Source organism: Amia ocellicauda, chromosome 7 (genome assembly GCF_036373705.1).
Source record: "Amia ocellicauda isolate fAmiCal2 chromosome 7, fAmiCal2.hap1, whole genome shotgun sequence".
In the NCBI taxonomy this organism is placed as follows: domain Eukaryota; kingdom Metazoa; phylum Chordata; class Actinopteri; order Amiiformes; family Amiidae; genus Amia; species Amia ocellicauda.
Genome location: NC_089856.1, coordinates 26476196 through 26698131, shown reverse-complemented (window position 1 = coordinate 26698131; position 221936 = coordinate 26476196). Strand labels below are relative to the sequence as shown.

Here is a 221936-nt window from a genome sequence, read left to right as displayed (position 1 = left end):
ACAATCTGCTTTTAAATTGCAAGATTCCTACTAGTGGGTCTCCCAAATTACATTTCTACATGTAATTACAATTACATCTGCTGATGAGCTCAGTGCAACAACCAATAAATGATTGTCTATCCAGTTGAAAAGGTACCACCTTCCCCCTTTTATACTTGTAGGGATTTATTTCAGATCTTAGTGTAAGAATTGAAGACATTTAGACTTCATTTGTAAAAATCCTGTGGATTTACAGGTTTGGAAGTTAAAATGCTATGAGTTTGATTTATTTAAATAACCAAAATGGTTTGTCTAGCATATATTTCATAGGCAGAGAATTATGAATTTGAAACTTATCCTGTCAAATTACAAATCAAGTAGATGTATTTAGTATAAGAAATTTGACATTAAAATAGGTACTACCAGGTACAAGACAACCATCACTTATAAGTGACTAAGCTTTCAATGGCAAGAACTACAAAGCATACTCCATAATTATCACATAGGTTTGAGTGGAGGTTGTGGGGAAGGATTTGAGGAATTAAAATCATTCACTTTAAGAAGCATGTTAAACTGATGGAACCTTAACAGTACACACACAATAGTACAAAATGCACAAGAATTCAACCATGAGGACAGGTCAACTCAGAAGTGCAACAATTCCAGCTTACCAGCATCTCTTCACCAGCTTCATATTTGCTTTCAATTTCTTTGCCCAGATCACCATCTGGCAGTCTGAGATCCTCACGGACTTCCCCATTGTCCATCAGCAGGGAAAGGAAACCATCTGTAATGCCAATCAGCTGGGTAAAAAAATAAATGAGCATGTAGTTGGAGTGTAAGAGACAGTGCTACACTACCATACATCAGATTTAATGCATACATGACAAAAACAAAACAGACAAGTATTCTCAGCAGTCAGCATGCATTTGATTGACATTAGATCTATGGGTAGTTTGGCACATGTACCAGTAAAAAAATAAATCAAATCAAGTAATAAAATGACTTAAGATCTAGACAAATGCAAGCTGTTCAACTATAAATGCATGAAGCCAGAGTACGAGTCCAAGGTACACAAGAAAATTGCAAGCTCCAAGAACCTTGACTAACTGGTGCACACTGCTTAGATGAAACTAATCATGTTCTAGTAGTACCAAAAAAGTAAACCTTGATTTGGTTGATTTATCAACACAAAATTTGAGAAGTGTGTGTGTGACCTTACAAAAAGAGATGTCCGAGGATGGAAAACCCACAAGCCCTATGGGATTTTTTTTACAGGCTATACAGCATTTTAACATTAACCTTACAAATTAAGTTCGTAGAGCACAAATGGAACACTTTAAAAGGGTTGATTATTGCAAGGGAAGCAAAGTGAACTCCATTGGACAGCATAAAGGTAAAGCTAACCCTGGAAACAACAATTTTATAGCCATGGCAATGTCAAATGAAGAGTCAAGGACTTAATGGGGTACCTACATGAAATATGCTTAAAACTATAAGACTAGCTCACCTGGAAGTCATTTCTCTTGATGTTAGGGACATCCATGTTGTGGGTGGAAGGGCAGATATCTTCATACTTCTTACCAGTGAAAATGTCAATCCCAATCATGTGAACCTGCCCACACAAAGGGTAGAAACATTTAGTGCAGGAAACATTTTGTATTGAACTACATGGCTGATGTTTAATTCACCTTTTGGATTGAGATTCGATTAATGATATAGCTATGACAAAAAAACATCACATTACCTTGGCGTGGCCGTGCTTGCCAGTCTTGGAAGTTGACATTTCAACAATCTTGCATGGACGTCCTTTCAGCACCACAAACCCGTTCTTGCGCAGAGCACTGCATTGCATGGGGATGGTGGTGGAAGCCCCAGCATCTCCACTGGTGAAATCAATATCAGGGTCTGCCATGGTGGATTGATTCTAGGGGTACTGCAGAAAAAGACCCAACTCATTAAACCTTCAAAACTACTTTTTTTTTTTAATGCTGTAGTCATTACAAGTAAATTTACAATGAACAAGTCTTGTTGATGCCTGCATCATTGGCAACTTTCGCAAAACAGATACACATTAGTGAAAATAATTTGGTAGTCAAATGAAAGTTACATTAACCAAGAAAATGAACAGTTAAACCAGTAACATTACAAATACATTGGTCAGAATTAGAGAACATAACAGGTGCAATGCAGTAACATACGATTTGAAAGGCCTGACTGAAGACAGACTGACAAAAAAAATGCAATAAGTTTGAATGCCTGTAGGTTTAATTCGGCAAAGTAAGTTAGGTTATTGCGCTGTAATGTTTATCAACACTTTCATCATAACCTTTCACAACATCTGCACGGGTCACTCGCCACTAGCCAACCACATTTAACACTACAATTTAATTCAAAATCCCATCACGATTAGCATTTCAGATGAACAAGGACAGGGACAACCCGCAAAACAATTGCCAGACTACTTCATTCGTCTGAATCCATTACCGAAACTTTCAAAGCATACAAGGCAGGGGGGGGTCAATTGGGCGTACATTGATCACGATTTGCCAAGTACTTAAAAAAAAAAAAAAAAAACCAATCAGAAACCTCTAAAGATCTGCAGAACGTCATTATCCCAGAGACACTATATAATATTGTTCGATTAACAGCATCCCCCACGATTACTTTCCAGCCGCTATCCCACGCCCTGTCCACGTGTCTGTGTTTGGCCTGAGCTTTGATCGGGAAGCGGAAACAGGCTTCAACTGCGAGCTGCTAACCTGCAGCATCATGGTGCTCCGGCTATTCAAGAGGAGGCCCGTCGAACACGCCGAGAAATACGCGGACCGCGCAACAGTCCAGCCCAGGAGAATACACGCGAGATCCGCGCACCAAACAACCCGAGCCCCGCAAACTTCGTTTCCACGCGAGTAGGCCAGAGCCCGTCCTTCCCAAATGCCCCGATTTCATTCAATCAACCGCGATTCCGCAGAAAGTGACAAATACATCATGGATTGGCATCAAGTACAAAACTCTTTAAAATCATTTAAACCGATGCCTTCATTCAAAAATGGCTTTACATACCTCACCCCGCACTCCCCATAAATCGTGTTAAAATTGTCAGAATACTGAAAGAAAAGTAAAGTAAAAACAAATGAAGTGCGATGTATCCGTATTAACGGTCGAGATACGGGGGGAAAGAAAGTCGCGCAATATAACACACGGAGGAGATAAAAGAACCCCCTCCTGCTTTCTTTCATTTGCTCTAGACAAAATCCATAAACAAACACTTGTCTGTTTATAAAGGCGATACAACTCCCATAAGAACGAAGACGTATACATTGAAAACTCTCACGAAGCAGCTTTTCCGAGGCAGATCAGTTACTTTAGCACGCATTTGGGAAGATAAATGTGAAAAGTGCATCGAGCGCGCACCAGGCCCCATGCCTTTCCTTTTCATCTCGGGCAGCCAGGAGAGAGGGAGAGAAATTAAAACACGAACCCACACCCTGCCGCCGTGCAGCCGCGTCGCGCACAAATTACCCACTTCTTAAACTCTCTGGCTTACTCCGTTCTTCCCTAAACTCAACTCAACAAGTCTGCCTTACAAAGCTGCCTCGCTAAACGGTGAAAAGTTTTTATTTTTTTATTTTTTACTGCGGAGAGAAGCACGCGCCATGCTAGCCCTTACCTTCCAACAAAAAGGGAGCGTGACTGCGCAGGCGCGCCCAATTTTACTGCGGCAGCCTTGCAAGGGGCGGGCTCACTGAAGAATTTCCCAGAATCCCTCCAGCTTCCGGTTTAAATGCAGTCCGTGACGTCAGGACAATGCAAGAGGTGGGGGGGAGGGCATCACAAACGAAAGCGAGGTAAGAGGGAGCAAGCTGGCATTTGTTCAGAAGTAATGATCAGGTTATTTTATACTGTAAAACCTCAGTGGATGTACAATGTAACCGATAGAAGAATGCATTTTGATTGTTTGCATTTATATATCATTTATTGTATATATAATTTATGTTTTCCCCCCTAACGAATTACAAAATGTAATATCACTGTCTGTTTCATGTTAACACTATCCACTCATGAACATCAATAATTACAATAATTATCACTGGTGGTGGTGGTGTAGTCATTGTATTCAGCATATTACCTTCCTTTCACCAAAAACACATTTCAACAAATGTCAAATCACCCTTACACATATAAATTAGCTTTACATTAGCATTAAATAAATTCCTTTATTACAGTGTGTGACAATTTAGACAAATTAATAATAAAGAAGGTGCATTTTAATTGTGACTAGTAACCTACTATAGTTTTCGAATTTGGATATAAAATCGTCATCGGAAAAACTGTGTAAATTAATTTTGTAAAACTAAAGAGGAAAAGCAAAGTTTGTATCCCCCCTTTACAACTGTACAACTAACTCTAAATAGCATTTTACCTAGGTATTATTATTTGCTGTTACTGACACTGCTTTAGCAAGTTACTATATACAAATTTAAACTTTATAATATAACGTGCATCTGCAATATATATATTAGCAAGGTCATTAAATCAACGACTTTTGACCTGGCTCCTGACATCAGATGTAAGCAACTGTCAGAAATAACATGACACCCCCTACAACTTGTACATTTCAATCAACAGAGACATCCTTACATGGTTATTTAAAAAAAAGCATTATGTTAGCACATGAGGTAGCAGCTTCTGTCATCATTGCTTATATATCCTTTTGGGAAAAGTGCTCAAGTAATCAATCACTGTGGAGTTCCTGTGGTTGACAAACACATCAATACACAATCATCCTATTGTATCTCTCCTGAGACTGTCACCAATTGTACAATGTGCCCAATAGAGGGCACTGCACCCAATGTGATATTACAATTAATTAAATTACAGGAACATGTTCCAGTTAAAAGGCACAGTCCTGCTAATAAGACTATCTAACCTTTGGTAGATTCTAGAGGTCATTAGGAAAGGAAACATTGCACAATGTGAAGGAGCTACTATTCTGAAAGTGTCAGTGTACATATTTGTGCATAAAATAAAAGCATTCAACAAATTTCAGATTACTCACTAATATATATATATATATATATATATATATATATATACACACACACACACACACACACACACACACACTTTGATATGTTAATGAAGCACCATGCATCAATTAAGTTCAATGCATTATAGACAGCATTTGGGGATGGACTCGGACATTTTCTCATTTCTTTATGACAACTCCAGAGGGCAGTAGGGGGCTATTTTAGTCTCAGTTTGAGGATTTATAAAAGCACAATTCGGAAGCCATTTTAAAAGAACCATGATCTGTGGCACCTCTTGTCTTCAGTTCAGTTACCTTTGTATTTTTTAGGCTTGGTACTGGAGAAACACAGGGCCAACATATGATCATGTTTGTTTACAGAAAGGTGTCTGTGTAGCTGGTGATAAAACAGGTAAATTCACCCTCACTTAGTCTAAAACCAGATTTATAACGTGTAATGCTGCCCCCCCAATAGTTTTCCTTATTTAATGTCCTTCTATATACTTATGTAGGAGATAGCACCATAAACACATAATTTATTCAATTTTCTAATCAAAGCAGTTGTAACAAGCGAGATGCTGATTGAAAAATTGAATATTAATGACAATATATTGTCATTCAACAATTGACCCTTTGCGTTATGTTAATTGAAATCCAGTCAGCAGTGGTCTAAGGGATAGGCCAAAAACTGAAACAGAGCCTAGCAATAAGTGGTAGCAGATAATGGTGATTTTGACAAAGGAAGGAAAAAAAGTTGTTGAGATTGGAATTAAAATAATAAAAAGGATTCCGCAGCTCTTTAAGGCCTGACCTATAGATTCACCTCCCATAGACTTCCCTCAAGTGTCTATGCTCTTGAGTGCTTTGGGGGGGGGGTTACTGCACATGCAGTTCGCCCCATCACTGCCAAGGTCGCCAAGCTCAGGCAAGTGTTGTTTTCACAAGGTATCATTTATCTTCAGAGTTTCCACTGAGTCATCAAATCACAATTGTGAAATGTAATAATATAGTAACTTAGCAGAGGTAGAGTAAAACACGACAAAGTGAAATGTAAAATTCAATTATCATGCTCCATTAACATAAATTACAATCTGTCGAGCTTTTAGAAAGGGAATTAGGGTTTGCTTTTAACAAACATGTTTGTGTTTCATAGAAGTTAAAAATTAACAGATATCTGTATAAAGGTCTTCTAGTTAGCTGCTGAAGAACAGTTGAATAATGCAGTCAAATCTCAAAGGTGTGTGGAAGGCAGATTCTATTTCTCTCCCATTTAGTCTCAGCTGTATAACATCCAGTCATAAGCACTGCAAGTAGTTTTATAGGATCCTTTAAATAGTTTAGAAGGAGTTTGCAAAAGATTTCTGCATGACGTTCCTATAGGACATTTTTCTTATCAGTAATTCATGTAGCAAAAGCTGTTGGATTTAACATACAGTAATGTTATGCTTTCATGCATACTCTCAATGACAAACAACACAATTCACCATACAAACAAGGTATAACAAATCAAAGTTAATCTTGCAAACTACATGGAAACTAAAAATGTAGCTGGCATTAGATCACTTTTTTTAAACAGTGTTCACAAAAAGGAAAGAAGTGCTGCCTCATTTGAAAATATGCAAGGACAGTGTTTCATAAAATTGCAACAGCAGCTGTTACATTGTTAACAGTCTTTTCCTTTCCCAATTACTTTGACTCTATTTATTCATATATTAGAAATAAAAGTGCCTAAGAAACCAGAGATAAGTCCATTCATGTTCCATTTCCTATATGTCCCAGAAACTTCTCTATACTTTGATCTCTATTTGACTCCCTGAACAATAGACAGATTCTGTTTCTATAACCAGATCAGTCAAACGAGAACAAAATCTCATATACACTCACAACCCAGCCTATTACTGAACTTTACAGCCAGTGACAGCTGTGTTTGTGTTTGGATGTCAAGGGCGCAATGTCTGATTGAATGTTTTATATGCATGCAAAGAAAGTAACTCCTGGAAAAGCACTTAGATCTTAAGAAATGTCAATATACATATATTTAAAACAGAGCAATTGAGCTCAGCCCAGAGTTTCTCTTTACAATGTGGTTGATATCAAAGCCATTGCATAGTATTAGTTTAATTCAATAGTCACAGAACGGAATGTTTTTAGCACAGAAATGCCATTAAATTTTGTGTTTGCATTTTATGTGTTTCCGTAGTGTTCAAAATACTGAAAGTCCTGTAGTGTAACAGACATCTCTCAAAATTAGTTTTTTTTTTTTTTTTTTCTTCAGGGTGGATATATATAAAAAAAAAAAATGGGACAGGTATATAACTTCCAAAATGGCAGCTCTTGCGTTCTCTTGTTCGGAGACTCTCAGGCATCTGTCGATGTCCCCAGATATAACATCTCAGTTGCAGCTTTAGGGCTGGGGAGTGTGCCATGACGTCGGCGATAGAATTCTGCTGAGATTTCCTCAAAAGTCTTTCCCTTTGTTTCAGGCACTCGGAAGTAGGCAAACATGGTGAAGAAGAACAGCAGGACAGCGAAGATGATGAAGACGTAACTTCCACAAAAACCCTGGGAAATAAAGAGGCAGCTGAGAGACAGTAGGGCCAGATTTACCCCCCAAATCCTATTATTTTCTTTTATCGTGGTGTTCAGTTGCATTGAACCTCTCATGTCAACTCAGCATTAGAACCAGTGATAATGGATCTTTACCAATTAATTACCAAACACATGGCAAATACATTTTGTACTTGAAGAAAAGTACATAGTTTTGGATTCAACATTTCATATACTAGAGAATGTCAATTCATATTCAAACATATGTGGATTAATAATTATTGCCAATACAGTTTCAATTTGTATAGCATAGCTAAGACACAGATGTTGGTAAATTGAATTAAACAGTTCTTAAAATATAAATCGTCTGGTTCAACTACCTAACTATAAACAAATAAATGTATATTAGGGGCTGGATTGACTAGGAATTTATGAATGAGTCACTTCAAGCTTTCCATTTGCCAAATAGCTTCTTGCAACTATCCAATGGAAATCCACCATCAAGTACTGGATTGTGAATTTGCAATTGATGGGTGAATTGGGATTTACATTTTTTTTTTTGTCTGGACCATGCATTACCTTAATCTTCCCATTGAAATGTGCTGTCTTTTGGTCCTTCAGTATCATTTTGTTACATCATTTGCAAACCAGTATGCTACCTGCCGAAATGTTTCCTCACCTGTATATATGGAAAACACATCCCAATGAGGAAGTTGCTGGTCCAGTTGCAGCAGCCAGCTAAAGCAATGGCAGATGGTCGAGGGCCCTGGCTGAAGAGCTCTGCCACAAAGAACCATGGGATAGGGCCAGGGCCAATCTCAAAGAAACATACAAACAAGAAGATGCCTGCCATGCTGACATAGCTCATCCAAGCAAACTGGTCCTATGGAGACATTGTAAATTAAAGCAGATTATTGGAAAAGCAATGCACATTTTAAGATTTATATATACATACATACATGCATACAGACAGGTGACAAAGTGTCTCAGTAAGGTGTTGGGCCTCCACAAGCCACCAGAACAGCTTCAATGGTCTTGGCACAGATTCTACAAGTCTCTGGAACTCTATTGGAGGGATGGATCACGATTCATCCAAAAGATATTCCCTCATTTGGTGTTTTGATGATGGTGGTGGAGAGCGCTGTCTAACACGTCGGTCCAAAACCTCCCATAGATGTTCAATTGGGTTGAGATCTGGTGACTATGAAGGCCATAGCATATGATTCACATAATTTTCAAACTCATCAAACCATTCAGTGACCCCTCGTGCTCTGTGGATGGGGCATTGTCATCCTGAAAGAGACCACTCCCATCAGGATAGAAATGTTTCACCATAGATAAAGGTGATCACTCAGAATAACTTTGTAATGATTTGCAGTGACCCTTCACTCTAAAGGGACAAGTTGATCCAAACCATGCCAGGAAAATGCCCCCCACAGCATAACAGAGCCTCCGGACCCCCCCTCACTATAGGGGTCAAGCAGTCAGGCCTGTACCGCTCTCTTGGGTCGCCACACATTTACTCGCCCACTTGTCAAGAATATGGTGAAGGATGACTCATCTGATTTTTTCCACATTTCTGTAGAACAGTGCCTATGGTTTTTGCACCACTGAACTCTCAAATGTGCATTTGTCTTTGTAATGAGGGGTTTACTGCAACCCTACTATAATATCCCTCTCTGTGTAGTTCTCAACAGACTGCCTTGCATTCTCAGTCACCTGGGAAAAAGCTGCTATTCTGTTTTTCCTGACATATCGTAATAATGCACGAGCATCACAGTCATCAAATGTGCGCTTTCGACCACAATTTCCAACCCTATTTACTGATGTCTTTCCCATAGATCTAAAAGCAGATGTAACTTTAGTCACTGTTCCTATTGAAACACTGACCAGTTTGAGCAGTCTTTGTGACTGAAGCTCCTGCCATTCGTGCCCCAATAATGACTCCTCATTCAAAGTCACTTAGATCCTTTCCTCTTGCCATCTTGATCCAAAACTGAGGTCAACTGGGCCTGTTCAGCATTTTTATACATGCCACAGAGCATGATAGGATGTTAAGTGTTTAATTGTATCTATCATGCAGTAAACCTGTTTGAAGGCATCTGCATTCGTTATGTTCCTCCACTCATTTATTCAGGTTTTTCCTTTAATTTTTCACCCATATATTCAAAGTTTACTTTTACACAGCAAGGGGCTATTTTTCATATTCTTTTGGGGGGGGTTTGGTAAGAATACCAATAAAAATACTTTGAATAACTCATCTTTGAAACCGACTGTTAATGACAGGGAGGAGCAGAATGAATAAAGCAATATGACCTACCAAGTACACCAGTCCAACAGTCATGATTATTGCACAGACGCACATTCCTGCTAATCCTATCAAACATAGGGTGCGTCTACCAGCTTTGTCGACCAGCACCACCTTAAAAAAAAAATCATAAAAGCATGTGAGCTGCCAGAATTGATGATGTGAAGTATTAATGCCAGTCATTACCTTTGCAATCAGAATACAGGATACAATCGCAATAAATCTAAGACAATACAATTAAAACAAAAATCCTTTCAAAGGATGCAGTATTTATTTGAATGAGTTATACACATTCCTGAAAAGATAAAGCTGATAAAATTGTTTGTGACTTATGGGTTTATGATACAACACATTTTAAGGTGGATTTTTTGGGATTTATTATTATTATTTCCTGGTTTAATTATTAATGACACGATTTATATTTTGAATAACTAATCCTGACTGGTAGTGAATTTCAGTGTATCCCACAAATCCTCTATCTGGCTTCTTGCTGGGTTCACAGCAGTTCATTAGCCTTTGCTGTTTATGCACTTTGTCCTTGACTTGGCAGTTACATTTTTCCTGGCTTTCATGATAAGACCTGGCACTATTCCACCGGTTTAAAAAAAGAGAATGCAGTAGAAGCTTCATGTCCGCAGTGCAGGGGGATTCAGGCTTTTACTGTGCTGTGTCTCATGAGGATATGGATTATCATACCAATTAATATGATGAAAAGGCTTTAATCAGGCAATGGGAGCTCTGGCACATTACTTATAGGACAGTCATAGCTCCTAAAAGTGTATAAGGTGTGTAAAATGAAAGGGCCATTCTACAAAACCAAAATACAGTTAGTTATGCATATTTTTAGCACAATACATTTGTAATAGGAAATTATAGTAAATACAAAATGTATAGTAATTTTGCAATGCATTTACTTTACGCTAATATAGTTTAATGTTTAATGTAATTTCACTTTACTTCTCACACTTCCCTGTGGTTTTACCATGGTATCCAACAGAAACATTTACAAGGGTACAACCTTTAAAAAATAAATGACCTAATGAAAATGTGTGAAGATTACTTACTGAAAGCATGGTGAAAATGGTGTTGATGACCCCTACTCCGATTGTAGCATAAACGGGTTGGGTGAAGCCAGCGGTTTCAAAAATACTAGTGGAGTAGTAAAAAATCTAGGATGGGAACAAAAATAAATGATGCATGTCCAAATATGAAGTATAAATGAAAGGCATACACTGTGAATGTGCTGAAACCAAACAAAACAACAGAGTAAAAGCTGAGTTTCCTGGTTTCACCAGCTCTTCACTCACTGCATTGATGCCAGAGAACTGCTGAGAGAGATGCATCATGAGAGCCACAAAGAGGGGTTGTCGATAATCAGTAGAGCGAAGGAGCTTCAGGATGGATATCTTGTCCTCCTTTATAGAATCTTGCTTTTCCTTTTTCATCTCAGCCATATCTTTTTCAATGTCACATTTTCCTCTTAACCGCTTCAGACCTAAGTAAATATATTAAAACAAAACAATAAAATAGCTGAAGATCCAAAACCTCAGGGGGGCTCAATGATGGGACAGGTTAATTTTGTATTTCCATCTTCCTGTCCCACAGATTAAAAGGAGGAAAATCACAGGAGCAGAGTGCTTACGCAAAATCCTTTTCATAATTCCAATTAAAGGAGCACAGGTGAATTGGGTTAAATTGGAAGATTCAGGTCAAAACTATGTTGAATCTATCAATACAGCTTTCAACTGCAGAAACTCAACGAGAAGCTGTGTTTCAATTAGGTATCATGTATGTAACAGTTGTTTTTCACTCCAGCCTGGAATAAATAAAAACTTCACAAAGTTCCAAACTGAATATTGGTGAAAGCAATTTTACATTTGTCAGACTTCTTGTGCTCAATGAGTGGAAAGCCACTTATTTTAGGAGATAGTATGATAGTGCCAATATGACATGGAATGACAGAGGCACAATTCAAAATGCTATTTTGTTTTATGTTTGTGACTATGTGTGCCTAATCACCTCAACACACAAGAACATGAAAAGCTTGCTCACAATTTTGAGTCTCCTCTTTCTTGCCCAGATTGATGTAGAGATAGCGGGGGCTCTCTGGGCAAAGGGGCAGCAGAAAACTCTGGAGAACAGCTGGTGCTCCTGACAAGCCCAGTAATAGTGGCCACATTGTATCATTTCCCAGCAGGAATTCTAGACCAATGACCTGTACACAAAAGACTGACAGTCAGCTTGGCCACATGAGACATCCCTACAGTTATCAATAACTAGAGTAAACTGTTTTTATACAGTGTAAAAGCATATCTAGTGAAGTATGAAATATAGGGGGTTGTCAGTAGTTTGGACAACCCCCTATAGAAGTAGATGGAAGATAGTGATTTTGAATAGTAGCTATCAGAACCTCCCCACATGCTGGATGGAGCCAAGGAGCTGCTGCAAAGGGTTAGACTGGGGAGGCAGAGGAATGTTGCTCTTAATGTTGTATGCAAGAGGGAGAGTGGTTGTGGTGCTATGTCAAGAAAGCTACTGACACAGAGGAGAGGAAACTTGTAACATGGTATTTCCAATTAAGTGTGTATCTGATTGGTTGTGTTTCGAGGAAGAGTGATCCTAGATTGGGGGTTGTCTTTCTCCTAAACTTTAGGTTTAAAGTATGTGTAACAATATAAATAAACAATGACGTAAGTGGCATAGCCCACCCAAAATTGAAATCTAACATTTAGGCATGGGAAAGTAAACTAAGTAAGGTTACTTTACCCTTCCCTTCCTGCACCGCTTAGTAACAACTACATTTCATTCATTTAATAAAATAGCATACATTTTCCTGTCTTTAAGTAATCTAAAGGCATTCATAAAACTCAGCAGTCATTATGACACTCCGGACGCATTTAACTTGAGTAATGTCTCATCACCTTAAATGCTTGGAAGAGCAAACACAAAAACATATACCACACTACAATTACCAGTCGGTAGCAAAACAAAACCATGAAAACAATTATGTCATTTTGGCATACAGTGCTCTTTTGAAAGATGAAGTTAATGATATCAATCACAAAAGCACTTACCTGGCTCAGCAATATTCCGGTGACAATAGCCAGCTGGTGTAAGGTCCCAAAGGCTCCTCGATATGCTGTGGGCGCGATCTCTCCAATGTACATCGGAACAAGCCCAGACGATAGTCCTGAAACACAGCAGTGCAATTCAATATAATACAATACCATTTCACTCATTCCCACAGTCCTAGATGCTTCATGATTGTCCAGTAGTTCACAATCTTTGGATAATTTTAAAACATTTCTTTCATTCAATCATAACTTGTTTCCATATCTGTCCAATTTACTCCAAATTAGTTTAAATCCTACAATAAACTCAATCGATGGAGTTGCAGTTTTGTCAACCTCATGCATCTGCTCATCCACCTTAAACACAATTTGAGTTAAACATTCACTGCACTTAGATGACAGCTATTTTCCAAAGTTCTGTGATTTCTGGGGAAATTGCTTATAGGTACATGGTTACAAAGCTGTTTGTGCAGGAAAATACAGAAGTGATGAAGCATTTTTAATTATACACATACATATACATACACATATATACATACACATATATATATATATATACATACATATATATATATATATATATATATACACACACATATATATATACACACATATATATACACACATATACATATATACACATATACATATATATATATACACACACATATACATATATATATATATATATATATATATATATATACACATATACATATATATATATATACATATATATATATATATATACACATATACATATATACACATATACATATATATACATATATACACAGTGAGGGGAAAAAAGTATTTGATCCCCTGCTGATTTTGTATGTTTGCCCACTGACAAAGAAATGATCAGTCTATAATTTTAATGGTAGGTGTATTTTAACTGTGAGGAAATTAGTATTTGATCCCCTATCAATCAGCAAGATGTCTGGCTCCCAGGTGTCTTTTATACAGGTAACGAGCTGAGATTAGGAGCACTCTCTTAAAGGGAGTGCTTCTAATCCCAGCTCGTTACCTGTATAAAAGACACCTGTCCACAGAAGCAATCAATCAATCAGATTCCAAACTCTCCACCATGGCCAAGACCAAAGAGCTGTCCAAGGATGTCAGGGACAAGATTGTAGACCTACACAAGGCTGGAATGGGCTACAAGACCATCACCAAGCAGCTTGGTGAGAAGGTGACAACAGTTAGTGTGATTATTCGCAAATGGAAGAAACACAAAATAACTGTCAGTCTCCCTCGGTCTGAGGCTCCATGCAAGATCTCACCTCGTGGAGTTTCAATGATCATGAGAACGGTGAGGAATCAGCCCAGAACTACACGGGAGGATCTTGTTAATGATCTCAAGGCAGCTGGGACCATAATCACCAAGAAAACAATTGGTAACACACTACGCCATGAAGGACTGAAATCCTGCAAGGTCCCCCCTGCTCAAGAAAGCACATGTACAGGCCCGTCTGAAGTTTGCCAACATCTGAATGATTCAGAGGAGAACTGGGTGAAAGTGTTGTGGTTAGATGAGACCAAAATCAAGCTCTTTGGCATCAACTCTACTCGCCGTGTTTGGAGGAGGAGGAATGACCCCAAGAACACCATCCCCACCGTCAAACATGGAGGTGGAAACCTTATGCTTTGGGGGTGTTTTTCTGCTAAGGGGACAGGACAACTGCACCGCATCAAAGGGACGATGGACAGGGCCATGTACCGTCAAATCTTGGGTGAGAACCTCCTTCCCTCAGCCAGGGCATTGAAAATGGGTCGTGGATGGGTATTCCAGCATGACAATGACCCAAAACACACAGCCAAGGCAACAAAGGAGTGGCTCAAGAAGAAGCACATTAAGGTCCTGGAGTGGACTAGCCAGTCTCCAGACCTTAATCCCATAGAAAATCTGTGAATGGACCTGAAGGTTTGAGTTGCCAAACATCAACCTTAATGACTTGGAGAGGATCTGCAAAGAGGAGTGGGACAAAATCCCTCCTGAGATGTGTGCAAACCTGGTGGCCAACTACAAGAAACGTCTGACCTCTGTGATTGCCAACAAGGGTTTTGCCACCAAGTACTAAGTCGAAGGGGTCAAATACTTATTTCCCCCCTTAACATGCAAATCAATTTATAACTTTTTTGAAATGCGTTTTTCTGGATTTTTTCACTGTTAAAATACACCTACCATTAAAATTATAGACTGATCATTTCTTTGTCAGTGGGCAAACGTACAAAATCAGCAGGGGATCAAATACTTTTTTCCCCTCACTGTACATACATACATATATATATATACATACACCGATCAGCCATAACATTATGACCACCTGCCTAATATTGTGTAGGTCCCCCCTTCTGTCACCAAAACAGCTCTGACTCGTCAAGGCATGGACTCCACTAGACCTCTGAAGGTGTGCTGTGGTATCTGCCACCAAGACGTTAGCAGCAGATCCTTTAAGTCTTGTAAGTTGCGAGGTGGGGCCTCCATGAATCGGACTTGTTTGTCCAGCACATCCCACAGATGCTCGATTGGATTGAGATCTGGGGAATTTGGAGGCCAAGTCAACACCTTGAACTCGTGATTCATCAGACCAGACCACCTTCCTCCATTGCTCCATGGTCCAGTTCTGTAGGCGCTTTCGGCAGTGGACAGGGGTCAGCATGGGCACCCTGACTGGTCTGCGGCTACGCAGCCCCATACGCCACAAACTGCGATGCACTGTGTGTTCTGACACCTTTCTATCAGAACCAGCATTAACTTCTTCTGCAATTTGAGCTACAGTAGTTCGTCTGATCGGACCACACAGGCCAGCCTTTGCTCCCCACGTGCATCAATGAGCCTTGGCCGCCCATGACCCTGTCGCCGGTTCACCGCTTTTCCTTCCTTGGACCACTTTTGATAGGTACTGACCACTGCAGACTGGGAACACCCCACAAGAGCTGCAATTTTGGAGATGCTCTGACCCAGTCGTCTAGCCATCACAATCTGGCCCTTGTCAAAGTTGCTCAGATCCTTACGCTTGCCCATTTTTCCTGCTTCTAACACATCAAATTTGAGGACAAAATGTTCACTTGCTGCCTAATATATCCCACCCACTGACAGGTGCCATGATAACGAGATTATCAGTGTTATTCACTTCACCTGTCAGTGGTCATAATGTTATGGTTGATCGGTATATATATATATATATATATATATATATATATATATATTTTTTTTTTTTTTAAGTACTAACCACAGTAAAACCCCATCAATGCTCTTCCTGCAATGACCATGATATGCGCCGGTCCCATTTTGGACAGTCCCATCAGAAGACCTGCAGTCACAGCTAGGATATTCACAGCTAGCATGCCCTTTACTCTGTACAGTGCAGACAACATACAGGATTATATCACTGTCATATAACCGTTATGTCTGTAGACACACTGCATTAAGCACTTACACTCTACAAAATCACTCATTACACTATGAAACTATGTTTGGGATAATACTAAAATATTCATTTAATGTCTTGAGTGTAGAGAATGGTCCAAAATGGCTTGAAGATGGACTGTATAATAATATTTGTGGGTTAAAGATATTCAGCCATAAACATACAATTAAGATGAAAATCCCACTGCATTGTCTAGTCACTTGGTCGATTCCAATGCTTTTAAAAAGGAAACACATAGAACCTAATCACCAATCATATCATTGAGAGGGGTACATAAACAAAGATTTGGTCTGTACGCATTCAGTCTCTCACCTCCCTCGCTTTTCTCCAACCCACCCCACCAGGAAGGAGGAGAACACTCCTCCAATGGAGAAGATTGAGACTGATAAAGACCAGTACATCAAGACAGAGGAATGTGACACCATCACGTCACTGCCATTGACAGCCAGGGAGTCATTATGCAGCAAACCCAGAGTCCGTTCATAATGCCTTTCTATGACCTGCAAAACAAAGAGGGGCTTTTGTTCTTTCAATGTTTTAAGTAAACAATCCGACCTGCCCCGACCCCTCAGCAGAAGTAATGCATCAAATATGATTAATAACTTTTGGATCCACCTCTTTCAAAGCATTGTGGAAAATCCATCTAAAAATTCTGCTGTATTGCTTTCTATACTTGTCATGAGACCTATATTGCCGTGGAACTGCAGGCTGCAAGTATAGAGCAGGAAGATACAGAAGTTCAGTTTACAACCACAGATACACTGCAGAAGAGAAAGGGCAGACACTACAGTTGGTGACAAGAAGGCTACAGAGAGCCTTAGAAATGTAAAGTTATATATACCTTTTTTTCTTGCTATCACACAAAAAGTGAAGAGATTGCAGATGCTGTGAAGAATTTGCCATAAACATCTAATGTGTCAAATATGATGGATAAAAAATGTTTCTAGACATCAAAAGAAACACACATATGCATTTCTGACCCTTATTAATCCAAGACAGGTTATGGATTGCATTTATGCAATTTTGAACTTGTAATTTGTACTATGCTTTGATCTATAATTCTAGACTGTATTGCACTTTTATAATGCTCTTATGTTTTGTAAATTGCCCTGGATAAGGGCATCTGCTAAGAAATAAATTATAATAATAATAATTCCATTATTTTAAAGTGCCCCTTTTTCATATTAAATATCAGTTTTAAGGGTTAAATGAAGACTTTCTTATGGTCTTATTTTTTTAAGACCCTACGCTCTATCCCTATGTCAGATAATTATATAATGATATTAGTCTTTTTAAGTTAGTTTACCCACTTCTTTTCCACCTATCCTCTGGGATTCTCACAGCAAAAAGCATATAAACCATTTTTTCTGCTGTTTATATATCAGTTTGTTTTCAATCCATAAGACATTTACTCAAGGAGAACTTGTGTTCTCAAACTATAAATATTCCGCCTTGTTCATATAATTTTTTGTTTCATTGTTGTTAGGAACAGGAGGGGAGAATTTTTTATTACGTGTATTTGATTTAGCAGTATACCTTTTGCGGCGCATTGATGACTCCGATGCTGTAGCCATACTGCAGGGACCCGAGAGTTGCAGTGAAGACAGCAAGAAGCAAGGTGCCTGTGATTTGCTACAATATTCAAGTACAACATTCATATTCATCTCATTCCAAAATGTACTGTAATCTTTTATTTTTAACCCTGATTTGTCCACAAGGTTTTTCATTGCCTTTGTAATCAGTACACTTTAGAATAACTAAATATTATTTAGTTATAATAAAATATGTAAAACATATTTTTAAAAGGGCCAGTCTCATGAAAAGTCATCAGACAAAGGCCCTCACAAGGTCTATGCATAACATATCAGATCAATGTGTGTGTTATACAAAAAGATTCTGAGCCCCATCCAGAACAATTCCAATTTCAACTAGGATATTATTTTGTACTTTATAATTTTGACTCGTTTCAGTTTAGTTTAGGGCAGTATCTGGCCATGGGCTGTATATTGTGCACCCCTGCTGTAATGCATGATGATGCTTTTTTTTTTTTTTTTGCAGTGATCGGGACAAACTCTGCTCAGACAGGCTTTTCCAACATTTCCACAACTAATGTAGAGAACAGCACATACATCTATTCTGGTTTAGTGAAGTAGTAGAAGATTCAGTAATAGTACTTAAATCAAAGTATAGTCTATATGATCAGAGTAATTTAAACAAAGTACAAATAATACAAGGCAGGTGTTGATAGCATAATCTGGTAAACGAATGACAGCCTGCTCTATTCACATAAAGCACAAAAGTTTGTTAATTTTACATTGGATTACCAGTAAAAATAATTTAAACCACATGACTTCTTTAGGTTACTTATTTTTCAATAAGACGAATTTGTAGTTCCAAGATACGTTATAGAATATAAAAGATCTCATTGTTATATGTCATTTATAATGTATAATACATGTGTACATGTATATATACACACGTTTGCACGTATATGTCTAGCTATCTCTCTCTATATGGTAGATAGATAACGCTACAAAGAAAGTTAATTAGCATTTTGATAACCCAGACATTAGATTTGTCAGCATTCTCAGAAAATTCTGAAGAGTTTCCCCAAGTTATCCAAAATATCTTCATTAGGTTGTTGTATACAAGGTTAATTTCAAAATGTATAAATCCATTTACCTTATCAGATTCCATTTCTCCAACAGAACAGTCCTCTCTCCATAGTAGAAAGACACCAGTGTTCCAATGTTCACCCAGTCACTCACAGTTTTTAATAATCAATCCATGTGTTCACGCACCGGCAGCATGTTGCTTATCCAGCAGTTTGCCAATGGTCCAGAAGGACATTCTATGTATCCTACCTAATGATCAACGCGTTTCTAAGTCTGTTATTTAAGTGTTCTGATATTTTCAATGGGGTGGTGTGCTGGGAACAGTTTTTCTTATGTTTTAGTTGGTTTCCTGGTTTATTGATTAACAGTATGCAACCAAAAGTAAAAGCATAAAAGTGTGTGTGTATGTGTGGATATATACAGCTCTGGAATAAATTAAGAGACCACTGCAATTTTTTCTTAAATCAGCATCTCTACATGTATGGCAGCCATTCCATTCCATTCATATTTTTTTTTGGAATTTGGGAAAAATGTTGTCAGTAGTTTATAGAATAAAACCAAAATGTTCATTTTACCCAAACACATACCTATAAATAGTAAAACCAAAGAAACTGATAATTTTGCAGTGGTCTAAATTTTTTTCAGAGCTATATACATACATATACACACACACACACACACACACACATACATAAACCTTTATGTTATAGAGATAGATAGATAGATAGATATCTATCTATATATATATATATATATATAGATCTATACATGAGACAGAGAGATGTGGGGGAAACTGAACATTGTGGTATATATCATTATCAGTGAGACCCACATTATACAATGAGAAGATTTTGAAAAAAAATAAGACAAATACATAGGAGAACAGTATGCAATTATATTAGTTACTATTACTATTCATATATTAAAGGCCTTTTAGGATGATGAAATCTGGGAGATATCCAAGCCCAACTGTACAATACTGAGTTAATGATATACACACGTCAGGCTTACAAGATCAAAGTCTGAGAGTGAAAATACTAACATGGTGAACACTTCAAATCTCTGCTCAGAGAAACAGATAAATATACGAGCACTGAAACAGATGTAAGAGATAGTGGGGAAAGCACAGCACCACAAAACCAAATCAGTCATAAATTTGCAGATAGCCTACTGGTCCAAACTGATCGGTATCTAGTCCCACCAGAATTCTACTGTAAAACAAAGTAACTACTTTCGCACCAGGCAATATTTTTACCTAAAGGCACACAAATAAAAATGATTTTATATTTGATATTACAATAGCTACAATATGTAATTGTGCAGACATGTGTCTTGGCCCAGGGAATGCCGTGTGAGTAGCAAATCGACCTTTGGAAAATAGATACTGGGGCGGCTGCTTTAGGATCTAATAATACCTTAATGGTATTATTTAAGTAAAGGCAAGGCAAGGCACCTTGAAAGCTACGAGTTCACCTACACTGCTTTATAGCCAGTTGATCAGTTAAATGAGCAACAAATCATTGTAACTTATTAATCATATTATGATTTTTTGTGTTTTACATGCTCACTCAGATGAGTAAGCAGTGTAGTACAAAGGCAGGGAAATTATCATTCTTTGTGCTGCAGCAGTTTATGATTATTAGGCTTTATTTAAAACTAAGTCTTCACTATATCTTACTGTTCTTTCTATAGACTTGGCAAGTATCTTAAATTTTAAAAATTATCTAATGGTTATAATGAACTTGATACACAAGCTGTACATCTTAAATTCTGCTAAAGGGTACAATTTGGAGGTGTTAAAAGGTGTTGGAGGTGTTTGCCTTTCGACTTTAATGCATTGCAGACCAACTAACAGATTTGATGTTGCTTCTAGGTACAGTGTTAAAAAACAACAAAAATGAGGGGGGTGGGACCACTGAACAAAATCTTATGAGGAAACATGACAAAGCAAAATCAGGTTCTAATTTAATTTATTCATTTATTTTTTAAAAACAGGAACATTACTAATGCTTTTTCATTTGAAAACAGAAACCGTGACAGTACTAGGGAAGTCAAACTGTAAATAAAGCAATCGTTTAACGTATTCCACTCCATGCCAAAATCACTTGCATCAATTGTGTAATGCCAGATAAAACTAGGAAATTGACAGTTAACTTAATGTGCCCTTCATCTCTGCAGCAGGTTGGACAAAAAAAAAATAAACAAGTTAAAATGTTTTCACAAAAACGGATATAAAGAAAAGAACACAAAAACAAAACACAAGTCAGCAGTTCAGTTTATTGCTAAAACCCTGTTTCAGAGATTATACCCCTTAGAACAATTTACTTTAGCTATTAAGTCATTCTTTTCTTAAATATAAATCATCATTATTATGTGCAAATGATACTTGTGACCCATTACAACCAGCACCAAAGCTCTGCAATTAATTTTGCTTTCTGGAACAAGGATTCCACAAAGTAGACACAAAGGAAATAATGTAAAATAAACCAAAAACAAGAGAATTAAAGTAACAGTAACAGGAAAAAAATAATCTAGCATTTAATTTTAGACCACCTGAAAAATCGCATGGAGTCAACTTTCAAGAAAATAAAACCCAAACACACACAGTGCACACATATTCCCATCAAAAAATGAAAACTAAAATAAAAGTCATACCTATGTGTATGTATGTGTATATATGTACACATACACACACATACAGCTCTGGAAAAAAAAATAAGAGACCACTCCAAGTTCAGAAATCAATGTTAAGTGGTCTCAATTTTTTCCAGAGCTGTATATACAAACACACACACTTTTTGTACCTATAGCGTTTAGAAATTAAGTCACCATATACAACCCTGAATGGCAAGGGAGTGATGTTCTCACTGAATTCCTGATCTAACAGGGCCACTTACAAAGGGAGAAATGCTTCTCCAGGAGTTTTAGGCTACTGATACAGTAAACAACGCAATGGTGAATTGTTTCTATTAATAATGGCACAGCTCCCAAGGATCCATAGGGCATGTTACAAACTGATTCAGGTTTATATGAAAGCAGGCGTCAATGCCGGTGTGGGATGTTGCTACTTTCCTGGCTCATTTGAAAGGCACAAGTCAAATGCATCCTCTTATTCCCTTTTTTAAAGAATGATTCCTTCTGATAAAGAACAGCAAACTTTTTTTTTTTTTAATTATTGGTATTTCTTTCCAGGGATTTCTTAATCAGGCAATATACAGCAAACCTTTTGTGTCCGAAAAGAAAAACAATACAATACCATACAAAGGAGATAAATGTTTTTAGGTTTTAATTTCTTTTTTCAGTAGTTTTAAGTAAAGTTCATACCCCAGAGAAGAGAAATACTTTACAGTGTTAAGATTTAAAAAATAAAAATAAACAATACAAATACAAAAAAAACAAACAAAAAAAAAAAAAACTTAATTACGAAGTGGCTGTCTTATTAGCCTACTTTGCCTATGGTTTCATCATGCTATGTAATGTACAATTGTACTGGCAGAAAGTGTCAATAAATTGTAAACAAAATAAGAGTAAAATATTACCCTAGAACTACTGTACACCTAGGTTTTATGCCAAACTATAAAAATGATGTGCACAGAGTTTTGTAGTTCAGTTCAGAATTACGGCACTCATATTGCAGGCAATGAAAAAAATCCTCATCCAAACACATATATATGCCCACTGCATCAAATACCTACAATAATTAACAAAGTTCAACCTAAAGTAAAAAAAAAAAAGTTTTACATGAACAAAACCGCTTATTACAGGGCTACAGCAACAATGCTGGGGAGTTCACAGATTATGATTATAATTCTCACCCTTATTGTCTTGGATACAGCAGTTTCCAGTCTTATAAGAGTTCATAGTGTGGGTTGGGCTTGTGGTACCAGTTACACAAATCTCAGCTTTCCAAATCAATGACAATTTGTTTAACACAAGCACCTTCTTTTTAAGTATATATAACTTTTTTGGCTTATACATATAAAAAGTGGTTGTCCCATCATTAAGAAATATCAGTGCCACCCACTGCTCTATAATTGTCCCGTGTTCTCAGCTTGGCGAAAATTCATGGGTTTGTGACATTGCTCTGAATGAAACTGAACATGCCCAGTTGCTACTTCTTTCTGCACTTTCAATGGAGTCGGTTTCAGCAATGTAAGAAACGACAAGCAATATCACATTTATATCGAAAGAGACAAAAAAAAACCTGAAGAGCTAAAAGAAACCAAAAAATAAACGAGGTAGGTTGACAAGAGGAAGCGCAACACAGATTTTTTTTGTTTTTCTTCTTTTGCAACACCGTAAAACTCACTGGGCAACCATGCTTATTTAGCTACTTGTTTAGATATTAAGTAAATCAAACAAGAAATAACAAAACTAAAAAAAAAAAAAGCCTACTATGACTGAATAAAGATGTTTGTTAATATAAGTGTGTAGTGGTGAAGGTGATCCTGATGAAAGGGTGGTGAAAGGGTTTAACAGCTCATAAGGGACAAACTTGTTCCAAGTTGGCACCAAAGAAAGAATACTCTGCATACAAAGCCTGCCCTTGTCCTTGGCTTCTCTTTCAGCTTATTTATTTATTTTCTATTCTTTTACAAACTGCCTGTGGTTTGTGCCAAAGCTTTAGCCAAAATAAATTACTTGCATACATCCCTCTGAAAAAGGATTGCTGGTAAAACTTGACAACGTACATTTTAACCCCTGGAATCCCTGTTGGACAGTTCCTTTTTTCATAGGGTGGGGTCCGATCCCCTTTATCAGGGCCCTCCCTTATGTTCAGTGCACCCAACTGCTAGTGTCTTTCCTCTCAACTTTTCAGTACTTTCCATACTGACACAGATCCCTATAGTTCCACCTGCAAGTGGATTGTAGGCTCTGCAAGTACAATAAAACAATTTTGACCAATTGTCTAATGCACATGATTTTGAAGAGTGGGGGGTGGGGGGAGGAGGAAAAAAAATAGAAGGAAAAGCGAAAATCATGGTGAGACAGCTTTACAGTTAATTCTTTTTGCACAGAAGTAATCAAGTGTACAAGTTTCTTTTTTCACTGCTGTGCTTTCATTTATGTGTACAGCACCTGTATTACATTAGCTACAACTAACCCCCAGCAGGCAGACAGGCAGGAAGATGCCACTTTCACCCCCCTATCCCCAGTCCTAAAGATAAGCCCTCATACTCAGCCAACTCCTTCTTTGTTTTTGTTTGTCCTTGTCCACTCACAAAAAAACAAAGGGGGAAGAAACACAACTAGGATGATGAACTCCAAAGTGACTGAAAGGCCTTGTCAGAAGACCCAGTTGATGTCCACACCCCTCAGTGAGAAGCTGTTATTCTCTTTCTGACTTTGGAAGGATTTGTTTTTAGTTTTTTCCCCCCTTGTGGTGCAGGGCGGTAGATTTTCCTTCTTAGCCACTGTCCATCTGGGCTTCAAGATCGTGAAACAACAAACAGGGAATTGCCACGTCAAAAAAGGCTGTTTCTTCCATTCAGATGCAGATGCACATTTTCCAAGGTTCTTTATTACATTTTGTGTTTGTTCGTTCGCTTGCTTGCTTGTCTGCTTTTGTTTATTAATTTAACTTATTGAAAATGTACCTTATAGTCTACAACTGTAATGCCGAGGAGATCAAATCCACCATTTGGATACTACTGAATGCGTATTACCAGTTCATCATAGAGTTTCTATTGAGGGTCATAAAGAAGACTTGGCTGCTGCCTCCAGATCGAACTGAGGCAAAGAACACCTGTGGGGAGAATACAATGATTGCAGAGCAGTTAAAATCTGGCATTAATTAGGAAGATTTTCAAGGTCAAGCTTAAATACAGAATGCAAACATTTATGGTGTTTGAGCAAATCACTTATATAACAATTATAAATGCATTTGAATGACATTTTGCAAGATGATAGTAGTGGACAAAGAGGAATCTGGAGAACACAGTGTAATGCTGTGTGGATAATAAGCATCACATCTTCACAAGGAGTAGACCGAGTAAGAATCAGAATAAGTATTCAAAATGTAAGTATAAATACTTTACAGATAAATATCTAAATGTTTGCCTGGGTTTTGTTTCTCAATTGTAGTTACGCTGTAAATAAAACTGTTCTACAAATGTACTTAACTGAGCTCAGAAAAACTGACAGCTATGGGAAAAAAGCAACTAATCACAATTACTACCTTTCTGACAGCTCTTTTTGGTTTTCCAAGTGACAAAGTTTTCGGAAAGGAATGTGAATCTTATTTCGGAGAGCCATCAAATTCCCTTTACCTTATCGTTCCTTTCACAGAGAAACTTTAATCGCTGAGCTCGCTTGTGCATGAAAACTCCATCGAGGTGTCCCGTCTCCACGGAGCGGATCTCAATGGCCTTCTCTCCCCAGCCCATGATCTGGTTGGAATGGATGTAGGCTGGAAAGACAAGGAGAGATCTGACATTGTCGCCCAGGTGCCCCGACCCTGTCCCTTATCAACGACTTCTGACGTCCGACAACAGAATGGTAAAACAAAAACACCGGCCACGCGCAGAAAATAGATTCAGCAAAGCAACCCACTTGAGGAGGTGATTATTGCAGCAGTTTCTAAAGATGTCACACACTTTTTCTGTTCCTTTGCCTCTTTGTTCGCCTTAGCATTGATTTTTTTGGTTTGTTTGTTTTTTGAAGGGGAGAGAAATTGTCAAATTTGAATGATTTGATTATTATGGTTTAGTTTTTTTTTTTTTCACCCATGTCTTCAGAAGAGAGATGCGTAGTAACCGGGACCCCCGTCCAAAAATAAATAAGTCAAAGCAAAAACAAAACAAAAAAGGGGTAAGGTCATGTAATAATAATAAAACATTACCTGTTCTTTTTGTTTTCAGGTACTCAGATCCACAAGATAACCTATGGAATAAGTCCCTTTGAAGTGTTATGTACTAAATTTCCAACAGCTGGCATAATGGTATAATGGTTCTGGATGAAGCCAGGCACCTTGAAGTATTTGAACCACAATCTGAACGAACGTGGTTTTAGCTTTAAAATGTAAGCTTTGCATCTGAACTCGGGTGTTGTGTAACAATTTTGCAGGCCTCATATATTTCTCTCTCTACCTAACTGACAGGTTAACCTTGCAGGTCCTTACCTGACTAAACACCAGAAAAGAAAATACATAAAAAAGACACAGAGGACCATTTCATTTTGAAAGACAAGACACCAATTGAACAGAACAAGTTCATGACAAAAACAATGACAAAATAAAAACTGCAAATATCTTTTCCCGATCAATGGGAGCACTATGGGATTTTAGAACATGAGCCACTATTTCATTGTTCTGTATTCTGGTTTCATAGTTTATGCAACACAAATGTCTTCAAGGAGAGTTGTTTAAGGACTTCAGGGTGTTACTGAACTGAAATGTGATTTACACAAGTGGGAAGTATACCTTGATGTTGATACAGGCAACTCTCTAAAACATTTTATTATGACAGTGATCCCTCATGTCACTCATGCCATGCCACAATTTCTGTGGATCTATAGTGCTTTGCACCCTTTGCGAAGAAGGTGGAATAAGAATATGGATGTAATTTGGATGCTGAATTAAGTGCAAAAATAATGAATTATTGTGAAAATCTGACATGCGTACCATGGAGAAGAATGGCCTAAAATACTTTAGGTTTGAATCCTGTAATTAGTTTAACCCCCCCTCCATTAAAATTTAAAATTCTATTTGAAATGTTCGGAATCAATCAACAAAAGCGGTGCATAATGAAGCACGGCCGAGTCCTCCAATAGGCCGGCCTCTTGCACGACACCTGCTTGCGTATCTTCTTTCCTTCATAGCTACCCCCAGAAGAAGCTTAACAATGCTTGCAGCTATATCACCAGCATGTGATCAAAAAGTTATGAATATGGTAATACATTCAAATATCAAATTATTTAAGAACATTAATGAATGCAGAAACATTCTGTTAGGAATTGATGCTTTAATGGTGACATATCAATATATATATTGTTCTGCTCAGTTCTTTTTTTTTTTTTTTGGCGGGGGGGTGCTTTTTTTTTTTTTTTTTTTACCATTTTCAATACAACCTGTGTATGACTGAACAGAATTTAAGTGTGTAGGCATTGGCCAAAATATTGCTGACAAAACCAAGGTCTCTGGAAACTTTACATTTATAGACGGGAAAATGATTTTGAACTGAACTGATTTGACGAATATTGTTTCAAATGACGCAAGACGAAACAAAAAAAAACAAAAATCTAAAACACAACCTATTCAGTGCACTCTGTGGGAGTAGCTGCATTTATCATCTTTATATTCAGACCACTGAAGTTGGCTGACTACATAAATAAATACATAGATTAAGGAAGAAATGAGAAATAATAAACAGAAAAAATGATAACAATTGATCTAGATGCTAATGGTTGCTTGTGATGAGTATACAAACAAAAAGGGGGGACATTAAAGTGAATTTCACCTTATTTGTAAGCTGTGAGTCCAAACCAGAAGGCTGTAGCACCCCAGTACAACTAACATGCAGGTCTTTCAGTGTGGAAGGGCCTGAGGGAGTGTGAACGTGTGCGGTCATGTCTGAGCTTTTCTCTGTGCTTGTCTGAGAAAATGTGTGTAAGGAATTGCACCTACCAGCTGATTCTGAAAGTCAACCGGCTGAAAGGAGAATGAGCTTATTAAACCTACCAACAGAGGTGGGCATCTCTCCCCATTGTAGCACCACGTCTTTAGTGATTCTGCCGTAAGTGTTCACATAGACCCCCTCATCTTCATAACACAGAAGCATCTCCATTCCGTCTGTCTTGGGGAGGATCACAATGGCATGTGGAGTGATATTGCTCTGAATCTGGGGGAGGGAACATTGCAGACAAGCCTCTGTAAAAAATCTGGATGCACAACAGAAACCAGGTGTCAACTGGCACACCAATGTCTACGCCAGCGCTTCTTCTGTTGAGAAACTGCTGCAACAATATGATCTCCCACTGAACGAAAAAGGAAAAAAAAAAAAAAAAAAAAAAGCCACGACTGTGTATGTTTGAACAGCACATAGAGGGTGGAAGGATGTAACTTTCCGGTTGCTTTGTTTTTGCCGTCACAAAAAATTTCAAAATGATTTAGGTTTGTCAAAGGTCGTAGATCGGGGAGAAACATTTAGACTTTTTATTTATTTATTTATTTATTTTCAGTATGGAATTGTAAAATCAATTTTCCTTTTACTTTCTTTTTATAGCATATCTGTGATGACGTCAACAAATATGAGTAGCCACAAAAATAAAGAAAAGGTTACCTTGCTGGCTTTATTTCAAATATCCTAGACCATACTATGGTACTGTGATCTGTTCCGTCATCTTAACTTACATGGGACGGGATGTAGATATCATAGGGATTCCCTGAATCCACATCAATCACGTGAAAACCAACGCTGGACCCGTAGATAACTTTTAACCTCTGACCTTCTTCAACTGTTAAGTCTACAAGTTGCGGCTTGTGCTGTAGATCTGTAAAAGACTTGAAAGAAATACTGACATGGTGAGTTTTCAGAAAATCACACAAAAACTACTTGTCAGACACTAGAACAACACATGCAGAATAATGTACACAGACAACCAATAGTAATTTGGTTGCTTTCAGTTGGACTAATGAGTAATAAAATGAGCATCTCATAACTCAACTTTGGATATTAAAATAGAATCTCCAATCAAAGTGTTTTCTCTTTAATTCAAAACATCAGATCCATGGGCAAACCTTCTGTGGAAACTAACACTAAATACAATTGATAGTCACACTGCAGTTTTTAACACTTTAATCTCATTCTATTAGATTAGAGTTGGCACAGTAAAGGTGTCCCCTGCAATTACGACCTAATTGGTTCCTCAAAAGCTGTCTTAAGTTGAACCGTCGTAAGTCAAACCCTTATTTCCCATAGATGCAACTTTATAAATTACAGTTCCATTCCTGGAAACCCATTTCACACCCTAACAATAGAAAAAATGTACAACAGAAATGGTGGGAAACTACATAAAACAGTAATATATACCATTACAAATATTTATTAAATGAAACAAAAAACATATTATATATGCAGGTTTATTATGTGTAGATGTTGCACGTCTTAACATAAACCTGGGCTGTTAATGTAAATGTCTATGTAGTCTCCACATATATAAACACACAGCAATGTTTCCAAATTCTTCATACCACTCTGCATTTGGAGAGAGACTATCTGGTGTGCAGAAACACCCATTGCAGACTATATCCAACCGTGGTGTAAATGTTTTCATACCTTAAATGCCATGAATTTATGGTATGGTTTCGGAGCCCAGGCATAAATCTCCACTGAATTCTTCAGAGCAATGACCAAGAACTTGATTCTTTCATATTTCACTGAAACAAAGAGCGAATGTGTGCGTTATTTCTGCATCTAGAGCACAATACAGCTTCTGTGTTTTACATGGAGACCATTTACACCCAAAGTGACCAACTCTGAATGCGAACTTGTAACAGAAGGTGTAATAGCAGCCATATAAGAAGCTACACAGAAAAGGTCACTGTTATTGGAGTTTAAAAAATGTGTCATTAGAATAAGGCTGTGTATCATACAATAAATATATCCTGAACTTTATATGTACACCCTCCCCCGTCCTTGATGAGAACAAAGTTGTAACAGTGGCTAGACGTACCAACTTTGTAGTGAACACAACCCTCCAGTTCCCCCACTGTGATCCAGCCTTGCTTCTTTTCTACTTCCGGGTCATTGTGCAATATCCTGTTCCTCAGCCATGACAAGTAATACACCCTCAGCTTATTTTTCTTTCCTATATAAAAAAAAAAAAGTGTGTTATTATACTTGGTAGTCTATTCATTTGTCATTTATTGTGTTCTAAAACAGGCAAATGCAGAATTAAACAGTATTATAGATTTTGAGAGTGGGGACTGATCATTGTTTTAATCTTAAATGCATTAAAAAAGCAAATTTATATAAGAAACATGTTTTGGACAATTTAAAATAATGAACTGGTTTGGTGGTTATTATATCAGTGTAGAACACCGACAGTGTACCTGATATAGTCACCAGCACGTTGAGCCCCTCTAACACGTCCATCTGTTGGAAGCGCCTCCTATTGATGAGGTTGTAGACCTTCCCCTGGCCACTCCTGTCCAGTAGCATCAGTCCATTCTCTGTGCCCACTAGCAAGTTCACCCCTGTGGCAGAAACACACAATGCTACAGCAAACCTCCACAAGAGGGCCCCAAAGTCAATAGCTAAACATCAATCTGAGAAATACGGTCCAGCGCAGCTTTGCTTAGTTTAAAACAGATTTATTTTCCACACATATTTAAACCTATACTTGTACAGTCTGAGGGCACAACTGAAGCTATCAAAATATACTTTTACCAGAAGTCAGACAACGCCCAGCAGAAAAACAAACTATGCAACGTACATCAATGGAGAAGGAATTAAGCTTCTTTCTGCAGCAAATATATTTTTCTTGGAGAAGAGTTTTCATTTTTGTGAGTCACCTTGGCAGAGTTATTGCTTTGAAGGTTTCTAAAGGACTAAAGTAAACTTGGAATGATCAATGCGCACACTTTTTTTTTGGAGTGCAGGAGGTATTGTTCTTCACAATAAGAGTGCACCAGTGACTGTATTCTTAGTGTGTGGACTCACCCCACAGAGCAGCACACAGGATCTCAGAGTTGAAGCGCTTCTTGTATTTACGGATCTCTGGCGTGTCGCTGTGTGGCCGTATGTTGGTGGGGTTGACGTTCACCACCGAGATCTTCCGAGCCTCATTCAGCTTGGCCTGTTCCTGTCGCAGCAGCTCATTGGCGAACAGGGCTTAAAAGTCAAAAGGAAAATTATTAAATGGCTGTCTAGAGGAGGATTATTTAAATTCAAATAAAGGAATAATAAATAATCCAAATATCCAAATAAAGTAAAACAGTCCTTCCAAATTCAGCACTAAAATGACCCATGTACTTTTTCCCTGCATCTTATTTTTAGCAAATTTGAAAACTGAGCAGAAACTATTTGGTGTCAACTTTTTTTTTTTTTTTTGGAGAAAAAAATTTAAATCAGTATAAATTTTCAGCCTCTTTTTGGAACAGGAATGGTTTGTTAAAAATGAGTCCTTACAGTTATTACAGAAAAATAAGTGCATTATTCTACTGATATTATCCTAGGTGATATGCTGCATATCAACAGTCATACTGTGATGGGTAAAAGACCTTCCCTATGTGGTCTATGGGCTAGAATAAATGTAGCTAAATTGAACATTGTTGTTTCCATTATCTCCTCACTTACCTGCTGCGGAATTCTCATCGTCATCATCTGTGGGAGATGTCTGGTAGACTCGAGGGTCCACAAAGGGAGTAAATGAGGCTTTCGTACCACTCCCGAGTCCGTACTGTCGAACACAAGCTAACGTTAAGACATTTCCTCCTGCAATCCTCTTTGTGTTTTTGTTTGTTGTTTTCTTGCCATGAAAGCTACACTCCAATCTCCACCTCTAAGCCAAATAACAGGGATAGGACTTACATATAAATAAAATATAGATATGCACAAAATCTATTCTGCAGGGGTGAGGTAAATGTGTAACACATAGATAAATGTGGACCTTAGAGAGAGAGGGGACTGAAGTTGAAGGCTACCAATCAAATCAAGAACGAAACGAATGAAACTAGCACATAGACATAAAACAGAAAAAAAACTAAAATAGACAATCTCTGACACAGTCATGGGTTGAGACAAAGACAACCAGGAAGAAAATGGTAAGAAAAAGGGAGGCGGGGTGGGGCGGGGTGGGGTGGGGGGGATTCTCCTAGATGGCTACACCATCACCTACTTCTGCAATTGAATCCAGGTCTTGAGCATGCAGACTTGAAACCCGGCCCAAGGCCTCGGTAGGTGTGCCCGAGGGGGAGTGACTTTGCTGAACCAGATCAGGCAGATTGATGTGGCCTGCAAAGCCATTGCTATCGGCATGGCCAGAGTGCTTTCTATCGCCCAACGTCTGCAGAAAGAATAGAGGAAAGGACCGTTCTACTGCAAAGACCAGCACACCACACCAAGCCATGCACAACCACACAGGTAACCCCTGTTTGTGACTGCGGGATGCAATTAGAGAAAGAAAAACAGATGTTGGAAAAAAATATATATAGTCCTAATGAGCAGCCTCACACAGGAATGTGTTTTGTATTTTAACCTTACAATGATTAGGGTTCACCCTGGGCCTCCTCAGAGCTCAACGGTTCAGAAGGCACATGTAGTCCCTGCAGATTTCCTATACTTCTGCCTACTTGTATGCATGCACTACCTCTAGTTCATAGAGACTGGTGTTTTCTGTGCATGCCAACTCAATCACTTTTGAAAAAGGTGAATCACAATATAAACTTCTGTGAGTCTTCCATTCTACTTTTTTCTCATTGTTCACCTTACATAAAATGTATGAAAATACAAATACTTTATAATTAATCATTATAACAATGGGTTTTGTCAGTACACCACATTTCTTTCTACCATATGAAAGTACACCAAAGGTTTTTCAGTCCTTGTTTTCTACAAATAGATTTTTGGGGGATTAAGTGATTGAAGTCACTGTGATTCCGAGTCTAGGGAGTGTGAAACCTGTTGTGAGTGTGCTTAAAAAGGAGTTTCACAGAATTAATGGGCAGAGATGTAGAAACCTCAAATAAATTAAATGAAACCAAAAGAAAAAAAAGACAGCAAAAAAGATGAAATACAGAATAACAGAAATAAGCCCTTCAACCCCAGAGTACAGAAAGGGCCAGTAACTAAATGTTCCAAAAGAGTCAGTGTAACGGATGGTTGTCTGGAAATTCAGCAGCTATTTCCCACCCGACAAGATCAACACAAATGGAATACTGACTTCTACAATACATTCCATTTATATATACATATGTGAAAGATGAATCGCAGGTATAAGATTGTCTCAATTTAATACGTCTATGGGGAACTCTCCTTCAATTGGCAAAATATATTTGAGTTTTAAATGAATGTTCAAGGTTAATTGAGCTGCTTTAGAAAAACTATTCTTCGTCTTTGTGATGTACAAATCCTGCCATGAATTATTTCTTAAACTCTTAACTGCCATCCATGCAAATAAAACTGAATCCAATAACTATTCCTGAAGCTAACTTTCCCCACCATGTCAATTAGCTATATTAGGCTTTCTGGCTGTGTGTGTATCCAGATGGGTTTTCACTCATCCTAAACTGTACTTTGAGCCCCAGGCTTCCTTGGTGGTTTGTACTTGGCTGATCGTTTATGAATGCAAATGTTGCAATATCGGTATCTCTTTGGAACTGTGATTGATTTAATGACTAATACCACGATTCCACTAGCCACGTTTGGCTGCACCTCAGCGTGGCTGTGCCGGGTCAGGGGGTTTCCACTATGGCTCAAGCTGCACCTCCGCCTGTGCCCGAACTAGTTTCAGGAGACACAGTTTCATTCATCGTACCGGCTGAGTCCCACAACTGGTCCGGGGCACGTACTGTGACGTCCCTTACGCAACGCGTCTGTATTCTGAAATTGTAAGTACAGTAATGGTCTTGATTTTGCAAAGAAGGAATGTGTGTGTTTACCTTGGGAAACGATTAATCTGGAGCAGTTATTAATGCACGTTGGAAAAGTGCCACACAGGATTAACTGCTTGGAGCAGAAAGACATTTAAGATCGTTTGAAAAGATCGCGAAAATTGTGCCGGAGAAAGGACTGCACTGTACTGCAATACAATGTGCCCTTACAAAATACATTCCTTTTTTTGTTATAAATACACGCAAACATAAAATATTCGTCCTGGATTTAAATTAAATGTCCCAATGTCTTGTAAATTCTCACAAAATTATTTAAATGGCACGTTTTTAGCTTCCCCCTGTTTACACTATCTTAAAACTATTAAAATGTTTAAAACAGAGGCTAATTTTTATGTGATCACTTGCATGAAGAATCATATATTTTAATTATATTTGTAATCCCTCATTATCACTATAACTTTATGTTAATGGTAATCCAAGTATAGATGCTTTACTGACTACAGAAACCTTACAACTTTACAAAAAACTTAGCGATTAATATAACTGATCCATTAATTACAGTGTCAAAGGTAATTTGTACCTCACGACAATGTAGTGGAAACGCTGCCAGCAAAGTTTGTGTGTACAGTTACAGCACGGCCACGCTGAGGTGCACCTGAACGTGGCTAGTGGAAATGGGGTATAATATAAGTAACTGGTTCAGGTAAACATGCAGAAACTGCAACTCATCCATAATTTCAAAGCACTGATATGTAAAAATCTGACAGACGTTCCTACTGAATGCAAAAGAAGTACACCTGTATTCATTATTTCCACTGTTTCCCTGTTTCAACACCAAAAGCCACAAAGCATTAGAAAGTTTCTTGGTCATCATTCTTGGACCTTACCGGCCCTATTTTCGGTAATGGGTTTTCATGTGCCAGCCAATCTGCCTCAATGCAGTTTATGATGACACAGCACACACTCAGTGTAAGTCAAGCTTACGTTCCAAGTTATTTGCATGGCCATATGGGTCCTGCTGCACTTACCTCTCTCATCATCAAGGTCCCTTCCTTGGAGCCACCACCATAAGAGTCTCCATGGGAATCATCATGGCTTCCCATCATACCCATGCCGTAAGACTCATTGCTACCCGGCACACCAGAAGGCCTGATCAGGGGAAACAAGACGTTGACGTCAGATCTCCTCATCTCCGATATTAGTATTCAGCTTGCAGCAGAAATTATGACAGTTGGCTTAGCAAAGGGAAACCTTTTGACTAGGTGGAGAAATAACTTGGGATACTTCATATGAATAGTATGAAGTACAATGAAGTCCAGATCCTTGGATCCAGCTAAACAAAAGTGGTTATGAAGATCTTGGTTGATTTGTTTTGTCCACCTAATGGAGTCAAGATAATTTCAACAACATCAATAATGTGCCGATTTTAAAAGGCTAACTTTAAGGTGCTTGGTGAGGGATGTCCTTTAACTGATTTTTTAAAACTGTAATCAGCTCTCACATTATGCGTGGGATGTCGCTGACTGGGACGGTGCCGTCGTGAGCCTCATTCTCCGCGTCTTCCTCCTCCTCACTGCTAGACTCCTCACTGGAGGAAGAGTAATCTGTCACTTTGATGGGTGGACGATTTGTCTCATCAATACGCAGCTCTCGCAGCTCTTTGGCCAAGGCTGTCAGGTCCTGTGAGGAAAAGGACAGAGATGTTATAGCCATATGTTGTATTCACTGTAGAACCAGGGTTTTGGGAAATAACGGTGTAATCTTAAAATAATCATCTTTTCATTCCAGATTTTCCTTTTTTATTAAATAATCATTTGGTGTTCAGACACCAGCAAGAGAAACCATCTCCTAGCCCTGTACAATTGTATACGGTAATGGCCAGAGTTGAATAGCACTAGCATTAACATCATCATATATCAGATTACATCCATCAGATAAAGTTTTCAGGAAAATAATGGTCTCTTTTGAGTAGAATATTTTTCTTCTTCAATCGTGTTGCTACAGTTCCTTTTTATCATTTGATCACTATGGCAGCTACTTTTTTTTGTGTTGTTTTTCTTACCTGAAAAACCTAATAGTTAAGAACAAATCTTCTCAGGGAATTACTACACACTCAACTCGCTACATTATTCCTGGTATGAATTTTTCAATGCCCGATTTTATCCACGCTAATGTTATTTATTAGTTACTTCAAGCACAACAACTAATTCTTCTAAACAAAACTAGAGCTTGCAGAATTCGAATCCTGGGAAGAAGGTGGCATGACATGAGTGTTGTTTGTAACAGACATATTTCTACATGATAAACACACAGTAACAATGCTCTCTCACTCACAAATAAGGAGGAGTAAATTAATGAAGGACAGACAGCTTAATGCATCCCCAGGAGATTCACACCACTGATCTAGTATCACACGCATAAAATACTACTGAATAATAATAAAAATTAACTAAAAATAAATAAATACACAAAACAAAATACTTGATAATCATGCCAAATGGGTAAATACAAGCCTAAAGAATATCTGACTGGAGGAGAAATCTGTGAATGTGCCACACATTAAGCCAAGGTTAAAACAAAAGCACATTCTACTTTGTTGCTTAATTAAATGTTCCTACTGAGAACCTGTACACCAGGGGTGCCCAAACTTTTTGATCATGAGATCTACTTTTTGTAATGATCTCCTCCGGCGATCTCCGGTGCCGTGAGGTGGTGATGATGGTCCTTGGTCCCGTGGGTATTGACGGTAATTGACGGTGTTGGCGGTTGCGGGTGGTGGTTTAACCTCGGCCCAGGGGGAGGGGGAGCCGACGTTAATTTAACATCTGTCTGGGGGGGTTTGACAGCAGTTTAACTTTGGTCCGGGGGGCGGAGGTCTGATGGAACATTATTCTATTTCCAAAATTCTTCTCACGATTGACTGGCAAGCACTCCGCGATCGATGTATTGGGCACCCCTGCTGTACACACTGTACACAGAGGGAGGTTTGTGCATCTCATGCACAGAGAACGCCACACTGCGGTTTCGCAATAACAGCAAAAATACCCAATAGACTACGGAAGGTCTGGTTGCTACAATCTCTAAGATGGGGGGGGGGGGGGAGGCGGCTTATCTGCATTAGCACACAGCATGCAAGGGGACAGCGGGAGGATCACAAGCATCAGTCTTACCATTTCCTCCTACATTAGTGACCGATGCCGTCAGACGAAGGGGAGGGAGGGAGAAAGAAACCCCATTGAAAAGCCTAGTACAGATCTGGAAGTCCAATTCTTTAACGCTGCACATGTAAGGTTTTACTTTCTCCAAGAGATTGGCCTTAACTGTGCCAATTCAGGAAAGGAGATGATATTTTCAGGTATTACTCTGCATTGGAGAGCACAACCTTGAAACAAGTAGCTAAAAACACTTTATTGGATAACTAGAGTATGTAAAATACTGCTACATGCACCAAAAGTGACCGATTCCTTCTTTCCTGGTTGTAAGTTTCAATGTACACAATCCAAATCCAAGGTGGTTTTGAGGAGTCCATTTTTTTTCAAATAATGATCCAGAACTATTACCATTAACTGGAGGTTTGCAGCCCTACCTTACCACACAGACTGAGTAACTGGAATAAGGATGCAAATGACTGCATACCAGGTAACAAAAGAGGAAAAACTAAACAAAAACAGTTCTGCTTAAGTACTGGTGGAGAGAGGGAGAGAGAGAGAGAGAGAGAGAGAGAGAGAGAAAAGTCCTGTCAATCTGCCAACGCAGCAGTTACAAGAACATAACATTTTACTGGGCAGCTTCAATGAACGTCGGAGAGAAAGAGTAAGAGAAGAGAGCCAAAGAGGAAGAGTGTCACTAACCTCGTCTATGGCTTTCTTATAACTCTGAGGGGAAGAAGTAGTCAACAGCAGAGGAAATGGAGAAGAATATAGCCAGAGGAAATGGGGAACAGATTAGAGAGAAAATTAAAAGTGGTTAGTTCAGAGCTACTGGTCAGAATGTAACTTAAACTTAAGATCCACCTTAAAAGAAGAAAAATCTGTAATCTGATCACTGTGTAGCCCTATTTCTTTTTTTTTTTTTTAATCCCGAATGCTATTTTTGCTTTTCTTTGTATTCTAGAGGAGAAAAAAGCTCACCACACTATATTACCAGATCCAATGCTACTGGATAGCATTTTGCCAATTATCACAAACCATTTGTCAGGAAACGCAGTTCTTAATAACGAAATCCTTAAGTGTCTGGTACAAGAGTCAGCGCAAGACATAAGTGATCAATTTAAGGAAGGAGATCTGTTCCATCAACTTTAAAAGGTAAAAGCAGCATTCAAAAGGAATTAAGGAATGAATTAGCAATGCTGTTTATGCTTACAAGTGTACAAGAAATGACTAGCCACATTACTTAATTAGCAAAACAAAGGGGAACTGCCTCCCGCCGCAAACGAGTTCGCTTTACTTACAGGAATACAATCGGAAAACTCAAAAGTGTTTGTAACTCTACACTACTGATGTTCCACCCCTCCAAGCAAACCTACGTGTGTTGATCTCCTACCCCAGGAGTACAATACCGACAAACAAAGTGTATCCTTCAGATAAAATTATATATATATATATATATATATATATATATATATATATATATATATATATATATATGGGAAAGCACATTTCAGCACAGATTCTCAGCAACCCAATGAAAACTCTTCCAACACAAGTCCAAAACAACCTGAAATGCCCTGCTTTAACTTCAGGCCCTGACAGATGTGTTGGCTGATTTCCCCTCTGGGGCAATCTTCTCTTTTATAAACAGCGATCGAAGAGTCAATGAATAACTGAGGCCCAGAGGTCTGCGCTTCACAGAGTTTTCCCAGTAGCTTCAGCATAGGGGATGTGGGGCAGCTACGGTCAGTTTGCCAGGATAGTTACACATTAATCCCATTTTACGTTCTCTCATCCCAGTATGATTGTTGTATTTTCAACCGATGTAAAACAATCCTTTTTCAAATCGAACTTGCGTATGCTATTTTAATACACATAAATCCCATCACATAAACACAAACAGCACAGACATCACACACGGTCCTCAGCAGAGGTAAAAGACTGAATAGTGACAATCAAAGAATAGAAACACTATGGCAATGAATGGATTTCAAATGATAATGCCTAATGGTAAATGTTATGTACAGATTTGAGTCAGAAACTGTGTATAATTCAGATACATAAGATGCAAGGCGATAGATACACTTTTGTTTTATTTACCACCTAATGTGCATAACATTAGATTGTCAACTTTCCACTCAGTTTGTAGCAATCTCTGTCAGTAGTACGCTTGATTTATGTAAGGAAAGAGACCAGACAGGGGGCTGGACTCACCGCAGGTCTGCTTGGTCTTGTCACCTCACGCCCCTCCTCTGACTTTCCTTTCAAGGGGTCCTGAGACACTACAGGGGAGCCTTCAGGCTTGTTCGATCCTGTTTAAGGAACAGAAACATATTTTAATTCCAGTCATTGACATTGCATGCCAGCTATTAGTGACAGGGGGCAGTAAGTCATATTCATTTGACATCCTGTGGAGCCCCTCTTCATGGTTTAGAGTCACCTTTAATTTCTAAAGCCTTGGAAATACATTTGTTCCAATTACATTAAGCATGTGTTTTGGTCAGTTCTGCAAATTCAGAAATCTGTCAATTCTCTCTCAACCAGCCTATCCATCCATGAATAGATATAGTTGCTGTTTTTGGGAATCAACTGCCTTGGGCCTTTCTGCATGCAAAACCAAAGCAACAAGTTGTTATTGACAGCTGCCGAAGGGGGGGAAACTAAATTAAAAGGGAAATTAGGTGCTGATCTGGCCCTACACAGTGACAGACCCCCCCTCCTCTTTAGTTACTCTTGGTGCTTCTCACCTCGTACTCTATTCCTCTCACTGGAGCCAGCTTGTGAGCCAGCTTGGGAGCCAGGCTGGGAGCCGCCCTGTGAGCTGGGGGTACTGGAGCTGGAGGAGCTGCCACTGCTGGTTCTCTGCAGCACTGTCTCCAGGGCAACCTCCGTCTTCCTCAGGTCTGGGTTACTGAGTAAACGAACACAAGCACAGATCCATGACTTAATATAACGCAAGCAAACCACTTCACAGACGCCCATGGCTTTTTAAAAATGTAATTTCTTTTTTTTATTATTGATTAATTTAGTTGTTTTGAACCAGGTTGAAAAGTTACAAAACCTACAGCTGCCTATAAGGTCATCTTACTTTTCCATGTATTAATAAACATATACTTCTTCGGTTTTTATCAGCTGACTGCTATGACGGCAGGTGTCCCCTGAAACGCATGTAGCCAAAGCTTTTCTTTTCAATATCCCAGCTACTACAGCAGCTGAAGGACTGCATCAAAAAGCTTTTAATTTTTTTTTTGTCTCTAACTTGTATAGGTTTACCACCTGTTTCTGAATCGTTACCTGGCTCTGATGAGCTGAGACCCTGTTCTGGTCCCCAGGCCCCCTCCATTTCCGGGAGAGTTCTTTCTCACCAGTGCTGGAGATATTGATGTTGTTCTCTGGGGAACCTACCATCCACACAAAAATAAAATTGAAAATAAATAAGTAAATAAGCATTAATTCATTTTGAGAGGAAACTCAAATTAGAGTAACTCCTAGAATAAGCATAACATATTGGTCCAAAACGAGTTACAACAGACAGAAATCAGTATCTACGGTGCATCAAATCCAAGCTGATGACTTTACTGGGTTTAGAAATAGGGTGAGCAAAAAAAAAAAAAAAAAGACCTACAGTTCTGAATTTCTCCAAAATCCTACTGCTTCATTCAGTGGTATACCATGTCTTTTGACCATGGGTCTTAAACAACATACAAATACTTGCCTTGCACACATACATTCACATGTCACACACCACCCCAGCAGCGCACATGCATTATGACTGCACTATACCTCAAAACACTTCATCCAAGCACCAGAAAACAAACGCTCATAACAATCTCTACACTTGCACAGAAAGCCATACATCACTTGTGCTCTTGCCTGTCATATTTAATCTCCACAGATAAGCTTAGCAAGCCACGCAAGTAATTAGGCTATATTCAGTTATAACCTAAATGAAGAAATATTGAAAATGTAATTTCACAGACATTTTCATTGCATTGCTCGGACACTACAAACACATCTGTAAGACAATAACATGTTCAAATAAATATAATAAAATGTGGTCAGCTGGCTGCCATTTAAAACCAGCATAACACTCACCAAATGCTTTGAATATTACATCCAGCCTACGGTCCTTTTGAACAAAGCGATCTATTACCTGATTGCAAAGTTTTGTTTGGCTTTCAAGACAAGAAGCTCCCTCTCAATACCAAATATGGTATTGCCCGGTTGTATTCCTCGAACACGTTTTGATCCATTTCATGTCTGAAAATTCTCCACTAGTCGCCATTACCCTGATGTAAGTTAGCAAGCTAGCTAGTTAGCTTTCCTTCATTCAACGAACTGGAAAGGTTCTGTTCAAATATATGGCCATCCCCTGGCGGATTGGTCTATGTTGGGAACTCAATGAAGGCCCCAAAATATGTAAAACAGTTGAAAATAAAAGCCCACCCAGAAAATGTTAAAATAGGATTAGCTAGTCATACAATCACTCCAAGGTTACAGAACTATATAGTTATATTCTGGTTTTTGGTGAAGGCCATTGTAAGAGGAGTACACACCATATCTTTTTTTTTTTTTTTTTTTTTTTTACCTTAGGGGAAGATGACGAGGATTCATTATCGCTAATGATAATGTCAGAATTGTATATCATTCTTTACATTAATTTATTATACAACATACAGTTCTGGAAAAAATTAAGAGACCACTGCAATTTTTTCTTAAATCAGCATCTCTACATGTATGGCAGCCATTCCATTCCATTCATATTTTTATTTGGAACTTGGGAGAAATGTTGTCAGTAGTTTATAGAATAAAACAAAAATGTTCACTTTACCTAAACACATACCTATACATAGTAAAACCAGAGAAACTGATCATTTTGCAGTGGTCTAAATTTTTTCCTGAGCTGTATTTCTTTCATGTGATTTATCCTAGACCTACACTGAAGGCCCTGATGGTACGCCACTGGCTGCTGCTTTCAACAAGTCAGAAGAGCAGCACAGATGCTTGAACAGTAACTTACATGCATGGTATCTAAGCCACTAAGCAGTGAGGAAGCTGCTGCATTTAAGACAAAGCAAAGTATAGGCACATTCAAAGTAGAAAACACGTCACCCCCAATTCAAATATATAATATGTTCCAGTCAAAATATTTTTATTGAACTTGAGATTTTGGTTTCAATCTGCAAGATCTTCCTCAAGACCTCTGGCTCCTTTCCTCCCACCCACTACAGCCCCTAAACTCCTACGCCCACATTCCTTTGCCCTCTGACCTTAGGTGGAATATCTTCCTCCTGCCTGAGCCAGGAGCTGCGGTCAAACTTTTCCTCTCGGCTGGCGATGCGAGGGGGCAGAGGAGGCGTCTCAGAGGTGGGGTCAGAGTTCTGTCGAGGCATCTCGGGCCGATGGGAGATGATGCCCTCCTGGAAGGCAGACTTGGCTGACTGGTCATGCAGAGACTGAGAGCCTGTCATAGCGGAGCCATGGGATTTCACAGGGACCAGATGAGCAATCTATTACAGAGAAAGAAAAGGAAAATCCAATGACTTAGCTGGCTTTTGTCCCATTACAAAACAGGTGAAAAAACTAAATGCAAACAAATGGTGCAGCCCAGCAGGACCTCAATGCTGATATTTTAGAAAATCAAATACAACCTACGCTTCCTGCTGTGCACAGCGATGAATCTCACTGCGGCCGAGACAGTACTCTAATCACTGCCAATGTACACCTGTTCACTACAATAGAACTAGCATAAAGGGAATGTATGTAAAAATCGCAAACAATGAATGAAAAAAAAGATTGATATGAGGTGGGATTCTCTCGGAGGGGAGCAATAAAGAGAGGTCCCTGATGATGGAATAGAAAAAGTAATCTCTGCCTACTGAGATATGCTACTAATTAAGGCCTATCCTGTGTATGCCTTTCTAATGCCTCTGTCTGGCAATTCCCTTACAGCTGAAATGACACTTAAGAAGTGACCACAGAGGACCAAGGATCAAAGACATCTTCATTCCTGCCTCTTCACAGAGCTTCCAGCTTTATTTCCACTGGGTTGTATTTGACTTGCATACATATGGAGGGTGATCAGTTAAGACAAACGTGATTATTAACATGATGATTATGAAGATGAACATGAAGAAGACTGTCTGCTTTTACAATGTTGCCATAGAAACTGGTTGGAAGTCAGACATTTCCACGCAGAGCAATGGTGGACAGACGTGTTTCAATGGAAGTTAAAACGTAATAGTTTCCATATTATATTTTGTTCGTTTTTATTTGGGAAAATTTACAAAGACACATCTACTCACACGGAATCTATAGATAAAGGGAGGTGTTCAATTAAGTCCTACATTTTACTTTATTTTAGGTTTTATACGATTTAAATATCATTAGTTAATGCCTTTTCCCGGACATATCTGTTATTTTATTTTTTTGGTATCTCCAAAACTGTACATGAAGATGATTATGAAGATGATTATGTGCATTGGATTAGCCAATAAGCGCACTAGCTACCACCCACTAGCTCTGAATTACAGAGTTCAATGTTTTGTCACATTGAAAAAGAAAGAAATACAAGAGACGCTACAAAATTTAAAAGCGCACAGAGAAATGTAAATAGCAAAGCAAATGGGAAATATATACATGTTGAAATAAACAAATACATAGATGAATAAATAAATGCTATAGCCTACCTATATCTGTATGTGTTATATAGCTCCACAATAAATTGTATTGTATTGTATTGTATTGTATTGTATATGTAGGACTTACTTGAACACCTCCCTTTATCTACAGATACCGTGTGAGTGAGTAGATGCATCTTCGTAAATTTTCCCAAATAAAAACAAACAAAATATAATATGGAAACTATTAAGTTTTAACTTCCATTGAAACATGTCTGTCCGGCATTGCTCTGCGTGGAAATGTCTGACTTCCAACTAGTTTCTATGGCAACATTGTAAAATCAGACAGTCTGCATCTTCATGTTAAAAATCATCTTCATGTTCATAATCACATTCACCTTAATTTTGGCACTGATAACCCTCCATACATACACATAACCCTTATGAGAAACATTTAAAAACTAAGCTTTGTAATTCACTTAATATACTACAGCTTTATTTATTTTTCTTTGGGCTACAGATATAATGGGAAATGTGTCTGATGTTATATAATACAAACTGTCCAATCAATGAATCAAGGAGTTTGGACTTTGACCGTTCTCCTTCATCCAACAAAATATGCTTCTTGTAAGTTTTCTCCAGATATGAAATTACCCCAGTTTACTTCCTGTGGCGTAACTAGCTAAATCATTCACTACGGCAATGGCAGTTTGAGTGAAATTAAATGTAGACATTTCTGCAGACAGGTTGAGATTAATATGGGGAAAAGGAGAGTAAATTAATTCTGCAGAGACCTGGGACGAGGGTACCTGGGGCTCTACCGGCCGGTGCATAGGGGGGGTCCTGGCGGGTTGGATCCCACTGCTGCTGAAGGACTCAGAGCGTGGGGGCAGAGAGGGGTCTGAGATCCTGTTGGCCACTTTGTGCTGCATCCCTGGAGAGCTCTGCCTGTTCAACTTGGAGCGTTCTTCCACCTGCAATTCCCCAGCACAAACATATTGTATTAGATCAGGCACCCAGCACAGTACCAACCCATTTTTGTCCCCCACCCATAGAACAAACAGCTTGTTCAGCACACTAGTGGTCCACAAAGTGAGTGCAAATTCCAGATAAAATGCTTAAATATCACCCTACAAATTCATAATGTCTGTGAATCAGTACTTGTATAGAGGACACATTTCACTCAAGTCTTCCCTTATGAACATGATAGAGATGTCTAAATTATAAAAGTCATCATAAGATAAACAAAAAAACAAATAGCTTTCAAGACTGATATTAATTACTGCCAGATAATGAATTCCGATCAAGATTTGTTTATTGGATCAACATCAAATGGATTTATAATTACTGCAGATTACAAAAGACTTTTAGAAACAATCTAACAGGGAAACTAAAATAAATATCTTTAAAGAAAAAAGGTTCACAAACAGTCCTGTTTGACTTTCTTAAATGACAGGAATGTTTGGGCCTACCATTGATATTTATTTATTATTAATATGCTCATTTTCATAGTAGGCTTTTATTCAGGGTTGTGTCCCATTGTGTGCTGAGAAACTGTCTGTATACCACTACACAATACTTTTCCCCCCTCATTTATTTGAAAGACATTACAAAAGCCCCACAAACCAAATTAAGAAAATTAACCTCTCAATTTTTGTCCACAGATTCAGACCATCTCCAAACTAGAAGTAGACTAGAAGAAAGTAGCTGCATCAAAAAGAGCAACTGCTGACTTACGGACCTTTTTTTTTTTTTGTCTGCTCAAAGTTACTCAAAGTTAAGACACCTCAAGAAAAGTACATTTGCTGTTGAGGCACTGCCATGTTGGAGACACTGCTGGTGATTTCAGCTTACTAGAATGTATGTTCTTTAAGATTAAGTCAGAATATAGCTAATAGTAATATCGTTTTTGGGGTCATCTTGACAGTTTGTTAAATACAGCAAATGTATCATTATAGCCTACACTATGGGATTTTACAATACTTTACTTCTCTGATATCCATGTATTTCCTGGCGAATAAGGTTTATGAACATTTCTTCCTTGAAACTTGCATTCCCATAACTAAATCACATATAGGCATCATATCTCCCACAGGATTTATACCACTCAAAGAGAGTTGGCTTTGAGTAAGATGCCATTACCAAAGAGTAATTCTAGAGATGAAAAGAGGCCCATAATGATGTATACGTATTTGTCCCCCTTTTTTCCTGACACTGATATACAAGCTGTATACTGGACTTTTAAAATACTTTCTCATATGTACACTGGAAAATAAAACCATAAATATCCAGCAAAACCAGCCAAATCAAATACCTACATCTCCTACGGATGCCTCAAAGACACAGTAGAGAATATATCAAAAATATCTGTTAGGACAAAGGCAGAGGGAGTGACAGAAAGGGAGATGTAAATCACAGCAAAAGCATTCTGTTGCCAAGCCACCAAACTAGTTTTGTGTAACTGCATGACGTAATTTGGCGAATCATGCAAATACCAGTTAAGAATCAAAGACCACTTTCCAAGGACATGCAGGCAAAGACATGCCCCTGCAATCTAAAGAGGAAAAGACCCAGTTCCTAGTTAGAGAAAAAAAGGATGGCTGTTACAGAGTTGCATGGGCATGTATATCCATCTGGGATGGAACTGGATTCTGGAGTAAGGGATGCTTTCAAGTCTCGGCCCAAAAGCATCTGTAAGAAACTACCCTGTTGTCCTTGCTAAGAATCCCTCACTACTGCTGACCCCTAATACTTTGAGTCTTCACCTATACTGATGCAGCCCATAGACTGCTGCTGTCCCTACTGCCCTGTTCCATCCCGTTAGGATATGCTTAGCCAATAGCCAATTTTTTTTGGGGGGAAAAAAAAGGTTATGGTCCCCAACAGAGTAATACTGAATAGGGAAGATCTGAAAGAGAAAGATGTTGGTAGTTAGGAGGAAGACAAAAGAAAGAGACGAGGAACACGTTTTAATTTTGTCCTAAGCTTCTTCAAACTTGATTGTGGAGAGGGTTATCTTAGACCACTATGCAGAAATCACTGTTTCCCCCCAAATCTGAATGGAAAACTTTAATTATCTTTGAAATCAGAGTAAAACCAAGTACTCCCAAGGTTATACGAGAAGTTAGGACATGGCAGCAAGGAGATAACTATTAGGTAGTGTACGAATTTCATGATCTCTAGGTTTGCAAAACTGTAAAGAATTCAGGGACACATTGGTTCTGTTTTTGTTTTAAGTAGGAATGTTAATTTTAGTTTTAGAATACTTTTGTCATTAGGTCTGACACTAAAGAATGTAATAACACGCATATTTCTCAATTCAAATGGTTTGTATTGGAAATAAAGCGACACTAACCCAGTCCAGCAACTTAATTCCAAGCCCTTCTTTTGCAATGGATGCAATATGGACTGCACGCAGAGGTGTACGACCGCGGTGCGGGCTGGGCTCACAGAGATGCAACATTTAGTAAAAAAATATATAAATAAATCAATACAATAATAATAATAAAAATGTTTCCCGTAAATTCCATAATTTTTTTTTTTTTTTTAAATGTCCTGATATATCCTGATATATATTTTCCCGTATATTGTCCCGTATATATATTCCCGTATATATAACTTCAATGTGGGGGGGGGAGGAAATCGTGCTCCGATCTTGGTGGGGGAGGGGGATCTGACTACATGTCTTCATTATTTCATCTTCATTAATAATAACTTTGATTTAATCCTCCAGTGGACATATTTAATCTGTAAATATGCTGTATCATTCTTTAGTTAAACATTATATTTGTGTATAATCCAATTTGCTTGATTTGGAAACTCAAGCAATGGCAGCTATTTATATATTAACAAATCAATGAACAAATTAAATGAGGAACATCCTTAAGATAATATATATCTATTCTATATCTATCTAAATTATATATCAATATGGTCAATTGAAAGAAGTATTCAAATACATAATGTAAAAACATACAAAAATGTTTAAACTATGCAAATCTGAGCTTTACTTGAAAGCATCGTCATTTGAGCCTTCAAACACTCATTAGGATTATTATACTATGATCAAATACAGATCTGAACAGTAATGCAGGATACCTTAAGGTAAAAGTAATATTTTTGATGTGCGTCTAATATGCCCACTGTGCACAGGAAGTCATTTGTTTGCTGAAGTCTTTCTGTTTTTCAGTTGCATCATGACACCAAAAAAAGGAGTCGGGGTTAATTCTGTTAGTCCGTGAGAAGAGTGGTTTGTAAGCTGCCCTGAGCCCAGATCATGATTGAAGTTTTCTGCTTGCTGCCACACAATTCCACAAGAATGTTGAAAGGCCAGTACAGCACCCAATATTGAGGGATTTTGCCCATTTATTCCATGGGTATGGATAAATAACTAGACCTTATGCCATCCGACACGTGGAAGTAATCCAGTCACCGACTTCTCAGAGTGATTGTTTCTGGTTGGCATGGCTGCTCCAATATTCAAAGGAATGGGTCTGAAGTTGATCCTGGCAGAGATCAGTTTTGATGGATAGGGCAGGGTGGGGTGATAGGAATAGGTGACACTACACTGTGGGGCTTTAGAAATGGGGCAGTGAGTGCACTGGGGAAAAAAAAGCATGCGTGTGGGCGTAAAAGGTAGGGATTGTGTGTGTCACTTTGGTCTTAAAAGATGGTGGGATGAGCGAGGAATATCAAGCTGATCACTTGAAAACGTCATTGGTACTTGTATATTCTTAACTAGCTTCTTGCTTTAGTGAGAGGAGAGTGGCGAATATACACCGAAACAAAGGGAAAATTGACTGGAAGTCCAGTAGGACTACTCTAGCCTTACATCTTTGGAGTAGCAGCTGCTATGCGAAAATATGTACAATGTGTAAATGTACAAGTTTTAAAGAACTACTGCAGTGATTCATTTAGAATATAAAAGTGTACTTCCCTCATATATACAATATTAGCAGAGGTTTGTAGTAAATCCCAACATTCAAATGTAAACCCAGTATAGTAGTGGTTCTCCCGATTGACTTCTATGATTAATATGGGTATTCTGAGCCTGTCTTGGTGTTCAAGGAAAACCTTTTGAACCTTTTGATTCCAGCTATTCTCTTGAGCCATAAAAATATATTGAGATGCGTCATTTTCTGAAACGTGATGTAACCATTATAAGCAGAATGACTGCAGTAATGAAGGCAGGTTATTCTGCAGCTATGTATTAGTACTGCAGTGAGAGAAATGTGGGCATGTGGCAGTCATAATTCACGTTTGTTTTTTTGTTACCATGGATAAAAATACCATTAATTATTTCGGAGTCCTGAGAAAAAAAAAAAAAAAAACCTGTGTAGTAATGTACCAATACAATGCTAAAGTTCTGTTTATCTGTCATGAAGCATTCATGTGAAGACTGACAATAATAATAAAAACAAATCTATAAGTGCTATATTTAAATGTCTTCACTGTATGCCACTGACAAGTAATTATTTCCTACTGGAAACCATGGTCATCATTTCCTGGGAGCCAAAATGGCAGCCCAAAGGGGAGCTAACAGGGGACCATTCTGGAGAGCCAGCGGAGCAGATATAGATGTGGTCGGAATGCCTACGGGATAGATTTGGGGAGGTCCTGGGAGAAATACCCAGCCACTGCATACTGGATGGTACCATTTGTATCTGTGGCTTCCCTGTATAGGGGACATTTAGCCTGTCATCACGTTTCAACACATTAGACGCAGAGTGCTTAAAATTCTGTGTCATTAAATCTCTGAGAACGGACTGTGGAGCGGAAGAAGAAAGCAGTTGGTCTGGGGCATTGCAATTAATATTGAATGCAGAGCATGCATTTTTCAATTTGGGGATATGCAAGACACTTGAAGTATCTGAAAATGAACGCCTTTCTCTTGGGATGAACATGTGACTGAGAGAACTCTCAGGGGCAGAAGATGAAAGCTCGACTTTCCACTGCCCAAAGGGACCTAGGTTCCATGACTCATCTAGGCCCAGGTTTGCAGGACCATTTTGTGTTTCTGCTTCAGTTTTCAAATACACCTCATCCTCACTATCATCTTCAACATATCTTCTTCCAGAGGGGGAGTGAAGCCTGCTATTATTTGCATGGTGACCTCTTTCAAGAGAGACCTCCTGACTAACCAGGTTGTTAGAGTTGGTGGGACTCCTTCCTCTGGGCTTCGCACCAGCCCTCTGGGCTTTCAGCTCTTTGACATGAGCGTCAATGAAATTGGCGAGACTGTGTCTGTCCTGATCCATTTCTGTACCCGAGATTTGAATTATGGGGACGTCCAGGGACTGCTGCTTATTGGCCTCAGATCTGCCGAAGGAAGGTGGGTTAGAAGGATGGGGTGGAGGTCTATGAGAAGCTGGGTGTGAAATGTGCGCCTTGGCTGGATTGTTTGAGCCTTGACACTGCTTGGATGGGAGATGGGGGGAGTGACTTTTGGACCGCTGCACAACCTGGAATTGGGATTACAAAAGGGGTTAAGAATGTTAATGTCAACACTGACTATAGCGTGTATTACAAAAAACAAATGCAAATGTAGATACATAACTTTCCACACACAATGATGAATGAATTTTACCCAGCAGGCAAAGCAATATACTTTCTGTTCTTCAGAAGCTCGGCACAATACATTGCAAGTTAACACAAAGGCCAGTGAAAGGCAGGAATAAAATACTCTGATTTCATGTCTTTCCACTTGTTGTACACAATCTATGTGGAAACTGATTTTTCAGGTTGAATGAAACCAGACCCACAATTGCCCTGTACCATAAAACTGTCTCTACCACAACAAAAGCCCCAGCAAACTGCTTTAGGAAGTTCTGGTGTGAACTGCATATAAGGCTTCCTTGTTATATTTCTTCCTGCTTGGGAAGTGACAATAATAGCCACCACCCCCCCCGCCGATGCCATCAGCATCAATAACATACAAGAACAGGCCCCAACAGTTACAACTGTACTCATTTCACAGGCTTCGAACTTCAAACACCAATTGTTTATCATGTGACAAAACACCTGGAGAAAGCTATTAGTTAATTCATGTAATTACTCCTTAGCTGGTAAGAAAAGCAGCTTCTGCAGTCTTACTTGACAGCAAGTAGCAGGGTTGATTGCCGACTGTGCTCGAAAACATTTAGCCAATGGGGTGTTGTCGTTTCAGTTTTTGATCTGAAGACACCAGAAGGGTGGAAGCAAACTTTTTTGTATCCAGAATGTTTGACTGTGTTCCAGAACTCTTACTGACAAGCCTTGGAGAGAAGGTTTCTGGACTTAAATCAAAATGAACAGAGGCTCCCCACTGTAATCCTTACCTCTTTAGCCCAGGCTGGTTTGTCAACGGGGTTCACAGAGTCTTTGTAGTGGTAGAGTTGTTTTTTATCTCCAGGTCTGGGGTCTTGCTGCTGCTGTTGTTGCTGCTGTTGCTGCTGCTGCTGCAGGGAGACCAAATAGGCCCTTTCCTGCTGGAGCTGCCTCTGTAAGCGCTCGGCCTGTCTCTGCTCCTCCAGCTGCTTGCGCTTGTATTCCTGAATATGGAAGACAAGGGAGAGAGAGTAATAAACTGGACTGCAGACAGGCAGATGAACAGCAAACTGTGGAAACTGAGGGGCTCGAGGCTCAGCAAGACCAGTGGACCACAGCAATGAAAAACTTGGTCCAAAATAGCTGGAAAATGCCTCCTCTCACTGACTCACTGTTTTGCCTGGTTTTGGTTTGAATTCTCTTTCAGTATCAGTTTTGCTTTTGGACAGGACAAAATCAAATGTAAAGTTCAGCAATACAAAGATATCCCTATCCCCACAACCGTACAATTCATTATAGGTCTTTGGTAAAATCATAATTGCTCTATTTATTCTGCCAGCATGGGAAGAGGCAACAGAGCTAGAGCACCTATAACACAAGACTATCCTATAATAATATAATTTGACATCAGCATCTTCTGATCATCATTTGCATCTCTGCCCTGGTAATGAAGTCATTAGAATGAAACTGGGGGGAGGGGAAGTGGCATATGGGTACACAGAGGGAGTCTGATGGAGGGATAACTCCATCAGGCCCCATAGGGGAAAAAAAAAAACGAAAAAGTAGTAGGAGTAGGAAAAAAAATACGACAGACGAAAAACAGGATTCATGCACAGATCCATATGAAATGCATGTCTTACATTATGGACAGATTGTAAACTAGGCACGCTACAGAGATCTAGTCTTACTCTATTAAGGACACAAGCAAAAATCACATTCAGCCTTGGCTAAAACAATCACAGTTTAAGGAGACAACCATATGGCCCTTGTGCACCATATGGGGTCTACTTTAAGAACGATGTTTGTGGCACATGACTGAAATCATACAAAGCCCCATATCATCCACTTTTGTGTTGTATTTAGTGAAGTTAAACAATAGGGGAATGAGTCCCCACAGAGAGGAGCGGTGACTGCGTTAATATACTATTTTAATGCATCGTTGCTTCATTCTGCTGCTGTTCACTTAATTAAAACAGAATTTTATAACCTGCTGTCACTTTGAGTAAGCTGTCTGCTCTTAGGAGCAAATCAGGTTATTTGAAAGGCTGGGGAGGTGGTGGTGGGGGGGTAGTGACAAAGTACCTCTCATTATTCCCACGAGTAATTTAAAATCGATTTGACCCAGGATGGGCAGAACACTGTGCTTTGTCTGCCTCAGTGGTATACTGGATGGCTGCTTTTGCAATAAACATTTTATTTATTTATATCCAACAATTACAAACATAATAATTTGACAACACTACCATAAAGCTCTTTATCTGGATTTTTAAAGGGATTTTAAAGGCAAGCTCTCTAGTCTTTTAACACATGCCAGTCTCTCAGCACAGTTAATGATGCCATCAGCCTGACTCTGAAGCAATTACTCACAATGGGCCGCTGCCAATTGTCCCGATACATTTACGGAGATGTGTTTCGCAGAGATAACAAACAGCTTTGTCTGGAAGAAAATTGAATAATATCAACAGCGATAAAGGTACTGAGCCCTAATAAAGACTTTGCCCTGGGAAGCTCTACATAACATGGTAAAGGTGTAATGTAGAAGGACGTTTATTTTAAAACTGCAGTTTTGTAAAATATTTTCAAGAATTCTTAGTCTGACATTTTGTGAATGTGATATGCCAATTGTTAGTGTAAGCTGCATTACCAAATGCTTGGGGGCAACAGGCAAATGCAAAAAGCAAGCTGTTCAAAATCTATTTGACGAGGGTGAATCCCTTTGATAGATGACCAAAGTTATAGTGGGCCATTCCTCCCACAGCAGATTTTCTGTTCCACATTTGCCATTCAAGTTAATCTCAGAGGTGTTCTATGAGACTGAGGTCAAAACTTTGAGCAACTCTGAAATGGTTTCAGCGCTCTTCTACTTTAAGCACTGTGGAAGACTCTCAAACTTGTGGTGTATTATTGGTAAGTATACAGATGCCCATACTAAATCTCATGAATACTGTAAGAACAGGGTTGTGCTAAATATGACTAAGTACTCACAGTTACATCATGGTAATATAGTTTGTAGAACCAAAAAAAACATACAAACTAAATTATTCTAAGCTTCCAATTAACTTCCAGTAAGCAGGTCAAGCTTACAACAAAATACCTAAATATAGGAGAAATAAAGTGTCTGTGCAATTACTAAGACTAGTTTTCCTCTCTTCCACTAAGCAACTATTAAATTGGAAAAACGGAAGGGGACAATTAATATGAAGTGTGAGAAATGTCTCCCCTGACTGAAAGATTCATTATGAGGAACTTAAGAGCAGAGTTAGAAAAAGAAGGCACAACCCACTGGATAAGAATAAACACTGCAGTTGATTCAGCAGACTCGGTTATATAGTACACATTGTGGTCAAATGCATTCAAATGAACAGGAGATTAAAAAACTAAAAAAGGAAAAAAAAGCTTTACCAAAGTGAAGCGATGATAGATGGTTATGTGTAAGCTGGGATTTCTATATTTATGCTTGTTTTGAGTAATGCAGGCTTCTTTGATAGTTACATTCACAAAGGTAATCAAGTGAGGACAATGTAACCTCATGAGGTTATCAGCAAATGAAAATAATAACGAGCTGAAAGTATAACACTAGTTAAAGAAAAACTAGGGCACGAAAGTTATCAATAGCACTCACAGACTGAAGCAAAGCATTAAACATTGCTCTGGAAACTGGGTCAAAAAACGGTTTAATCTGTGCTAGTTACCTCATGTCCATGGAGTTTTAATCCATCAGAGCATAACATGCTAGCAGAAACTAGTGAATATTAAGACGGAAATAAAACAGCGGTGCAGACCGAGACTTTGTATGCAAAAAATGTTCATTATAATTTCATTCCATGAATGTAAAAGAATGCACGAAAATGTCAGTGTATGACAGACACAGATGATAAGTATACACTTATATACAAGACCTTAATTTGAATGGAATATTGAATTGACTACATATACGTAGATACACACACACAAACGTGCGTGTATGTTTAATATACACACATATACGTATATATATATATATATATATATATATCACACAGACAAATTATATATCTATCTATATGTATATATGTATATATATATATATATATATATATATATATATATATATATATATATATATATATCTCTATCTATCTCTCTATATCTATATCTCTCTCTATATATATATAATTCTCTCTCTCTCTCTCTCTCTCATATATATATATATATATATATATATATATATATATATATATATATATATATATATATATATTATATATATATATATATACATACATACATACATACATACATATACACACACACACACACACACACACACACACACCTACCTACCTACCTACCTACCTACCTACCTACCTACCTACCTATCTATATATAGTCAAAGGTATCATCATCTTTTTATATTCAGCTGCAAGTATGTATAAACAAACTTAAGTAGCCAGCTGTTGGGAAATGTATTGTTAAGGGCACTGACTAATACTTTCCAGATTGTGAAATGAACGGTTTTAAAAAATATATATATGTGTATGGAACAAAATGTATTTGCCCATCAAACAGTGAACTGCTGGAGGCTCTGCTGCCTCTTCTTAGACAAACGTAGTGGAAACAAAGACATGCACACATGACAGTGTAGCCAAGCACGGCACAGTACGGCACAGAACAGAACAGCACGGCACGAGACAGCCGGGTCGAGAGCAGACACAGTGGAGCTTGAGAAAGGCCAACCAGCCTGCTCCTTTACCAGAAGAAGAGCTTGCTCCTGCAGTAGCTGCTGCTGCAGGATCTCTAATTGCCTCTGCTCCTCCTCCAACTGACGCCTGATATACTCCTGGAGGGTACGGTCAGCAGGCAGGAGAGAGGAGAAAAAGAGAAGCAGTGATTCACACAGACAGGACCCACCCAGGTGGAAAGAGAAAAAAGCACATCTCAGGAGATTTGTGTTATTTATTATTTCCCAAGCAGCCTCTTATACACCACAGAGCCAGAGAGAGAGAGAGAGAGAGAGAGAGAGAGGGTGAAAACACTGAACAAAAACACGCACACGCACACTCACAAAAGCTAAGTATTAGATTTCTTGTCAGGGTGTAGGCTTCGAAGGAGATACAAAGTCAAATTGGCAATCCTTGAGTTTTCTTTTTTTGTTGTTCAAAATACCTCTTAGAAATCATAAGCAGTAGCATTTTTTTCATAAAGGGGAAAAAAAATAAGGTTAATGTGGAATAGAATTTTCTAAACAGTCATTCTCGTTAAGTTGCAGACCTTCAAACATCCTTATGAATGTTATAGGAGTGTGGCAGGTTTCCCTTTCATGATTAATTAGAGTGTCATGAACTGGTTTGTTGTATTGTTGGTTTGTTCATGTACAGCCTGGAAAAGGAAGCAAAAAAATTGACAAAATACCTTGGGCAGTTTGGGATTAGTCACTCAGGCTGTTCTGCATCTTCCATGTCACTTCAATGTGTTTATCATGGGAAAAATATTTTCAGTCATTCTGTTGTCCACCAATTCTTTCACGCACAGATTTGCTTTGCTTATCAACAAGTGCAACTGTAATTGTTCTGATTAATTTCATTGATTCGCACCTCTGTATTACTGCAGCCTGGACTCGTAAAACATTCCAGATATGGCCCAGCATCAGGTGTGCAAGTCACACAGAGAATGCATGGATTTGAAAGCTATTATACAGAAGCAGCTTTAAACCTGGTGCTGACTTATAAAAGCATCACGCTGAAACCAACAAATACATTGACTAATCTGATTTGCATCTCTTTACATGTCTGCTTTAAGAAAAAAAGTGAAGAGAAGAATTTAGATAAAGAGGAAGACCAATTACATTAGATGGGAGTGCAAAACGTACGACTAGCAGATCACTACCCCAGAAATTCATTTTTAAACACCGGGGAACATAATAATAAAAAAAAAAAAATATATATATATATATATATATATATATATATATATATATATATATATTGTATACACTGTATAAATATATACATCGATGCATGCATCAACATAAACCATTGTTCATGAAAGATTCAACAATGAAACTATAGCTTCAAGGGAAGCAAACTGAATCTCATTCTGTTCCCACACCCTCATATGCGAACATCACAAGCTCTAAGAAGCGTTGCCCTCCTGCACCGTTGGAGAGATGGAGATAGTTCAAGCTGACAGTGACAGACGGTTTCCTCAACCTGTTCACCTCTGGCGAATGTAATAAACTGAGCTGCAGGCGCCTGCTCCTTCCTGGACTCTTGTACTGCTGCCACTGCCGGTAGCTGTGCATTACACCCCCCACCTGCCCCCCACCCCCAACACACGCACACACTCTTTTATACAATGGCCTAGGCATTAATGCCAGGCTTGCCTCAACCTCACTGTTGGAGCTGATGATATTAAAACACACAGCACAGAGCTGAAGGTCATCATTTCCAACACATACATCGCATGACCACAGAGGAGCTCTGAAGGATTATAACAGGGGGAATAATAAAAAAAGGGCTTAAGAAAGTCAATTACATGCTGGGATTTGTCGGCAGATAAAACTGCTATGGGAGCCGATTCTTGGGCTGTTTCATGTTGTCTTCCTCATTCGATGGAGTGCTATGGTTTAAAACATCCCTGTATATGCCTCCCTAGCAATATTGGACAATTTCAAAAGCTTGGATTTCTTCCTCTTTCCTCTTGTGGGTCATTAAACTGTAAACTAGACTGTTCATCTGTCTATCTGTGTCAGCTTCAAAATGTGCACCTTTACCATCATCTTCTCAAAAAGCTATATCTTGCTTGAAGATAAAGCTTTTCATATTTATTTATTTAAACCTGAATATAGATTTCGTCGTACAGCTGTAGGATTGAGTCAGTTGAAGACCTCCCAACAGAACATCTCCTGTCAGAGCTGGAGTGGGTAGGCGCTGGGTGGTTATTTATAGAACGTTGGTCCAAACTCTTAAAAGCCTGAGGCTAGTATGATCAGATTATGAAGTATTATGGTAATGTAAGGAGATGGGGTGAGGATTGTGTGGGACAAGATGTAGAGACTTCCCAGAACAAGAGATTAGGATACATGTGGATATGCTGTTCCGCTTTGATGGAATTATTCCCATGTGTTATCCAGTGCAAGGTGTCACAGAGATTGGTATTACATCTCACCCCCATGTTACCAAGTTACTTGATACAAATCTGGACCAAAGTGAAGAGTCCTTCAAAGAAGTTCAAATGTAACTACTTCTAATAAAAACAACTTAATTGTCACCAACATTTAGGTCTGACCTAAATTAACACTAGAAGCGCCGAGCCGGTCAATTTGAACGATTTGGTTATTACAATTTGAATTACTCTGTGTTCCTAAATACACTGCGCATACCTGTTTGTGACTTTTCCTAAATATATGTACTAAACATGTCTACAGTGTTTTAACTGTGAAAATAAGTTCTAAACACATTTACCTAGAATAGACAAAACCTGGTTATTTTAAGAGGTCATTTAAATAAATAACTCAAATATAACGCATAATCCTGCCTGCCCTTTACAATACAGTCTGTCTCAAGTGGCGATCTCTACCTGTCTACAGTCTTTCATGTGCTTGAAAAACACACACATTGTACAACATTACAGGAGTTTTCTTACAACTGTATTGATAGTGATTACTCGCAAATAAACATGGATTGGAAACGGAGATTAAAGAGCGCTCGTTTTGTAAATGCTGTGTATGTGAACATGACTGATCATCAGTGATACTGGGAATGACAGTGATGATTCGTGGGTTTGTGCCAGTGTTGTGAAAACATTGCGAGAGAAACGCCAGGTCCAAATGGCACCGAGTGCTTTTACTCTACTGATCAATACGCAATTGCTACAACACATAATACAGAGTGCAATAACGCAGGCACATCGCACGCAAAATAATGATTCATGGACATTAACAGCGGAGGAGCATTTACTGCGATGCTATATATTCGTGGTGTAAAAGTGTTCACCTGGAGAGGGCTGTCAAAATGCAGTGTGAGGTACGAGCTCATGCAGGGAAAGTGGAGAAACGTGTCCTGTGTGGACTGTACTGAGCTGTCAAGTATGCAGGCTAAATACAGTGAGGGAAAAAAGTATTTGATTCCCTGCTGATTTTGTACGTTTGCCCACTGACAAACAAATGATCAGTCTATAATTTTAATGGTAGGTGTATTTTTAAAATGAAATATGATCATAAAACAATATTATTGCTATAAATAACAAAGCACTTTTCTAAACGCACACACTGCAGTCAAAAAATAAATAACTATATAGCCTAAAATAAGCAAAAAGCTCAAAAACAGCATACAATAAGAGAATGAAACAAGTGTAAATGTAAAATTGGAATAATGCTCAAAAGCAATATTTTATAGTTCAAAAATAACTATTGCATTCATCAAAACATAACTGTACACTAAAGGAAACATTTTCAACATGTAAACTTTGTTTTCAACATACATGGCTTTTATTCACTGTAGTTTTGTATTTCAATAAACAATTTACTATATACAGTGAGGGAAAAAAGTATTTGATCCCCTGCTTATTTTGTACGTTTGCCCACTGACAAAGAAATGATCAGTCTATAATTTTAATGGTAGGTGTATTTTAACAGTGAGAGACAGAATAACAACAAAAAAATCCAGAAAAACGCATTTCACAAAAGTTATAAATTGATTTGCATGTTAATGAGGGAAATAAGTATTTGACCCCTTCGACTTAGTAGTTGGTGGCAAAACCCTTGTTGGCAATCACAGAGGTCAGACGTTTCTTGTAGTTGGCCACCAGGTTTGCACACATCTCAGGAGGGATTTTGTCCCACTCCTCTTTGCAGATCCTCTCCAAGTCATTAAGGTTTCAAGGCTGACGTTTGGCAACTCGAACCTTCAGCTCCCTCCACAGATTTTCTATGGGATTAAGGTCTGGAGACTGGCTAGGCCACTCCAGGACCTTAATGTGCTTCTTCTTGAGCCACTCCTTTGTTGCCTTGGCTGTGTGTTTTGGGTCATTGTCATGCTGGAATACCCATCCACAACCCATTTTCAATGCCCTGGCTGAGGGAAGGAGGTTCTCACCCAAGATTTGACGGTACATGACCCCGTCCATCGTCCCTTTGATGTGGTGCAGTTGTCCTGTCCCCTTAGCAGAAAAACACCCCCAAAGCATAATGTTTCCACCTCCATGTTTGACGGTGGGGATGGTGTTCTTGGGGTCATTCCTCCTCCTCCAAACACGGCGAGTTGAGTTGATGCCAAAGAGCTCGATTTTGGTCTCATCTGACTACAACACTTTCACCCAGTTCTCCTCTGAATCATTCAGTTGTTCATTGGCAAACTTCAGACAGGCCTGTACATGTGCTTTCTTGAGCAGGGGGACCTTGCGGGCGCTGCAGGATTTCAGTCCTTCACGGCGTAGTGTGTTACCAATTGTTTTCTTGGTGACTATGGTCCCAGCTGCCTTGAGATCATTAAGAAGATCCTCCCGTGTAGTTCTGGGTTGATTCCTCACCGTTCTCATGATCATTGAAACTCCACGAGGTGAGATGTTGCATGGAGCCTCAGACCGAGGGAGACTGACAGTTATTTTGTGTTTCTTCCATTTGCGAATAATCGTACCAACTGTTGTCACCTTCGCACCAAGCTGCTTGGCGATGGTCTTGTAGCCCATTCCAGCCTTGTGTAGGTCTACAATCTTGTCCCCGACATCCTTGGACAGCTCTTTGGTCTTGGCCATGGTGGAGAGTTTGGAATCTGATTGATTGATTGCTTCTGTGGACACCTGGGAGCCAGAAATCTTGCTGATTGATAGGGGATCAAATACGTATTTCCCTCATTAACATGCAAATCAATGTATAACTTTTTTGAAATGCGTTTTTCTGGATTTTTGTTATTCCGTCTCTCACTGTTAAAAAACACCTACCATTAAAATTATAGACTGATCATGTCTTTGTCAGTGGGCAAACATACAAAATCAGCAGGGGATCAAATACATTTTTCCCTCACTGCATATAGTAAATTGTTTATTGAAATACAAAACTACAGTGAATAAAAGCTGTGTATGTTGAAAACAAAGTTTACACATTGTTGAAAATGTTTCCTTTAGTGTACAGTTATGTTTTGATGAATGGAATAGTTATTTTTGAATTTTGAGCATTATTCCAATATTTACATTTACACTTGTTTCATTCTCTTATTGTATGCTGTTTTTGAGCTTTTTGCTTATTTTAGGCTATATAGTTATTTATTTTTTGACTGCAGTGTGTGCGTTTAGAAAAGTGTTTTGTTATTTATAGCAATAATATTGTTTTATGATCATATTTCATTTTAAAAACTACATTTGTGCTATGTAAATGTTGGATTTGATGAAAACTTCTGAGTTTTATACGATGATTTGCCTTTGATCATCAAATCACAGCTTTTAAAGAGCTATTGGTTACAATGACCATCTTTGACGCTTGTAGGTAGTTCGATATGTCAGCGCTCCTAATGTTAACAGCATGAAACAAATATTTATCAGTGGAGGAAAGGTATTCTGACATTAGTAGTGTATCTTTAGTCTTCAGCCTACAGAAAAGGCTCTGGAAATTTGCCATAGCTTGGTGATGGACATGGAGAAGGTAAATAACAAATTTAGGGTGGGGCTATGGGGCAAATAGAGAGAAAAGAGGTAGCATGGTGGGTGACTGTACCTGCTCTCTCTCAGCCTGCCTCCTCTCCTCCTCACGCCGTATCTGTTCCATCTCTTCATACCTCCGCCTTTGCTCTCGCTCCTGCTGTTTGCGTATCTCCCGCTCCCGCCGTTGTTGCTACACGACAAGAAAGTCACAAGGTGAGTGCAACTATTACATTAATGTATACACCCATCTAAATACTAAGCTTAAGTCAGGCCTGAGTATTTCCAAACCTCCAGAGCTGCATTGGTTTTGGGTTTTCATTCCACTGCAGGTCAAAGATCATTATTTCAATCATTATTCACATTACCACATTTTTTCCCCTAGGTTTTAGTTACTCATTGAAAAGTACCTATACAAACTACAAACTGGCCCACATTGACTGGAAATATCCAACTGGATTTAGCAAATCTCCATCTAGTTTGCTTTATAAGATTGGCCAAATTTTAAAAGACAGAACCAAATTCCGGGTAATATGAAACACTGTGTCTTCAGTGTCTACCAGTGCTGCTCAACAAAAACAATACATTAAATAGTATTTTGCGTCCTGGGGAAGAATTGGACTGTTGGAAATGCAAGTTAAATCATTGTAATATTGATGTTTACTGCTAGATGGCGTTGCACATTATAGGAGTGTAGCATTGACTGTTGGCCAAGAGGTTTTAATACAGGCGTTGGTGACATGAGCGATATCAAGACATGGAAATTATGCAGTGCCCCCACCTCCTCCTTGAATACAAATGGGGAATTCAGAGAAGAAGAGAGGCAAAAGCCAGCTTGAAGGGTGAGATGATGCTTTCAGTTAGGAATGTGACTGTCTGTGCCCTGTGCTGTGCATACCAACCCCAATTAGGCTTCCAGTCCCCAACACAGCTTCCAACATGACAGCTGAACAAAGGTGAGGTGAACCTCTTGAGATGCACAACACATCTAATAAACAATCACACATACTACTCACTGAATGACAAGAAAAAAGGAAACATACATGTAATGTAAACTGGGATTTCTTAGGTCACGTTTTCTCAAATGACATCACATTCTCAATGGGCATTGTTGGAGACAACAATTTGCTCCTTTCCTTTACTACTAACGATTACTACTAAAGGGCTTCTACTTCTACTACTGCTACAAATAATAACTGATCACCAATATTACACCACCAGGGGGAGGGGAATATGAAAGAAAACAAAAGCCATCTTCTACTCTTATTCTTCAGCTATGATATTTCAACTCCAAGGATGATGTAGATCCTATGCACTTTCATAAAACACATGAAAAAAATAACATAAAAAAATATATGAAAGCAATTTATTGAAACCTCAAAAATGAGCACAAGGGGACGCTAACCCAGATTGAATAAATTGCACTGCTTTTTTGTTTATTGCATCAACGAAACAGAATTCCGGGATAGCATTTTTTTCCCCGGTAGCAATACTGTTGTATTTTAATTGTTTGCACAAAGCAAATTCCATGTCATTATTGTGACTGATGTTGACACAGTATGATGCTTGTGTGGGGTAGCACCAGTGTGAACAATTAACTGGCAGCAATTGGAGGAAAAAAGAAAGACATATCAAAAGCATTGTTTCTTCAAAAGCAGTAGTTCACATCACCCCCCTGCCTCCTCCTCCTTGTTATGTTCGATCACGCTAGCCTTGGTGGGGGGGTGTTTGTGCCCTATTTTAAAGGCTGAGATCCTAGGAAACTTCAGTGGTTATTTGCCACTAGAGAGTTTTCTTATAAAGGATACCAACAGCTGATGTAATTAAAGGCTTTTAAATCTTTGCATTAATCTACACAGAATGGAATGCCTGTCCAGCACTCTCATTATTGCACTACAGGAATCAATTATTTCTGCAATTAGAACAACAAGAAGGAATGTAAAAAAAAAAAAATTCATAATTTTCAGGGGGAAGGACTTTTTTTGTTTTCTTTTTTATTTTTTTCTATGTGGTATGTATCTTGGAATGATAAGTGTCACTCTGCATACATCTACAATACAGTGTCAGCTCTTCAGTCTTTGCCATCACATGTCAGTTAATCAGTTCGGTCAAGCCACATGTTTCCTGTGAGAGATCACAACTGAGTGAAACTCAAATGTTCGTTTATTGAGACTCAGACTGATCAAGACAAGAAAATATGAGAACACTTACACAATATGTAGGTAACAAATTGTGTTGTGTTTTGTTTTAAGGTTTGTGGCTTATTATTATCCAAATGCAAAACAAAGAAAATTAAAATATTTGCAGCTGCCCCACGGAGTTCTGGTGTACTTATAATAATAATAATAATAATAATAATAATAATAATAATAATAATAATAATACCTTATAATATCATTTTGCAAAAGGAAAACTGTACATGTACTCTGATTCCAAGTATGATGGCCATTCAATATCTTATCCTGTTGGAAGTTATTTGAGTTATTCTATATATAAGTTACTTACAATAACACCTGGTTAGTGCTGTGTATTGCCTTTTATGTACTTTAATACAGAACACAAATGGTACTTTTTAAAACTGCAATGAGCCTTATTCTGACACAGCAGGAGGTATTTTAAATTTAAAAGTGGTTCCTGGCTGTAGAAGTGTTGTGCTACAGCTCTCATTGAGAACAGAGTGTTCCAGACAGAATGCACAGCGAGGAGAGAAAAAAAAACACCTACAAAACACTGGCAGTATCAATAGGAAGCCATGAGTGGAACACTGCAGTAAAAGAAAGCTACTGCTTCTCCAAAAGGGCAAGGCTATGTTCTATCATTCATTCATGAAACATTTCATGTAAATGTTTACACACTTATTGCACACGTTATTTCAATGAACTGGCACCAGACTGAACTGCAATTGTGCACATCACATACAGAACAGTGTAATGTTTCAGTAAAGCAAGCAGTCTGGATTCAAACAAAAGTAAAAGCATTTGGAGAAATAATTGCTAATTTGCATACTTCTTTATGTATTATAAACATGATGCGTTTTCAGCATCAAATTCTCTGTAGTAGAGGCAAATAGTGACCAAATTCAATATACTCCTGTTGACTTCCCTATTTTTGAAGATGACAATTAAATCTGTTAAACTGTCTTTTTGCAGTCATACAGCAAATCTGTATGAATGATAAGTTTCAAGTAATATTACAGACTGAGGAAGTTCAGCAAAGATAGTATTTTACCAGAACTACCAATAAGCAATATCAAGGTTCGTTTCTGGATGAATGCAACAATATCCATGTTAGCAAAATGTCAAGGTGAGAAAAAATGCTTCCACTAACCCATCTTTCCCAGAAAAACAAAAAGGTTTGGAAAATTAAGAAAAAAAAGGCTGCAGAATTATAAAAATAAATAAATACTCATCTTCCCTTTTATCTTTATTAACACTGAAAATGCATCTCAAATAGATTTACAATGAACAAACTTAAAAGGCAACTTTTCAACTTTAGCAAATCATAACATTTCCATATTCCAGTCTATTAGGAGAAAATTAAGTTTCCTTATTCCTCCTTCATTATTTATTTTTAATCCCCCAATCCCATTTTCATAAACAAACCTAAATGAATTAATCTGCAAGCCCAGAAGACCGTAATGGCTGTTATTGCAAAATGCCCACAGTGAGTTGCATAGCAAGGCTGAATGATTGACCCCAATAATGTGGACTTGTTTTACTTAATCCTTGTGGTTAGTGCCAGGGGGGGCTTCAGCACAGTACAAGCAGACGTGAGTGTTTAGGAAAGGAAAGCTCCAGACAGTTACTACAGTTACTGCTCAAATGGAAAATAGTTTGATTTTCCTCTGTGGACAAATGTCACATTTTGAAAGGAAATGGCAGGTAATAACCTGCTGTACTCCATAGCATGGTAACTATGATCCAGAGGTGGTGATTTACAAAGGGGGCTGGCCTACCTCCTCCAATCTCCGCCTCTGCTCCTTCTGCTCCTCTATGCGCTTCTGCCTCTCGGCCAGCAGTTGGCGCTTGTGCTCCTCGTTCTGCTGCTGCTCCAGCTGCTGTCTGCGCAGAGCCTCCGAGCGCTCCTTATTGGCCAGCTGAAGGCGCAGGAAGTCCCTCCTCAGTGTGGACTCCCCGGGGATGTTGATGAGGGAGCTGGAGAGAGGGAGAAAGACGGTAATCTAAACTGGTGGGAGCATCAACATGGCCTTGCAGACTCAAATCTACCTTGCTCCTAGAGAACCTCAGTACAGTATATACATACCTTTCTATTCATTGTAATGTCAAGTAATTTTAATCCCCCCCCAAGTGGAAACAGAATTATATGAATGACTAAATATTTCAGAAACTGGATATAAAATACATGGCCGCATGTATCAAAGTTTTCTTTTGATTAGAAGGGACCCAGACAACAATTTCCTTGAACATATCTGCCCAATCCAACAGTAAGGATCTGCTGCAGAAGATGTTATGCATTTGGTCCTTTTAATTTGCACATTATCTACCTTTGCACTCTCACTTGATGAAATGTTGCCTTTTTAATCTTTTCTGCTTAAAAATGCATGGAAAGTTAAAAGGAGATTGGCCATCCAGACAAACCCCCCCAAAGCATGTAGAGCGATAACAGAAATAATAACTACCTGGGCTCTCCCATTTCATTCTCCTCCTCCTCCTCTTCACTCCCACTGTATTCATACTCTGTCTCATCTGGAAGAAAACAGGCAACTCATTTACAGTGAAGCTCACGTTAGAACTCTCCATGATTCAATATTATTAACAGGATACATTATAAAAACAAAAAAACAAACATTAGAGGCCTTGGCATTATTTAAGCCTCAAATGTTCCGGCACTGTGATATGTGTAGGAGGAATGAAAAGTTCATAGAAAAACAACTGAATGGGTGAAGGAATAAATGCAAAGGACATCTAAGCACAGTGATAAGCAATTAAAGGTCTAATTTCTACCCACCTTTCTCTCCCCGTTTCTTCTTGGTCCGGTCGATGTGATCCTTCAGCTGGATGCGCACCTGTCTCTCATTGGTCTGGTCTCTGATGAAGGGATGTTTGAGCAGTTGCTCTGTGCTGGGGCGTTGACCATGGTTCTTTACCAAACAGCTCTCGATGAATGACTGAAACTTCTTAGACCTGGGCAGGGAGAAACATTGCTCATGTTGTTGAATAAGGAAAATAATGCATATTTTTGTTATGGGATATAGTTCTTTCTGTTACAGGTTTATACACAATTTTTGGGTCTTGCCAATTTCTTTTCTCATTCTCATTGTCCCCCACCCACTTGGTTTTACATTCAAGTTATTCCATCCATCCATCCATTTTCAAAACCGCTTATCCTGGTGAGGATCACGGGGAAGCCGGAGCTGATCCCGGCAGGCATAGGGCGCAAGGCAGGAATACACCCAGGACGCCAGTCCATCGCTGGGTAACACACACACACACACGGCAATTTAGAGAAGCCAATTACCCTAACAAGCATGTCTTTGGACAGTGGGAGGAAACCAATGCGGACAGGGGGAGAACATACAAACTCCACACAGACAGACACCCCAAGCCAGGATCCCTGGAGCTGTGAGGCAGCAGCACTAACCACTGTACCACCGTGCCACCCTATATTAAAGTTATGGCTAGGCTAAACTACAAAGACACAATCATACACTTCCATTTTGCTTCAGCTGTGCCTAATGGTGAAAAGCACACCCGTGAATTTGGTGTCCAAGAACAATTCGGCCTTTCTAAAATGTTATAATAAATGTTCATCAGCTGACTTCATGTTCATTGTTCTTGGCAAATGTGAAGAAGCATACAAGTCAGTAATCCCTTTCATTCAGAAAAATTATGACAACCACCCTTTTAGGTGTTGAATGAATGCATGCGACTGTTTCAAAACAAAATGAACAATGGCGCTACTGATGCTTTAGTGACTGTCAGGACACAACTCAAGTTTATGCGGTTTCCTTGAAAGCCGATGAAATTGCCCTAATCTACACAGAATGTATGCTCAAATTGGTAGGCCGTAGTACAGAATGACAAAGAATAAAATACATAAAAAAAAAAAAAGAAGAGAAAGACCATTTTGCCCTCTGGTAGAAACTCACCACTTCTTAGATTTTAGTCTTGGGGCTGGGTTTCTTGGAATAAGGAATAAGGCTCTCATTGGATGCATGTCACACAAAGCTGTGGGGAAACAAAATGACATCTGAATTTAGGACATTTTGGAAATGAGATCTGCAGTTTTTTAAAAATCAGATTGAAACCTAAATATCCAGCTATCAATACTCCTTCTTTATTCCTATAAATAGAGCAACTCAACAAAACTTACTGGGGAAGATCATACCAGGAGAATCTGTATAAAATTAAGAAATCACACCTAGCACAGTGGACCAAATTTACTTCCTATCCATTGTAACTTTTCTAAGGTGGTTGTTTAATCTCTAAAAGGTGAGAAGAACTGCATAAACACTGCCACATGGCTCGGTACGTCTCATTACCTTCCACTGCACACATACTAGCTAAATTAATCAAATTACATTTCGCTTTAGCCTCAGTTCTCCCCATCTCCCATTGCCTAATGTCTAAACTACTGGGGATGCCAAAACAGAAGCAGCTTGTTAAAAAACAAAAATAAATAACAGAAAAACAGAAAACTGAAGAAAGGAAAATCATATCATGCCTGGAGGAGAAACAGTGAACAGAATGTGGATAATTTGGGGACTACAAGTTCAGCTGTACAAGTCACAGATTCAGTAGGCAAAGACACACCTGAATGAATCGTGGTAACTGTGTGCCAGTTATGTTCTTATTATTACCTTCTTTGTTTATGGTTTTCTGTATATATGTTATACAGACAAGACCAAATCAAAAAACAAATTAACAAAAATCATTAACTTGATTGCTCTGCTTGGAGCTGGTAAATTTTCCCGACACATCTCGTCTTTTTTAAGAATCTAAACTAGTACACAGAAAATATAGGGCAGCACATAATATTTCACTGCACCATAGATGCATCTATAAACATTTCACAACTGATATGTCCCACCTACTTTACCCTTCCAGTCACACTGACATTTATGTGTAACAAACGCACTGTTTAAGTCACATGCTTCCCTTTACTGAATGCAATCATTTTTTCTACTTTTATGATCACAACTGCAGTTCTGCCATTGCAGCCCTTTATGGAGCTGTATTTTACCGCCAGGTGATTATTTTCTGATTGCAGATATGAATCAAAAGTCACAGCAGAAAGTAGTTGCTTTAACAGTGGTTTAATGCAATCTTATTTCATGCCAGATTGAGGTAATTATGAAAATTCTCAAATTACACTTCAATACTGACTGCATGTTTTAGTTCTGTGGGACAGGGGTACAGGTGGTAAAAAAAAAAAACTAACACAAAACACACAAAAAGTGACACAAATTATTCAGTAATTTATGCATATTGCAAGTTAGATGAAGGCTGGACATTCTGTATAATTACAGCTGGACTTTGTTATCCAACCATGAGACATCCATGAAAGCTAACATACCAGACAGAGCCTTTTAAGGGTGGGAATAAAGCAAGTTTTGAGTGCAGGACAGAGTGACTTGACACTTGATACCGTTTCAATATCGATGTCACTTTTGCAAATGCTTTTGAATATCAACATAAATTTCCTACTTTACTGTGTTTTGGGAAAAAAAAAAAAAAAAGGACTGAATTAGAATTTCTTCTCTATTTATACTCAACATACATAAACTGGCCCATATTGAAGATCTAAAAGATTACTAATCTCTTGGAGACCTTCCAGTGTGTGGAGTGCCAATGATAAAAAGATGTCAATGACTTGATCTGATATAGATCTGAAAAATGTCATTTGAAACCAAGTATATTGGCAGTGGCTAACAACTTAAAAATAAAATTCTTAATCTGATGAACTACAGAGCAACTGCTAATGTTTCCTAAGCATACAATTTGTTTTGGATCTGAAAGCACAGAAATGTATCCAGCTGCCATTTACCCCCGCTTCAAAGTATTACTGGCTATGACATAAAGCTGTTTTCAGATTTGGTAAGACACCAGATAGCTGTACAATCTTCCTCATTTTCACAAAGATAGGAACTAGGAGAAGCTGCGTTTGGGAGTAATATATAGGTGTATGTGAGCTATTGCTTTAATAAATAAATAAATTAATTAAATAAACATAATCTAGAGAATGATACAGAGCGGCAGCAAACCTAAAGGTTACTCTTGCTCCCTGAAAATAAACTAAACGAATTGGACTCAATCCAAGACCCAACACTGCACATTGCATGATAACAGATATGATCTAGATTAAACCGAGGTGCCAAAATTGTGGACAGAAATAAAAGGGGAAGTCTATATGTAGCCTTCTGATTTTCAAATAGTGCACAATAAGATGATTGCAAAGTATTTTCTAAAAAGTAACTTTATAATCTTCACCTAATCAATGACATTGCAATCTGCCTGTCTTATTGTACCCATTTTGTTTCCCATTTGTGCATTAATATAGGTGGCACATATTAGTCAAGCTAGGCAGTGTCTCCATTTGAAATAAGAAAATACACTGAAAATGTAGAATAAAAAAAAAAAAAAAATCTGTTTAGCACACAACAATGAAAAAAGTTCACATCACAAAATATTTATATCAGTTCTGACAACCGAGGGATGCCCCATGAACCTGCGGCCTTCTGTATATCGAAGACGAGAGTCCTGTTGTTGTGGGCTCTGGAGCAATGCAGGTGTGAAAATATCCACTGAGGATCTCGGAGAAAAAAAATACTAATACAAGAGACAAACCGAACAGAAGAACTGGCGTAACGGTGACTGTCACCAGGCCCACAACATTGTTTCTCATGTCAGTGTCTCAGTGTCAATGGATTAGTGTCACAGAGCCCTAGACACCTGCAGGCTTCCTAATCAGCTCATTTAAAAGACGCTCCTGACTGAGTAGACCTCGCACTCAGCTTCTCCACACTGAACAGCTGTCAAATCTGCCGCTCACTCAACCAAGGCCTCTGCCATGAGGGCAGCTGCTCTACATTTTTGTTCATAATTTGGTCGTTAACACCTGATTATGTGACTCTGCGAGGAACATGTTTAGATATCAAGTTTGCAACCATTTCTGAAAAGGTCCACAAGACTAAAGTGTCCACTAATGTTACAGCCATTGAAAAAAAAAAATATATATACACCGATCAGCCATAACATTATAACCAGGTGAAGTGAATAACACTGGGTGGGTGGGTGGGATATATTAGGCAGCAAGTGAACATTTTGTCCTCAAAGTTGATATGTTAGAAGCAGGAAAAATGGGCAAGTGTAAGGATTTGAGTGACTTTGACAAGGGCCAAATTGTGATGGCTAGACCACTGGGTCAGAGCATCTCCAAAACTGCAGCTCTTGTGGGGTGTTCCCGGTCTGCAGTGGTCAGTTCCTATCAAAAGTGGTCAAAGGAAGGAAAAGCAGTGAACTTGGTCATAGGCGGCCAAGGCTCACTGATGCACGTGGGGAGCGAAGGCTGGCCCGTGTGGTCCAATCCAACAGACGAGCTACTGTAGCTCAAATTGCTGTAAAAGTTAATGCTGGTTCTGATAGAAAGGTGTCAGAACACACTGCAGTGCATTGCAGTTTGTTGTGTATGGGGCTGCGTAGCCACAGACCAGTCAGGGTGCCCATGCTGACCCCTGTCCACTGCCGAAAGCACCTACAATGGGCACGTGAGCATCAGAACTGGACCACGGAGCAATGGAAGAAGGTGGTCTGGTCTGATAAACCACGAGTTCCTAATTCCCCAGATCTCAATCCAATCGAGAATCTGTGGGATGTGCTAGACAAACAAGTTCGATCCATGGAGGCCCCACCTCGCAACTTACAGGACTTAAAGGATCTGCTGCTAACGTCTTGGTGCTAGATACCACAGCACACCACGCAGAGGTCTAGTGGAGTCCATGGCTCGACGGGTCAGGACTGTTTTGGCGGCAAAAGGGGGACCTACACAATATTAGGCAGGTGGTCATAATGTTATGGCTGATTGGTGTGTGTGTGTATATATATATATATATATATATATATATATATATATATATATATATTATAGGTTGGTGTCAGTCAAATTTAATAACAGATTCTGAATATGTCCAGGAATGTACTTACGTGGAGCTCCTTCTGCCATCTCTATGGCTGTGATTCCCAACGACCACAGGTCACTCTTAAAGACAACAAGAAAAAAAATGTAAGGCCTAAAATATGATCAAGCTTTGTTTTATTTAGTACCTCCCCCATTCTCAATTTGGAATCACTCATTAGGTCAATTTCATACCTCCTCAGTTTGGGATTGACTTGGGATTGCTATGACCCTCTCACTAAACATCAGAAAGCTTAAGACTGCACACAATCGCACAGACGCATTCTATAAAACCATCTGCTTCACTTCTCTTCTCACTAGCAGTCCATAATAAACTGCAGCGGTAACAACCCTCTGCAAAAACAGTGCCTAAAGTAAAAGTGTTAGTAAAAAAGTGTCTTTGTATCAATTAGTGCAATCCTGTGTTCAATTTGAGTCATCCACTGTTTTCCCAGGCCTCGCAACAGAACTTTTACAAGTACAAAGAATCTTTTTAATCACAGTTGTTTGTCCCTTTTTACACTGAACTCCCAGGCATTAGTTCATGTTGCGTTTGCTTCATTTACAAGATACATTTCAAGATTAGGCAAAGAGTTCATTATTCACCTAACACATGTACAGGGTTATTAGAAAACACAAATGTGCTTTGGCCTCACTTAAATTACACACCACTAAAAGCACTTGCACCTTCAATTACTTTCTACCCTGACACAACCAACGCAAAAAAACACCATCTTACTAATTTGATTCTCAGCAGATCTACACATCCCAACGGTAGTTCTACCGGACAACCTCAATTGAAGCTCCCGTAAGTAATTTATTAACACAATAAATCTAATGCCCAGCACACACCATTGCAGAATACAAAATGTTGTTTTTACTCCAAATACTCCAGCTTTGTAATATTAATAATTCATACGTTTCATTTATTTATTTTCCCAAGACTACTTGGTGATATACTATGGAATTTTCACTGTGTGGTCCTGAATGGCTTCTAATCTGGTATCTCTATGGGACAGGTCTAATTAATCACATGCCCAATCTCTGCATAATCAATAAAATATAAAAATTGGCAGGAACCACTGTAACTGAACTCAATCCCTTCTTTACCTAGTTCCTTGATATTTCTGTTGTAATACACATACATTATTTCAATAGTAAAGAAAATGTTATATGACAAGTACATCTTTGCCAATCCTCTGTACACAGTCCTATTCTTGCATCTTGCAATATGTATAACAGGGGGATAAAGTGTTGTTTTGTTCCGATTGCAACATTTATTTATTTCAATATAGTGCCCTATAAATAAGCTTGAGTAAAGTAAAATGTGTGAAAAAACAATGTGATTAATTTAGTACATTTATTTTGGGATCAGACAGAAACTAACAGCAGGTCTTTTCAGCTGAGCTAGTGAAATGGCAGGCTGATTCACGGCATCTGGAGGTGTGTGGGAGGGGACCCGTCTCATGCCTTAAGCCCAGGTCCCCCTGCAGGGTTCTTTTATTAAAGCAGACTAGAAGTTCAACCCCAATACAGCAGACACTCCATTCCTGTTGACAGTTCCTTAGAGTACAGTAGGTGACTGCTAATACACAAGGATGACTAAAAGCACAGCGAGGGGGACATGTATTTCACAAGAAACTATGCCGGATGCATTACTCTTAACCGGATTGTGATGCCTTTCCACTTATTATGGTTTCAGTTTGCGCAGTTATCTTACTTTTGGCTCAGGCTTAAACCTATAGTTTCCAAAGTTAAAAGATTATACAACGACTGAGGATATGGACGCATTAATAGCTCTGCCTATGATTACAACTTTCTATTGCTACATTATAGGAAAGCATCTTGCAGTGGAGTATCATTAAGAATGTATTTTTCATATTTTGTCCTTGAATATTTCACCGTTCATTGATATTACAACATGGTAGATTATTCAGCAAGTCCTTCATTTCGGGAGTTTAAAGAAACAAAAAGTGCGTCTATTTTGTCCCGTACAGAGCTTTAATTTGTTTAATTCCATGAGAGTCCAGGCCTGTGAGGACATGTTAGATTGGGGTTTGGCTCATCAAATCCCAAGTATTTCCCAAAGTCTGAAACAGAATCCTGTTTTTGGTGCATACCTATTAGAAAAGTAGCATTAACCTTAAGCCCAGAGCTAGGTTTCAGCAGTTAAAGAACACAGAATCAACAACACTTATTATGGGAGTGTTTGATACAAAGTCATTACCACCCGTCTCTGTACATCACTAATTGGTAACTGTTTTTTTGTTTTGTTTTTTTAAATAGTATTTTAGACAGGATAAAGAGAACAGCAGTTTATTAAAAGGGTCGAGGACAGACTGAAAAACTGTTTGCACAAGTTTGCAGATTGAACAATACAACTAAAGCAGGGTATGTCTAACACAGTATTGAGGGCAAAAAAGCACAAGAACATGCTTGGAAAACAGAAGATACAGTGATTGCCAAGGCCATTAATATCTTGATGGCTTCTATCAATGCAAACTGAAGGCTAAAAATATTAAACTTGTAAAATACATGTAATTGGTTGAGTAATGGTCAAGAAGATGATGAGGCTATTGCTATCGTGAGAGAAAAGGTTTCACACAACCAGCGATTGTGACAAGATGTCCAAAGCAAACACAGGCTAGATGGCAGTCCACTGTACAGCACCGTTTAGTCAAAAATGCAAATCTAAATTCAAGGCAGGGGTGGGGTAAGTCTAAACTGTGAAACAGAAAATAAAATATAAAACCTCATAGCTCAGCAAACCGACATCTTGGCTTGACATTTTCAAAAGGCAATGGCAGTTTCTGCCATTAAACATTTAGTTCTGGTATCGGAGTCATATTTGATATTAATATTTAAACAGCTGGGGATTTTTTTTTTTATGCAACTTATCAGTTTGCACTTCCTGGGTAAAGGAGTGCTACTGTCTTGTAATGCTTAGATATGGCAATGCAGTGGCCCCAGTCTATTTCAAGTCTATGCAAGATCATGACTGGTTTAACTTTTAAGCAAACTGTCAAATGAAAGAACCACTAATGCCTTTAATGAACAGTTTACTTTATCTGTATTTAAATGTATTTTGGTGTATGTCACAGTTTAATCTTTTTTTTTTTTTAGCTGTTCATATCATTTTTATAGCAAAAATGCTGTCTTTGCTCTATGCTGCATCTTGTACTGTATGCAACTTTATGTACTTGATGTATCCCATGGATCTTAGAGCCACTTCTCCTGAAGTTTGTAGAATATTTAGAATTATTTGAACTCTTGACTTTTCTTCCCTGAGGTGTCAGAGACTAGGCACTCAGTTCCAGCTAATAAGCATGTTGTATGCAAATAGCTGCTGCTGCTTGTTTCTTTTTAAGATCATCAGTGTATAGGCTTGTTGAGGCAACATGATGGTAACTACCAAAATATTCAAAGTGAGGCCTGAAGTGTCACTTGTCTATTAGCAGGCACTCAGACAGCTGTTCTCAAGCACTGATAAAGACCTCTTTTGGAGAAAATGCACTTGAATAGCAGCCAGGGTCAGCTGCAAAACTCTTGAAAAATGTCAGGCTCTCTTTCACACTGCATTTAAAAAGGCGGAGGGGGGGTTATGTAATTTGTAATTTAACCTTGAATTACCTTACATGCTGTGAGGAGGTAATGAATATTTCAAGTACTGACACAATCTTTCTTTTTTATATATATATATATATATATATATATATATATAAATGCATAGAGGTTCTATATATCCATATTCCCATGTATCCCATCTCCCATATATATAAAACATTATTTTCAGAACTTTGCACAATGTAAATAAAGTGGGTATTTGGTTTATACTTGACTCATTTTCTGGCACACCCTTTTGGAGAAAAAAAAAGAATGATTTATTTATATGATATGGGTAATTCTTGGATTTTCTCTTGAATGGAAGACTTCGCAGTTGTTAAGTATCTTCTTATTGTTTTTGTTGAATCACATCCTTGCACCAACAAAACATGCCTGATGCTTTTGAAAAGAAAAACATTCACCTTAAAATCATAGGTGGCATCAGGATTCTCATCACAGGCAATTACTTCAGGGGCCATCCAGTATGGCGTTCCTATGAAGGTGTTTCTCCGACCAACAGTTCTGTCCAACTGTGCACTGACACCAAAATCAACTGCAGGTGACACAAATAAAGACAGGTTAAATAAAGCACATTATAAAGAAGTAGATGCATCATTAGTCTGTTAATCAAGAGACAGGGATATATCAACCGGTTATCTTCTACAGCAGAGGTGGCAAACCCTGGTCCTGGAGAAGCACAGGGCCTACACTTAATTCAACCAATTGTGGGTCTTAATTAGGCTTCATGCCCCTGTGTTCAAGTTATCCAATGCATGCTGATTTTGAGAGACCTGGAAAACCTGGAGGATTGCAGCTGTCCAGGAACAGGGTTGGCCACTCCTGTTCTACCGTAACAATCCTAAGGCCTTTGATCAGTAAGGCCTTTTCATTCAATGAAGCCTGGCTGTAGCCAATATTTGCGGTGACGGAAAGGAAAAAATGAAAAACTGAATGGCACAAGTCTACGCTTACAAGTATAAATATGGATAGATAAAAAAAAAAAAAAAAAAAAAGTTGCAATGATGGGCATCAATATCTTGATCAGTCTAGTTAAAGAGCTTCAGCTGAGTTGTTGTTTCCTGTCTCAACTCTGACTCACAGTCATAGCACTTCCTGTGCAATCATATATGATGCAGATTAACTGAAAGTTGATGGTAAAAATAGAGAAAAAAAAAAAAAAAGTGTAGGGGGGCAGTAGTCAAATCCACATACTTATCAACCAACTATCCTAAGAAGAATAAATGCAACTAAACTATGTATATGGATATTTAGAATTGATAATTTATTTCATAAAATGAACTGTCACCTTAAAATGGAAAAAGTCTGAGAGAAAGAAGGAATTGAGATCTAACCACCTGGACAGTTTAGGAAAGAAGCTAAAAAGCAAAAAACAATTTAAGTGAAGATTTTAAAAGGTTCTTAGTTAGTTTGCCTGTTAGTATTATCTATCAAATTATACCATGAAATGCCTGAAGTGTAGATGTAGAACGGAAATCTTTCAATGCATTTCAAAGCGTAAAATGTATTACTTTCAGCTTGTCATTTCGGTCTTCCTTTCTTTGAAGGGGATGACTCCTCTCTGCTCGAACAGGAGTGATGAGAGCAGACACCATCATCCCCCGGCTGATGCAAATCTAACATGACCACCTGCTACATCCCGCAATCTAATTACAAACCATTATGGACACTGGTAGCTGCTTTTTCCGAGAAAGCCAATCTCTCACCTAGTTTCACCTCCGCGTTCTCAGTCAGAAGAACGTTCTGGCCCTTGATGTCTCGGTGGATCACTTTGTGCTGGTGGAGGTGAGTCAGCCCCTGGGAACCACAGGAGAGCAAAGATGTGTCAAGGAGGGTAGAGGAATTGGAGTATGGTTGGGTTGGAGGAGGGGGAGGTGGCAGTTTTGGATATTTCTTGTGAAGCTGGAGAGTTAAGAGGTGTGCTATGCTTTCCTTACCCTCAGGATCTCTCGACAGATGTAGGCAGTCCATTCTTCCTTCAGAGAGTTTCCCTTCGTGTTCTTAATGAGGTCTGTTACAGAACCGGCCCCACAGAATTCCATCACCAGCTGGGAATGACACCACAACAGGACAGAAGATCATTAGATGCAGGCAGAAGCAGCAGTAGGGATACACAGCTTAGCATTACAGGTCAAGAAACACACATATTAAACACACGCATATACACATGTCTCTCATTGCATAATGGTTTGATCCACTTTAGCATTTTCAAGCTACAAGCTATTAACATTAAAGCTGGATATTTCAAGTGTGTTTCTATGTCATGAGTATACATAGACCATGCTTACAGTTTTAAATCAGCAGTCAGAGCCCATAGCATGTCAAACCAGAAATGTCTCAAACTGCTCAGCAATGTCATATGGTTCACCTTTTGCATTTAGGAGATTGAAGCGACTGAAACAGTGACACTTAATCATACAATTATATACCCTAATTTTGTATTTTATTTTTTATTTTTTGCATTGTCTGCATTGGAGTAATATCCACAACAACCCACCCAAAGAAAAAGACTCCAAAAATAAACACATAAAATGGATACAAATTCAGGATTCTATAAAGTAAAACACCAACACTTTAAAATAAATAAATATAAGTACAGCTAAACGACTTGCTCTCAGTGCAAAATTAAAACCTCTCTCAGACACGTTTAAGCTCATAAGGAAACCAACACGCCAGGCTAGCTTAAACCTGAGAGGCCTATTTAAATATTATGGGAAGGATGCCCCTGGGTTCACCGATACGTACAAAGATGTGAATAAAGGGGATTTAGGAATCCTGTCGGCTCTCAAAAGCTTAGTGAGGTTATGATTGGTCAGCAGTTAATACGGCTGAACTGCAACGACTGGCCCCAACAATAAAAGTCTGGAACCTATAATGAATCTCGGGACATACTGGTTGAATAAAGAATAATTATCTTCCACATACTAGTCTCTCTCTGTACAGTAAATACTAGTTGCTGATCCCTGTAATCAAGATATTACAGTTCAGTTGATCTATAGATGATATAAAGAGAGAGGTCCCTAAATCTAAACAGCCACAGCTAAAACATCTACCACACCAGATGGTGCACAGTACACATAATATGGTTTTGATAGCATGGATTGACCGATACATTCCCAACTACATTCTGAAAAGAGGACAATGCCATCACTCCAGTTAGTACAATATTTAAAGCAATGAAAAAATAACATGAATTACTGTTTTCAATGGAGAAGATGTCACTAAACAATGCAAAACTTATTTTTTACTAGTCAATCAGAAGCATAGCAGTTTTGAAAATGGTTCTCGTGTTGTTGTTCACAGGAACCTCAAAAATTGCTTAAAGTGATCCGTATTCTCCACAAATGGCTCAATATGCTCTCAAGGGTAAACGTAAAGGCTTGTGACATCTCGGGAGCAACTTCCCAGCCACTGAGAGGCAACCATGATGAAGCAAAATTGAATAAACCTGACAGACAGGCCACACATCTTGATCAATCCCTTACAAAATGAGAATACAGCATTTTCTTCATCCACAAAGGTCAGACATGACAAGAATTGTATTTTCCTCAAGGAGACTGAAAGATTACTCCAATTAAAGAAGCAAGAGAGAGGGCAAGAGCTTATTATACCTCTAGCTATTTGTTTATGGGTTTCATTTTTACATAGAGCACATGCAAAACATAAAAATAAAACCGTAGATGGAAAACATTCACAGCTAGACTGAATATGAAATAAGTGTCCTAACTTTGATTTAGTTGTGGTTTTCTATGTCTGTAATTCACTTACGTAGCACATTTAAATGTCATCACATGGCCATTAACAAGCAGCTGAATAAGATGGAGCACACAAATGACCTTCCCTCTCATTGTAAATGTATTATAGCAGGAATATTACTAGGCCTTTTGTTTTCTTATTACAAAGTGGATAAGGACTGTAAAAGTAATTCAGAAAAGTTAAACGATATTGTGGCACAAAATGCACCTGATAAAATCGTTTTCCACTTCTGCCTTTGAAAAGAAAAACATGGATACAAAACATTAGTGTATTTCTGTTCAAAACATAACCAAAATCTTAAATCTGGTTTCTAATGGCCGTTTTTAAAAGCCTGTATTCATTCGGGAGATTCCTCCACTCCTTGTGGTCGCTGGCACAATAATTCAGCATTTTTATTATCAGGATTTAATTTCTCGCTCTTTCTCTATTCAAATGGAAAGAGTACAGGATTTCTTTAAGACTCTGAATGATTTATTGAAGCATAGGGGCCAGCTGTCTCCTTTCAAATGCATTACTAGGCTATCACAAAGCCCATTCTTTACAGCTTTGGAGAAATTATTCTATCCAGAATTGTGCTACTAGGTGCCCCTTGTGGCAAATACTTCTGGCCTTTATAAACTCTCATTGTAACTCATTGTTTTGTACGGATTCATTATGTCCGTAAGAATATTTCACCAGTAACTAACTAACTAACATACGAATACACATTACATACCAGGAACTGATATTTGTCCTAGGTTTAGGATGGCTTGATTTTTAACAGACCAGATTCCATTTTTTTTAAATTATTCTCAGGAAGGATTTGACATTTTTCTTGTGTTAGATGACAATTGAGCAACTTACTTTCCCCCACTGGAAGGATCCCACAGTGTAAAATGGAACCTGATAAATAACTCATGGATATTTAATTATTAAAAACCATTTGTCACATGATCTACTTCAAACAAATCTCTCTTTGGCATTCAATGTAAATGTATGTGAAAGGTTTCACTGTCTAATACAAATCAACTACAGAAGAAGAGAAAAGGCAAGCATTTTGCTGGTTTAAGATGAAGCTTGGAAGGTATTGAAATGAGAATATCATAAAAATGTAAGTCAGACAATATATTACTGTAGATAAAACAAAATCTAATATTCAGAGGGAGTACATATTTTAAGCATAATATAGAATACTAGTATCTATTTGAATATAACAGGCACATTTCTTTTGATCATCCTGAGATGCTGGATGTTTCCGTTCTATAAACCGAAACTCTAAAGAGAAAGAATGATGACTGATACAAGGAAGTAGAGCAGGGAACAAATACAATTCTCAGGACTGCGCAACCTGACCACAAAGCTCATAAAACTCAACTGACACTGCAGGTTTTTTTTTCTATGATGAAAATGTCTACGACAATGCTGGGATTTAGGCCTGTGATTCAATTTGTAAACAACCTAAAAGTCCAGTTAAGCCAGTTGCTTGGTTACTTATTACCAAACCAGTAGTGCTTTTAATGAGGGAAAAGGCTTTTCACAGACTTCACTTGTACAACTGACCCCTTAAATAATAATCTAAAAATTAACAATACAAAAATAATAGAATATTGTAGAAATCTCAACCCTCTGGTTAAGCACACTGAACCAGACATCTGTAGAAAGCTCAAACATCCTAGCACTTGTATATTAGTTGAGTTTGTTTTAAAAGGTTCAAATAAGAACCCAGAATAATATATTATAATTGTTTTAATTCAGTTGGCTGCCTATAGTGTATTTCATAATGTTATCACCCACTGATGCTTTAAAGTTATAACTGAAAAAAACATGGATATTCAAAATTTGCAAACAATGTACTGAGACGAACAGGTGATAATCTACTAGTGATTAAAATCGGTTTACTCGGCTTAATCAGTTTAATTATGAAACGCATTCCTTCAATTTAACTTCATGATGGATATTCATGAACAATATATTACAAGGGAGAAATCGGTCATTAAATCATGCCTTGAAGCAACTCTTGAACAGCAGTGCCAATAAGTTCATGTATATCTGAATAGTGTACTGTTCTGCAGTTTTTGCTCCACTAGAGCAAAAAATAAAAAATAAAAAACTATAGAGAACCAAAACATAGGTCATATTGTCTGTCTAGACCTCCCCTACGCACGCATTACTCATCGAATAACCTAATTCATGTTGCAATAAGCACAAAAGATGAACTGTGATATTAGACGAGACTGCCGACTAGCACAGGTCTTTTATTGCTCATTCAGGGACTATTTCGGGCAACAGTAATGGTGTAAGCAGCCCGTCTGTGAAGCCTGTATATAATCTTAGCCATTTTTGTCCTGCTAACCTCAGCTGAATACAGAGACAGTCACAGAGCTGTGCTTCAACAGCCACAGTCATTGACACTGCAGAACCTCATAAGACTGAGGTCACAAGAACAAAAATGTATGCAAAACACAACTGAAGGCAAGATGACCAATTGTGTGAGATATGAGAAGTTGTGTGCCTTCGGAATCAGCACTTTTGTTGGCCGTCATTTTAAAACTCAATCACAGTATGGGAAAGTGTGAGATTTGAGCTATAAACACACAAGACAATTCTGAGAATTCTAGATGTACGATTAATTGATTTCAATATTTTTATGTCTATGCATTTGTCTCTATTGTTTTCATCATTGCTGGCAGTGCGCCCTGTGCTGAATATAATTGGCTGGCGGTCATGATACCCTTTCAAGAAAATCAGTATCTTTGGAGCATGTTACAAACTTATAATGGCAGAGGGAGACTTGTCCTGTTATATCTGGCCATATAGTGTGTATGTAAAATAGATGTATGTGTTTTTAAGTTTCATTACTGTATTTATCGTCTAGACTGAGTTTCCTTATCTTATCTGAGGGCATTTTTATGTATTTCTGCTTTTGAGGTTTACTATTAGTTTCCTTATAACAGGTTAAAAATGAGATAGAACTCAGAAGTGTTTCATTTCAATATCATAGATAAGCAATACGCAATGTGCAGGTGTCTTCCTTTTGGTATGTATGTGTTGGCTAAAAGCATAGGGTTGAAAGGTGGTGCTTGTATAAAGTTGGCAAAGAAAATACTGTATTGCAAGAGAACCAGGGGCCAGTAAAATGAAGATACTAAAAAGACAGGGAGGAAGGGAGAGCCAGCTGTGCAGGTCCACTAATGAAACATTGCCCTTCAACCGAAAAGGTCTCCATTCAGCACTAGACTATTGGCGCTGACATGTGTCACAAATGAGCTTTATTTCCGCCAGATCCTTATTTATATTGAAGGAGTTCCTTTTCTCTGCACATCCATATCAGCTGAGCACTGATGCTGATAAACAAAAAAAAAAAAGGAATTACTTAAAGATTATCAGCTCTGCCCTCAATTTCTACCGACAGCCAGCAGAGAGGAAAGGGGAGAAAAAAAAAAAAAAGGTACAATAAATAAATATAGTTTTATCTCTGGATAGGGCTGTGACAGCACTTATATGGGCAATTGTAGACAATGGAAGCCTGGGGAATATACCAGCATGCAAACCAAAACAATTGAAATGCTATCAACTAGTGGGAGATCATAAAGGCGACCTTGGGAGGATCATGCAGCTGGCTGAATCTTTACCGTGAAAGATGGCTGACTAGCAGCCGATGGAAAACCGCATTTAAGTCTCCTCCTGTTCGGAATGGATGGGCTCCTAGTTTGGGCAGATTATTGGATCGATAGATACAAATGGTCCTTTTAAATTCTGGGCCAAAGACCTTCCATAAATACACTACATCAAGGTGCTTCTGCCACCCAGCATTCCTCCCTGTTCAGACCAGGTGAACAATGGATATCTGACTGATTCCTCAGGCATCTTATCTTTTTGGCAGGCAAAACAAATGGGTATTCCACTTTTTTATTTTTTATTCCTACTTCATTAGCTTTTTACCCATTGTGCCCTACAGATGTAGCCCACCATAGTTGTTTTAAAAGGCCACATTGATCATACACACTTGGAGGCTTCCTGAGCTATCCATTTGTGCCATTCATGTATTTATTTATTTTTTTAGAGCACACCTGGAATGCCCATTTTGCAACAGGAAGGAAGAAAAGTACAGGATTCCAATTACCTACGACAGCTCTAATAATGACACGAAACAATGGAAAACACCTACTTTGTAATTTCAGATGCATGTTGTGCAATATGCCTGTCAAAAGATTCTCCACTCATTTAAACCTGTTGGTTCACTTGCTGGCAATCAAATCTAATCCTTACATTTTAATTTAGGTGGATGTCCTCTGGATGGTGGTCTACTGCCAGCTAAAGAACACAACACTATAATTCTATGAGCTGTTCCTAGGACAGAGTTACTTGTTATTGATAATCTGATGAGTTGATGAGTAGATGAGTAAGGGGTGGGGGGGTGAGGGAAAGATCATTACGGGTGACCTGAGATAAACAGACAAATAAACAACACCTTGTCACCTTGATTCCTTTGGGCAGTGCGTAATCAGGCTTGAGTCACAGCAATAAAAGTCTGGTCTTCACTTTTCCTTGATGATTAATTACAATGAGGTGAACCTAGGACAGCAGAAGCTGCCCATGAGTGGACAGAGGCCGTACGTACCCAGAGCTGGTCATCAATTCCTGGAGGATTCTTTTTAATGAATGCACCGTAGTAGGTGGCGATGTTCCGATGGTGTGAGTATTTCTTAAGCATGTTAATTTCTTGTTTGATCTCCTCCTCTTCATCCTGTAGGAGAAGACAGATTAGTGTGGGGTGGCAAACGCAATTATTCTTTCAGAGCTAAAAACATTCCTGCACTGAATTAGTGTGAAATAAGGAGAGCTGTAATACACTGTATGTAAACCACTCTCAGCAACACCATCTGAAAGCATCAGTCTGCCAGTGGCTGTGTTAAATACCATTAATTTTAACTGTAAATCACAGTGGCTCCCTTCCCCCTATTACATGAATATATTTGCTTTAGGCAAACTGTTCTTTGATTGATATAAAATTGATAATTATTGAAATTGCCACAAATCCAAAATCATGGTTTATTTAAGCTCTTTATAACTGGATAAATATCTGATTAACAACAAGAGGCTAGAGTCTAACAACAACTAGAGTCTTTTATGTTCTGAAACACTGCATTACACATTTATATGGGGAATGCACTGGTTCTGTTAATGTACCAAAGGTTGATAATATCCCATTCAATCACAGCTGAAAATGTGGTTACACAAAAATTGTACACCGTGGTTCAACAATTACTGCTGGCACATATTTTCTATGATATATACTACAATTGAAATGACCTTGCGGCCGCTGGACAATTTACAGCCAGTACCACAGGCTGAAGATATTTAGGTCACAATAATATCTGTCATGATATACGACTGTGGTTCTGTCAATTGGTTCTAGATGAAGTGTAACTGATTGAAATGAGTATTGATGGGGATCCACATTATCCACAGAGACAACTTTAACAAGACAGAGAGCAAGAAAAGGAGAATCACTCTACTCTTGTTTTTGAGTGGAGACTTCACAGTAGAGATTTCACAGTATTTCACCCTCCGAGCAGACACCCAACCAAGATTATGGTCATAAACTTAAAAAAGTATGAATCTGGAACTTTGTTAAACTGCTTTAACATCCATTTCCTAGGAGTTTCCATTTAAAGCCAATTTGACAACCCATGTCCCATTTCAAGGGATTGCCATTACTGATCCTGATTCTGAAGCCACTTTGATAACAATTTAAAATTAACATTATAGTCTTTACAAAGTAGCATTAGGAACTTTGTCACAGTCTGTGTACTTGCTCCAGAGGTGCACTGGGTTTAGTTCAGTACTAAATTACACTGAGAGAAATATATTCATTAGGTTTATGCATATTTGCTTCTGGGCTCTCCAGGGATATGAGAATGTGCCTTGTCTGTGGATTAAACAGAGGCCTAGACTATATTGCAATAGCTTTAATGATCAGTTATAGAAAGGCATGGCTACTGCCCACCCCCTGGAATACTATATAAACTGTTAAAAAGGTTACATTCTAACTAAATTCTGTTAATGCCAGTCCACAGCATTTTTTTTACCTTTATGTATTGGGGGAAAAAACCCCTAAGCAACCTCTTTCCTCTCTGCACCAGTGCTGTATATAAATGCCTTTGTAGAGGATTCCAATAAACAGAGAGCTGACAGATGTAATTAGTGAAATCTGCTATGGAGACAGAAAGTGGGTAGGATCTTTAAAAAGTAAACCTAATCAATGGCAAGCTTTTTTGCCTTTAACAGTAAGATTACAGGCTGCTTGCAGTTCATGTACTACTGCACATGGGTTTTTCTTGTCCGATCGACCTGCAGTGCACATTCAGCTGAAAACACTGTAGCGCAAAATGAAAAACGGTTCTAAGGATGTGTGATGGGAAACAAATGATATCAATTGACACCAAGATAAACACCATATAAATAGAGCTAACTGACAGAACTTCAAATTAAAATCAAACTTTTATAAAATCAGTTCAGGCAATGACTGGCATTGTATCCCAACTAATGCACAAAACATTCAAGTCCTAAATGTTCTAAAACAAAATGCTACCAGTTCCCAATCATTTGTCATGCACTGCTATTAAAAAGTGGTGTTATAATAGATTCATTTGAATGAAAATGTACCTATTTATACTGACGTTTAATTTTGGGAAACAAACTGTATAAAATGTTTATAATTAAGTTCACAAAAGACTAGTTTCTCCATCTGGAAGTAGTGGGTTTAAGCTATTGGTCATGCCATTGCATAAGGGAGGACACCAGTAGGAGAGAGAGGTTACAATTAATTAGAGGAAGTCCAAATCAGGACATCTCTTAAAACAAAGCATTGTGGGTGTACAATAAATGCTGCCAAGCTGTGCTGTATCGGCTGTTGAATGGAGATGCTACAAAAAAAAAGCTTGCTCAAAAGTATTTGCATTGTAAAAGTATCAAATGTACAACATGGCACTCATTTAGCTTGTCCCTGGTGCTAGATTTGGGATGAATTCTCAGTTTAATTACAGCGACGTAGATTGTGGAAATAAAGGCTATTCATAATCTTTTATCCTGTGTACATTTTTTTAATACAAGTGTATGTTATGCTAAATATGACCGCTCAATGCAGTAAGTGTACTAGAACCATGGTAGGCCTGTGAGAAATTAAGGGGCTGGTTGAACAAAAATCACTGCTACATAATAAATTAGCCAAGGACTTCAGCAAAGATATCAGGGACACATACCACACAATGAAGAAGGGCTTTAAAATTTGATGTTGCTGTTTATTCATGAAAGAAGATTTGGACTTAAATATAATCTTTAGAAAAAAAACAACAACCACACTGTTCCATGAAATGCTGTAAGAAGCTGGGAAAAAAGCAAAAATCAGCAGGAGTTCATCATTCATGCAAGAAGTGCAATTTAAATCAGCAAGTGCTGTTGTACAGTTCTGAGGGAGAAAATGTATGTTGGATGGAAGGCCAGCAGTATCAGCAAAGCCTTTTCCATTATTATGTTCATTCAGAGGGAATAAATAAAGGCACTAAAAATATCACATCAATGATAAATGTGCAAAATGAAAAACATAGGGGGGAAAATAGAAACCATCACAAAGATGATATTCTGGTGACCATGTTTATATCTTTGATGTCATACATTTACCATCTATATTATTTAGTGCCATCACATGAGCATGGACATTCCCATATTTAAAGCCATGCCAAAGAGTGTTCAGAAAACATATACAAATATTAAAGAAGTGAGATGTTGGGAAAATGCCATGTTTGTTACTGTAGATCATAGGCTCTGGATAACACACAAAATGTAATACCTTTATGAATTACTGCGTCTTAATTATTTGGAGAATGTAATGTCAGAAAGACCTTACCCCTGTGACATCCATGACCTTGATGGCAGCAAGCTGGCCGGTCTTGACATGACGACCCTGTGGAGACAGAAAAGAGTACCATTCAGATTTATTAAACGCACACTTTGCTCAACTGTGTTTACATTTGCTTTGGAAATGGGTCTCCGGACTGTTGGATTTTCCCCATCCTTAACCTCGATATCCGCGCATTCTTCCATTATACTCAATTGTATTTCTTTAATTAAAAGGTACTTGCATATGAAAATAAACAAAAACATTTATTGGTCTCTCTTTGGGTTCCCTCAAGACCCCATTAATAAAACCCTACGGCTTTAAAAGTATACAAATGCACTGCAACCTTTGCGTTCTTTTCTCTACAAGTATTAATGCAGGTGAATGTTCTTCCAGCTAAAGTGGATTTTATGGCACCTCCACAGAAAATGATCACTCACTGAAATAAATAGTTTGTCATAAAACCCAAAGGAGAGACAAAACCAAAATGCACAGCTGACGTCTTCCACATGGAATATATTAAAGATAAAAGAAAGTAGGAGGGACATTGGAGAAGCTCCCAGGTCTCATTTTATCTTGTGAGACGCTGACACTACAGAGACATATCCGTTTAAATGTTTTTGATTGCAGTATACCGCTTCGATGTACATTTGTTCCCTTCGTTTACACAACTCTCTTGTTCCTCTTAAATGTAAATGTAAAAGGATCTTTTTTAAAAACATTAAAGAAAACACTAAATTAAACTAGGGTACCATTTGTTTGAAATTCACTGTAAATACATTTCACCATAAAGATCTTATTAGCAAAGCTAGAAAATGTTCAGCTGGTTGTTTATTTAATAAAAAAAAAATAATAATAATAATAATTAAAGAGGTTTTGATGACTTCTTGTTCAGCTCTTCTCTGACCATTATGCCAAAAAAATATGGTTGAGGTATTGGGTACTGTGGCTTACATAATTTAAGGAACTATCCTATAGTCACAATGATAGGGCAAGAATTGGTAACCTGACGTCTTTTCACTTTCACAATACACAAGTGTATATGGTAGATTACATTTTAACTGTGGCTTATGCAGATATTAGTGTCGAATGATTATAAAGAGTTAATCTGCAAGAAACCAAAAATCCTTGTACAGAATTACACTAAGTGCTGTAATCTGTGTGAAATTGAGAGAAAACCCTAGAAGGACTACAGAACTGCCATATAACTAACTGGATGTAGAATTAAGATACTTCTGCAGTCTACATTACAAAAGCAGACAGATTTATGTTTATCACAGCACACAAAGTAATAATTAAGTTCTGCCAAGTTCTGCCTGGCTGAACATCAGAACCACCTCACAGCCAAACAGATGTCAATCCTGTTTGGATTTAGAGGGTACATGTAGAATTAGTACATCCAGCGTCACGCAAACTTTAGAACTCCATAGCGATATCTGAATCCCAGTTTCAGGCTGTTCCTAGTGTGTGCAGCTAATTTCTAAATTTATCTAATCAGCCCCTTCAGTGCTCAAGATGGCATTCTTGGCAAAAATGTATTATATTATATTGTATATATATATATATATATATATAAATTATATATAGCTCTGGAAAAAATTGAGACCACTCCAAGTTCAGAAATCAATGTTAAGTGGTCTCAATTTTTTCCAGAGCTGTATACATAAAAGATATGGGATATTTTAATAAAGGTTTCCCAAATGCACAAAACTTAAGCTGATCTATTGTTGTACAGGAAAACCGCTTCCCACAGTTCCCATGGGATAATGAGTAGGCTGGTTCAGAAAACAACTGGTCCTGATGTGAACACAAAAGCATTCGACACAATCCTTCCACCACATTGACACAGAACATGAAATTCAATTGCATGAATTGAATAGGAAATGTATATTAATTTATTCTCATTACTATTATAAATATTTGGATTTATTGAATTATTTCAATAATTGTGTTCTTCTATCCAAGGTGACAGTTTTGCATTAAGGAAATACTACAGTATGAATTCGTGGAAAAACTATTTTTGTAGCTGACAGAGTCAAGAGTCTTCACGCTGCAATGGAAAAAACTCACATTCTACAAAAGCAATACTACGCATGCAATACTATATCTTGGCAGTGAAATTAAGGCGTCAGCAGTGCAGAGAAGGGCAACCAATAGGTGAGAGGCAGAAATTAATAACAGGATGCTCAAACAGTCAGAACGTGCACATTTGTTTTTCTTTTTTTGCTCCCATAAGAGAGCAAAGGGAGAAAGAAACAGAGGGATGGCACGACTCTTAATGCAAAAAAGTTCTGCCGCCATTATACACTCCTTTGTCATTGAATTCATACAGCATAGTTTTTAATAAACAGTGAGCCGACAGAACCAGCATTGATCAAGTACAGTCCATATACAATTGTCATGCCCAGACAGGGAAAAGTGACTCTCCTCCTCCGAAGACAAGAGAGGAGGATGGAACGCCAAATCAACTCTACTGGCCTGTTACGGAAGGTGGGGAGAACTGTCATATGCTGTATGACAACAAAGTATCAACAGACTAGGAATTTCCAGCCATCTTTGTATGTTTTTTTCTTCCAATTTTAAACTTAAGCTTTAGGAAACCTTTACCAGAACATTTCTTAATTATGACTAAGCTTCTGACTAACAAATTAAGTCAAACAATTTGGTTAAGGTCAAGTAATTGACAGTCATTGCAATGGAAAACTGAAGACTTCGGATTACTCCCGGGGATCAGAGACTTTATAGTATAAATTGGAAAAAAAAGGGTTAATCAGATCCTACTTTTCCTTTTCCCAAGTAGAACAGGAAAAACAAGTGGTACAACAATGAAACTGTAAACCCTCTTTCAAAAGCCACTGCAAAGCTTTGAGGTACATGTTTTGATAAGTACCAGTTGTGAAAGAAAGCCATTCATAATGCATGTCAGCTGCTGTACAAAACTATTAGACTACAGTTCACAGTACAAAATTACAGTAGGGTACATTAGCAAACGCCTGCTGTCCACCTTCACATTTGGAATGTGCTTTTACTAAGAATCCACTATTCTTGTCTAGGAAATTACTCCGTCACATGTAATTTAAATTATATTGCAACCACATTCTGCAAACTGTGATAAATTAAATACAATTACTAAAATAATAATAATAATAATAATGTAATACACTGCCTTATTTATAATAGCTACACATGCCCTGACAAAGATAAAGACTAAAGAAATGCTACCAACTATTACACAGATTTGTGTAGGGGCGGGCGAATGCGATTTTATTTGATTTTGGCTTATTCTCTTGGAGACAGTCCGGACCGTCAAACCCCCCCTTTTACAGGGACTGAGCCAAGGAACTGCTGCAGAGGCTGTTGGTGACAGGGGAGGTGGTGGGATGCAAGAGAAAGAAGCGCTGGAGGTGTGCGTTGATGATGGGGTATTTATGCCCTTTGACCGGAAGCAAGTGCAATGACATCGGAGTTGTTCACTCCCAAAATTAATTTATAAATTCCACAACATCTTAAATAATCATGATTGGAAAAAACAAGTAGCTACAAGTTCCTTGTACAGGGTGTAAATTATAATGCAAAAACATGAGCAAGCAGTATGGATTAGTAGTATGGAGTATGGACTATACAGTAAAAGCTCTTACGGTAAATGTGTGAAAATATAGATGACAGGTAATGCATCACTAGAGCATACTACAAGGAACCCAGCAATGAGCGAAGCACCATTTTCCCATGACAAAATTGTACCCTAGCATGCGTCTCAAAGCATTACGTTTAATTTCAGTAAATCGGCGAGTTGACTGACGGCAACATTGCAGAACTACACTAAACCACACAGTTCTGACACAACCCGCCACATTTGATCATTACTGTCCACAGTAGCTCCTGGCCCGTGGGGTAAATTATGTGTTCAGTGCAGGCAAGCGAATTAGGGAGAAGTTTTGACGCAATAAATCACATTTAAAGGGATGTCAGAATGGAAGAAAATCAGCCAGCAGCTGCTGCTTAAACTAAGAAGGGTTTTACATTAAGTATCCAGAAATCTGTACAACACATACAAACTCAACGTGATTACAGTTCTTAAAAGTGTGTGCTCTGACACCTCCTTAAGAGAAATGAATGTACATACATAGGCCTACAGAGGAAAGAAAATTGATGATTTTTTCAGATTTTTTTGCCATATGGTCATATATGATTTAGTCCCTTCACTACATGACCCCATGTACTGAAAACCCAGGAATAAAAAATAAATAAAAAATAAAATAAAAACTGCCACCCACCAGTGAATATTGCAGTTGCTTAAATTATACGCAACAGTCATGAAAACTTGATAGAGTTCTGATCAGCCTATCTGAAAAACAAAACCGCCAATGAACCAAAACGTTTCACCGTGGATGCTGTGCAACCCCCGCCCCACAATACACTCTTCCTGCCAGACTTTTGAAAGGATCAATGTGCAGATCGTTAGAGCTTAATTAAAGTCACAAGACCTCTGTAGCAAAAAAAAAAAAAGACATGTAAAGCTGTAAAACCCAAATTCCACCAATTCCCTGAACAATAGGCTCTGTTGACCAGGAAAAAAACTAAATAAAACAAGTGAAGAATGGCACAATGTGCAATGAGTGGCAGTCAGGCACAAATAATACAAGTCACAGAAGCATGTGACCCATGTGCAAGAGACTGAAAGACCACAGTTACAGAAGCCTGACCACAGTTTCCTAACACTTGCAGACTAAACACGGGACAATCAATTGTCTGCAATTCCTGGGCAGTGCTTTGGCATTGGAGAACAGTAGCTAGTTTGATGCAGTTTGGTTGTTGCGGTCTATGCTTTAAAACATCCCAGATTTTGCAACACCACTAGAAACATGACCTCTCACAAGTTCATTATGATTTTTATGTTGGTTTTTTTATTTATTTTTTTATATATAAAAATAAATGGGCTAATCCATTTTAGTCTAAGTACTCAATAAATCATTGTATAACACACGATAATAAATGGAAGTTATTACAACTGCATACAAACATAACACACAAAGTAGAATTACATTTTAAGTTATGAGATGACAGTGAATAATATTTTCTCACCATAAAGTATTTCCCTCCGAAACAGTTTTACTTATTGAATTGCTAAAGCTCTGTTATCTGTGACTTCTATGAAACCATATGAACCCCACCTTCTTAACTATTTGCTCACACAAGTAAGGTGTGCATTCCAGATATTTTTTGAACCACTAAAATCACACAAAAATACAAAACTTTTCCACAATCAGTCACAGATCCATTAAGAACTCTCCACCTTCTCACACTGTCTGCCATCAAAACAATCCTGCCATTAATAAATCCTGGAGCAGAATTGTTGACCAGTGGCATAAAACAGACCAAAATCACAGAACCAGTTAATGAAAATTATAGCATGGGCGAGAAAAAAAAAAAACAGGTAAATGTAATGTAATAGGCTTGTAAGCTTCTGAAAAGGATTTAATTAAAACTGCAACCAAGAAACTTCCCCTGAGACAAATCAGCAAACATGGAAAAACACATCCATGCACTATGCAGAATGCACATCTCTCTCTCATATTTTATTGCATTTTTTAAAAATTGCCCATTGTCTGCTTATCAGCAGATCTTCTGACAACATTTTGAAAAACTGTTTATGTTTACTGCACACTGCAGATGAAGTCTCTGTGAGATCCATTAATACATTTCAAGAAACGCCACGGCCACTGCCTAAACCTCAGGCAAATTGTCATGCCAATCAGCTTAAATGTATGTGGTGCTTAGATGTCTGTTAAACAATTTGGATGGTGTGAGGGTGAGAAAAAGAAAGTGAATCATTGATTTTGGATACTATTTTGGTTGGTATATCACCACCTATCATTTCTATAGAGTAGTAAACTGGGGAGGATTTTTATTTTCTTTGCCATCTTAACAATCAAATGTACAGTAGAGTATGATCTGGACTTTAACAGCTTGATTAGCACTAGTCTACGACTGGGCCTGTGGAACCAGCACTAAGAGTATAGAACAGGTAAGGCAGATGGTAATTTATGCAGCTAGTATCTGTCTTTGGCTTTAGGTTGATGCAAAGACATTATACAGGGATTTTATTTGTATTTATTTTTCTATTTACAATGCATTGTGCTAAATAAACACTGAAAACTATTGTTGCCACTGAACAATGCATCTAAAATGGTGCAAGTGCTTAGTATTCACAAAACCAAAGCAAAAAAGGGACTAGAAACATGCTAAAGTACAAATTATTCACCCACACATTTTCTTGTACAGTAACAGTTTCTGAAAGCAAGCCTGGCTCAAGCAATTCCGTTTTAAAAGAGTGTGTTAAACAGGTCATTATAGAGTTAATGAATAACCAGCCCAAATAGTAGGCTGGAATGAAAATGGAATATGACAGTGGGTGTACGTGGCTGACATGATAAAGAGGATTAGCTCTGCTCCATGGCTGTACAATGTCACTGTGTGAAAATGTATTAATAATGAGATAAATGGATCCCATAATAACAGGCCTTCACTGGCTCTTTTCATCAGTGTCACCTGTAATATGTAGTCCAGTATGTAAAATCCTATCTAATGTTAATATTTCAAGCTGCAAGGGTAAAAAAAAACAAGTTGCTATTTTTTAATTACCTCAAGTATGAAGGCGGTGGCATTGTTTACTGTATCTACACTTGCACATGTATTCTATTCTCTAATATACTGAAAAGACCTTGGTCCTTACCTAAAAGCAGCTGATCCAACCAGTTGTTTAGTTTTTTTTTTCCCTAGAAAATATTGTTATAGTATATCCACTGTAACAGCTGCTGAAATGCACTTTAGTAATGCCTAGTTTTAAAACAAGACTGCATAAAGCATTGACTTAATGTCCATGATCTCCCTTCTAGCTTTTCATCCACCTGAGCTCTGAATTATGCAGTTTAACTAATTACTTGCTTAACTGAACCAATGTAATGTTGGTTAAGTAGCTTATAAAACCTCCAGTACTGTAGCCCAGAAGGAATTGTGCACCCCTGACTGGAACTGACTGTGCTAAGACATGCTCACAATTCCCCTCCATAGCTACAGATGGTAAATGACCACACTATGAAGACAAAACCTCATGGTTTATTACTAAAGCACTGACTGCATCTTTGAGACCTAGCTTTTGGAAAGTTTAGGCAAAAGAGCACAGAATCTACAGCCTTATTTACATAATACTACGGGTAGATAGTTTACAGCATCTTTTTCATTGCAAAATGGAGAGATATGTAGGGCTAATGCTTCTCTGTAGTTCGGATCAAAGTGCAAACATACAAGAACCAGTTGGGAATTGCACCTGAAGCCACTGCATTCCAGAATGTTTAACTGTGACATCCCAGTCCCAAGGCGGCGATTAATATAGTAACTTAAATTTCACCAGCAATGAGCTTCAAATTCTCAGTGTTGGGAAATGAAAGTTGTCCTTTTCTTGTGCAGACTCCCAGCTCCATCAGTAAACCCCAAACTCACACTGCGTGCTTTTCACTAGTGCAAAATTAAGAAACTTGAAGCTAATGCTTTTAAATTTTGAAACCCAGCGGAAGGACACTGAAAGCATGGAAATGGAGTGGCACGCTTTGGTGTCGACACATTGCAGCTCCAGTACCATGTTGCACAAGATTTCAAAAGACCAAAGAATAAGGAACTTGCTGGCATCATGCTCAGCCACAGTGACAACAAAACAGACAATAGTTCATAGATTTTGGATATAAACCTTGCTTCCTGCCACAGCAGCAATGAACCAAAAGCAATAAGCAGCAAAAACAACCTCCACGGTCGGGATTTTTGCATCTTGGCAAACAAGCACTGACTAAAGCGATAACGAAACATAAATAGGCTGCGTCAGTAACACGCATGTCCTCAGCCAAGGAAGTAAACAACACTCTGCAGGGACTGTGTCATAAGAAAACATGCCATTTCCAACCACGGTTACATAAACACTCAGGTTGAATCATGCTCGGAGATGCTCGCAACTGTACTTCTTCGGACGACAAAAGCTGTCCATTATTCCGGCCATTAGGTACAACTGGAATGGGTATGGTTTCTGAGATAATGGTAAGGAACTGAATGGTTATGAAGGAAATTCTTAAGCTTTGCTTCCTCCCCCAAATGGTGGCCTACGTGAACAGTAAGTTTAATTTGGGCAAAAAATACTAAGCAGCTGGATCCCTAGAGGTAATACCAGCTACCGACTCAAATAATTCTTGATACTCCTATCTCTTCTAAATCTTACTCTGTAGTTAAGGGGGATACACAGGCACACACATTCAAAGTACTGAGAGTACACTTTCCTCTTTTCCCCCTTATTCCTTTCCCTCCATAAGTCTTTACATGTGCAAAAGAGAGAGTGTAGTGCAGTATGGTAGGGGCTTAACTGCTGAAGGCGAAATCCCATTTACAACTCTAAGTCTTTAAGCGCAAAGACATATTGCTGTTCAGATAATTAAAACCGAGCCACCACGACACTGTCCATTACTCCAGCACATGGAGAACAAGATCGCAATGCAAAGTAGGTCAATGCAAAAGGCTAGATTCTCATTCCCACAAGAACGACAGGCTAACTTCAATGTCCACAGCCATCTTAAGCTCAGTTAAATTAGCCTTCCTGTGGATGGCTGTGGAAAAATGCAAGTGTGACCTACAAATCTACAGACACCTATATTGTATCCCTGTCACTGGCAATGCATCTGCCACGGAGGAGGAAAAACACATTTGTTATCCAGTAATGCCTGGTCAGCTTGGTTCAGCAATAGTAATTTCTTATGCACATCACAGGGATCATATCCCCTGCTCAGTTACCATTCACTCTAGTGTGCCTATCACTGTCAAAGATGTGACTTTTGATTTAAATTGACAGACAAATCCTAAATCATAGGCTAACAGCTTGTATGCAATTTCTTCAATAGTGCTCTCTCAAAGCTTGCTATTTTAGCTACACGTTTAGAATTGTGTTAACCCTTTTTTTCCCTCCCCATTTTTTTCTCCCAAATTAGAGATGCATTAAATATTTTATGTTGCTACATCATTCATCTAATAAATGTGAAACATCAATTAAAAGTATAAAAGTATACCGATATATTGTAATTTAATATAATAACTGATACAGGTATGCATACAGTGAGGGAAAAAAGTATTTGATCCCCTGCTGATTTTGTACGTTTGCCCACTGACAAAGAAATGATCAGTCTATAATTTTAATGGTAGGTGTATTTTAACAGTGAAAGACAGAATAACAAAAAAAACATCCAGAAAAACACATTTCAAAAAAGTTATACATTGATTTGCATGTTAATGAGGGAAATAAGTATTTTACCCCTTCGACTTAGTAGTTGGTGGCAAAACCCTTGTTGGCAATCACAGAGGTCAGACGTTTCTTGTAGTTGGCCACCAGGTTTGCACACTTCTCAGGAGGGATTGTGTCCCACTCCTCTTTGCAGATCCTCTCCAAGTCATTAAGGTTTCGAGGCTGACGTTTGACAACTCGAACCTTCAGCTCCATTCACAGATTTTCTATGGGATTAAGGTCTGGAGACGGGCTAGGCCACTCCAGGACCTTAATGTGCTTCTTCTTGAGCCACTCCTTTGTTGCCTTGGCTGTGTGTTTTGGGTCATTGTCATGCTGGAATACCCATCCACGACCCATTTTCAATGCCCTGGCTGAGGGAAGGAGGTTCTCACCCAAGTTTTGATGGTACATGGCCCCGTCCATCGTCCCTTTAATGCGGTGCAGTTGTCCTGTCCCCTTAGCAGAAAAACACCCCCAAAGCAAAGCAAATGTTTCCACCTCCATGTTTGACGGTGGGGATGGTGTTCTTGGGGTCATTCCTCCTCCTCCAAACACGGCGAGTTGAGTTGATGCCAAAGAGCTTGATTTTGGTCTCATCTGACCACAACACTTTCACCCAGTTCTCCTCTGAATCATTCAGATGTTCATTGGCAAACTTCAGACGGGCCTGTACATGTGCTTTCTTGAGCAGGGGGACCTTGCGGGCGCTGCAGGATTTCAGTCCTTCACGGCGTAGTGTGTTACCAATTGTTTTCTTGGTGACTATGGTCCCAGCTGCCTTGAGATCATTAACAAGATCCTCCCGTGTAGTTCTGGGCTGATTCCTCACCGTTCTCATGATCACTGAAACTCCACGATGTGAGATCTTGCATGGAGCCCCGGACCGAGGGGGACTGACAGTAATTTTGTGTTTCTTCCATTTGCGAATAATCGCACCAACTGTTGTCACCTTCTCACCAAGCTGCTTGGCGATGGTCTTGTAGCCCATTCCAGCCTTGTGTAGGTCTACAATCTTGTCCCTGACATCCTTGGACAGCTCTTTGGTCTTGGCCATGGTGGAGAGTTTGGAATCTGATTGATTGATTGCTTCTGTGGACAGGTGTCTTTTATACAGGTAACGAGCTGAGATTTGGAGCACTCCCTTTAAGAGAGTGCTCCTAATCTCAGCTCATTACCTGTATAAAAGACACCTGGGAGCCAGAAATCTTGCTGATTGATAGGGGATCAAATACTTATTTCCCTCATTAACATGCAAATCAATGTATAACTTTTTTGAAATGCGTTTTTCTGGATTTTTATGTTGTTATTCCGTCTCTCACTGTTAAAATACACCTACCATTAAAATTATAGACTGATCAGTGGGCAAACGTACAAAATCAGCAGGGGATCAAATACTTTTTTCCCTCACTGTACATCCCATAAAAAATGTCCACAGTAGTTGTATCCTAATTATTATTAAGAATATATGCATTTACTACATAATTACTGTGTAAATACAGGGTAACAGTCATGTGGGTCTGGTTTCAAAGATTCAGATCACCCCTAGTCTTGGAATGTTATTGTAGGTAGAGTTGTCCTAAAACTAGCACTAAATCAAGGTCTGTGAAACCAGCTGTTAATGTTTTATTTTTAAAACCTGGATAACTCCCACAGCAAATTATACTTCATGATTACAGCCAGTCATCAAAGCACGAGGAAGGATAAAAATAAAACGCACATATGCAAAGCACTCTAAACACCTCAGTTGCTAAAATGCCTCCTTCATCTGAACAGCGCACTCTATAAGTAATTTTTCCTGTTTTGTTGTAGTGTGCATGTGTGCTTGAAACAAACGCAAACATTAAGCATTCCAAATGGAGTAGGCAGCTTTAAAGAGACACTCACAAGGGTGGTTTTCTCCCCCCGCCTCCCCTTCGATCAAGAGTGACCCTGGCGGATAACTCTGGTAAGAGCAAAGCTGAAGCGAAAAAAAACAAGCCGGGTGAAAGACTTTAAAAGCCATCAATATTAACATCAGTGGTGCTTGCCGTGCTGCATACTGCGCCTTGTGTAGGAACCCCCAGAGCAACTGGGGGGTCATCCTTCTGACCCAATTGCCAGCACACACTCAACTGATGTCTCCATTAGTCTTTCTGTGGAGAACACTGCTCCCAGCCACACAATTCCATTCACGTTTCAACAGAAAGGATACACAAATGCCGACTCAGATGCACATTGTAGCGCCATTTGCAATTTTCTAAGCAGTGGTGCCCTGTTCCTCAGCATCTGCACACATGCTTGTACCAATCCACACTGCAGTCAACTTGGAAAAATACAGTGAAGGTTTATTTATTCATGTGTAAGTGTATTTATTTTAAAGCGAACTAAGTGTCTAAAGGGCCACGGAAAAGCGTTGGTATTCCATTATCCTCCGAGTAGGCTCTTGTGCATTCACTTTGATGCTGTGTCTACAATTACAACTGCTAGTCCTACTCCTACTACTACAGTACTATTGTAACTATTCAGAAGAGAAGAGCATCTTTTAATAATGCATTAAGCGTCTAAGTTTCAAAGAATTTATCTTGGGTTCTCAGAACTTCTCTGGGCCTGCTGTAAATCTAAAGAAGGGAAGCAAAAAAAACATCCAGCAAGGGACAAATAGCAAGCCCTTAAACCAACAGTTCACTTACTAAAAATACTTTCTTGTAGATGTATTGCTACTGGTAATAATACATGTATTAAACACATTTATTAAGTTAACCTTCAAAGGGCTTTTAAAAGATACAGACCGTAAAATCCATTCCACACTTAAGACGCATATTTCATATTGGCAACTACAGGACTGACCTACACGGAAGATCTTCATTTCATGTTAAAATAAACTTGTTTCTTTTTCATGCCTCAGTGCAATTCACAATCAAGCATTGTACTGATTACGATTACCATGGATGAATGCACTTATTCACACTGAGACTTTCAATATTTTATACTTTGGAATGCGGAAACCATATTGAAGAATAAAATTAAAATATAGTGCTATAAAGCGAGCCATAAGAAAATACATAGCTAATTCAAAACACATTCAGTAATGTAATGATCATCTCCTAATCAACAAGCCAATGGGGTTTGGTCTGTATCTGTCTGCATAACAATTTAATTATGTGGAGGGTGAAATGAAATTAAAATGCATGCCACTTCCTTACTGTAGCTTAGCAACAATCATGGCAGTGTCTTGTATACAGTAACTGCACAGATTAGGTAATCTGTCTTGTACTCTATATACCTTTCCAAAATGATCCCCTGTACAAATTGTTAACCATCCTTTTCTCAGCTTCATAAGGTAGACATCTAGGCTTATTTGATTACAGAAATGTACAGTAACACTTTATATATAATCACCAGCTGCAAATCAAAGACAACAGGAATGTTTTTGGTTATGAAATGTAGTTCTGTGAATGAAGCTGAAGCTCACCCTTTTCAGTACTGGCAGTACAAATACCAGAATACACACTGGTGGTCATGTTGCCCTTCAAGAACAATATGAACCCTGTTACAATACAGATAAGGAATTGTTTTTCTTATCACTTGTGGTTAAATTGTGTATACATAGAGAAATTACAATCATATACATTTTGGAAATGTGACCCATTTGCTTAAAAAATGGGACAATTGGCCTAGTTCTCATCAAGCGCCCTTTTCCCAGTGCTCAATGTATTATTTGTAGCTTCCCATTACCATAAATGTAATCTTCTCCACATGGTAATTTAGGAAAACTTGCAAAAAGCAAATTACTTTCTTTTCCCTTCAAAGCACACTAAAATTAAAAATCGAAAAGGCTTATTTAAGAGAAAGAGAGAACTTAACTTTTTCAAAGATTTTCAAAAATCTTTCAGACAGCCCTGACAGCTACTTAGGGGCATTTAATGTGACAATGACATTACATTTTGAATTGTATATTTAAAGAGGAAAGTTTCCTAGGTACAGACTTGGCAAGTGTAAAGATTCATTAATCAAGCCAGTAAACAATAAAAGTACATGTTGTAAAAAGTACAAACTAAGAAATTGATTGGATTTGTTTTTCCATTTTCAGAAAAACTAAATTACCTTTTAATATACCTTTTAAATATATACTATATTCTTTATGTAACAGCAGTCATCATGTATATGAGCATTTGTCATGTGTGACATCACTCTTATGTGTTCTGAAGACATCTGTAAAATTCCCTAGCCTTTTGGAAAAATGGGTTTGTCATTACTTTGGGTTGTGTGACTCAGGAAACAAAAGACAGACAGCTATGTGAACCAAAGATAAGATCCCATAATTTAGATGAACAATAAAAGCACTTTAATAATCCATGATAATTTCAGAAATTGGCCTGATAAATCTCTACTGTAATGTAAAATGGAAATATCTTCAAAATGTTGTTAAAGTAAAAACAATAGATCAAAGGTTGCTTCCTAAGGCTATTTATCATTTATAATGTATTATAATTTGTGTTGTTTCTTTTTCACATGATTTGATCAATTAAGAAAATAATTATAAATCAAGACTATATACAAACATTTCATACATATGAAAGTTCATGTGCATACTGTAGTATAGAGAGCTTGTTTTACGACATTTTTTGAAAGGCTGAGAACGAACCTAAAAGATTAGAATAGAATTAATGCAAGATATTTTTTATGGTTCCTATAAATTACAGAGCACTTTAGGAGGCTTCTTATTCAGGAGTTTGCACAATATTTTGTGTCTTTATGTAATTGCTCTGCCTCGATTTAACTGCATGCTTTGTCACAAAAGACAGGAAGTCCTTTGACTATTTCACAGTGATGATCTGGTAAAAGCAACTGCTTCCTCTGTTAAAAACCTATGCAAATCGGTTTACATTTATTATGGAGGGCGCTATTTTAAGCCACTCTCTTTCACAGTTGCAGTGGTGAAAATGATCAGAAAGGCTCCTGGCAGTTGGGTAACTCTGCTCTCTGTACGTTTCACAAATCACTAAAGGATGTTTTACTTCTCAATATTACACTTATCTAGAAGGAAGAGGCTTGAACCAGGAGGCTTGTAGACCCTTTATATTTATGAAGATAAAAGGTTCAGCACGCTCTACACATGCACACACTAAAAAGGTAAGCTATAGTTCAAAGCTAGTGGAAACATCTTGGAGAGGCCTTCATCCAGCAGTGGATCGATATAGGCCGATGATGATGGCGATGATGTATAGATATCATCGGCAGCAGCAGCAGCCCATATCGTCCCAGTGCTGGATGAAGGCCTGCGTAAGAGGTTTCCACTTGCTTCTATCTACAGCTTCTCTTAATAAAAAGAAATAGTGAAAAGGCAGCAGAGAAACAAGCACAATCCTCAAAAGGGCAGAGCAAGTTGGCTTCAGGCTTTTAAGGATTTAAGATCTTGGACAGAGACACTACTGCTCAGAGACACAGTGCAGTACTATACAGGAAACTGTATTGTGCAAGCATGATCTCAACCCTCACCAAGAACATTCAATCTCCAATAGGTGTGTCGGGAATTTAAAGCGGTTTGTTTGTTTATAATAACCCAGTGATCAAGGTGGAGAAAAACCTGGGGATTCAGGGGTCTTACGATCACATACCCATCAAAAAGGTTGCATACTAAACCTAAACCTTTTACATATAAATGACCAAAGGTGATAGACGTAGACTCACTCCTCGACAGATCACAGGTTGCTGATGGGGGAAAAAAAAATAGGGGAAAACCTGGTGGAATGTAAAATGTGTGTTATCTAATAAAATTAGGAGACAGGCACTGTTCACACACAAATTACAGGTCTGCATCAAAGTCCCAGGAGAAAAACACTGAAGCATTCTTCAGAGCTACAAATCAGTGGCTTAACAGACTTAATAGCCGAATCTACTTAGATACATCTGTGAATCAGATTTCATTGGAACTACAGCTAAACTGTCTGGAATGTGACATGTCGTAGTCACACCTTTCAAAAGAATAGTATTGTTTGTCATTTATTTCCTGTAACTATACCTTTAGATAATCATAATAGGATCTTGGACTGAATTATCGTGCATGGCAGTATTAGTCAAAGATTCAAGGCAGCAGTTAATGTAAAAAAAAACTAAAACAAAAAAACGGCATGAAATCAAGTGGTCAGGTAAACACTCCATTGCCATGCATTAGGTTTATACTAAATGTAACAATTTTGTCGTTTTTGTAGCAGAAACAGATCTGCAAAATGCATAAATGTTATGCATAATTTTGCTATAGAATGCGTCTCCAGACAAAACCTTTAGCTTGTGAAGAATTTTTTAAAACTGGATATGGGATTCTACAATGGGCAACCTGCTTAATGACTTCTAACAGCAAAAAAATAAAAAATAAAATACAAAGTCTCATTTCAAAATGCAGCAGTAAGGGCCTACAACATCCAAATACAAAACCTTCTGTGTGACATGGAACATGAAACAAAAATGCCATAATCCAGCATTATCTTCCAGTGGATTGAAACTGCGTGTCTCTAGAGTGAAACAGCTTGCAGTGCAAACTGGCCTACATGTTAACATCAAAGAGCAAAGCCTTTTAATTAAAAGCATCAAATAAATAAAAATCAGTCTTAATATTTTCAACAGGAAATCCAAAAATCACATTCGCATATTCACTTGCCTAAGTGCTAAAATGCTCTTGACTCAATGTAGCGGTGTGCTCATTTAAGCTGATGTAGCACTGATCTGCAATTTGTAAAGAGATAAATCTTTGCTGTGGCTTCATTTCTTTTAAGTAAAGCTTTCAAATATTTAATTAATTCCATTCCCAAGCAAAAAACATGAATGTCAGTGTTTTGCTGTAAACAACAGAAACATTTCACTGGCAAAGAAGCTATTAAAAAGAAGAAGGCCATTAACTATTACAAATGAGTAATGTTTTTATTACCATATGTATTTATCTAGGTTTTTTTTTTTTTGTTACATTGCTGTTTGGATATTTAGAGAGTGACACCACATTCCATCTGAAAGCACATCAAAATGTATATAAAAAGACAAACTGGGAATCTGGTAACCAGAACACCTCCAGGCAAAAAAATTCTAACATTCTCCCACTGGTCAAAAACTGAAAACAAACCAGCACAAAAGCAAACAAACACCAGTGCACCAGAATGCAAAAACAGTAGGCTTTAGAAGAAAAATCCTGATATTTATTTTGTTTAGGGTTTGAAGTGAGGGAAAAAAATAAAATCGATAGAATAATTCACAACCTATGAAAGTACTGAGCTTTAATAGAGAAAGGCAGCCGAGCATATAAAGCAATTACCCTGCAGAAAAGGGAAGACAATAAAGGTGGCTTTTAGATGACATTGCATGTAGGATTCTAATGGGTGGGGAAAGCAACCTTAGACACAAGGGGCATCAAGTCACAAGTCAAGTGCTGGACTAGAATTACTGCTTAGACCGGAGACTTTTACAGACGTACCCTGTGAACCTCCCCAAGCAGATGAAAGGCACAAAAATCTTGGGGGACTGAAGAGAACACAGACCCTTAAAATCTTTTGGTCTCTCTCCCACCCTCTGCTTTGTCATTCCTAGCTTTTAATCTAGGCATGTACAGTACATTTACCACAACCTCCACTTTGGTCTGTAAGCTCTTTCAGCGACATGTCTGTCACTCTGCGCTCCCAGGTCAAAGATAGAACTGCACCTTTAATTCCACAAAATTAAAGAGAACAAAATGGCTTTCCTGACTTCTTTCTTCACCCCATGTGCAGCCATCAAATCCCGTCCTTCAATTATTTCATTATCTCTGGTTAGAAGCAAATACACATCAGCTAACTGGATGTGTCCCAGCATTTAACGTGCTCCTGTCAAGTGTGATGGACTTTGCGATTAGGAAGGGGGGGGGGGGGGGGAATGAAACTCAGTGAGCCTCAAGCAAAAGAAAACATCTTCAGGGACAGCTGTGATTCAGCTCTCACAGAGTAGAACCAGGGGAGGGCCAAATCCAGGTTCCACATTTGTAAGACAGGAAATTCCAAATGTGTTTCATCAATTCATGGAAACAATGACAGAAGAAGCCCACAGACAATCAGCACCTCGTTCAGACATCAAATTCTTACGCTACTCTCTACTCACATTTTTCCGTGTTCAAAATATCTCAAGTAAAGGGAATAGGCTATACACCACTGTGTATGTGGTAGTTAAAAGAGACCAAGGCATGGATTAATTCTATCATTAGCTGGATAATTCTAGCATTAACTTCACACTTCACATGAAACAATTACCAGCTCTGGAAATGACAAGTACAAATTAAGGAAAGGACAGTGCTGTTTCAGAGACATTTGGAAAAAAGCACATGGGATACTTTGATACTAGGGAAGGGATAATCAGTAAATCCAGTCCTGGAACACTGGATCCTGCAGGTTTTATATGTCTCTATAATGCAAGACCTCTAACTGTCTGTGAAAAGTGTGTCACCTAAAAATATTTATTTACAAGCATCTCAAACAGGGTAATGCATATATTAAAAGAACATACTGGTTTACAGAATTGAGTATTAAAGCAACACCCGTTCAATTCCTTACAAAAAAAAGCTAATTAAGTGACTAATTAGGCTATACAGCTGGTATCCGAGAATCCCAAACAGGGTTGATTTTGTCACACTCGCATATCAGTAATGCATATGTTTTTTCTAGTAAATGTATTTGTTAGTGTTTTGTTTTCTTGATTCCATCCTAGTAGTAATTTGTGTAGGGAATAAACTATAAATGTTGTTACAAACCCCTATGGCACTGTTAAACAAAGTTCAATGTCTGGGATGAGCCGTCACAATTAAGACCAGTAATGTCACTCAGAAAAACAGTTAAAACCTACAGATAATTGTAATCAAGATGCAGACATACAAACAGAATACCCCACTCTACCACTGGAGAGAAATAAAACATTTTGGAGGTTAGTGATGCAGCAAATAGGATTGACAAAGAGGTGGACTCCAATCTCACAGTCCAATCTGCCTCAGGCTTAGATGGGCAACTAAACATAATGCCTTGTTTTTATTACAGATTTTCTGTATACAATTTACCCATTTTCACAAAGGAAAATTAAAAAACGACAGCATAACATCAGAGAGATGAGACGGTTAATTGAAGGACTTGAGAGGGGCTCGGCTACGCTTTCTTAAATCAAAGACTTAATAAAACGCATAAACAGCACAAACTGCGTCTTTTAGGCAACAGACTGCAATGCATGCACAGGAGTTATGTTACGAGTGAAACAAAGCAAATCCCTCGTGCCATTTTTTCATTTTTTTTTCTTCACCTCTACACCCATTCAAAAATTGTCTAATTAAAATAATTTGTAATTGTAACTGGGCTTTCACAATGATTTTTAAATATCTGACAAGACTTAAGTCTTGTGTATTCAAAAGCAGTATCAATTGTTAGGCCCAATTATAAATAGAGCACAAACAAGCTTGTGTCAGTGTCAAAAAGACTACTTGCGCACAATGGCTGCTTTAATTATTGTAACCTCTCGCCCCACGTTTCTGAAGGGTACCAATTAAATCAGCGCTTGTTTTTCTTGGGTTTTTCTTTCTTTTTTTTCTCTGCATGACTAACAGAAAGGCCCCTGCGAGAATACAAAAACAAAAGGAAAAACTGAAAACTGGAATCACAGAAGCTTTCACACTTTTCAACCAATGAAGGCCACAGGAAAGATGCCCTGTCACTTTATTTACAAGGCAGGATCAATAAGTTGAGGATTTATGGTACAGCAGTGGGAAGTAAATGTCCTCCACTGTACAGGGCAGTCCCTTAGCCCATTCAGTTTCCCTCACTCCTCAAGACCAACTAAATGGCTTTGACATGGCAAAGTAAAGCCCTTTAGCTTGGGTCTGAGTCTGTTCTCCGGTCTCCTGTGCAAACAGGTTTTTTAATATGTTTTTCATACATAAAATCAAGAATTTCACTCAATAGGGCAATGTTAAATTCAGGCAGGCTGCAGGCTGCTTGTCCTGTAAAGGTAGAGAGCTTAAACCACAAGCTTTCAAGCTAGTTATTAAAGCCTTGGGTTGTCACAAGAATTATTTTGAATGCCCAAATATTCCCAATTAATGACATTACCCCCACACCCCAACTAGGTAAGTAGAGTGAATGTGTAGTGTGTCCATGCTCTGATTTGAATCATGTCGTCACACGCCTGTACTGAATTCAGAGGGTTTGTTTGTAATAATTATATTATATAATCATGAAATATAATACTGAGCTGTACTTCCTAAAATTGTTACAATACATCACATTATTTTTAAGATCCAAGTATCCAATTATATTATACAGCAATCTAGGTAAAGTCCCTTAATCAAAGGTACAACAGCAGTGTCCCCCACCTGGGATTGATCCTATGACCCTCACCTCAGGAGCCCAGAGGTTACAAATGGATTAACCTTTGTAATCCAAACCGACAAAACACAAGTTACTATTTCCCAAGTTGTGTTTTCTAGTAGATTCAACAAGACACAAAAGGTAGGTGCCAATATATTTATTTTGCTTTCTTTTTCTCCCACTACAATGGTGTGTTTCTTATTATGTGGAAATGTTTTTTTCAGACTAGGTACTCAATAGTCCTCTAAGGAATTGTGAGTGCAGCTGTCATGGCATTTCAAAGCAGGGTGGAAGTAGATGACAAACCTATGAATGTGGTTTTAAATCAAACCAGCTGTACTATTTGACATTCGTTAAAAAAATAATAATAATAATAATAACAAAAAATAAAGTCTGGTTCACTTTAATTATTCACAAAGTATAAGTGGTACTTTGAATGATATAACAATGACTTGAGCTGACATATTATATTATATATATTAGCAAATGAAACATCAGGTATTTGACAGATTTCATCTCTGAAACTAAACCATGTATTGTTCAGGCACCCATCCAGTCAACTCCAATAAGTCTGGAGATCAAATCCACTTAGACTGCTACTATATTGCATGTATTCTGTATTGTAACATATTTAAATATTAAAAAGTAATATCTTTACACAAGGGGTTTTAAACAAAAAATATATATAATTGTACAGAGATTGCATAAGACAATTCATAATTTAACATTCACCTTCTTCTTGGCTTGATTTATGCGGACACAAAAAATGCACAGAGCAGGCAATCACTGAAAGCATGTTCTCTATGTAGCTTGAGCATCAATATTATTTAAAACATTACCGCCATTCATGACTGCCTTCCCAGATGAGGTGTGTGCTGATAATGAGTCATATAATTTTTGTAGTACTGCCTTCTTGGGCAGTTCTCTCTTGGAGGAGAAAGCTAATTAATCTGGTTTAAATAATTTATATACATAAAACCCAATATGTATTAATGCACTATTCAAAGATGGAGTGTGATTTTTTTTAAAACGCATAACAAAAACCCTCCCTGTCCCAAACATTTTACAACGATCACCCTTTGCATTATAAAAAGCTATATATTAATAGCAGAGCACTGACCCACATTGTATGCAATCACTAGGCAAACTTCAGCACGTGCTTTGACAGAGTGGATGGATCCCCCTTCATTGATTTACCCATTCCCAATGGGGACTGATAATTGGTTCTCTGCACAAAGTAATAATCCCAATGGATATGCATTAAAAACACACACACACTTACAAGGCCTAGATGCAGTACCATAATAGTCAGAATAGCACACTACCGCAAGAATGATTTTAAACAAGCACCCTAAGCAAACATCCACCCCCCTCTCTAGGACACAGTTATAAGAAATCCACACTAAGAGACGCCTTGCCCCTAATCCCGCCAGTGGAAGGAAATGAGAAAGGACAGTAGCAGCAGACCCATGGACTAGCAGGCTGCTCCACCTCCAGCTGGCCTGCTCTGGGTAACGTTGGAAACACGCTTCTCTCACAGCCTGTCTGAACAATGGGAGGCTGGATGTGGAGTGCATCATAATCCGGTGGCAGGCTTTAGCAGGGACATGGGGAGTCAGATGGTAGGCCAGACACCCAGAGGCTGTGACATCTGTAAGTGGGGCAATTCCAATTAAAAAGATACAGGCCCACACGGCAATGAGACTAGATTTGTTAGGTTATAAAATATAAATAAATAACCAAGTAAAAACCTTTATTGAGCTCTGTCAGTGTGCTATTTATGGCGCAGCTTCCAACCGTTCACTTGTTTTGGTTTTGTCTACACTCACTCTCTCTCGGTCGCCCTCTCTTGAGCGCACTCTCTCACGGTAGGATTCAATACCATGTTCCCACGTCTGTGAAGATGGATTGGTGCTGTGATGCTGTGCTTCCCACATTGATAAGCCTCTGCTAGGGTTTAAAAAAAAAAAAATGGAGTTTCACACATCTTACTTGCACACTGTGCCTAGGATCTCAGCTAAGTGATACTGCATGAACAGCCTGTGAATACGCATCACAATGCAGATGGCTAAAGAACGAACAAAAATCTGGATACTTTAAAGTGATGCACTGGGAAGTGACTGCCTTACAGTAAGTACATTATTTTGTAAATAGGAGTTAAAAAAAAAAAAGAATAATAATAATAATCATGAAGACTAAACATTCAATGGGAATTCCGTCATGCCAAATTGTGAAGAGTTCTGACTTGTGGTCTAAGCAAGGAGGTAGAGGGTACAAAGGAAGAATGGTTAATGGGTAGATTTAACAATTCTGCCAAATGTAAAACTGGCAGATTGATGGGAGAGGGCACATCTGTCGCTACTACTGTACCACACAAACGCACTTCAGAGGTCACCAGAATACATTCAGAAGGAGAGAACACTGTGCCCGTCCTTCTATGAAACTGGCCTTCCCCCCACCCAGTCTCTCTTCAGTTACGGGTTCTGCTAGCGGTACCATCCCTTCAAATATTCAATTACTCGTGCCCATGCCTAACTGAAGCATTCGAAAATGGTGGTCACTGGGGAAACTGGATGGGTGCGACGACGTGAAATTGGAGGTTCTTTCATGACTATTATGGTTTTCTAGTCAAAGTGCTCCAAACAATCCAAGCTTTTCAGCTAAGACACAGACGTTAAGCACAGAATTAAATACATTTATGTTATTAACTAAGGAAAGGAACAATACAAGTATTATTTTTTTTTTACTTAAATAACTGGAGTAAAATGCAGTGTACATCAAAAACTATCCATTTTGAACCCTATCATTTTCAGAAAGCTTTATGAATGCCTCATTCACCTAGTGGTCCCAATAGATGGCTTGCCGAGAACCCCTGCTCTTACAATACAAATGAAAAGAAATTAGCCAAGTCACTAAATACAGTTTAGAGGCTTGAGTACAACAAAAAAAGAGGCATTGGCACTACAATGCAGATCTCTTGGAAAAGGAACAACTGCATGAAATACCCTTAATTAGACAAATTACATATTTTTAATGAATCATCTCACTATTATTGACTTTTTAGGAAGGGCACCGCCATGTTGTTGTTGTGGTACACAAAAAACCCTGACAGTTTAATTCAGCCATTTCCGTCAGAAATGTATTCATTTGCTTTAAAAAAAAAAAAAATGGATGAACAATGCGTTTTTGCTTAAAAGCAGCATTAAATAAATAAAACATTGTTATGAGGCTAGGGAAATTAATGTTAAGTGCTGGAGCTGCAAATGAAAATAATAAAAAAAATATATATATCTATCTGGAAACACAGTAGTGGTGAATGTACCAACCCCATTAATACAAGTACAACTTGTTTTGAAATAAGATTACTTTATTTAAAGTAAGATGGTATTTACATTTACATACATCTCAAGGCATTTAACTCCAATACAAGGATAAACTAAAGTTGGCAAGGCAGGAGTGAGAGTCGGAACGGTGATTTGATCTCTATTAAGAGAAGGGCACACTGGAGGTTTGCTTTATTACCTTTCAGACTTAATAAATTAAGCATGTAGTTCGTTAAAAATGCTGATTTACAGGACATCTCTTATTCAAAGGCAATACTGCACTTTAAATAAACAGGCAAAACTCGATACCCTCCAGAAAGGGATCTGCTGGGAATCTGTAAGGAGCTGATCCACAATAAGCAGTTCTGCGTTCTCTAATCCATTCAACTCATTATCCAATTACGTCTCATGATGATTTGTATCATTCATGCACAGCCTCTCTTTGCAAGACAGCTTAACTCCATCATCAGTCCTCCTATCGTGGATAAGTCAGCTGTGCTTTAGCAGGTGTCACACAAACCAGCTGTGACAAGTAAAACTGTCATGGTAGTATTAGAGATCCCAAAAACAAATGATTACACATTGTAAAAACACATTGTATGTGTAGACAGGTGCATGTAGCTGCTTTGGTATAACTGACTAAGCGAAACTGGTAAAATACAGGAAAACGTTAAAAGTGTAAGAATGCACAATAGCTATCGTATAAGTCTGCATTCACAACAACTGTTGCTTATTAGCCAGGTCTTAACTGACAACTGTATACCAGTATTTACATGTCATTTCATTAAAGAAATATACCTATTTTAATGTTTGAGATCCAGAAAATCACCCATAAATCAGTACTTAGCATGAAGTAATTATGTACCTAGAAATCTTTTAAATGCATTTGAAAATAAACTATCCTTAAGAACAAACAATAAAAAAATAGCACTAAAAAAAAGCATGTTTTAGTTTTTGTTTGTTTGTTTAATCTTTGCTGTAGACATGATTATTGGAGCAAACAACATGCATCATGTTGCTTGGTTTCACAGCTTTGTGATATCCAGGAGCAAGGAAACTCAAATTCTCCTTGAACACATCTCATGTCACAAAATCTTTATTGAACAACTGTTTTAGTTTTTGTTTCTTTATCTTAAAGGAAAAAAACAAACAGGAAAACAAAAGATGTCTACAGTGCAACAAAAAACTTAGCTTTGTTTACGGCCTCCTCAATTGCATGGATTAACAGGATTATGCTCTTTAAAGGACAGATTATTGTAACGAAATTGACGCTCTAGAGTAGCCTGTAAGTAAAGACTTAGTTTATGCCAATTGCTGGATTTGGATTCGCAACAATGGGAAACAAAGAAAAAATTATATATAAAGTGAATACCTTCTTTCTACATCTTCATTGGTTTGCTCTTACTTTGGTGGGAAAAAACTATGCCACATGTATTGGCCAATTAAAGATACTGAACCCTGAGACTACATATCTGTATGGGAGAACACAGTGGAAAAGTACACAAATGGAAGGTGAGTTCAATCATGTAAATATTTATATTAATTATGTATCGGCAGACGCCCCTTATCATGTACAAGAACAATCTTGTTTGGGTTTTCAATTTTGATGCCCACGTTAAATTAAAAGGAACATTTTGCCCCGGAAAGAATTCAGAGAAGTATAATGCTTGGTCTCAAAGGTATATCATAATCAGACAGTGAAAGGAACAATGACTTTAGTCTTGAACAGAGAGAGTGATTTGTGGATTAGATTTAATTTATCTTTTAAGGTTCTGACCTAGTCAAGACAACATTAACTACTGGGCCTATCCAACAGACTCAACAGATGGTAAGAATGCTGCCATTTCCAGCTCAACACAGAATCACCATCCACTATCACAAACAGCAAAAATCAAAAGGCATGCAGGATTGAAAACAAGAGGCAGTTCCTGACGCAAAGAGCTCTGGGCTTCTGGAACAAACTGCACAACTAATATGCTTTAGTTGTCTGACTGCTGTTGTTTTGAGAAACAGCAGGTTGAAAGCATTAGCTATGGCAACCAAAACTATAAGATGGGTCAAATGACCTCCTCTGGCTTGTGAACTTTCTTACAGCTTTATATACTTTTGCTAAACAGGGGCCAAGTAAATGAGAACCTAAGACATTGTCACTAAAGCCTAGAGCTAAAGAATTAGCAGAAGTTACATGAATTTGGCATCAACAAGCACTTGTTACCAGCACCTCTAGAGAAGGAATTGCTAAATGTTGGATTCCGATTTTGTGTAACATTTAACATTGGCCTTTATACAAGACTGCATTATTATGGGTACACGTATTTGAGAGCACGCAAACTCATCAAATCAAAATGCAAAGAAATATAATCTCTTTATGGCATTATATTTCGTCAATAATTATAAAACCACTGCACAGCTAACAGAACCCGACAGTGTGGTATGACACAAATGCATTCGTTCTAAAATCAATTCAATAAAAACACACCATTCAGCTTTTTACATTTCAATCACATTTATATTTAACACCAGCAAAATATGCTCCAATATCAATTTTTCACACTACAAAATGAACAGTGAGTGAAAAAATAAAATAAAGGCGATTAGAGATAATCGAAGTGCAGGAGCTTGTGACTCACACAGCACAATTACATTTAAAAGAGCAGGAGGTAGCCAGTCGGCCGGTCCTCTGCTCCCTCAAATCAGACACCTCCACCCCATCAAATGTGGGCCTATGGCAGCAGATATAAACTCCAAGGGAGACTGTAAAACAGACATCCTGTCATGACAAATGAAGGATGGAGGCCTGGAAGAGTTGGAAGGGGAAGGAGATTTCAAATGTGTTTCTATGACAGAGTTAAAAATCATAATCCTTCATGAATATTATAATAAGCATCTCCTTTTTCATATTATATGAATGATGGTTATATAATGTTCAACAAACAAACTACTATGGAGACAAAAGGAAAGTCATGAAAGCTACAATATGGTGTCAATCATGTAGTGCACTTAAAAGAATAATCCAGCAGAATCCAGTAAAGATGTGTCCTCTAAGGGCAATTCAATTGTATTAACCTGGTACAAAGCAGGCTTAGGGGACATCAAACTGAGGTATTCAAACCTCTAAAAAGTATGTAACGACCTAAGAAATATTACAAATAAAAAGCGTCAGTTTAAATTTAGCAAAAATTTAAAAAAAGCATCTGTAGTCTGGGTATTTAGTAATTGTAGATTTATTTTACATTAGAGTTGAACAGGTTTTTTTGTATTACATTTTTTTTGTTACATTTTATTTTATGCTTATATGGTATAACAAACTACTAATACCAGAGACCTGTGTTTGATCTATAACAGTTAACCACATCAGAGCCCCATTATCAAGACATTCTAGCCAAGTCAACTAATTTCCAACATTTCGGTAACGGTACAAAGGGGGGACATGTGGCCCACTTACAATCACACTGTGATCCTTTAGGATATTTTATTGGGGAATGCTGACCAGGCCATTAGAAATGGAAATTCTGAAACTGAACAAAAGGCAGGTTTCTGTTGACACTTGCCTCTGTCCTGTGTAGGTAATATTGTATTTCCAAAGAATTTCACTTGTAACTGACTAGGGAATAAAAATTATAACACCTGCCAGAGCATGTGATAAATCATCTATCTTGACACTCAGTTACAACAATGTAGGTATTAGTCCAACAAACAAGTTTTGAAAGTTCTTTTGCAATTGACAGCGTTGACAATAAGAAAAAAAAAAAAACATTCCAATTTTACTTTCGTTATGAAAGATAAATAATAAAAACCGGGAGGTGCTTTAAAAAAAATAAAATGCATACAAAAGTTAATTTTTAATGAGACACTTGTGAGACATATCTGGATTCCCATCTGTTTTGTGTATGTTAAGTCTGTGCTCAAATGTTATTAATTACACAAAACGCATACCTCTTTGATCGCTCAATCTATTCATCATTTGAAATAAACATTTTTAAGAATGTCATTTCACATTCTCAGTCACCCATTTTGGATTGTCAGTCATAATTATACCATTCTATTAATTCTATTCACTGCACTGTAATTTTCTAATGTAGTGTGGAACAACTAAGCATGTTTTGTTGGTTTGCGATTTCACAATTATAATTGAGGAGCAATATTAGGGATAACTGAAAATGTATTATGTTTTTTTAATGTCTTGTTCCCCCTGTTTGTTCTCAAACAAATAGATTCACATGTAAATTGAGAGAAATGCACAGGTTAACACTTTCATGTTTTCCAGCTGAAAGAATTTTAAAGAATGTTATTACTGTTATTTCACAAGTCATTTTTTACACTACATTACCCTCCATTTCAATTTTCCAATGTAATTTTTAATCAACATCTAGACTTGCATTAGTACACTTGAGCATTTTATTGTGTTTTTTTAGTATTATTATTTATTTAATTACGTATTATTATTTATCACAAACTTAAACTGAAGTAAATTACAGCTATCTTTGAAAACTGATATTTGACTGTACAGCACATGCACAACATATAGTCCTTGATACTGCAGTATGTTATTATACAATTTCTTAATTATAGTACAGGCTTATGTAATAAGAATATCACAAAAACAAAAACCCTGAAGAGGAAGTAACTGATGTCTTTCAGTTTGTCCCAGAGCAATGAAAACACAATAGTTAATTTTGCATGTAAGTAAAAAAAAAAATAATAAGAACAAGACCAACACCGTCCCCCCCCCCACCAACAAAACATACAAAATAAATAAATACATTTAAAAAAAAAAAAAAAAAAAAATGGATCACTAATTTAAGCTACAAGCTATGGAAAAGGTTTGTTTTTTCAGCTTTGTGCTGCCAAGATATGAACCATCTGTTGTAGAAACCTGTTAGAGGCCTGCGGAGAAAAGCTGAATTCTAGCAATTGGGCTGAGCTGTAGAAGGCATTTTATTTATACATCTTCAATTGCTTCGCTTTTCTTCGCTTGGCTGTGTGTTATAAAATACAACGGAAGATAGGGAAAATTGGGCCGGCCTAAAGATTTTAATTGCCTCAGTAGTAAAACAAACCGAAATCAATTTTAATTTTTTTTTATTTGTTTCCCCGTTTTCTTCAGTATTTTTCTTATCACGTCGCTTCCACTAAATATCTCGTTCAGGCAATCTCTCCACAGGGCTGTACGGAGTTATTTGAATTAAAACAAACATTTGGTTTTAGCTGTGGCATTTGCTTTTAATATTTAATATTTTCATCACACTCCCTTGTCTGAGAGTTTTAATTTCTTCTGTGAATTGGCTATACTATGTGCCTCCAGGATATCATCATAAAACAAGGAGAAACAAATTGCAACTGTTAAAGCAAGGGTGCTCTCTCTTCCATTATCTGAAACAGGTTTGCTCGTAAATGTGAAAGGTAGAATAAGAACCGGTCCCAGCAGTATTATAGATGTACACACTGGACACTATTACACCAACTCAGTGGAGACTCATTCAAACCCACTGTGGTGTTCAACAAACAGCTGGTATTGCTATACAGAATGCCAATCACACCACAATCCCTGCAACAACTGTTTTGCAAAGTGCTTTGTCATGAGAAACAAAATGAAGCATGCCATGAAGCCATTACAATAATCCAAGCAGATGCATTTTATACAGAAAGGATCAGATAGATGGCAAATGAGATTTAGTAAATGTAAAGGATTGTGGATTAGGATGACTATTAGTATTAAAAAAGGAATGGATAGTGCCTAGTAGGGAAAGAGGGAGCTGATGCCAGGGAGTTAATGATAAAATAAATAAATACAAAATCTGAATGTAACATGTTCTAAGGGTATGGTTATCTTGTTCTAATTAAACCACTTGCCCAAACCTGTATTCAGTTAATCAATATGACTAGACATCTTACCAATCTGAAGGACAAGCTGAGCAGATGAGTATGAAATAACTCCACCTGTGCTTACATAACTTTTTAATACTGTTTTTATAACTACTGTGATACTGTGCACTTTGTCCACAAATGCACTAGTTTTCTAAAAATACAATACAAAAATTGAGAAACAAAGCATATAGTATAGAATCTAGTCTTAATATTGCATTTTGAAGATTTGCCTCTGGCATAAAGTTATTATTAAAAAGCAATAAATTGTAATACCGAGTTATACGGAGTTATTAGTTGGCAGGTGGGCCTAAGTTCTGATTCATAGGCAGCCTTAGCTCATACAAAGGAGCACAATGGAAATTTGTGTAAAAAAAAAATATATATATATATATATATCTTTAAAAATCTTAAAAGCATACTCAGCTTCATCCCTATAAACAAAAATCTCTGATGATCTGGCTAGCCCCTGTGTTAGTGTGATTATAGATCTTTGGTTTCCTCCAGGTTTTAGCAATGTGCGACTCATTCCCAGTCAACCTGCACCAAACATTAAACCAGCCCATTTCAATTTTTTGAGGTGCGTGTAAAATCACAGGAAAACAGGCTTGGTAACTGGGAAATAGCCTTGCATGAAGCACCAGTAAAAATGAATTAATGTACATATTATTTAACGCTACAGTGCCTTCAACAGCAGGTCAGGCTATGGGCAGTCCATGCAGTAAAGCACATTATAAAGACTCTGGTCAACATCAAGGCTGCATCTCACTTCATAAACTGGGCACCCTACTTCTATCTTTCGAGCTTTCAAAACGGAACACCAAGCCAGAATCCTATGAAATATTAAGTGGGCTATGCCTAAATAATTCATATTTTAACAGGGTTTTCTATTTTAAGATCTTCCTTGATGTCTAAGTGGCTATATTTAAAAGATATTCATAGGATAGAGATACACACTATCTCCAACAGGACAAAATTCTTCCCAATCTGAAGGACTGGAGATAAGAAAACATTCTCAAACAAACACAGGACAGAGCAGGGCAAAGTTTGGCTTAAGTTTTAAAATCAAGAGGATGAAAATATATGCAGATTCACATTACATAGAGTGCAAGGAATGAATTCAACTTGGATATAAAGTTATACTGTGCACCAAACCAGTCCAAATGTAATCTTCCTAATCTTCCTTAAATGATTTGGCAGTACCTAGTACATCCCTAGAACACAACACAGATGAAGGATTGAATTATTTAGAAACTGCTCTGCCAAACCCAAAGAAATAGGAGACATCATTAATATACATTTATATATAATCCTAGGAAGTCAGTGACATGGGTCTTCCTATACACACATCTGTATTATGCAGAAAAGTGTTTAAACGTATATGAGCCTAACTGGCACATTTGTTCAAAATTGTTTGGAAGCAAAAACACTGCAAGTCTATGCTCGTTTCCTGTGAGGAATCTCAGAAATGCACCAACGCACCAACGACTCTTGTGAGCAATGCAGGTAGATCTGTGGTTACCGCCAGCAGCCTGAGCAGTACAATTCACAATTATCTTCTTTATCTTATTATTTTGTTCGCTTGTTTGCTTTCCTAATTGAAAGCAGCTTGTTTAATTGCATTCTTCAAAGGCATACAACAATTCCACTGTCAGTCAAAACGTTTTCATGGTCTACTGGTTTGGATTAAAATTGCTTCTTGGAAAAATGTTTTAAGAAAGTAAATTTTACTTCACACCCTTTACGGGAACTTTCGAAAAACCTCTCCCAAGTAGTTTAAATTGTACCAGAGCCAAAACTGGCAGCGAAGTTGAACTGTACAGGTGCGATTGATCTCTTTCTACTGTTGCTGCTGCTTCATTGCAAAACACTGATACAAGACATTGGTGAGATTTAATTTCTGCTACCTTACAATGCTGCCAACTCAGGCCTACAAACCCCCAAAAAGCAACATAAAACAGGGTAATAGATACAGTCCTGTAATCTGGGAAATGGTCCTGCATCTCTGTTGTTCGAGAGACATTAGAAATGTAAATGTAACTAATGCAGCTAACTGCAATATAGACATTGTGACCAAAAAGGCATTGGACTCCAGATTAAATGGATCTTGAACGTCCTTGTGAACAAACACTTACTCTTAAACTTCTTTCTTGTTGTGCAAGCCTTTAAACCAACAAAACATTCTGAGGAACTGCGCAATTCAAAATTCTATTAACCATCCCATATGTTATTATGACAATCTACTTTGAATTCTAAAGTACTAAATAAATCAAAACAAGTGCTTGACTGTTTGGAAAAAATAAAAAATAACAGTGTTGTCTGTCATTTGAAAGGGGTTATTTAATCTATTTTCTCAAAATATTTCCATGCGTTACTTTGCTTTGCTCCTTTGAGAGATGCCATTGCATTTTAATTTACTTCAGTTTTATTCAAGTAACAAATCACTGGCTTACATATGGTGTGTGTTGCCACCACTAAAGCATTGCCATTTTAGGTTAAAACTTGCCCAAATTAAGGTTGATAACACATTTACAAAGTTGTTTGACTGAATAATTTTAAAATGATATTGAACTTATGTGAAAGCAGTTTGTTTACTCGCATTATTCAACAGGCAAACAATTCTACTCTCAGTCCATATGTTTTCATGGTCTACTGATTTAAAATACTTCTTGGGATCCCAAGAGTTCCCATAAAGGGTGTGAAGTAGTTTAATTTGTTCCATAGCCAACATTGTTTCAACTGTTGAATTGTACAGGTATCATTGAACTCATTCTACTGCTGCTTCAAAACACTGATACAAGACACTGGTGAGGTTTAATTTCTGCTGCCTTATAATGTTGTTACAAAACCCCCAAAAAGCAACAAAAATCAGGCCATTGCATTTTAAATTTACAACCATTAAAGCATTGCCATTTAAGGTTAAAAACACATTATGCACATTAAGGTTGTGAACACATTTAAGTAGTTTGACTGAATAATTTAAAATGATATTGAACTGTAGTCAACTGATAAAAAAAATCTATAATCTATAATCTATAAATCTAAATACGTAGAGTACTCAACCGCTGAATCATGTTTGGTGGCTAGACTGTGTCAAGGACAAATGTCCCTGGGATATCTGAGGTAATAAGGCACATTCTCAGTGTTCTGCTGTCCATTGGAATGACGCAGTGATGTCTCAAGAACACACATTTTTCTATTGTGTATTATAGCTGTAATTCAGAATACAATTACATGCAACATCATTTTGTATACCAGTGGAAAAAAAACACATCAGTAATTTCATGTTCTCAAGCCTACTGCACCCTGGAGCTGCTTTGGTAAGCTTGTAACAAAACAGTATGAATCTTGATAGTTAGTTGTACATCTTATGAAGGTGATTTTTCAAAAACACTCCCTGTCCCCTTTCACACGCATGCACACACACGCGCACGCACATGCACACACAGTGTCTTCCATGATATGTTTTAACATACAAAACAAAAAACGTCACAGGGAGGCTTTCCATGTTTAGATCATTTCATAAGTAATTCTCTCCAACATCTTAAAACCTGTTTGATATAGAGAGCTTTTCCAACCCTACAGAACACATTAATGAGGCAAAATGACAAATGTGGGCACAGAACATTAGACTCCCAGCCTTGCAGTGGGTTAGATCATAATCAGATGGAAGACGTTACAGTCTGCAGTAGCTGGACAGAGCAAAAAGGGAGAAATAAATCTATTGGAGCCATATCCTCCAGGGACATATAATCACACAAATACACCTACCCTTATCAATTTTTACAGCCTCCAGCTTCATATTTCATGCAACCTCAGCCCACAGACTTCTCTGCCGTGAAGAACAGGTATTACCTAGGTTTTCATGCATGGCACAAATCAGTCACAACACCAGATGCATGTTTGACTTGCAGATTGCAAAAAAAAAAAAAAAAAAAAAGCCTGACACACATCAAATGCACTTCACTGTAAATCAGCATAGGTTTACCAATCACCAATAGACCAGTCCAAGGCTAATAAAACCCTAGTTCTAGCTCTACAGTAGGGCTTTACTAGGCCGACCTTGTGGATATTCAGCTCATTCAATCAAACAGCAACTACGACCTGGATCACACACAGTTCATGGAACACATGGATAGAGTTCTGTTTCCAGCGCAAAAAGGGTTATAGCAACCATTCCTATGATGCCCTCCACTGTCAAGGGGTTTGTTCTGGCAAATTCTGACAAAATCTTAAATTGATAGCAGTAAAACACAAGAAGCCATGATAGGCATTAATTACACCATGTAACTTTTTTTTTGTTCCTGGGTAGTAAGTGTTATTTCCCAATTGCTTATGCCTCAAAAGTATAGAAAATGTCTATTATTCCCCACAAACTTTGCTTTTGTGACCAGGACAGTGATATTTTGAAATGTAACTATTTCCAATGAGGAAACGGGCGACTTTTCATCACATAAAGTCAGAAAAAACATGTGAATCCAAATTAACATTTATATTAAAGTAATACAAAAATGACTACAAAAGATTTAGAAGCGAGTAGTTTTTCAAGATTTACGATTATACAGTATAATGGATCTATACTGAAGTAATACAAAAATGACTACAAAAGATTTAGAAGCGAGTAGTTTTTCGAGATTTACGATTATACAGTATACAGAAAAGGAAAGAGTACTGAAAAATCCTACTCAAGTAGAGGTACTGTTACTTTGATGAAATTTTACTCAAGCAGAAGTAAAAGTACTGGTTTAAAACACTACTCAAGTAAAAGTAAAAAGTTGCTAATTTAAAAAGTACTCAGAGTACAAATTACGTAGTTACTTTTAACAAAGCTTTGTCACATGATCTCTAAGCAAACACTTAACACATATATACATACACACACACACACACACACATACACACAGGTGGGTGACAAATTAAAGGAGAAGCCTGAATAAATGAGTGGAGGAACATAACGAATGCAGATGCCTCCAAACAGGTGTACAGCATTAATATAAATACATTATACTGTCAGGGGTGGAAAGCAATTAACATCCTATCATGCTCTGTGGCATGTATTCAAATACTGAACAGGCCCAGTTGACCTTGATTTTGGATCAAGATGGCAAGAGGAAAGGATCTAAGTGACTGTGAAAGAGGAGTCATTATTGGGGCACGAATGGCAGGAGCTTCAGTCACAAAGACATACAACTGGCTCGTTTTCTCAACAAGTGGGCGAGTGCATGTGTGGGACACCAAGAGAATGGTACAGGCCTGACTGCTTGACCCTTACAGTGAGGGGGTCCGGAGGCTCTGTTATGCTGTGGGGGGCATTTTCCTGGCATGGTTTGGGTCCACTTGTCCCCTTAGAGCAGGGGTTCCCAACCCTGGTCCTGGAGGACACCATACCCTGCTGGTTTTCGTTCCAACAGAGCTCTCAATTATATATATTTCAATATATATATTCAACCTATTTTATACAGCCTGCATCCATTCAAACATTGGAAACATTTGGGGCCTGGACCAAATCAAAGTAAAACCTGTAGACTATCCCATTAAAAAAAATGTTCAATTGTAGATAATGGTCTCTTACAATACTTTAAACCACAATAGGGTACAAGTCTAATTTCAGTTTGTGGACAGGGCAGTTTTGCTTTGGTTCATAAAACATTTAAGGTTGCATCTAGGTTGCATAAAACATTTTCTAACTACACAAAATAAAAGGACACTGTACTGAGGCAAGTAAAAAAAAAATAGCATAAGAAACTTGCTGCAAAATATCACTCCTCAAGTGTCATGAGTTTGACATCCTCTGCACCACCCACTCAGTTGCAATACTAAGTACCCATACAAAAAAATAACCATGAGTAAAACCTTAAAATATTGTAATAAACATTGCATATCCTATGTAATATTAAAATGATCAGTACATTTTTTAAGCATATCGCTCAGCCCTATTACTGTATAAAAATTGCTGCCAAACATGGCAGGACATTTTATCATCAAATATCAAAAATTAAATTGTTGACATCAGCATTTATCTCATTGCTACTGTTATGCGTGGTTGCTGATGAAAACGCTGCAAAATGTCAAGCAGTCAAGTCAAACCCACATTACAATACAAAGAATGGTGACTTTTAACATTGTGGATTCCCAGGATAAGATTGGGCCTTTTAGTCAGATTACAATATATTGTGATGTCTGGTAGTAGATATTTAGGTTTACAAAGAATAATGAATATCTATCACCTCTATATTGTTATATATTGGTCGCGTTAGTGTACTGCAGATCTCCGCAATGCGATCAGCGGCGTTTTGTGATGCCGTCTTCTGCGTCACTACCATAGGCTCGCCGATTTTTTTTTAATGTATTTTTTAACATGGTTATATGATATTGTAGTTGCCTTGAAACTAAAGCGAATGCGTTGGTGAAGTGTTTGAACGGAAACTTTTTTTTTTTTTTTCCAAAATGTCAGATGGAAGACGACTCTTGTAAGGTACAGAATATCGCAAAAGAAAATCCAAAAAATAAGCTTTTGTATAGAGTCAAAAAGGATCTCTTTTGAAATATTTTAAAAATTGCCATGGCCATGGACAACAATAGTACTGTACAGACGCAGGGGGACATGAACCAGCATGGAAATGAGGAGGCAATTGAAAAATCTGGAGATATTTCATCTTTAACTGCATTAGTGTTAGGTATAGAAATGGAAAAATCAGGATTTGCTTCCTGCAAAATGTCCAAAAGTAGACTGAAAATTCAGGCAATTGTAAGTGCAAAAAGGGCCAGAACAAGTTAGTGTTTGATTTTCCTAAAGATGGTAACAATAGAAGATTCACTGCTAAATATTACATGCAAGTGTTGGCAAATGGAGAAGTAGTGAGTCCATAGGTGGTTTATTCTACAACTAAAAATGCAGCATTTTGTTTTTGCTGAAAAAATCTTGCTTCGGGTGGTAGCCAAGATTGGAAGAATGCGTCTACGATTTTAAACAAGCATGAAATCACCTGGAATCATTCCAAAAGTGGCGAGAACTGGAGAGGAGACTAAATACAAGCACAGCTATTGATGATGAAAATCAACACATTATTAAAGCAGACATGCAGTACTGGCAGAATGTACTGGAATGACTCATTGCCTTGATAAGAGTACTGGGCACTCAAAACATTGCATTGCTTGGGAGTTCAGATCAATTATTTGAGCTTAAGAATGTAAATGTTCTCAAATTCGTGCAAGTACTGGGGAAGTTTAATAGTGTGATGAAAGAACATCTCGGAAGAATCCAATCACATGAAATTCACAACCATTACTTGGGTAAAACGAGATTATTTGGCCACAGATTAAGAAAATGGTACTGTCACTGCTAAAATGGCTAAATACTACTCAGTAATTTTGGATTTCACACCTGACATAAGTAAAATCGAACATATTACTAATAGTTAGGTGTGTGACAGTGAACAAAACGTGCGGTAAAGCGACAGGAAGTGTAAACATTTGGGAGGTTTTTTTTTTGTTTGTTTGTTTTTTGGAGTTCCTGGAATTAGTGGACCTGGAATGACCGAATTACTTCTGCAGAAGCTGGATGTACCGGGGCTTGACATTGCAGATATGAGAGGACAGGGCTGTGACAACGGGGCCAGCGTGAAAGGAAAAAACAGTTGAGTACAAAAAAGGATAAGTGACTTAAGCTTGTGGATTCTTTTCCTTCCATGTAACTCACATTCACGAAATCTTGTGCTGAACGATGCAGCTAATTGTTGTACAGAGGCTGTCAAGTTTTTCAGCCTGATCCAAAACATTAATACATTTCTCTCAGTTTCCACACACCATTGGGATGTTCTTAACACCTCAAAAGCCAAAATATTACAGTGAAGCCACGCAGTGAAACGAGATGGGGAAAGTCGAGTTACTCCGCTACCAGCTTGGCGAAGTGTACAATGCTCTTCTCTCAATTGCAGAGGATGTTAACCTCACTGGAAGCAATGTGGTGAAAACGTGGACCACATAATTCATTGCAGGTAAAATGCTAGACTTCAAATTTGTGTGCTGCCTAGGGGTTTGGTACATTATACTGTACAAAATGAATTCAACTTTAGGCAACTAACGTCGATCTCTGTCAAGCAATTGTGCAGCTGGACACAACAAAAATGCATCTCCAGAATGATCGTACAGACAAGGGCTTTGCAGGGGCACTGACAAATGCAAAAGAATTGGCAGAAGACTGATTTCCAACTGAACTACACATTCGATGTTGTCAGAAAAGGAACCCATCAATGACCCCAAACGGAAATTCAAAGTGAACTTTTTTAAACAGATACTGGACTCTGCAATAAAATCAGTAGATTAATGTTTTTCACAGCTTCAAGAACACAGCGATGTATTCAAAAATCTGTACAACATCCCCAGAGTGGCTGAAATGGGAACAAAAGATTTACTTGACCAATGCAACATTCTTGAAATGGCTCTCACAAACAGAGACTCAAAGGACATTGATGCACTTGAATTATGCGACGAGCTAAAAGCTCTATCAAGAAGAATGGATTTGGGATTGAAACCTAAGGATGTATTGGAATACATTTCACGGTCACTGTTGCGAGTGGGGAGCACAGTTTCTCAAAGTTGAAACTGATCAACATTTTTACTAAATCTTACTAAAATAGTTCATAATTTTGGTACATTTAGTGTATTATCAACTTGATTGTGTGGTAATTACCTGATTTAGAGTTGTGTTTGTAAATGAACGGGAGGGGAGAAGGCACTATGTTTATATGTTGATAAAAGGAGGGGCGGCGCATTTATATTTTGCCTAGGGCAGCACTGCTTATAGTCCAAATATAGTTTCACACATGCCTCAAATTTGGCGTTTCCCTTGTGATGGGCAAATAAACTGCAGTTATTAACCCACTTAATAAAAATAAATAATAGTGACTTTAACACATTGTGGAGATATATATATATATACAAGCAACAACAAAAAAAAAAAAACGAATGGCAAATGGTAAAAACAACTGAGGTCCAATGACCCAATTATATATCCCAGTGGTTTTACTGCCCGTTAGATAAAAGTGCCATCTATTCCTTCATCGGATTAACCAGGTCTGTGGTCTCCAAGAGCAGTCTGTGCTTAAATATGTTCTTAAGAGGTGAAAAGATATAAATAACATTGCTAATTTAATTCTGTGTTTATCACAGCCGATATGCATGTTCATTCTGTACTTTACTTTTGCCTTTAAACAAAAAGGGAGAAAGTTATTGTGCTGTTAGCTAATAAATGCATTTATTCATTTGTAATAAACATCTGTGCACAAAACATTTTTCCCGTCTGCTCTTCCTGGTCTGTAACTCTGTAACATTATTTTGGACTTGTGAATTTTTGTTTTCCACTTCGTTCCTTATCCTTCTCGATCCTTATTATAGGATTTGTTGGCGTTTTGTAAATGATTACTTCTGAAGAAATGTTTAAAATGTCTTTGTTAAATTGTTTAGATCACCCCCCCCGCAATCGATCAAACTCCAGATCCATATTAAAATCTGCCATGCATAATTACTGCATCAGTTCCAACAATGCATTCCATTAACATAGGCGGAATAAAGCTTTCAGGATTGATGAATTCAGAAAAACACACCTGCTACATTGCCTCCATCACGCACAAGGATATCCTTTTAGCCATGGTAACTGTTTGTATGTGAATTGGAATTACAAGTACTCAGAAAAAGTAAAAAAATTAAAAACAAAAAGGGCAAAATCAGCAATAAATCTGTGGCTGTACTTAGGTCATCTTTTCTTTGGGGTCTCATTTTCCCACAGCTTTGTTCTGTGTATCGCATGTGTATCAGACTTGGCACAGGCTTGTTAAATTGCTGTGTGTGGTAACACTATTGTGTACAGTACAGTACTTCCAACAAAAGTTAAAGAACAAGTTCAGGAAATACACAGCGTTATACATCTCACTGCATATCGCTTGATGTTGGAAGTACTTTCCCCTATAATTGTTCACTTCCTGAAAACTGTTTTTGTGATATCACCTTGCACTTATGCAGGGGATCTGTGGTCCTCAAGGCTGTGGTTTGGCCAGCATCCCTTGAGACTGCTGCTGGTAAACAAACTGCTTTCTCCCAACCTTGACTAGAAAGAAACAGCAGCAGCAGCAGCTCAGAGTAACGTCAAGACACACAGCAGCCACGAGGAGATACCCTATACACGAATGCAAGCGGACAACTTGAAAGTGACTTTGAAAGCACACATAGAACACAACTGTGCCCTTATTACAACTGCACTGAACCAAAACAAAAAAATGTACAAAAAATAAACTGAATACTTATTGGGATTTAACTTTAACAGCTGAATTACCATTTTGATTGAATAGAAAGGCCAAGTTCAGGATCTCTGAAGATTAAATACAAACCTGTTTACAGTCATTGAAAATGCACTCCTTAGAAGACCATGGGCCTAAAACGGTTTGTTAATTTTTGTTTTGAGGCCGAGAAAAATACATATGTGGTTCTGTTACACATGGTGAAAAACTAGTTTTTGGCCCCTATATACAAGAGCTGGAGATAGCCCATTTCCCACTCTCTTTGTCTGCACACATATGACTGAAGCTTATGGATCCCATAGGATTGTAACAAAAGCAGCTTTTCGGCTTTCAAAGCTGCAACTCCCTGAAAGGGGCCGAGCTAAAATGCATCTTCCGTGCTGAAAGCCGCTGTAAATTCCTGAAAGTAAATTATTAATACACTATGAAAGCAAGTAGAGTAATGTATAATACTGCAGCTGCTTCTTCCAGCTTTCACATAAGCATGTGTGTTTGTGTGAGCCTTCAGATAATGGCACGAGTTTTTAATCAGATACATATAAAACCCTTGCCATTAAATACAAAAAGGGTCATGACTGCAGTGGAAAGGGCAAAGATAAAACAAGATGCTGTAAAAACTTGAGAAACTAAATTACACATTTCACAATGCATTTTTAAAAGCATTACATATAAAGAACTGTAAAATTGGAAATGAAGCTACTCCCAGGGTGGACCTTCTTAGTATGGACTTGATTAAACTACTTTAGCTCAGAAATAACAGGAAAGTTGATCAAATAAAGCTTTAGTTACGTCAAAGTTAATTTCTAAAATAAGAAAGGACCCTACAGTTCAAAGTATAAATGGTTCAAAGACAGGGCAATCTTGGTATTGTAAAACAAAAGTCTTTTAAGTAGAATGAAAAAGAAAAAAAAACAGACCAGCCCCTTCTCTTTGAAACCTAACTTTCGCAATGCTGCACCTTCAACATGAGTTTTGAACCCTCATGAGATCCCACATGGGATGTGTCAAACTCTTTGAAGATAAAAATCTACAGTGAATCTCCGGAGAGCAGGTTCTCTTTGAAATTGACAGCATGCTGCGATTCAAACTGGAATGGGAGTTTGGAATACTGACCACAGTTAGAACTGGCAAGAGTACCATAAAACATGAGTGCTTATTAAGGGATGTGAAGTATTCTTTACCAATAAAATCCCAAACGCTGTTGAAATAAGCAAGAAACAGTCTCTTACCTTATACACCTGTCCGTACGTTCCATTTCCAACAAGTTCTACCAACTCAAAAATTCCAGCAGGGTCCTGTGAATTCAAACAAATACAAATAATCATTAGACTACCAAAAGCACAGAGCAGACATAAGATTAGTTTGGGGGTTGTTTTTAAATTCAACACTCTTGCCAATTTCTGATCTTTAGGGCCTATATATCTTGAAATATGTAAGGTAAAAATGCTTTAAAGATCAGACTCAGCATTGCCATTTAGGCTACAATTGTGTATTTTTATGCTCCTCCGGTGTAGATTTAAAAATAAATAACTATACTTCAGTATGTAGGCCCCCCTCTACAACAGCATACTTTGGGGAAGGTCTCACCAGTCCAGAGTATGTAAATAAAAAGTAAGGCTATTATAATTATACATTAAAGTTTTCTTTCTCTTATTTTATACAAGTCAGGCATGCCCGTTTTCCATTGACTATACAACAGCATTAAACAAGGTATAAAGAAAGACACTATAAACCACAGCTGGCACAGTAATCTAGCATAGCACACCCAATTTCATTACATTATTTGTCATTTAGCAGATGCTCTTATCCAGGGCGACTTACATTTGTACCCATTTATACAGCTGGGCATTTTACTGGAGCAATCTAAGAAGTACCTTGCTCAAGGGTACAACAGCACTGCCCCACAACCTTCCAGTTATGAGTCCAGAGCCCTAACCACTACTCCACAGTTTCAAAATGTTTCCAAAACGAAAAAAAAAAAAAAAGATCTGAAATTGTACTGTGCATATTTGTTTTACAAAAACATTAAAAAAATATTCCTTTAAATCAATGTAAAGATATAATTTCACATCGCACAGGTGCATTCTTAAGGTGCATCACATTGTTATACATTTATAAACATGGAGGGAGAGACTAATCAAAGGTAACTGTGGCGATTTGTTAGACACAGCTATTAACGGAGTTTGATCTCAAGTGCTTTCTACAAAAGATAATTATGTCCAACAGAAATGTTGAGAAGGCTTGGTCTTTTCAATGTACCACTGACTCAAAGGCTGTATTCACAGAACACTGTGATCCTTAGGAAGTGGTTAAGTCTATTATGGTGGTTGTGATTAAGGCTATTTATTTTTTTACTATTTTTAAAAGGAATAAGTGGTGCAGATATGATTTATAAGCAGGCGTAATTATGGTAAAAAAAACGAACTGCTTGGGGTTGATCAGATTGAATTGTGCTCGCTCCACGTGTGACCTTCCGGTTCACATTCATGACAAAACCACCCCCATACCAGCGTGTGAAGATGTGCAATTTCAGCAGACAGCCTGTAAGCACTGTTGATTGGCTGTGAGCACACAACTCAGTGAGAGTGAGGAGCCAGGAACTGAACAATAATGGGCTGAAGAGAGGAAAAAAAAAAAAAAAAAAAAGCAGCAGCAGTGAGAGTGTTCGTGGTCAATTAATGCCCAGCCAGCCAGCTTCTCCAGAGTCTCACAGGAAGCCTAACACCTGCTGCGTCACACCATACAATAATCCAAAACCCATAGCGTTTGTGTGTGTATGTGCAAGCTGGGGGGGTACTGTGGTACAGCTCCATAAGTCAAATAAAATAATATTCAACCACATCTGAAGGACTGGATAAAATTAAATAAAAGAGTAACCTATGCCCATGTACATGCATACACTCACAAATACACTCAACATCAATTCATTCTTTCAGAGGTTTTGTCTGAGTTCACAGCTGGAATCCGATTACAGCACCCCGTGTGCAAATTAATACAGGCATGAGTTCTGCAAGTGGACGAGGACTGTTATAGAGAATAGATGGACAAAAACTGCAAGAAGGAAACCCAAAACAACAAAAATAAACTGAATAGCATACATTTTGCTGAAAATACAGTACTTTGAAAAAGCACTTGGAATAGTAATTCTGCACACTTATCAAAATGGATGGATTATTGCCTGTCTGGTTGTTTTTCTTCCCAACTTTCATATTAGCTAGAAATTGATTATTTCTTATGTGACTAATGTCTTGCATTAAGATGTGAAATGACCCGTTACATGCATTGGCTACCTGAATGATACCTTTTTCATTTATGGTCTACTAATATCCTAGCATAAAATGTTCCTATATTTCTCAGAGAGGAATGTTAGAATAAGGTCTTCCCTGCAGCATCTCTACTTTAACATCCAGACGCAAGGAGATGATGGAAGCAACACAAAATAAGCTCTTCATTGTTAGACTGATTTCCAAGGTACATTTGCAAAGAGAGGTTTTATTTTTTGGAGAGAAAACACTTTGAAAACATTGCTTCAGTTTAGAAGGAGAAAAGGCACATCTATAACAACCAAGAAAATAAACTGGTTTTAGGAATATTCAAAAGGGGACTGTTCTTCGATCTTTGGAGACATCAGGGTTCAAATGCTCAGACAGGAAGAAAAAAAAAGTCCTGCCTCTTTTGGAGTGACACCAGGAAGCAGATGAAAACCATCAACAAGGGAGGTGGCAGTTATGGTCCAACTCACTTCCCCGCTATCAGACCGAGTCACACTGCACCATGCGGGCATGAGAATACTTCCAGGACGTCAACAAAATCTATCTATTCACGAACATTGGGGTTTTGGAATATTGGTCGCAACCGCAGAGAAGGGCTATCAGACTATTTTGATGAAATGGAATAACCACACAAAACTCCTCTTGCAACTCAGTAACACCACCCAAGCAAGCAGGACCATTATGGTATGTGCCTGAGACTCTGGGTGTCCAATCTACAATCTCCCATAGTGCCTCTTGTATAAGCAAGTCTAAACACAGAGGTAAAAGGAAGAACAAAAACAACCACAGCCATTAGTCCGAGTACTGAAGTTGCCAAGTTATTTGAACAATAGCTGGCATTCAGTATCAGACATGGAACCTTTTCATTGAGTGTTGAGTTTCAGAGGATAGCTGATAAGAAAAATCCCAACCTCACAAACAAGTTCACATATTATGAAGCAAGGTTGAGCAAGAGTTAAAATGAAACCACTATACCACACTTCAATGGAAGACAATATTTCTCTGATATTTACATAAAATAATGCCACTGTGTTTTCCTGTAACTCAGATGCAAAACTAAGATTAACTCCTTTCAAAACCAAAGCACAAACTAGCATGTATACCCATGAAAAATGATACCATCATTAAGGTTTGTGTGGGAAGGACACAAAAAAAGTTGGACAACTGTTAAATCAAATTTGAAATGTGGTTAAAATCCACCGCCCCCCACAAAAAAAAGCATGTTATCACCACAGATCCACACTACTAAAGAGGAACCAAAAAAAAACAATTTTAAACAGCTTTCTTCCAAGAAAAACAAAAACAAAGAATATGTGCTAAGAAGCTCTCAATTCATTCTAAAAATATTGTAAGACAGTATGTACTGAACACTGCTCAGTTCGTAACCAGTCCACATTTTTTTCATACTGCATTAATGTGCAAGGTCACATTTTTAATCCTATCGTGTTCAATTTTTCATGAGTGATCATCTGTATACCGCACTGCCTCCATTAGAGGTTCTGATCATTTATGCTGTGCTCGCGAATCTGTTGTGTCTCAGAATCTCTCGCCCCTACATATTTAACTGCACATGGGGGTTTTCCAAACATAAACTGGTGTGTTGGTAGATGCTCAAACATTTTATTCTGGTTCTCCAAAACAAATTTTGAAAAAATCTGTAGCAGAACGGCAAAATCATTCCATTGCAAGATTTGCAAAACAACGCCTCCCAAAGCAGACGGATGTATGCAGACATTTTTTCCAAGTGGTTAGTTGTCACTTTTTGTCCAGCTCACCAGAAATGGTGTGATGATGCTGCCGTTAGTATGGATGTTCAAAGGAACTGCTGTTGCTGAAGGGGAGGAAAAAATAAATAAAAAAAAAACCTTCTGCAGCATCTCGTGCCTCTTGCCTGCATTGTACAAAATGACTGTCAGAGAAAGCCGGTCCTTCCTCCTTTTGCCAAAGCTTCAACTTCAGCATTGACTGAGATGTAAATTTGTCTTTTTGTTTTTTTTGTCAGCAAGCGATGCATGACTACTCACAATTCCCTTTCTAGGTGGTCTGCAGCAGCTGCCACTCAGTACAACAAGATGAATCCAGAGCCGTCAGAAGAAAGGGATCCTTAAAGCAAGAGAGACTGATATGGTACTTGGGATGTCTTTAAGTATTACTGTAGAAGCTGACATCCTATCGGATATGTACCTTGATGCACAGTGTTTCACTAGAACTGCAGGAAAGACATGCCACAGAACAAAAACCAAGAAGTGAGCCTTACCAACGCATTACCTTTGGCTGTCTCTTTCTAACTGGCAGATCGCTTCTGTCTAATGGCTGCGAAATAGTTGAGCATTCAGTGTCCTCTCCCTCTTCATTACTACTTGATTTGAGTGTGACAGCCTTTGAAACATTGTGAAGTTGGTTATACAATCAGGAGCCATCAATTTCGAGAACTGGTACAGATATATTGGCATCCATGAAATCAACTTTGGCTTTAATAAAAGCAGATCAAGATTTTTTGGGGGGCGCCAAAACAACAAACAAATCAGTAAAAACAGTGACACACTAACAGAAGAAATGGCACAAGAGACTAACTAGATGGCTTCAAGATTCTATTCGAGTCTTTATGAATTTGTCTCAAAGCAGCTGCTCAAGTAAGTCAGGAGGTGGAAAGCAAGATGAGGACAACTAAAAAGGGGCATGAATGAGAAAAAAAGGAAGGTAAAAGTCTCCAGGGAGCATCAGAGCAAACACAGAGCAAGCCACACATTTGGTAAAGCACTACCATCTGGTCAAAGGAGCTATTAAGTTTACATTACCTTGATTGCAGTGTCTGGTGGCTAATACTACAGTGCCAATACACTGTTCAGAGGTGAAAAAATAAAAACGATCTGGTACATGCCGCTACAGAATTATTAGTCAGGTATACCTAGTGTGATCTCATCCCAAGTTGAGATCACAAGTTTTTAGGTCCTTTAAAAAGCGGCAGCAAAGATGAGCGGGAAGCAACCGATAGCCTAGGCTGAATATTTAGGCTTAGGTGTCAGAACAGCAGAAATGACAAAATGAAATTCAGTATGCGCCAATCTGTAGTATTGACAGGAATTTTCAGTTCACTCTTAATTCAGCAACCTGTTCCAGAGAAGTGTTTTAAGGCTACAATTTCCACAACACACGATGTCCTGCTATAAACTGTAACACGTTGGATATGGTTATTTCGTGAAGAACTACACTGTATGTGTCACCCATGTAAATGGAAGCTATTTAAAGCATACTATACATATAGCAGCTGTGATGCATATTTCATGATCTACTGAAAAGTCTATGCAAAAGGCAGTTTGTTGATGTTTCCACTGTAACACTGACCATATTTTAAACAGGAAAAATAAAAACCTATAGCAAGCAAAAGGACTTCTTGGTAGACAATTTTTCTTCTTCCATCTTTAATATCTCATATAAAGACCAAGAGTTACAAAATTGCTAATTCCGACCCCTGCACTTTACTAATGGAGTCAGGTGGGAAGAAAAAGTGTTCTGCCTAGGAGTAAAGGCGGACTTCTTTCTACAGGGATTTTGGTTTACATTGCCTGCTCCCTGCAGTCTGAATTATTCCCCTCGATGTTGCCCCTAATGGTCTGACAGCTAGTAGGAGTTTATATACAGAAACACACAATATATACTTTAGCCACCCAGCATAGCTTGTTTTCCATTACTGCGCTGTGATGCCCACATATCTTGTGTAGAATAACCCAAAATGATAGTATTTCAACTGTCATGTGTCTAATTCTCCCGTCTAGCAGCTAATGTCAACTCTCCTCATTACAAGGCACCAAAGAGCGCTGGAGCTGGGTAAAAGAGACAGCATGACAATTTCTCAATGGATACATACACCCTTATCATCTTTCCATGCACAAGAAAAACAGCCTGATACTTGCAAAGACACGTTGTGCACAACATACCTGCATTGCAACCGGCTTACATGTGTGTGCATATTTACATAGACAGATATCATTTGTCTTCATATGTTTTTTCAATTGCTGTTCCTTTTTAATAAGGTAGCGCCATACATTATGTAAAAACTTAATTCCATTCCAGACTGAATTAATCATACTTTCCACGACCAAGTGACGGATGCATTAATTTGTATTGTAATTATCGGCGGGGTATCCCAACACCACAGAGATTGCAGAGTGGCTGTTGTCTCTGTGCTTGATATAATACAGAGATGCTTTCCTTCATAACAAAGTGTAGTGTAATACAGTAGTGTTATACAATGTAGCATAGTGAGATGTTTAAAGGAACACAGAGCTACAAAAAATCTATTGAGACCTCCTGTACTACTGGCCTATATAGTCCAAAAAACATATAGGTGTTATCCCCATGAAAAAAAGGAAAAGTGATATCAGTTGCTTGTAAATAATCACTTTAAAATAAATAAAAATAATAAAAGAATTATAGTTTTATCAGTCATGTGGTTCAGGGATTTGCTAAAACTGACTGCCTTTTTTCATTCAAGGTCACACGAAAATGTATTAATCTTCCAACATTCAAATTCCACTGCAAATATCACAGTTTCAGTCTTGCACTGTGAATACGTTGAACACTGCTTAACAGGATTTTATCCCAGGCAGTTTTTCAATGTTTCTGGGGGGCGGAGGGATTAAAAAAAAAAAAGGAAACAAATGCAAAATATATAATTTTCCTCAATGGCTCCAGTTCCTAATCAAACAGGGACTGTATCAAAGCTCTTGTTTACAACACAGCCACTCGTTCTAGCGGCCTGGCATTGCTGCAGTGCTTCTAATGAACCAAATAATAAAAAACAGAAATTATCAATTAAAATCCACACTTCACTTTACAGGCAGGAAATGGGTCAATTAAAAACCTGCTTCAGGCCAGAGAATAGGCAAGATACTGGGCCGAGCAGAATGAAAACAGGCAGACGGGCAAAGCATGCGGTTGTCTCCACTATTTAAAACCAACAGCCTCCGCTAGAAAAGTCTGATGAATGATAAATGGATGGGGGAGGGCTCAGCATGCAGTTATTCTCTATACAAAAATATAAAATATAAATGCACAAGCAAAGCACAGGACACACTAACAATTGGGTGGGTGAGTTAAACATGGGGATGCAGCTTTGACATCCCAGAACACCTAAACAGGACTAAACATGACTGAGCTGAACAACAGCAATGGAGAAGGGTGTATTTTTAATATGCTTCGTTACGGAATGTCGGTACAAAAGCAAAATCAGACTTTATAATAAGACTGCAGGAAATTGCCAGATTAATGTTGATTTTCCCCCCATTAGCTTTCAGCAGGTGGAAAATCCCTGGTTTACTGCGGACAACTAAATGAATACCATACCTCCTTAAGTTTCAACGAACAACACAAGCTCTGATAAAATATTTTCAACACTGGTGGGATAATGATGAATGACTTAGAACATCTACAGTGAGCTCTATTGTACACGGTTTTCTCATTCGTCAAGAGGTAACAAGTATAAGTCCTGTGTTGACACTCACATTCTGAACATGCACAGGCTTTGGCAAAGCATAGTTCTGTTTATTTCAAAAGGGTGGAAAAAATCCTTTCATTTGCTTATTGATTAAAGTTCTATTCACTCTTTGCACTTACAAATGGTTTTACACTTGGCACTCATGCATCAGTATCTGAGAGTACTGGGGTATACAGCCCCTTGCCTGCCCACCTAACAAATTAACCATAGCAAAATTTCAGTGTTTGCCTATAACTGAACGAGTCACCAAGAACTGCCACTCTGTATTTACATCTTTTTTGACCCTCCCTCTCTCTCTGTAGCTGTTATTTTATTAATTTCCCCATAAAAATTATGATTAAGAGCTTTTTTTTTGTTTGTTTTTAAAGTCCAAAATTGGACAGTCTGACAGATTCCTCATCCAGAAATTGCAAATTACATTTCTATTATTCAGATAGCCTTAATATGAATGTTTGGAATATAGTCTTAAGGTGGTACCAATATTAGAATTCTGTATAGCAGAAAGAATGCACCCCAAAAGTCTTAATGATGCCGGTTTACAAGTCTGGGATATTGCATAGTATGAAAGAGGCAAAGCAAACACTTGGTTGCAATTCCAATCGTTGCTCTTACATAACAAAGAAGATGTTCTGACACAACCAAGATCCCCTGATTTCTACACTTCACTGTTGAAATGCCAGCTTTTGTCATTGCTGGCACTGCAAACAAGTGTCTGGCACACTTTCAAATACCAGAACCAGCCTATTGTGATCATCTATGACCAGCTTCAGAAATTTCCTTTTGGCAAATTAAACCATATCTCAGCCTAACCCGCCCCTCAAATTGCTAACTGGAATAAGGGAAGCAAAAGCATATTGCCCATTTTCACTAAAGTGTCGCATCATTTTAGTGTTTTGTATTAAAAGACTTGAAACTTGATGGTACAAGCAGATCTGTTGAAAGTGCAGGTGCAATGTTACTATATTTTGCATGTGCCTTACCACAGGTTTTTGGGTTATGCAATCTTAATGTTGTCATTGCCTGACTCAGGAGCTTCACTAGACACAGTATGACCGCAGGTAATGCTTATGCATTCATAGTGATAAATGTGTGGTACGGAGACCACTTAATTTGAGCATGTGCAAACTTTCAGCTTCTGGGTGACCTATTTTCTGGAGAACAGCTGAAAGTGCTGGGGTCCCTGAAAATACAGCTGACAGACCACCTCACAATAAATATACATTTCTGTCTGCACAAACTCTGGAATTCTTACACAATAATATCTCTCCCCACCATCAAGAAGCCTTCTGTTTTGGTAAAAAAAAAAAAAAAAAAAAAAAAAAAAGGAATGTAAAAGTATAGGCCTACTTAGTAAAATATACAAAATATATATTTTGTCCTATGAAAATGGAATCAAATGAAAACTGTAGCTCACATGCGGGTGAACAATGTGAACTGCAGTAAACCTCTCCTAATTCTGCCAAAGAATAAGGGCAATAATTCACTTTCCAGCATCTCTGAAAACATCAGCTTTGTGCAGAAAATTGTTTTACACAGCAGACAAAGCTTTTGTGCTGCAGATGTACTAACAATGGTGTTCATCAAGATTTCTACAGAACAAAGTTCAATGGCTCCCAAACTCAATCTATTTGGACAAAAACATCTAACATTTAATAATGCAAACTGTAGCCTATTTGTTTTTTCATAATTGAGAACCGTTCTCTACAAAGCAGAAAGCACATATTTGTAGAGAACGAGAAGTTGCTTTTTCTGGAAAAACTGGAGTGCTGAAATTAGGAAGGCTTGTTTAATTTGACTTTACTTTTATGGGACTGACATTTATTTGGCTTAGGTGTAACAACAACATAATACTGGAGTTGCAACCTTCAGAGATTGTTATTGTCAAAAGGCTATTATCAATAAAACAAAATAGAAATTTAAATTTAGGAAGCCCAACCAAACTACAAGAAGAAAGTAAGGAAATTCTATTGGTTCAGATGCACTCCAGAACATATACTAAAAGCTTCAGTGTTCTGAAATATCTTCAAATACAATTAATTTGATGTATACACATATATACACATGCATATACACAAGAGAAAATAAACCAGATCTCTATGCAAATAAAATACACTATAGCTTTTGGTACCTTTCTGATACACTATCCATTATCTCAACGTGAAAACCTTTGAGATAGTGAGCAGAGTTGACAATAGGAATGTAATTGGTGGAAGGGGAGAAGGGGGGTTGACTGTGTTCATCCCGAAGCACTGACAGTACAGAAGGGAGTGTATGAAAATACAGACACTGCCTCACTCTGGGAATTAAACCTGCCATTTCATACCCCAACATCAAGGCTAAGTGCGGAGTATGGATTCATATTTTGCCTTTGTCTCTGCCTGGTACATTTACTTCCAAATAAGGACCGCCATATGGCTTAAACATAAGGGAGATGGCAAAAAGTACTATTAGACAGTATTCTCCTCCCCATGCTGGCAAAGTAAAGCTCCAATTAACTGCTATTGTAGAGGTATTTTATACAGATAAACATATTATATAATGGTGATTCCAATAGGGTGAACAAAACAATATATCTGTACCAAAAGGGATTAGTCTGTTTATAGTATTTCAAGTATTTTCAGCTGGAAGGAGAAAATCAATGTTATAAACCCTATAATATGTGAACAACTCTTCATCTTACAACACGGATATGTCCTAGCAGAATATCTTGTGTGAGATTTGTATTAACAGGTAACACTCTGTAAAATACCTGGTTAAATTGGTAGTCTCTAAATAGCATGCTTGCTTTTTTGACACCATGGGTCATTTTTGTTTTTCTTTACTGTAATACATATTATTTAAACCTGTATGTAGGCAGTTACATGCCATTTGGAAATAAGTATTCAAAACAAAAGGACTGCCTTGTGCTAATTTAACAGCCCCAGGGTTTGGAGTTATTTGAAACAGCGCATATATGCAAATGTATGTTACAATGAAGAGCATGCACAAAATAAATACCAGGACATGTTCAAATCTGCAGCACCGCCAAATTCTTAAGTGATGGTTTTGAAAAGACACTAAATCCCTGCGGCGGTCAGAGCAATATTTCACCTGGTGCTGAATACTTTTGGAGACTGCAGGGCTTATTTAATGTTATTTATTAATTATTTCATTTTAAAGACACAGTAAGTCTCGTTGCATTAATAGAGTCATTACCCACTGATCATATTTATATCAAATACATTATAGTATTTCTAGTGATTGTACTCATTCAAAATCAAACTTTCTGTTACCTGAATGAATCCCTTTGGGAGTGTACATATTGCCTCCAACTACACTGGCCATTGAAATGTACCCAGCTGTGTAAAAGGTGTTATTATCACAACACAATTAAAGCTTATGATAGTGCCCATAAGGGATCATTACAATCATAACTGTAAAACCCTCACTGCAATGTCATTGGTGGCTTGAAATAATGCTATGCGGTTGGATTAAGAATATGAAAGGTTGAAAGACACATGTAGGGTCATGGATAGTTTTCTGCAATATTCAGTATATTAGCACCTTAAATGTGATGCAGCATAATGACAAAAAAACAACATGGTCTTCTGCTTAAAAGGGATAAGATGCATCCAGTCTGCCTTCCAATTATATCACATGCATGCATGTATGACGGTATGTTTGTTTCCCATTGTACCATGCATATATTCATTTAACACGTATCAATCACATTACCGTAGTTAAGGTCAAATTGCATAACAACTGTCATCTACTAAATGATTTCGCTGCTCACATGCAAAACTTGCACAGAAATGCCATCCTCGGAGACGACACCTCAGGAACAGCAGCAGGAAACGAGATGCATAACCCATATACATACAATATATATGGGAGAAATCATTTCGGCATGGAGACAAAAGAATTGCGAGCATACATCCAGAATCATGCACCAGCCATCCACTCCAGTCTGGAGGTATTCTCGTCATAAAGATGAAGGAAAATGCCTTCAAAGCAATGAATACCAAACAAATGGACACATCGAATAAAATTAAACTGTACATTCAAATCAGCGTTAGTGACGGTTAATTGAGGACTAATGAGGTTACGTTGGCCCTAAATAAAATGAAATCGAATTTGGCAAACAAGGTAATCGGGATTAAAACAGACTGCTCTGCACTAGACCATCTTATCATCCTCCATCATGTACTAAACGAAACGAAATGCACGCTAAACTGAGCATCGCCACAATTAAGCACAAGTGTGTTACAAAATACAAAGGCTGGGTGAGACTGCCTCAGTTCCAGCGATGTTACAATAAAGTGGAGCAGATTGCACTGCTAGACAGCAGCTCCCTTATATAAAGATTCTCCAAGCCGTGCATCACATTTTAGCGATATATCGGTTTGCGTTATAATGTTTCAGCGGTGTCTTTTAAACAGGTTATATTTTCACAAACTATCCACCATCCGCTTTGCACGAAGGAGGAAACAAACGTTTTCTGTTTTTAAAAGCCTGTTAGGGAGAATAAAACACACACACACACACACACAACCATTGCATTTCTGGGGTGTGTGTTTCTTTATATGGCTGAACATAATCCCGGCAATCTAGTATTAAACCTACTGTATAAAGGTTAGCGGTTATCTTTGTCTTTTAATACACTGGCTTGTCAATTTCCACCAGGACCAAAGTATTAAAAAAATCCGTCGCCAGCATCAATCCCAAGTTGGTGTAATTTCTGGTCGTGTTATTCATCAGAGCTTGATCAGGTGCAAAGCATTTTCACATCAACCCCATTTTCTTTACCGTCTTGATAGCGGAATAAAAAAAAAAAAAGACTGACATTAAATCCGCCACTTAGCCAAACTTACCCTCAGCGCTGACAGATCTATTTCATCCAGACTTCTCGCCGGAGAATCGCTCGCCATGTTTATTTCACCAAAGAAATTGAAGATGGAAAAAAACAACAACAACAAATAAATGAAGCGAGACGCAATCCTCCCGGTGCAAGTGCGCTTTTCAGGTCGTAGTAAATGGGAGCTTCCGACCAATGCTGTGCTGTGATCTGGTTTGGTTTTAAGACAAAAAGAAAACTGGAATAAAATCCCGTCGATATCAGCAAATCCCGCTAAAATGTGCAGCCGTAGCAGTGCTAAAGGTGATACCTTGGTGTGTGTAAAGAGGACATGCTTAGCACCGTGTGCATGGCGCCTGCACACACCGTGGAAAGCTGCGACCAAATCGAGCAAATGCACAAGAGATAGCAGATCTGCAAAATAGTGTCAATCAGAGATGCCGGGAGTGGTCAGGGAGGAGGGCGGTCGGATTGTGCCGAGACGCCCCTTCTCTCGTACTGGGTGAATACTGTTACCGAGCTGGGTACCGTTTCACAAAGGTCTTTTCAGAGCAGACAACTGCGGTCAGCTAGAAGGCACGGAGCCTTGGTCGTGTTCTTGAAGCGCAGATTTCCGCAGTTGGGCGCAGATCTGCAGAATCCCACCGATCCCATTGGCGGAGCGGCGCAGAATCGAACGCGACCATTCAGTGGTGCAAGAACAACGAAAACAGCCTCTTTAATCTAGTGTTAGCCTATTTAAGGAAAGATTGACAGACAATTGCGGGGGAAAAACATCTACTGTATGAAGGCAAATTGTGCATTGTGATTTACACATATATAATCAACCACGTTTTCCTTTTTAGTCCCCACTCTAAACGTCACTGGTGCATGTAATTAGACTGGCGTTATGAAAACAAAGCACTTAAATGGGTATTGTACGTTTGAACATCTGTCTCTACTAATCGCAGCCTCTACACAATCTACATGCATAGTGTGGTGTGCGATTTCTGTTGGTTTGATTCTTTGTTTTCCCTGCGATTGTAAGCAACTCGAGTCAGTGACTACTTTGTATCTCTGGTGTCAACAACTTATTTTGATATATTAGACGTTGCCGTGTATCTATATGGCTATTGCAAGTATCAGGAAGTAATTTGTACCATGATATGTCCAATCATTATGCCTTGGTATACCGTATGTCCTCAGATTGTTTTCAAGTACCCTGAACATAATAATAATAATAATAATAATAATAATAATAATAATAATAATAATATACACAGTGGTCTTCATTTCACTACCAAAAGTCTGGTGTCATTTAAAGTAGGGCTTAATTTAGCAATGAAAATGCAATAAACAACATAATTAAAAAAATCATTCATTCAGTATTGAGATTACTGCTTAAATTCAAAAAGTGTCATGGCCAGTTTTGAGTATTATCAAATGTATAATTGAGAATAACATTATACCATTACAGAAATTGATGATCCCATTAACTAACTTATTCCAAAACCGGAATTCAGCCGCAGCCCTGTACTGAGTGTAGTGCTTGATTAAAAAAAAAAAAAAAAAAAAAAACGAGTGGCACTCAACAATGCATTTTTATCTATTTATTCTCTGAGCTGTTTAATTCTTGTTCACACTTAACCAAACTTAATCAAGAAATATTATAATTCATTGGTGTGGTCTGTTCCAAACAAAGGAGGTTGTGCTGTTGGAAAGGGGCAACTCCATTAGCTTAGTAATTCACTTCAAATTTCATTTCAGGTTGTATCTGAAAAGTGGCAGCTTTTAATTCAGAAGGTAAAGTACACACATACAAACACACATTAAATCATATAGAACATCAGATTACAAGTGGAAAAGTACAAATGTAGTTCCCTTTAATGAAGGTGTTTTATTACAGCCGGTACTAAACTTTTTTCTGGCTTAGCTGACTTCTCTTATGAAGGAGAGAGGGAAGTGACAAGAGTGTTGCAATCTCAATTAAATTGTTTGAACAGATTAATTAGAAGCCAGCTGTTTCAATTTCCAGATTCCCATTCTTCCTTTTTTCTTTATGCATGCATTGTTCATTATGTGAATGGAAAACAAGAATGTGTTTTGACCAGGTGCTTACAGGCTCAAGGTGATTTAAGTTGTTTAAAAAACAAAGAAATTAAAACACAACACAGCTATTCCTCAATCTTGATTTATTTATAAGAATTAGGTTGCAAGCATTTGAACACACAGACCAGCAAGTGTCCACTTCTATGTAAGCTATGTATATAGTAGCTTCATTTACTTTGTTGAACCATACATATATTTTTACTGTATGTCCAAAGCAAGACACAAATACTCCCTGTGATGTCCTTATACTGCAAAATAGTATAATTATATGTGCACTCAGAGAACAAATGTGTTAAAACATGAACATAATGACTTTGACTGGGCATAATATGTTATGGTACTTTTAGCACAGGAATATTTGGAATATTATATATGCAGATATGGATGAAACCTAAAAATATATACATTAATTATAACAAACCCTAAGTCAGTGTTCAGCATTAGTCTTCCTTCATTAAAAATATCATACTTGGGTGCATTTTACAAGGTGTTGTAGTAAAGAAAATTATAGTGAATACATTTTAACTGTTTGGATAAAGATAATATTATAAATACACATTTTATGCAGCAAACATTAGTGTTTAAAGTCTATTTTTAAGCATTAGCTTGCACAATATTTTGGGGAGGTGGTTAACACAGTGGATTAAACTGAATTTCTTAGAAATTGTAAGATGTGTAATCTGTTTTTCTTCTATAATTGGCAAATACATTAATCACTTGATTCAACATTGTTATTACACCCTGACGTTTTCCACAGAAGCAAATTACTGCCAAAATCTTTATTGGGAAGTGTTTCTATTGATCTATTAATCTGGGTGTATACGTATGCTGGCGTTGTCCATTAAATATATTAAATACAACACAACATTGGTTTCCTGCATGTATATATTATTGGCAATATTGTTTTCTTGCAGGAATCTTTATCAGACACTACGTTATTTGAAGGTTATGTTACTAACCTTTAGTAAATAACAGGACTAGTTTGAATTTGAAACTGTTCTATGAGCAGACACACTAACACTTGAAGAAGTTTTTTTTTGAAAATGTAGAAGCCTTCATATCTGTCCTGATTTGAAATCCCTCAGTTGCCAATTGTCCTGTAAAACACAGAATCTAATGTGAACTCAATGAATGGGTAAAACAGACAAAAAAAGTTGCAGCAGGGGCAGTGACCACTGGAGGTGGTCATTGTCTCTGCTCACATATTGTCTTCTCTCCTAGCCCCCCTTTGATAATCCAGGTTACCATATATTTTAATTTGATTATGTTTTCAGTGCTCCAACATATCAAATGACAGCTCACAATGCATGGTTCAGTAGTCAGTTATTCCAGTTTTGCCTGTAAACTGTAAAGCCTTACCATCTTAATATTAAACACTGGAATGGAGGATTGTATTTCACTTTGTTCCCTATGACAGAAACTCCGCTTTACGACAGTGATTATATTGATGATGGGTTTTCACTGCTTTAAAGAATAACTAGCTGCCATCAAGTACTGGGTTTTTAATTTTTAATTTTAGGCTGGTAGGCAGGTGATAGTGTTTTTAAGGTAATCAGGGTCTATGAATATATTAATTATTGAAAAACAAATAGAACAAAATAAATGAAAAATATGATACAATTCATAACACAGAGAGGACACTAAAACTGATGCAACGGTGAATTCAGGAGCAGAAAGGAAATTAACATCATCATCATTATCATCATCATCATAATAATAATAATAGACTGTTTATTTATGCAAGGAGAAAGGGGATATCCCAGCCAACTACTCTTCCACAATTGAATTTGTATTCTACATGAGTCCTGCTATGTTTAAGTGAATGAGAAAAGGCTGAAATGGATTTTCCATCCTCCGTAAACATTCATATACAAACGCCCTTTTTTTAATAAAATCCCGAGTTTATATATATATATATATATATATATATATATATATATATATATATATATATCCTCTGAGGACCACAGGCTCTGCAATGACCCAAGTAATAATTGTACTAAAGAGAAATGTATTACCATAGGCATTAGCCTACACATATCATTTTTATTTCATGCTACATTTCCACAGTGCTTTTGCATTTTTCTCAACTTTTCTGTCTGCATAGAGAATCAACTTGTTACCCATACCCAAATTATCTTCATTCACCACATTTTGTCTATCCTGCTCTATAACTTGCCTGTTTTCTATGAGAAGGCCTATAAACAGATGCTGAACAAGGTAGATTGATTTATGATGATGATGGTGGTGATGATGATGATGATAATAATATGATTTTTGTTATGTATGTGCTTTTGATCTAATACTTGATTATTTTCTAACAGATAATTTCAGAATTAAGGATCAACTGTTAAAGTTCTCAAAGGATTTTGTAGTGTATACTTAATTAGCATTTTATGTAAACGTAGGCTGGTAACCTCTTGACTTCTGCTTAACAGACATTCCATGCAGAATTCTATTTCCCTCGAACTTCTTCATATGATCCTAACAAGAAAATAGTCCTGCATACCATGCGGTTGCTGTTTCCAAATATGCATATTTGTAAAACATATTAGATTACTTTTAAAGCTCCAATGCAGTTTACTTTTATGCAAAGTGAGCACCACTTAATTTCTCTTGCCAACCCATTATCTAAAATTATGCTTTAATAATATTTACTATGCTTCTCTTTTACATTCTGTACATTGTCTCTTTTTGATTGTACATATTTAGAGACTGATAATGAGAAAATGGGAAGCAAATGTTCCTCTGGAGGAAAAGCATTGCACATCCCACACCTGTGAATGTCTAATAGAAAAGTGAGGAAAAGAGGAGCATCTTCATTTGCAGTGGAGAAGTGATGGCATCAGGACAGAGCAGGAGCACAATATGTTGATTTTTTTAAACAGTTTATATACACTCTACCAAGAATTCAAATCAGTGGTTGCTGAAATTGTCAAACGTCATCTACTGGGTACAATCAGTTATTTTTTTTGTTGATGTTGTTTATGTTTTTTTAATACAGTATATGATAATCAAAAACACAACGAGTGGAAACATTTTGGGGTGGCCTTCATCCAGTGGTGGATCAATGTAGGCTACTACTGCTGCTGATGATATATATATATATATATATATATATATATATATATGTATTATTTGACTTTGTGTAACCTTTTAGTTATTTAATTTATTTCCTGATATGAGTAATATGGAAATATTAGGTGTAGCTTTTGAGTCACGCACCTAGATATGATTACAGGAAAAAACAAATCTCGGAAAAGATCTGGTACAACATATCACCCTAAATGACTAAACACAATGATTTAACAATGAAAGATCAATAAATCATCATAACATATTTATGAAGTCAAAATAGTTTGTTATGTATATTTTCTTTCTATGTACTGTAGGTATTTCCTCGAATGCAGAATGACTATTTTGCATTTGTTAGGACCTCAGTGTTCAAACATAATTTCTAATTTAAACATCATCATTCATAATTAAGTCCCATAGAATGAAAGGCGAGACATGCCGTAGCTATCCAGCTTTTCGACAATCATGCATTTTAATTACATGCTCAGGAAGAGAGGAAAAAAATAAGATTAAACAATTGTTTTTATTAAAATCAGTTTGTAAGGAACTTCTAGGGTTCCTCTTCCTTTCTTGCTTGTGCATTAGAAAATAGGAATGAAAAAACAAATTATCTGTGTTATATGTCTCCGGGTGTTCTATGACTCCAAATACAAAATAGCAGGTATCTACATTTGTTTCAAGAGCTCTTTGCTCCAGAGGAAAAAAAGGTCTGTTTTCCCCAATCACAACTGCAAACATGTAAAGGCACAAAACAAATATGTTTTTTATTGATTTCCACTTTTTGCATGGATTTTATCTGGAGACAGTTCAGACAGTTATTGGGCTGCAGCATTTCGGACTTCTTGACTGGCATACTCGCACTGCGCCTTCTAACTGTGGGTTAATTGGTTATGGGAAAGTGTGGCTGTGACCCTATGGCATGGGGCTGGGATTTTTTTAACTGTCTATCAATCAGTCCTTTCGTTAATACAGCACTTTTCATAACAACCTTTTCAATGTCTAGTAATACCAAAACATTGGCATACAAATCATACTTTTGATGTCAATGAGTTTATGTCTGTGACTCAGCATCAGATGAGGACAAAATATGAACAGCTGGAGTGTAGGATGAGTAAGCAATAGAAAAGTATATATCCATGGCAGGTTTCACAATTTTAAACAAGTTTTTCAATTCTTTGAAATACAATGCGATCATTGTTACAATGCCAGATCTGCAGAATGGTGTGATCTTCAGCTTCCCGTGTACATAGCTAGGAACAAAAGTAATGCATGCAGAGCCTCAATTAAACCTTATAAAGAGGTCAAAAGTGAGCAATATATCTACTGCAGAAGATTATGTAATGCTGTATAAAGCCTTGGAATGAAGGCATTTACAAGTATTGTCTTACTTCCTTTAATTTGATTTGTTTAGTCACTTACTAAACGAACATTCAGATCAATTTGTATTAACTATTTAATGCACTACCCATGGAGTCCCCACATATTTGGTTCTACACTATTTCATTTGGTTCTTCCAGCTCCTTTTTGTAATACGTTGAAAGCACAGTTAAAGTTATTGTATAAAGCTATATTTTTCCCACTATCTGAAATGTTACTCTTCAAATTAATGTCCAAGTAAGATCATTCTTTATTTATTGACTGCTTTTCAGGCTGGCTATTACAAAAACTCCACTGTGTGTATGGCACATAAATCTTGCCAGTAAAACTCATGCCTTAAGCTTATTCATACAGTGCTTTCAGTATGGCATACCTTTGGATAGCAGTGAACTCAACAGGACTGGTTGGAAAATCATTGCCTTGACCCTATCTGATTAAAAATTGAACAAGGGCATTTTTTATCATCCAGGATAAATACACAAACTATTTTATACAGTGCACTAATATAATGGTATTGTCAAGATTCTTTGTAAATCGAGCAGCCAAGATAATTGGTCAAACTTGACGTTTTGTAGTGTCAGTACACAAATTATTATTTGAAATACTTCTTCTTTCTATTTAGATAACACTAAATGTTTTTGAGTACAGTCACATTATTGAAAACATCAGCCTATTCTGACATCCTCAATCCTAAATCCTTAGGAACAGAATATATTTGTGAAAACACCCATGAATGCTCATTCTGTATTACATTTGCATTGTGTAACCTATAGGTTTGCAGTGGGTTATGGGCTGTTTGGGTCATTTAGCTTCTGTAGAAGACAGATTAATCAAAATATAATGGTTCTTAGTTATTCAATAATGTATAATGGGCCAAGAGAAGTGTAGCATTCTCTGTTATGATGGGGACGTGTTTTTTTTTTCAAATTGTACTAGAATCACATGTTCAGTTCTGTCCCAAACCACTCTATGTTGTCATTGTCCTATCCTTTGTTAAATATTTTTCATTTTCTGTATTTTGTTAATATTTTGTCTCTGGAATGTAGTTACATGTAATATGTGTAATTATATAAAGTTATGTTTCCATATTTTGACCAAATCTCCTACAGTCACAATGTTATGTGTATAGTTTATAAATAAATAAAAAATCACAATGTAATTTGATTCGCTGGAATTTTGCTCTTGGATTCAGCAACTTGTACACTGTCCCTTTATGAAAAGAGGTGTAATGAGTATCCAAGGACAACAACCACTAATGTGTTTTTATGTGTGTTATGAAAGAAAGAAAAAAGTAAAATGAAAGTGGAACTCATAATTTGCCATTGCTATTTAAAAAGTCCAACTCATGTCCTCTGGTCTGGATGAAACAGGAATATCTTGAATAACACACACCCGTTTTAGCTCAATATATAAAATCTTTATATTTCACAAAAAATGCTGTTATGTAATATGTTTGTTGCATTATTCATTTGACGATATGGTTTCTTTCACATAAGTAGGTTAATCATGAAAGGGACTGAAAAAAGGACTCATATACTGAAATGGCTCATATACAGTGCATCCGGAAAGTATTCACAGCGCTTCACTTTTCCCACATTTGTTTGAAATCTTTGCAAATTTATTAAAAATAAAAAACAAAAAAAGCATATGTACATAAGTATTCACAGCCTTTGACATGACACTCAAAATTGAGCTCAAGTGCATCCTGTTTCCACTGATCATCCTTGATGATGTTTCTACAACTTGATTGGAGTCCACCTGTGGTAAATTGATTGGACATGATTTGGAAAGGCACACACCTGTCTATATAAGGTCCCACAGTTAACAGTGCATGACAGAGCACAAACCAAGCGATGAAGTCCAAGGAATTGTCTGTAGACCTCTGAGACAGGATTGTATCGAGGCACAGATCTGGGGAAGGGTACAGAAAAATGTCTGCAGCATTGAAGGTCCCAATGAGCACAGTAGCCTCCATCATCCGTAAATGGAAGAAGTTTGGAACCACCAGGACTCTTCCTAGAGCCGGCCGCCCGGGCAAACTGAGCGATCAGGGGAGAAGGGCCTTAGTCAGGGAGGTGACCAAGAACCCGATGGTCACCCTGACAGAGCTCCAGCATGTCTCTGTGGAGAGAGGAGAACCTTCCAGAAGAACAACCATCTCTGCAGCACTCCACCAATCAGGTCTGTATGGTAGAGTGGCCAGACAGAAGCCACTCCTCAGTAAAAGGCACATGACAGCCCATCTGGAGTTTGCCAAAAGGCACTTGAAGGACTCTCAGACCATGAGAAACAAAATTCTCTGGTCTGATGAAACAAAGATTGAACTCATGTATGGAGGAAACCAGGCACCGCTCATCACCTGGCCAATACCATCCCTACAGTGAAGCATGGTGGTGGCAGCATCATGCTGTGGGGATGTTTTTCAGCGGCAGGAACTGGGAGACTAGTCAGGATCGAGGGAAAGATGAATGCAGTAATGTACAGAGACATCCTTGATAAAAACCTGCTCCAGAGCGCTCTGGACCTCAGACTGGGGCGAAGGTTCATCTTCCAACAGGACAACGACCCTAAGCACACAGCCAAGATGACAAAGGAGTGGCTACAAGACAACTCTGTGAATGTCCTTGAGTGGCCCAGCCAGAGCCCAGACTTGAACCCGATTGAACATCTCTGGAGAGATCTGAAAATGGCTGTGCACCGACGTTCCCCATCCAACCTGATGGAGCTTGAGAGGTCCTGCAAAGAAGAATGGGAGAAACTGCCCAAAAATAGGTGTGCCAAGCTGTAATTGGTGCCAAAGGTGCTTCAACAAAGTATTGAGCAAAAGCTGTGAATACTTATGTACATGTGCTTTTTTTTTTTTTTTTTAATACATTTGCAAAGATTTCAAACAAACTTCTTTCACGTTGTCATTATGGGGTATTGTTTGTAGAATTTTGAGGAAAATAATGAATTTAATCCATTTTGGAATAAGGCTGTAACATAACAAAATGTGGAAAAAGTGAAGCTCTGTGAATACTTTCCGGATGCACTGTAATATGAATTTACCACTAAATACCTGTAAATAGCAGGCAGAGAAATGCTAAATTAATCTCTCCGTGTTATACTTTCCAAGCACCAGTGTTACAAAATTAATTTAAATGCTAAAACTGATCTATGAGTACATGGATGTACATTTTCATCAGTTCAATTTGATACAAATATTTTTTTCAAGGAAGACTTGAATCAAGTACTGCCAATGATATTTGGTTAATTAAAAGGAAATGTATAGCAAACCATATCTAAAGAAGACAAAATGTAGTCTGCTATAGAATAAAATATTTCCTGTGCTTAGACAAAATTATGAAACCATATCACACTAATATTCAGAATTATTCAACTAGATAATGCATTGAAACAAGTTCAGACAAGTTTGTTTTCAGGTACGCAAATAAATAATAAAATGTTACTTCAGGGTTGTGGCCAAATTAGGTTAATGGAATCTAACCTGTTTTCATTCCGTCTAATTTAATACAGATTACAATTCGTTTTCTCAACCAAGCCCTTGATTGTCAGTTTCCACCTAAGGATTCAATTGTTTTTCTGAATTCTGGATGCAGAAAAAAGTTATTAACCTCATACTGGAATTATTTTATTGTAACTGCAATTCATATAAGGTCATGTTGTCTTCAAAAGGTATACCAGGAAACAGTACTTTTTCACTTATACAGTGTTCAATGTCCAGAGAGAAGGTTAATATTATGAAATATCAAAGTGCCATAATATGTCACAAACTGTTTAACATAGCATTAAGAACAAATAATGCCTTGCAGGACATTGGAAGTATTATTACTATGCTAACTTACACTTGGTTTGTACACTGATGCCCTTCTTCTATTCAATCTTCCAATCCTGCTTGAATCATCTTTCCAAAAATATTAGCAGTGCATAACAGGGAATCATGTTGGTTGTATTGACATAAGTAGGTCTTGTAAGGAAATTATGGTGAACACCACTTTGTCTGTGATTTAGAAGATTATTTTGTGGTTGTTCTGGAATCATTGGATTAAAGATGTCATTCTGAATGACTGGCCTCCCACATGCCATTCAAAATCACTTAAATGAGTGGATTCCCACATCCTTTATTCACAAAACAAATTCCAAGACATGAACTGTTGCAACATTAATGGAAAGAAGTTATTTTCCCCGTCTTCAGTGGAGCCTTTTATTTAAATGAAAGAAAAACACAATGGGATCTCCTGATTCTCCTTGCTTGTGTGTTAATTCCTGCATACTTTTAGAAAAATGGTGGTCATCTTTTAGAGGAGACTTAAATAAAGACACACATAGAAAATGGCATGCATTGTTCTAGAAGAACCTGCCTTTGTCTGCTCCACAGACATTTCTAATAAAATGTTCTATAATACAGAGTGTTTCCGAGACTACACAGAAAAGCCTATACTGGAGTTACAGCTATATGCATCCAGTTATTTTTCAACCACAGCCCCCACCTGCTTCAGGCATAAACATGTAGTCAGGGCTACTTCAAATTCTTCACAGGTGACAATGAAAAATGAGGTCTGGATAATCTCTAGCTCTGTACATCACTTCCCAGTGGCAGTAGCTCTTATAGCTGGAAGGTGAATGTTACTGACAAGTCTGACCTTAGTAGAAAGTGACTGCTTTTTTTCTCTTGGTGCCTAAACAAATATGTTTTATACATGAGCCAAGCTTTTTCAAGCAGGGTGCTTTTATTTAAAGTCCATCATAAATAGGTTTGTACATATAAACAACAGTGTTAGTATATCTTGAGAAATTATTTTCTTTAGCCATCAGTGGTCTCTGCATGCTTTTCTTGTATTTGTTTTGTTGTGTTTTGTTTACAATATGTATGTTAGACTTATATTTAAGACCTTTCATTTAATTTCATAATTGTTTCAATATTTGCTTTAAAATATTTTAGCCTTGCCAATTCCCAACAGCAACTGTCACCGACTAGTGAAAACATGCACCTATTTCTAGGGAGTTGTAGAGCACACAGAATATACATGGAATAACAAACTCATAGTTGAATGACACATTCAGAGCTCTCAAGTCTCATGAGTGGTGTGAGTCTCACGCACAAGATACAAGATAAATGTGTTATATGGAATAGAGTTTAACTCTTGCCAAGTTATTTGACTACCTCCTAGGAATACACAAGCCGCAACGTACTAGTTGCTGCTAGTTATAGATAAACTTCAGTACTTTGTTGAATGATTCCAACCACCCACCAACTGTAACCCAGTACTTTTGTTTTACATCCTTTTCCAATTGCTTCTACTCATTGAAAACTCGCCATTAAGTACAATGTCTGTAATATGTAAATGGCTGATGGGTCAAATTGTGATTGAATTTTCCATATGCCCTATGTTGATGAATAGAGTTTGATGTTGTTTTAGTATCCTGTCTCTTTTGTGCACATTCCAGAGTTCAAATCTAAATAATGTAATATAAATATACATATTTATATGTACCATTTATATATCCTCATACCAATAAATGGCGATTAGTTCTTGCAAATTGCTTGCTCCCCAAGTACGCTTGGTGCACTTTGTTGGAATTATTATAAGTAAATATTCCCCATGTACCTTTTGTCTTTCACATATTGTATAGTATGTATCACTACTGCTACTGGGAACTCTTACTGTGGAAAGTGTCTGTGCACACACACTGTAACTCAAAAAAGATTAGCTAGTATCTCATGGTTCTTCATCTTTGACTCCAGTGCAAATTCCTGACATGTACATAAGACTCATATAAAGAAGCTTATATCTATCATGCATAATAGCAGATGTGGACTAGACCTGAAATATGATTTAAAATTCAAGCAAAACAGCAGCAGCTTACCCTTTAAGTAAGATTGTCTACAGACAATGAATATTTATTGCTGTGATTGATTAAACACACATATAGTTGTTTGGGTTCCATAATAGAAAGCTTCACAGTAACAATGCCAATCACATCCTATTGTCCCTTACCTTTTGGTTCAGCTGACATGAATGAATGTCACAAGAGCCTAGAGTGGTTACCATGGTGTCATTAAAGAAATACGCTTAAGTTACAGCTTGGCCAGTAGGGACCTTGGTGACTTTCAGTCTGTAGGTCACAACCCTTTTATGTAAGCATTGAGCTTGAGAAGTCTTAGAAACACTGATACCTAGAAAGTGCTGAAAGAAATAACCACAAACAATGCAGAGTCTTCTGTAGTTTTGTTGTGGCTCAATTAATATAATTAAGATTGTAAGTTTTAAAGTAATTTAGTCTTTAGTTTTTTACACATACAACACATACTCTGGAATGAATGAATTAATTAAAGTGGAGGATCAAGGGATTGGCATCATTCATTTCTGGATATTTATGTTCTCCTTCCCAAGATCCCACTTTTGTCTGAGCTACTAGTTGCAATTGATTTTTACACTCTTCCCTTCCTCTTCAAACTATTTCAGCCCGATTGTGATTCAAATCATGTTAGAATGCTACAGTATTGACAGGACAATTTCTCCTGCACAAATATCAGACTTACAAACATTACCAAATGCCCTGACACAAGCCTGCCTTGTCTGGTAATGGATTATATCCAAGGTAGTGTGCTTTGTAGAGGTTGTATTTTGTGAAGGGCACCGTGCCCAACAGTAGATACAAGAACTTGAGAAGCAATGTTGTTTTTATGGAATTGTAAGGTAAAAAACCCACTGACGTCCAGGGTGGTGCCCACTGTAAGAATATGTGCTGACTGCACTTCGTGAGAATTAGTTGAGAATTTTATAGTTCACAATTATAATGACATGGTAGTTGCATTGTAAGTAGTGAAAAATGCAAATCATATATTGACTTGGCAAAGGCATAAAAACCCCAGTAGGTTTTACCCCTAGAGCTATTCCCATTCAGTCACACCCAGACAGTTTCATGCTTAACAGACAGACAGTTTCAAGTATTGCTTCTGGCTGGCTTAAAATATATGGGGCTTGGCATTCACAACAATACACTTGTCTCTGGCACCTGTGTCAAGGACTGTCTATTGTACACCCTATAACATCGACATGGGAGATTAAATGAAATTATTTGGAAAGTAAATGGGGTATGAGTCTTGACACATTATGTTCCCACTGTCAAAGAATAAAAGGCACGAATATACTTTGTATTTACTTTACTTTGAAGTAATGATGCAAGTCACTTCTTGGGTTTTAGACCCTTGCTTGGAACTTTATTCCACCATCCACACACTAAATTCAACACAGTAAGATTTTGCTCATTAGAAATCTACCAGCAAGTACTTGTTTTTGAATTTAAAACGGTCAGATGAGTAAATGTGATGACTATATGCATTATATGTTGATATATGGAATAGTAAACTTCAGTAATCCAACTTGTCTAAACTGGCATCATCTCTTGTAATGTAGATTCCATGAGTGAATATTTGGGGAGAAAAATTACTTCATGATATTTGAATCTGCCAAGCGAGACTTGCAGATCTATATATTTTTTCTATGTGTGGTTGTAATAACTTGTTCCAGGAATGTCAGAGATAAGAGGAGATCACCTCCAGGGGATTAATAAAGCATCTTTTTGCAGGCTGACTAAGAAGAGGTCAAAGGTCAATGTATACCTGGGTGGATAGGCTCCCAGCGGATGTGACAGCCCCATCTCTGCAGAGCCTGAGAGGTCAGCTGTTCAACACTTAGTTGGCAAGATCTGCCTACTTCTAATAACACAGGCCACTCAAGAAAAAGCTTTCAGCCACAATGAAGATCCTGCATTTTGGATTTTACAAAATAAAAAGAATGTGATGAATTTGAAGAGGGATTTCTCTTCACTGGGTGCTATGTTGTTCCCAGCACAGCCAAAGCTAGTGTCTAGTGTAGAATTTGTAGGATTGGGTCTAGATAAATATTAGACCTCTATGATTGTAAAGATTGTGGTGATTTCACTTTTATTCACCATAAATAAAATGACTGGCAAAATACAAAATTCATTTTTTTGGTTTAAATATCACTTCCCCTTGAATGTTATTCAGAGTTTGCACGAGTAAACTTGTAAAGGGGAATGGATGGAGAAAAGACAGACACACTGGGGAGAAGCACACATCTTCGCTGTCCTGAGTAAGTAAGGTCTGTGTCCATTCTAGATGCAGAAACAATAGCTTGGCTGTCCAAGAGACTGAGCCTTAGATTAAAGATACACTTCTGTATCAGCAGTATCATTTTTAAGACGAGTCATGTTTTCAGTGGCCTGCTGCTTCAACAGATGTGCTCGAACGACTCCACCATTGAACCATGGCAGATTTGCTTATCGGTTTTGTTGTTACAATAAGTGGAAGGCAAAATACCAACCAGGGATGCAGGGGGAACCGCTAGAGTTTAACGTCAGATGATATCTGACAAGACTGAATATATGAGACATGCATAAAACACAGGGACAAACACACCACAAGCACAATAGCTCCACCTGCTGGCAGACTTCAGAGGACACTATCAGTGTCTCCAAGGGGACAAAAACTAAACTAGATTGCCTTGTGTGACAGGATTGAGAGTTTCAGACACCTACACAATGCAATATAACAAATATCTATGTGATAGGATTAATTTTCCAATGTGCTGATGTATGTGCTTACACTGAGTTCTGAATTTAAACTTTATAATACACTTTCAGAAAACATAAAACGCTTTGAAGTAAATAATGCACTGCATCATCTTATTTTGTCAGTCTGTCCTCAAATCTAAACTTCTTTAAATCCCCAAAACTGCCCACCATTTCGCTCACGGCAAGCACCCAGAAAAAGAGATAGAGCATATGGATAATGAATAATTCACATTAATTCAGCAAAAAAAAAGTCCTTAGGTTAGAACAGAAATTCATTAATTGCAACAAAGCAAAATACCCTGACCTAGTTCAAAGGCAAACATCCATTTTCCAAGAAAATGATTCCTTTGTCAATTTAATGGCTCATGTATACATTTTTCTGTTAATGTATTCCGATTCCTCCAAATTAACCATTAATCACCATTGTTTGTTTTTTTTAATATATACAATATCTGGTTTAAATGCACAAGCGCACAACTTGGAAATGGCAAACTGAAGAAAAAATGTCTCTCTTTTAGTCCTACCTGCATTATTTATATTGCTGTGCATTTCATTACTGAAATCTATATGAAAAGTCCTTGATCCAAGGTATCCATTTGATTTATTTGACATGACTCACTGTAACCATCATTTTAAAGCAAGACGCTATTCATTTGTACCTTTTGTTCTTACCCATGCCATGTTGAACACGATTCTATAATTTTACACCATTATCAGTCATTAATAAGACATGCACTACCACAGATTGATAGCCACTGAGGTCACTGAGATAATCTTACTTGATAATTATAAAAGGTAGCTTAGGCAACCATTACAAATAGGCACTAGCTCTTTTTTTTTTTTTTTTTACATACTTTTGCTCAAAGGACATCAGTAACTAGTTCTCCTGATCTGATATCTCTTCTAATGAATCCTATTGAGATCAGGAGGGGGGGGGGGGGGGGGGGGAAGAGAGAAAAGAAGGCTGCTTTTTTGAAAATTTGCATTTAAATTGGTCTCTGATAAAGATATTGCATATTCTTAAAAACCGACTACATTTAATAAGCCATCAGGCAATAATTGCAGTTTAATGCCAACAGTTTGAAAAGGCAAGTGCCGGATAAGCCTAATTTGTATCTGTAATGTCTGACAGTGCCTATTTAGTGAAAGTCTGGATAATTATGGCCATGCTACCTTCTGTGCCACACATTTGTGGTTTAAACATACAATTTTAATTGATAAAATGTGAGAAAAACATTTCAGAAGCCTATCTGAAGAGCTAAAGCAGGCCAGAGTGCTTTTCAAATTTAATTTAAATGTATTGTTTTTTTAACTCTTGTGTATCCGATTCTAAAGCTTCTCCTACGGTCATATTACATTCACGCTTAGTTAAGGTTCAAAATCTAAAATATAAAAAAAGGATTACTTATAACCATAGCTTAAAGTCATCTGTAATGAAGCTTGCAGGGTATTCATTTTGTGTAGCTGTATTGCACTTCTCCAGGAAAGTCAGACTTTTTTCAAAATTAATAAGATACACTAGTTACAAAGAAACTTGCAAGTCTTTTCAATGGATCTATGCTTCTGCGATGGGGGACGACGACGACAAACAGTATAAAGATTTTAAAAGGCACCTTCATGGTTTACTGGCAGATGAATAACCATTGGGCCATGAGTTCATCCCTCTTCCTGTGGCACTTGATTGTTCTTCTGGTTGTACGATAACATTGGCAGACTTGGATACTGTGTCCTTAATGACCCATGTAGTAGCACAAGCACTATGTCTAGTCAGGCTTATACTTTACATAAAGTACAAAATAAAAACAGACAAAAAGAACTCATGATATACAACAATGCTTCATTTTAGGAACAATGTGATTTAAAAGTATCAATTTCTTTCTTTAGAAAATGTAATGTATATATATTTTTATAGTCTTTTAGATACACACAGCTATTAGCCCTTCACAGAAGGCGTACAGAGTCAGGTAAGATGGTGCCAAACTGGGTCACTTACTGTTTAATGGAATTTCATGCTAGTTACCCAGTTTATCTTTTCCTGGTGAGATATCAAGTGTGTTCTAGCTCTTACAATACAAATACAAATAAGCAAGGCATTTCAAATTACATCAGAACTACTGAACTGAGAATAACACAATGCCCTGTCAACTACAACTGACCAAACCATTAATTGGAAATGGCAGGTCCTTGATGACAGTCGGCTGTAGTTGTATCACAAAATATGACATTAAACTTCTTCCATAAGTGACAAAGCTATCATGACTCCAGGAAATGTTAATTTACCATAGGTGAGGGTGACATTCAACAGATTGTCAGACAGATTTTTTCTTAAGCAAAATGTCACAAGAAAAATGGTTACAGATCATAGACAGATCAATACTATGTGTAGTTAAATCTTACAACAGGGTCTTAAAATGCTTTTAACATTTCAGTTACAGCTTTACATTAATAAAGTTGCAAGATTCACAAGTTTATATTTCAGTTAAACGTGATCATTACATTAAACTCTTTCAATTTCCTAAAGACTAGATGCACTGTGCAAAAATGCAATTTATGGGAAACTAATAATGCAACGCATGAAACATGGAAAGACAAAAACGAGGAAAAGGAATGCTCAAGCCCTTAAATTGTCTGCGTAAGAGGAAAATTGAGGATTGATAGAACAGCATAGCAATTCCTCTCAGGTAATACAAACAACCTTCATCATCCTTCTAACTTATCTCCATTAGGATACCTCAACCAATAAATGTTTCTCCCAACCAGTAAAGTGTTGATCAGATTCAGCACATATAGTGAATACAAGTCTTTCCTTAAACTGACACAACTACTTTTGTTGCTTGTGCCGATACTTTTCTGCTAATATTAAGTTTGAAAGCTTGAAACTTTAAAATTAAACTTATCATAGGCAAAAAACAGACCGTTTCATCTACAAATAGGTTTTAATTTATACTTCTATAACTTACAATTGTGGTTTGAACTATTCATACCTTGCTTCCTTAAAACAATATAAATATTCACAAAACCCTATTAAATCAGGGATATATTTTTTTATCCTATATTCCAGTTAATTTAACCGAGTTAAGACTGCCACAGGGATTAATGTAGTTCTTCATTCAATTATGCTACACATACACAAACAGATTTCTACAGTATGTACATTAATACCATCCTATAATCCAACTAATCTTGTAAATAGGTGTGCTGCTCATTCAAATACATTTTATGGGTTAGTGTGTCCCAGTATTAAAGAGCAATGTCAGGAAGGATGAATGTTGCTTTTAACCTACAGCTCAACATTCAACATATACAAATCAAACTTGGAAAATGCCATGGTGGTATTAAAGCGGGGGGAGGTGGGAAAAGTGGATGAACATTTCTCGGAATGATTTGCAAATGAATGGCATTACTGCATATCGATACTTCAAGCTCATTTGTGAGTGTCCACAGAACAGTGGTTAGAGATTGTCTTCCGATGGCCTTGTAGTAGACACACTGAAAGACATTTGTAAACCTTCAGTTTTAGCTTTCCCAGACAATAAGGCACAAACAGCATTAAAGAAAAATGTAAATTGTCTTCAATAAGGGAAATTTGTTTGAGCTAAATCCACTGCCTGAAAAATATGGGAAATCTATGTTCAACTATTTGTCTTATACATTTGTCCAGTGAAACAGGCTCTGGTAATAAATACTGTCCTGTGTACTTATTTTTTAGAAAAGCCTTGTGATCTTCAAGAAAATGATTCCAACATGGGAAAACGAACAAGAAAAACAAATAAAGGAACATTTCCACAAATGATCAGATTTCATGCAATACTTGACATTCAACATTTCTTCCCGAAAGATACCTGAATTGAAAAAGTGCCCTTTCCCTCATTACACATGGTCATGGAACAAAGGATTACAATTCAGCATGGTGCATCTTCTTACAGGCAAAAAATAAATAAAAAAATCTAGTGTTATATTCCAACATATAAAAAGACAAGTTAATAAAATACAAAATAAATCAGAAGAGTGCCAGTTGACAGACTTAATAGATAATGGTTAATAATTATTCCCTCATTAGATACAGTATATGAGAATGAGAACTACAGTTCCATTTCTTTGTTGTCCTCTTCAATGGAAAAAAGCTCCTCACTTTAGGTTGTCTGGTGTCTGTACATTCAAATAAATGTATTTAAATATTTTTTATTTTTTACAGGTAAGAATTAGCATCATTCCCGGACTGGCAGTTATGTGCAGCAGTTCTAGTCAGTGGGGTGGAGGACTTGCTAGCAATGAGCGAGGTCCAGATCAAGTCCAGGTTTCTGTGGGGACCATAGCCTCCTTTGTCCCGACTGAAGGCATAAGATTCTCCTCAGACAGGAAGTCGAGGGGGAACTGCACTAGGAAGCCCCGGATCTTCTTCAGCTCCTCATAAGCTCGTGCAGGGTCTTCTGTCCCCATGCCAGGCTTCTGGAGGAATTCCCGCAGCTCAGTATTGTTCCTAACAACGCTGGAGGGCAGGCAACGGAAAACCTGGCAAAACCAGAGAAAAGTAAAAAAAAAAAAAGCATAAATTATGAGCTAAAGCTGCAAGGTGTAGTAAACTAAAGTCATTGTACATTTCTGAAAAAATCAGCACGAGCTAGCTTTAAGTCAATTAACTCATTCTAACAGTTCTAACATTCAAGGGTAATTTTTAAGTAACTCTGAGAGAATATTTCCCCTTTCCATTGGTAAAAAAATTAATATTGTTTGCTCCAAATTAATGTCTACCTGCTGACCTTGTTAGCAGTACACAGCGCACTGCAGGGCTGTTTCAGGGAAAGGCTGCCAGGAGCTGCTTTACTAGACATGTCAGCTCTTGATTGGTTTTGAAACAATGAAAGTCCAGGTTTATCAAGTTTCATCAGGAGGAAAATACAGCATCCAATCTGTCTATACAGTGTTAGGAATTAAAGAGCTAATGCTGTGTCATCTGCTGAAGTGATTTAATAATTGGCTATACTTTATTTATTTTACTATTATAAAATGCCAATGGTCAGGGAGGGATGTGTGGTCGAACTAGGCAACGCTCAGTTCCCACTTTGCAAAGGAGCTGGGTTAAGCGTCTTGAGCCAATCAGGCATCTTTGCACTACCTTTTCATAGATGGTTGCGTTCCGAGCAGAAGTCGCCATCCACACATCCTTGTAGAAACGCTCACTGATCGGATCGGTCACATCGATGGTGGGATCCGAAAAGCCCCCCAGAATCAACCTGATACAAAAACAGACACACATCAGCCAAATGAACAATACAAATTTTATTGATTTAAAACATCACATACAGCTCTGGAAACAATTAAGAGACCACTTAACATTGAGTTGTATATTAGACTGAAAGAAGAAACTACACAGGACTCACTTGAAGCATTCCAGTCGCAGTTGCAGGCCAAACTTCCCTGCCTCATATGGCTGTCCATCCATCAGTGAGGGCACAGTCTCTGTATCTTCAATAATAACTGCCACCTCACTGTCACGCTTTCCCAGCATGCTACGATCATTGATGTTTGCCGAGCCTGAAAGGGCAGGAGGGACAAGGGTGAAACAAGTAACATTTGATAATTGCCCTTACAGAAAAAGAGAAGGTCCCTATAGGGGGCAGGCCCAGATTATATTGCTGGCAATAAATGCTATTACATAACCTTTATGAGCTGGTGTATTGCAGTGACAAGTCCATGCCTGCACTGAATGTGACACTGAGTGGTACACCGACTGGTACAGGCTAGTGATTCCCTACAATAAAAGCTTCTCCTCTGTTGTTGGAACACTCCCGTGCAAACAGACAATCAGTACAAAGACACCCAAGTGCAACAGAGTGTTCTTGTTGCCAACATGAATGCGGCAGCAGGGAGGAAGCACACATGGCTGGAGGAGGACATGGCCGAGCCATAGCAGAAACCTAATAAAGTCAACTATTTGCAATTAAAGTAGCTGTTCTAGTAAAGCAGGACTTTATTTTCTGCTAACGATTTGCTTTTTTAGCAGAAGGATAAATCAATAACCTGCAAGGGTTTCACATAAGAGACCTCTTCCGATTTGATTCAGGACACGGGAAATGGATCCTTAAAAACATATGCTCTCCAATTAATTAATATGGGTTAACCTTGTCCTAGACATGCTTGAAGATTCCCCTTAAGTCAGATTTTGTTTTAGTGGTTATAGGCATTGCTTTGCAATTACCCCACACTTTATTTTAAAAGACATTTTGAAGGTTTCATTCAACGATCGGTGGAGCTCATTTATATGACGAAGCCAAGTGCTCTGTAAGAGACTTGTTCATGGTTGTATTCAAGACTACAATTACATCAGCTCAGATGGCACAGCTGGCAATGCCTTATTAGTAACAGAACAACTGCATGCTTATTTGCCACTGTGCAGTGCATTCTGTGGACTGCTTGAAACGCCACGCATCACAAACGGTTTGAAGTATGACAAAGAAATGGCAGGATGCGTTTCCAAGACAACAAAGTAAGCTACTCCTAAATCTGACATCATCTTAAGCTAGATGTAACCATCACCCCTTATAAACTAGGCATGTGTTCTTGTACAAAAAGCACTACACATCCAACAGGAAATGCACCTTCAAAATAAGATTCACACTGCTAGGCATGCATGATTTTTTTGTTATTTTGATCCGTCTGATCACTTTAAAATCATTCCCTAGTATTGTTCTTGCAGTCACCTGTATAAAGAAAAGAGATCGAACAGATGTCAGGCTTAACACATGCTCCTTGGTTGCTGATGTCAACAAAAGTACAGTATGCAAATTGCAAAAGCTAAAGTAAGACATGTACAGTTCATCATCAGAAGGGGGCGCTAAGCAGTGCTATAATTAAGCTATATGAGTGGGGCCCTATCTAATTTATGTTGTTGCAGGCATTGTGGGAATTACAGTTCAAGGCTCCCTGCCCAATGTTTAGGCAGTTGACCTGGGCTGTATGCAGATTTTTACAGCTTTGTTAACCCTACAGGTTATATAATGCAACTCAGTAAGGTCTCTCTTACATAAAGGAGTAGAGTACCTTCGTCAGTGTATGTATCCGATGTCAGCATCTGATACTTTGCTCAGAAACACATTGTTGACCCTTGAGTTCAAACACTCCAATGAAGTCTTCAAAAAGATCAAGTTTAAATTATTGCTAGAGAAAAGCAGATGGGCTCCCCTTGTTAACCTTCAGACCCTAAAATTAGATTCTAAAAACTGATACCTGCATAAACAAGTGAAAAGCCATCGCAAAGCTTCTCTCTCTCTCTCTCTCTCTCTCGCTCGCTCTCAAGCAGTCAATACAAAAATCAGTGGTATAGGAAAAAAAGTAATCTCATGACAAAGAGCAGATAACGAAGCAGTCAACTCTGTGCCGAGAGGACCTGTTTTGCTGCCGGTATCTGAAATTCCCTGGGCGCTCTCCTGTGACTTAGCCAGCCAGCTAGCTCACTCACCGATAATGATAGTGTTGTCGTCGGCGATCAGCATCTTGCTGTGGATGTAGATAAGCTCAGTCACCAGCCTTCCCCCCAGCTCAGCGTGAGTCCTCAGCCCACAGAATGAGATGTAGTTAATCCACTGGTCCCCCACTATATATCCAAAAACACAACAGCCATCAACAAACTGGTTTGGTATCTGCTTGAAACAAAACAGACATTTTCATAGACACTATTCATAGGCTCAGACATATTCTAGGCTAGGCACCATCCAATACTGGTCCGAGAGCCCCAATTCAGCATTTTTGAAAAGTAACCCTTACATTATCTTACATATACAAATATTTCACTTTGATCACTGAAGCAATAATCAGTCAATTAGAGAAAATTGAGAGGGAGAGGAAAAACAACAACAAAAAAAACACCTGAATGCCCTTCAGCTCTCAAGGACCACAGTTCCCTTCATGGAACAATTTAATCATTATAGTACTATCAAGTGTTCCCATCTTTTGTACTTTTAGACATCATTGATTTAACTATAAATCAAAGTGGATCAGAGCTCTCCTGGACCAAGAATAATAAAGATCTTGGACCAGGGCTGGGGAGCACAGTTCTGAATGAATACCTGATGTCTTTCTACTGGGTTTCTACAGCTAGGGATGCTAGAGGACCAGTAGAATTCATTCTAGACAAATGATTTGAATACTATGAAAATGAAAAGAATGAGTGTCATGATGGCTGCTGTAGCTTGAGGAAAAAGAAAAAGTATAAGAAAAAGGTTTATAATATTGAAGGATAACAGTAAGCTTTCCCTCATAGGCTATGAATAGTTTTTTTAAATGTCTCGGAACACTATACAAAGAATGGTGTGGCGAAAGTAAAATGAAGAGGACACCAAAAGCAGGGTGGGGAATATATCTACACCATCTTGTTTTCAGCACATTTCTTCACGGAAAGATAAAGACATAACTCTCATTGCTTTGTAAACACACTCTCAAGATCAATTGCTTGGACATGCAAAATCATAATGTCATATCATATCTTAGCCACTGTAAATCATAAGACGTAATAAAGATGTGATAACAGGCATAGCATTGGATATGTGATGCATTTACAACCGGCTAAAACGGGCAAAATGAAGGAGAATAAACATGAATTGCACCTTCACATTCATCTAGGTAAATGGAAATGTTGGTTGTGCCCGTCTTCCATATTTTTCATATATTTTCAGTGCTACTGTATTTGCATTAGGTTGATCTGCCATTTGTGAGATTGATGCCCAAAGACCGCTAAACAGCTGAAGCATGGAGGATATGAAGTTGTGTTTAGCAGATTCATTATGTGAGGGACTTGGAAAGGGGGTGCAGCACTGAATAGTAAGTACTCTCCTGACTGTATGATTGACTGCAATCATCTTCAGAGCTGTATCACATCAGATTTAATAAAGTGATTGTCTGCATCAATGAAAATCACAAACCAGAGGTGGTCCAGGAGAATCAACTGCAACAGCCATGTCTTTTTCAATGATTGTATTATATTTGTATTATTGTTCTTTTCATATAGATAAATTCAATATGTTCATAAAGTTACATTTAATTGTCTTACAAGACAGTTTCTCAGCAATATATATGATTAGGCAGTTTTACTACATTTTGTTGTGTACATTTACTCTAGTATACCAAGGTAAAACCACAGTATAGGAAAGCTAAATCATGGCAAAGTATGAAGAGGTATCAATAGCAAACCATGACCTAAATGCCATTCAGCAAAGTTACTACACGTAACAAGGCTGATTCATGCTTGCTTCATTTCTAGAGTATGTCTGTCATAGAAATCTGGGCAGTTTAACATTCCATGAAAATGTCACACAGTTCTTTCTTTGCAATGCAAAGCAGATGCATGGTATAGCCATGGGAAAACACCCAAATCACCATGCAAATGATAAACTTTCAATAAGGTAGACAGCAATGAAGCTCAAACAGATAAATGGATATCTCCCATTCCTGCTTCCTCCTATATACAAGACTTCAGCTTGCAATACATGATCTGGATCAAACTGCTATACAGAGGGAGTCTTATTTCCATCCCCATATTAATAAGAAAATGCAGATGAATACTGAATAGCTGGAACACGGCAGGTGGCACATTTATTCTGAAGGAGAATAAAATGAGGAAGGCAATTCACTATCGCATGGAAGAGCATATACCCCTCTGAAATGCATTATTTGCTTTACTTGGATATTTTGCAGGCACTGAAAATGTACTTACTTTCCTTTTTCACCTGGGAAATGATGGAATTCTCCCCCCTTATCATAGTTCTGGAATAAAAGAGATTGATAAATAGTATTGCATTAAGTGAAAGTTATTAATGTGATGTTTAACTTAAAATTACTTAAATAACACCAAAAATACAACTAAAGAAAATGCCTTAGGGCTCAACTGACACTTCTTACAGCAACCTATCCTTATTTTCAACCAAAAATACTACTGTTAAAAAGATTTTGCTGAAATCAAACAATAGCAGGCTGCACAAAGTCCCCATTTCAAGACAAAAATACATTATTTTTTTTTTCAATTTTCATAGCTTATCAGGTTTGCCTTTATCTTTAAGATGTAATTATAAAATAATTCCCTCTGAATGACTGGATTGCAAGGCAACACATTTTCAAACAGCCACTTTCTTGTGTCACACAGACCACAAATCTTGCTGCTCTTGCCTTTATGAAATGTGCTCCTTTCATTCCTTCTAAATACAGTATTAGCACAATTTGATTAAGGTTTTGTTTTGTAGGTATAGCTTCCATATTTCTCAAGTCAAAGCTTCCCAATATACAGTATCTTTTCTGTGCTTAGGTTTCAGCTGTTTTGTAACTAGGTGGTACAAACTAACGAAGGCTCGTATAAGGCATGTATACAAAGCAGAAGGATGGAACATGTCTAATTTGGTTTAAACTACACCTTCCCAATGCTTTTGAGTACTAACAGAACCACTATCAAAACATTTCAGTCCTGTCCCTTTTCTTTGACCTTACATAACAAACCAAAAGATTAAATATTTTAGCCCAATGTAACTGAAGTAAGCTCCAATAGCCGCAACCAATCAGATAGATGTTCAGAATTGCTGCAGCAATTCTAGTTGAATGAGGACCATGTTTGCCTTTAAGGCATCTTTAAGCAAAAGTTAATTCGTACCTGTATTGTCACCTGATACGAGAAAACATTACATTACCACATAGTATAAAGGTTAGACCTAGACTGAATTGGAAAACCGGTTTTAGAGGTTAACAGGTTGATTTTACAATATTTTTTTCAAGATTGCTGCCAAGCGAAAAAAAAAAAAAAAAAAAAAAAAAAAAAAAAAGGATACTAGCTCTATTTTGAGAAAGTGCAAAGTGAGTGACAGTTCTTTGTTTTTTGTACCAGGCACCTCTAAGCTTGTAGTGTTATCAGTGAGAGCTCCAGAGATGGCCTGACAGTGAACTTGGGCTTAAGATTGCACTGTGCTGTTAAGAAGGTAGGCAGCTGAACTGATGAGCAAATTAAATGTTGTTTTCAGAATTGTAATGCTTATCTACTCTAAATTTATACAAGAGTTCTATTGGTTTCTCTCTCAAAAGCAATGCTGCTCGATTGTGATGAACACGGACGCCTTTGTGTGTAAATGATCTAAAGCCTTAAAATAACTTTGTAATGTTTTGAGTAACACAGGATATGAGAACAAAAAAACAAACAAAAGGAACGAAGAGAACTGAATTGTATTGTATTTGTACATGGGTGGGGTGCTAAGTCATCAGATACAAAGTTGATGTGAAAACACTGGTATTCAGGCCAAGTTTCTGCTTGTGCTTTTAAACATTTGGATTGCACAGCTTGGTTGTGGTGTCACCTGAAGTTGAAGTGCATGATGGCTTGGATGGCATTTCCCCCTCCAGTGCTGATGTCTCCTTCGAATCCAGGCAACAGCGGAGTCACCACATATACACGGTACTTCTTGTTTTCCCTGCAATTAAAACAGGAAGTCAATTAAAAAATAGAGTATATCAACATGTCTGGCCAGTTAGAACTGAGGATCTGAGTTTCTAAGTCTAGCACCTCGTCAGTCAAACTTTATTGAATGTGTATTTTCTTCTCCCCTTTGTTACAGGTTGTCATTCCCTTTTCAATCAGCACATTCAAGATCGCCTTTCCAGCAACAGTTATATTTAGTTTGCATTGCTGGCAAAATGAAGGTATGCAAATACCATGTCACCACAGGCAAATTACATTAAAAAGACAGCAACGATAGGCTGCTAACACTTCAGAAAACAGTGGCAGTGTGCAACAGCAGTGACCTAACCCCCAAAAAGCAATCTCACATCAAGCAGTGAAAACAGCTGCTTCCGTCATTCCTGTTTAAATATAGGAAATGTCTTCAGTTCAAAGTCTGCCCACTTGTCAGGGTTTCTGGGCAAGAACTAAAACTGCACATTAAGCCATCTACCACATTTTCATGTATATACAATTTGTGAATATTTACATTTTTGATAATTTTTTTCATAGGCAACAGTTCCTCAAACATTGTAAATTATAAGCCAGCAATGAAGCATAATGAAGTATAATGAACTCACACATGGAGTTGTTTTATTAGCTGGCACTGTGCTTGAAAACAAATATGTACCATATGGATGAATTCATTACTTTGTTAATAAAGTCATTTTTCAGAATTCCTCAACTGCACAACAGTAGTTACAATAACTTTTCTGTTTATAGGACTCCTAGGATGCAAGGATTTAAGCATTTGTAGTTACAGTTTTTTATTTGAGTCAAGCACTGATAAAGATCGGTATCAAGACCAGTACCTACTTCCAGAACAATCTGTAATAGTAATACTGCACACCATGGATTATGAAAAATATATTTGAAATAGATTATAGTAGGCATTACTGAACACAATATATTATAAAAATACATGTACACCTCTGAACCATATTTAAGAGAATACTTCCACTATTGCATACATATATATATGCATCTGTTGTGTTTAGATTAGGACAAGAGAATGGAAAAAGTTACAAATTGAAACAAAAGACAAAACTATTACTTGTAAGCCCTGATGATCCTCTCTGCAATGGTGTCCCCGATCTTGTTGAAAACGTATCTGTTATCAGCACAGCTAATGAAAAACTGGTTCTGAAAGAGCAACAAATACACATTTCTGAACATGGATGGAGGCTAGGATGTCCACTAGTTAAGGTAGTACGAAAGACAAGTTCAAGCCTTGGGTCTACATTGTTCACATTATTGAACCTCCTTCTGCAATGTAATTCAAATGTTCTAGTGTACGTTACTACAGCAGCTGTTGGTCTAAAGTTCTACCTTCTAGGCTCTATGAGTCACTTTGTAAATAAGCATCAGTTAAGTGACTAATTATAAGTACAATTATATTCAAATTAAGTATTTTTGTGCTGTAGTTTTATTTGACCGATTGGTGTTGCCCTGAGGGTCCTGATGGCTTACCTCAATGTAGATGTAGTGCTGGCTTTTCTGTATCGTGTGGACATAGGCATTGTGGATGGACTCTTCATGGTACTTGATCCCAGCAGACCAGTCTGCCGCAGATCTCAAAACCTGGAAGGAAATAAAAGATGTCAATTACAAATGTCTTTTTGTAATCAAGCAGTGAAATGGTGGGAATGCCCCTCTACAACTTAAGCACCGTTATTACTATACCTGTACTTTGGTCTTCACACAATCTGGGACCTGGAAACTCAAATCGTCAGCTGTTGTGTGGGACTTGGGCAAAAGGAACGGGTACGAGAGAGATCTGTATTTTGGCTTCATGATCTGTCAAGGCAGAATCTTATATTATTTAATATGAACATTAACAGCTGGTTTCAAATAATTAGCACTAGCACTTTGACTACCCTAATAAAAAAAAAAACTTTGAATAAACCAAGACTAGGGTTGATCTGAGCTTGTAACTAAAACCAATTGTGTTTTTTTTTACTTTTTATCTCATGGAATTATACAAATCTCAATACATTTACAATACTTTAGACAAGGTTATGTAAATATATCAAAGTGTATTGCCTTCATGGGATCATTTTTTATTTGGGTTAAAAGTTATGGAAATGGCAAATATACACATTTACCTACTGGACTCAACAACAACAAAAAAACTTCAATTATGCCTCCTCTTCATAAGAGAATCCAACTTTCATAACGCATTGTATACTGTAATAAACAAGACTAATTGTCCTTTTTACTAAAGCTATAGGTTTTTTTTTTACAAATTAAAATGACTAAGTTCTAGTTCCACAGTGGTAGTCTTACTTTAGTGAAGTTCCAGCGCTGTATGAAGTGTCTTGCCACATCTCTGGCTGCTTTCCCATGAACCACTGAGGAAATATCATGCCAGGGCATTCTGGGAGTGTCATATCGGTTGATGAAGTCTGTAAAGCCAAGAGAAAGTTAGGCTGGAAAACACAAAGCAACTTCTGTGCCTCACGAGACAATTACATAAGCAAATTGAATGGTCACATTTTCCAAGAAAATATGAGAAAGCCCATTACAACAAACCAGAAAGCTTTAGAAAACCACCTTACCATTAACAAAAAAGCCTTTATTTTGCTTTAGAGCAATGAAATACACTCCCAGTCCTGGAAAGGTGCAGCATTTTCTGCTTTTTATTTAATCTGAGCTCTTAATTACTTAATTGAAGCAATTATTGACATAACTTGTCTAAATTACCACTTGTTTCCTTGTCTTCAGCAGAACTGTGGCTCTCCTGTATCATGAATGAGCATCATTGCTTAAGAGTAGGGCTGCAGCGATTAGTCGATTTATTCGACTAGTAAAATGCATCGACTTCTATTCAGCCGTTGAATAGTCATTTAACTACATTGGCTCTATCTTAACCATTGTTATTAATATCCTTGATCCGAGCCCTTTCACCTAATATCCTTGGCACGTATTCCTAGCTCTGTGTGAGGACAACGGTTTCATTCCAAACAGCAGTAGGTGGCAGTAATGCATCAATTGGTTTGTCATCCACCTGTTTGCACCTTACTGGGAAAATGTCTGAACCTGCACGTCACAGCCAGCCTATAGCACAATACAAAACTCGGGCAAAAGCATCAAAACTATGGAAGTACATTGCTGAAAAAAATTAAGGGAACACTTAACTCACACATCGGATCTCGATGAACGAAATATATTAAACATCAAAATCTTTACTGTACATTGTGTAATTCGTTGAGAACAAAATGATGTGACAACAGTCAATGGAAACCAAAATCACCAACCAATTGAAGGCTGGATTCAAACTCACAAGGAAAATCAAAGTAAACAAATTGAAATCACAGGCTGTTCCAACTTGCATGAATTTCATTACGGCAACTCATAATGTGACTCAGTAGTGTGTATGGCCCCCACATGCCTGTATGCACTACCGACAATGTCTGGGCATGCTCCTGATGAGACGGCGGATGGTGTCCTGGGGGATCTCCTCCCAGACCTGGATCAGGGCATCAGCGAGCTCCTGGACAGTCTGTGGCACTACTTGGCGGTGTCGGATGCACCGATATATAACGTCCCAAAGGTTCTCAGTTGGATTCAGGTCTGGGGAATGTGAGGGCCAGTCAATGGCATCAATGCTTTCGTCATCCAGGAACTGCCTACACACTCTGGCCACATGAGGCCAGGCATTGTCCTGCACCAGGAGGAACCCAGGGCCCACTGCACCAGAGTAAGGTCTGGTGATGGGTCTGAGGATTTCATTCCGGTACCTTACAGCAGTCAGCGTACCGTTGGCTAGCACGTGGAGGTCTGTGCGACCCTCCATGGATATGCCTCCCCAGACCATCACTGACCCACCGCCAAACCGTTCATGCTGGATGATGTTGCAGGCAGCATAACGTTCACCACGGTGTCTCCAGACTTTATCATGTCTGTCACGTGCTCAGTGTGAACCTGCTCTCATCTGCGAAGAGAACAGGGCGCCAATGGCGGACCTGCCAATTCTGCTATTCTTTGGCGAATGCCAATCAAGCTGCACGGTGCTGGGCTGTGAGCACAGGTCCCACTAGAGGATGTCGGGCCCTCATGCCACCCTCATGGAGGCTGTTTCTGACAGTTTGGTCAGAAACATGCACACCAGTAGCCCGCTGGAGGTCATTTTGTAGGGCTCTGGCAGTGCTCCTCCTATTCCTCCTTGCACAAAGGAGCAGATACCAGTCCTGCTGCTGGGTTGATGCCCTTCTACGGCCCTGTCCAGCTCTCCTTCTGTAATGGCCCGTCTCTTGGTATCTCCTACATGCTCTTGACTGCACTGGGAGACACAGCAAACCTTCTTACGACTGCACGTATGGATGTGCCATCCTGGAAGAGCTGGACTACGTGTGCAACCTGAATGGGCTACAGGTACTGCCTCATGCTACCAGTAGTGACAAGGACACTAGCAAAATGCAAAAGTAGAGAATAATCAGTCAGGAAGGATAAAGAGAGAGCAATTGTCTGTGGCCACCACCTCCAAAACCATTCCCTTTTTGGGGGTTGTCTTGCTGTTGCCTCTGCAGTGCACCTGTTGTCACTTTAATTAGCACCAAAACAGGTGAAATTGATTCACAATCGCTAGGCTTCCTAACCGGACAGACTGATATCCCCGAAGTTTAATTGACGTGTTCCCTTAATTTTTTTGAGCAGTGTATTTGTAAGAGAGAAACAATGATAACCGTATGGTGCTTTGTGGACTGTGTGAATCAGAAATAGCTTTCCAAAAGAGCACATCCGACAAGCTTGAGCAACGAATCGCACGCTAAGTTTTTGCAACGTTGCTAGTAATAGCGCAACTGTGATGTTAATTATGAAATTGCGCTAACGAAAGTGTTGCATTTACTGTGCTTGCCTCCGATGTAAGCTTTTCTCTCATGCTAATATATGCAAAAGTCTATATCCAACATTAGACATAGCTAAACATGCACGTAAGCCTGTACCCATCTTGAATCGTGGTGCACATAGATGCAATTTGCCTCATGTAAAGAATAACTTAAATGTGACTTTTGAATACAAGCACACCAGAATTTCCCCAGTTAAAATCAATTGGCTTTCTCGCCAATGCTTGTGCACCGACAGTCGCAGCATTGAACAAATTAATTGATTTAAGCTGGGAAACTCAGGTTTACGTGTGAAGTCATTTTTAAGTTATGCTATAGACATGTGGCATATTGTGCGTACGTACGGCGCAATGGAAGACGCCTGGATTATGTGCGTGTTTCAGGCATGTCAAATTTAACGTAAAATTTTAGATAGACTTTTGAAACGTAGACTCTGGGCGCCATGGAAGACAACAGGACTGATCATTTAACCACTTCAATACCATGATGTACGCACGCACTTCACATGAAAACCCTCAGTACCATGTAGTTTCATGTCATTCCCAAAGCCAGTGATGATCCTGTAGAATGTGAATTGAAAGCCGGGGACCACGATCATGCCATGTTTTTATCCAATCGCATGTTGTGTAGAGCCTCCATGTACCTGTGCACGTCTAGAAGTCTTCCGTCTATTGCAGCAATTCATTCAACTTTTACAAGTATATAAATACAGTTTTATATTATTATTATTGCTTGTTTTATTATTATTAGTTGTAATTGTTTAGTTTAGTTATTTAGTTTTAGCAAGGGCTATACAGTGCTGTGGCGAGATGCGTTCAGAAAACCGTGCAGAATACAGGCAATGAAGCAGCGTTTGCGGCAACCAGATCCATCACAATGCTGCGCAGAGCCCTGTAGCACATTTCTAGATCGTCCTTCCAAGCTTAATGTATTGAACATTTCAAGACATTTCACAGAACAACCCGCTGATGGCACAGGTTTTGATATAGATTTAGTTTTAATTTATAATTACGGTTCATTGTTTATTATAGCGTTTCAGTGTATTATTTTATTCATACGAGTTCCAGTGTATTGTTTAATAATTTTATTTTCATTTTAGTGTATTGTTTTTATTATAAAAATTCATTATTTATTATAAATTATAATATAAAAATGCATTTGCATTGTTTTCTTTGTTCAAACATAAGAAAACAACTTTGTACTCTCTTTACTGAACATGAATATGTAGTACATAGGAACATAAAGGGGTAATGAAAAACAATTTGGTAATTTATTTTGTATTTCATTCATCATACATTTACATTTTAAAGCAATTTCAGGCATTAAATCATTATCATTATTTTCAAAATGTGGTACCTGGGGAAGGTTTTGTTTTTTCATCTGGAGTTGAAGTGGTTAATGTTAAGACTGTACAATGCACTATTAGAGCTCATCTGGATACTGTGTACAGTTCTGGGCTCCACATTTCAAGACAGATATCGCTGCTCTAGAGGCAGTTCAGAGGAGAGCAACCAGACTTATTCAAGGTCTGAAGGGAAAGTCCTACTGAGAGACTGAGGAACTGAACCTTTTCACCCTGGAACAGAGGAGACTACGTGGGGACTTGATTAAAGTCTTCAAAATCATGAAAGGCATCAAGCACATCAAACCAGAGGAGCTTTTCCAGATCAGCAGGGACACATGAAAATTGGGCTTCAAGGCATTCAAAACAGAAAACAGGAGACATTTCTTCACACAGAAAGTTGTTACAATCTGGAACAAACTCCCCAGCGATGTGGTTGAAGCTGAAAATTTGGGAACATTTAAAATCAGACTGGATAGGATCCTTGGATCACTCAGTTGGACACCAAACGAGCACGATGGGTTGAATGGCCTCTTCTCGTTTGCAAACTTTCTTATGTCTCTTATGTAAGTGTATTGTAAAATGTCTCGTCCTCCTCAGGGAAACCCCTGCTGTGAATTTTTTTCAGTAATCAGAGCCCTGTATTTACAGAGTTACAGCGAATTCCAGAATAGGATGCCATGCTGGCACCAGGACCCCATAAGAAATCATTGATAATTTATTGTTGTGATTATTCAAATAATCAATCGTTTAATGTATAGAATAATCGATTATCATAATAAACGATAGCTGCAGCCCTACTTAAGAGCTTACACTAGTGCACTAGATACAATTTATCCACTTTTGGCAACAAAGACACTATTCTTACGTTTTGAAGTATGAAACAATGATGCCTACCATCAAACGGCTTGTCCAACTGGACCCAGTCCTTGAAGACAAAGTTGCAGTAGTCCTTGCCATGCCAGAATCTAGTGTTCCCAATCAGCTCTCCCACTTCAGTCTGCAGGCTCCTGGTTGATCCCAACTCTGAGTGAAGCACCACAGAGGAAAGCAGAACATAAGTGTTAAAACAGCTCTTCTCACTGTAACTTCACACAGAAACCGATAACTTTGTAAGGTGCAAGTCAATGCGTTTTTCTCTGGCTCTGTTTTTTTTTTCTAGATTCAGATATTTCACGAACCCTGGGGTATGATGCGCTTTACTTTCATTTTTGTTCAGTACAATATAAACTGCATGAGAAGGTCAGATTGCTTTTGAACAATTCCTCCTATGTTCTGTCTATCATTCTGAACTGGCCTGGGGACCTGAAGCCTGTTGGATGATCTGAAACCTTTACATAACAGGTGCTAGGAAAAGCATACTGTTTTCCAGTGAAGTGCATGCATGCATAGTGAACAAAATTACACATTCCACACAGTCAAAACTCATCAGTGCAATAGAAGAGCAATAGCAAAGCTGCAGAATGGTTATGGAATGAAATAAGATCTGTGTTAAAAGAGAAAGCATCTCACTAGACGTCTGGGAAAAAATCCAAGGTACGCCAGATTTCCTCAACAGTCACCAAACGTCTGACAACTGTACGAATTGGAATCCAGATCCAAATCACACAGAGCAAAAATCACACCAATATAAAAATGGGCAAAATCTCACAATAAGTTCATATTCCATTATAGAAAAGGAGTAAGAGTAGCTCTTTATTCAATTAACGCCACTTTTTTTTTACCATTTTCATTTTTTTTTCCATTAGTTGTATTTGCTTACCGGTGTGATTTCCTGACTGTCTAGCTTGCATACTGTTAAAAGGTTGTCCTTTCATTGGCACTAGCCTTCATGTTTCCAAGGTGCCATAAACACCTACGATTGTTAATGAAAATAACGGTTTATTGCTCCATGCAGAACAGATGCACACAACCAACAAGCAGAGAGTGAGAGCGCCAAAGGTATTCAGACCACACAGCCACACCTAAGCAATACAAAGCACAGCACATTTCTACAGCATTATTTCAGCAATAATGGCTCAGTGACAGATGAGTGTATACGGGGAGGGAGATCAACAGGACAACTTTTAAAGTCTAAAGTCTATTGATCCGCTGCAATATTTGCCATTTTAACAGCGAAACAAACTCCAACTAATTTCCTAAAAAAACAAGAAAAGTTCAAGTAGTAAATACACCAATATGGTTTCATTTCCCTTGCCCATAATTTCTTGAAGCACACGTTATTTAATTTGTTTCCCAGGATTTTATAAACATTTGGTTGTGAATATAAAGCTTTGAAAAATCACCCTGCATTTGTAGGGTCACCCAGCCCATCAGAACACAGCTATAACTGTTAGTTTATTGACGCACTACAAGAAATAACAAAAGTCGGTTTGTACATATAGCACTAGGTTAGCTGTAAGGGCCCATAAAAAAATATTAACTTGTGTGTGTGGTTATAATAGGTATGAAAAGTTTAAATAATATCCAAAGTAACTGGCAATATGCTGAGCTACAAATCACAAAGCTTTACAATCATAACCATTCTATACATTTATCTCCAAGTATAGTAGAAATAAATAGAGCACAACTATTTGTAATGAGTTAATTACGAAAGCAGCTCACAGTATAGACCATTTGTGCCCTTTAAAATATCTTAATGATTGAAATTACAGGAAAGATTATACGGATGCATTCAAATTCAAGGTGAGCACTTGCAGTACCTAAAACTGACAGGAACCAAACAGCCTAATCTTAAATTAAATTAAGATAAGACTCTGGCTTTTGAAATGCATTTTTAGGATTTCTTTCAAACTCTAGACTTTCACTCTAAACTCTTCAGTTTTAAATGTGATGTGCTGGATATCTACAAATCCTGCATATGATGCAGATTCACAGAAAGTGGGTGGTGAGTTTTCTGAAGAAAATACTAATACAAATTCAAACAAAAAAAAAAAAAAACAAGCACAGGTTTGGCTGTGCGTGATATCCAGTAAAACCCTCTTCAAATTCTCCTTATTCATTTCCCACAGTGCAGTTAAAGATCTAGCTGGTCCAAAGCAATTAAAACTCAGTGACCTTTTACTGGAAGCAGCCCAAGAGCCCTATATGAATACAGAGAAACTATTTTAGTGACTTCTCCCAGTGGCTCTGTTTTGAGGAAAATACAGCTGCATCACTACGTCAACTTGAAGATTCATAGAGGTCTCTGACACTTGGACATTTTGTCACAGTGCAGTGCATTAGAATCTAAAATAACATGGTTTATTTCACTTGCCGTTACGAAAAAGAATGAACAATGAAAATGTGTACACCAAGTATAAAACTAATAATTCGGCACAGTTTTGTTTACTTTTAAGTCCAAGAACACATGTAAAACACTACCTCCTCTCCACTCTCCTTCCTCCAGAGCCCGCTCCTTCTCATCCCTGGCCCCTAAATGGTGGAATGACCTGCCCACCGAAGTCAAAACAGCAGAGTTCTTGACCTCATTCCGGCGCTTACTCAAGACGCATCTTTTCCGACAGTACTTGTAATATTAGTCCTCTATCCCTGCTAGATAGCACTTCACAGTTTTTATTATGCTTCTTGCGTTCTTGATTGTTTTCCTCCTTGCTCCCTTTCCCGTAGCCCTTGACTGTGACCCTACATCTTGACAGCACTTAGCTTTCACCGTCCAGGATGTAGGACCTCACCTACTGTACTTTTGTAAATTGTAAATTGGAATTTGTAAAATGTATTATTCTGAATTGCTATGTTTTATCTAAATGGAATTTGTAATGATTGCCTTGTACTTAACTGTATTTTTGCACTTTTATGTTGTAAGTCGCCCTGGATAAGGGCGTCTGCCAAGAAATAAAAATAATAATAATAAAAAATGATTAGTGCTTGGTTTACTCTTTAGGTCTGTCACTGAAAAACCCCATTCACACTGAAACAATTGCCGGCAACGTGTCTGTGTGAATGTAGCTGGAATATGATTGCCGGCAAATTCACCGTCAAGTCCTTGCGTGTCGACGCAGTGTGTCAGCTAACTGCCTAACCAATCAGAATAAGGGCGCATTTTTGCAACCACAACCCAACAAGATTAAGCCACCTTTGAACAAGAACTTGTGACCGTAACGAGAAATGGACCGGGTTAGAAATGGCGGAGGTTGAAAACAATATAGTCACAGCAATTCTGAGCGTTATTGATGAACCAACATGTTGGTGTATGTAATGCTAACTACTGTCACACGTCAGACTTTATGTACCAATAAATCATACAAAATATATTATCTCTATACAAGCAAACGTGCTACCCCCTCACACTGGGTTAGTTTCAAACGAAACTGGTTCGGTTCATTTGCTTTGAAACAATGTATCAGTGTGCTCGCCATTCACATTTGCTCAGTTCAGTTCGTAACTCGGGTTTGTTTTTGTGATTCACTTCCGTGTTTTCTCAGAACTCCAACCATATTGCAATAATCAAGTGAGCTTGGTTCCTTTTGTATTAATAAAACGCCAGATATTTACATTTTACATGATTAATGCCTATAAGAAATGGCAGCATAATGCATTCAATAACAAATGCATGACTACATTGTATTGTTTACTGTATATTTCCTATACACGTGTATAAATTGTAAATTGCATTATGCTTTGACCTGTACTGTAGTTTTACACTTTGTATTGCTCTTATTTGTAAGTCGCCCTGGATAAGGGTGTCTGCCAATAAATACATTATAATAATAATGACGGTTTTAAAGTTACTACATGTAGTCCAACATATTTGACTACTTCTGATACAACCAAATAATACATGGGTGTGTTCACATTGTGCAGAATGTGCAGAGATCTCAGCAGCAAAGCAATTCATTTTCATAATCGTATGACAACAGTCTGAATAGTGACCGCATCCAACTGTCTATTTAAACACACTGTATGCAGTTATACAGAACACAACAATAGGCTACTATATTTGTGAATATTATAATCAGCGTTGTGATGCCGAATGGTGATTGTTTTGCCTATATAAAAATATACAATTACACAGTAGTGTGACGTCTCCTAAATATCCATTGAGTATTTTACTGCTACTGCCATATCTTTAAACGGGGACATGATCGCACTTGTACAGACACGTTCAGAGTGTCGGTCTGGGTCTGCTCTCTGCTCTGCTCTTCTGTAGCATTTCGTCCCCATGGCCACAGCGCTCTTGTCGGCAGTCTGTTTTCTGTGTGAATGGGTCCTTGCTGGCAATTTTCTGGCATTCTAACCCAGTGTGATGGGGGGCAACAGGAAAAAGCAGGCAAATGTTGCCGGCAATTTGCCAGCATATTGGCTTAACTTTGCTAACTTTGATAATGGCAGAACATCAAAAGCCAAAGCTCACTGATGGCAGTGCTTGTCAAGCTTTTTTTTTGTTCTCCACACCACCTCCAGTACACAAGCCACAGACGGCACCACTCACCATCCTTAGACAGCCCCAATTGTTTGGTTTTACCTTGGATTAAATTCTGCTGACTGCTAGCAGCCTGAGTCACACCTGTAGAGAGTTGGGATGATTTAAACCTGTTTATTGGAGGTAGTCCAACACACAGGGAATAGGTCATCTTCAAAATGCACAGATGTTTCTCTTCAAGTTGAACTAAGAACATTATAGCAAGAACAACTCGGAAGCCAAAGCCCCCAACCTGAGGCTGTTAGCTACAGAATGCTAGAAACCATTAGAGGGTTACAGAGAGCCCTGGCCAGTGCAAATCTTTTAGCTTATGGGCTCACAGATACCTTATAATATTTCCATTTCATGTTTGTGTTGCTTTCCGATTATTTGTCCAAATTATTTTATGATCAGATGGCCTTTAATTTACCTTTATTCTGCCAAGCTTGGAAAAAACATGTCTGTATATAAAAATGGGCTGTTCAGCACAATTCCACAATATGTGAAATCGAGATTAAGAGTATTGCTTCCTTTATTTTGCTTTAAGCATTAGATCTTTAGATTTTTGTGGCTTCTGGTAATTCTGTGTTAAAAGTTGAAGGCATCACTGTGACAGTGCCTGCATCATTACTCAACATTACTCAGTTATGAGTAACAAGTGGATTCAAATGGGTCACACCATGGCCAGTTTTCAGTATTCATATTTTATTGGGAAGATTTCAACTGTATTGCAGATGTGGTGTTAAAAGAATAATGCTCCAAATTATTAACGGTGTCAAAGGCAAGAAAACAAGGTTGATTTTAAAGTTTTTTGCTCCATAACAAAGGTTAAAGAGACAATATACTGTAGATATGAAAACTAAAAGATACTGTCGTGGAATGTGAGCCGGAGCTAGATTTCAATACACAAAATACTTTTAATGGCATCCCTGCAATGTGCGTAGTATTAATTACTGTAACAACGAATTGTGTTTACCAAGATATCTCCTGTATTATTATTATTACTATTATTTTTATTTCTTGGCAGATGCCCTTATCCAGGGCGACTTACAACAAAAGTGCAAAACAAAGTGCAAGAATACTGGGTGTATGGCAGTTGTCTACTGTAAAAATGTCTAGTATTGCTCAGCAACTATATTGGACTTATCCAAATTAATTCCTTTTGGCTCATACAGGGCCTGTGTGTATCTGCCTTTCTTTTTGCGTCTTGAGAAGTTGGTAGCAGACAGAGACACTCAGTTCTCATAACATTTGATTTCCATTGCCTTGACCCTTTGAGAGAATGAGGTAAACATGGCTATATTGATAACAATATTCCTGGCGTTTCCGAGAGTCGTCCACAAGGTTACAGAAGTGGTGCAGTGAAATGTACCAGAGGGTTTGACAGATCTACTCATTAGCTATATTGTTTATTATTCAGTAGCCAGTATAATCTCTTAGCTTTGCATATTAATCAGTATTTAATGCATAGTCATTGATTCTTACAAATAATTCCCATTTAGAGACTTGGTTCACTTTTGAGGTCTTGACCAATAAATAACCGCACCTATTTTGAATCGGGGCTCAGAACCTTCGCCGAGTCCGGGGATCCTACACATCCCCATCAACTTTCTCTATATAATTTTATTACCATTATACAATAAACATCTTATTGATTCACCATGGTCCTATGGATTGCTTACACTACATATACACTCTCAGGTATACAGGTTATATTTCCATGGGAAAATCTAACATTCTGCAACAAGGCTAAACTTGCCTTTATAATAATAAAGTTAATTATACTAACATAATTAAAACTAGGTAATTCCTTGTATGTAAGTCACACACATACACACCTTCACAAAATAAAAAAAATACAAAGAACTGATTCCTGTAGAAGCACTTTACGATTTTAATGATTTATAAACCAGAAGCTTGCTTTTTTCAATTGCAGTGTGGGGAAATGCATATTTAAAACTAATTCAGTGACTAATTTCAATGACCAGGAAAACATTTAAATACCTAGAATTGTGTTCTGCTGTGAGGGAACAGCAGAGAACTTGCAATAACTTATATTCAGTTCTCACACCTTAAAATACACTGATATCTGTGAACAGTTATACTGCAGTGATAAGGGATGAGAATGACTAAAGTCCACATTAAGGGAGATATCAGTAGTATTGCTTGTCATAAATGTTACTGAAGCATAATGGCCTAAGTATAACTAAGAACATTTCAATTATTCTAGCACTTATAGTATAGTACTGTATAAGAAATCACAAAATTGAAGAAAATAACTGGTCCATCAAAATCAGTATTTGATGTGACCACCCTTTCCCTTCAAAACAGCATCAACGCTTCTAGGTACACTTGCACACAGTTTTTGAACGAACTCGGCAGGTAGGTTCTTACTTTACAGCATTTTACACACCTGCCTAAAACTTTTGCAAATCCACATGGTCAGATTGAAATAATTTCCAAATCTTTCTACATTGATTTAAGGATGACCTAATGAACTTGAAATTAATAGACTGAGGTTCTTCAGGAGCAGAATATGACACCCCTCTGCTCTACTCCAGTCTAGTGTAACCTGGATTTGTTCTTTCCCAGGCAATACAAAACACATCTAGATTACTTACTTTCATCCATGCTGTCAACACTGCTGACACTGTCACTGTGTCGCATGGCGTGTTTATGGAGATGCTTGTAGAGGCTGAATCGCGCGTGTTTCCGGGCACGATGGTTTCCACTCAGTTTGGGTACATCCTCAGAGTCAACGGCTGCCGGGCTCCTGCCATTGTTCTGGTGTGGTCCCTTGCCATTGGGATCTGATGCAGTGAGTGGAGCTGCTTCGGCACTGGAAGTCTGGAACAGAAATGAAACAGAACATTGACAAATGCACAACAAACTGTTGTAAATGGCCGACAGAAACCTAATCTACCTTCCTAGAAACTAGACCGTCTTGTTATCAATTATCGGTTACCCTTTCATAGAATCAATTAATGCCAATACACTGTGTACACAGAATATACAAGACCACAGAGGAGATTATCTTCTATATTCAGTGAGAGCATGTGCCTCTAATTTGTCAGATGCAGTAGACGTGCAAAGGCAGAACTAAGATGGGATCTAGGAGTGAGGAGAGACTATTGGCAGACTGTGTAGAGAGTTTAGACGAAGACAGAGGACAATTGTGAAGCTCGATTTGGTTATCTGCTGAGCTGCCTTGCACTGTATGCAAACCCCAGAACGTTTTAGATTTTGAAGTCTCTATGGCTCTTACTTGCTCACTGGTTACCGCCATGGGCCGTGTGACGCTGCCTACGTCTGTTAACCTGTGCTCTCGGTCGTCCCACCTGCCGTAAGCCAGATCGATTCCTCCGACGAAGGCTATTGATTGGTCAACGACAACCAACTTCTCATGGTGAGCCCAGAGGTATACAGTGGAGGAAACATGATCAGGGTGTCTCATCACCTTTAAGCAAGAGGAGAAAGTGGACAGTTAGGTTTGTGTGAGGACGCACCCTGCTAGCAAAATAATGGCGTGACAACACTGCATGCAAATAACACTTCCGATGCGACAAAAGAATGACAGGATGTACTTTAGCACAAAATCTGCAGACTCCAGAGGACGTTTTGAGGAAACATCATTAAATTATTGTGTGATGTGACAAACACACCCATACTTGTGTTTTTGCATGGAATACATGGCCATACCGCTTTTCTGTTTAGTAAATCGAATAACTTTTCGAAAAACAATTTAGATTTCCTTCAAATGTTATAAAAACAGGACAGTCACAAAAATGTAATTTTGCATAATACACCTTTAAGTTTAAATTCCACAAATGGAACAATGAAATGTGAACACAAAATGAATGACAGCGAATTCTATACCACGTGAAGTTCACCAACTTGAAGCACAAAATATACCTTAATATTGGGATGAAGATGCGTTAGTGTCCTCTTGCTGTATCCACTATTAATTCCCAGAGCCAGTTCAACTTCTTTATACAACATCACAAAGATCTTCACTCCTTGTTGCTAAAAACAAATTGATAAGATTAGGTCAATTAGATTGTCACCCATGTATTGATGGGATTCACCTACTCTTGAAATGTGGTATCAGTATGTCATATAACAACTACATATTTGCTCATTTTTATTATTATTTTTTTTATCACCAGTTCAAAACTACTTAATGCTGCCCATTCCTGAGTGCAGTATCATAAGTTCCTTTGTTATTTTTCTTTGTTTTGCATGCTTGCTGTTCAAATGCACCACAATCCTACACAGTCAGTGCTTGTACTGTTGTTTGCTCCACTGTATAACTTATTGAATTATTATATTCTATGTGTTACATCCCCTATACAATTTGTGACCATCACACTAATTAACATTTGACCTTTGTTGCGTGCGAGTCAAACACAGTGTCATCAAAAGGCTTTTTATATGTGAACATGGCTTTCTTCAGACGTTACAACATTAGCACTTTTGTAAAGAACTGTATCTTTGTTTGCAATACTCACTGCTTTGCGCTTCAGTATGCAGTCTAGTCTCCAGTGACTCCCCTCAACCACAGGCCTCTTGAGAAAAATTTCAGGGCTCAACCTGCCAAAATAAATATTCACTGATGCAATAGGCAAAGCTAAGCATGGCCCAGATTATGTTCAGACCAAGCATGCTATTAAAATAAAATAAAAAATCTGAATAACAACTAAAATTCTGAACAAGCAGGGATGATCACACATTAATCTTTAAGCAGAATGGACAATATCTGCAAGAACCCCTTAGTGAAAGTGACTTATCCAGGTTTCTTTGTTAATAATAAAAGAGTGCAGAGAGTTAAGTGTCCTGCTGAGAGGATTTCTATTCAAATTACACTGTGGCTCCAGTGACAGTTGCTCTGTAGTTAAAAATACATTAGATTACATGTGATTTGATGCACCGACCAAGTGTCACTAATTGTACACAGTTTTCATAGACTGTGAATAATGTATTTATTTTTAAATAAAAAATAACCACATTCTTAGACAAATTGTTTTTGTGTCAGAGCACACAAAATAATAGGCACTACTACAAGTGATGTTAATTGCCTTTGAAACTACAACCATGTCCTAGTCACCAACACTAGGCATAGCCCTTGGATTTGCATTGCAGTGAGTTTGTCAGTTTCCCTGCTGAATTCAGTCTGAAGGATTTTCACAGGAGAGGAAGGCAAGGACAGGTGAAGAACTCTTGTTTTGATCCCCAGGTAGACTCTACATTTGTGGCTCATTTAATGTCAGATTTTAAAAACACCACCTGATCATTGTGGCAAATTCTGAGTTAAACTTGATATGAAGCTTTAATATTAAACGAGGGGAACCGGCAAACAGTAGACTTCCCTGACAGAAGCGTTTCTGTTAGAGAGCTTGGAATTTCATTAGATTTTCCACTGAAATTTCCTTCTGGAAGAACTTATGCTGTTCAGTGCCAGCTATTTCCTGGAAACACTGCCAGGACATACAGAGAGGCCTTGTCGTTTCTGCAGCTTTTCTAATTGAAACCTCCAAGCAGGGAATTAATTCAGAAGGGGATTTTGCAGTAAACAAAAGAAAAAAAAAATCAGTGCTCATGCTTGCATTTACAGCAACATCCAAGGTTTCTTCATGATATACCACAACAAATCCTAAACTGACAGATGTGCTTATAACTGTAATGCAGTATACACAGCAGCTTTGGAAAACATTACATCACTCTGCTCAACCTTTCCCAGGAGTTTTGTATTTCCAAAAACTTTTTTTTTAGATGGGTAAAAAAGAAAAAAAATGACTGTAGGAGGAATTTTTACAGACACTGGACAGTTTTCACCAAAAGTACGATTGAAAATTATATTCACTTAGATATTATAATCGCTATTGTTGTGTTTTGTGTAGTAGTAGTAGTAGTAGTAGAATATAAAATTGACAGTCTTTAAAGTTTTGTGAGTTCAATATGGGAAAGAAAAACACAACATTTTGTATGATTCAGTGATTTGGAGACTTATTTCCTGCATACAGATTTTTACATTGTTACTGCTCTGATCTGCAAAATTCAATCTGATCAGTTCATGCACACATACACTTTGCTCCCCATTTTGCAACAGTAAAGAAGATATTTTAACTCCTTTGATTTTATACGTACCACCAATCTGTGATGAAAATTTCTTCTTTAGCTTCCTCCAGAGCATCTGCTACATCATGCATGTATGTTTTTCCATTCACATACCTGGTGCAGAGAGACAGACACAATCTACTTTATAAATATAAACAGACTGACAGTGTGGAGCAATTCAAATTCAACCTGGGGACCAAACAATCATTTACAAGGATGCCAGGCAGCCAATTTAACAACAACAACACAACAGAGCCAGTTAAACTTGTTTTTCATTATCTTTCAAGATCTAGAGACATTCCCTTAACACTCCGAGATGTAAAAACTGCTTTGAAAACCATGTTAATTTAAAAAAACTTTTTTTTTTAAATGTTTATAAAATTTTTCAAAACACTTTTATTGATAAAGAAATTATAAATGTAAATGAATTAGTTTGATATCAATAGTTAAGGATTTGGTAAAGATTGGTGTGCAGCTGCAATCACGATTTAAATAAAATTACAAATTTGTTTACATACCATTTTGCCGGGATGTCGTGTTCTTCTCTGGCAAAGGACCCAAATCTGTGGTCTTTCAGGAATTCCTTCCCATGTGTACGCACAAACTCATCAATAGCCTGGCCCCACCATCGAGCATGACGAAAGCTGGAGCACTTCAACACAAGGGTCCTGGGGAACAATAATTCTTAAGTGCCTCTCAAAACAAAGTTAAAGATTATATTATATAAGGAAGAGCCTAGAAAATATGAACAAAAAATGGCTTGGTTTAGACCTAAAATATTTCGATGAACTTCAGACTTCATTTTAAAGCTATTACATGTGATATTAGATTTGATATTTGTCTACCATGAACTGTGACCCTGTTGGAATACATGGTTGTAAAAATCCACAGAAATTAGAGCTCAAAGTACATGGGGAGTGACAAGAGCTGTAGATTTAGTACATATCAACCTCCATAAAATATGATCTGCTTGTAAAAATACAAAAGACTACAGTACAAATGTACTACAGTAAGCATTAGGCAATTGATTGCTTTGGATCATCATTATTCACAATACAGGTTTACTGGGGTGTGTAAACTATCCCTTTAAATGGAAAAAGGCATATTGGTGGAAATAAGTACCTTCTCTAATGAGAACATTAGTATGGTTTAGTGTAATTATGCTAGGCATTTTAAGATGCTTTTAGGAGGACTCATTTGGCTTCTTCAGTGTGGCTAGGTAGCAAAGAGGACTACCCACAAATATATAATAAATACCCTGGAAATGCAGGGATTTTAAATGTGGATTGCTTTATGGAGTAAATAACTTCCAATGCCCTTACAAGGGCAGGAAGTCTGCTTTTGTACCTGGATAGGCTGTCAATACGAAGTCCGTGCTTTGTCTCGGTGTCCTTTGTGTCCATTTTAATGCTGAACTCTTTATCAACCAGCAGAACAAACGAAATGGCTCCAGAGTCTGGTTTCATGTATGCCACGAACGAGTCTTTCACAACTAACCACCTAAAATGGTAGTGTGATCCACAGCGTTATTACAAGTCATGGAAAACACACATTTCTCATTTTTTGATCTAATCTACAGATTACATAAAACAGGATATCATCAACTCTGAAAGCTGTCCCTCCACAATACACAGGTTTTAGAAAGATATTCCAAACTTCAGCAAGTCTTAAAAGTAGAACATATTTTACATCTCTTTTAAGGTTTCAGTATTCCGGCAGTTTTACAAGTTAAACTGGATAAGCCACTTCTGTTCAAGGAAGGGCGTTGTTAACTCATTATTAGTCAGAGCATACAAAGCCACACTGACCTCTTAGACCAGCGATAGCAGATTTGACTGTGGCCACAGCAGTTCATTCCTGGGATGCGATGACCGCCTGACTTTTTCTGTATCATGCCTTCCCTGAACAGCACATACAGAAATGTAAAGAACAGGAAATGTGCTGCCATCAGTGTGATGTGCAGAAAAATACATTTAAAAAAAAAAAATATATATATATATATATATATATATCCCATTTAACATTTAATAAAATATTTAACTATCAGATGGATTATTTAAGTCACTATACTTTTCACAACTCTCTCTTACAGACAATACAGTACATTTGCTTTCATCTGACATTTAAAATGTTATTAAATCAAGTTGTCAACTAAAATGGTCTTCATTTACAAGGTGTCTTGTGAAATTAGTTACAATAAACAGAAACAAGAACAAGAGCATGTCTTACAAGCCCTTTGGTCCCAAATCATGAATGAAGGACATCTGACTCACATCAATAAACTCCATCTAAAAGGAAAAAAAAAAGAACTATTTTATAAAGAGAAATGTAGTGAAATCTGATCACTGCTGGCTTCAGTTCTGTTATGATACATGAATACATGAAGCTGTGATGCTAATAAAATCAGAAAAGGACCGATTCTGGCAACAGCTCTCATAACTGCCAGAAAAATCATGGTGGTAGTAATGATATACTGTATGTATATTAGAGTTGAATCAATATTAGGGGTATTTGGTTTCTGGAGTACATGGATCAATTGTTTAAATATGACAGCCAAACCATATTACCCTTTTTAAAAACCCCATTAATGTTACATATTTTGTTAGTTGAATTGCTTACAAAAATATTTGTTAGTGGAGTTGTGGGTGCTTACAAGTCAAGGAGAGGAGAAAACTTACTGTGGCATGGTAGTTTCTGTACATGGACGTCCTTAACAACTTGTTCAAGTAGTCTTCTAGTTGTTTCTAAAGAAAATCGGAAAAAAAAAAAGCATTATGAATGGAGAATTCCATGTTTTGGAATTGTTGGGAGCCTTCAACCTGTTTCTGGAGAGAGACAGTCCTAGAGGTTTTATAGGCAACTTGTAGAGGTGAATGGGTACAGATAAAAGTTAACATTTTTGTTAAGAAAACGATTGTCTAAAGCCCCATTCGCATTGAAATGCCGCCAAATATGCCGGTAAATTGCCTGCAAGGATTGCCTGCTTTTTTCCTGTTGCCCCCCATTCACACTGCGTTTGAATGCCGGAAAATTGCCTGCAAGGACCCATTCCCACAGAAAAAACTGATTTCCGGCAAGAGCGCAGTGGCCATGGGGACGAGACGCTACAGAAGCCTGTGGATCCGGAGAGTAGACCCGGACCGGCACTCTGGACGTGTCTGTACAAGTGCGATCATTTCCCTGGTTTAAAGATATGAAAGTAGCGGTAAAATACTCCAAGATGTAATTTTAGGAGACGTCACACTACTGTGTTATTGTACATTTTTAGATATATTTGGCAGCGCGACGTTGATTATAATATTCACAAATATAGTAGCCTATATTGTGTTCTGTATAACTGCATACAGTGTGTTTAAATAGACAGTCACTATTCAGACTGTCATACGATTATGAAAATTAATTGCTTTGCTGGTCAGATCTCCGCCCATTCTGCACAACGTGAACACACCCATGTATTATTTGGTTGTATCAGAAGTAGAGGTCTTCACGGGTCCACCCGAACCCGAGGACCCGGGACCGGCCTGGGACCCGTACGGGTTCGGGTCCATATTTTAAACAGTCAGCAAGGTCCGGGTCGGGTCCCATTCTTGTACTTCGGGTCTCGGGTCTGTTTAACATTGTGTGTGATAACCGAGTGACGCGATGACTTTACCGATTGACGATTGGCTCTTTCATTTAGAAGACGGGACTTATTCCGCCATATCGGTGTTTGACAGATTACGTAAACCGCAGTGCATTGTGGGCATCGGCGCGATTTTTGAGATTTCGTGGTTGGAGTTTGTTCGCTTTGTATCTAAATCTATGTCAGACACGTCTCAGAGCACAATGACCACAGATTAGTGATGCTAATGTCATCGCCGTGGCACTGAACCAGCATCGTTATTATAGTTCAAAATGGCAAACAGTGGAAGTTATCCTATTATGCGAGATACAACAAAACTGCAAAGCTGCAAAGTCGCATTTGTCTTCCGCCACCGTGACACCAAGTGGACTTTTGAACTATACAGGCGCTTTCAATCAGCAAGAGAGGAACAACATGGATGTTATTTTACCAATTTTCCTGGCGAGGATGGACTGTGTGCATCACGGTCTGATACAGGAGAGAAGCTACTAGCGTTACATTAGGTAAGACAGTTTTATTTTCACAACTTGTTAATTGTAGGGACCGCAAACTGGTATTAAAATTTTATCAAATAAACAATCAGAGTTGTGTATTATAAAGATGTTTACCTAACAATTTCATACGTTAAACATTTAAACAAAAATTGCATCTGATCCCTACAAAGATGGCTTTATAGCGATTAGCTTCAAATAATAGTCGGGTCCGAGTCGGGTCCGGGTAGCACATTTTCGGCATTTCTCGGTTCTGCACGGGTCCGGGTCCAAACTTTCAAATAATAGTCGGGTCCGCGTAGCACATTTCTCATGTCTCTTCGGGTTCAGGCACACAGTTTTGGACCCGGGAAGAGCTCTAATCAGAAGTAGTCAAATGTGTTGAACTACATGTAGAAACTTTAATGCCGACATTATTATTATTATGTATTTATTGGCAGACGCCCTTATCCAGGGCAACTTACAAATAAGAGCAATACAAAGTGTAAAACTATAGTACAGTTCAAAGCATAATGCAATTTACAATTTACACACCTGTATAGGAAATATACAGTAAACAATACAATGTAGTCATATGTATTTGTTCTTGTACGCGTTATGCTGCCATTTCTTATAGGCATTAATCATGTAAAATGTAAATATCTGGCGTTTTATTAATACAAAAGGAACCAAGCTCACTTGATTATTGCAATATGATCTGAGTCCTGAGAAAACACGGAAGTGAATCACAAAAACGAACCCAAGTTACGAACTGAACTGAGCAAATGTGAATGGCGAGCACACTGATACATTGTTTCAAAGCAAACGAACCCAATGTGAGGTGGTAACACGTTTGCCTGTATAGAGATAATATATATTTTGTATTATTTATTGGTACATAACTTGTGTAAATGTGTAACAATAGTTAGCATTACATACGCCAACCTGTTGGTTCATCAATAACACTCAGAATTGCCGCGACTATATTGTTTTCAACCTCCGCCATTTCTAACCCGGTCCGTTTCTCGTTACGGTCACAAGTTCTTGTTCAAAGGTGGCTTAATCTTGTCGCGTTGTGGTCGGAAAAATGCGGCCCTATTCTGTTTGGTTAGGCAGTTAGCTGACGCACTGCATCGGACTTGACACAATTTGCTAGCAATCATTTTCCTGCTACATTCACACAGACACGTTGCTGGAAAATTGCCAGCAATGACCCATTCCCACAGACCTTGCCTGCAGTTGTTTCAGTGTGAATGGGGTTTTAGTAACACAGTTGTGGCTCTGCAGGCTTTCCGACCTCTGAGATAGGGCCTAGAGTTATGAACATCAACATGCAGGCTTTCTGTGCAAACAAAGCTTTATTACAGACATCTATGCAGTCCCGAGACTCACCCGTCTACTTGACACCTGTTCCTCTCTGACCAGGTTATCACTCCCTCGAGGTAAAGTGGGCATCTCTCTCACTTCACTCCTCTTGATGGTCTGTCTTCTCACTGTGTGACTGGGAAGGAAAAGAGAATGAGCAAAATCCCCTCTATAGCCTGTTGCATGATAAGGACCTCATCACAGTACTGTATGCAATTGCAGTCGACTCATTTTTTTGACGCAAAAAAGGTTAACTTTTTATTTAACACAGAGAAAGAGTGTCTAAATAGCCCACAGGAAGTCAAGAATTGTTATGAAAATTATTTGGCAATTCTTCCCTTTGAACTTCCTGCATTTTTGTTTTCCTTCTTCCTTCATTCTCACCCTCACTTAGAACAATGAACTTAAAATTAAATATTTAAACATTGTATTCCCTTGCATGAATGGGAAGCAATTGTGTAAAAGCCTTTCCCAATATTAGAACAACTACCAATGGCCTGCCACTCTTTGCACCCTATTTAAGGAGCCTGAAACAACCCCACTGTGTTTGAGACTGAACTTTAAAACTTAAGTTTTACACTCAAATAAATGTACCTCCTGGTTGGCAGTGGGATCCTCATGAGGGTCTTGTATCGAATGAGCTCGCGGTGAAGATCGTAAAAGTGCTTCTGTTTCCTTTTTACACGCCAGGTAAAATTCCCATGTCTTATTTCAATTGTGAAAACAACCGTGTGAACCTACAAATAAGGAACAAAATCAACAACAGCATTTAAAATGGGATGTGTGAACTTTCATATTACTACATGCATCAGTACAATGCTTTGTGTTTTTTCTTATTTCTAATTTTTCATATTTCTTCATAACTTTCCTAGAACATTTACTTGTAGTGTGCCCCACTGCAACTAAAAGTAACTGACTCATCATGTCTGTGTCTTGTCTGTGTCCAGGCTGGCCCATCAAAAACTAAATTGCAAAAAAGGAAGCAAAATAGACCCTGACCTTTGAGACGCTCCTTTGATGTGTTATGTTAAAGCGGTCCTGTGCTGAGGTGAAGCGTTCCACTTCCAGAATTTTAGCTACAATGGGAACAGCTGTGAGATACACCTTTGCCGTCGATTCCTTAAATCCTTTGGTGTCGTAAACTGCAGAAAAGGGGATCCTGGAAGTTTCTGCAGTAGAATCAGTGATGACATTAGGGAAGTAAAACTCAGAGCCACAAAGACAGAACTCAGCGTTTCCAAAGTGCAGTTAGGTCATTCAACAGTTCACATGGCAGTCTACTGGAAAGTTATGCATGCTGAGGAAAGTTTTTGCCTTCATGAAACAAAAACCAATTACAAAAATGGAAACATGCCAAACTAACTAGCAGGGACTGGAAAAAAGTATGGCTGTTTTAGTGTGTATTATTGAGCTATACACTCACCTAAAGGATTATTAGGAACACCATACTAATACTGTGTTTGACCCCCTTTCGCCTTCAGAACTGCCTTAATTCTACGTGGCATTGATCCAACAAGGTGCTGAAAGCATTCTTTAGACATGTTGGCCCATATTGATAGGATAGCATCTTGCAGTTGATGGAGATTTGTGGGATGCACATCCAGGGCACGAAGCTCCCGTTCCACCACATCCCAAATATGCTCTATTGGGTTGAGATCTGGTGACTGTGGGGGCCAGTTTAGTACAGTGAACTCATTGTCATGTTCAAGAAACCAATTTGAAATGATTCGACCTTTGTGACATGGTGCATTATCCTGCTGGAAGTAGCCATCAGAGGATGGGTACATGGTGGTCATAAAGGGATGGACATGGTCAGAAACAATGCTCAGGTAGGCCGTGGCATTTAAACTATGCCCAATTGGCACTAAGGGGCCTAAAGTGTGCCAAGAAAACATCCCCCACCACCACCAGCCTGCACAGTGGTAACAAGGCATGATGGATCCATGTTCTCATTCTGTTTACGCCAAATTCTGACTCTACCATCTGAATGTCTCAACAGAAATCGAGACTCATCAGACCAGGCAACATTTTTCCAGTTTTCAACTGTCCAATTTTGGTGAGCTTGTGCAAATTGTATCCTCTTTTTCCTATTTGTAGTGGAGATGAGTGGTACCCGGTGGGGTCTTCTGCTGTTGTAGCCCATCCGCCTCAAGGTTGTACGTGTTGTGGCTTCACAAATGCTTTGCTGCATACCTCGGTTGTAACGAGTGGTTATTTCAGTCAAAGTTGCTCTTCTATCAGCTTGAATCAGTCGGCCCATTCTCCTCTGACCTCTAGCATCAACAAGGCATTTTCGCCCACAGGACTGCCGCATACTGGATCCCAGTAAGTGAGCAGATTGTGAAATACTCAGACCGGCCCGTCTGGCACCAACAACCATGCCACGCTCAAAATTGCTTAAATCACCTTTCTTTCCCATTCGGACATTCAGTTTGGAGTTCAGGAGATTGTCTTGACCAGGACCACACCCCTAAATGCATTGAAGCAACTGCCATGTGATTGGTTGGTTAGATAATTGCATTAATGAGAAATTGAACAGGTGTTCCTAATAATCCTTTAGGTGAGTGTATAACCTACATGAGTTGTGTTAAAAAAGTTTTTGAAGCACATCAGTAAATAGCTGCCCACCCCCCCTCTTACCTGGGTAACTTGGATCATTACCATCAAAGTCCACCTCCTCTCCTTCCAGATCAAAGTCCAGATCCCTGGTGTCCAGGTTGTCCATTATCTGGCTCATGTCATTGGCCACAAGTTGTAGCGTGCTGTTGGTGAGTTTCTGTGGCTGCAACATGCCTAGCACTCAACCTGCAGAGCAGGGGTCACCTACAGAGAGAAAACACACTTGGGCTGTAAACAAGTGTATCTTCTGACTTTCAAAGGTGTAAGAATTTCTAGTATTGATCCGCAGCTATATTGGACTTATTCTAATTAATTCCGTTTGGCACAGAGCCTGTATCTGCCTTTCCATCTGAGTCTTGATGAATCTGTAGCAGACAGACACTCAGTTCTCATAACATTTGATTTCCCTTGCCTTGACACTTTCAGAGAATGAGGTAAACATGGCTATATTGATAACAAATCTTCCTGTTTCCGCGAGTCGTCCACAATGTTACAGAAGTGATGGAGTGGAAATGTACCAGAGGGTTTGACATATCTACTCATTAGCTTTATTGTTTATTATTCAGTAGGCAATATAATTTGTTAGCTTTTCATTTTAATCAGTATTTAATGCATATTCATCGATTCACTTTCGAGGTCTTGACGCGTGAAACTAGCACAACGGAAGTAGTTTGCCGAGGACGAAGTCAAAAATGTTTAATTGCAAAAATCACCAAAACATCCGTAGATTTCAATCGTAACAGCTCTAAAACATAAGATAATGGCTGCGTTCATGACACTTTTGTGCCAGCTAGATTGCAGACGGAAGTCTGTGCATTACATCATGGTCTGTGTAGACGTGGACGGCTTTGGCATTATAACTGCAGTCTGGAGCAGAACAAACATGGAGGCGGTGTTGAGAGAAGCCAGTGCTATTGGCAGAAGAAGTGAATGCAAACGAAGTTCCCTTCTTGCTGCACCACCTTCATACTTTACAGCAGGTGTAGGGAACCTTTTTCCTATCAAGGGCCATTTGAGTGTTCAGAAATGTATTCACGGGCCACAGCCTTAATTAATACACCTGCATCAAAACATGAATACAGATGAAACTTACATTCTAATGCAAGAACAAATCACTTTTTTCTAAACGCGCACACTGCAGTCAAAACATAAATAACTATATAGCCTACAATAAGATAATGAAACAAGTGTAAATGTAAATATTGGAATAATGCTCAAAAACAATATTTTATATTTCAAAAATAACATTGCATTTATCAAAACATAGCTGTACACTAAAGTAAACATTTTCAACAACGTGTAAACTTTGTTTTCAACATACAAAACTATAGTTAATAAAATCAGTGTATCAATAAAATATTTACTATATATTTAGCCTGCATACCTGACAGCTCGGTACAGTCTACACAGGACACGTTTCTCCACTTTCCCTACATGAGCTCGTACCTCACACTGCATTTTGACAGCCCTCTCCAGGTGAACACTTTTACTCCACGAATATATAGCATCGCAATAAATGCTCCTCCGCTGATAATGTCCGTGAATCATTATTTTGCATGCAATGTACCTGCGCTATTGCACTCTGTATTATGATCAGTAGAGTTTAAGCACTCGGTGCCATTTGGACCTGGCGTTTCACTCGCAATGTTTCACAACACTGGCACAAACCCACGAATCATCACTGTCATTCCCAATATCACTGATGCCCCTGAATCAGTCATGTTCACATACACTGCATTTCCTGTAATGCTGTACAATGCGTGTGTTTTTCAAGCACATCAAAGACTGTGGACAGGTAGAGATTGCCACTTGAGCACCAGACTGACTGGGTTATATTTGAGTTATTATGTATTCTAATGACCGGTAAAAATAACCCGATTTTGGCTATTCTAGGTAAATGTGTTTATAACTTATTTATTTTCGTGTTTATGCAGTAGAGATGTTTAATATATAAGCTTGGCGCTTCTAGTGTTAAGTGTATGTCACAGAAATTATTTTTTTCAAATGGACTCTAGGGCCGAAGCAAATAGCCTCAGGGGCCTTATATGGCCCAGAGGCCAGACGTTCCCCACCCCTGCTTTACAGTGTAATCAGAAAATGGGCCATTTAAGTAGTTTTACGACCCTTTAATACATTTACATTCGTACAATGTTTTTATCCTGCTCATTGTTGGGACACTTAAGGGTTAAATACTAACATACTGATCTAATTAATTATTAATTAATTATTTTTTTGTACAATTTTATATTGTACACTGGTTTTGAATCTACATTTAATGTGTGATTTGAAAGAAATACACATGTAAAACATTGTGTATTATTATGGATTTCCTTGCCAGGTGTGCAACTTACAAATGCACATAATGTGAAAATTAGGTTAAAATGTATACGTACACCACTAAAACATGCATATTATTTTATTGTTGAACTGACAATCTTAAAAATATTATATTTCTGTTGTACTTTGCCACATCTAGCATGAAATTCGTAAGATCCTTGACGTGACTCAAGGGCGATTCACACCCCCTGACTAGGTGGTGCTGTCCCATGCAGTGAGCGCTGTCTCTGATTGAAACACGTCTTTGTCACACAGCGCTCTTGGATTGTTTTGCTGCCGCGGCTGCTCCAGCGCAGTTCCTGAGAAGCTGCGCAGCTGCGCAGACTTTTAAGCCTGTGGATGTGTGACCTGGTGACGTCTTTTCCGCCCGAGTTCACGCAGACCGCTAACTTGGACAGGTTTGTTGCAGATTCTGCGCAGACTCATCAAAAGTATGTGCGTCGTGAATGCAGCCATTAGAACTAGTCCATGTGGCTAGTGCATAGAGAATCTGTACTGGCCCGCAGGAATCTGCACTAGTCATTGGCTATCGTTAAGATCGACCCCTGAATATGCAGGGCCGGCCTAACCTTTTGGAAGCCATATGCAAGATTGTGGGGGCCCCCACCTCGCTGAAAAACATTTAGGCCTAAGTGGTGCCCATCTTAATGGCGGAGAGAAAATGTTTAGAAACTAAAACTAAAAGACACACAAACATTTAAATATTGCACAGAACAGGTTTTGCACTTTAACATACACTGTACATGTTGAAGAACTAGATTTAGTAATAAATACAAATCTAAATAATGCATATTTAAATAACAGCAATAAATAGTTTAGGTAAAATAACATCCACACAAAAAACACAATAGTGCACAATACACAACACAACACAACAGACCCACACTAATAAAGAGAGCATAATGATAACAGGAAACAAAAGTGATCCACATTGCCATTAACCATTAAATGCCCGTTAAACAACTTACTTTACCTTGAAACCCACGATTAACGGACCAGTTATCTTTCACTTTTAAAATGCGTCCATTTCGTGATATAAACTATACGATTATCTCAGACAGTAGCATTTGAATGTAAACTGCAGGTTTACATTTGGAAAATGGTAGTGTTTTCGTAATAATTTACCCCATTTAATGGTGTTTCGAGGATTGACATTGTCCATGGCATCTGTGTGGCCATATACCTTGAATAAAAAGAGGAAAGCCAGAAATGTGTTTTGATACTAAACATCAGTTTTCAGCACTGCCATGAAACACAACTATCATGCTTAAGTGACTGAGTTTAAAATAATAATAGCTAGCTTGGTTAACAAGTGAGCCGTGAGGTGAAATAAAATTATGAATAACATCCGTTACATTCCTCTACCTCTACGCCTTGTCCTCTTTCCGCCTATTCCTCTTTTCTACACTGGGTAGGAATGCTCTTTTAAAAAACACCATCTCTCTCTCTCTCTCTCTCTCTCCACAACATTGTAACAAGTCTTTTCAGTCCACTCAAAACATGAAACAACTATAATGTTTGAGTTGAATATGGGAAACCACTACGTAGGTCAGACCAATAGGGTCTTCCTGAGGCATGTTCAGTGTGGCTTAAAAACACATTATCACTGATCAGTGGTCTATATATTTAAAAACACACAACATCTATTATTGTATAGATAGATTTTTAAAATAATATTTAAGCTTTCTTTGTAAGACCACCAATTTTTATGCATCAGAGTGTTTGCATGGTGTACCAACATTCAAACCCTTTAACATTATTAAAGCAAATCCTACAACAACATACCGCATGTGAACTTTGAGATTATACTTGACCCATTTGCATCAGTGGAGCAGATAAGAGAACAGGCCCATACTTTCCGTATTACAAAGAAAGGTTGATATTAACACTAAATGGCTTGTTAATTTAAGTTAGGAAAATATCTAATTCATCTTTATTTCACAAATGAAACGTGAAATAAAAATAATTTTCAAATAATTTGTAATGAGATAAAACGACAGTTTTTGATATAGCTCTGTTCTAAAGGACCAATTTAATATATGCATATAATTAAGTTTGGACTTGCTAGTGCGCAGGCAAAGACCCCCATTACGGCTGAAAGCTGATCCTGATCAAATGGGAGTGTAGATGCGACACCACTGATCCTGATAAAATGTTCCAAGGCATTTGATCCGCATCACAAATGGCAGTGTAAACGCGCCTTATGGTATACATTACATGACAAAAAACAATGGAACAAGCCACCCGATAACAATACCTTGCTGCAATACATAGTGATACAATACAAACATTTTAGCAGTGTAAAGACAAAACTGCACTTGCACAGGCCCTTTTTTAATAGCCAGCTCAGTAACCAGGATTTTGTTAATATTCAATTTTGAATAAAAAGGCTACAGAAAACATTATGTTAAACTTATGTTTTATTATAGATGACAAATGAAGACTTAAGAATGCCCCGATGCATTACAATGCAATTAATCAAAATTACCCATACAAATCTTCAGTCTGGCTATTTAAACTTCACAAAAAAGCTGCTTAAGAGAGATACTGAAGGTATTTCCTCAAAGCATCCTATGATGAGAATAATTAGCAGTCAATGTATGTAGGTTATTATTGGATGACAAATTATTTGGTCTGGAATCATAGAATACAATGTTTAGTTTTTTCCTAACACAAAGCAGGATACACGACTCTTTGTCATTATTCACTGTGAGAGTTGCAGACTATCCAAATTGAGGTCATGCTCTTGGCATTCAATGTACCAGGATCCTTTGGAAAATTATTATAAGTCTAGGAAGTGATATTATTCTATATCTTAAAAATGTGTGAATGTTTTGCTTTGTACGTTTCTAACTGAAGCAGTAAATCAAAATCTTTACGACTTTCTTACAATGACTTTTGTTCCTCTTATTGAACCGATTACACAATACCTTTAAAGTTTAAACTGCTTTATGCAAATCACAGAGTATGATATTGGTGATCAATCTTTTATAATATTGTTGTAAGAATGTCTAGTATTGATCAGCAACTATATTGGACTTATCCAAATGAATTCCTTTTGGCTCATATGCATTTCTGTCTGTGTCTTGAGTGTGTAGCAGAGACACTGACACTTCAGAGAATGAAGTAAACATGGCTATATTGATAACAAATCTTCCTGTTGTTTCTGAGAGCCGTCCACAAGGTTAAAGAAGTGGTGTGGTGAAATATACCAGAGGGTTTGAGATATCTACTCATTAGCTATTTTGTTCAATCAGTATTTAATGCATATTAATTGATTTTTTTGCTAATAATTCCCATTTACAGACTTTTCTTTGTTCGCTTTTGAGGTCTTGACTTCTAAATAACCACACCTATGCCGAGTCTGGGGATCCTCTGAATCTCTAAAAAGGGTTTAGCAATACTGGGAATTTGCCAAAAATTGCAACATCAATTGCACAATGTCTAGATGCAAGGGAAAAGGGAAGCACACAACATATCAAGTAAGCCATATATCACATCTATTAAAGTGGTAGTTTCTTTTCCTGCCAAGGTAATGCTTGGGAGGACACGTCTCAAAGTCTAGCTTGAGCACTGGACTAGAAAGCATTTGACACGTCGATGTAAATTTGAGTGCAATTCAAGTAACAAAAATTGCTCATTACAGAATCTGTCAAAAGCAAAATCGTATTCAATCGTCCAAATTGTAACCTGTGCTGTGTCTCACTAGTATTTAAACATAGGCTGGGATTAAAGCAAAACTTTGACCCACCCGCTAATAGAAAACTACAGAACTGTACTCAGTTGCAGCTTCATTTTTAGTTAGATGCCACTGTCTTCTAATCAGACTATTCTGTTCTGCTTATAAGAACATCATATTAAAAAACGACAAAATCTTCTGACACTAAATCCCTCTGTAATACAGACCCTGACCCTATATCATGTTTCAAGTACATTATGAAATAAAATTTGAAATTAACCCATATGTGTGCCAGCTCATAGATCATGTCATTGGCTTCTACCAGAGCAGTCAAGAAAAAGACCTGTCATTTCCCCAGGTTTTCCTAATGAACAATAAACTGATGAATAATGATTTGACTGGTTTGCCCAGATCTTGTTGGCATGGAAATTTTTTATATAAATAAATATAATGGGCAGGTTATGAATAAGCCTTGTAAGTCTTGCTTTGCATGACCACACTTCACAAAGCTTTAATCAGTAAAGTTTATACCATTTTAAAAAACTATTAAAATGTAAGTAATGTGAAGCCACGCTTCTTTTGTAGTCAACTGTGGACAAAGAGTACATGTATAGGATATTAGATTATCAAATGTTATAGTGTGGCAGGTTTCTTTAACTTTCATGAACAAATACAAATGTAAGCAGTCAAAATTAAGGAGATTTATTGCACAGCTAAATAAAGGATGTTCACGGTGCCAACTCACAAGTAGGAAATTAAAAATATACACAGAAAAAAGACCTGCCTATTTGTGGATCTGACTGACAATAATACCTGGCAAGTAAATATTTACTGGCTTCGGGTAGCTCAAACGGGGAATCCCACAGCCGTAATCAGAACAAACATGAAATCAATAATTAAAGAGAAGACTGCAGTGAAAGGTACCAATGAAAATCAGAAGAGCCAATAAATCAGAGAACAATTAAGACTATTCTGTGATAATTCAACCTGTCCGCAGTCTTTGAAATAGGCCTTCCATGAAAAGGATAAAAACATTGAAGAAGCTGCTTTTGGAGACTTTTGTTTGCATTTTGTTGTATATATAAATAAATATAAATATTTATTAACTCATGCAGAGGCAAAGAAGAGCTCCCAAGGACATGGTGTCTTAATCAAGACACTTGTTCTCCCAAGCATTACTCCAACCACTGACACAATCCAACTATATGCAGTACTATACAATTACTGTATAATTCTACGTTTAGGTATAAACAATCCAATTTTAGAAGCTGAAGCATGTGTGTAAATAAGGGGCTTTTATTTTATGAATTTAATAAACGGGTTGAGGTCTGGATCAAGGTATAATACGGAACCATATTTCCTCAGATTGTCCCATCAATAAACAAATGCCTCATCTTTCTGGCATTCAGCTCTTTACCATATACAGTCAATCTGCCCTGAATGAAAGTCTTCCTGTGCTGTAAAAGGCTGTCCTTGAATAAATCAAGCATTGGTGACACCACTTAACCTTCTATGGCAAAATAAATTCAATACACTTTCGGCTGATCAAGACAGGATTGCTTTTGTAGTAAGGATTTCTCCAGCATTATTCAGTCTGAAAAGAATACAATGCTTTGATATGAGAAAAACTAAATGTATGTAAAGTAATTCCTGATATACAGTAATTAGGCACAATTGCACTTGACACAAATGACATTACATAGAAATTACACAAATCAAGCTCAACTGCCAGGAAACCGCATTCGGAATACTCATGAGAAATTGCCAGTTGTTTACAGAAGTGCATTATAACGATTGTATGAAGAACACCCACATGATAGTTTTGCAAGGTACACATATTAATCATTGAACAACATGGACAGAAGGTTCACTATATGGGTGGAAGTTATTGTAGAGCAGATACTGAGGCATTATCACCTTCCTGATAACAGGATGGAATGTCTCATGAGGAAAACCAAATCAAAACTACAGCTAGTCAGAGCACAGAAAACGGGCATTTAATAAACCAGAACAGCATTTCAAGAGGGATATATCAAAGGTAAAGTTGCACTAATTTATGAAAAGATATCTTAAAAGGTTTGAAGGCTAGGTTTGAAGGCTGCAAGACAATGAAACTGAACCCAGGGTAACTCGTTTCAACCTGTAGTATTACGTCACAGTACCAGTATGCAAGAACTGTTCAGACTCTGCCACTTTGGGTCACTTTGATTCTCACTACATTCATCATTACATTAAGCTTGAGCTTTCAGTTTAAAGTCATAACATAGAGCTCTAGAAAAAATGAAGAGATCAGTTTCTCTGGTTTTACTATTTATAGGTATGCGTTTGGGTAAAATGAACATTTTTGTTGTATTCTATAAACTACTGACAACATTCTCCCAAATTCCATTCCTTTCCATTCATATTTTTATTTGGTTGCCATACATGTAGAGATGCTGATTTAAGAAAAACTTGCAGTGGTCTCTTAATTTGTTCCAGAGTTGTATATTATGGTATTATTGTGTTGGAGGCAGAAACATGCATGCATCACAACTATGTGACTCATTGTCACCATTTCTCACAAATCAGATGGGGAAACAAGCAGCACCTCAATCTGTAGAAGTGTGTGTACGGTTAAAAGTGCAGTGTGATCAGTCTTTGCAGCAACAACGTTTTGAAATGAAAGGCAATAACAAGCTTTGTCGAGGGTAGCAATACATAATAGTGTATAATGGATTTCCAGCAAGCGTGTTAACTTTAAAACATCACAGTTAACAAAAGATTGAAGGCTATCCTTTGTGCCCATTTGGAAAGAGTAACAGCCAGGGCAACTCCACAACAGATTGATTTAAAGATAATTATTTTTAACCTGGACTTTGATTATTTAGGTTGCAATACACCACATAACTAAACATAATGGCTCATCAGGACAAAATGCAACTCAGCAGTAAGCTGTATAAGGGTGTAGGCCCATCTTTGGCATTAACAACTGCTGCAATCCTACTGATAGTTATGATGTGTTTTATGGGATCGAAGCCAGGACTCTGGGCAGCTTATACCATGCCACTCTAATTGAGCCAATGTGTAATAGATTACAAAGTTAAATAATATCAATACTTTCCCTTCACAAAAACACCTGGCCTCTGGTTTAATCTATTACAGACAGAATTAAGCTTACCCTTTTACTTTTGGTATTATATTGTGGAATTAGCAGAAACAAGAATCTGTTAATTACATTGCACAATATATTGGGTGTTAAATAACAAATCTGTTTAAATCTTAAGTCTTAAATCTGTCAAATATGGCCCTATGTATAAACACATCAGCACTGATCTAGTGGGGTTTAACATATACCGTACAATGGATTTAAGGGTACAGGAGCATATAAGTGGCCAATGTAGCTTTAAAATTAAGTAACACTATTTCAAAGCTGATTGTTTTTTTTATTTTCCTGACATGCGATGAATAGTAACAAGAGCTTTGATACCAGGATGCTGCATCTATTATCATTTTGCCAATTGTACCTAGTGATTGGATATCAAATCAACTATCAAACAAGTCTTCATGTTTTTTTATATATATATATTTTTTTTTCCTTCTAGGTATGAAACTTGAAGAACCTGCTACTCGAAGAAACTCCAAATCAGAACAGTTCTTTGTCTGAATACCTCAGTTGGTTTCAGGACACCACCCTATACTTCAGGAAAAGTCTGTGAGAAGGGAGGGGTGCAATATCAGTAGAAGGCTAGATTATGCACTGTGACGTTAAGCATACTCACGAAGATTTCATCAACAGCATGATGTGTCCAAGCAAGTCTCTCTCTCTCTCTCTATCTCTCTCTCTCTTTCCGGGAAGCATTACTTTTACTAAATGCTTTAGCTTCCAAGACCAACCAATAAGCCCTTATAAAAACATCCAATTTTTAATTCATTAGAAACCCACAACACCTGATCTTTTACATTCTGTTCATTAAGCAGAGGAATTGAATGGAGATGCCTGGGAAGAGAGATTGTTTCCATAATTGCCACACATCCTAGGAAGTCCATTGTGCTTTAAAACATAAAAGCTCACTCACCCATGGGTTATGGGTGAAAAATCTGATAGTTAGAGGATTTAAAGCTAGTAGCCTCAGCCAGCATAGCTATAGATAGCCTAGTTTAGAAGCTGCCATGATCCTGCAAAGAAGGTTAGCATAGGCCAAAATTTGTCAATGTCTCATTTAGTTTATAGCTTTGCCATTTTAAAATACAGGAATTGGCACTAAAACGCACATTAAGCATCCTTCACAATGATGTGTATAGGCCCTCTTCACAATTTTACTTCAACAGATTACATACCTAGCACATTAATGGTGCGTTTCCATGGGGTAGATGAAAGAAGCCTTTTAACAAAAAAGCATCTGCCATCAAGTACTAGGTTTTTAATTTGCGAGGGGAAGATGTAAATGTGTAGTCTTTGTAGAGATCAACACCATATCCTTCCTAATTTCAAACTAAACTGTTCTTCAGGATGTTAAAAATACTTTAATGCCATTAAATTAAGCTTGTTTTAATCTTTAGCTGTGACTACATGATCAAGCAATTTTATGAAAATTATAAAAGACCATTAGGAAATACATTATAAAAACAAACACAATCTTCATGCAATATTAGCATACAAATAATAGAGTCTAGATGGGTGCACTGGGTGTACATTTGTAACAGAATGCATTAGGAAAGTATAAAGGTTTGCATTGGGACTGAAGGATTTCTTAAAGCCTTTATAAAAAATAAAAAAAAAAAACACATCACCTTTGAGTATAATTAAATTAGTTGGAAACACTTACTAACAGGAATCAAAACAGGTTGCTTCAGGAATTCATAAAATCCCCAGTTACAATGGCAGTGAGAGTTGTTCAAGGCCTAGATTTATAGAAATATAACCCAGTTAAACATGCAAGGACTTCTATGTAATCAGATACCCCCCTAAAATTAATGTACATCATTCATGTCGAATTAAAGACAAGACTGCTCGTAATATTAAAGTGCAAATTTTACACTCCCAGTTTGCCTCACAATATTTACTTTTGTATTGCTTGCTGTACAGTTTATTTATTTTACACACAAATAAAGAAAGTATTTATGGATGCCCTTTGACCAACAAATATATCTGCATCCAAATTCTCAGTTCTTAGTTTGCATTCTCTTATAATATGTCAACTGATAGCCGGCCAAGAAGACCAGAGGATGGGGTAAATTTTACCAGCAAACTTATTTCAGTGGTTTTGTTTTTTCCCCCCCACATAAAACTGTTCAGTGAAGACACTGAACTTGAAAGGCTAACAACATTAAAAATTAAAATAATTTTTAACACCCCCCTTAATTCACAAGGTTTAGATTAAAAGGTCTTTATTGTAACATTTCAGATTAAATGTAGCATTAGGAAACAAGGGAAATCTTTTCATAGCATCTTAGTCTCATCCCATCCCCCACCGCAGCAAGCAAAAGGGGTATTGAATACGGAGGATGCCTTAGCCAACTTTAAGCTTACCAAATATATGAAATTGCTTTAGGAATCCCAATCACATTTTGCAACTCTGACAAAGCCCATATTCATAAAACGTTTAATCTGGGTAATCTAACCTAACCTGAATTCACAGATTAGTATTTACTGGTTGAGCCAGTCTGGGACACATTCTTCATGTAAATGTTACATTGTAGGAAACTTTGTATTATGAGCATTATTGAACTTTAAAGAACCCAAGCCAAATCCATGTGTAAGGGTAATTACAAAATGATTTTTTTTGTATTATGTACAACTTCAGAGGTTAAAATAACAAAGGTAAATAATTAACTTTCTTCACCGTTTTGTGTGCTTTGCATTTTCTGAAGTATTAGTCTACAGTACAGCAGGGAAACGGAACGTACTAGGCAGTTTGGATCATCATAAACAACCTTGATAAAATTAGCTGTAAAAAGATCAAGCCTAACCTTTCATAAGAAGGGTCAGTTGTATTCAGTCATTTGGCTGCTTCACAATGCTATTTATAAGGTATAAAGACCAAGAAAATAGGAAAATTAACAACAAAAGTCAGGTTTGGTTTCTCTTTGGGAAGGGATATGCAAACACCATTTAAATTCGAGGAGTTTACATCCATGGAAAACATTTTCAAAATCAAGCCCTTTGTGCATTACACATGAAGCAAAGACTCAAGAGCTCAGACTATGAATTAATACTATTAACTAAAACTGCAGCCATAATCTATTTGTTATTTCAGACCAGACGGAAGACTCTGGAGTAGACGCTTCCATAAAAGGTTCCAAAACTAAATTATCATACCAGTGCATTGTGTAGATAACACACGTTTTAATAAAGACTTTATGAAAATACAGATTTTATTACAGGCACATGAGGAAATGGGTTTAGCTGCATGAATCCCATTGCACCCCTGCAGTATAAACCTTGGCAGAATAAAAGGAGTTACATCAGAAAATGATGATTACTGTTGTATGAAATGAATAAACTTGTTTTACCAGCAGAATGAAAATGCAACTACAATGCAACAATTACTTCCTTGAGGTTTAAGATTCTTAAATATTAAAGAGAAAGTTGTTCAAAAACATAGCAATGGGACATGGGGACATGGGAGGTCATTAGGAATACATGGATGACAAATGACAGCCATGGAGTTTTTTTGAGGGGTTACAGAAGAGGAGATGGCCCAAAAAAAAAAAATGGCAACACTGCTCATTGGGACTCTTGGGTTTATAATAGGAAATCTGCCTTTGAAATATTTGTCATGTTTTTAATTATATAGATAGACTATCAAAAAACTAAAAATACAGAATATGCTTCATATGCTTTGTTCTTGGGAATGAGAGATTAGAGTAAAATCCCATGTCTTGATACATCTGGCAAAAAAAAAAGTGTACAGCCTTTGAAAGTTTGACCTATCATTGTTTCAGAGCAAACCAAACCAAACATCTTCTACAGAGCAAAGACCAAATACCACATCTGGTCATGCTGCAGTGATAGCAAAAAGTATTTTTTGCACAGTTAATCTTTGCAGTCAAAACTAGATTTTCACAGTTTGTAAAACATGCAAGTCACATGTTATTCTGCAAAATTGTTCTTGGGAAACTCATAAAAGTCACAGTACACACACAGGCAATCAGATTTCACTCCTCAGTGAACACTACAAATCAAGGTGTATAATCAATTTATGTGAAAGGCAGAAACAGAGAGCAGAACTCAGTCTACTAAGGCTGATGCATCCCTGTTAAAACTGGAATTGCCCCTTTATTGACCTTTTACAATAAGAGGGTGTAACACCTATGTCCCTACTGCTGCTGATTCACTGCTACATGTTCAGTTATTTAGTGCTTATGATTTATAATGGCTATGGTGTTAAATTAAGTCTGGCACTGCAAAGTAGGATGAAGGAGTGGCCCTTTGAATTACCACATCTCTATTGATTACTGCCGCACCAAACTATAAGATCTCTCAGCTTAACTGGGGGCTGTTGGCCCCACAGCTCTCACTCACCTACATTTAAATCCCTTAGACCTCTTAACAATTAAATTAGAAAAAAATTGGGAATGGTTATACAAGCTATATTAATCAAAAGTATTGGGACAATAGACAGATACCAAAGACAATGGTTTGTAGTGTCAGTTTTCATTGGAGTGAGTCCCAATCTTAAATCTTTGGTACTTTTTGTACATTTCACACCCAACAAAAAACATTTTAAAAAATACAAATGTCTTAGGTCTCAATAATAAGCAACTATGGTATGTATTTTAAGAACTATATACATTAGTATAGCTTATAATTGCAGCTGTATAACAGAGGAAGCCTACTGGAAAGAGCAGAGAACAATAGAGTCTTTTTAGCTTGTGGACATCATACATGCTCAAGCAAACACCCTTTGAAGAACCTGTCATTAAAGACAGCACTGAATTTTCTCTGCCTGAAAATAATTACTGGCCAGCACAAGAAGCCATATTCCCCCACTAACTTTCAGAAGCATGAATAAATGCCAGAAAACAAAACAATAAGCCTAATATTTTTAAAGGACCGTCGTGTGAGGGTATAAGTTTCTATAGAAATATGCTAAACAAATCATTTCACATGCACTTGTACATGACTGGTATATGGTAAACACATTTACTGCACACATCCTAGTTATACTAACATTACACTTCGAAAAGTATTTTTTCTCCAACAAAATTAAATATATGAGTTAGTTATTTTAACTACATATACAACAGAGAAAAATTAAAGATTAATCTCTTAAACTAAACTGAAAGTTGTTGTAATTTCAGATGCGTTTATGGATAATGAATACAGAAAAAACACTGCAAAGTATGAAAACTAGAATGACTATAAAGTTTGTTTGTAACAGGTCTTTTAAACTTTTTCCCAGCCAACATTCTACTCCTGAGAACAAGTTTCTCACTGGAGTGAGAGTGAAAGGCATACACTTCCAAAAACTCAAAAGACCTGCACTGTTCCCAGGAATGCATAGCAGCACAGAGCTCTCCAATGCCTCTCACAGCACCAGTTCCCTGCTCAAGCTGAAACAAATATAGAAACCGTAATACCAGCTGCGGCTGGTAAACTAACCTGCGACCCCCCTTGTAGCTGGCCCCACATGGTGCACTTCAATTCTCCACTTGATTCAAGTTTTCAACAGAGCAATTTTTTCCAATGCAGCTTACACAAACTCCAGGCAGTGTGGGAGATACAAGGAACAGGGACGGACTTCAATAGTGCATACACTGGGCAACTCCCTTAGGGCAGAGACTTCTCTTAGCTAGGCCCTGTCAGTCAGTGCTTTTTAACCTATTGGATTTTGAGAGGGGGAAATTGCTCCTCCTCTTTCACTTCATAGCCTACAACTTCCTAGGCTAGGCTCCCTCTCAAACTTCAGCAGGGCAGCAATCGCAGTGAATGTTTATACTCTACCCACAGTGCCAAAATTTAACTATGCTGTGTGTTATTTTGGAGAGGGATTATCTGTAGTAACACTGTGCTCTACCCCCACTCCCGAGAAAGATAAAACCCAGCTCTGGTTAATATAACAGTTTCAATCTGGAATGAGCACTTGTCCTTCAAGTGAAGGAGCCCCTAATAAAGGAATGTATGGTTATTTTAGAGGGAGAGTAAAATCCAAATTTGGCCATTATTAAATGCTTTCGGTTTTTAAGATACACCCAAGCCCCAATAGAACTGGGACAACAGAAAACCATTAACTGTTCCTTATGTATTTCCACGCACACAGAGGCTGGTCATGATGTCACAGAATGAATTACATTTTGACAGCAGATTCTAAAAGGATTATATGTTGCTGCCTCCTGCTGATTTCCCTGTATAAACTGCAACACTATTTCATGCAGAGGTGGATATCAATAAGACTTGACTGATCTGTCCGTATACTTGCAATTTATCAGCACTGACAAAGACCAGTGTAGAACACCTTCTGTAATCACTGCTAGGAGCTGCTGCCATCTAAGGTATATAATCAGGAAACAATTGCACAAGTTAATTCAATGCATAGTGCAGGGACAGTTCTGAGGATCCACACCTCATGTTACATTTAAAATGCTTTCAGTCATTTGTGAAGACATCTTTGCTTCATTCCACCTGTGTAAACATTCTGAGAACAACCAGAATAATCTTAAAACCGCAGTTTCTTCTGTGCACATCTTAGACTAATACAGCCACTTGGTTTTTCTGTTCACATAACAGAACCATAAACATAAGGGGAAGCAGAAACAAAAAGTAAATGTTTTTCCCCCCATTCGTTTACCAGAAAAACCAAATGATTATGCAACTGACATACACATTCTCCATCTACAACCTTTTACAAGAAAAGCACTACATAAAAGCAGTAACATTAACAAATCAAGAATAGGCCTTTAAATCTATAAATCATTAACAGCAACAGCATAATTATAGTACAGGAAGACATAAGGTACTGTGAATCTAATCAGTTTTTTACCATTCCGACAAACAAAATGCAATACATTTCAAAGGAACACAGGGTTCATATCTGGCCATTTACAAGTCCAGAGGTTTTCTCTGTTGACAAATACTGCTTTCATATTTGTTCATTTGGTTATACACACATTTTAAAAGTCTTGTAATTTAATAAAAGAAAAGGTGATATACTGGAACTTTTCCAACCATAATTTACTTGCTTTACAGTCCTGTTCACTTTGATTAACCTACATGAGAAGTTTTGAATGTAGAATTATAGGAATGTTTTTTATTTCAGAGGAATAAAATAAAAAAATAAAAAATTAGAGTCCAAAGGTCTTTTCAGTTCTGTATCACCCTGTACCATCTAATTGAAATACCTTATGAAATATCACTGCACTCTTGATCGAAGATATAACCATGGAGAGCTTGTTGTCTGGATGACTCAAGGCACACACACATAAAAAAAAGTTCTGGCTAAATTCAAAGGCCATTAATCATTTATGCTTTCAATTTTCTGCCTTGTCCACATCTAACTCCAGAACTCTGGATCGGAGAATTACTGGGTGAAAATGTGCGATCACAGACAGCAGAATCAAAAACATCATTTATCATCATTCACCCCCCGAAAACAAAAATCTCTTTTGAGGAATCAAGCCCCTTTGCGATAAGCCGAGAACTACAATGGCATTCACGGTCACAAATATTTCCTGAAGATAATCAAATACTTGGGATGGGCCACCACTGATCTGTGTTGGATATTAAACAAGACTAAAAGTCTTTATAACGGTGTGGTTTCACTGTGGAAGGGATTAAGTTTGCGATCACCACATCACTGAAATGAACACAACAATTACTGGTTCAAAGTACAAAAAAACGGTTTCTATAATTATATATTGAAGATAATAGATGTCTAATTCAGTTGGAAGAATAGATTTTATTTATATTTTTTAAGTCTCCCTGGATAAGGGTGTCTAAGAAATAAATAATAATACAAAGATTAATCATTGCATTTGCTACACACTGAAAAGTGTTACAGCTCCTAAAATGTTTTCAGTTTAACTAAAAATAATAATCTGTCAATTCAACCTTTCAGATAAATGTCCTTCAAGACTGATGCAATACATTTTTATATAATAAAATAGTTTTGGCTCATTTTTATATGGTTTTGTCATGATTTATAGCAGTATTCTGGGAATCTGCACAGTCAATGCCAAAGCCATTACCTTAAATATACATTTTCTCTGTTCATATCCTGTAATTTATAATGTCTGAAGGGAAATCTTATGGGATTGTGTTGATTTTTCTGTACAACACAGTGCCTTTTTAAAGCAGATGTTTATTGTTAGATTTAAAAAGACGAAGGTCTTGTACAGTACTCAGGGAAGAAAAGTTAAATTCCCCAAAATAACTATCGATCCCATGTCAGCACATATTATATTAAAGGAAACTATATTATTAATAGTAAAAAAAAAAAAGAACGGAGAGTTAGGATAATGAGGTTAAGCTAAAAAACTAGAAATCCCAGACACACAAAATGAAGCCGCAAGTTTTTGTGGTACTGACCCACAACCCTGCTGGCCTCCTTAATTTCCTTTCCCCCTGAAAAAGTGATGAGCTTTCAAATCTAAAGAAAGAAACTCCAGTCTCCAGTCAGTCCAACTAAAGAGAAAAGCACAAAGCTTTTTTTAAATGTCTGGTTTCTCAGGAGCACTTTCAAATGCAGATTATGCTTCAAGAGGGATTTTTAATAGAAGAAAGGGTACAGTTCACACAACTATGTTGAAAATAATTGGCATCTCTCTCCATCTCTTGGATCTCGTTGTTGAATGAAAACACAAGGCTATCTTGCATACCTAAAAAGTAATAGAAGCATGTATAGTGTAACTCAAAGTTGTATTTCTGTATGTATTTCTGGATGTTAAAAGTGGGTAAGACACACAGATAGGAGCTGGTCAGACTTTTTGAGAATCATCTGCCTTCCATTTCTGTGAACCAATACCATTTCCACTCTCCAAGGTGCACCTTGGCCCATCTGTGCCACACACATCTTCCCATATGCTTTCTTGCGAAAAGTTTCTCACATCAATAGGGAGAAATTTTAGTTTGAATTTCAATATTCAATTCATACCAGCTGTAAGGAGTACTCTGTACTCTTCAATTTCAAAACGTTCACAAAACAAACATGTAACCAATTTCAGCATCCAGTGTGAAAACGGTTTGGTTTTCACATCTGCAGAAGAACAATCATAACAGGCCTGCAGTATTCCCACCTAAACATCTTCAAAAGAACTTTCAGTGGGGAAGTGATATTTTTATTATTTTATTTGATCGGTGGTAGATCAATACTTATAAAATATGCTGCAAAAAGTTCCCCTTTGAAAATGGCTACTAAAACTATGAAATTAAAGATCTTTACATTTTAGCTCAGTGTGAAGATGGTAGGAGAAGAAAATACTTAAAACATTTCAAGAAAGTTCCTGCTTGTAATACGTTTCAGCAGCTGCTAAAGTAAGGAGACTAATTTTGAAAAGACTGAACTAAAGAGTAGATGTGCTGCAGAAAACATCACAGGGCATATCCCCAGTTTCCTTCTCACCACTGCTGGATGTGTTCCTTAAATTCTTTTAGTTATTGCAGTTTCTTCACATCTAAGATCTCATAAGCATTGCATACATTTAAAAAACAAAATTGATGAATAAAATGCAATTCATCTCCTTGTATCAATTTGTCTGTAAACTTCCAACTTATTTCCCCAAAACAAATGCATAATCGTGACCCAAACACACATGGACATACGGAAAATTGTCAAATGATTTGCTGAAAATAGAGTGGTGACCTATTCTTGTCAACTGAAATTTGTGTCATTGAGTTAACAGCTCACAGCCAAGTTTTGCTGTCAATCAGAGTTGGCAAGGCAACATTTCTTACCAAAATGTATCCTGTAGCTCAGACTTTGTTCTCCGAAATGTTACTACTTACAAGTTGTTTTCAGCTTTTATAAGCATGCACCTTTTAAACTTATATGCATAGTGACACATTTAAAACCCTTTATAGAAATATAGTATAACACTGATTACAATTGTAACATACCGAGGGCAACAACAATCTTCAGCATGTTTTCTTAGTTAAGATAGTTTTAGATTATTCACTCTCAGAGATCAATAACTCTGCAAATATTAATGGAATTTATCTCCACCCTGACCATGAATGCAAATGATTAAGAAACCAAACTCCGAGCAAAAAGTTAAAGGGCAGGTAAGACATTTTAACCCCCCACCCCCAATGGCCAGCGAGAGGCCTCCTCCAGAGGGAAGAGCACCGATAAAGAACTTTCTGATCTCCTTGCTGCTGTAATAACTATACTGCCTGGAAGGGAGGCAACCATTAGGCCTAGGCCCTAAGCCGTGGACCCCCAGAGATTCATTTTCTCCTACATGCCATCCATAGGAGTTTTTTGTTTTTCTCTCCTCCGTACCTAAATGGTTTATTTACTTAAATGTTCACTCACTTTATTCTAGATCATGTAAAATGTTTTACAGGTCTATATTTTATTATATTTATGCATTTTATTTTGCTGTACGTTTGTTGTATGTTTACCAGTCTGTGAAGCACTCTGTGGCTACCCTGCGAAGGGCGCTATACAACAAAAAATTGATTGATAAAAAAATTGATTGATTTTAGCAAGATAATCTATATTCACATGACAAGGTTAAACACATAAGGAGTGACTCAAACTAGGTTGTTATTTGTTGATCATTTTGGTTAATAGATCACCACAACAGCCATAGAATGTTGGAATAATAAATATTCATATTTTATTTTCCCCCTGTTACAGACATATGGCAGTTGCTTAAAGATTTTGCAGGTTATTTTAAAAATGTAATTCTAAACATTTACATTTTTATAACTTAAATTACCTATTATTCTGGAGTTCTGGTAGCTGTCTCCAAAGAGTCAAATGCATCCCTTTCTGTATGGTTAGCATCTTTCCAATGTGATAGGGTGTCAATGTCAGGCTATGGCATTAGAAAATAAAATCACAAATTCTTCATAAAACCTATTTAAATAATACAAATACCCATATCGTTTTTTGTGGATATAGCTTCAAGCCCCTGTGGGAAGAATAACTAATCTTCTACACACTGGACAATTCAACTTGGGCTGGCAGTAGCAGACGGATACATTTTACAATTAATGAGATAATCCAGGAATAGTGTTACCACTTATACCACTGCAGCCATGCGTGTCATTTTTGAAATACTTTCATAAGTCTGGCTAGCACAGTTTGAAAATAGAAATACTCCCTTTGGCTGCCGTGCGTAGAATTGTGTACACCATTTCCAACAGACGAAGGCTAACTGACTGAAGGGGATACATTAATCCCTTCTGCCCCCTTGTGTTTAAATGTCTACACAGCAATCCAAGTGCACCACGATTTGCTATGGAGGGTGATCAATGCCAAAATTAAGATGAACGTGATTATTAACATGAAAATGATTATATAGATGAACATGAAGATGCGGACTGTCCACTTTTACAATGTTGTCATAGAAACTGGCCGTAAGTCAGAAATATCAAATTCAATGCAGAGCAATGGTGGACAGATGTGTTTCAATGGAAGTTACAACTGAATAGTTTCCATATTATATTTTGTTAGTTTTTATTCGGGAAAATGTACAAAGACATCTACCTCACTCACACAATATCTATAGATAAAGGGAGGTGTTAATTTAAGTCCTACATTTTACTCTATTGCATTTATTTTAGGCTTTATACAATTTATTGTGGGGCTATAGAACACACATGCATATACAGATACAGCTAGGCTATATACAGACCTGCTCAAATGTGTTGGTACCCCTCCACTAAAAACAAAGAATGCACTATATCCTCTGAAATAACTTGAAACGGACAAAGGTAATTGGCATTCACCATTGTTTATTCCATATTTAATAGAAATCAGACTTTGCTTTTGATTTAGTTTTTCCAACATAATATTGTAAATAATAAATCAAATTAAAATGGCATGGACAAAAATGATGGGACCCTCAACCTAATATTTTTCTGCACAACCTTTAGAGGCAATCACTGCAATCAAACGTTTTCTGTAGCTCTCAATGAGACTTCTACACCTGTTAACAGGTAGTGTGGCCCACTCTTCTTGAGTAAACTGCTCCAGCTGTCTCAGGTTTGATGGGTGCCTTCTCCAGACTGCAAGTTTCAGCTCTTTCCATAGATGTTCAGTAGGATTCAGATCAGGAATCATAGAAGGCCACTTCAGAACAATGTTTTATTCTTATCCATTCTTAGGTGCTGTTAGATGTGTGTTTTGGCTCATTATCCTGTTGGAGGACCCATGACCTGCGACTGAGACAGAGCTTTCTGACACTGGGCAGTACGTTTCACTCCATTGTGCCCTGCACAGATTCAAGGCACCCTGTGCCAGGCGCGGCAAAGCAGCCCCAAAACATAATTGAGCCTCCTCTATGTTTCACTGTAGGTATGGTGTTCAATCTGGGTTCGATTTTCCTCTTGCGGCCACGCCCAGGGAGGTTGGCTACAGTTCCATGGACCTTAAACTTCTTAATATTTGCAACTGTTGTCACAGGACCATCAAGCTGCTTGGAGATGGTCTTGTAGCCTTTACCTTTACCATGCTTATTTATTATTTTCTTTCTGATCTCCTCAGACAACTCTATCCTTTGCTTGCCCTGGTCCATGTTCAGTGTGGTGCACACAATGATACCAAATGGCACAGTGACTACTTTCCTCCATTTAATTAGGCTGAATGACTGATTACAAGATTGGAGACATGTGTGATACTAATTAAAGAAACTGATTAGTTTGGAATATCACTATAATCCAATTATGCATTATCTTTTCTAAGGGGTACCAACAAATGTGTCCAGGACATTTTACAATATCTTTGTAGAATGAGCAATAATTCATCTCTTTTCACCACTTCTTTGCTTTATTCAATGACATACCAAAGGCATGCAAGTATACATGATGGAATAGCTTTTAAATTTAATCACTTTTCAGGAGGAATGAAGCATTATTTGCCACTAGGGTTGCCACTTTTAAGATACAAAAATACTTTTTATGACAGTGGGGGCATTGGCGAAATGTCAACCGAGAGGGGGTGCTGGCAATTTGACGACGACGGGTGGAGGTTGAGGGCAAATTGTACACTGAAAACATGTTAAATGACATATATAATAGATTACATTACTTAAAATAGCCGGACATCTTCCAAAAATTCTGGGCATGGGGTCAAAGTACATACACTATATGGCCAAAAGTATGTAGACACCTGCTCGTCTAACATCTCATTACAAAATCATGGTCCCCCCTTTAATGCAATAACAGCCTTTCCACTAGATGTTGGAACACTGCTGTGGGAATTTGCTTCCATTCAGCCACAAGAGCATTATTGAGGTCAGGCACTGATGTTGGGCGATCAGGCCTGGCTCACAGTCAGTGTTCCAGTTCATCCCAAAGGTGTTCGATGGGGTTGAGGTCTGGGCTCTGTGCAAGCCAGTCAAGTTCTTCCCCACCGATCTTGACAAACCATTTCTATATGGACCTCACTGTGTGCATGGGGGCATTGCAAAGGAAACAGGAAAGGGCCTAAACAAACTATTGCCCAAAATCGTCTCGAATGTCATTGTATGCTGTAGCGTTAAGATTTCCTTCGGTGGAACTGAGGGGCCTGAACTATGAAAAACATTATTCCTCCTCCAAACTATACAGTTAGTACTATGCATTCAGGCAGGTAGTGTTCTCCTGGCATCCACCAAACCCAGACGCGTCCATCGGACTGCCAGATGGTGAAGTATGATTCATCACTAGAGATCACGTTTCCACTGCTGCAGAGTCCAATGGCGACAAACTTTACACCACTCTAGCGGATGTTTGGCATTGGCATTCTGATTTCATGTTGTAACAATGAAATGTGGAAAAGTCCAAGGGGGTGAATACTTTTGAGAGCCACTGTATACAACCGTCAGCAATGGGTTTGGCTGAAATAGCCAAATCCACTAATTAGAAGGGGTGTGCACATACTGTTGGCCTTGTAGTGTAAAAATACCGGACTCTCCAGTAAAATACAGTCCGGCTGGCAACCGTAATTGCCACAGACATCTTTACAATATTCGACTTTTTCATATTTGAATGGTTAAACAGATGTTTGTTATTAATATTTTGGTTTTGTTAAACTGTTATTTACATAAAAATAAGTAAAAAATGAAACATTATAAATAATAAATTTGTGGCTCACAAAACAGCATTTTGTGAAAACCATTTCTACTGGCTGACTTAGAGGAGTTATAGTTATAGTGGACTTTGTAATGCATTACCTTAGTAATGCAAGTTATTATTGTTATTGACATTTAATTTTGGGATTGAAATTAAGCAATGTTTCAATGGAGAGACCAGTTTTAAAAATAAGCATGTCTGAACATGTACAAATAAAACAATTTGATGACATGGTTGGACATCTATTGTTGAAGTCTCAAGAATCCCTAAGTAAATACTTGAAAGTGCGAGTACCTGTGTAAAATGACTCACTTTATCTACGCATCTTCACACAAGAAAACAATCAACGCCCATAAGTAAATGACTTGTCTCCAACAGATGACATCACCAAGTTCCACAGTTTTAGAAAGTAGAATTAGCAGGATTTTAAAAATAAAAATTAAAAATAACCATCATAATGATTTGCAAACACCTCAAAATACGTTATGGTTATTCATTTTTTGCATTAGGTTTACATCTTAGGACCAGCTTTGGAAAATTCCCCTTTTCAGGCTGTACACAGAAAAAATATCAGTCTAACCCTGGAGGGTCAAAGTGTCTTCAGAATGTCCACCTGATCTATAATCTATTTAATTCAACTAATTATTGGCTTAACTGGACCAATTAAATCAAGATTTCCTAGTTTATAAATTACTGAGCGAGACCATTTTGCATCCGGAGATCTCTTTTTTTTTTTTTTTTCCCACTCCTCTTTTCCTTTTTATAAACTCTTATCACAGTAATGCTGACACCATTGGCAGCATTGCAGTGACAACATTACACTGTTATATTGCCAAAGAGCAGAACCAGCTTCAATTTAGTCCTTGTTACTCAAACACACTGAAATGGCCATACTGCATTATCTTTATTTTGTTTCTCTGTAGAACTCCGTGCATCTTGGTCTCATTTATTATTGTATTATTTCAGTTACATGCCTCTATAGTATAGTTCCTCATTGACTGAATCATAATACATGTTCGTATTCCAGGCACATTTCTCAAATAATACTCATTAAGCACTGCACTCACTTTTAACACACGAAGCTTCGATAAAGTAGATTTCGGACATCACTTGAGACTACTGAAAAAAACATTGTATGGTCCCATAGTAGGATTCCAACACAAAGATTTGGATGAAGGCATTTCTTCTGCAACTGTAGATCAGACAAAATTCAGTCCTTCTCCAAAGTTGAAAAGAGAGTGATGGACTTAAAACTGACAAAAATCCCTGTTCTAGATAAAGCAGTTATTAAAAATGGATAGATGTGAGCACTGAAAAGCAAAAATAACTACTGGTTCTTTTTAGATCACACTGTTCATAGACCCCATTAGAAAACAACTGCCTTGAATGGGTGTAAACACAATTATGGTGGAAGGATTATACTCCCCATAGGGGTTTCTTGCTTCCAATGCAAAAAACACATAAAAGATCAACTAAATTACCAAATTAATCTGTGAATAAACGGTTCTATACTTTGTTTATTTAACTTTTGAGTTCTCATTTCCCACAATACTATTACTACTACATGTATTCAACTTGTTTTTGCAACTTGCCATGACATGAGATTTTGAGAGATGTTTTATTAGCAAAAATGGCAACCATATCTGGACTTCTGCATTCTACTTCTCCGTGTTAAATTTAACATATTTTCATCTCGGAGAGAGTAGGTGGCATGTACAAGCAACACTGATGAAATGCAGGAAATTGCAGTTCTCAGATCTAGGCAAACTATCGTCCGCGGTTTCATTTTCAAGACTACTTGGATACAGTATTACAAAACTGTTCTTTCATTGTGCACTGAATAGGTTCATGTTTCCAGCTATTCCAAGAAAAGTTTCTCGAGTTTGATTTTAAAAAGAGAAAAGGTGGTGTTTAACTGCAATGTTTACTAGACATCTAGAAAAACTACTGTCCAAAACCACATTAAAGCTCTGTATGTTCTTGTGTGTGTGCGTGAATCAGCTGAATCAGATGAGAATTCACTTTCTGCATGGAACATGATCTGGTGACTTCAATTCACACAACTATGCATTAGTACTTACTGCACAAGGCACGTTGACAAAGCCCAGTAGGGTTAGGGTGTTGTTGTTGGGAGAAAACCTTCAACAGCTACCTGAAGTAGGAATACTCCCACTAGTTTAGCATTTAAATTAAGTTAATTGACATGTTTAACTGCTTAGACCAGAATTGTCACCACTGTACACCTGATCAGCTTTCATTTGCAATACTGGGAGATTCAGCTGAAGCTTTTGTGTCCAGCAATAAAAAGAAGCGAGTCATCTATTTATACATCCGTGATACAATTTCAATATTAGCTCAAGAGCTGATATTTACACCTACCCACAAAGTCAACAAGGACCTGCCCCATTCAAATAATACAGATTGACCATTTCCACACAACAATAAAACTGCACAAAACTAGAAAGGTGAATTGCTATTGCATGACAAATGTGAGACTGAGAGCCATTTACACATTATTATTTAGTTCACAAATGAGCAATGAACAACCACTTTCTCTTCATTGTAATATTTAAAGTTTGTCCTGAAAACAATTATTCAAATTCCTAAATGTAGCAAAATAGCAGACCAGGACCAGTCGCAATGCCATGCTTCCATATACAACATTTAATAATTTCCAGTCGTATTCACTATGTCATTTAATTCAGTCTCTCGCAGTATATTTAGTCTAGGCACAACTGCACGTTGACAAATGGACAATATTGATCTAATTACAGGCTGATGGTAACCAAACCCCATGTAGGCTACATATTAAAAAAAATAAAGGGGACAAAACTCTTTGAAAGGAACAAGGACAACAATAGATACAGACAAAACCTCAACCGTTTTCAAAGTTACAGATGAACCGCAAACGTATAATAAAACAATTCAAAGCAAGTTTTCACATTAGTTGAATGGTGTGTCCATTAATTACTCATGCCTTGAATGGAAGTTGGAGTTCCAACATTCTTTGTCCCGTCCCCCCCCCCACACCAAAGAAAACGCAAATGTTTTTGTCATCGCCTGTCGTTTATATGTAATTGTCAAAGAACTTAACATTTAAACTTGCAAATAAAGTGCCTTAGTCATTTACCCCCTCTCAATAACACAACGTTGAACCTGTTCAGCAGATTCGCCTCAAACGCGTTCAAGTTCTCCATTTGCACGTCACCATATGTAGCTTCCATTCAGCATGATACACAAACAACATTAAAATCATAATGGAAACCCGCTTTTATAAAATATAAATATATGTACCTCCTTAAAGCCGAAAAAAGTAATCCTCAATGCCCTGCGCTTGAGCACAGTCAGTATGGGGGTAGTAGGCGCTGAACTGTCACAGCCGCTTCCTCTTTAACCGCAGATCCGCCCATCAACAAAGTGTGTAAAATGGTCCTTCCTTATATGACGGAATTCACTGCGTTATTCACTGAGCAAGAAGAACAGAAGTAGTTCAAATATCTATATTGTACACCATCATCTTGCAAAAAAATACTAATCACCTTTGAGTATAAAGTATGTAAAGTTTTCTTTCATATTATAGTCAAGATGATACTTGAATCAGACACACCCAAAAAAGCACTATTTCATCAAAGCCATCATGCCATCAGACTCATCCCAGTTCAGTAATCATCTGTCCCCCTTCATCCCTCCAGAGCAAGTGATACTGAATTCCATAATACAGATTTTATGATAGATATTGTGTTTCAAGGTTTCATTTACATTACATTTGCATTTAATGTGCTGCTCATTTGTGGAATTTGTGTTTTAATAGCCACCAATTCCATGATGTGTAATAAGGGTCATTTTGATATATTCTTGCTTTGTCACTCACCTGTGGTATCAGAATTGTACAGACCAGTCCTTGTAGGTGTAGATAGTATATAAAGGAAAAATAATGACTTTATAGAGTGGGGGAAAAAAGTATTTGATCCCCTGCTGATTTTGTACGTTTGCCCACTGACAAAGAAATGATCAGTCTATAATTTTAATGGTAGGTGTATTTTAACAGTGAGAGATAGAATAACAACAAAAAAATCCAGAAAAATGCATTTAAAAAAACGTATAAATTGATTTGCATGTTAATGAGGGAAATAAGTATTTGACCCCTTCGACTTAGTACTTCATGGCAAAACCCTTGTTGGCAATCACAGAGGTCAGACGTTTCTTGTAGTTGGCCACCAGGTTTGCACACATCTCAGGAGGGATTTTGTCTCACTCCTCTTTGCAGATCCTCTCCAAGTCATTAAGGTTTCGAGGCTGATGTTTGGCAACTCGAATCTTCAGCTCCCTCCACAGATTTTCTATGGGATTAAGGTCTGGAGACGGGCTAGGCCACTCCAGGACCTAAATGTGCTTCTTCTTGAGCCACTCCTTTGTTGCCTTGGCTGTGTGTTTTGGGTCATTGTCATGCTGGAATACCCATCCACGACCCATTTTCAATGCCCTGGCTGAGGGAAGGAGGTTTTCACCCAAGATTTGACGGTACATGGCCCTGTCCATCGTCCCTTTGATGCGGTGCAGTTGTCCTGGCCCCATTAGCAGAAAAACACCCCCAAAGCATAATGTTTCCACCTCCATGTTTGACGGTGGGGATGGTGTTCTTGGGGTCATAGGCAGCATTCCTCCTCCTCCAAACACGGTGAGTTGAATTGATGCCAAAGAGCTTGATTTTGGTCTCATCTGAGACCACTTTCACCCAGTTCTCCTCTGAATCATTCAGATGTTCATTGGCAAACTTCAGACGGGCCTGTACATGTGCTTTGTTGAGCAGGGGGACCTTGCGGGCGCTGCAGGATTTCAGTCCTTCACGGCGTAGTGTGTTACCAATTGTTTTCTTGGTGACTATGGTCCCAGCTGCCTTGAGATCATTAACAAGATCCTCCCGTGTAGTTCTGGGCTGATTCCTCCCCGTTCTCATGATCATTGAAACTCCACGAGGTGAGATCTTGCATGGAGCCCCAGACCGAGGGAGACTGACAGTTATTTTGTGTTTCTTCCATTTGCGAATAATCGCACCAACTGTTGTCACCTTCTCACCAAGCTGCTTGGTGATGGTCTTGTAGCCCATTCCAGCCTTGTGTAGGTGTACAATCTTGTCCCTGACATCCTTGGACAGCTCTTTGGTCTTGGCCATGGTGGAGAGTTTGGAATCTGATTGATTGATTGCTTCTTTAAGAGAGTGCTCCTAATCTCAGCTCGTTACCTGTATAAAAGACACCTGGAAGCCAGAAATCTTGCTGATTGATAGGGGATCAAATACTTATTTCCCTCATTAACAAGGAAATCAATTTATAACTTTTTTGAAATGTGTTTTTCTGGATTTTTTTGCTGTTATTCTGTCTCTCACTGTTAAAATACACCTACCATTAAAATTATAGACTGATCGTTTCTTTATCAGTGGGCAAACGTACAAAATCAGCAGGGGATCAAATACTTTTTTCCCTCACTGTATGTCTTTCACCAGTTTATATATACACACCGATCAGCCATAACATTATGACCACCTGCCTAATATTGTGTAGGTCCCCCTTTTGCCGCCAAAACAGCCCTGACCCGTCGAGGCATGGACTCCACTAGACCTCTGAAGGTGTGCTGTGGTATCTGGCACCAAGACGTTAGCAGCAGATCCTTTAAGTCCTGTAAATTGTCAGGTGGGGCATCCATGGATCGGACCAGCACATCCCACAGATGCTCGATTGGATTGAGATCTGGGGAATTTGGAGGCCAAGTCAACACCTTGAACTTGTGATTCATCAGACCAGGCCACCTTCCTCCATTGCTCCGTGGTCCAGTTCTGATGCTCACGTGCCCATTGTAGGCGCTTTCGGCAGTGGACAGCAGTCAGCATGGGCACCCTGACTGGTCTGCGGCTACGCAGCCCCATACGCAACAAACTCTGATGCACTGTGTGTTCTGACGCCTTTCTATGAGAACCATCATCCACTTTTTCAGCAATTTGAGCTACAGTAGCTCGTCTGCTGGATCAGACCACATGGGCCAGCCTTCACTCCCCACGAGCATCAGTGAGCCTTAGCCGCCCATAACCCTGTCGCCGGTTCACTGCTTTTCCTTCCTTGGACCACTTTTGATAGGTACTGACCATTGCAGACCGGGAACACCCCACAAGAGCTGCAGTTTTGGAGATGCTCTGACCCAGTCGTCTAGCCATCACAATTTGGCCCTTGTCAAAGTCGCTCAGATCCTTACGCTTACCCATTTTTCCTGCTTTAAACACATCAATTTTGAGGACAAAATGATCACTTGCTGCCAAATATATCCCACCCACTGACAGGTGCCATGATAACGAGATTATCAGTGTTATTCACTTCACCTGTCAGTGGTCATAATGTTATGACTGATCGGTGTATATATATGTATGTATGTATGTATCATGAGAAGCCAAGACAGAGCAGCACATTCCTAAATGGAGTTTTTAATTTTCTGGGGGGTGGGGGTTCGATTGGAAAAAATAGAGACCCCATTTTAAACTCTCAAACTAAAACAGGCAACAATACTCAGCTTCCCAGCATTCATGACTTGTACATCCTAAACTCCGCCTTTTCAGACAATCCTTGTTTAATTCCCACTAGATGGCCAGCTCTTTCTGGAAGTCATTGACAGGGAAATATTATAATTAATATATTTTTCTTTACCCTCCAAAAATCATGTATTGGATCCTATAGGCCTTCACTGTGGAATTTCATCATAAAAAACAAACAAAAAAAGGAATCAGTGTAGATTTGTCACACACTACAGTTTCCACTTAACTGGAAACTCATTTGTGAGGATATTTTTTCTCATATTCTCATATTTTGTACAGAACATCCAAGGATTGACCATAATAATAAGGAAGGGAAGTCACATTTGGTTGGGGAGAGAAAGCGCAATAAAAGATGACACTGTGAGTTAGGTTGAACAGTAGTTCAAATTTCAAATTAAGCATGATACCAGTATAATTTAAAAATGACAAAACGTAGATTATATATACAGTGCATATAAAATACAAAGTTGAAGCATTTACAAGTGCAGACATGATGCAGTGAGGGTCTAGATATGAAACAAATGGAGGGGGCATAGAAGGAATCACAGGAAACAAAAGGAGTCCTAACAAATGCACTGAGGGGTGTGGAATGGTGGTGGACTTGTGATCTTAAAACTGAAGAGGGCGCTGTTTCCAGAAAGCTGCTAATCTCTAACCAGATCTCTGTAACGTGAAATGATCGGCTACACATTGTGAGACCGGAAGCAGGCAGTAGCCAATGAAATTAAAGCTGATTGAAGTGGCGGGGAAATCAGAAAGAATAAACACGACAGGAATATTTGATTTTGAGAAGGATTTATTCAAATACAAATAGTTATTTTATGGCAGGTTATTTAAAAATATTCTCATACAGGGAAAAGAAGCGTCCTGTTTACTTTTTCTGGATGGATCACGCGTGTTTCCGCAATATTTGGGGAGTTTCGAGGCTGTGTCGCAGACCCCACTACAAAGCATTTCGGCTCGGTCGTGAAGTGTGTGACCCCTTGTTCTTAAATGATCGTGCAGTGTGTGACTCCTTCACGACGCAAAAGACAAACCGGTGAAAGATGGTCGTTAAGCGTGAGCAGCCCGCGGTTGTAAAAATCGGTTCGGATTGTGAAAGTCGTGAAGTGTGAGCCTCGCTAAGGGGTGGCGATTCGTGTGTGGAGGCAAAGCTAACCGTTGACACGACTCGATTC

At 37.9% G+C, this 221936-nt stretch overlaps 4 protein-coding genes and 1 long non-coding RNA gene across 14 annotated transcripts in view; 1 reads left to right on the top strand and 4 right to left on the bottom strand.

Annotated features, from left to right (window-relative positions):
- The window catches only part of eif5a (eukaryotic translation initiation factor 5A), a 4915-nt gene extending 1170 nt beyond the window's left edge, over positions 1-3745 (bottom strand). Inside the window, exons 1-4 of the mRNA XM_066708928.1 lie at positions 3653-3745; positions 1727-1915; positions 1490-1594; positions 651-782 (exon numbers count right to left, since the gene is read on the bottom strand). Of these exons, the coding sequence (XP_066565025.1) occupies positions 651-782; positions 1490-1594; positions 1727-1894 (405 nt within the window). The 5' untranslated portion in view covers positions 1895-1915; positions 3653-3745. The remainder of the gene's footprint in view (positions 1-650; positions 783-1489; positions 1595-1726; positions 1916-3652) is intronic.
- A 3272-nt stretch (positions 3746-7017) lies between these two features.
- On the bottom strand, positions 7018-19227 carry slc2a2 (solute carrier family 2 member 2). Its single transcript, XM_066708927.1, has 11 exons — positions 19054-19227; positions 17908-18003; positions 16684-16871; positions 16174-16298; positions 12941-13056; positions 11919-12081; positions 11174-11361; positions 10931-11035; positions 9879-9980; positions 8238-8441; positions 7018-7573 (listed from the first exon to the last, which is right to left on the bottom strand). The coding sequence occupies exons 1-11, from the start codon at positions 19066-19068 to the stop codon at positions 7370-7372; spliced, it is 1506 nt and encodes a 501-aa protein (XP_066565024.1). The 5' UTR covers positions 19069-19227; the 3' UTR covers positions 7018-7369.
- A 1712-nt stretch (positions 19228-20939) lies between these two features.
- On the bottom strand, positions 20940-139114 carry LOC136753090 (traf2 and NCK-interacting protein kinase). Of its 9 annotated transcripts, none has more exons than XM_066708918.1 (33): positions 138591-139107; positions 126201-126266; positions 85842-85898; positions 82554-82679; positions 76135-76245; positions 75904-75994; positions 74602-74732; positions 70606-70660; positions 66552-66630; positions 65411-65586; positions 65082-65148; positions 64398-64596; positions 60519-60635; positions 54564-54650; positions 50623-50835; positions 49447-49767; positions 44101-44280; positions 41957-42196; positions 39981-40087; positions 39434-39597; positions 38901-38998; positions 35039-35217; positions 34566-34686; positions 31824-31991; positions 31283-31385; positions 30647-30817; positions 30037-30180; positions 29658-29792; positions 29261-29361; positions 28336-28485; positions 27664-27823; positions 25256-25395; positions 20940-24732 (listed from the first exon to the last, which is right to left on the bottom strand). In XM_066708918.1, exons 1-33 carry the CDS (start codon positions 138645-138647, stop codon positions 24649-24651), a joined length of 4398 nt encoding a protein of 1465 aa, XP_066565015.1. In that variant the 5' UTR covers positions 138648-139107; the 3' UTR covers positions 20940-24648. The 9 variants fall into 9 exon arrangements, with proteins under 9 accessions (XP_066565015.1, XP_066565016.1, XP_066565019.1 ...); XM_066708919.1 differs by having other exon boundaries at positions 44116-44280; XM_066708922.1 differs by lacking the exon at positions 27664-27823 and having other exon boundaries at positions 138591-139114.
- Positions 139115-155532: 16418 nt separating this feature from the next.
- On the bottom strand, positions 155533-217567 carry LOC136753088 (phospholipase D1). 2 transcript variants are annotated; one of them, XM_066708916.1, is made up of 26 exons: positions 217473-217567; positions 190984-191166; positions 189343-189512; positions 188938-189080; positions 188371-188479; positions 185565-185630; positions 185116-185174; positions 184695-184787; positions 184234-184386; positions 183405-183554; positions 182917-183000; positions 181281-181362; positions 180685-180795; positions 180038-180229; positions 179394-179619; positions 172269-172397; positions 167469-167587; positions 166866-166979; positions 166653-166763; positions 166237-166325; positions 165043-165156; positions 163425-163474; positions 161175-161309; positions 159097-159250; positions 158832-158949; positions 155533-158227 (listed from the first exon to the last, which is right to left on the bottom strand). In XM_066708916.1, exons 2-26 carry the CDS (start codon positions 191132-191134, stop codon positions 158003-158005), a joined length of 3147 nt encoding a protein of 1048 aa, XP_066565013.1. In that variant the 5' UTR covers positions 191135-191166; positions 217473-217567; the 3' UTR covers positions 155533-158002. The 2 variants fall into 2 exon arrangements, with proteins under 2 accessions (XP_066565013.1, XP_066565012.1); XM_066708915.1 differs by lacking the exon at positions 217473-217567 and adding an exon at positions 205563-205698.
- On the top strand, positions 186655-202001 carry LOC136753089 (uncharacterized). Its single transcript, XR_010817395.1, has 3 exons — positions 186655-187011; positions 193555-193697; positions 200560-202001. It is a non-coding gene; the product is annotated as an uncharacterized LOC136753089 (long non-coding RNA).
- Positions 217568-221936: the final 4369 nt, after the last annotated feature.

Bases quoted from the DNA above. Each gene is read 5' to 3' on its own strand.
- slc2a2 (XM_066708927.1), bottom strand. The intron at 16,299-16,683 runs GTGAGAGACTGA...TGCACTGTACAG, and splicing joins GTTGGAGAAAAGCGAGGGAG to AGTAAAGGGCATGCTAGCTG. The intron at 12,082-12,940 runs GTAAGTGCTTTT...TTTTGTGTACAG, and splicing joins CCGGAATATTGCTGAGCCAG to GTCATTGGTCTAGAATTCCT.
- LOC136753090 (XM_066708918.1), bottom strand. From the start codon at position 138,647: ATGGCGAGCGATTCTCCGGCGAGAAGTCTGGATGAAATAGATCTGTCA. The intron at 65,149-65,410 runs GTGGGTAGAAAT...GTTTTCTTCCAG, and splicing joins GAAGAAACGGGGAGAGAAAG to ATGAGACAGAGTATGAATAC. The intron at 28,486-29,260 runs GTATGAAAACAT...ATTTCTTTCAAG, and splicing joins ATAAATTCATGGCATTTAAG to TCTTTTACAGATCTACAGCA.
- LOC136753088 (XM_066708916.1), bottom strand. From the start codon at position 191,134: ATGTTGCAGCCACAGAAACTCACCAACAGCACGCTACAACTTGTGGCC. The intron at 180,796-181,280 runs GTGAGTATTGCA...ATTTGTTTTTAG, and splicing joins GCATACTGAAGCGCAAAGCA to CAACAAGGAGTGAAGATCTT. The intron at 166,980-167,468 runs GTAAGACTACCA...CTGCCTTGACAG, and splicing joins AGCGCTGGAACTTCACTAAA to ATCATGAAGCCAAAATACAG.